At 43.6% G+C, this 205,889-nt stretch overlaps 1 protein-coding gene and 1 non-coding gene across 2 annotated transcripts; one reads left to right on the top strand and one right to left on the bottom strand.

Annotated features, from left to right (window-relative positions):
- The first annotated feature begins 7,952 nt into the window (after positions 1-7,952).
- On the top strand, positions 7,953-176,761 carry LOC124775175 (sodium/hydrogen exchanger 9B2-like). Its single transcript, XM_047250014.1, has 13 exons — positions 7,953-7,977; positions 37,072-37,186; positions 37,232-37,350; positions 64,624-64,747; positions 68,581-68,780; positions 78,746-78,920; positions 82,830-83,012; positions 93,108-93,283; positions 122,026-122,132; positions 141,103-141,267; positions 150,534-150,677; positions 158,708-158,809; positions 176,447-176,761. Exons 1-13 carry the CDS (start codon positions 7,953-7,955, stop codon positions 176,759-176,761), a joined length of 1,950 nt encoding a protein of 649 aa, XP_047105970.1.
- On the bottom strand, positions 80,682-80,754 carry Trnat-agu. Its single transcript has one exon. It is a non-coding gene; the product is annotated as a tRNA-Thr (tRNA).
- Positions 176,762-205,889: the final 29,128 nt, after the last annotated feature.

The raw sequence follows: 205,889 nt of genomic DNA, 5'->3' as shown, positions 1-205,889 counted from the left end.
TCCGAGGTCTCGGAAACTGACAACGAGCGGGGCAGCAGTGTGCTATCAACGCGCACCTCCTTTGTATCTTAAAACTAAGTGTAATAATCTATGAGAAGAAGAGAGCTTAGGTGTGTGACGTACGGACGTTCGGGTAGGTCCGGCGAGCGTCCTTGTACAGCCCAAGGGGAAAGGCGACCGGCCACGATAAGCGGGAAATCCGGGTTCGAGTCCCAATCCGCCACAAATTTCGCTATAGGTAGTACATCTACATCTGTTACAGTTAAGTCGAATTTCAGGAATAAATTTCAGTAAGTGTAAAGCGTTCTTAACGGCAGAGATTGTGTTGCTTTACTAAACAACAGGATATATAGCAAATTAAAATGCAATGATAGTCACAATAAAATAAAGACATTTACATTAAACTAGAACAAACGAGAATAACTTTGAAGAACTTTGAAGACGATTTACAAACAGAGAGTAAAGCAAAACAACGTAAATATCGTTTGAGGATTATAACATGATTGGAAATATATGAGCTAAACTGTATATAACTGACATGAGAAAAATAAATAAATACAAGGTAAAATGCATGAATAGAATGTAATAGACGGTGTGACAAGAATGGAGAAAAAAGTGCTTAAATGAAACTTAGGAGAACTGAGGATATTAAGCTGAGCTTGATCATTTACTAGTAAGAGGTTTGTTTCAGATGTCGAAGAGCCGAAGAGGTCCGTTTTCGATCTTTGTTTTTCAAGTGGAAGCCTTGGGACAGAGGGTGGTAGGTGTGCCCATCACTCAATACATGTTCAGCAAATGTGGATTCACAATTTCCAAATTTCACTCTTCGTTATTGACCAATATACACTACTGACAGCCGGCCGAAGTGGCCGTGCGGTTAAAGGCGCTGCAGTCTGGAACCGCAAGACCGCTACGGTCGCAGGTTCGAATCCTGCCTCGGGCATGGATGTTTGTGATGTCCTTAGGTTAGTTAGGTTTAACTAGTTCTAAGTTCTAGGGGACTAATGACCTCAGCAGTTGAGTCCCATAGTACTCAGAGCCATTTGAACACTACTGACACTTAAAATTGCTCACCAAGAAGAAATGATGATGATAAACGGGTATTCATTGGACAAATATATTATACTAGAAGTGACAGGTTATTACATTTTCACGCAATTTGGGTGCATAGATCGTGAAAAATCAGTACCCACAACAACCACCTCTCGCCGTAATAACGGCCTTGATACGCCTGAGCATTGAGTCAAACAGAGCTTGGATGGCGTGTACAGGTACAGCTGCCCGTGCAGCTTCAACACGACACCACAGTTCATCAAGAGTAGTGACTGGTGTATTAGGACGAGCCAGTTGCTCGGCCACCATTGACCAGACGTTTTCAGTTGGTGAGAGATCTGGAGAATGTGCTGGCCAGGACAGCAGTCGAACATTTTCTGTATCCAGAAAGGCCCATACAGGACCTGCAACATGCGGTCGTGCATTATCCTGCTGAAATGTAGGGTTTCGCAGGGATCGAATGAAGGGTAGAGCCACGGGTCGTAACACATCTGAAATGTAACGACCACTGTTCAAAGTGCCGTCAATGCGAACAAGAGGTGACCGAGACGCGTAACCAATGGCACCCGATACCATCACGCCGGGTGATACACCAGTATGGCGCTGGCGAATACACGCTTCCAATGTGCATTCACCGCGATGTCGCCAAACACGGATCCGACCGTCATGATGCTGTAAACAGAACCTGGATTCATCCGAAACAATGACGTTTTGCCATTCGTGCACACAGGTTCGTCGTTGAGTACACCATCGCAGGCGGTCCTGTCTGTGATGCAGCGTCAAGGGTAACCGCAGCCATGGTCTCCGAGCTGATAGTCCATGCTGCTGCAAACGTCGTCGAACTGTTCGTGCAGATGGTTGTTATCTTGCAAACGTCCCCATCTGTTGACTCAGGGATCGAGACGTGGCTGCACGATCCGTTACAGCCATGCGGATAAGATGCCTGTCATCTCGACTGCTAGTGATACGAGGCCATAGGGATCCAGCACGGCGTTCCGTATTACCCTCCCGAACCCACCGATTCCATATTCTGTTAACAGTCATGGGATCTCGACCAACGCGAGCAGCAATGTCGCGATACGGTAAACCGCAATCGCGATTGGCTACGATCCGACCTTTATCAAAGCCGGAAACGTGATGGTCCGCATTTCTCCTCCTTACACGAGGCATCACAACAACGCTTCACCAGGCAACGACGGTCGACTCTGTTTGTATATGAGAAATCGGCTGGTAACTTTCCTCATGTCAGCACGTTGTAGGTGTCGCCACCGGCGCCAACCTTGTGTGAGTGCTCTGAAAACCTAATCAATTGCATATCACAGCATCTTCTTCCTGTCGGTTAAAATTCGCGTCTGTAACACGTCATCTTCGTGGTGTAGCAATTTTAATGGCCAGTAGTATAGATTTTCCCACAATGGACACAAGTAATTTTATATACTTCAATGTTGTTTAGAAGTTGGGTTTAATCTCTGATGAGATACCGTATTCCTCACACACACACTATGGAATTTTTTACTTGTAGGGTTTCAGTATTTTTGGATACATTACGTGATATCCATCGTGAGTATGAGATGGTACATCACTTACTTCGAACAATGGGAGGAACAGCAGAGAGAGCACATACAAAAGGTATAATTTTCAGATTTGCTTTTTGAAGTGGTATGTGGTTACTCAAAACTGAGCCATACCCATCGCTGTAGGCAATTAATTTTGTACTGTTTAACTCTGCTTGGAAATCTTCTTCCGACTATGGACCAGATATTAGCCTGTACACCATGGAATGGAAAGTTGCATTTCTGTGTACTATCAGTTATTAAGAGAAATAATGTTTCACCATGTCTGTTGTAACTTTTTAACAAGTTTTGAAACTCTGACTGACTACCCGCTGTGGCACGCTACGTATTCTATACTCTATCATTGTAGTGTAATTAGTATAGTTCGAAACTTGGTGAAACGTTTTGTAAGCTCCCCACTACATGTTTCTCTATGACTAGACTTACCACGCACCCTATAAAAGTCTACGTATTACCAAAACTGTGTACCCATAAACTGTTATCCAACTTAAACTTGTATGATAACCTTTGACTAAATAGAACCTAATTTGAATTCAAATGTAACTTGGCCTGAATACTAATTGTCTTTATATTAAATTCTCGTCCTCAACAAAATTTCCATTTACCTCGCGTCCTAACATCATTATTGCAGATTTCTCTAAAGCACAACAGCAAACAGGCAACGGCTAGGCTAGATTTCTATTTTTAAATAAAATTTCGAAACTATATTCAAACTGTTACATACCATATGGTGCAATGTGGTAATGCATTATGATAAACCTTTAGACAGTATAATGGGGAGAGCGACTATTGCTGTGAAATGATATTTCAAGACAACGATTTCAGAATGAAGTCTGTATCCAAAAAGCTAGAGTAAAACTTCGCGTGATATACACACATAACATTGGTCTGTACAACAGTGTGCTTAACAAGGTGAACACTAATTTAAGAAGGGTAAAGTATTAACAGAGAACTTCTATAAAAACTAAATAGCTTAATCAGTTAATATGTTAAACTTCCGGGCAGATTAAAACTGTGTGCCCGACCGAGACTCGAACTCGGGACCTTTGCCTTTCGCGGGCAAGTGCTCTACCATCTGAGCTACCGAAGCACGACTCACGTCCGCTACTCACAGCTTTACTTCTGCCAGTACCGGGCGTGAGTCGTGCTTTGGTAGCTCAGTTGGTAGAGCACTTGCCCGCGAAAGGCAAAGGTCCCGAGTTCGAGTCTCGGTCGGGCACACAGTTTTAATCTGCCAGGAAGTTTCATATCAGCGCACACTCCGCTGCAGAGTGAAAATCTCATTCAGTTAATATGTTAATCCATGACTCAGAAAAGTGAGGTGATCTTTCTCTCAGCTCTGTGCAAGTAAACAAAGTTAACTAGCTCTTTCAGTATACACCATATATTCATCCTTGCTGTCCCTTACAAGAAATCTTTCTTCATCTAACAAATACAATCAAAGTCTACAAAGCATTACTGAAGACGTCTATCACCTACTACAGTTCAACTGAGAATGTATCAGACTGCACAGAGGCAAAGACTGAGCCACAACAATACCAAAAATTGTTTAACAGTAACATAACATGCTCTTTCTCTCTCTGACATACACATCGATAACTTATAAAAGTCAAAGCGACATTCCCAACTTACGGTGTTTTTTTCGCGAGTATCTCAAGATCAGGGAAATTCTTGTTTACAGAAATGAAAGCCACTGAGGAATGGAACAAATAGGAAGTGCAGGAGCGCTAAGGCGAAATGGCTGCATGAAATGGAAATGAGCGTTTGGCGTCATTGGCCGGAAGGCCCCTTACGGGGCACGTCCGGCCGCCTTGGTGGAGGTCTTATTACATTCGACGCCATATTGGGCGACCTGCGCGCCGGATGGGCATGAAATGATGAAGACAACACAATACCCAGTCCCTGAACGGAGAAAATCCCCGACGCAGCCGGGAATCCAACCCGGGCCCCTTAGGACGATGGCTACGTGAGAAAAAAGAAACGTGAAGGAATCGAAAAAGGAATTATTGTCGGAAGGACTGACTCACCATATAGTTAAGTCAAAACAACGTTCGGTGATATTAAAAGCAAGGGTTTTAACATTAGGAGTGGAACGGGAATTCCACTGTTAAATGCAGAGAAGACAGAGGATAGGTGGAAAGAGTACATTGAAGGCCGTTACGAGGGGGAAGATTTGTCTGAGCGGAATTTAAGAGAACTTTGGAGGTAGTAGGGATAGTTAATATTCCATCAGAATTTCTAAAATTATTGGGGGAAGTGGCAAGAAAACAACTATTGACGTTGGTGTGTAGGATGTAGAGTCTGATGACATACCATCTGACTTTCGAAAAAAAATCATCTACGGAATTTCGAAGACTGCAAGAGCTGATAAGTGCGAGAATTATCGCACAATCAGCTTAACAGCTCATGCATCCAAGTTACTGACAAGAGTAATATACAGAAGAATGGAAAAGGAAATTGAGGATATGCTAGATAACGATTAGTTCGTCTTTAGAGAAGATACAGGCACGAGAGAGGCAATTCTGACGTTGCGGCTGATAATGGAAGCAAGACTAAAGAAAAATCAAGATACATTCATAGGATTTGTCGGCCTGGAAACAGCATTCGACAGTGTAAAATGATGCAAGGTATTCGAAATTCTGAGAAAAATAGGGGTAAGCTATAGTGAGAGACGGGTAGTATTCAATATGTACAAGAGCCAAGAGGGTATAATAAGAGTGGACGACCAAGAACGAAGTGGTCGGATTAAAAAGGGTGTAAGACAGCGATACAGTCTTTCGCCCCTACTGTTCAATCTGTGTATCGAAAAAGCAATGGTGGAAATAAAAGAAAGGTTCAGGAATGGAATTAAAATTCAAGGTGAAAGGATGTCAATGATACGATTCGCTAATGAAATTGGTGTTCTGAGTGAAAGTGAAGAAGAATTACATGATCTGGTGAATGGAATGAACAGTCTAGTGAGTACAGAATATGGATTGAGAGCAAATCGAAGAAAGACGAAAGTAATGAGAAGTAGTAGAACTGAGAATAGGAAGAAGCTTAACTTCAGGATTGATGGTCACGAAGCAGATGAAGTTGAATTCTGCTACCTAGGCAGCAAAATAAGCAATGGCTGATGGAGCAAGGAGGACATCAAAAGCAGACTAGCAATGGCAAAAGGACATTCCTGACGAAGAGAAGTGCACTGGTATCAAACATAGGCCTTAATTAGAGGAAGAAATTTCTGAAAATTTTTCTCCTTTTGCTACTGCCTTTGTCCCGCATCGTGCAAAGGGTCGGCAGGGTTAAGTACGGATTTCGCATGGTTAATTTTAAGGGGTGGCCAGATGCCCTTCCTGCTGCCACCCCATACCCCCCGGAACGGGAATAGTGTACCCAAGCTGCCTACGTCTAGTGGAAATCATGAAATAGTGCGAATATGTTTCAAATATCTGCGAGTCGTGTAACTGAGGCGGGACGTAGGGACCAGCCGGGTATTCACCTAGTGGGATGTGGAAAATCGCCTAAAAACCGCACCGGACCTCGTCGTTAACCCGCCAGCGGATTCTATCCGGGGCCGGCGCGCCTATCCGAGTCCAGGAAGCAGCGTGTTAGCGCTCTCGGATAACCTGGCAGGTAAAATTCTGAGAATGTACGTTTGGAAAAATCTGGAATCTGTGGTAAGATCTTATGGGACCAAACTGCTGAGGTCATCGGTCCCTAAGCTTTCGCACTACTTAATATAACTTAAACTAACTTACGCTAGGGACAACACACACAACGATGCCCGAGGGAGGACTCGAACCTCCAACGGGAGGAGCCGCGCGGACAGCGACAAGGGGCCTTGGACCGCGCGGCTACCCCGCGCGGCTGCACGTTTGGAGCGCAGCATTGTATGGTAGTGAAACATGGAGTAAGGGAAAACCGGAACAGAAGAGAATTTAAGGTGTTGTGCTACTGACGAATGTTGAAAATTAGGTGGAGTGCTAAGGTAATGAATGAGGAGGTTCTGTGCAGAGTCGGAGAGGAAAGGAATACGTGGAAAACGCCGGCCGGAGTGGCCGTGCGGTTAAACGCGCTACAGTCTGGAACCGAGCGACCGCTACGGTCGCAGATTCGAATCCTGCCTCGGGCATGGATGTGTGTGATGTCCTTAGGTTAATTAGGTTTAATTAGTTCTAAGTTCTAGGCGACTGATGAGCTAAGCAGTTGAGTCGCATAGTGCTCAGAGCCATTTGAGCCAATACGTGGAAAACATTGACAAGAAGAAGGGACATCTGCTAAGACATCGGGGAATGACTTCCATGATACTACAGGGAGCTGTAGAGGGCAAAAAGTGTTAAGGGAGACAGAGACTGGAAAACAGTCAGCAAATAATTGAGGACGTGGGTTGCAAGTGCTGTTCTGAGATAAAGAGGTTGGTAGAGGAGAGGAATTCGTGGCGGGCTGCAGCAGACCAGTCAGAAGAATGTTGACTCAAGAAAAAAAAACCGTGTGTTTTTTACCTGCTCTACCACTGTTCATTTCCGTATTAATCACTACAGAGACAGCAAGTTGCAGAGTAATATTGTTATAATTTTGATAGCTGCGTTCTCCTATGTTGGTCCTAATACGTCTTGCCATTTTAACAACATGTAAAACAAATCGATAATTCACGATCTGAAAATAAGTTCGGAGAATGTTGAGAAAATTACAGATTTCTAAATTGGCAGCGTTGTCTCTTTGCCACTAAAGTTCTTGATGTATAATCGACACGCGCTATTTTTAAGCCTCAATGCGTAATAGTTATAACGAAAAATGATTCTGAAAGGCAATTACAAGCTCTGTTAAGCAAAACAAGCAGCTTTGTTCTCAAATGTAAGCGAATAAGTAGGGTGAAACACATTTTTAAATTAACAGAAATCATCTGCTTCAAGTGGCAAGCAAAAATATGATAAACACCAGTAAAGACGCGACAGTGCTGGAAACTCTCAGGACACATTGCTGAATGCCTTCAGTGTGTGATACAAACGGTGGCGGCGCTATTAGTTTGTTCAAAAAAAGAGAGCAAATTTGTTTTGAAAAAGCGGTAAAGCTGCTTCATATGGCAAAGTTGTCCCAGTTACATACTGTCAGCTTTCAGGCGATGGCTGGGCGGTGGAAGCGCGGTACAGATCATTTCTCACAATGACAGTAGAGCGCGTTGCTTTCCACAGCCCTCAGGAGCCGAGGGTCATGCGACGGCGACGGCGGCGGCAGCGGGAGGAGTCGGCAGCGAAGGACGCGCATGCGCCCTAGCGCCGATAGCGACGGTCAACCGAAGCGTCGGCCCTTCGAAGGCACTCAGTTGCGTTATCCGCACCAGCCATGCAGCATCTTACTGTCAGTGCAGGTAAGCTAGCGCCAGCCGCGCGCCTGAATACTGTCGGGGACTTCTGTTCGCGATACAGTGCTCGGATAAAGGAAAACGCTCAATTCGTTCATTCATTCATTGTGTCATACATCGTGATCTGTCTCCAGGAACACGGAAAGAGTCAAGTTACACATTAAGAGGGAAAAGCAGCCACTGCACGTCTATATCTACACGTACACTCCGCAAACGACCCGATGTGTGGCAGAGGTACTTCGTGTACCATTATCACTCTCCTTTCGTGTTTCAGTGGCGAATGGTCCGCGGGAAGAACGAAAGTTGGCAGACAATGATGTTTATGGCAATTAATTCTAGACTGCTCTATATATGTATACAGATTTTAGGAGAAAAGGATCAACTTTCTCTACTGAAGCAACAGTAATGTCTACCTGGGTCCCCGCGCTCTTCACCTCATCACATCCTTCTTTCCAACCATATGTTCCTCGTTTCACAATATTCTTAACTGCTAAATTTTTTCCCTCAGAACTCACTATGTGAAAAATAGCCTGTGTATACCCACAACATCCGTTTTGTATCTGCCAGTATCGCTATTATTACTGTTAGTATGATTATTATTGTAGGTGCAGCAGTAGAAGGAGCAATAGTAGTACCGCTTGTATTAGTTATTAGTTCTTTTCAATGCTATTTATTCACATGCTTCCTACATACTTTCAGATCATCTTTAATTGCATTAATATCATGTTATTAGTAATTGTCATATTAAAATTATCGTTATTTGTTAGGTAACTGTGATGTAAAAAAAGTACTGCGTGTGTGAAACCCTGGTCCGATGTGAGAGGGGGCCTGAAGTCTCTAATCTGATCAGGTTAAATAAGTGAATACTTCCAAGAGAAACGCACGCTGCTCCTCCTCCTATGTTGCTTCGCTGCTGTTTCCTTGCCTGCCGGAGTGGCCGAGCGGTTCTAGGCGCTAGTCTGGAACCACGCTACCCCTACGGTCGCAGGTTCGAATCCTGCCTCGGGCATGGATCTGCGTGGTGTCGTTAGGTTAGTTAGGTTTAAGTAGTTCTAAGTTCTAGGGGACTGATGACCTCAGAAGTTAAGTCCCATAGTGCTCAGAACCACTTGAACCATTTACTGTTTCCTTAATACTTCAAACCACACATTTCTACAGGGCGGTCACAAACAGCCTGTAAACCTTGTAAGAGTGTTGCAGGGTAGGCTACGCCGAGAAATAATTGATAAGAAAAAAATTCGATACGTTGCATTAAAATTAACCAATTAGGTCGGTGCGCGCCCAGAGTCATCAGGCACGCCAGATACAATATTAAGCTGTTGTTCTCGTAGCGTAGATGTCAGCGCACGAGACTGCTCAGCCTTTGGCTCGGGTTCGATCCTTACTGCCGCACAATGTCCTTTTTTTGCCTCTCTCTTTTTCGGTTTTACGAAACGAAACGAAGAACACATTTGGTGATGTCATGTCTGGCGGACCACTTGAATTTGCACGTGCAACGGCCTGACATGCTAACTTCAATGCTAATTAACTTGGAAACAGCGCAACGCATAGAACTTTTTTCTTAAAAATTATTTTTAGCACAACCTACCCTCCAACATTTTTACAAACTTTTCAGACTGCGTCTGATCACTCTGTATATTTTTTTCACATAGCAGTAGCTATCTAGGTACTGTATATACATGCGAAGTCAACAACTGTTTAATACAAACATAGGAGTTATACAGGATTTGTCTCCTTGAGTCTCAATGATCAGAAAAAATGCAGAAGGAGTAGTTATTGAGGCGTTCTTTTACATCGCTCATCAAAAGTAAGGATTTTCCGCACGAGTTATGTTGATGAAAATATATAGCTCATCCGCTGTGAAACGTCCCATTAGAAAAATTATGAATAACTGTGCTAGTAAACTTGTACGTTATTTGACACAAAGACAGCTGAGTAAAACTGAACGTACTCAGACAGTTCTCTCTTTACTTATTCTGATCATCACTAAACTGACACAATATTTTTTAGCGCAACGCACTATGACTTCAATAATCCCTACAAAAGAATGGCCCTGACTAACAATAACCTACACCTTTCATGAATCACTTACCTCACAAAAATCTTCGTTACTCGAACTACTGCAGTACAGCGAGCGCCAATACTGCCAGCTAAATAAAAGATTCTAACTGCTGAAGGCACTAACGACGGGTAGGCATAGTTACCAAATGATAGATTTTGATAGAGAACAAACAATGTATTTACCTTAATAGTGTTCAAAAGTCATTATATATATATAAATTCATGACATCCATCTTTACAAATTTCCTTTTTCTGGCGGACACACGTCCAGGTCGTCCGCTTACAGCAACCTCTCAAAACTCTGGCATCTCTGTCTCCACATCCACCACTGCTGGCGGCTCACCTCCAAGTGCCCAACGCTACGCGCTGTTCACATCCAACTGCCCAACACTACACAAGCGAATATTCCGACAATGAGTCCAACCAGCCACAGACTGCACACAGCACAGTCAGTGATTTTCATACAGAGCGCTACGTGGCGTTACCAACATAAAAACCTAAACAGCCTACTTCCTGCTGTTGGAAATTTTCATGTGTTGTATTACGTGTACTGTTTTTTAAAGAAAATATAAAAGTTTCAGCAAGGGGCTCCATAAAGGGATCTTGTAATAACCACTGGTGTGTAAAACTCAAGGACGAAAGTAACTTCTGCATGGTGTGTCACTGCCAAGAAACATAGTTCGATGAAGGATGGATCATGCATAGGAAGAATACTGGTCACAGTGTAGTACAGAAGATAATTGAAGGAATGTGCAGTAAGAAGAACGTAAATGACTTATTCGAAAAGAATAACTACACGGAAATCGCCGCGGCTTATGATGATCCGTTGGACATTTCAAAAGGCGGGACATGTTACCTAATATGATGTGTTATCACAACGGCCGGCAAAGCATGCTCTGCAACATGCTCCGATGTCGGCCAAAAAGCTGGCATGGAATATATAGCAGGGCATTTCATTCCTTCGTCAGCGCGGTTAACAACTGATGGATAGTCGTTCGTGCATGTAGATGTGCTGCATGCAATACGTATTCATAACACATCCCACAAGTGATCGATGGCATTTAAATGGGGGGGGGGGGGGGGCAGGCCGGTCCATTTGCCGAATGTTCTCTCATTCCAAGAGCTCCTCCACTCACGCTGTTCGGTGTGATCGCGCGTTCTCATCAATAAAAATTAAATCAGGGCTGAATGTAGCCCTGAAAAACACACATGGGAAAGGACTACAGCGTCACAATAACGGTTCAAACATTATTTCTCCGACCTGTATCACCATAGCGATCATATTCGATACTGTTCTTGGGTGCATTATGTGTTCCAGCCTCTCGCCATATGAGATTGCGTCTAGAATCACTACTCATATTGACTCTGCTCTCATCCGATGAGCAAACGTGACCCAGCTACTCCTTGGACGAGTCTCTATGCTGTAGAACATAACGTAGTGGTCTTCGGGCAAAGAGACCACCCCCAACCAGCCGTAGTGCCATTGTGGAGCGTGACATTGGTGTCTTGCAGTCTTGTTTGTACGAGGGTCACTCCAAAAGAAATGCACACTATTTTTTTAATCCATCTTTTATTCTACATGTTTGAAAGTTTCACAGTGTGTAGATACATCCTTTCGGAACAACATTTTCATTTCTCCACATAATTTCCATTTCTCTCAACTGCCTTACGCCATCTTGGAACCAGTGCCTGTATACCCGCACGGTAAAATTGTGGACCAACCTCTTGTGGCCACTGTTTGGCAGCGTTCACAAGGGAGTCATCATCTTCAAACCTTGTTCCACGAAGAGAGTCTTTCAGTTTCCCAAAGAGATGATAGTCACATGGAACCAGGTCAGGACTGCGAGGCGGGTGTTTCAGTGTTGTCCATCCGAGTTTTGTGATCGCTTCCATGGTTTTTTGACTGACATGGCGCCGTCCATTGTCGTGCAACAGCAAAACATCCTGCTTTTGCCGATGTGGTCGAACACAACTCAGTCGAGTTTGAAGTTTCTTCAGTGTCATCACATATGCATCAGACTTTATGGTGGTTCCACTTGGCATGATGTCCATAAGCTAGAGTCCTTCGGAATCGAAAAACACTGTAGCCATAACTTTTCCAGCAGAAAGTGTTTTTTTTTCTTTTTTTTTTTCTTGGGTGAATTTGCATGATGCCACTTCATTGATTGCCTCTTCGTCTCTGGTGAAAAATGATGGAGCCATGTTTCATCACCTGTCACAATCCTTCCAAGAAATTCATCTGCACCATTCTCGTACTGTTCCAAAAATTCTCTGCATACCGTTTTTCTTGTTTCTTTGTGAGCCACTGTCAACATCCTGGGAACCCACCTGGCACAAACCTTTTTTAACGCCAACACTTTCAGTATTCTGCAAACACTTCCTTCCCCTATCCCAACGTAGCGTGACAATTAGTTCACTGTGATGCATCTGTCAGCAGACACCAATTCGTTAACTCTCTGCACATTATCTGGAGTGCGTGCAGTACGAGGCCTGCCGCTGCGAGGACAATCCTCAATATTGCCGTGCCTGCTTTCATCATGCAACCTGTTTGCCCACCGAGTAACTGTACTGCGATCGACAGCAACATCTCCATACACCTTTTTCAACTTGTTGTGGATGTTTCCCACTGTCTCGTTATCACAGCACAGGAATTTTATGACAGCACGTTGCTTCTGACGAACGTCAAGTGTAGCAGCCATATTGAAGACATGCTGTGACGGTGCCACTCACGGGAACAGGTTGAACTAAGTATGAAAACAAGCGGGAAGGATGTATCTACACACTGTAAAACTTTCACACACGCGGAATAGAAACTGTAGTTTTACAAATATAGTGTGCATTTCTTTTGGAGTGACTCTCGTAGTTGTGTCCACTGTTTGACGTTGGCCGCTTCTTGCCTGTTGCACAGTATAGCGGTCACCTGCTGCCGTAGCTGACCGTCGCCTACCATCGCCTCTGATTCAGGCAGCACTGACTGTGGTTCGGAAAGATCCCCATGCCCGTGAAACTATGTTGTGGCCAATAATAAACTCCTTGGCTGCACTCGTCATACTTCGCCCTTCTTCAAGTTTCCCGATGATTCTTCCCCGTGTGAAGTGATCCCGATGTTGTCTCTGGGTCATGTAATGGAGAACATCACAGTGCAACCTAACTGCCCGCTGATCGGCAGACTCTATATTTTTCCCGTTCCTTCAGCTACCTCTTGGTGCGGTGTCAGCCTTAATTGGCACTGTAGTTACGCTGACCTCAGCCTACGTCACGTCCAGCTTCCTGTGTAAGAGTGGGCGACCTCTGACAGCATGCTCCTGCACTTTCACTCAATTCCACCGAGTTGTTAATACATTATGCTACTTGCTCTATCTCAACCTTAAGTTTTCAGGAGCAGTGTAATTGGTCATACTTTGCACGTTCTTTGTTCCTATCTTTTTCCTTAGAATCAGATCCGTGCATACGGCTTATTCGCAAAAACTGAGTTTCAGTGCGGCTTGAAATTATTCGTTGAAATTACTTTATATATATGAAGATGGTATCTGTTCTTTCGGAGATGTCCGGAAGAACAGATACCACCTTCATATACAGGGTGGTCCATTGATCGTGACCGGGCCAAATATCTCACGAAATTAGCGTCAAACGAAAAAACTACAAAGAACGAAACTCGTCTAGTTTGAAAGGGGAAACCAGATGGCGCTATGGTTGGCCCGCTAGATGGCGCTGCCATAGGTCAAACTGATATCAACTGCGTTTTTTTAAAATAGGAACCCCCATTTTTTACTGCATATTCGTGTAGTACGTAAAGAAATATGAATGTTTTAGTTAGACCACTTTTTTCGTTTTGTGATAGATGGCGCTGTAAAAGTCACAAACATATGGCTCACAATTTTAGACGAAGAGTTGGTAACAAGTAGGTTTTTTAAATTAAAATACAGAACGTAGGTACGTTTGAACATTTTATTTCGGTTGTTCTAATGTGATACATGTACCTTTGTGAACTTATCATTTCTGAGAACGCATGCTGTTACAGCGTGATTACCTGTAAATATCACATTAATGCAATAAATGCTCTGAGAACGCATGCTGTTACAGCGTGATTACCTGTAAATATCACATTAATGCAATAAATGCTCAAATGCTCAAAATGATGTCCGTCAACCTCAATGCATTTGGCAATACGTGTAACGACAATCCTCTCAACAGCGAGTAGTTCGCCTTTCGTAACGTTCGCACATTCATTGACAATGCGCTGACGCATGTTGTCAGGCGTTGTCGGTGGATCACGATAGCAAATATCCTTCAGCTTTCCCCACAGAAAGAAATCCGGGGACGTCAGATCCGGTGACGACCAATCCACCTGTCATGAAATATGCTATTCAATACCGCTTCAACCGCATGCGAGCTATGTGCCGGACATCCATCATGTTGGAAGTACATCGCCATTCTGTCATGCAGTGAAACATCTTGTAGTAACATCGGTAGGACATTACGCAGGAAATCAGCATACATTGCACCATTTAGATTGCCATCGATAAAATGGGGGCGAATTATCCTTCCCCCCATAATGCCGCACCATACATTAACCCGCCAAGGTCGCTGATGTCCCACTTGTCCCAGCCATCGTGGATTTTCCGTTGCCCAATAGTGCATATTATGCCGGTTTACGTTACCGCTGTTGGTGAATGACACATCTTCTTCTGTGCGGATGCACGAACAGTGCCCCAACTCTTAAGGGAATCGGCAAAAAGCCGCGAGTAATACTGTAATGGGCAGGGGCACTATGAATATAGTGCGGGACAATAAGTTGGGAATGTGACTCTCATGGGAGGCGTGCCAGAGGTAAGTCGTACTATCCCCTGTGCCCTCGGTGGCCCAGACGGATAGAGCGTCTGCCATGTAAGCGGGAGATCCGGGTTCGAGTCCTGGTCGGGGCACACGTTTTCAACTGTCCCCGATGACTTGTATCAACGCCTGCATGCAGCTATGGGTATTCATTTCTAAGTAATTTCATTACTTTATTTCTCACTCACTTCTTCCTGTGAAGTAGTGGCAAGTCGAGGAACTATTAGACAGCGGCTACGCACCCTTCTCTTCAAAGTAGACCACAAAAGTTCAGCAATATTGAGATCTCGTGAGTGTGGTGGCCATGGGAGATGTGACTATTCATCTCTGTGCTCAGAAAAACCAGTCCTGGACAATGTGTGTTGTGTGTGTGCAGTGTCCCTTTCGTCTTGGAACATACCCTCAGCGTTGGCCAACAAACATTATATCGTGGAATGGTCCCCATCAGCAAAAGTGATCACATAATCCTTGGCAGTGATGTGACTTTCCAGTAACGCTCGTGGAATACCGCGATACGGCTGCGCAGATCTCACCGAACCCACGCCGTGTTTCACTCTTGGGACGTAAACTTGGCCGGAAACCGGAAACAGTGTGAAACATAACTCATCAAACCAAATAACTTTCTTCCATTACTCCACAGTCCAGGTTTTATGGCTTCGGTTCCACGTTTTTCTGTTATGAACATTTCATCACTGATGAATAGGTTATGGATTCTAGCGCGCCCTGAAATTCCCTGATTCTAGAACTCCCTTCATGTTCAGTAGAACGAAAAACCAGTCCAAGTTGCAAATTTTTACTTTTTATTCATTCGATGACTAGTTTCGGGCTGAGACCGATTTTCAAAAAAAATGTTCAGTGAACATTTACAATGCATATGGATAACTGACAGGGTTCTCGGGTGTGACATTCAGTTCTTCAGTGACTTTTGCCCCTCTCGTCCTCTTATCTTTCGTCACAATCCTCTTCAATGACATTCTGTCACGAAAACTCAGCACACACTTTCGGCTTCGCTGTGACTTAGCGGATGCTGTTATTCCGCTTTCACTGCATAGGGTGTAAATTTTCGACACGGAGCCTCTCGAAACACGAAATACGAGAGTAACCCAAAAAGTGAGGTCTCCTATTCTTTTATAAGTACAGAACTCTGTTTGTTTGGCAGTTGGCCACACTGCTATGAAGAATGCTTCACGCGCTGTGTGTGAACAAGCGCACGCCGCGCTGAGGCGCTCAGTCTTGGCTTGGCAGCCGTTGAGAATGGAGTTCTCGTTGGATGTTACCGCCAAGTGCGAATTGCGCGCAGTTATTCGGTTTCTGAACGCAAAGGGCACTGCGCCGATTGAAATCCATCGCCAATTGACAGAAGTGTATGGTGAGTCGTGCATGGATGTCAAAAATGTTCGTAAGTGGTGTAGAGAGTTTGCAGCTGGTCGGACCGAAATTCACGACGAACAAAGGAGCAGGAGACCGTCAATTTCTGAGGAGATAGTGATGAAGGTTGAGCAAAGCATGCGTGAAGATCGGCGGGTCACCCTGGATGATCTCTGCACGTTGGTTCCCGAGGTTTCCCGAAGCACCGCTCACAGAATTTTAACGGAAACATTGAACTACCGGAAGGTGTGCGCAAGATGGGTGCCACGCATGCTGACTGAGGACGAGTTGATGCTTCCCGCGCATTTCTTCACCGCCTTGCAGCCGAACAGGACAACTTTCTGGACTCAACTGTCACGGGTGACGAAACCTGGACATACTACTTTACACCTGAGACCAAGTAACAATCACGCTAGTGGTGGCATCCTTCTTCGCCAAAGCCGCGGAAATTCAAACAAACAGTCTGCCAGTGAAGTCATGACAACCGTTTTTTGGGATCTGAAAGGGGTATTGTTGGTCAACGTTATGCCCACTGGGACCACAATTAACGCTGACAGGTACTGTGAGACTCTGAAAAAACTCAAACGGGCAATTCATAATCGGAGAAGAGGAATGTTGAGCAAGGGCGTACACATTCTCCGTCACAACGCTCGCCCACACATCGATCGGCAAACCGTTACTCTTCTGCAACAGTTTCAGTGGAACATAATCACCCACCCACCCTATTGTCCTGACCTGGCGCCCAGTGACTATCACCTGTTCCCTAGGTTAAAAGAACATTTGGCCGGAAAGCGATTCAGCTCCGACGACGAGGTGAAAGAAGAGGTTCATAACTTTCTGAACAGCGTCTACAAAAATCCATAGACAGAAATTGTGATTATGTCGAAACGAAAAATAGCTAAATGTTCAAGCTGTAATCTGATGTAAACCATTGTAGAAATAAACGGGTCTATGTACTAATAAAAAAATAGGAGACATTTTTGGGGTTACCCTCGTACTTCGACTTCCTTTGTTACGTAAGCACCCAACAAAAGAGCGCCATTGAAACTCGTAATAATGCACTCACAATAACAAAGAAGACAGTTCCTACCACCACTGTCTCTCGCAAAGTGTTGAGTGCAACTGCACAGAGGCAGTTCGTGGTCAAATACGACAGCCCAACGTGCAGTCTTGGCTAGCATCCGCATATATGTTCAAGCACCCATCTCTCGCGGTGTTTCCTAATCCTGTACGTTCATGTAGTTATCCATTCAGAGTCTGAGGCGTTGCTCCGTTACGAGCGGCACGTGCTTCTCTCGGCATACTTCGCCAACTGTCGTTACAGCGTTTACGCTGTCAGCCCAAACGCTGTCTCGAAATACACCGGCACTTGCAGCGCGTCCTTTACGAGACTTTTTAATGACACACTTTCACTGAAAGCGACTTGTTCCAATGTAAAATCCTTTAATACGGATGTCTGGGGAGGAAAGTTTTAGTTCTGGCGGAAACGTCACAATTCCACGTGCAAGTTTATTCGAACGACCCGCCGTTGTGGTCAAGAATTAATACAGATTGTTTTCGATGAGCTCAAAAATGCTTCAAATGGCTCTAAGCACTATGGGACTTGACATCTGAGGTCATCAGTCCCCTAGACTTAGAACTACGAAACCTAACTAACCTAAGGACACCATACACATCCAGGCCCGAGACGGCATTCGAACCTGCGACCGTAGTAGCCGCGCGGTTCCGGACTGAAGCGCCTAGAACCGCTCGGCCACAGCGGCCGGCCTCGGTGAACTGTAAAAACAAAATTTCATCTTCACAAACAAAAACTCATTCTAGCTAGGAGAGTATCCCCCGAGGTCCCATCTGTATGAAAACAAATCTACATGAGGTTCACGAATAGTGTCTTGCCTACGAATACGTCAAACGATGTGTGTCAACTCTCATAAAATTGTTAGCAGTGAATGTCTAACACTGTCTGCTCAGGAAAATGTACATGTACATTTCAGTATGATCTTCTTAGCTGGATCCGTGTCTGTTTCTTAGTCACATAGTGCCGTTAAACTTCGATTTGTGTGACGCTTTCCTTCATGTTCTGTTTGTAACAATTTATTCGTGTTTGAATACCTCCACACAACAGATTCTGCAACATATTCCATTGACAGCTGCCCCTAGAATTTTCTGCTCTGTTGCTTCTCTAATTGTCATATTAATTATTAAAAGTATGCTGCCAGAAACCACAATAATAGAAAGAAGGATAGAAGAATAAAGTTTAGCGTCCCCTCGTCAATGAGGTTGTTAGAGACGAAGCGCAAGCTCGGATTGGAATGTGGCGAAGAAAACAGACCATCCTTGCATTCGCGGTAAGTGGTTTAAGCATGGCGTGGAAAACCTAAAGCTGAAACGCCAGACGACGATTTGAACACAGGTCAAGTTTAGTGTGACAACAAATGCGCCGAATCGCTTAACGGGGCTAACAGTATTACCCGGATGTGGTTTTTGAGATGACAACTTTCTGTTTCGTTTTAAAGCCATAAAATTATCAGGTAACATTTGTTTGCCCACTAAATTAACACAGGCCCACGACGGATACTACGGCTTCGGCAGACTGTCGCACGGTCACCTCAACATGGCGCTTTTCCGTATAAACGATGGGAACAAATAGTCTATCCACATCGGAGGCGTACATAACCTCAATTACTAAATGAGGTCACGTAGTAATTGACTCGCATGTGCAAGACTTACCATCTTGATTTACTCATGTGTTTCCTGTTGTTTCTGTAAATATTTTAAGAGGAATGCAGATATATTCCAGCTCGATTTCATTTTCGGCCCTTGTCCAACTTACTGCAGTGGCTCTAATGGACTTAACGTAGAGAGGACTTTAAACTGTAATATTCCTTCTTCACTTCTTTAATTTCTCAAATAATAAACACAAACGATTTTTAATTAGACTGATTAACGACTATTACAGTTTGGTGCTTGTGGTTTCTTGACTGATTTCAGTACATTTGTAGAGCTCCACAATGGCGACCTCTATGATTGTGTGGTCATTATCTTGCATAGATCCACAAGAAAACCACCGACATGTTATTTCATGCAAGCAAAGGATGTGTATGTTAAAATCCACAGTCGTGAGCTCGTTGAGACTCGAACACACGAACTTTTGATGGGGACATAATGATATAACGAGCTCAGCTAAGCGTTACATGGTAATTCTAAGTTAACATCTGGCACCGATGGACTTCTTTCTGCTCGTAGAGTACAACTGTCTCCATGTATCAAAGACTGTCCTTCACGCACCTCTCTGTGATCTCGCTTCTACATACTCTTGCTCTAACTCAGCTTTATCTTCAGGACTTTCAATATTTAGATATGATTCTGGTGTAGAGTAATATTTGGAATGGCAGCCATCTACTGAGTTAGTTATGATTACTTTCCTTATATCCTTCTTGCAGTCTTCTAGCATGGCAGTGAACCGACCATGTATTGTTACCTACTCGTACGAGGTGTCGGCCATTCGCACGTAAAAATGTGACAAACTGGCATATTTGGGGGACCGAGAATCCGGATTTCGTGATCGAGAAGTCTATTTACTCTCAACGGGTGACTGTGTGGTGAGCAATGTACAGTCACGGAGTAATCGGTGCGATATTCCTTGCTGGCACGGTGACTAACGAACGGTAGGTGAAGGTTTTCGAAACTAATTTCATCCCCTTTATCCAAAGAGATCGACAAGATGTGGTTCATGCAAGACGGAGATCGACTCCGTCGAAGCAGGAGAGTCTTTGATGTCCTGGAGGAACACTTTGGGGACCGCATTCTGGCTTTGGGGTACCCAGAGGCCACTGGCGTGGGACTCGATTGGCCGCCATATTCTCCGGATCTGAACACACGCGACTCCTTTTTGTGGGGCCGTATTAAAGACAAGGTGTACAGCATTAACCCCGAAACCACTGTTGAGCTGAAACTAGCAATTCAGATAGTCATCGACAACATCGATATTCCGACGCTTTAGCGGGTCATGCAGAATTTCGATATTCGCCTGCACCTCATCATCGGCAGTGATGGCAGCATATCGAACATGTCATAACCTAAATCCGGATATCCACATTGACGTTTACATGTTGAATAAAGTGTGTGCACATTGGGTGAACTTCGAGAATCCATCGTACATTCATGTGCAAATATCCAACTGAACACGTTGCAGTCAGTAGTTCGTGCTGCAGTTCGACGGCATCGTTTGTGTGTGGATGTTAATGGTGACCTTTTCGAACACTTACAGTGATATCTTTAAGTTGGACTTTAAGCTACACTTTCACCAAAAATGAGACAACTCCGTCAATTAGTTTGCAAGTTATGGACTTTTAAACAGTGGATACATTTTTTGGACCCCTCTGTATAGACATGGAGAACGAAGACCTAGAATGTTAATAACATTTGGTTGATTTAAAAAGCCTAAAGAGTTTTCAGAAAAAAAAATTGGAGGCATTACTTTCCAGCCCGCCCTCGCAGTGCAACACTCCGCAGACCACAACAGAATCTGCAACTACCACAACTGTAAAGTACATAAAATATTTAGAAAAAAGTTAAAGAAAATAATGTAATTCTTGTTGAAGGCCTTTGAAACAGTACTGCCCAGGAATTCGAATATGCTGGAGGAATATCATTTTTGACTCCACGGGGAGTCAAATGACACGAGGCAGATGAAAGAAAGTAAGTAAACTCTTTATTACTACAAAAGTAATCGCCATAACCGTTAACACACTTATTCCGTACGAAGCAAGTCGACGGCCGTGAACGTCTTTCATCAGGGCTCCAGAAATAGGGAAATCGCATGGGGACATATCACGACATTATGAAGGATCCGTAAGGGCTTCCCGGCGAAACTTCTGCAGCGTAGTCAAAACAGGCACGTCAGCTCCGGGAAGGTCATGACAAACCTTGCCCTTCGACTGCAAGGGCTCGCTGCTCAATGACTTTCCGGAACGCGGTGCCGCTATTGTAGCACATCGGTACGTGGCAAAAATTGAAGCGCGTCATCAAGTGATCACGTCCAGGAACGTTGACGGACAACATCACTCTGTTGCAGAATAATGCCAGTCCACATGTTACCTCCCCCCAAGCGAGTTCCAAATTTTCGGAGCGCTGAATGAAGACATTCGTGACCGTCTGTTTGCGTCGGACGAAGAGGTGCACACCTAAGTATAGTCACGGTTCCACAGGAAAGCGCAAACAATTTTCTATGAAGACACTGATCGTCTTATCTCATAGTCGGACAAACGTATTAATAGTTATGGAGATTACTTTCGAAATAATGATCGGTTTACTTACTTTTTTCCATGTGTCTCGCTCATATTTGACTGCCCCTTATAATATTATCGACTGAAGCTGCGTGACACACCAATGGCCTTAACGCAGTGATAACACCGGTTTCCGTCAGGTCACCGTAATTAAGTGCTTTCGGGCATGGCTGTCACTTGGATGGGTGACCGTCCGTGCCTGCTGAGTGCTGTTGGCAGATGGGGTGCACACAGTCCTACTGAGGCAAGCGAGGAGCTACTAGACTAGCAAGTAGCGGCTCCAGTAACGAAAGCGGACAACGGAAGGGAGAACGATGTACGACCACATGCCCCTCCTTATCCTCATTCAGTGACAACTAAGGGCTAAGGATGACACGGCGGTCGATCGGTGCGTTGGACCTTCCGAGGCCTGTTCAAAGAGAGATCGAGAGAGAAGCTGCGTAATATGAAAATTTATTTACAGCCTTGCCGAACTAGATCTGAAAGTGTAATCCATCTTAGCAGGAAAATTAAAAGTGTTGATACGTCTTTAGGTGGATCACATGTACGTATTTTTTATTTTATTTTATTTGTTGTTGTGCTTTCCAGTCCAAAGATTGGTTTAATCCTGCAGTCTTTAACAGTCTATACTGAGTATGTCTCATCATATGTGCATACCTACTGTATCCACATCCACTCGAATATACTTACTATGTTTAAGCCCTGATCTTCCTGTGCAATTTTTAGACCCCACGCATCCGTCCTTTATCTAATTAACTATTTCTTGAAGGCTCGGGATGCATATTATCAAGCTATCCCCTCTTTTCTTTTGATCAAGTTGTGCCATAAACCATGAAGTACTTCGCTCTCCAGTTCGAGTCAGTATCTAGTCGTTAGTTATCGCATCTGTCCATCTAATCTTCAGCATTTCACTGTAGCACCACATTTGAAAAGCTTCTTGTTTGAACTGCTTGTCATTCATGTTTCGCCTCCATGCTAGGCTACACACCACAAAAATGCATTCAGAAAGAATTTGCTAACACTTAAATCTGTATTAAATCCAAACAAGTTTCATGAATTAACAAACGCTTTCCAAACTATTGCCAGTTTGCAGTTTGTTTTCTAGGTCCAGTCATACAGGACCAGCAACCAGCAGCAGCAATAGTTGTTTGTATTAGTACGCGGCGTTTAGTTTAGAGCTTTTCTCGCGGGCTCCTGGTAGCGTGAATATTATCTGAAGTTTTGTCTGGGTTCAACAGTATTTATTTACATTTTCCAAGAGCCCGCTTTGAGTGAGTGTGTGTGTGTTTTTTTTGTGTGCACTAGCCCTTGAGCGAGCTGACTTCCCAGCGGAAAATAACTGTTGATACATCTATTTTCAGTAGTCTGATTTATTTTTGTTTTTAAGAACTTACAGATTTTTTGATTTTTGTGAAGAGTGAGAGCATATTTTAGTGTTTTTTGTTCTTCTCGTCCGTATTTTGTGTTCATCTCAACTTCAGTAGTGCCACAGTCGGACAATTTTATCTCTTACTGAGGTCTGGTTGTTATTTTTCAATTAGTCCTAGTCCTGACTGTTTTTTAGTCAATAACTTTTGAATAAATGGCAGCACCGGTCGTAAATATTGAAAGTCTTTAGTTTACAGATCAGTTATCTTGTACTTTACGTTAGAGGGCGTAACTGTATTGTATTTTGTATTATGCCTGTACTGCAATTTTAAAGTTTTGCTATGACTTCTGGCGATGAAAAATCGTCATGTGGTTTTAAAGGTTATTTTTCATGCAGCCTTTGGTTTCTATTGATGGTATTTGTCGTATTTGATGACTGCGTGTTGTACGATTTCGCATACAGAGGGCACTATGGTGCTTGTTTTTGCAAAAAAATGGTTCAAATGGCTCTGAGCACTATGCGACTTAACTTCTGAGGTCATCAGTCGCCTAGAAATTAGAACTAATTAAACCTAACTAACCTAAGGACATCACACACATCCATGCCCGAGGCAGGATTCGAACCTGCGACCGTAGCGGTCGCTCGGTTCTAGACTGCAGCGCCTAGAACCGCACGGCCACTCCGACCGGCTTGTTTCTGCAATACAGAGCTTAGCTAGTTGGCTGTGTATTCAAGTTCACTACACGATGGGTCGCCAACTACTAAGACTAAATGCTAGAGTTACAAGATAGGCTCCTCTGTGATTTCAAAAATTATTGTATACACTAAAATTGAAGATATCTGTTAGTAGTAATCCACACAGTATTGTTGCACGAATTAAAAAGTGTTGTGCTATTATGTTTTCTATGTACGAGAATCTGTGTATTTGTATTTTTTGAGGGTGGGTATAAATATGGCCACATTTGTGTTAAGATCTTCATGTCTGATGGTTCTTACGTACTTTTAGCACTGAAGGTGGTCATATAGTGACCGAAACCGATCTGTAAAATAAAGGATTTTAATATTTAAGTCCGATGCTGCCATCTATCCAAAATGTGTTGACAGTAGTACGGTTGTCTTGCACATGGTTCCCAATGGAATTAGACATCAAGATGCTTATTAGTGGTTTGAATCTTTTTTTACACATTAGGATATGAATAGGTACTGTGCTTATTGTATGCTGTTGTTGTTGTTGTGGTCTTCAGTCCAGAGACTGGTTTGATGCAGCTCTGCATGCTACTCTAACCTGTGCAAGCTTCTTCATCTCCCAGTACCTACTGCAACCTACATCCTTCTGAATCTGTTCAGTGTATTCATCTATTGGTCTCCCTCTACTATTTTTACCCTCCACGCTGCCCTCCAATACTAAATTGGTGATCCCTTGATGTCTCAGAATATGTCCTACCAAGCGATTCCTTCTTCTAGTCAAGTTGTGCCACAAATTTCTCTTCTCCCCAATTCTATTCAATACCTCCTCATTAGTTATGTCATCTACCCATCTAATCTCCAGCATTCTTCTGTAGCACCACATTTCGAAAGCTTCTATTCTGTATGCTGGTATGAGGAGAATTTTCCGCTGTCCGAGAACAGCTGGGAGCTGCGTTGGCCGCAGTTGACAGACTTCGGGCTACTACTCAAAATTGCAGCGCCAGAGGGGCGCCGGTGACGAGATCTGCGACATCTTTTCGGTCGTTGGAATTCCTTGGTGACTTGGCTGTCACTGTGCCTTCAGATGCCAGTATCTGAGCGGTCCGTCTTCACTCTAGAGTCTGAGGCGAACAGCGGTGGGTTCGCACGTCACTCGGCAGAAGGCGAAAGATGGAGCGGGCTGTACAGCTGTCGCTAAGCCCATAGCAACATGTACGAAGTGTTACCCGGTGTCAATACCGTTTTGACCAAAAAAACAAGCCGCAATTTTTATCCAGGTTTCACCCTCGAAAAATCATGGTCCGGTTCATGTTCGCTACCTTGTCGTTTTACAAACAAGCTCATTTACAGAATGAGATTTTCACTATGCAGCGGAGTGTGCGTTGATGTGGAACTTCCTAGCAGATTAAAATTGTGTACTGGACCGAGACTCGAAGTAGGGACCATTACCTTTCGCTGGCAAGTGCTCTACTGTCTTAGCTACCCAAGAACGACACACGACCCGTCCTCACAGCTTTACTTCTGCCAGTACCTCGTCTCCTACCTTCCAGATTTCACAGAAGCTCTTCTGCGAACCTTGCAGAACTAGCACTCCCTGAAGAAAGGATACTGCGGAGACATGGCATAGCCACAGCCTGGGGGATGCTTCCAGAATGAGATTTTCACTATGCAGCGGAGTGTGCGCTGATATGAAACTTGCTGGCAGATTGAAACTGTGTGCCGGACCGAGTACTTTCCCGCGAAAGGCAAAGGCCCTGAGTTCGAGTCTCGGTCCGGCACACCGTTTTAATCTGCCAGGAAGTTTCAAGCTCATGTACAACAATACAGCTAGCGTCTGTAGCCACAACTGGCCACAAGGCACTTTATTACTCAACAGTACAAACTTTTACCGGTGTTTTATTACCGTTAAGATGTGTACTTCTACTAGTATTGTTGCGTTAGCTTATAATTCAGTTTCAGTTGGATACTGGTAAAAAACTCTGACTTACGACGATGTGAACAAATATTTCGAGCGAAAAACATCATCAGGCCAAGGAATCCCGTGCAGTTACGATGCAAGCTCCAAACGTAGTAGACGAGTCTAAGGCGCGGCGTTGGGCTGCTTTAGAAGAAATATGGAAGAAGGCAGTTTCAACGAGAATATCTTTCAGGGGATCGAAATGTGGCAAGTATCCGGAACTTGAAGCTAAGGTTTTTTCCTATGTGCAAGAAAAAAGGGAAGATGGGATACCTATCTTACGATAAATTATCAATATGAAGACCTTGAAAATAAGAAAAGTCCTAAACGAACCACAGAAAGGAGAGTATTGGTTGGCGTCGCCGGTGAATGCGGAGAAATAGCCTTCCTCTTCGGCGTAGTACTGCACTATCACAGATAATGCCAGCACATTTCGGGAAGCTGGTCAGCTCCCAGCTCTACGTCATCCATGTGATAAAATGCCGCTCATACCTTTTTCATCAGACTGGCAATGCTGATGAAATGCCAGTATTTTTTTGACATGCCAAGCAATACCACAGTAGGCCTGAAAGGGGCAAAAAGTATCTCATTAGGAGGAACTGGCAATGAAAAGATAGACTAATTACGATGCTAGTTGTTACAAGCGGTAGCGGAAAGTTACCCCCTTACGCTATTCTGAAGAGAAAAACCACACTCAAAGAAAACTTTGCTATAGGCTTAGTGATACTCTACCAAGAAAATGGATGGATGACAATGTAGTTGATGGCTGACTGGTTGTCTACTATTTGGAATTGCAGACCTGGGGCACTGCCTGCTAAGGGAGCCAAGCTTTTAAGGGACATCTGACTGCTGAAGTAAAAGATCAGTTTGCTGCACAAAAGACAGATAATACCTGGAGGAATGATTTCCAAACTACAGGTACTGGATGTGGCAATAAACAAACAGTCCAAGGACTGAAAAATGTATTCCGATTGGCTGCTGGAAGAAGACCATGTCCTTATATAGTCTAGTAAGATTAAGAAGCCGCAATAGCCATTCTGTGGGAGTGGAGTCTTGATTCATAGTGTCAATATCATAAGATTCCATCACCAAGGGGTTCGAGAAATGTTGCACATCGAATGCACAGGTTGGTAGCGAGGTTGGCGTACTGTAGGAAGAGAATGAAGGAAATAATAGGAGTGAGAGTAAGAGTGACGAAATGAATAAGTTACTGATAGTGATGATAGTAAATGAGTCAAAATATGTTGCCAATGTGTTGTATCAAATATCAGGACAAATATTTACGTTACCTGCATCTTACATGTAAGTGCAAATAAATTTTGGTGATTTTTCTCCTCTCAGTCAGTGTGCGCCTCATTTTCGCGCAACATCTTGTTACTTAATTTCTTCCTCGAAATTTAGGGGTGCGGCTTATGTGGGGTGGGGATTATTTTCGGGACAATACGGTAATACATCTGAGGCAGCACGGGATGTCTTTCCTGCTGGGCCAGTGGCCGATTTTCCTGGCCAGTCCTAACAAGCACAGAAGGCACACTGGGACCCAGATAGCGAGGAGGCGCAGTGGTTGGGACCCTGGTCTCGCATTCAGGAGGACGACGGTTCAAATCCCAGACCGGTCATCGACATTTAAGTTTTCTGTGATTTCCCGATGTGACAAGCAAATTCTGGGGTGGCTCCTTTCAAAAGAGTCCGGCAATTTCCTTCTCCATCCTTTCGTAATCCGAGCTTATGCTCAGTCCGTAATGACGGCACTGTCGATGGGACGTTAAACTTTAATCTTGGTTTCTTCCTTCAACGTTAGACGGGTAACGAAGCCTTTCAGGGAAATAACTGGCAGGTCGAGAAAGAATGCCAGCGTGCACTTGGCATGTCGCCGAGAAGTCTCGTTCGACGCATGGAGCAGGCCCTGCGGGCGGCTATCGGGTGCGCTGGATGGAACCCCCTGCAAATCGTGGCGCATGTCAGCACCAATGACGCCTGCTGCTTGGGTTCCGAGTCGGTCTTCGATTCATTGGTGATAGCAGTTAGAATCGCACGCAGGGTGCAGGCTAAGCTCACTATTTGCAGCTGCGTACCCAGGGTCGATTGCAGTTCTCTGCTTTGGAGCAGAGTGGAAAGTCTGACCCAAAGGCTCAGATTGTCCTTTAATGGTAAGGGATGCGAAATTTTCGACCTCTGCAATCGGGTAGAGAATTGTACAACTCACCTCAATAGGCCAACAGTACACTACACGCAGGAAGAGGCTACTAGGTTAGCGGAATCATGTGGCGTGCACATGGGGTCTTTTAGATTCGAGGAACACCTTCCTGGAACCATTGATGAACTGCCTGCCGAAATCGAAGACAGATCAGCGACATTATTCTCAGAGAAAGTTCGTCCTCACTGATGGGCAACAGAAAAGATTAAAATGATATTGGCAAGCTGCAGAAGCATCCACGGTAACATCGAAGAATTAGTATCGCCTAACAAAGGTAATATTGCCCAGATGGTATCATTGACAGAAAATTGGCTGAAGCTGGAAGTGAATAGCAATGAAATCATAACTACAAATTGGGATATACATCACAGGAATAGGTTAGCCGCTAGTGGTGGCGGCGTATCGAAAATGTCTAGTGAGGTTATAAAGGATTCCAATAGCGAAATAATCTGGGTGAAGTTAAGCAGCAAAAGTGGGTAAAAATGGTAATCGGATTCTTTAATAGACTGCCTGCATCAGGAGCTATAGCGCCAGAATTCTTCAGAGAGTACCTACAGAATTTTGTTGCTAAGTTTCCTGATCTTTCTTTCTTTCGCTTGCGCCATAGTCCCTCAGCGATCGCAGGGTCGGCGTGGTTAGAACGGATTTGGCAAGGTGAGTTTTAGGGGTGGCCGGATGCCCTTCTTGCCGCCACCCCGTACCCCCAGGGATGGAATCAGTGTACCCCAGTTGTCTGCATCTAGTGTAAATCGTGGAACAGTGCGAACGTGTTTCAGATGTCTGCAACGCGTGTAACAGAGATGGAACGTGGGGACCAGCCCAGTATTCACCTAGCGGGATGTGGAAAACAGCCTAAAAATCACATCTAGGCTGGTCGGCACACCAGCCCTCGTCGTTCATCCGGCGGGCGGATTCGATCCGGGGCCCGCGCGCCTACCCGAGTGTAGGAAGCAGCGCGTTACCACTCTCGGCTACCCTGGCGGGTGCTAAGTTTCCTGATCATACTGTTGTAATGGGATAGGGGATCGGGGGGGGGGGGCAGAGTTTTCCCGCTATAAAATGGGAGAGTCACGCGATCAAAACTCGCCCAAAGCCAGTGATTCTTCTGACAGTGTTCTAATGTTTCGCCCGAAAATTATTTCCTGCAGATGGAAAACTGACTCTTTACTGAAACGCCGTACACCTCCTAGCAACAAAGAGAGCTGAACGTTTCGAATCATTTAACGTAAGGAGGGCATTACTTGACACTATGCTGTGATAGTGTCAATAATTACAGACGTTATAATGACTGTTCGGAAAATATTTTTGCTTAGCAAGAGTGACAGGATGCAAATTGTACAGTATCTGAGCAGTCAACATTAAATATTCAGTGCCGAGGACGAAGATGTAGAACAAAAGCGCATAAAATTCAACAGCATTGTTTCAACACGCCTTAGGTAACTGCGTTCCGGGCAAGGATTTAAGGGATGGGAAAAGACACATCGTGGTTTAAAAGCCGTGTTAGATGGTTGCTACGTAAACAAAGAGACTTTCATCGTAGATTTAATAGAAGTCAAAACCAAGCTGACAAGCAGAAGCTAGAAAAGGCGAAGATGAGATTAAGGAGAGCAATGAGAGTAGCGTTCAATGACTCTGACAGTAAAACTTTGCCAGCTGACGTCTCTAAGAACCCTAAAGTTTAGGTGTTACGTAAAAACAGTAAGCGGATCAAAACCATCTATTCGGTCACTCGGTTACCATACTGGCGCCGTAACGGAAGATGACAGAGACAAATACTGAATTCGGTTTTCCAAAACTGTTTCACCGCCGAAGATCGTAATACGGTCCCTCACCAGTCATCGCACGACCGCTAAAGTGGTAGATACTGAGATAACCGATCGCGGAATGGGAAAGCCACCACAATCGCTTAGTAGTGGCAAGGTATGTGTATCAGATGAGATAGCAATAAGATTTCACAGAGATTATGCGAAATAACTTGATCCCCTTCTAGCAGCAGTTTATCGCATATCGCCGGGTCATAAAGGATACCTAGCGACTGGAAATGAGTGCAGGTCATTCTCTTCCTGAAGAAGGGTCGTAGGACATATACACATAATTACAGGCCTGTATCGCAGGCGCCATTCTGTTGCAGGATTATGGAACATATTTTAAGCTTGTGTATTAAGAAAGTTTTGGAGAACGAAAATCTCCTGTAGCAAAATCAACACGGATCTTGCGAAACTAAGCTGGCTCTGTTCCTCTACGGGATACTGTGTTTCTTGACTTCAGGGAGACATTTTACATTGTGCTGCACTGTCGTTTAGTGAACAAAATAGGAGCTTTCTGCGTACCGATTTGTGTCTGGATTCAAGATTACCTTGCAGATAAAACTCAACACGTCACTCTGACAGAATCGACAGATGTAAAAGTAATTTCAGGAGCACGCCAAGGAAGTGTGATAGGACCGTTACTCTTTACAATAAAAAGTAATGCGAGGTCTCTGTTTGAGGAATCTGTATTGATTTTTGTAGAGCAGATTTTCGTTCTCCAAAAATTTCATAATACGAGAGCATAAAATATATTGCATAATTCTTCAATGGACTAAAGTCTGCGATATAGGCCTGTAATTATGTGCATATGTCCTACGACCCTTTGTCAGAAAGAGAATGACCTGCGCCCTTTTCCAGTCGCTAGATACCCTTTATTGCCCTAGCGATCTGTGATAAACTGCTGCTAGAAGGGGATCAAGTTATTTCGCATTATCTCTGTATCTTAAGGTGTCTCCCCTGATGCATTGACGGAGCTGTCGTTTGTGCTCAGGTGATTCAGGTGGAAAGTTTTGCGACCTGATTATGGCCGTACGACAGGAATTAACAGACTTTGAACGCGGAATGGTTGTTTGAGCTAGACGCATGGGACATTCCATTTCGGAAATCATTACGGAGTTCAAAATTGCGAGATGCACAGTGTCAAGAGTGTGCCGAAAATACCAAATTTCGGGCATTACCTCTCGCCACGGAGAGGTTCACTTAACGAACGAGTGTAGCGACCTATGTGTAGAGTCAACTCTGTTGGTCCATCATGGCCAGGGGACATCGGCTGGTTAAGTAATTGTCAATTCACGATATTTACATCTACATCTACATCAACATGGTTACTCTGCAATTCACACTTAAGTGCCTGTCAGAGGGTTCATCGAACTATTTTCATACTACTTCTCTACCGTTCCATTCTCGAATCGCGAGTGAGAAAAAGGAAAACCTAAATCTTTCCGTTCGAGCTCTGATTTCTCTTATTTTATTATGATGATCATTTCTCCCTAAGTAGGTGGGTGCCAACAAAATATTTTCGCATTCGGAAGAGAAAGTTGGTGATTGAAATTTTGTAAATAGATCTCGGCGCAAAGAAAACCGCCTTGTTTCAGTGATTGCCACCCCAACTCGCGTATCATATCAGTGACACTCTCACTCCTATTGCGAAATAACATGAAACGAGCTGCCCTTCTTTGCACAAAATCCTACTGCAAATTGAGGTCAGTGATATGGGCCTGTAATTCAATGGGTTACTCCTATTTCCTTTCTTGGATATTGGTGTGACCTGTGCTACTTTCCAGTCTTTAGGAACAGACCTTTTGTCAAGTGAGCGGTTGTATATGATTGCTAAGAAAGGCGCTATTGTTTCTGCATACTCTGAAAGGAACCTTATTGGTATACCATCTGGACCGGAAGACTTGCCTTTCTTAAGTGATTTGAGTTGTTTCGCAACACCTAAGACATCTACTTTCATGTCACTCATGCTAACAGCTGTTCTGGTTTCGAATTCTGGAATATTTACTTCTTCTTCTTTCGTGAAGGAATTGCGGAAAGCTGTATTTAGTAACTCCGCTTTAGTGGCACCATCATCGGTAACATTTCCATCGCTGTTGCTCAGTGACGGTATTGACTGTTTTTTGCCACTAGAGTACTTTACATACGACCAGAATCTCTTTCGGTTTCCTACCTTATTTTTAGACAATGTTTCATTGTGGAAACTATTAAAAGCTTCTCGCATTGAAGTCTGCACTAAATTTCGAGCTTCAGTGAAACTTAGCTAGTCTTGGGGATTTTGCGTTCTTCTGAATTCGGCATGCTTTTTTCGTTGCTTCTGCATCAGTGTTCTGACGTGTTTTGTCTACCATGGTGGATCGGTGCCATCTCTTATTAACTTATGCAATATGAATCTATCTATTGCTGTCGATACTGTGATTTATGGCGCTATACGACAATTTTATTTGGATAGAAGCGTTTGGGGCCTGACGATGGCATAATGAAATGCCGAAACTGGTAGCCTTCAGAATAAAAGAAAATAATATCTTGAAGTACACGACTGTTGGGGAATTTTATTGACATTGACAAATATGTTAGGTTTGTCGGTGCTAGCAGATAAACAATACTGCGTGAAATAACCGCATAAATCAATGTGGGACGTATGACGAACGTATCCGTTAGACAGTGCGGCGCAATTTGGCGTTCTTAGGCTATGGCAGGAGACGATCGACGTGTGTGCCTTTGTTAACAGCACATCGTCTGCAGCGCGTCTCTTGGGCTCTTGACCATAATGGTTGGATCCTGTAGAGGGCTGGAGAACCTGGCGTGCTCATATCAATCCCGATTTCATTTTCTTAAAGCTGATGGTAAGGTTCGAATATGGCGCAGACCACACGAAGCCATGGAACCAAGCTGTCAACAAGGCATTGAGTAAGCTGGTAGTGGCTCCATAATGGTGTGGGATGTGTTCACATGGCATGAACTGGGTCTTCTGTTCCAACTGAACCGATCATTTACCGGAAACGGATACTAGATCATCTGCAAGAATTCATGGACTTGATGTACCCAAACAACGATGGAATTTTTATGGATGACGATGCGCCATGTCACTGGGGCTCAGCTGTTCGCTGTTGATTTGAAGAATATCGCACACACTTTGAGTGAATGATTTGACCAGCCAGATCGCCCGACGTGAATCTCAACGAACATTTTTGGAACGCAATCGAGGGGTCAGCTGGTGCACAACATATTGCACCGATAACACTTTCGCAACTATGGATGTCTATAGAAGCAGCGTGGCTCAATATTTCTGCAGGAGACTTCCAACGACTTGTTACGTCAGTGCCACGTCGAGTTCCTACACGACGCCGGACAAAAGAAGGTCTGCCACGATATTAGGAAGTATCCCATGACTTTTGTCACCTCAGTGTGTTATGAATGTGCTAATTATTAGTAGTTCATGATTCTATTATTAGACTGGAAAAAAGGATATATAAGAACTTCCATTAAATCATTATATTTAGATCTATAGATGCTGCACTATACCGAGCAGGAGGAGGCCCGATATCTGGTACCAATAGACTTCTTTCAGCCAGAAATGCTCTCTTTGACTGTACTAATTTTTTTATGTTCTTATCTTTAACTCTTTGTTTTGTTTGTCATGACGTAACGGTACTGTTAAAAATAGGAAAAATTGCGGTGGCCTCACACCACCACCTCCGGAGTAACGGCTCTCACTTCCTCTATGTAAGCCTCAGAACACATTTTCCACCTCGACAGGATAAAATCTTCAATACGTTAAAAGTGCCTTATTTTAAACCGTTATTAAGTGATACGTCACAACTGCCATGCAAGTAATGTATGATATACACTACAAAATAACAGATATTGAAGTAAGCGACCGAGGGATGGGAAAGCAGCTGACATCGCTCAACAGAGGAAAGCCGCTGGACCTGATGGGATACCATTTAGATTCTGCACAGAGTAAGCGAAATAACTTACCCCTCCTATAGCAGCAGTGTACCGTAGGTCTCCTGAAGAGAGAAGCATTCCAAATGACTGGAGAAAGCACAAGTAATTTCCGTTTTCAAGAACGGTCGTCAAACAGACGCACAAAACTGTATCCAATACCTCTGTAGTAGGACTGTTATAAAATTTTGGAAGATGTTTCACGCTCGAGTATTATGACACTTATGAAGACCGAAAAACTCCTCTACAGGGGCCAAGACAGGTTCCGAAAACAAATATCGTGTGAAAACCAACTCGCCCTGTTCGCCCACGACACACAGAAATTAGTAGATACAGGCGCCCAGGTAGATATTGTGTTCTTTGAATTCCGAGTCATTCGGTACAGTTCTGTACGGCCGCCTAATGAGCAAAACACGAAATTATGAATAATATCAGTAACTGTGAAACTGGACTGAAGAGTTCCTAGCAAACAGAACGCAGCATGTCATTTGGAAGAGAGAAAAGTCTTCAGATGTAAAAGTGAATTCGGGCGTGCCCCAGGGGAACGTTATACGATCATATTACCTTTCACACTGTATACTCTGAAGAGCCAAAGAAACAGGTACACCTGCCTATTAACACGTGTACACCCCCACCCCCCCTCCAAGAAAGCAGAAGTGCCGCAATACGAACGTACGAACGTGGCAAATGCCTGAAGTAGTGCTGGAGGTGTTTCACACCATGAATCATGTGGGGGTGTTCATAAATCCGTAAGAGTGCGAGGGGATGAAGATCTCTTCTAAACAGCACGTTGCAAGGCATCCCAGATATGCTCAATAATGTCTCGGGTGTTTGCTGGCCAGGGGACGTGTTAAAACTCAGAAGAGTGTTTCTGGAGCCACTCTGTAGCCATTCTGGACGAGTGTGGTGTCTCATTGACCTGCTGCAATTGCCCAAGTCCGTCGAAATGCACACTGGACATTAATGGATGCAGGTGATCACACGGGGTTCTCACGTACATGTCACCTGTCAGAGTCGTATGTAGACTTATCAGGAGTCCCATTTCACTCCAACTGCAAACGTCTCACGCCATTACAGAGCCTCCACCAACTTGTACTGTCCCCTGCTGCCATGCAAGGTCCATGGATTCATGAGGTTGTCTCCATACCCGTACACGTCCATCTGCTCGATACACTTTGAAATTAGACTCGTCCAGCCAGGCAACATGCTTCCAGCCATCAACAGTCAAATGTCGGTTTTTACTGGCCCAGAAGAGGCGTAATGCTTTGTGTAGTGCAGTCTTCAAGGATACACGGGTGGGCCTTTGGCTCCGAAAGCCCTTACCGATGATGTTTACTTGAATGGTTCGCTCGCTTATACTTGTTGATAGCCCAACACTGAAATCTGCAGCAATTAGCGGAAGGGTTGCACTTCTGTCACGTCGAACGGTTCTCTTCACTCGTCGTTGGTCCCGTTCTTGTCTGATCTTTTTCCGACCGCAGCGATGTCGGAGATTTGATGTCTTACCGGATTGCTGATATTCCTGGTACACTCAAATGGTTGTACGGGAAGATGCCCACTTCATCGCTACCCCGGAGATGCTGCGTCCCATCGCTCGTGCGCCGACTACAACACCACCTTCAAACTCACTTAAACCCTGATAACCTGCCTTTGTAGCAGCAGTAACCGATCTAACAACTGCGCCATACACTTTTTGTCTTATATAGGTGATGACGACCGCAGCGCCGCATTCTGCCAGTGTAGATATCTCTGTATTTGAATACGCATGCCTATACCAGTTTCTTTGGCACTGCAGTGTAAAAGAGTCAACTAATGTATTGCTTCCTCCTGCGAATATCTCGCGAAAAGGCCATGAGAATAAAATAAGAGAGATTCGAGCCCACTCGGAGGATTACAGGCAATCGTTCTTCCCATGAACGAAACAAAATGACGCTGGCACACAAAGTACCCTTCGCCAGACACTGTTAAAGTGCCTGGCGGAGTGTAGATGTAAATGTAGACATATTTCTGTTTGATGTTGCAGTTTTCACATACACTCCTGGAAATGGAAAAAAGAACACATTGACACCGGTGTGTCAGACCCACCATACTTGCTCCGGACACTGTGAGAGGGCTGTACAAGCAATGATCACACGCACGGCACAGCGGACACACCAGGAACCGCGGTGTTGGCAGTCGAATGGCGCTAGCTGCGCAGCATTTGTGCACCGCCGCCGTCAGTGTCAGCCAGTTTGCCGTGGCATACGGAGCTCCATCGCAGTCTTTAACACTGGTAGCATGCCGCGACAGCGTGGACGTGAACCGTATGCGCAGTTGACGGTCTTTGAGCGAGGGCGTATAGTGGGCATGCGGGAGGCCGGGTGGACGTACCGCCGAATTGCTCAACACGTGGGGCGTGAGGTCTCCACAGTACATCGATGTTGTCACCAGTGGTCGGCGGAAGGTGCACGTGCCCGTCGACCTGGGACCGGACCGCAGCGACGCACGGATGCACGCCAAGACCGTAGGATCCTACGCAGTGCCGTAGGGGACCGCACCGCCACTTCCCAGCAAATTAGGGACACTGTTGCTCCTGGGGTATCGGCGAGGACCATTCGCAACCGTCTCCATGTAGCTGGGCTATGGTCCCGCACACCGTTAGGCCGTCTTCCGCTCACGCCCCAACATCGTGCAGCCCGCCTCCAGTGGTGTCGCGACAGGCGTGAATGGAGGGACGAATGGAGACGTGTCGTCTTCAGCGATGAGAGTCGCTTCCGCCTTGGTGCCAATGATGGTCGTATGCGTGTTTGGCGCCGTGCAGGTGAGCGCCACAATCAGGACTGCATACGACCGAGGCACACAGGGCCAACACCCGGCATCATGGTGTGGGGAGCGATCTCCTACACTGGCCGTACACCACTGGTGATCGTCGAGGGGACACTGAATAGTGCACGGTACATCCAAACCGTCATCGAACCCATCGTTCTACCATTCCTAGACCGGCAAGGGAACTTACTGTTCCAACAGGACAATGCACGTCCGCATGTATCCCGTGCCACCCAACGTGCTCTAGAAGGTGTAAGTCAACTACCCTGGCCAGCAAGATCTCCGGATCTGTCCCCCATTGAGCACGTTTGGGACTGGATGAAGCGTCGTCTCACGTGGTCTGCACGTCCAGCACGAACGCTGGTCCAACTGAGGCGCCAGGTGGAAATGGCATGGCAAGCCGTTCCACAGGACTACATCCAGCATCTCTACGATCGTCTCCATGGGAGAATAGCAGCCTGCATTGCTGCGAAAGGTGGATATACACTGTACTAGTGCCGACATTGTGCATGCTCTGTTGCCTGTGTCTATGTGCCTGTGGTTCTGTCAGTGTGATCATGTGATGTATCTGACCCCAGGAATGTGTCAATAAAGTTTCCCCTTCCTGGGACAATGAATTCACGGTGTTCTTATTTCAATTTCCAGGAGTGTATATTTGTGTAATTACCCCAACAAGAATACGATGGTTCCATAAACACATTTGGAAGGCTTCTCCCAATTTTTGGCAAGCGGCGTCGATTGTCAGTCACATTGTTTTGCACTTTTTATTCACTGTTTCTCCGTAGACACAAACGGAGGAGCGGCGGGCAGCGAGCCTGCGGTGAGCGGCAACCAGCCGTCGGCGAACCTGGCCGTGTGCGAGCCGCGCCACCGCAAGGTGAGCATCGCGTCGGAGCCGGCGTCGGTGGCGGGCAGCGTCGGTGGCGGCGGAGGCGGCGAGGGCAGGCGGCCGCTGCGCGCCAGCACCGCGTCCGAGCCGCGAGAGCGCCGCAAGTCCATCCTGGTCAACGCCGACGGCCACCACCACCAGGCCAACGGCCGCGCCGCCGCCGCAGCCGCCGACGGTGAGGCGCTCCGTAAAAAGCATCTGCCTCTGGTCATGTAACTTTGGTAACTGCTGTATAAAGATTCCGACGTGTTGTTGTTGTGGTCTTCAGTCCAGAGACTGGTTTGATGCACCTCTCCATGCTACCCTATCCTGTGCAAGCTTCTTCATCTCCCAGTACCTATTGCAACCTACATCCTTCTGAATCTGTTTAGTGTCTTCATCTCTTGGTCTCCCTCTACGATTTTTACCCTCCACGCTGCCCTCCAATGCTAAATTGGTGATCTCTTGATGCCTCAGAACATGTCCTACCAACCGATTCCTTCTCCTAGTCAAGTTGTGTAACAAACTTCTCTTCTCCTCAATCCTCTTCAATACCTCCTCATTAGTTATGTTATCTGCCCATCTAATCTCCAGCATTCTTCTGTAGCACCACATTTCGAAAGCTACTATTCTCTTCTTGTCTAACTATTTATCGTCCACGTTTCACTTCCATACATGGCTACACTCCATACAAATACTTTCAGAAACGACTTCCTGACACTTAAATCTATACTCGATGTAAACAAATTTCTCTTCTTCAGAAACGCTTTCCTTGCCATTGCCACTCTACATTTTATATCCTCTCTACATCGACAATCGTCAGTTGCTTTGCTCCCCAAATAGAAAAACTCATTTACTACTTTAAGCGTCTCATTTCCTAATCTAATTCCCACAGCATCACCCGATTTAATTCCACAACATTCCATTATCCTCGTTTTCCTTTTGTTGATGGTCATCTTATATCCTTCTTTCAAGACACTGTCCATTCCGTTCAACTGCTCTTCCAGGTCCTTTGCTGTCTCTCACACAATTACAATATCGGCGAACCTCAAAGTTTTTATTTCTTCTCCGTGGATTTTAATTCCAACTCCGAATTTTTCTTTTCTTTCCTTTACTGCTTGCTCAATGTACAGATTGAATAACATTGGGGATAGGCTACAACCCTGCCTCACTCCCTTCCCAGCCACTGCTTCCCTTTCATGTCCCTCAACTCTTATAACTGCCATCTGGTTCCTGTACAAATTGTAAATAGCCTTTCGCTCCCTGTAATTTACCCCTGCCACCTTCGGAATTTGAAAGAGGGTATTCCAGCCAACATTGTCAAAAGCTTTCTCTAAGACTACAAATGCTAGAAATGTAGGTTTGCCTTTCCTTAATCTATTTTCTGAGAAGTCGTAGGTTCAGTATTGCCTCACGTGTTCCAACATTCTTACGGAATCCGAACTGATCTTCCCCGAGGTCGGCTTCTACCAGTTTTTCCATTCGTCTGTAAAGAAGCCGCGTTAGTATTTTGCAGCTGTGACTTATTAAACTGATAGTTCGGTAATTTTCACATCTGTCAATACGTGCTTTCTTTGGGATTGGAATTATTATATTCTTCTTGAATTCTGAGGGTATTTCGCCTGTCTCATACATCTTGCTCACCAGATGATTGAGTTTTGTTAGGCCTGGCTCTCTCAAGGCTGTCAGTAGTTCTAATGAAATGTTGTCTACTCCCGGGGCCTTGTTTCGACTTAGGTCTTTCAGTGCTCTGTCAAACTCTCCACGCAGTATCGTATCTCCTATTTCATCTTCATCTACATTCTCTTCCATTTCTATAATATTGTCCTCAAGAACATCGTTCTTTTATAGACCGTCTATATACTCCTTCCACCTTTCTGCTTTCCCTTCTTTGCTTAGAACTGGACGTAGGAGGAACTAAAGTCACTAATTTTCCACAAATATAGTCTATTGGAAAAAATAGTTATCTCTGCTGCTCCGACGGACCAATCACAATTATCACTCTAAAATGACTGACAGGCTGAAGTCCGTTGTTCAACATCTCAGAGTCTCGTACTTGGCCGAGTTTTCCACAAACCAATATTACGAAGTTCTACTGCTGCACACGGAAACCAAGTTCCACAAGAGTTTACTTTTAGTACGTGCACAGTGATACAGATCCCTGGGAAAACAGAACACAGACAGTGTTCTAACAGAGTTTATGAACCACGTTACGGCAGCCGACCTCGGAGGCTGGATCGCCAGCAGAGCTGCAGAGGCCAGGCGATGTCCGTCGAGGAGGCAGCTGGTCGGTAGCGGGCAGCGGCGCCGTAGTGGAGCGGATGTCAGTCTGTACCTCTGGCTCGACATGAACTCACTCTGTACGGCAGTGCTCGAGCATAAATACTGTCACGAGGCAGGATATCACAGGAACTACTATAGGTGACATGGGTCATCCCCCCCCCCAGTCCGCGACCAATGATGGCGCTACTAGGGCCGCCTAGTTACAGCTCTGTATAAAGGAAAGTATGGCCATCCTATACCCCTGCGTTTGCCGCCGTCCACAGTTCAGCATTGGCTGAAACCGCGTCACGTGACATTAGCAGGCATTGTGGGCTCAAGCATTGCGTGTAAAGCATAGGAAGTGTTGTGTATTTTCGAAATTTTTAAGTACAATAATGCGTCAGTGCTGTGCGTCTGGCTCCTGGGTCGAGGCGAAAAGGGAGGAAAACTGTAAAGAATTCCCTATGATGAGAGAGATGCAACAAGAGGGAGAATATGGCTAATGAAAATCGGCAGAGCCGTAGGCCTGCTATATCGCAGGCCTAGTTTTATTTGAACTTATTTTAAAAATATTGTATTCTTTTGTACAAGGAGTGCAACTTTGCTTCCGCCGTTTTTTTCCCCAACATTTGAGGCTTTAATGAAACAAATTGGTTACACATGTATCATTCAAAGTATTTTCGATCGCTGGCCACTACTTTCACCCATATTTCGGGCAGTGTAAGAATCTCGTGTCGAAAAAATTGTTCATCTTTTGAAGCGATCCAAGCATCGATCCAATTTGTGACTTCTTCATGAGATCGGAAGTTTTGGTCAGCCGGGCCATGCGCCATTGATCTAAACAGGCGATACGCAGAGGGAGCAATGTCTGGAGAATACGGCGGGTGGGGTAGGACTTCCCACTTTAACGTTTCCAAGTACGTTTTGACCTCTTTTGCAACATGGGGTCGAGCGTTGTCGTGCTGCAAAATCACTTTATCGTGCCTCTCACTGTACTGCGGCCATTTGTCTTTTAATGCTCTGTTCAAAGGTATTAATTGCGTTCGATAACGAGCACCTGTGATTGCTTCACTTGGTTTTAACACGACGCCGAGCTGGTCCCACAAAATGCTCAAAATGGTTCAAATGGCTCTGAGTACTATGGCACTTAACATCTGAGGTCATCAGTCCCCTAGAACTTAGAACTACTTAAACCTAACTAACCTAAGGACAGCACACACATGCATGCCCGATGCAGGATTTGAACCTGCGACCGTAGAGGTCGCGTGGTTCCAGACTGAAGCGCCTAGAAGCGCTCGGCCACACCGGCCGGAAAAAAAAATTACCAAGCATGATCTTGGAGCCGTAAATATTCAGTTTGGCCGTCGACGTGGAAGCATGGCCGGGATATCTTCATGATTTTTTGCGTTTAGGATTATCGTAATGAACACATTTTTCGTGCCAGGTCACAATGCGATGCAAAAATCCCTTCCGTTTTTTCCTCTGAAGCAACTGTTCACAAACACACAAACGCCGTTCAACGTTTCTTCGTTTCAGCTCACACGGGACCAAAGTTCCTTCTTTCTGGATCATGCCAATAGTCTTGAGACGGTTTGAAATGACTTGCTGTGTCACTTCCACTAATCGTGCCAATTCTCCTTGAGTTTGACACGAGTCTTCACTCAGCAACGTCTCCAATTCTGCATCTTCGAAAACATTCTCTCTCCTACCACTATGACGGTCTACCACGTTAAAATCATCTTTCTTGAAGCATTGAAACCACTCATGACACGTTCTTTCACTAATAGCGTCCTTGCCATATGTACTTGAGATGAGAGCATTCGGTGAGACTCTGGCGCTGATTTATTCATACTGAAACAAAACAGTATCCCCTTCCGTAAATAACGAGAATTAGGCTCGTAAACTGACATTTTCAATCAAGAACAACTTTATGATGCAGACACAAATCGACTAGTGTTTGAATGAGGTTACGTTGATCGAAGTCCAAGCTAACTGCCTGACGTCTGCGATCTCTTTCTTTAGACCGCTACTTACCTTTGTCGCCACCTATCGGCGAACGGCGGAAGCAAAGTTGCACACCTTGTACTTTCGTAACCATTCTCCTAATGTCATAGAACAATTTGGAGACTAAATTTTACGGGACAGATCTGACAAAAATATAAAGCATGCGTAATCATATAGGCACGTTTATCAATTCTATTTACTAAGGTCCCGCGCATACATATTTCAATGGAATGCTTTATTTCGCATAACAAAAGAGATATTGGGCGAATTTTCGTAGTACCGAGTAGCAGGAACAAGAAGTAAGTCGAAATAGAGCTTTATATTAGCGATGGATTTTTCCTTGCACTTGCGAGCTAATATTGGTAACCTTTTGTCCTGCTGACTATTGGACGGGACCAATTTAAAGCAAATTACGAAAACAGGTGTTCAAACTCGATACCACAACAAGAATTGCGGAATCTACTTTCGCTATCAATAAAGGATAGGAGAGAAAAACTGTGTTTCATGCTCGCCACAACAAATGCTTTTCGACTCATTTAGCTTAAATTAGGAGAAATTTTTTATTGTTAAATATCCGACATGTTCCGTTTGAAGCCACTGATCAGTTTTAACAGTGCATTAGTTGGTTGAGCCCACTTCTTTAATATACATGGCTAAATATCCTGCAGAAGTCAATGTATCACCAGCGGCGCAGTGGGCCCAAAATGGCGGCCACTGGAAAGTTGGCCGTACTTTCCCTATACAGCCCTTTTACGTCTAGTGGAACTCCTGCAGAACTGCTTTCTGGTGCAGAGCGGTTGCGTGGCATGTAAGCAGCCCGTGACGTTGTTGTGTCATATGGGTTGCCGGCCGTACAGGCGGAAAGCCGCAACATGCCAGTGTACACCGATAATATCTGTTACAAAGAACTTGAATGACGTTCTGCGATAACAAGGGAAAGAGTTCAGGCACGGACAATCCATTCGGCTCATGTTTGGTAGGTGCCGTTAATACAGAGGACGATTCAGCTGCCCCTACCGATGTTGTTTAATGCAACCCGCAATGTTATATCTGGCCTTCAAATACCACATGCGTGATTTTCATATTGTCTTACTCACTGCTCACGAACTATTAGCCCTACAGAAAAAAAATGAACAGAAACTTTTTGTACTTATGTACTGGGATACGTTTTCGCTAGACGCCTAGATTCAGAGTTGGTCAAGAAAAATTTGACCTTCAGATGCTTCCCCACTCCCACACTCAGCCCCCTCTGGTCAGGATTTTTAGTATAATTTTCAAGGCACTCCTTCTCACCACTGTATAAAAATTTGCGACTGCTCGAATTATTTCTCACATTCGACCTATTTACGTCTTCATTGACTATCATTATTACGCCACCGGCTTAGTAGAGCACTCATAAATTGAAAATTCGCGTTTATGTAAATTTTACCTAACAATTTTATGAACTTTAACAGCATAAATTAAACAATTACATTATTGTATTCGTCAGGGCTTATCACTAAGGGACTATTGAGGTTGTAAAGGTAAAGTATGAATCAAACTGCCAACGTAATTAGTTTTAGCGTAAGGTTTACAAAAGTCGTTTTCCTTTCATCTCATTTAAATGGATAATGTTAAAGAAGTAGCCGACTATGCTGATGGCTTCATAGCCGAATCAATAAAGACCAAAGAAGGCCGAATACCAGGAACAGTTCATGCTGTCGGAAATTTTTGTGCAGTGGTAGGAGGGAGTTCCACCAACAACATACTAGAAAAATGACAGCTGAGGGATGAGTGTGAGGGGTGAAGGCGCGTTTGAAGATCATTTTTGTACATTTTTCTTCAATAACTCGAAAACCTGGCGTCCAGAGAAAATGTGTCCCAGTACACAATTGAACTAGTTTAAATTGCCTACAAAAAGCTCCTGTTAATTTTTTTCTGTAGGATTAATGGTTTGCGAGCAGCGAGAGAGATAATATGAAAATCTGACGCATGGTTTTGAAGGCAAGATGTAACACTGTGGATTGTATAAGACAACGTCGGTAGGGACAGCTGAATCGTCCTGTATTTGCTTCGAATGTTTTTAACTTTCATCCGTCTAGTAGCCGGCCGCTGTGGCCGAGCGGTTCTAGGCGATTCAGTCTGAAACCACGCGACTTCTACAGTCGCAGGTTCGAATCCTGCCTCGGGAATGGATGTGTGTAATGTCCTTAGATTAGTTAGGTTTAAGTAGTTCTAAGTTCTAGGGGACTGATGACCTCAGATGTTAAGTCCCATAGTGCTCAGAGCCATTTGAACCAACCCGTCTAGTTGTCCAACTGAATGTATCATAACTGAAATGTGCTCGTTATCGCTGTCCTGGATCAGGGTCGAAATGAAATGTACGTGACGTTTGGTTCTGTCTGCTGTACGTAGTATGCAATCCGTCTTTAATTACATCATCAAAACTGTGTTAGACATGCGAGTGCAGTTCTCCTTATACATCAGTTAAATAACAGATGCCAATATCTGAGTATAAGCTGAATGATCAGAAGGTTTGCACACTGTATTGCAAATGGAACACCGTCAAAATATCAAAAACACACAATAAATTCAGATAAAATGGCTATATTTTTTTTAGAGGGTCACCCAACCAGTATCAGTAGGACAATACTGTGGTTCTGAGATTCAAATTAAGTCTCAGTTTAATAAGTTAGTTATTTATTCGAATGTCTCGACACATAACTCATTAAAATAGCAGAGAATAAGTTTCCAAGCGAGTGGACATAAAGTCCAGTAGAACAGACTGAGAAATTGCTCCATCACAATGAGCACAAAGCCACCTAAAATATTGGAACACGAAACTCTGTAGAAGCTCGGTTTCAACAAGAATGGCACTTTAACACTGTGAGGAGGTACCTTATTTACGTGAAAGATTTCTCGGGAAACACTGCAAGCGTTCCTGACTGTTGTTCGCAAGTGCAAAGTAAACGAGTCCAAGACCCACGAAACAATACAGCTAATCTCGGTAACTGGCGGCAACAAGAGTGCGCCCCAATCGGCGCCAGAACCAGAAGCCTCCATTCCTCCGTGACAGAGGCGCAAATGGATGTAGTTAAACATATTCACGATTGTCGGGCCTAATTGAAGCAGAAACGCGAGATGTCCGAGCTAACGAAAAGGGTTGATCAGCCACTGTAGAGTTATGAGTTGTTTTAACTGCGTACTTCTTTGTGATTCTTCTTTACCAAACCCCATTCAATTTTGAGTGTCTCCATTGCGCATTTCAGCGTAACTGATATCCCTGGCCTCAATTGTATTTAATTTGTTTGTATCTTTATCGACCCCCAGACACGGTCATCAACCATCTTATCATTAAAGAACCTGATAATAGTTAGGAATTTCGCTTCACAGTTGTGAAAACCCAGTATGAATATTTTACCATCCTGTATGTAATTTTGTTAACATTGCTATGTCATGAAGTCATACTTAGAATAAAAATAAACCTTAATAACGAAAATCTAAGATTTTCATTTTTTGCTCACATGTAGTTACGCCTGAACCCGTACTCCAATTTCTGTTAGCGATAACGTTTCCGTTGCAGGGAGCGTAATGGAGCTGACATTGAGATCATTGTCTGATTACAATCACTGTCCGTACTGCTGCATTCTTCTGAACTCTGCATATGTGCGATGGTATCTTTCTACCTTGCAGGCAGTAGGTTCAACAACAAATTCCCAAAACACTCACAGAATGTCCTTGTGCAACTGTGGTAGGAAGACAGATGAGAACCAGTCTCACACGTGTTAGACGGCATCCTTTCGTTGATTATTCAGTCTTTTTGTCATGCTCACCTCCCCCTTGGCAGTTTCCTCCCGGAGATCAAAGTGGGGGCTATTCCGGAATCTTTTGCCAATGAAGAGATCATCATGACATCTTTTCAATTACAGACCACATGTCCTGTCGATCCACTTATGTGTCTTTGATGTAGTGATCTCCATTGCCTACTGAATCGTCATCCCGTTTATCATTGCTGATTCTTCCGCCTTTAGGGACAGTTTCCCACCCCAAGGGCAAGAGAGTGATCGTCCTCTCTATCCGTTCCTCCGCCCTCTTTGACAAGGCCGTTGGCTAAATGCGGGGTGACTTCCTATGCCGGAAGTCTTAGACCGCCACTTCTGATGATTTTTATTCAAGATCTAAGCGGTGGTGGTGTGCGAACCCGGTATTGATGATGTTTAGATTACTAATCAAAGACGCTGCCGCTTGACCAAGGCTGAAACTGTTGTTAATAGTTATGTTACAAGCCTCCTTCGAGTCATTATATATTCCGTTCGACTGATCTAGATTATTTGCCGTCTCTGACAGAATTAGAAAGTCATCGGTGCACCTCAAAGCTTTTATGAAACCTTTACGTGATGACTGCAGTGAAATGAAGGACTTGAAACAGAAGGAGAAGTTAGCAATCTGTATATTGAGCAAGCAAAAAAGGTAAACAGTGTCATATACAGATGGAGCACATATATCTGACGGGTTGCTATTCAACTATAACGTATCAGTATGCACCACAAAAACACACACACACACACACACACACACACACACACACACACACACATACATACATACATACAAAACAGACCCACCACGAAGGACTCATCTGAAGTGGACGGAAATCGGTAGATGTGACATGCAAATGTACAGGCAAACACATGATTACAATTTCAGAAAAAATGGTAGTTAATTCCCGAGAAAGAGCTTCACAAATTAAGCAAGTGAATAACGCGTTGGTCCACCTCTGGCCTCATTTAAGAAGTTATTCGGTTTGGAATTGATTGACAGATTTGTTGTATGTCCTCTTGAGGGTTATCGTACCAAATTTTGTCCAGTTGGTGCGTTACATCATCAAAATACGGAACTGGTTGGAAGGCCCTACGCACAATGCTCCAAATGTTCTCAATTTTGGAGAGATCCGGCGAGCTTGCTGGCCAAGTTAGGTTTTGAAAAGCACGAAGACAAGCAGTAGAACCTCTATCATGTGCGAGTGGGCATTGTCTTAGACCGGGATGGCTTATCATGAAAGACGACAAAACGGAGTGTAGAGTATCGTCGATATAGGGCTCCACTGTAATGGTGCCAGGTATGACGACAAAAGGTTCGAAAATGGTTCTGAGCACTATGGGACTCAACATCTGAGGTCATCAGTACCATAGAACTTATAACTACTTAAACCTAACTAACCTAAGGACATCACACACATCCATGCCCGAGGCAGGATTCGAACCTGCGACCGTAACGGTCGAGCGGTTCCAGACTGAAGCGCATAGAACCGCTCGGTCTCAGCGGCCGGCACGACAAAAGGGGTCCTGCTATGAAATGCAGTGGCATCCCCAGCGATCACTCCTGGTTGTCGGGGCGCATGGCGGGTTACAGTCAGGTTGGTATCCCACCACTGCCTGGGGCGTCTCCAGTCATGTCTTGGCTGTTCATCGGGACTCAGTTGGACGCCGGACTTATCACTGTACACAATTACACTCCAGTCAGTGAGATTCCAGGTCCAGCGACCAACAAAGACGTGTATGGAGAGGCGCCACTCATATGATCCGACAACCAGGAGTAATGGTCTGGTGTCTGTTCTGTTGCCCTTCGTGGCAAGCCATCCTGGATTTACATTCCAGCAAGATAATGTCTGCCAGCACACGACGAGGGTTTCTACTGCTTGTCTTCGTGGTTACCAGACCATACCTTGGCCAGCAATATCGCCAGACCTCTCCACAGCTGAAAATGTTGGGAGCTTTAAGGGCAGCACTCTCCAAACATCTCGAGATTTTGATGAACTAACGCGCCAGTCGGACAGAATTTGGCTCTTAATCCCTCAGGAGGACATACAACAACTCTGACAATCATTGTCAAGCCAAATAATTGCTTGCATGTAGGCCGGAAGTGGAGCAACCGTTATTCACTTGTTCATTTGTGAATCTCTTTCTCTTGAATAAATCAGTCAATATTCCTGAAATTATTATAATTCGCTTATCTGCACTTGTACATCACATCTACCGACTTCCATCCCATTCGGATAATTCCTTCGTGGTGCGTCATCTCTTTTCATTTTTATTTATTTTTTATTTTTTGTCTTTGATTGTATATTATAAAACCGAACGAAACCGGTAATCGTTATAATCACAAATGCGACTACAGGCCTGAAAAAATATATTAAAACTCGAAGATTTCAATTCTTCTCCCCGATTTTTAATTATCGTTCCAAATTCCTCCTTGGTTTCCTTTGAGCTTTCTTCTTATACAGACTGAGTAATATCTGGGACGAGCTGCACCCCTCTCTCAGTTCCTCGTTATAATCTGCTTCCCTTTCACATCCTTCGACTCGTAAAAACATTCCGGTTTATGTACAAGTTGCACAGAACCTTTTGGTCTCCGTGTCTTATCTCTACAACCATTAGTATTTCAAAGAGTGTATTCCAGTCAGAATTGTACGTAAGTCGTTCCAAAGGTGGGGACTGAACCTCTCAGGTGGATTTTGAAGTCTTAACAAAAAAGATAGCTTTGTAATTATGTTCTGCTTCTTTTCCATCCCTATCAGCCTTGCTTCCAATTAGGCAAAATCTTGCCAATAAAAAACGATACATAAGGTAGCACATTCTAATAAAAGCTAATATAAAGCATGTTACGGTATTTCCTTGCGTAATTTATACTCTGCTTTGAACTGAAATAATAAAAAATTGTCTGCACGCAAAAAATATCGAATAACGATTCGTTGCTTGAGAATTCAGTTGTTGTGCCTTTTGATACTGTGCCACGTTTACCACCTCCAGATGCACAATATCGTACTTGCGTCAGTAAGATCTTCAGAAGAAAAATGAAAACCCGCAAAAAATACCACAGTCATAGAATAGCATCTAGTTTCTTTCGAAATCTGAATCCATGTCTTCAATGAGAAATTGCTTACTGCTCTTCAAGTGCTACTTTCTGTTCACCATGACAGTTGACACGAGGGTTAACACTTTGATTTTGTATTCCGGAGAAACAGGATTCCAATTCTCGTTCAACAATCATAGTTGAAACTTTGTGGCATCCTTAAATCACTTGAGACGAATTCCAGGATGGTTCCGTCACTAAAATCGCGGCAGTTTTCCTCTCCCGTCCTCGCCTAACCGAGCCACAGCGCAGTCACTACTGACCTTAATGTCGACGAGACCCGGAAACGTTAACCTCCCTCGGCCACACGATGAGCGCGTGCGCAGCGAGACGTGATCAGTGCCACACGCATCTACGAAAACATGTTTGTTCCCAATGAACAGCGTTTCATCATTTCCGACCTGTTCAGTCTTGGTAAATTATTTAACGGAGTCACGTCCGTGTTTACAAACAGCTGACGTGTCCGCAGAACCATCTGAAAACGTAGATCACAGAGAGTTAAACCCGATCTGATTACTAAATGAACACACTGAGAAACAGAAAAAAGTATTTTAGTTACGATGGGGTCCACAGCAGGTTAAATTTTTTTAATGACAGAACTATGGCATTCAAAAAACACTGTCGTTACTGACATTAAAATATCCTTTTATTCTGCAGTCATAACTATTGTACAGTTGCGGCTGAGTAGCCATTTTCAATCTCTGAAATGCATACCAGATGTAACACTACTAAAGGAAAAATATAAAGCAACCATTGGTTGTTTAGTCTACAGAATAAAAAGTAAAATTAAAGAGAAGTTATGCTGTATGGTGTAGCCCGTCAAAAGAGCATATTTGGACTACAACCGAAACTTGCGTTGGTCGTACATTGTTAAAATTAGTTTTGCTTCCAAGAATGCTGTAAAATACAAGTACACGTAAAAAGTAGTCAGAATACAATAGGAGACAATGTCACATAGTAACATATATCACTACGTTCAAAGTAAACAACATAGTTTGTACTTTAAATGAGAATAAACGGAGACTGCATCTTATTCGTCTTGTACGTGTTATAGCATAGCATGTAAAATAATAATAGTGATATACAAATGATACACTTGATTAATACTGTGCAGAATTGAATCCAAATGTTTCATCATTGTTTATAATCGTGAGGAGGAAATGGAAAGCTGTGTACGAGCTTGTCTTCTTTGTTAAACTGAATTATGTAAAACAAATTATCAAATAAATTTATCAGATTTCATTAATATAATAGCAGAGATATTCATCTTTCTTCCGCTTCTCGCCATTCAGTCGTGTATATGAACAAAGATTACTTAAATTTATGTTACAAATAGAGTATATCCTACCTCTCAGGTTTAGGAGGTGGCCACGAGATGTTAGCTTTATGTTCCATATAGCATTTGTAAGATTAAGCCTAATGATCTGGGTCGATTCATGTTACATCGGTATTACACATTTATATGCAAATGTGGCAACGTCTTTATTTGTTACCAAAAAACTTATATATGGATAACAGAAATGCTACAGAATAGAAGGAATTGCCAAAGAGACACACTTTTAGTTTATTTCCAAATTTAACTTAACTTCTGCCAGACATTTTGTATTATGGGGTAAATCATTAAAAATCTTGGTAGCAGCAGTGTACACTCATTTTTGTGCTATAAACAATCTTAATGTGAACTAATGGATATCGTTTTTCCTTCTGGTATTGTAATTATGTACATAATTGTTCCTTCTGAATTGTAGAAGGATTATTTACAACAAACTCATAAGGGAATGAATATTCTGTGAAGCAGTAGTCAGAATGGCTAACCTCATAAGCAGATATCTACAAGAGGACTGGGGATGAGCCGGCCGGAGTGGCCGAGCGGTTCTAGGCGCTACAGTCTGGAGCAGCGCGACCGCTACGGTCGAAGGTTCGAATCCTGCTTCGTGTATGGATGTGTGTGATGTCCTTAGGTTAGTTAGGTTTGAGTAGTTCTAAGTTCTAGGGGACTTATGACCTCAGAAGTTGAGTCCCATAGTGCTCAGAGCCATTTGAACCATTGGGGGTGAGCACCACTTATTATTCCTACAGAACAGTTTTAAGCAATGAAACCTTTCTTTGTTAAAGATGAGCTACCTCATACCATTATTGCTTACGGCATTATTGAAAGAAAAGAGGCAGAATATGTCAACTTACTGTTTTGTCTCTCCCCAAGATTTTCAATGATCTGAAGTGCATATTTGGCTGAAATGAGTTGCTTTGGGAGTTTTAGTTTAAATTGTCACCTGTATAGACACCTAACATTTTTGAAGCTTCCACCTTGACTATTATTTCCTCGCCGTGTGTCACATTTAGCATTTGCGTAGTACTTCTAGATGTGCAGTGTTGTACTGAACATGTTTTGTCTTTTTAAGACTGAGTGAGAGCATGTGCTCAAAATTACTCAATTATATTTTAAGAATATTATTTACCATTTCTTTCTTTGTGTATATGTGTTTGGATTGATTACAATACTAGTATCACCTGCTGGAATAACTAATTGTACTTGTTATATATTTGTTGGAAGGTCGTTTATACATCTGAGAAGACCTTAGGTTCAGCCTTGTAGAACCTTATAAGTGATTTCTCTCCAGTCAGAAGAATCTTCCCTTCTTATATCGGTTCCATTGTTAGGTACAACTTTCGGCATTCTTTTGGTTAGATATGACATCTGTTGGTTGACTATACCATCACTTCCTAAAATCCTGAATTTGTCTGAGAGGATATTTTGATTCGACAGACGATTGCCTTAGAGAGGGTACAGAAAACACCGGGAGATGTTATTTTCACAAATAATAAAATATTCCGGGCTGTTATGCCGTAGTCTAATTCCCGGCTGGGTCGGAGATTTTCTCCGCTCAGGGACTGGGTATTGTGTTCTCCTCATTATCATTTCATCATCATCAGTGGAAGGCAACGGGAAACCACGACTGGAATCACTTCCCTAGACGCTCATGCGGTGGACCTCTCTGAAGAGGCTTCCCCCATGACAGGACCTGCCGTAAGGCAGAACACAACGTCCGTCCTACCACATTTACGTTCCATGTCACAAACGTTGCTCAGTGTGACGATAATGAGCTTCCACGGCAGCCTGGAAGTTTCTGCAGATGCCATTTCACAATTATTGGTAGCACTTTTTGGACGGTGGGTCACGGAATGTTCAGCTGTCATGGCACAGCCCGCGCTCTGCTTGAAGATTTGAAGATCAAACATTGCGTCCTGCATTCTCAGCCGTTACAACAGTAACTTCGGCGACAGTTAGTGGCGCAGTTGGCCGTCTGCATGTCCTAGGAGCAATCCCCAAATCGCCTGTTAGTTTAAACTTCCGAACCATGTTTCCAACTCCGGTGCGGAAAGAGGACCTCTCCGTATTCCTTTAATGCGTCGATGCTCGAGAAGAGTAGCAGCACTATGCTGCTGTTTTGATACAACAGCTTTACGAGTAAAGAAAAAAAAATGGTTCTGAGCACTATGGGACTTAACTTCTGAGGTCATCAGTCCCCTAGAACTTAGAACTACTTAAACCTAACTAACCTAAGAACATCACACACAACCATGCCCGAGGCAGGATTCGAACCTGCGACCGTAGCGGTCTCGCGGTTCCAGACTGTAGCGCCTAGAACCGCTCGGCCACACCGGCCGGCTACGAGTAAAGCCCTGCTCACCTTGTTCAGGTCAACGTTGACTGGCTGTAACTGTAATGCACACTGATGCATGTGGTGGTGGTAAGTCTCTATGGGACCAGACTGCTGAGTCATCGGTCCCTAGGCTTACACACTACTTAAGCTATCTTACGCTAAGGACAAGACACACACCGATGCCCGAGGGAGGAGTCGATTCTCCGCCTCCGAAGGGTGGGGGGAGGAGGGGGGGGGGCGGGGCAGCCGCGCCAACCGTGGCAGGGCGCCCCTGACTGCGCAGTTACCCCGCGCCGCTGATGCATGTGCTTCAACTCCACGGCGCCGTACCAGTACCGAAACCTAACGGCCAAGCCATTGTGCATCGCGCCGTCTGAACATCATTCCTGTAAAGATGAGCACCCATATGATAAACAGTTTCCGTCTACATTGGCTTAAGTAGCGAAAGTTCAGTTATAACTACCCTGTACTACACAGTAGGAAGAATATATTAAATTCGTAGGTATTTTGAATACATGCATGATGCGAAATTCAGTACGCAGAACTGCCACCTCTGCCGCCTCAGCTATAGCTGTAGCCCAGCTGATCAGCCGCCCGGAGTGCCCGAGCGGTTCTAGGCACTTCAGTCTGGAACAGCGCGACCGCTACGGCCGCAGGTTCGAATCCTGCCTCGGGTATGGATGTGTGTGATGTCCTTAGGTTGGTTAGGTTTAAGTAGTTCTACGTTCTAGGGGACTGATGACATCAGATGCTATGTCCCATAGTGCTCAGAGCCATTTGAACCATTTTTGAACCCAGCTGGTCATCGAGTTGTAACACTACCGCCCTGCTCGGACGTAGGTTAGCTCTATAAAGCCTGTACTGTAATAAGTTCACGGGCTTCACCTTATAAACAAGGATTTTAGTACATTAGTTGACCGCGTGTACCTAATAGAAGCAAAATCGGACTTATCTTCAGTCAATAACTACAGTGATGCATCAAGCAAATGTACAGTATAATTATTCTTTCGCATGGACAAGAAGTACACACAGTAGATGCTACCTATAACTAACAATTCGGTCGCCAGCCTACTTAGGCAATTAGTGAGTTTTTCCTTGTACAAGTGGGTGCATGTACAAGCATAGTAACACGTAGTAATGATGCGTTATATGGCAAAGTTTGGAACCCGAAAAATCCACTGAACTAAAGTTTTCTCTTTTTGGTACTAATTTGGACGAGCTACATTTACACAACATCACACAGTAATGATTACTACGAACTGCATTTCGTATGTTGAGCAGACTGAAATCGGGCATAGATTGCCCTAGCGTCGACAATCTTAAAAGTACACACACAATATCACTATGAATAATGGAAAAACACTAATACATTTAGGATTAATATAGAATTTAGCTTTACTGGTCAAATCTGATCAGTACACATCAAGGTTTGAACGAATGGACAAGAGCAAAGGGGGGGGCCCTGAAACTGTTATAGTCGTTATACTGAAACTATCTAGTACTGAAGGCAAATTAACACACAAAATTATCAATCTCTGGATAACTACTCTTTTGTTCTTTACCAATATTTGCAACAGCACACAGAACTATAGATTCCTTTATGGCATAGATTAATCTGCTGATAATTTTCATTAACACAAACATTAAACTTTCAGTTTAGGATACTCGGATTGCACAATACGAGGTAAGGATCCTGTCTAGGTCAGTGATCAGGATAAGTCATGGCTAAAGCAATTCTGGTAAAAGTCACGTTACTATTGAACCATTAGAAACAGTTTCGACACTGGTCCACACAGATACACTTCTAAAGATGAAATAAATGTTTGACCTGTGCAAGTCGGTGCGGCGGATGGCGGGCAGCGAGATAGCGGGCAGCACGGCACACATGCAAGCACGGCTAAGGCTCACACAACATCGGCACTTTCCATCTTCTTAGCGTCGTAATCTTTCCAATTTTGTGCCTCAGAATATAGCCATGCCAAGTAGTTGTCGGAATCGGTTCATCCGAGGCTCAATGGAATCCACTTTTCCTGGGTAGCCTCCTCGGTACAGTACGTGTACTTCCGACTGTTGCTCGCCTCCGACTGTTTTACTGAGCCCGTTGTGTCGAACCGCGCCCAGTGTGCGTTTTCCCGCCTCGTCTGCCTCCACCTTTTCCCGCTCCCCTACAGGTAGGGTATTCACCACAGGTTTTCTACTACACATATCCTAATGCATTACCTACGTATGGACCAAGTGTATAAATTACAATTTTCACATCTTACAATAGTTTTAACATTAAATACACTTTCCTTTGATTACCACATTATTTGAAATCTAACATAAATAATATTCGTTTCAAAAGTTACTCACAGTTTCTTTAACATGACACGAAAAGAATCGAAAAAGAAATTCAACACATTGCTATTATTAATTTATCTAAATTCATAAAGAAAAAAATTATTATACGTATAATTCTCGTTACAGAGTGATTCCACGCTACTTTAGCAAGGTGTCACAGCTCATCAATAGAAGTGACTGCCGAGTGGTGGCATGCTAGTCTCTTGACAATTAGTACTCACATATTTTCCATGGATAAGATGTCCAGAGAACACGCATGGTAACAGTCGAGGGAAAGTCTAAAATACGCCCTTGCGTTAGCTTATTTGAAGATAACACCACAGAAACCTCGACAATTCGCTCGAGCCGGCCGCGCGGGATTAGCCGAGTGGTCTAGGGCGCTGCAGTCGTGGACTGTGCGGCTGGTCCCGGCGGAGGTTCGAGTCCTCCTTCGGGTATGGGTGTGTGTCTTTGTGCTTAGGATAATTTAGGTTAAGTATGTGTAAGCTTAGGGACTGATGACCTTAGCAGTTAAGTCCCATAAGATTTCACACACATTTGAACATTTGAACAATTCGCTCGAGCCGTCGGCCTAAAGCTTGCAGTCAAATTACCGGCTACGCGTTCCAGAGGTGCCTATGTACCCAGTGACACCACATAACAACTCTCCAGTATCAGGGCCCCATGACGATGACGTTCACACGTGGTCTACGGGTAGCATCTTTGGCGTAACTAAGACGTCCTGGGTCCCGGATCCTAATCCAGCCAATGGTTAAATTTGAATAAAAATCATCAGCAATTGTTGCCGAGGACTTCCGGCGTATGACGTCACGATCGCTCTGCCAACGTCCTTGTCAAAGAGGGCGGTGGAACTGACCGAGGTTCATGGCACTGTCTTGCCCTTGGAGTGGGAAACTACACCTAAAGGCGGAAGAATCAACAGTAATCGACGGCATGGCTGTGCAGAAGGCTATGGAAACATTTGCATTAAAGATACCCAATGTGTTTCCACAGGACATGTGGCCTGTAATTGAAACAGCGTCTTGATGATCTCTTCATTGGCAAATGATTCCGAATTAATCTCCCATTCGGATCTCCGTGAGAGGACTGCCGAAGGTAAAGTGACAATGAGAAAAAGATGGAATAACGAATGATGGGATAACGTTCTACCAGTCGGAGCTTGGAATTTCAGACGTTTGAACATAATAGGAAGGATAGGATATCTGTAAAAGGATATACAAAGGTTGAATCTAGATATAGTGGGGGTCAATGAAGTGAAATGGAAAGAAGACAAGGATTTCTGGTGAGATGAGCACATGGTAATACCAGTAAAAATAGTATAACGCGAGTAGGTTTCGTTATGAATAGGAAGGTAGGGCAGAGAGTGAGTTACTATGAACAGTTCAGTGATAGGCTTGTTCTGATCAGAATCGAAAGCAAACTAACATCGACAACGATAGTTCAGGTATAATACCACCGCCGCAAGACGAAGGTGAAGAGATAGAGAAAGCATGTAAGGATATTGAACAGGTAATTCAGTACGTGAAAGGTTATGAAAATCTAATAGCCATGGGGAATTCGAATGCGGTTGTATGGGAGGGAATAGCAGAAAGGGTTACGCGAGAATATGGTCTTGCTACTAAGAATGAGAGGGGAAAAAGACTAACTGATTTCTGCATTAAATTTCAGCTAGTAATAGCGAATGCTCTATCCAAGAATCGCAAGAGTAGGAGATATACTTGGAAAAGGCCGGGAAATACGGGGAGATTTCAGATAGATTACGTCATGGTCAGGAAGAGATTCCGAAATCAGATATTGGACTGTAAGGCGTACCCAGGGTTAGATATAGACTCTTATTACAATTTAGTAACGAAGAGTACACTGGAAAGGAGAATTGCCCGGAAAAATCGGTGTAGAAAGAGGTGGGGTACTGAAACACTGAGGAATGATGAGACGCGTTTGAAGTTCGCTAAAGATGTGGATACTGCGACAAGGTACACCAAAGTAGACAGTTCAGTTGAAGAGGAATCGACATCTCTAGAAAGTACACTCACAGATGTTGGACAGTCAAAGATAGATACTAAGAAGGTAACTGCGAAGAGACCTTGGGTAACAGAAGAAATACTTCAATTGATCGTCGAAAGAAGGAAGCAGCGAAATGTTCGCGGAAAGACAGTAAATCAGCAACATAAATCCATTAGTTTTGAGATGAATAGCAAGTGCAGCCAAGGGAAGGCTAGATGTCTGCAGGCAAGACGTGAAGAAACGAAAAAGAAATTCTCGTCGCGAGGACTGACTCAGCATATAGGAAAGTCAAAATAACCTTCGATAAAATTAAAACCAAGGATGGTAACATTAATTATCACAGCTCTACAAAATAAATTTTTTTTTTCGTTGCCAGGGAAGTTTGAACGAAAATGGGATATTGTTATGATACTCATTCCGAGTATATTTGTACTTTTTCCAAATTGGCTCTGGTTTTTGAGATATAGGTTATTTGTGGAAATGAGAGTTTCATGTGGATAATATCGACTGCAGGGTCCATATATGGTGTAATGTATTTGCTAACTGTTTTTTAATTAGTGATATTGTACTATCTTTATTAAACAATTGTGCTCAGGGAGTGCATCTGTGTGGTTGAGAATTACATCATGCAAACATCACACTGTCAGCATGTGTTCAGTCCTGTTGTGCGGTGCGTGTGTTGAAGATATTGAGGGTTGTGCAGATTTGAATTCGGCGGTACTCGACATTCATTTGTTGGCCGAGGTAATCCCCGCAACAGCCGATAGGTAGCGTTCAGTGTAAACAAGAAAAATGGCGATGGTCGAAAGTCACACACATGTGCAGTGCAGCTTCAAGGAGATAGAACCTTTTCATCGCAACGTAGCAAATAAGAGGTGAGTATTCATTTCACACAAAACAATTAATGATGTTTGTTGGATGTGATTGACATGCAAATACAAGAAAGTTCTGCATAATATGTAGTATTTGTGCAATTTTGTTTTAGGAAAACATGAGTTCTTCACGCCGTCTTTGCGTGAACCATCCAGATGAGTTCTGCTACATTTGTGGTGAATACGTTCTTCAAAAGAACAGGAAGAATATCACTCCTTTTGTGAAGGAAGCGTATCTGGCATATTTCGGAATTAAACTTGGAGATCAAGACAAGGCGTGGGCACCCCATAAAGTTTGTAAATGCTGTGTGGAATGCTTATGGCAGTGGACAAAACTAAAAAGGAAAAGCTTAAACTTTGGAGTGCCTATGGTATGGCGAGAGCAGAAGAACCATACAGATGATTGCTATTTTTGCATTGTTAATGTGAAAGGTTTTAATAGGTTCAAAAAACGAAAGTGGGAATATCCCGATTTGGAGTCAGCAAGAAGACCGGTGGTGCACAGCAACGATGTTCCTGTACCAACCTTCACAACATTACCCACGCTAACATCATCAGATGACGATGCGCACGGCGAGGAATGTACAAGTAGTGGTTCGGAATACGAAGGACGTGAGACACAACCCCAGCAGTTCGACCAGAAGGAGCTCAGTGACTTGATACGAGAACTCAATCTTTCAAAGCAAGCATCAGAACTCTTAGCATCCAGGCTTAAGGAAAAGAACTGTCTTCATCCAAGTGTTAAAATAACAGCTTACCGGACGAGAGAAGAAAACCTTCTTCCATACTTCAACCAAGAAGAGGTTACAGTGTATTGCAGCAATATACCTGGACTTTTACTTGAATTGGGGCTGCCGGAATATAGACCAGAGGACTGGCGTCTCTTCATAGACAGTTCCACTAGAAGTTTAAAATGTGTTCTCCTACACAATGGCAATCGTTACGCATCTATTCCAATTGCCCACTCAACAAAACTTTGTGAAGCATATGCTAACATCAAGATGGTTCTGCAGAAAATTCAGTATATGCAGCACCAGTGGTTGATTTGTGTTGATTTGAAAATGGTGAACTTCTTGCTTCGACAACAAAGTGGATACACAAAGCACCCATGTTTTATCTGCATGTGGGATAGTAGGGCAAAGCACGAACATTGGAAGTAGAAAACATGGCCTCCAAGGGAACATATGGCTGTTGGTGAAGCAAACATCATTAATGAACCTCTGGTTAGTAGGGACAAGATTGTTCTTCCACCATTACATATTAAGTTAGGACTAATGAAGCAATTCACCAAAGCTTTAGACAGAAATGGTAATTGCTTCACATACATCTGCAATACGTTCCCTGGACTCAGTAGTGAAAAACTTAAGGCAGGAATATTTGATGGTCCTCAAATTCGCAGGCTCATCAACGATACCAATTTTACAAGTGTCATGACTGTCACTGAAGCATCGGCCTGGAACAGTTTTGTCGCTGTTGTAAAATGTTTTTTGGGCAATCATAAAGCTCCCAATTACGAGGAACTGGTCAAAAACATGCTCACTAACTTTCAAAACTTAGGAGCTAACATGAGCATAAAATTGCACTTCCTTCACAGCCACTTGGATCGATTTCCTCGTAATCTAGGTGATTTCAGTGAGGAACAAGGAGAGCGGTTCCATCAAGATATGAAAGGAATAGAGGAAAGATATAAAGGAAGATGGGACAGGCATATGATGGCAGATTATTGCTGGAATCTGCAACGTGACTGTTCTGAAGAGACCTATAAAAGGAAAGCGTGCAGGAAGCGGTTCGTCATGGACGGAAAATGGTATACTTATAGAGAAACTTTTCAATTATGTTTTATACGTGGACAAATGCCTATCAGGTTTTCATAGAAGCTATTTATAAAGATTATTTTCTTTTTTCATTGTAGTTTGTAGCGCTCGAGTTCAGTATTAGCAATTTTTTCTAATTTTTTGAATAAATCATGCATTATCTCAAAAACTAGAGCCAAACTGCATAAATGGTTGCTATATTCGTCCTCAGCACCACTAACCCATCCTAAAGCCACTCAAATATCCTTGGCAAGAAAATGAGTGTTGACCAGTGATGTGATAAGTGAACGCAGAGGAGAGAGTGGATAGGTCGAAAAAGTACATTGAAGACGTCCATGAGGGGGAGAACTTGTCCAATAACGTGATATAAAAAACTGGAGTCGATATGAAAGACATAGAGGATTCAGTATTAGAGTCAGAATTTAAAAGTGCTCTGGAAGACTTGAGACCAAATAAGGCAGAAGGGATAGACAACATTCCATCGGAACTTCTGAAATCGTTGGGAGAGGTGGCAACAAAATGGCTGTTGAAGCTGATATGTAAAATCTAAGTGACTAGCGTCGTACTATCAGACTTTCGGAAAAAATACCAACCACACAATTTCGTAGACAGCAAGAGCATATAAGTGAGAGAACTATCGTACAATCAGTTTAACATCTCATGCATCCAGGCAGCTGACAAGGATAATATACAGAAGAACGGAAAAGAAACTGAGTATGTGTTGGAGGACGATCAGTTTGGCTTTAGCGAAAGTAAAGTCGCCAGAGAGGATATTCTGACGTTGCAGTAGATAATAGAAGCAGGACTGAAGAAAAATCAGGACACGTTCATTGGATATTTCGACCTACAAAAAGCGTTCGATAATGTAAAATAATGCAAGATGGGCCAAATTCTGAGAAAAATAGAATCAAGCTATAGGGAAAGAAGGGTAATATACAATATGTTCACCAAACAAGAGGGAACAGTAAGAATGAAAGGCTAAAAGAAAAGTGTTCGGATTAAAAACGGTTAAAGACAGGGATGATGACTTTAACCGCTGCTGTTCAATTTGTACATCGAAGAAGCAGTGACGGGAATAGAAGAAAGGTTCTAGGGTGGGGTTAAAATTCAGGGTGAAAAGATACAAGTGATAAGATATGCTGATGAAAATGAGGAAGAATTACAGGATATGCTGAATGGAATGAAAAGCCTAATACAGTACAGTATATGCACTGAGAATAATTCGAACAAGACAAAGTAATGACAAGTAGTAGAAATGAGAACAGCGAGAAACGTAACAACAGCTTTGGTGATCATGAAGTAGATGAAGTTAAAGAACTCTGCTATCTTGCAGCAAAATAGTCCAGATGGAAGGAGCAAGGACAACATAAAAAGCGGATTAATACTGGTAAAAAGGACATTCCTGGCCAAGATAAGTCTCCTAGTATCAAATATGGGCCTTAATGTGCGTAAGAAATTACTAAGAATGTATGTTTGGAGCCCACCATTGTAAGGGAGTGAAACATAGGCTGTGGGAAAACCGGAGCAGAAGAGAACTGAAGCATTTGAAATGTGGTACTATAGAAAAATGTTGAAAATTTGGTGGACTGATAATGTAAGCAATGGGGAGGTCTCGGAGAACCGGTGAGGAAAGGGATACATGGAAAACACTGACGAGAAGAAGAGACAGGATGGTAGTACATCTATTAAGATATCAGGGAATAGCTTCCGTGGTAGTAAATGGAGCTGTAGAGCGTAAAAACTGTAGGGGAAAACAGAGATTGGAATACATCCAACAAATAACTGAGGACGTAAGGTGGTACGCGGAGGTGAAGAATTCAGGGAACGAGAGGAATTCGAGACGGGCTGCATCAAACCAATCAGAAGACTAACGACTGAAAAAATAAATAAATAAAAATCATTACGAATGCAATACAGCAACGTTTCTTCTCGTCAGAGCTTGCACATACTGGTATGTCTATCGTGATGCAGTATGCAGTACCGGGGAGAAGACGACGTGGTGCCATTCCTGTTGTCTTTAGAACACCATTGTCGACGCACGTCTCTCTGCTGACGCGTCAGAAGAATCTGCAACAATTGTCGCCATGGTGATGGCACTTTGCGCTTCAGACGACGACCCACTGTCTGTATGGATAATTATCTTGCTTCAAACAAGTCCGTTTACTGACTCAAGGTGTATGGGATGCACAATCGAGAAACCAATACGGGCATGTGTGTGCTCTGGGGCGCCAGTCACGTTTGCCGTTGAGGTCGTGCATGGCGTTGAGGGAGGGAGGGGAGGGCCTCCTTACTCGATACACTTCATATTCGCATGACAGTCGTGGAATCCCAGCAATCAACATTCAAATGAGATTTCTGAGTGAGAAATCTGGTGCATGGTCTTTCCTTATATACAGAATATAGATGGCGTTACTTAAACCTATTTTGTGCGCTGAAAAGCTAGTCACATCCATACAAAAGCATGCAATAATCTTAACTCTTTCAACCCTCTGGCTATATTCCACTATATAACTGAATATTGTTATTTTGCATGAGTTAACGGCCTTACAGCAGTAGTAACACCGGTTCCCGTCATTTCAAACATTAACACTAAAAAGCTTTTTTATTCAAACAAATGTCACATATAATTACAAACTATGTAGGAAAGCTAATCCAACGGCAATAGAGAGTTTTTTAAACCTCGTTAAGGAACAAGAGTGGCAGGATGTTTATAGTGCCGATAACATAGATGACAAATATAATTCTTTCCTTAACACATTTCTCATGCTCTTTGACAGTTGCTTTCTAATAGAACGTTCTGAACGGGATACTGGCAGTAAAATGCATCCTGGGTGGCTGACTAGTGGGATAAGGATATCATGTTAAACAAAGCGAGAATTTTATCAAAAGTAGTCACAATCAAGCTGCAGTAGCCCATAAAAAAAAGTATTGTAAGATGCTTAGAAATATTATTAGGAAGGCAAAGAGTAAGTGGTACGCAAATAGAACAGCTAATTCGCAGGATAAAATTAAAACCATACGGTCAGTTGTGAAGGAAGTGTCGCGTCAGCAGCACAAGGTCGACGATATAAAGTCACCTTCGTAGTAAAAATATTTCTGTTACTGATAAGTCACATATATGTACAGTATTTAACAATCATTTTCTGAGCATTGCTGGTGAATTAAATAAAAACTTAGTTTCTACAGGAAATCATACAACTTTCTTGGCAAATGCCTTACCGAGATTGATGTCTGAAATACTCCTCTGTGATACAGACAAGAGGTAGATTGAGTCAATAATTAAATTACTGAAGACTAAGGACTCTCATGGTTATGATGAAGTGCCTAGTAGATTATTAAAGTACTGTACTGCACATGTTAGCCCTGTACTTAGCCATATTTGCAATTTTTCCTTTAGAAATGGTCGATTTCCTGAGCGGTTAAAGTACTCAGTAGTAAAGCCGCTTTATAAAATGGGAGAAAGGGATAGTGTTGATAATTTAGACCTATTTCTATCTCATCAGTGTTTGGTGAAGTTATTGAAAAGGCTGTGAATGTAAGGGTAATTGATCATTTTATATCACATAATTTGCTATCAGATGTACAGTTCGGCTTTAGAAGTAGCTTAACAACTGAAAATGCTATGTTCTCTTTTCTCTGTGAAGTATAGGATGGATTAAACAAAAGGTTTCGAAGGCTAGGCATATTTTTTGATTTGACTAAGGCGTTCCATTGTGTTGGTCACAAAATATTGCGCCAGAAGTTGGACCATTACGGAAGAGAGGGAGCAGCTTGCAACTGGTTCACTTCATACTTTAACAACAGACAGCAAAACGTCATTATCCATGCATGGTGTTGAGAATGGCTGTGATGTAGCATCTGAGTGGAGTACTATCAAATGGGGGAGGGGGGGGGTGTTGGGGCCACTCCTGTTCCTTATTTATATAAATGGTATGCCATCTAGTACTATGGGCAATTCTAAAATTTTCCTACCTGCTGATGAAACTTGCTTGGTAGTAAAGGATGTTGTGTGCAACATTGGCTGTGTTTCAAATAGTGCAGTTCAAAACATAAGTACATGGCTTGTAGAAAATAAACTAACGCTAAATCACAGTAAGACTCAGTTTCTACAGTTTCTAACACACAATTAAACAAAACTCGACGTTGTAATTTCACAGAATGGGCATATGATTTGTGAAACTGAACAGTTCAAATTTCTAGGTGTTCAGATAGACAGTAAACTGTCGTGGAAAGCCCACATATAGCATCTTGTTCAAAGACTTAATGCTGCCATTTTTGCTATCTGAACGGTATCTGAAGTAAGTGATAGTTCGACACGAAAAGTAATCTGCTTATTTTCATTCACTTAAAACTTACAGTATCATATTTTGGGATAACTCTTCCTATTCTAAAAGGATATTTTTGGCTCAGAAACGGGCAGTTCGGCTGATAAGTGGTGTAAGTTCACAAACCTCTAGTCGACCCCTTTTCACTAGTGTGGGCATTTTGACATTGTTCTCTCAATATATGTATTGTTTACTATCGTTTCATGTTAACAATATTTCCGAGAATTAGCAGCTTTTACTCAGTTAATACTAGGCAGAAATCCAATCTGCATCTGGATCGCACTTCCTTATTTCTTGTGCAGAAAGATGTGCAGTATACTGCTGCATCCATTTTCAGTAAGCTACCACCACAAGAATTCAAATATCTTAGCAATAATCCACGCGCTTTCAAATCGAAACTAAAGAGTTTCCTCATTGGTCACTCCTTCTATTCTTTTGAGGAGTTCCTTGAAAAATTAAGCTGATTCTTATGTTATATTGTTGATTGCGATTACTTAAACTTATGGCTTGACATTTTTGGGTTCATGAACATTTTATTTTATCTGTTATTACTTTTGTGTTGTAATTTCACGTACTGACACATTCCATGACCTCGGAATTTGCTCCTCAGTTTGGTCCTACGGAACTAGACGCGTAAATAAATAAATAAATCACCAAAGTTAAGCGCTGTCGGACTTGGTTAGCACTAGGAAGGGTCACTGTCAGGGTCTGCCGAGTGCTGTTGGCAAGCGGGCTGCACTCAAGGCCAATTGAAGAACTATATGACTGAGAAGTAGCGGCGCCGCTCACGAAAACTGACAACGGCTGGGAGAGCTGTCTGCTGGCCACATGCCCCTCGGTATCCACGTCTGGTGACACCTGAGGGCTGACGTTGCCACGGCTGCCGGTCTGTACCGTTCGGTCTTCAAGACCTGTTCGGACTGCGTTTGTTTTTTTTATTTTGCATGATCATTACTAAATGATCATTTTACTATTTATTACAATAGCGAATATTTCGTAATTGATTATTTTAGTCCATAAAATGAAGCCAAGCGTACAAAGTATGTTTTGAAAATGGGCAAATATTTTTGTATAAATCTTGCATCTGAAATCATTATAAAAAAAAAACACCTAAAAGCATTACCACATAAAGAAAAATTTTCTTCCCTCCAGAAAAAATTCAGGGCTGAAAGGCTTAGCGCCAGTGTGGCGTTTGTTGTGCGCCGCCTTCATGGTGTAGCAGTTTAAAGACCAGCGGTGTATTCGTCATTCGCCGTGACAAGAATCCTAAAATCAAGCTTCTTACCTTTCAGCAGACGGAGAAAAGAAGTTCTACGTTCCCAGCTATGCTGTACCCACACCTACAAAGAAATACTCGACGACAACGTCGTGCTCCATCCCGGAGAAGACGGATTACTTATTCGAGGATCTCGAGAAGTGAGTACTTCGCTATTGTATGCAGTGGCGACCATTGTTCACGAAGGTCACTTTTGTAGTTTTGGGCTAGTATAACTAATGAACTTTTCTATTTCCGAGCTCAGCAAATATTCTTAGAGATTTAGTCATTCCAGTCTAATTTCGTACGATGCATGTCATTCTGATATAATCGTGTAAATAAAAGTACAGAATCGACAACTTATCGAATCACCCTACGTTCGTAAGTCATTACATATTTTAACACTGTGAGGCCTGTGCTGTGGCGGGAAAACGCGAAAACACAGCACGCCTTGTCTGTTCGTGTAAGATTCCTTGTGGGCAGAGGTTTTCTATACAACGCTTCTGACTGCGTCTGGCTCACAATTTGACAGTCGTAGGGAAGCAGTATGGTTGAGCAGACCCATTGTGATGATACTGCCGCGTTCTGTTTGCCGTCTGGATTCTACGTCCCAATATTACGTGTGGGTTGATCATTTACAGTTTAGAGGTCAACCACAGCTAGGACGAGGTAGGCTAGGAACCGAATCTCACCAGTAGCGTTCTTTGACAGCTGTAGATGACACAGAAACCTTTCAACAGCTTTGTGAGCAAGATCCCAGTAGCGTTCTTTGACAGCTGTAGATGACACAGAAACCTTTCAACAGCTTTGTGAGCAAGATCGGCCACCAGCAACAACCCAGAGGCAGTACCATTATGCTGCATATGTGACAGGAGACGTCCAACTGCCGCAGCATTTGCTCTGCGCTCTGAATGGCACATCTCCCGTGAGGCTGTGCGTCGTTGGGTTCGAGAGGTTGCTCGGTGACGTGCCAGATGCGTATACGTCACACAAAAGCACCTCGTGACACGATAAGTCAGGTGCCTTGCCTGCTGTAATTCGACATAGGAACCTCAGTGTAGCCCATCTATTTCTATGATGCATATTGAGGCACATACGCTAAAATGGACCTATGTGGGAACACCAGTGTTCCTCTTGGGGGGGGGGGGGGGGGGAGGCACCGTGTCAGAAGCGTACATGACAATAGATATTTCCTAGGGGTACTACTACTGCTTGACAGTTGGTGAGAACAGAGGCATTGTTGGACAGGAATAATCACAGTTAATGATGGAGGACATGGAACACCGTACATATGCTAGAGAGATATACGTATACGGAAAAATTGTAGGTTTCACCACTCGAGAAAGCAGGATAACAGACATAAATAACGTTCGTATTTGACGCAGATGAGACTCCAAACACAAAGGTCGATATTGGACTCTCAGCAAGGGGGCGGTTTTCAGTTCTTGTACGATTCGTGGAGAGAGTGTTCGTTGAGAAACACGTCTGTGACGAGCATCCCAGGCTTGCTCTGTAGGGTTTAGTTCCGTTGAGTAAGCAGGCCAGTCCATATACTCAATATCTTCACTTTACCGGGTATCTGACATCTTAGTGGTCCTGTGTGGGAGCGCGTTGTCGTCCGTAAATAGAAAGTCGGTACTTACTGCACCTCTAAGCAGACTGACACGTTCCTGAATAGTCTCCGTGCAATACCGTTGTGCAGTAAGGGTACCTCGTACAAAGATATGCAGTAGTAATTGGTCATTGTGCGAAATGCCTCCCCCCCCCCCCCCCATCATAAAGCCTGCGGCATATTGATGAACTTCTTCAACATTTTATGGTTTGCAGCGACTTCCCTCCCTTTCCACCCTAACTGGTAGCCAGAATCACTTGTTACATTGAAGAAGGATACGTCAGAGAATACCCTCTGAACCATTGTTGCTGACACCAACCAACGTGCTCCGTACACGGACTAAACATTCCACGCTGATTTAGCAGCTGCAATAGGATTATGGCAGAAACACGTGTACCGGTAGTACTTATAATGATCAGTCTAGGAGTGAGATAACTGTCTATATCCGCCACTAGGACTACGTATCGCTCTTCTTGCAGTATGATGATCCATTTACAACCAATCGGATTATTTTCGCATAGCGTTTCCAGCTTCACCGGCCTTTCTTAACTGCGAGATAGTTTTGGTCACACCCACTACGGTGACCACTGTGCCCCGGCTTCGAGCCATCTAACTACTCGGCTACGATCGTAAGCACTCAAATGATGTCATGCAGACATGTTGCCATACCACACGCAATGTCGCACTAATCGGTTCCGCAACAACCTTCGTCAGATACCATATTGCATGATCTGTCGAATGCATTCAGGGCGTTTGTGGACAGGCTTCACTGTAGTTAACATGGCCCGTACTCTACATTTCGGCGACGCGGGGTAGCCGCACGGTCTAGGGCGTCTTTCACGCTCCGCGCGGCTCGCCCCGTCGGAGGTTCGAGTCCTGCCTCGGGCATGGATGTGTGTGTTGTCCTTAGCCTAAAATAGTTTAATTTAGATTAAGTTGTGTGTAAGCCTAGGGACCGCTGACCTTAGCAGTTTGGTCCCATAGGAACTTACCACAAATTTCCAAAAATAACAACTGTAAAACAGGCTGTAATGTAAAATATGGACAATAAACTGGTTTTCGACGCAGAGCTAGTGTGTGTGTGTGTGTATGCGCATGACTGTGGAGGTTCTGTTTGTGTGTGTGTGTGTGTGTGTGTGTGTGTGTGTGTGTGAGTGAGTGAGTGAGTGAGAGAGAGAGAGAGAGAGAGATAATGATGACGATGTTTGGTCATCAGCACGCGTACAAAGTCCCAGCTTTTACACAGTCCAATTTTTGCACTGTCCAATCTAGCCACTCTCACAAACAATGATGATGAAATGATGAGGACAACACAAACATCCAGTCCCCGGGCAGAGAATATCCACAACCCGGCCCGGAATCGAATCCGGGACCCCAAGATCCAGCGGCAGCAACGCTAGCCACTAGACCACGAGCTGCTGAAAAGAGAGAGAGAGAGGGGGGGGAGGAAAGGATTTTTTTGGGGGGGGGGGACGGAAGTTTTGGAAATATAGTGTTTCTGTAAAGGAAACCGCATACAAGACGCTAGTGCGATCGGTTCTAGAGTATTATTGGAGTGTTTGGAGTTCCTGTCAAGTAATTATGACAACAGAAATCTACGCATTCAGAGACATACCGCCTGGTTAGCAATAGGTCGTTACAGCCTGTACAAGAGTGTAACAGAAACACTTAGGGAACTTAATGAGAATCCGTGGAAAAAAGTCGACGTAGTTTCCACGAAACTTGGTTGGCTATATTTAGAGAACGTGAATTCGAAGAAGACTGTGCGTCCTAATTCTGCCACCAACTTACATCTCGTGCAGGTATTATAATAATAAGATAAGAGAGGCTATGGAACGTACAGAGACATACAGTCATTTTCCCTCCACTCAGTACGTGAATGGAATAGGAAACATGATTAATGATATTGGTGCGACGTACCCTCCGCCTGGCACTGCATAATGGCTTGTGGAGTCTGCGTGTGGATGTGGAAGAGTGTGTACATGCATATGTGTATGTACATGTGTGTATGTAGGCCGTCTACATGAGGAGTGTTACATGTAGGCTCATAACGACCAAGTATCCACTTGAAACTCCCAGAGAGATTAAAACTGTGCGACGGGCTGGGACCTTTATCTTTTGCGGACAAATGCTCTACCATCGGAGCTATGCAAGGTGACTTACGACCCTCCCTCACCGTTATACTTCCGCCGGTACCTCATCTTCAACAACCCAGCTTGGAGTTGCGGTTCTGCACACAGCCTGAACCTACCAGGAAGTTTCTGATCAGCTCACACTCAGCCGCAGAGTTCTGGAGGCAACCACGGTTGTGAGACCCGCATTGCTGCCAGTGGAGTTGTCCCCCTCGTTGAGACACTGGCGCACGCTCGGACCTGCCCGCAGGTCGTGGTGGCTGTCGCTGCTGCGCCGCTGCCACCAGCCCGAGGCGCCGCCGTCGTGGCAGCCCGGCTTCTGGCCGCGCCTCTGCCCGCCGCCGCTCTGCCCCTCCTACCGGAGGGTGGCGCGCCTGCTCGCGCTCGCCATCATCCTGCTGCTCTGCTGGGCCGTCGCCTTCACCGTCATAGGCCGCGACGCCGCTCCAGGTAACCCGCTACCCGATAAGGCGTAATACTGTGTGCCACTACTGAGTGATGTTGTAGCAAGGTGCTCTTGGTTCAAATGGCTCTGAGCACTATGGGACTTAACATCTATGGTCATCAGTCCCCTAGAACTTAGAACTACCTAAACCTAACTAACCTAAGGACAGCACACAACACCCAGCCATCACGAGGCAGAGAAAATCCCTGACCCCGCCAGGAATCCAACCCGGGAACCCGGGCGTGGGAAGCGAGAACGCTACCGCACGACCACGAGATGCGGGCAAGGTGCTCTTGCACACAACCTAAGCTTAGGTACAGGACATCTTGGACTTTATTCACACAGGGGTCGAAGTTGAGTGACCAAACGTCAATTTCCTAAGACAGTACGACACAGTTCTCACAAAAAAATTAAAAAATCGCAAAAATTTATTTTCAAGATTACAATACTTCCAAGTGCTATTAGGGTATTTATGAAACACTTGTAAGTTACACTACTGGCAATTAAAATTGCTACACCACGCAGATGACGTGCTACAGACGCGAAATTTAACCGTCAGGAAGAAGATGCTGTGATATGCAAATGATCAGCTTTCCAGACCATTCACACAAGGTTGGCGCCGGTGGCGACACCTACAACGTGCTGACGTGAGGAAAGTTTCCAACCGATTTCTCATACACAAACAGCAGTTGACCGGCGTTGACTGGTGAAACGTTGTTGTGATGCCTCGTGTAAGGAGGAGAAATGCGTACCATCACGTTTACGACTTTGATAAAGGTCGGATTGTAGCCTATTGCGATTGCGGTTTATCGTATCGCGACATTGCTGGTCGCGTTGGTCGAGATCCACTGACTGTTAGAAGAATATGTAATAGGTGGGCTCAGGACGGTAATACGGAAAGGCGTGCTGGAACCCAACGGCCTCGTATCACTAGCAGTCGAGATGACAGGCATCTTATCCGCATGGCTGTAACGGATCGTGCAGCCACGTCTCGATTACTGAGTCAATAGATGGGGACGTTTGCGCGACAACAACCATCTGCAGGAACAGTTCGACGACGTTTGCAGCAGCATGGACTATCAGCTCGGAGACCATGGCTGCGGTTACCCTTGACGCCGCATCACAGACAGCGATGGTGTACTCAACGACGAACCTGGGTGCACGAATGGCAAAACGCCATTTTTTCGGACGAATCCAGGTTCTGTTTACAGCATCATGATGATAGCATCAGTGTTTGGCGACATCGCGGTGAACGCACATTGGAAGTGTGTATTCGTCATCGCCATACTGACGTATCACCCGGCCTGATGGTATGGGGTGCCATTGGTTACACGTGTCGGTCACCTCTTCCTCGCATTGACGGCACTTTGAACAGTGGACGATACATTTCAGATGTGTTACGATCCTTCATTCGATCCCTACGAACCCTACATTTCAGCAGGATAATGCACGACCGCATGTTGCAGGTCCTGTACGGGCCTTTCTGGATACAGAAAATGTTCGACTGCTGCCCTGGCCAGCACATTCTCTAGATCTCTAACCAATTGAAAACATCTGGTCAATGGTGGCCGAGCAACTGGGTCGTCATAATACGCCAGTCACTACTCTTGATGAGGTGTGGTATCGTGTTGAAGCTGCATGGGCAGCTGTACCTGTACACGCCATCCAAGCTCTGTTTGACTCAATGCCCAGACGTATCAAGGCCGTTATTACGGCCAGAGGTGGTTGTTCTGGGTACTGATTTCTGAGGATCTATGCACCCAAACTGCGTGAAAAGGTAATCACATGTCAGTTCTAGTATAATACACTCCTGGAAATTGAAATAAGAACACCGTGAATTCATTGTCCCAGGAAGGGGAAACTTTATTGACACATTCCTGGGGTCAGATACATCACATGATCACACTGACAGAACCACAGGCACATAGACACAGGCAACAGAGCATGCACAATGTCGGCACTAGTACAGTGTATATCCACCTTACGCAGCAATGCAGGCTGCTATTCTCCCATGGAGACGATCGTAGAGATGCTGGATGTAGTCCTGTGGAACGGCTTGCCATGCCATTTCCACCTGGCGCCTCAGTTGGACCAGCGTTCGTGCTGGACGCGCAGACCGCGTGAGACGACGCTTCATCCAGTCCCAAACATGCTCAATGGGGGACAGATCCGGAGATCTTGCTGGCCAGGGTAGTTGACGTACACCTTCTAGAGCACGTTGGGTGGCACGGGATACATGCGGACGTGCATTGTCCTGTTGGAACAGCAAGTTCCCTTGCCGGTCTAGGAATGGTAGAACGATGGGTTCGATGACGATTTGGATGTACCGTGCACTATTCAGTGTCCCCTCGACGATCACCAGTGGTGTACGGCCAGTGTAGGAGATCGCTCCCCACACCATGATGCCGGGTGTTGGCCCTGTGTGCCTCGGTCGTATGCAGTCCTGATTGTGGCACTCACCTGCACGGCGCCAAACACGCATACGACCATCATTGGCACCAAGGCAGAAGCGACTCTCATCGCTGAAGACGACACGTCTCCATTCGTCCCTCCATTCACGCCTGTCGCGACACCACTGGAGGCGGGCTGCACGATGTTGGGACGTGAGCGGAAGACGGCCTAACGGTGTGCGGGACCGTAGCCCAGCTTCATGGAGACGGTTGCGAATGGTCCTCGCCGATACCCCAGGAGCAACAGTGTCCCTAATTTGCTGGGAAGTGGCGGTGCGGTCCCCTACGGCACTGCGTAGGATCCTACAGTCTTGGCGTGCATCCGTGCGTCGCTGCGGTCCGGTCCCAGGTCGACGGGCACGTGCACCTTCCGCCGACCACTGGCGACAACATCGATGTACTGTGGAGACCTCACGCCCCACGTGTTGAGCAATTCGGCGGTACGTCCACCCGGCCTCCCGCATGCCCACTATACGCCCTCGCTCAAAGTCCGTCAACTGCACATACGGTTCACGTCCACGCTGTCGCGGCATGCTACCAGTGTTAAAGACTGCGATGGAGCTCCGTATGCCACGGCAAACTGGCTGACACTGACGGCGGCGGTGCACAAATGCTGCGCAGCTAGCGCCATTCGACGGCCAACACCGCGGTTCCTGGTGTGTCCGCTGTGCCGTGCGTGTGATCATTGCTTGTACAGCCCTCTCGCAGTGTCCGGAGCAAGTATGGTGGGTCTGACACACCGGTGTCAATGTGTTCTTTTTTCCATTTCCAGGAGTGTATATTTGTCCAATGTATACCCATTTATCATCTGCATTTCTTCTTGGTGTAGCAATTTTAATGGCCAATAGTATATTAACATACTTGTTGGAAAAATAACTTAAAATCACTTCTTCTTCGCCATTTCCCCCTGCGAGTTAGCCGTGGTACAACGTAAACGTAAACTCCATATACAGGCCGTGGCGGACCCAGAGGTACCAACCCACAGTCGTTTCGTTCTCCACCAGTGACGTCACTGGATATGGTACTGAGGGGCGTGCGGTCCCTACACTCCTCTGCCGACTGTTATGTTTTCTGCAGTCGCTACCACTCGGGCAAGTAGCTCCCCAATCGGCATCACGAGGCCGTGTATACCCCAAGGAAATATCCGTGGCAGCACGGAAAATCGAACCTGCATCCTCACTATGAAAGTCAGCAACGCTGACCACTCAGCCGTGGAGGCAGCCATTTGCGAACAAACAGGAATGCCAATTAACAATTATTTACTAATAATTTTAATACAAATAGCATCTTTTATTTTTTATTCCGTATCACATGAAAATAAATTAAAATTTGATGCATGTGAAATTCCTTATTGTTACGTGAAAAAATTGCATTCATCGATAACACTAAAAAGTATATTACTTTACATTTGGTGTTTGTTTAAGTTATTCGGAACAGTCATTTTTTGTGATGAGTAGTTAAAAATATAAAAGATTTTATTTTTATTAAAAATTATGATTCAAAATTTGTTACTTAACATTCATATTTGTTAATAAAAATGTAATTTAAAAATAAATTTTTAAAACATCGCTGTAGCGAGAATCGAACCAATGACTTTGCAGATGAGTTACACATTCAGTACTAAGGAGTCTTTTAAAACACTGCAAAAAATTTTTACTTGACTACACTCGGAAATCTTATTTTTAAGGGCAATATTTCCCAGTTAAAACAGTGTCGTACTGTATTAAGGAAATGTCCGCTGCTCTTAAGATCCTGCAGGCATAAAAAAAAATTGAAAATGACACTCCCTAAGGTCCCCTCAGGCCCGGATCTAGAAGGGGAGGGGGGGAAAGGAGGCAAACCGACCGGGGTTTCTGGTCACGGCGGCAATTTCAGGGAGCACCAAATTCATATTCATGAAGAGAAAAAAACCTTGTTTCACAAAGCGCCTAGCACCCACAGTATTTTGAACCATCGATTATCCATGTGATTTTGAAACGTTGGTTTTTGAAGATTTTTGAATACATTCTCGTTTGATTTGTGAAGTAATCATAAGTTAATTTTTGAATGCGTGGATAGTGTACGTGATGTCTCTCCCAGGGGGACTCCCGTCGCATCTAGAAATAAAAAACTTTCCCGCAGACGAAAGGGGACTGGGCTATACGAACTGAGCAGAATAAGCCCGAGCGGTGAATGCCAATCGCTGTTTGTGTATGTGGTTGATTGGGTGTGCGAATAATAAAAATTTTCATAATTACTACCGAAATCTATAGATTCAGACCACCGGAGTGGAATTAAAGGATTAACAGGAATAACAGGTAAGAAGGATTGCATATTATCTTCTCGGTGTATCCAAGAAAATGAAATTTTCGCATAAATTTTTTGCCAGATCGCTACACTACTAGCGGTCAGCTGTACAGCCGCCGGTTAAAAGCCGCTTACGTTCTATTCTCGGAGTAGCGCGGGAAACGCGTTGTTCGAAAATGTAATAACGCCTAACCGGAGAATAAACGCGGGATAACCGAACCGGTGATTGTGGCAGGGTTAGTGAAGTTAACAAGAGAATAACTTCTTACAATGGCAGGAATAGTAACAGAATTAGTGACCACAAGAGTGTTTGTTAGAACGAGAAAGGGGAAGAAACGGAAACATCATACAAATTGTATGGAAGATTATGACGATTTCAAATTTATCTGAAAATTTCGTACCACTGCTACTTTTCGATCTCATGCTCGAGAAACTGAATCATATGAATGAAATATGAAACTATTTCGTAACAAGACGTTTTGCTTGTAGTAGGCCTAATAAGCGTTTGATATTAGCACCTTATATTTTTTCGTATTATTTATGTAAATGAGGTAGATAAAAATGACCATTTTTGGCAAAGCAGTGTCTCTTCTTTGGCTGGTGTTGTAACTGCTGCAATATTAGAAAGGTCTATCTTGTTTTATCTAGCAGAGAGTGACAAAACAGACGCAATCAAATCGAGAAACCACACCAGTCTTAGCCGGCCGAAGTCGCCGAGCGGTCCTAGGCGCTACAGTCTGGAACCGCGCGACCTCAACGGTCGCAGGTTCGAATCCTGCCTCGACCATGAATGTGTGTGATGTCCTTAGGATAGTTAGGTTTAAGTAGTTCCAAGTTCTAGGGGACTGATGACCTCAGAAGTTAGGTCCCATAGTGCTCAGAGCCATTTGAACCATACCAGTCTTGAGTAATATTCGTATTAACAGCTTTTTCGGTATCAGACAACGACATTTTGACTTTTCGTGTAGGAAAACGTTTGACGAAGTTTAATGAGGTAATAGGTTCTTTCGCAGAAACGAAAGCACGCCCTGTAAATCTGTAGCAAGATTAGAGAGAAAAAAATACTGGGACCTAAGGATTGAAGAAATGCGTACCGTACTGCCTTGCTTGTCTCTAGTCTTTACTGGTTTTGTGTTACCCATATTTAATTTTGTGTCACACAGAAGAGAAAGTTATTAGCTAACAGGCAGTAAAGACTGCAAATTTTATGAAAAATTCTTATTCTCTCGGACACAAATAATCCCACCCAGTATTAATTATGAGCTTTTTAAGGGGGGTAGGATGTCAAACCGGTCGACTGGGAGTAGCAGAGAAACCACAGGACATTTTAATTTCCACTGTCCTGAATATAGTTTTGATGGCTAACATTACACGATACACTCGTTTGAATTCCCAGCGCGAAATACAGTAACGTGCTATAGACGAATGCTGTGTGAAGAGGAGTGGCACTGTACTTTGGCACACTTAAGACCAAGTAATATGTCTTACATTTCCTCGATCATATATGTTTTATATATCAAAAACTTCAAAAAGATGTGCGCTACAAAACGAACATGTTTTTGAAAAATCGATTTTTTTAAATTTTTGACGTCCTATCGCAAATACTCGAGAGGGAGAGGGGCGCCACTATCAAGGTTTTGCCCCGGTTCGAAAATATCGCAGATACGGGGCTGGGTCCCCTCGATAGACTTATAGCCGGACTCCCACGTTCTTTACAGGGTAAGATTTATGAGAACATCGCTAGCAATCTCTTAAGTTACGATCTAAAAGGTGTAATAAAGAGTAAAAATACACCGTAGTCTAATTTAAATTAGTTGGTGCCTGACGCTGAAGGTCCACAGTTGCGACATTGTCACATGACTGGAGACAGCAGCCACAGCGCTCTGCTGTCCGTGGCGATAGGAAGTTTCTTCATAACCTCAGTCTCCTACATCAAACACGTATTAAGTCTGAAATTCACGTATTGTGCAGATTAATATAGTGTCTCTTAGGATGCGAAAAATCTGTTCTTAGTTTTAATTAGGGGTGAAGCTACTTAGCTTCTTGAAACAGACGAATTTTTCGGGCTCAGAAAGTGTTTCTTACTTGAGGACTGCCAGGCACACTTCTTTGCACAGCCGAATGGCAATATAGTAGGAAGCGACAGTGACAGGCTCCCATTGGTGTAACGCAGCGCAGTATCCTAGCTGCCAAATCCAATAAAACTTACAGTCGGGCTTTGGGCAACAGAGTATAGGTTTTTGACAGCATCTGCTTCAGCTTTCCGTTGTTGCGGATCCCGGGAATGGTAATTACGACTCAGTTTTAGCTCTAGTTTTCGATTATTTTATCATTATTTTGTATTGATCACGGGTTAGGCAAGACTGCCTGTACCAACACCTGTCCTTTTTCTGGCCCAAACTTTATCTGTACAGACTGTGAGTTGCCTTTCACCTCCGCGCACTAAAATATTTCAAAAAATCTTTACCGGAATGAAGCCTGTAAGTGTCTCAGATTGATGTTGGAAGCGGCGAAAAAGTGGAGGAGGAATTTTAGAAAACGTAAATTGCATATCGCGATTTGATAACCACTCTATGATGTATGTGGTAAAAAAAATCTTGGACTTATTCTGCAAATGACTGCAGATTCAGATTATACGATAAGCAAAGCTGAACAGTGTAAATTAGTAAGAAATCACGCCAAAGGCGAAACGGTGCCACATCGAAGTTGTTGCCACTCCCTCACGAGAGAAGCTGAAAAGTAGAACTTGTAACACAATAAAGATTCACATAAATATGTGATCTGGTGGACGAATAAATATACAACACGTTGTTAACTCAAAATCGGTTCCTTATATTAGAAATCATTAATAACTACAGCTCACGATGCTTGCATTCTGACGTTTGCAATAAGAAAGACAAAAGTGAACAGCCAGGTTTCTTCTAGCTGCTCTCTAAAAGGAATTTGAGAGTCATCCCTTCTTTAATTACTGAAACATTTATACATGAAATCTCTGACACGTTATCGATACATGAAATTTTTGTACACATACAAAAAAATAATTCCTGGGAAGGAGGTCTTATAAGACACTCGACTGACACTTCATCCTGGCATTTGTTATTCTGCAGCTACTCTTGAGTTTTATATGACAGCCTCGTTTGTATAGCCTGTTTTTAATACTCTCATTTACAGTGTATTCTTGCCTTGTGCAGCTGTTAACTGATCACAGGAACAGTATTTTTAGATGCTGTAATTTTATTTCATCTCTTCTTTCAGTCCAATACTCCTCACATGCATATGGCAGCATTACAACTTCCAATTCTGCATACCGTTTTAACCTTGTATCTTTACCTGATCTTTGTTTTACGTATGTACTTTTAGGCTGCGTCATCATCATCATCATCATTGTCTTGATCATCATTATCATCATTGTCAGTAACAGCAACAAACTGTCATCCACAGCTGGACAAAGGCCTCCTCTAGACTATTCCAGGCTATTGTAATACTGCTGTAGTCTGTTCACATACAAGGTGTTTCAAAAAGAATGACCTGAGTTTAAAATTCCATATTTATTGATAAAAACATACTACAAATATGCGATGCATTGAAAAACACTCATAAAACCCTAAATCTTTAGCTGTGCTCTTACAAACGCTCTATGTGTTCACCAACAGCAGCATGAAGAACATCTAGGCGATAGCTACATTAGTCACAAATGTCAGGTAATGTATCTACTTTTACGGAAGTTATTCTGTCCTGTGCGCCTTGTGGTCCTAGAAAGCATTCAGACAGAGTGTTATTGAGAAACTGACGTACGTTGAATTTTTCATTTGTGTGGCCATATTGTAACTGCCTTTCTATTCCTGATGGAGGGTATTTTCGTTCTGTCGTTGCAACTACAAGAAAATGCATGTTTTTCTTTCTTTTCACCAGACGCGTTTCGCTTTATTGAGGTAAAGGATCATCAGTGCTCTGTAATTAAAGATACTTATAATTTAATTCTTTTTTTAAGATGGAAAAACAGTTCGTTAACAATAAGTTGTTTCTTACTTACGATGATCTCCGCTTGGTTTGTCGCGTGCCAGTGTGATGGAGCTCCATTCTGTTAGTAAATGAAGTCATCAGAGTCCTTCTGAAGTTGTGGAAAAAGCGAATTCTACAGCATTTGAAGATAGTTCATTCCAGTCACTGTGTTTTCCTCAAAAGAGAAGGGACCATACACATTTTTACTAGAAATAGCACAAAAAATTCGCTTTAGGTCACTTTCTTTCGTGCTCAGTGATGTAGTGAGGGTTCTGGAGTCCCCATATGAGCACTAACTCAGTCTTTGCGAACTTCAGCACACAAAACGCCTTGTGTTGAACGGAAGCCATCTTACCTGTGACTAACTGCAAATTGAAAAGACGGATTGACTGACATCTAACGGCGATTTTTCAGGACTCCAGGCGACACTCATTCAAACACACATTTCCTTGCCGGCACTTCCCTTGTTTTGTAATTATTACCGTCGAATATCAGGTATTTGTTTTTGAAACACTCTGTATTAACAATTGAAAGGAAAACAGCCCTCGGTCACTATTTTTAACAAATTAACCTGGTTTCAACGTTGCTGGGATTGTCTTCCTCATAATTTAAAACAAAGAATGATCTATATTCTATAACATGGTCGCAGAATAATGACTAAAAACGTATGATAGGGTATAAGTTGCAAATGAGTCCGTTTTGCAACCTGCACCAAGCAAGTAACGAGCAGCCCTTGGTGGCTCGCCATCACAGTTTTCTTTATCTTAAATGTCTTTGTGACTAATGCGCTTTTGGCATATTTATTATTTTATAAGTGACATATATGTACTGTCAGTCTTTTACGATGATTCCGTACTTATACCCCGTCATACGTTTTTAGTCATTATTCTGCGACCATGTTATAGAATATAGATCACTCCTAGCAGTGTTGAAACCAGGTTAATTTGTTAAAAATAGTGACCGAGGGCTGTTTTTCTTTCAATTGTAACTATTCACGGTCTCCGAACGTGCAGCCATGTACAAAATTTTACTCTGTGTTAATCAAGTATTTGTGTGTCATCAGTGTTCCCCATTAAATTGACCAACTTTTGCCAGTAGCGACATTGCCACCAAAACCACTAGACGTACTAGTATTATAGTCTATGAAATCGATCAACAAGCGCTGCGCGAGACAGGTGCGCCCCGTAACGACGTCCTGAGTGAAGCTAAAAGAGCGGCTGTGCCTGTCGCAGGGGGCCAGCTGTTCCAGCTGGCGGTGCTGGCGCTGGCGGCGCACGTGGGCGGCTGGCTGGCGACGCTGGTGCGGCTGCCCGCGCTCGTCGGCATGCTGCTGGTGGGCATCGCCTGCCAGAACCTCGGCCTCTTCCACCTCGAGGACGCCTACGAGGAGGTCTGCTCCGTTCTCAGGTGAGCACCCGCCCGACACACACCTGCGTCCTCCAGTCACACGTCACGTGTGTAGTAGGATTCAATGGGGGACGCAGTGGAATAATTCGACGAGGTTCGCAATATTTCCTGACCGCAATGGGGAGCTATCGTGAAAGCCAGAGCCAGTTGCCGGCCGCTGTGGCCGAGTCCGGAACCGCGCTGCTGCTACGGTCGCAGGTTCGAATCCTGCCTCGGGCAAGGATGTGTGTCATGTCCTTAGGTTTAAGTAGTTCTAAGTCTAGAGGACTGATGACCTCAGATGTTAAGTCCCATAGTGCTTAGAGCCATTCGAACAGAGCCAGTTTCTGATACCTGGGGGAAGGAGGCTATTCTCCATCGTGGAGAAGATGGACCAGACTTTCTGAAATCCTAAACGGGTTCTGATCTCGGCCTAGTAGTGTGGCCTAAGGCCTTGCGACGGCAGAAGGAATGTTATTACAAGCAGGATATGGCCAATGAAATTACCTGCTTGCTGCTGACAGATCTCGACGTAAAACATTTTCACGGAGCGGTTTTAGAGCTCGTGAAATCGCGGATTCGTCCGACGGCATCGCAGGGTGTAAGGGGCACGTTTTATGCCATGTGAAACAGAGATGGAAATTCTAAGAGTAATTCTGAGGTAAGAGGGAAGCCTTCAGGGGTGTAGGAATCATGCCGTAGACTCTGTGGTGTGGAGGTGATGTTTCAAGATCATTCAGCGTATCGAGCAGAGAGCGACTGATCGACATCGGTCATTGAAGTTGTTCTGCTTGTGTGAAGAGCTTCAAATGATCTCGCAAGAGAAGTTCCGTGCTTTGGTGTGGAATGTGGCTTACTCAGTTGCTGATTTTCTAGGTATGTTGCATTTCAGTGGGCGTACATGTGTTCGTTAGGAAGAAGCCACATAGCACATAGCCACAGTCAGCCAAACTTCCGACCCTGTTAGGAAAATGCAACGTCAGAACCGTCTTCCAAACATCCCCAACACAAGAGAGTTCCTTGGATCTGCGAAAGGTCCACCGAAACTTAGCGGACCAGGTATATACCGTACAGCAGTGATAGTCAACCTGGTGCTTACTACACATAAGTGGGCGGTCAGTAAGTATCATACAAACTTTTTCATTAGTTTTTTATAAAATTTTGACATAAAGTATTTGATAAGTAGTTATTACTATCGGTTTTAACTTGCTGTAACTCTGGTGCATAAATTTTATGCGGTAAAGCTAATCCTCAACGTTATGAATTACCATTACTTTGGAACCGGTGTGCAGTTATAAAATTTTATTACTAACAGAGATGCAAAAGTGGGCGGTAGGTAAAATACATGGACTACCTCTGCTGTACAGAATAGTAGTGAATGTGGCCGCCAAGAAATGGATCAAACGCAGCGCTATATCTCGAAATGTTGCGAGGAAAACATCAGGTTTACGACTGAGACTGTACAGAAAAATCCGCAGTCAGAGAGCGTAGCGTAAACGAAGATCACACTTTTGAAAATACAAAGTTGCTTCGCCGAGCAACCAGCTATTCGGACAGCAATACAGAGGACTCCATAGTAATACGGATCCACGAGAATCTTGGTAATGAGAACGAAGGTTAGCAACGTAGTTCGGCATGGCGTACCGCGTCAGTGGCAATACGACGAAAGCACGCACACCACCATACAGCAAGCAATACGTATCCAGAATTAAGACACAAACGAATTACAGACATTGGCTGCGAGTAGGCATTGATTGAAATGAATGGGGAACGTTTAGAATTTGTGCCAGACCGGGATTCGAACACGTGTCTCCTGCTTACTAGGCAGATGCTCTGACCACTGAACCATCCGGACACATTAGGCATCGTAGCCACACGGACTACCCTAGCACCCACACACTACGAATGTACTGCCCCTTGCCCATTGTATTCATTACTCGCGGTATTCCATCGATTCCCGTAAGAGTTCGAGCCTGGTGTGTCTTAATTCATACGGCTGCTGTATCAAAATAGTATCTGTTCTTTCGGACATATATACACGTATCCAGAATGCCCGTGCAGAGAGTCGGCTGCAGCCTCGGGCCACTTACCACCCCTACCACTGTACTCACACCACCACCCCAGCCCTCTGGCGGCAGTGTTCCCAACTGCCCGCAGCCACGTGGAGGAGGAGCATCGCTATTATAAATACTGTGACAGCTGCAATATCTCGCTACTTCACCAGAAGATGGCGATTATGATACTCGAAGAAAGGGTTTCAGTATCTTAACTCTTCATTCCGCCTAGAAACTCGACAGCTTTTCATCAATACTGGGCTATATGGCAGGAAAGTCTCGCTTCATATTTACTTTTATGGTTCCTTCTGGTGTTGCTCTTCTATTGAGATTGATCGTGATGTTGCATCATCAGCAAAGAACACTATTACCGCCTTTTTGTGCGTAATGTGGAAAGTCAGATGGTTCAAATGGCTCTGAGCACTATGGGACTTAACTTCTAAGGTCATCAGTCCCCTAGAACTTAGAACTACTTAAACCTAACCAACCTAAGGACACCACACACATCCATGCCCGAGGCAGGATTCGAACCTGCGACCGTACAGGTCACACGGTTCCAGACTGTAGCGCCTAGAACCGCACGGCCACCCCGGCCGGCTGTGGAAAGTCGGTTACATACAGGAAGAAAGGGCGTGGTTCCAACATTGAACCCAGTGGAATACCATTGGTAATTTTCACACTCTCAGAAGAAGATTCGTCACTAAAACACTACGAGCTAACGTAAGACAGCAACCAACCAGTACTGATAACGCTGTTTATTTATGTAACAGTGTCGTAACCGGTTTAGAACCGAGAGATTAATTTTCAGATGGCTATTCACATCAAGATGGACATTTGCTGCAGTTTACTTAAGTTTTTGGCTCTTTATTCCCCCTTATGGTGAAAGATTCTTGGGATGGTGATGCTTTATGGTAAAAAACGATGTTAGAAACAACTTATTTAAACGTGACTTTCCTTCATACCGATCGAATACAGTTCAAATATTACTTAAGACTGAGTACTCGAAGAGAAACAAGATGCAGTCAGTAGTCCGATATAAGCATCACACTAATGATAGAAACTTGTTCAGTCACATATTAATAAAACTATTAATTAATTTAAACTCTCAACTAGTCATCATATATCAACATAATTTCAAATCTCGTAATATTTATTTATTTCTCAACACTTATTTTGTTCCCTGTGTATTTACATAATGTCATTTAAGCAACATTTGCTAACAAACTGGTTGTAATTAATGCTCATTGAATGTTAAATGCAATCAATGTAACGTTTATTTTCTGTAAATTTTGTACTGTGAAATCGATGTGTATACATCGTACTGTCTCTGAGAGACAATTTCTTTGGGCACTGTTGTATTTGTGTACTTTATGCAATGTAGCTCAGAGCCATTCGAACCATTCTGGATGCTCAGGTCCAACCCACGGTACAATGTTTGTTCTCCAATGGTAACGGTTAATTCGAAGACGACGTGCCCCTTGTTCAAACAGCTCACATCGTCCAGGAATGGTTTTTTCAGCACGAGGATGAATTGTCACACCTCCCCTGGTCACCGTAGTCACCAGCTCTCAATATTACTGAGCCTTTGGAGAGCAGGGTGCCTGGTCGCTATCAATCCCCATCATCTTTACCTGAACTTTCCACTATTTTGCACGTAGATAATATCGAAAACCATACAGGACCTGTGTTTATCCGTTCCGACACGAATGGAAGCTGTTTTGAATACAAACCATTTACCCATTTACCATATTAGCATGACCATGTATTGCGTTTTTGGCGTTCCATATTTTTGACCACCCGCTACAAATGATGACGTAGACGTAGATGTGTGCGCCACACGCCGGCAGATTGTTTGCACGTAGCTGGATGCCGGCAGGCACGTGGCGCTGGTGATCATCCTGACTCGCGCGGGCCTCGACCTGGACCCTCCGTCGCTGCGGCGGCTGGCGGTGCACGTGCTCAAGCTGGGGCTGGTGCCCTGGCTGGCCGAGTGCGCCGTCGTCACCGTGGCAACGGCCCTGCTGCTGGGCCTGCCCTGGATCTGGGCCTTCCTGCTCGGGTGAGTCAAGGAGGGCGCTCTGCCTCATGCAGTCGTAGGCGCACGCACAGCAGGCGACGGTAGGCATCAGGTTTTCTGATATGTCGCTAGTAGAGCTGGCTAACAAACATCATCAGCGCCTACTAAAAGATAACACACTAATAAGTTTATTCACACTATGTGCACTTAATAGCTGAGATATACATAACTTAATATAGCTGTAGCTTCGTGGTGGTGAGTTCCACTACTGGCCATTAAAATTGCTACACCAAGAAGAAATGCAGATGATAAACGGGTATTCATTGGACAAATATATTATACTAGAACTGACATGTGATTACATTTTCACGCAATTTGGATGCATAGATCCTGAGAAATCAGTACCCACAACAACCACCTCTGCCCGTAAGAACGACCTTGATACGCCTTAGCATTGAGTCAAACAGAGCTTGGATGACGTGTTCAGGTACAGCTGCACATGCAGCTTTTACACGATACCACAGTTCATCACGAGCAGTGACTGGCGTATTGTGACGAGCCAGTTGCTCGGCCACCATTGACCAGACCTTTTCAATTGGTGATAGATCTGGAGAATGTGCTGGCCAGGGCAGCAGCTGAACATTTTTTGTATCCGGAAAGGCCCGTACAGGACCTGCAACATTCGGTCATGCATTATCCTCCTGAAATGTAGGGTTTCGCAGGGATCGAATGAAGGGTAGAGCCATGGGTCGTGACACATCTCAAATGTAACGTCCACTGTTCAAAGTGCCGTCAATGCGAACAAGAGGTGACCGAGTCGCGTAACCAATGGCACCCCATACCATCACGCCGGGTGATACGCCAGTATGGCGATGACGAATACACGCTTCAAATGTGCGTTCACCGCGATGTCACCAAACACGGATACGACCATCACGATGCTGTAAACAGAACCTCCATTCATCCGAAAAAATGACGTTTTGCCATTTGTGCACCCAGGTTCGTCATTGAGTACACCATCGCAGGCGCTCCTGTCTGTGATACAGCGTCAAGGGTAACCGCAGCCATGGTCTCCGAGATGATGGTCCATGCTGCTGCAAACGTCGTCGAACTGTTCGTGCAGATGGTTGTTGTCTTGCAAATGTCCCCATGTGTTGACTCAGGGATCGAGACGTGGCTGCACGATCCGTTACAGCAATGCGGATAAGATGCCTGTCATGTCGACTGCTAGTGATACGAGGCCGTTGGAATCCAGCACGGCGTTCCGCATTACTCTCCTGAACCCACCGATTCCATATTCTGCTATCAGTCTTTGGATCTCGACCAACGCGAGCAGCAATGTCGCGATACGATAAACTGCAATCGCGATAGGCTACAATCCGACCTTTATCAAAGTCGGAAACGTGATGGTGCGCATTTCTCCTCCTTACACGAGGCATCACAACAACGTTTCACCAGGCAACGCCGGTCAACTGCTGTTTGAGTATGAGAAACCGGGTGGTAACCTTCCTCATGTCAGCACGTTGTAGGTGTGTGAATGCTCTGAAAAGCGAATCATTTGCATATCACAGCATCTTCTTCCTGTCGGTTAAATTTCGCGTCTGTAGCACGTCATCTTCGTGGTGTAGCAATTTTAACGGCCAGTAGTGAATAAGCAGTGAGAGTAGTGTTCTCGATAGACACAAATAGTCTTCAGTGCTGATACGTTTTGATAGTCTCTGAATGTTAGCAATGCTTAGTAGCGTGATGCTACCTTCATTTGTTGTCTTCCGTACCAGTGTTGATTAAGTCTATAAATGTACGGAATCTGATGCGAAGCTCTGAGTACGGCTGCTTGGAAAGATGTGCCGTGGCGCTCCTCATCAGAGACAGCGATCGATGAAAGAGCGAGCTTGCCCGGCAGCACGCTGGTGTGAGGTTTAAAAGTGTTGTCTCCCTTGTGAGCAGCGCACAGCGCGCCAGCTGAGGTGGAGAAAGAGGCCTTTGATAATGCAACTTCGACAAAATCAAGCCGCGACCGTGATCTTTGGTGATGGATTTACTCGTTCTTCTTATATTCACCCTTCAGTGTGCCAGATTTTCCCAACGATAGATGACTTGTCTGCGACTTCGGTTCAAGAAGTCAGCATTTTGGCTGTTTGGGAATGTTCAAACTCGAAGGTCGCTTCGCCGTAGCTCTGGATGTGCCTGACACGCAACGGCTTCTTCATGTGAGGAAAGAAGAAGTCACTGGGTGCAATGTCAAGAGAATACAGGAGGTAAATCAAAATTTCGTAGTCCAAAGAAGCTGCATGGGTGTCTGTTGCCTATATAAAATTCGCTGAAATGTCAAGAATAGAGGACAACATTACGCAGCTGTTGCTTCGATATCTCGCCTTAAAGTTATACATGCCGACTGCCATATAATTCATTGTTTAAATGTTAAGGAGGAAATGGCGTCGGACACGTCGGACGTGGAGGTCGAGCAGGAAGTTATATCCATTTCGTCGGAGGAAGATGATGACCCGGTTTCGCCGTGCACGACCGAGGCGTTGGATACGCCGTCGGAACATTCTGACTAGGCCGTATTTTGGTCGAATGTGCAAGTGGCGTACAGAATATACACAATCAGATGGTGTTCGTTTTGAATACGGAAAAATGGGAGCCACTGAGAAATACGACGAAAATGCCCATAATTTTACTACACTGAAACACTATGACATTACTGATGAATTTAAGTTCTTTGCAAATAAATATGACTCTGTAATTATTAACAAGATTGTTACATATGTCTATAGAATTAATGTTAGGGTAGAGCGATTAACACTTGATGACAGAGCTAACAAAAAAATATTTGAAGATCAGGGTGCATTGGAGAAAGTACGTTTAGCATGTAGTAATAAGTTAGGTCCATTTAGTTTAAGGCCTGATAAATCTGCCCGTGTTCCTTGGAGGAAATATAGTAGACGTAATCGTTTTAAATTTGTTACTTATTGCAAACCAGAGACAAGTGCTGATATTAGTAAAGTAAAGGGATGGCCTGATTTAGAAAATCTTTGTAAATCTAAGAACAAACTTTTCCAAGGTGTTAATCCTTTTTATATCGGGTTGGAAATAGCTGGTGATGAACCTGCAAAGAATGATTGTGAAGCGTCGTCACCATTCCGATGCTCCGGCGAAGCAACAGCTGATGGTTTTCAAATAACCTCGACCACGGTTACGACGGATCTAAGCCCGTCTTCCACAGAACAACAGACAAACTTCACATTAACAATTCACCCAGTAACAGGTGTCTTCATATGACATTTATCTGCAACGGTCTGTATGTCCATATGTAAAAATTAAGGCCCCTAGAATCAACGACCTGTAGCACCAGGGGCCTTAATTTTGACATATAGACCGTTGCTGATAAATGTCATATGGAGACAGCTTTTAGTGAGTGAATTGTTAATGTGAAGTTTGTCTGTCCTTATGAAGAAGACGGTTTTAGATCCGTCGAAAACGTGGTCAAGATTATTTGAAAACCACCATTTTTTTGCAACTTGTTGGCTGGACTTTATTCCTGCTGTTCTGTAACCGTTGTTGTACTGCAGCCTTGCTCAAAATATTGACACTGGAATTTTCTCGTGGAGAAAAGACATCCCTATGGACTGCCTGCCGCTATGCTTCGTCTTGACAGCCTTCTATAACGTTGTCAAGATATTACAGTCGAATCGTATCACAATAGTTTGCACCTTACGAGCGGACACACCCTGCCAGTCCCGAAAAGCACTCAGGATAACTTTGACCGCTAATGGTTGGTTTCTCGCCTTATTTGTTGGAGGTTCATACTGTTTGCTTTGCTTCTTTGTCTTGCAGTCATAACGATGCAACCAGCTTTCCTCCGTGAGGATTAAGTGGCGCCGGCCGCTGGTGGCCGAGCGGTTCTAGGCGCTTCAGTCTGGGACCGCGCGACCGCTACGGTCGCAGGTTCGAATCGTGCCTCGGGCGTGGATGTGTGTGATGTCCTTTGGTTAGTTAGGTTTAAGTAGTTCTAAGTTCTAGGGGACTGGTGACCTCAGATGTTAAGTCCCGTAGTTCTCAGAGCCATTTGAACCATTTGATTATGTGGGTGTGGACTGACCTGACACCACTTCATCTCGGCTGTTGCCTCGATTCGACGGGCGTTTTGAATCAATGCGATTGTTCGCGGTACCCAGCGAGTGGTTACCTTCACTTGTTCACAATGTCGTGCAAGTTGTTGTGAACTGATCCATGACTCATCCCCACTTTTCCCATATCGCCTCCATCGTATGATGTATCGCTGTTGTGCAATTTCAGAAAATCAACACGAATTATTGCAATGTTGTTCTCCTTCAAATACAGAAAATTAATGGTCGCACAGTACTCCATTTTCTCGCCCTCCTCCGTAGACGACGTCGTTAACCCACCCTGGTGCCGTGCCATTCAACTCGGAGGAAAGCCAGTTCGAATTATGGAAGTGAATTAAATTTTCACTGTCAGTATTTCGCCGGAGAGGAAAGGACATGTGACACCGTAAAATTTCCGATTACCAGTCTTTGCAGCAATAAATATCCTGGATTAAACTGCCCTCTCCACAGTGTCTCATGAAGTGAGGTCATTGGGACATCAATGGAAGAAAGTGCCTGTGCGCTTTCACAACACGAATGGCGAAGTCCTAGCGGCTAACTTCATCCGTCTCAGTGTGAGTGATACGTAGGCCAGGGTTGGCATTTCAGGCTGTAGCGTCCGCGCCTGCTGAGAGCCCGCTAATTGAATACTTCAGAATGTCACTCGACGCGTCGCTGATGGTAGTAGCAGAGCCGACAACAGTCGCAAGACGGTGTACGATTTACATGTCTCCGTTGTGTCGAGTTTCCTTTCCTGTGACATTATCTCGGTGTGCAGCGTCTTCTTTCATATACAAAGACAGATGACGCGCTAAGCTCAGAGCTATCTGCTAACGAAGTGAGTCTAGGTTTGAAGCGACGGAAAGCTATCAGTGCCGGTCGAGTTTCTTCGATTTGTAGCGGTATAGCTAGTCCCCACCGGCTAACACCACGAGTGTCTTCAAGAAGTGCGAGAATAGTAGAAGCTGCTGCAACTTTTCCTAGGACACGTCTAGTAGTTACAATTGTGCCAAACTAGTGATGATCACGGTGCAGATTTTCCGCAGGCCGAGCTTTCGTGCCTTTTCAGTCGTATTGTGGTTAAACAGGGAACGAGGGAAGTGCCTTCTTTGTCTCAGGGTGGCGTCGCTTCCTCGGATCCCACATACAGAGGGATACTGATTGATACTCCAGAAATACTAATGATATATTTCGCATTGACGGAAAGTCACAATGGCCTCATAAGACAGTGAACAGTGTGCTTTCGTAAACAATTAACCACCAAGACGCAAATCTTAATTTCGTTTTTTGACATCAAATAATGGAGTCTTTCCGTTCCACAGCAGTAGTTCTACATGAATTCTGCGTCTTTTCATGCTTGACTCATAACGGAGTACATTGTCAGCGAACTTTTCACCAATGAAAAAATATCGTAGATCTAAAAAGAAAGCACAGGTTGTTAAGACAACGACACTAAATGTTTTAGGAGCAGCATAAATTCAAATAACATCAGGAAGAAAGAAAGAAGATTGGGGTTTAACGTCCCGTTGACATAGAGGTCGTTAGAACGGAAAGAACATCATATGCCCCAAAACACCTTAAGAGCTTCAGGCAAAAACCAATTTTAAACACATTTATACTATCTAATTTTTCCCTAGATCTACAAAATCGATCTGTTCAGCAGTGCAGCATCATACAGGACCTCAAGGCCTACATGCGACCATTGTCTGAGAGACGTATTGTTCACTCCACTGAACACGATAGTACAGCCACATCACATATGAGATTGATCAAGAAATACCTTGAATAATTTTATTAGAAACAAAGTAATAAGCTTACATGGAATTTGATGAAATCTACTTCAAAGTACTGTTCTTAGCTACCAGTGCAATTGTCTCTTCCAACGTTGAATCCACGACTAGAAGCATTCCTGGAAGGCTTCTTTTGGAACAAGAATGGAACAGGAATGGTGTCAATTTTTTTAAGCACGGTTTTAATTTTTGGGAAGAGTCAGAAGTCGCATGGTGTCTAATCTGGTGAGTAAGGGGGATGTGGTAGACAGCAAAATTTTTTCCGCTCAAAATCTCGCGAATCAAAAGCGAGGTGTGGCACGGCAAGTTGTTGTGATGTAGGAGGAAGCCGTTAGCCTATTTTTGTGGACTATTTCTTCAAACATCGTTTCCCAAACATTGCAGTTCGCCCTTGTAAAATTGCCGGCCGGTGTGGCCGAGCAGTTCTAGGCGCTACAAGGTTTACACGGGGCGAAAGGGCTGTCTACTCGTATAAATAGAAACAGGTGCTAACGTCCGAAAATATAGACCTTGATACCAGAAACGTATTCACGAAAAATTTTTTTGGAGTACAGTTCTGTAGGTGTGCGAAACATCGACAATACGGCAGAAAGAAATATAGCGATGCTTTTGACACGTGGTGTTACAGGATACTGTTGTTGAATATCAATTAGTGTGACAGGATAACAAATTAAGATACCCCAGAACGAACTATCGAAAGAGATTACTTTATACAGTTCTTAATGATTCACAGAGGTGGAATGGTTGTACACACTCTAAGTTATAAGCCGTTGCTGAAACCTGTAGTGTAAGGGATGGTGGAAGGAAAGAATCATATGGACAGGCGGTGTAAATACCTTATACAGTGTATAAGGCATATCATGACAAACAAGTGTTTAATCAATATTGTTGCACCGGATAAAGAAAGACTCGTCGACACTGTGAAGGTTCTTAGATTTGCTTCTGGAGCAGGCAGAGATGATACTACAACAGACACAAAATATTAGATGACTTTGTTACAACTAGCACAAGATGAAATACTGAATTGTGTAACAATCCATGTCCACAGGAATGTCATGTATATTTGTCACTGTCATTGAACGCTAACTTATCACTTCATACAGTACAGAAAAAACAGTCTCTTCTCTCAGAGTACAATTGACTATAAACTTTGCTATATAGTTCTGTCTCGTGTAACTCTCGTGCTGCTGGCTCTGTAGTGAGTTGCTGTCCTCTTCAGCGGTGACTGCAGAGTAGGGCTGAGCGGTACTCCGCTGTGACGTAAGTAAGCATTGTACAGGCCGCAGAGAGTACGTCACCAGGTTAGGCCTGAGCTCACTCGCTTGCTCAGCTCAGCAGACAAAACGCGTTTCTAAACCTGTTAACTTTTAAACGGTTGTTTATGTCGTAGCGAGAATTACATCTTCTATTGGAGTCTGCTGTTATATGGTCTTACTAATGATTTGTAGTACAACAAAATCACAACTTCGCAGTATGCCGTAATTTACGATCTATGCTGGACATAAATGGTAACACGGCTTGTTTATGGCATTTAGTCTTTTTTCCTTAACAGTCCTCATTTCACAGAAGATGTGGTGCCTCGTGCAACAGATAATCATTATGGAATGATTTTAATGTTATTGTGTACAGTACAGCCGTAATAAGTTATTTGTGGGCCGATCGTTATAGTACTACTAAGTGAGACTCCATAATAGTTGATTTCCGTAGAAAATGTAATTCTCGTTTGTACGTAAATACCCGGTTACTAGTTAGCAGGTACAGAAACGCAGTTTGCCTGCTGAGCTGAGCGAGAGAGTGATTTCAGGCGTATCTTCGCGACGTTCGTGCCGCGAGCTGTCTTCCTCGTGGGCGTTCTGTAGCGCTGGCGTGTAGAACCCTTGAGGGCGTGTCTACGCCTACGTATCTCATTCGTCGCTGCATCTGGCAGCGACTGCCCTTACTTGCATAATGAAATGGAACGTCTAGAGCCGTCCATATGATGTTATTTATTATATGGCTGCCAGTTTCAGTGCTTCAGTACACCATCTTCAGGCTTTAACTGACGCTGAGGGGATTAACTCCAATCGTATACACGATTCTATCAGTGGCTAGCGTCTATGAACTGGTTTTTCGCAGGTTACCTGTAAGAACGATGTTGTGTCTCCAACCATTATTGATGGTTGGAGACACAACAACGTTGCTACAGGTAGTCTGGCCACTAACAGAATCATGTATACCATTGGAGTTAATCCAATCAGCGTCAGTTAAGGCCTGAAGATGGTGTACTGAAGCACCGAAACCGGTAACCGTATAACCAATAACATCGTAAGGGCGGCTATAGGTGTTCCATTTGGTTAGATAAGTGAAAGGCCGAAGTCCCTCACACCTCCGATTAGACGGATGAACATACACTCCTGGAAATGGAAAAAAGAACACTTTGACACCGGTGTGTCAGACCCACCATACTTGCTCCGGACACTGCGAGAGGGCTGTACAAGCAATGATCACACGCACGGCACAGCGGACACACCAGGAACCGCGGTGTTGGCCGTCGAATGGCGCTAGCTGCGCAGCATTTGTGCACCGCCGCCGTCAGTGTCAGCCAGTTTGCCGTGGCATACGGAGCTCCATCGCAGTCTTTAACACTGGTAGCATGCCGCGACAGCGTGGACGTGAACCGTATGTGCAGTTGACGGACTTTGAGCGAGGGCGTATAGTGGGCATGCGGGAGGCCGGGTGGACGTACCGCCGAATTGCTCAACACGTGGGGCGTGAGGTCTCCACAGTACATCGATGTTGTCGCCAGTGGTCGGCGGAAGGTGCACGTGCCCGTCGACCTGGGACCGGACCGCAGCGACGCACGGATGCACGCCAAGACCGTAGGATCCTACGCAGTGCCGTAGGGGACCGCACCGACGCACGGATGCACGCCAAGACCGTAGGATCCTACGCAGTGCCGTAGGGGACCGCACCGCCACTTCCCAGCAAATTAGGGACACTGTTGCTCCTGGGGTATCGGCGAGGACCATTCGCAACCGTCTCCATGAAGCTGGGCTACGGTCCCGCACACCGTTAGGCCGTCTTCCGCTCACGCCCCAACGTCGTGCAGCCCGCCTCCAGTGGTGTCGCGACAGGCGTGAATGGAGGGACGAATCGAGACGTGTCGTCTTCAGCGATGAGAGTCGCTTCTGCCTTGGTGCCAATGAAGGTCGTATGCGCGTTTGGCGCCGTGCAGGTGAGCGCCACAATCAGGACTGCATACGACCGAGGCACACAGGGCCAACACCCGGCATCATGGTGTGGGGAGCGATCTCCTACACTGGCCGTACACCACTGGTGATCGTCGAGGGGACACTGAATAGTGCACGGTACATCCAAACCGTCATCGAACCCATCGTTCTACCATTCCTAGACCGGCAAGGGAGCTTGCTGTTCCAACAGGACAATGCACGTCCGCATGTATCCCGTGCCACCCAACGTGCTCTAGAAGGTGTAAGTCAACTACCCTGGCCAGCAAGATCTCCGGATCTGTCCCCCATTGAGCATGTTTGGGACTGGATGAAGCGTCGTCTCACGCGGTCTGCACGTCCAGCACGAACGCTGGTCCAACTGAGGCGCCAGGTGGAAATGGCATGGCAAGCCGTTCCACAGGACTACATCCAGCATCTCTACGATCGTCTCCATGGGAGAATAGCAGCCTGCATTGCTGCGAAAGGTGGATATACACTGTACTAGTGCCGACATTGTGCATGCTCTGTTGCCTGTGTCTATGTGCCTGTGGTTCTGTCAGTGTGATCATGTGATGTATCTGACCCCAGGAATGTGTCAATAAAGTTTCCCCTTCCTGGGACAATGAATTCACGGTGTTCTTATTTCAATTTCCAGGAGTGTATAAAAGAGCTTATTTGTGGTTCCGTCACGAGGTACCAGCTTCGCCATGCAAACTCGTTCTTCGGATGACACCACAAATACGCAGAGAGGCAGACGAACACAACTTCAAAACATAGAAGTTTATCATGGAACGCTATACCTTGCTATGCATGTCTAAAATGGGAATGGGCAGTCCCTTCAGAGGGGAACCATGGATTTCTCTGACATTCGATCATTGAAAACTGGTAGTAAGGTGGAAAGCAACTGAGGACGACGTCACTTCCTTTTGATGAGCTGCTTTCAGGGTCCCGACTCGGGGCAGAACAAGGCAGCAGACTCTTGAGTGCAGTCACGGGAGCTGACCGTTACTCGCGTGTGCCTTCCGCCAGGTCTGTGGTGGCGGCCGTTTCGCCAGCGGTGGTGGTGCCCTGCCTCTTCAGGCTGCGGGTGAAGGGCTACGGGGTGGCCAAGGGCATCCCCACGCTCATCATCGCCATCTCCGGAATAGACGACGCCGCGTCCGTGGCAGTCTTCGGGGTCGTGCTCAGCGTCATGTTTTCGCAAGGTAAGCAACTGAATTTAAGACAAGGAGAAATAAGGGGCAGTCGGTACTATGAGAAATAAGGAACCAGTTTTTCGGACGAAACATGTACAACTTGATGTGGATTTAGTCGCTGTGGAGTCAGCTCAGCATAGCGCCGTTGTTAAATTCTTCCACTACGTTCTGTGAATCCATACACGAAGTGTATCCATACCGTTTTGTATAATTGTTAACGTACAACTAACACTGACGGAAAAAGAGACACATTCGAGCAATATCTATGCAAGCTTGACTGCTAAGAATCAAGTGCTCATTGCTGTCAATAGCAAGTACAGCGAGTGAATGAAACGAGTTTGTCTCCCTGTAAGACACGCAGAGCATACCACCGGCATTCGTACTGTTGAGAAAATATTTTCTATTTTCAGTACAATACAGATATAAAGATAAGTGGAGGTAAGAAATGAAGAGAAATGGGACTCATTTGTAACAAACCAACGCAGACCATGGATCCCTTATACCTGAATATTCAGAAAATGTTCTTTAATAATCTTCGAAATTTAATTGGTGGATCTCGAGTTCAGCCTCTATAACATCTTAAAACATTGGTCTATCTAACGCAATGAAGTACTTAGTTGATGCGACCACATTACTTTAAAAATGTACTAATAAATCGCACAAGTAATTTTGAATCAATGAGCAGGTTATACAACAGATTTGTCATTAGTACATTTAATGGGATGAATGACCTTTTGTTCACTGCACAACTTCTAAAATCTTGGAATCAGATTAAATACAGCTACCATTCCTGCTCCATGTTAGTTTTCGTACCAGATTCACTCTTTATTATAGCGACCACCAAAAGCTTAGATCCACACAAATAAAATACTGAAGATAAAATTAATGTTCATTGAACTCAACGGATACCGGTATTCATCTTCCAGTTATATCCAAAAAACTTGAAGTTTCATCTACGAAGTTATGCCTTTAGCGTACTGTCGCAAAACAGTCAATAAGATTTTCTTCTACAGAAGTTGGAGATTTTGCTATAAATGAATCTCGAATCCTTACAAATTTCTCAATATTAGCTGCTTTAAAGTATTTTTCGATTTATTTCATGAGCTGCGATTGGTGACCTTCAAAAAGAGATTATGCATTACAAGACAAATTAACTGCGTTGGAGATTACAAACAGGTGCATTAAAGGAAAAAAGATCGATCCTATTTTCATTAATTTGTTTTTGCTATAGTTGCAGTTGTTTCTGTGGGCTGAAATTTTCTCGGTTCATTTTAAAATGGTTGAGACTTTACAGGAACAGATTCAACGCACTTAGCTTTTCAAAGAAATCACACACGTTTTCTAGTTTAACCAAAAAATCGGTTTCCACGAAGTGTTTGGAATCGTCAAGTTTCGTTCTTTAAGAAAGTGCACATTTCTTACACAAATATTCGTTGTTACGTTGATCAGAAGTGTATGCCACGTACTTTAAATATCAATTACTGTTGCAGGAAACATCTAATAGTGGAATATTTTCGAGTGTAAACGTCTCAGCTCTCTTTAAGCTCTTGTAAGAATAGAAGGCTGACACATCACGAAAATATTGACATATTAAAGGGCATATTTTGATAAAACTTTATCTCACAATGAGCAAACCGAGGGTAACAAACATAAGCATGAATTTAAAACGCACTAGTTCCATTAATTTCGTCAATTTAACTAGACTGTAATCGACTTCAAAAGCCAAACATCCTCAAATTATCAGACCATACAAAACCGTCATGAAGCAACAGCATGTAGAAATTTACAGCAAGTAACAAAATTTCTTGAGCGGAGTAAAGATATTAAAGTGACACGTTAAAGTACTGTACAAGATAAAATACAAGCTATGTCAGTCTATATCTATGGTTTGGGTTTAGATGCCTTCCAGACACATAAAAAATAATCCAACGTGAAAAATGTAATTCATCTGGGCAATAGGCACAGTGTAACGTACCTCAAGACTCCAATCGGTACGTCACTTAACATTTTGACAGCGTAGCTAATGGGTGCAGAAACAAGGCACCCATTTCGATGTTAACCTCGTAGAAGCGGGGTGCGCACACACCTTACCACCAAACCGACTGCTATCCCTCATATTAAAGATGTTCAAAAATGTTTAATGACTTTAAATATTAGTGCACATCATAACGAAGCTACAAATAGTTCCAAACGATAAAAAATGTTTTAGCACAGAAACTGAATGATGTAGTATTACGGCTGCCATTATTAACAAAATATTTCTTTTATGCAGAAAAATTACAATTCCGCACTAAATTGCACTTTGTTGACGAAACTGCAAAAACACGTATTGTGAAACAACTATACGGTACTTACTGAAGAGATACCCGCACACAACTTTGTAATAGCGCCACTTCAAATTAACACTTTTGCGCACATTTCGTGAAGGGATCTGACATGAAAAGTGATTTGGAGGTGCTTAGCCACCAATAATTTACACTGCGGTGACAGAAGTCATGAGACAGCGATGTGCACCTGTACAGATAGCGGTAGTGTCGCGGATACAAGGTATAAAAGGGCAGGTGCATTGGCGTAGCTGTAATTTGTACCCAGGTGATTGTTGTGAAACGGATTCCGACGTCACTGTTGCCGTACAACAGGAATTAACACACTATGAACGCGGAATGGTAGGTGGAGCTAAAGGTACGGGACGTTCCATTGCAGAAATCGTTAGGGAATTCAATATTACGAGATCCACAGTGTCAGGAGTGTGCCGACAGTACCTCTCACCACGGAGTACGCAGTGGCCGACGGCCTTTACTTAACGATGGAGAGCAGCGGCTTTTGCGTAGAGTTGTCAGTGCTTACAGACACGCACCACTGCGTGAAATAATCTCAGAAATCAATGTGGGACGAACGACGAACGTTTCCGTTAGGACAGTGCGCCGAAATTTGGCGTTAATGGGCTATGGAAGCAGACGACCAACGTGAGTGCCTTTGCCGACAGCACATCACCCGTAGGCTCGTTACCACACCAGGCGGACCCTAAATGGCTGGAAAACTGTGGTCTGGTCAGATGAGTCCCGATTTCAGTTGGTAAGGGTGGATTCGATCCGCGCGTGTCAAGGACTAAGTGACAGATCTGAATGGCTCGAGTCTACTAGTCCGCGAAGTGCTCATGACATCTTACACAATGAACGATGAAATGGCTTTAAAGTAGCCACCGTCAGATTTACAATTGACTGATAGCCTGTACACCTGAACGACTTACATGCTATGCAGAAATCGTCGTATCTCCTCGAGGTGACTTCTGAAATTCCGCCGAATGAGGTCATGCAGCTGGAAAGCTTGCAGTTCACTTTTGGGAGGGATGCGTCACAAATCCCTGTTGACCATTTGATTCATTTTACCCAAGTTTTAACTACGTCATATCAGGTGACATCGTAATTTGAGCTTTTAGGCAATAAAGGGACCTCTAATCGTTCAGACTTTTCGTCGAAACTCATGGTTTGCAAGTTTTCAGATTTACACTCGAGTTGTCATTCAAGGAAATGTGGGGACTGTTTCTGTTAGTCATCCCTGTTAAGATGAAACTACACTTCTCTTCTCATGTGCTCTGTGCCCACAATTTAACATTTTAATCCGTAAAACCGATTATCTATACAAGAATTGAATGACTGGTAGAAGTCGACCAGAGGAGAAGATCAGTTTGAGTTCCAGAGAAATTTAGAAACATGGAAGGCTGTAGCGACCCTGCGACTTATCTTAGAAGAAAGCTTGAAGAAATACAAAACCAGCACTTTGAGCTTTTGTAAACTTAGAAATACTTTTGACCATTCTGACTGAAAAACACTCTTCGAAACTCTGAAAGTATCAGGGATAAAATACAGGGAGGGAAAATTTATCTAAACCTTGTACACAAACCAGACAGCAGTTATAAGAATCAAATAACATGAAAGGGAAGCAGCTATGGAAAGTAAGACAGAGTTGAGAACTGTGTCCCAAGTTACTCAATTTGTGCATTGACCAAGCAGGAAAGTAAATTAAGGAGAAATTTGGAAAGGGGTTAGAAATTCAAGCAAAATAAATATAAACACTGAGGTTTGCCGATGACATTGTGCTCGTGTCAGACACGTCAAATGATTTGAAAGAGTATTTGAACGGAATGGATAGTGATTGAAAAGAGCTTATAAGATGAATATCAAGAAAAATAAAGCAAGGGTAATAGACAGCAGACACAAGAAATCAGACGATGATGGGGGAATTAGATTCCTAAATGATACACTATAAGTAGAAGACGAGTTTTCCTCTTTGGGCAGCAAAATAATTGAATGTGTCACAAGCAAAGAAGATATAAAATTCAGCCTGTTACTAACAGGAAAAGCTTTTCTGAAAATATAGTCATTTTAACATCTAACGTAAGTGTTAAGAAGTCTCTTCTGAAAGTACTTGTATGGAATGTAACCTTGTATGGAAGTGAAATCAAAAAGGGCGTAGAAGCTTTTGCAAAGCTGAATTTTAGTTAGGTGGTTCGAATGATCAATAAAGAGGTCCCGAATCGGGTCCAAGAGAAAAGATCTTTGTGACATCAGTTGACTAAAAGAAGCTATAGGTTGATTGGATCCATCTTGAGTTATCACGGAATAATTAGTTTATGGAAATAATTAATTTATGGAAATAACGGGAAACCGAGACCTGGATATCCGAATGGGGATTTGAAGCATCATCTTCTCGAATACGAGTCCAGTGCTTTCTCAGTAGGCCACCTCGCTCAGTTGTATTTCTGGCTGTTTACTCTTACCGGTGACGCTTACGTTCTTGAGAAGTAGCTTCTAGTAGCGACGCTTTCTTTTCATGGAAAAATTTTAACTCTCATACTTTTGTGTGAGCGAGAGTTAATGGGAGGGGTGAGTGCAAGTATTAGTGGCGGTGGTAGAAGAAAAGAATTACTGAGCCTCTTATTTCATTTACTGGCGCTGGCAGCTGGCATCAAGGAAGAAACTCTATTCACTACAGAGAGTGCTCAGCGACATTAACTGGCAGCTCACTTGTAATCAAAAACGCAAGGATATACGCATGGTGGTTTTCGTTATTGTGTGAGTGATACATGATGTATATTTGTTATTCAACGTGTATCGTTGAATGGAAATGTTACACGGTGATTCACTGATCGCAATTCGTCACATTTTCCATTTATTCACATGGTCGGTGTACATTCGCTAAAGATTAAATATTTTTATTTAAGTCCATTTTCCTAATGGGGGAAGACTTACCACACCATGTGACTGGGATGTCTTTTTCCTTCAGTTTTTACTTGCCATAGCACATTCTTGATGTAGGTTTATGTACGATTCTTGTTGCTTTTTTGGCGTCATTATAACTTTTCTTCTTCTTAATCTCATTTACTGTATTTCTTTATTTCTGTCACGAAAATCTCAGGAAGAAGTTAAGGAATAAAATTTAGTGTAATCATGAGAAGCAAATTTCTTGTCTTCTTGCGATTCCATTATCATGAGGCAGACTTAATGTCTGTGCACAGACTCAGCAACTTTTGGACATTACAACAGGTTATTTACTTCAGTCAGTGTTGGGATTTAGAAAAGTTGATTACATATTTCGGTCGTTATCGGGCATCTTCAGAGCTATAAAAAAGGGGGACAAAAATTGCAAATATAAAGAACCAAGCTCTCCTGTTTAATAAAATAAAGCCAATAGCGTGAAGCGTTATGTAAACATATTTTTAATGTTTTTATTTCGTATTTTTCTGAACGGTTTTTTAATCTTTTTTGTCACCTTTCCTGCATAAAAGTGCCTTCATGTAACATATACTAGCTAAAGGCAACTTCATGTGCATACTCTTACAGTTTTCCTCCCCGCCCCCAACTTTGCATCTATGGTCCACCGAGATGCCTATACACGCTATATTTCTGGATATTAACCACAGGTATTTTAATGTGAGGCAGCCACATATGGCGACGAAGTTGATGCCTTATACTACAACAAAGCTGGAAAGGTGCGTTTATGTGTATACATGTAAACGCTCCCAACGATTGTATAAATTTAATCGAATAACGGACAAGAAACACTGCGCGAAATAACCTCACAAATCGAAGTGGTGCGTACGACGACCGTATCTGTTAGGACAAAGCGACGAAATTTGGCGTTTATGGGCTATGGCAGCAAACGACCGACGCGAGTGCCTTTGTTAGCAGTTCGATATCGCCTGCAGCGCCTCTCCTCGGTTGGACCCTAGACGACTGGAAACTCGTAGATGAGTCTCGGTTTCAGTTGTCAAGAATTGATGCTAGTGTTCAAATGCGGCGCAGACCCCACGAAGCCATGAACCCAAGTTGTGAACAACGCATTGCGCAAGCTGGTGGTGTCTCCATAACGGTGTGGGCTGTGTTTGCGTGGAATGGACTGGGTCCTCTGGTCCAACTGAACCGATCATTGACTGGAAATGGTTATCCATGGACTTCATGTTCACAAATAATGTCAGAATTTTTATGAATGACAATGTGCCGTGTCATCAGGCCACAATAGTTCGCGATTGGTTTGAGAATATTCTTGGTAATTCGAGAAAATTGTTTATCCATCCAGATCGCCCAAAATGAGTCCCATCGAACATTTTTGGGACGTAATCGAGAGGTTAGTTGGTGCACAAAATCCTGCACAGGCAACACTTTCGCTGTTATGGACGGCTATACAGGTAGCATGGCTCAGTATTTCTGTAGGAGACTTCCAGCGACTTGTTGAGTCCATACCACGTCGAGTTGCTGTACCACGGCGGGCAAAAGAAGGTCCGACACGATATTAGGAGATATTCCATGACATTTGTCGCCACAGTGTAATATCAGTCATAAATTTCAGTACCCGATTTGCTCAAGATGGTAGTACCGTTATATGTTATGGTTTCATACAACCAGCAGCAGTTTAAATAACGCATGTCTATCCTGTGGTAAATAGATCGTCAGATCACGATGCACAGTTAGGCACATTACGTAACTTGGCTCAATTGCACAGTTCAGAAATACACAAAGAATACAATGAGACTGAGGCATACTTTAATCGGCATTTTGTCTAGTCACCACTCATAATATAGATTCCCAAACGTACACCTACCGTAGATATAATTATCTTGTGTGCTCTTTCAGTTTTTTAAATAACAAATAAATATTTCGAATAATCTTCGTTTATTATTATTATCCTCATGAACAACATGAGACCAACGCACTGAACGAAAGAACTATGTGGCTGCTTCAGTGACTCGGTGTTTTCACCGTCACCCTAGAGAAAAACAATGCAGTGCTCTCTTGGAAACACATGCACATCTGTCGTCTGCTGAGTCACACACCACCAGAACCGCTCACCAATGCGATACTGGAAGATAAAGAAAAAAATTCAGTTGAGTCTGCTGCTTTTATTACAGTGGCTACAGGTGTGACTCCCAAGGAATCAGACAAGCCGTACGTCAGAATTATGCTGTGTCTTGTGACTCAAGTTTTGGAAATTTGTGGTAAGGTCTTATGGGACCAAACTACTTAGGTCATCGGTCCCTAAGCCTACACACTACTTAACCTAACTTAAACTTACGCTATGGACAGCACACACGCACCCATGCCCGAGGGAGGACTCGAACCTCCGACGGGGGGAGCCGCACGACCGTGACAAGGCGCCCAGACCGCGCGGCTACCGCGCGCGCCTCATATTAAGTATCATGTAAATTTAAGTTACGTAGATGCTAATGATACAGATAGATCAGTGCATGCAAATGGCACTGGGAAACTCCCGCAAAACATAGGTTCTAGTCGCGTGCAATTTGTTTTATAATGATATGACTGAACTGCGTTGAAAGGAGTGGAAATGGCAAAAGACATACAAAACCAGAAATCGTTAGAAAAATGCCAAAATTAATATCTAAAGGAATACTATCATGGTGTGCATCAAACGATTCGATTTGAACATGGTCTTATAAAACTGCGATCACATTTCGGCTAATCAAATTCTTATGTAAGCTATTGACATGTCCTTATCGATCTTATAACTAATAAATAGTAATTAAAATGTCGTATTTTAAGCGAAACGAGTTCTTGGAAGCGCCTGTTTCTATTCAAATGCATTAATTGCTTGGTTAACAGAATAACCATTTTTAATATATTCTTTCCACGATACTTGAAATATAATCTGAAACTAGGACCAGGATTCTTATGTAAGCTATTGACATGTCCTTATCGATCTTATAACTAATAAATAGTAATTAAAATGTCGTATTTTAAGCGAAACGAGTTCTTGGAAGCGCCTGTTTCTATTCAAATGCATTAATTGCTTGGTTAACAGAATAACCATTTTTAATATATTCTTTCCACGATACTTGAAATATAATCTGAAACTAGGACCAGGATTTAATTCTATGTATTATGCATTAGAAAGACGAGAAGGCTATCATAAATTACAGCTATAAAAACAGCAGTACTAAAATTACAAAAATCATTGTTATTACACGGACAGTGATGAACGCGGAGCTCGTACTGAGGCGTTCAGACAGTCGTTTTCCCCTCGCGCGATCCGCGAGTGGAACAGAGGGGGGGAAATATGACTTTGGCGCGAACTGTGCCCTCTGCCACACACCGCTTGGTGGCTAGCGGGGTATATATGTATGTGTATATGATGTAGACTCCGCAATAGAGAGGCTGAAGACAACGTCCCATCGAGCCCCTGTGGTTCACGGTCACCTCTCACTTTGTACTCTATGTCCTCTGAACCGTCGTAATAACCAAGAGCAGAGGTCTGCACGCCACATTTAAACCGCGCTCACTTGTTTTGTCATCCTCCCCAATCGTTTTGTGAGAAACCCTTTTTATCACATCTCAACACATTTTGCTCTTGCATGTCTCTGTGATACAAATATATAAACGTATGTTACGTATTATACAGAACGTGATCACAATTAACCTACATACAAGGTCCGGCAGAAAAACCTCCCCTTTAAGGAAAGCTAATAAAAACAAAACCAAATAAGGTACAACAATTTTATTTATACTAAATAAAAGTACATATTATGCCATTTTAGAAAATACTCTTATGGTCTTACTTTTTAAATAAAACATCCCTTAAATGGCTTCCTGCACTGTCGACACACTGTTTGAGTCTTTCCCTGAAGTTATTCATTACTCTTTGAGTCATTTCAGGTGGAATAGCTTCAACCTCTTGTGTAATTGCTTCTTTCAGGGCTCATAAAGATTGTGGACGTTGTTCATAAACTTTTGCTTTTAAATAGCCCCAAAGAAAGAAATCACAGGGCGTTAAGTCCGGCGATCGTGGGGGCCAGCCAATGTCTCCACGCAACGAGATCACATGTCCAGGAAACATTTCCTTCACCAATGCCAGTGACTGCCGCGCTGTGTGGGCAGTAGCACCATCTTGCTGGAACCACACGTTCTCTATTTCACCAAAAAGCTCCCTTAGTTGCGGTTGGAGAAAGTCGCGGAGCATGGCACAATAGCGTTCACTGTTGACGGTTAAATTCCTGTCATTTTCTTCGAAAAAGCTCTAACTGCATCAACATTTCCGGGGCCTGTTGCAGTCCGTGGTCGTCCAGGTGGTTTCCTTTTTAATGCGGAACCTGTCTCACGAAAGTTAGCAACCCAAGAATAAATTGTTTTCTTATCGGGAACAGGGTCCCGTCGTCCGAGCGCAAAGCGAACGCGAAAAGCACGTTGAGTATTAATAGGCGATTCACCATTTTGAATAAAATCTTCCACTACGAGGGCACGATGTTCACCAGACCACGCCATGGCGTACACTGAAAACGGCACGTAGGCAGCTACTTAATGACGCGCCCCCCACCACTCTGCTCCTTCTACTGTCAGCTGCATGTTACTTTGTAATCGGGGAGTTTTTTATGCCGGACCCTGTACTATTTGAACTATGTTTTCACATGCAGGGCTGTCAGAAACAGTCTGAAATGCTTGTAAGTACAGATTCTCCTGAGAAATAGTTGTTATGAAAAAAATTCGATAGGTGACACCGTTATTTAGAATTGAAGTTCGTTAATCAGGCCGCTGCGTACGCAGATACAAGCGGCCGCCCGATACAATTCGTATCAGTTGTTCTCATGGTTGATAGCACTCGAGATTGATCAGCCTTTGGCTCGGGTTCGATCCTTACTGTCTTATGTCCAATTTTTGTATCGCTCTCTTGTTCCGTATTAGGAAACCCAATGAAAAACACGTTTCACGACACCGTCTCTGGCGGATCGCTTTAATTTGCCTGCGCGGCGGCCTGATTGGCTAACTGCAATGTTAACCGACTCAGAAACGGCGCAATGTATCGATTTTTTTAAACAGTTTTTTCTCAGTACACCCTACCCTGCAGCATCCTTAAAGACTTTTCAGACTGCTTCTGACCACACTGTACACACTGCTGACCATTAAAATCACACCATGAAGGCCGCATGCAGCAAACATCTAAGTGGCATGACATAAAATACATGCTTCGACATGCTAGCGATCAGCGTTTCAGTGTAACCGCCTGAAGTGAGAAGGAGTACTGCAGTTTACATTCTATGTATTGGAAAGATTGGTCTGAGAGTTTCTCATTCGTAAATCACATTTGAATGTTAGTAGATTGTGAGAAAATCGTGTGAGGAAGAGAAACGGCTACCAGCACAAGTCGGAATTTGGCTTTGGGAGGAAAGTAGCCTATTTAGAATATTGCAATATTACTGATTGCGTTGATCGCGATCCCACAACTGATGTACGAATGTGGAATCTATGGACTCAGGACGGCCGTATTCAACGTTGTGCTGTATCTCAACGGTCCCTTTTACGGCTAGCGCCGGAGAGAACAGATATATTGGTCGCTCGGTGGTTCAAGATCGTACAGATACGTCACACACATGGAGTCATGAAATGGGCCAGTCTGAAACAAGACAAACGGAACAGACGACGCGACTGGAGCACCATAGGATGTCAGCACGGCGACCATTGTTGCAGCTTCCTGTGTCGCGACAGCAGAGAGGGGTGCGTCGATGGTAGGTGTTGTGTCTAGACAAGACAGCCTAGACACAATGAGAGGAAGCCGAAAGGCACGCGCTTAAACTCACGCAGGCTGGCGTGACGTCTGAAACAGGATACGTAATGAATGCTATAAAGAAAAGTACGTAGCTTCTGGAATACTTAACTTTAATCCACATTTGTAGAACATCGCTCTTGATGATACATTAATAGAATCTTAATATCAATTGAATACGGCGCCTTGCTAGGTCGTAGCAAATGTAGCTGAAGGCTATGCTAATTATCGTCTCGGCAAATGAGAGCGTAGTTGTCAGTGAACCATTGCTATGAACATCGGCTGTACAACTGGGGCGAGTGCCAGGACGTCTCTCTAGACCTGCCGTGTGGTGGCGCTCGGTCTGCAATTACTGACAGTGGCGACACGCGGGTCCGGCGTATACTAATGGACCGCGGCCGATCTAAAGGCTACCACCTAGCAAGTGTGGTGTCTGGCGGTGACACCACAGTAGGGGTGGCACCAAGCTGTCTTTCTAAGACGTTCTGCGTGTTTTTATTTATTTACTTACACGTCAAGTTCCGTAGGACCAAACTGAGGAGCAAATCTCCAAGGTCATGGAACGTGTCAGTACATGAAATTACAACATAAAAGTAATAACAGATAAAAATAAATATTTATGAACGCGAAAAAAGTCAGTCCATACGTTTAAGTAAACGCAATCAACAATACAATAAGAATCAGCTTAATTTTTCAAGGAACTCCTCGACAGAGGAGTGACCCATGAGGAAACTCTTCAGTTTCGATTTGAAAGCGCGTGGATTACTGCTAAGATTTTTGAATTTGTGTAGTAGCTTATTGAAAATGGATGCAGCAGTATACTCCACGCCTTTTTGCACAAGAGTTAAGGAAGTGCGATCCAAATGCAGGTTTGATTTCTGCCGAGTATTTACCGAGTGAAAGCTGCTTATTCTTGGGAATAAGCTAATATTGTTAACAAGAAATGACAGTAAGGAATATATATATTGAGAGGCCAATGTCAAAATAACCAGGGGGTCGATAAGAGGTTCGTGAACTTACACCACTTATTGGCCGAACCGCCAGTTTCTGAGCCAAAAATATTGTTTTAGAATGGGAAGAGTTGCCCCGAAATACAATACCATAGGTCATAAGCGAATGCAAATAAGGAAAGTAGACTATTTTTCGTGTGGAACGATCACTAACTGCTGATATCGTTCGAATGGTAAAAATGGCAGTATTAAGTCTTTGAACAAGATCCTGAACGTGGGCTTTCCACGACAGCTTATTATCTATCTGAACACCTAGAAATTTGAACTGTTCACTTTCACTAATCATATGCCCGTTCTGTGAAATTAAAACGTCAGGTTTTGTTAAATTGTGTGTTAGAAACTGTAAAAACTGAGTCTTACTGTGTTTTAGCGATAGTTTATTTTATACAGGCCATGTACTTATGTCTTGAACTGCACTATTTGAAACCGAGCCAATGTTGCACACAACATCCTTTACTACCAAGCAAACAGGAATATTTTAGAGTTACCCCTAATACTAGACGGCATATCATTTAAATAAATAAGGAACAGGAGTGGCCCTAACACTGATCCTCCACTTGACAGTACCCCACTCAGACCCCACATCACAGCCGTTATCAACATTGTGAATAATGACCTTTTGCTGCCAGTGGCTAAAGTAAGAGGTGAACCAATTGTGAGCTACTCCCCGTATTCCATAATTGTCCAACTTCTGGCGCAATATTTTGTGATCAACACAATAAAATGCCTTAGTTAAATCAAAAAATATGCCAAGCGTTCGAAACCTTTTGTTTAGCTCGTCCAGTACCTCACAGAGAAAAGAGAATATAGCATTTTCAGCTGTTAAACGACTTCTGAAGCCGAACAGTACATTTAACAGCAAATCGTGTGATATGAAATGATCAATTATTCTTACATACACAGCCTTTCCAATAACTTTTGCAACCACAAATAGCATAGAAATAGGCCTAAATTATATCCATTATCCCTTTTTCGCTTTTTATAAAGCGGCTTTACTACTGAGTACTTTAATCGCTCAGGAAAGTGACTATTGCTAAAGGAAAAATTACAAATGTGGCTAAATACAGGGCTAACATGTGCAGCACAGTACTTTAATATTCTACTAGACACTCCATCATAACCGTGAGAGTCCTTAGTCTTCAGTGATTTAATTATTGACTCAATCTCCCTCTTGTCTGTATCATGGAGGAGTATATCAGACATCAATCTCGAAAAGAAATCTGCCAAAAAAGTTATATGATTTCTTGCAGAAACTAAATTTTTATTTAGTTTACTAGAAAAGCTCAGAAAAAGATTCCTAAATACTGTACATATATCTGATTTATCAGTAACAGAAATATTTTTACTGTGAACTGACTTTATATCGTCGACCTTGTGCTGCTGACCAGACACTGCCTTCACAACTGACCATATGGTTTTAATTTCATCCTGTGAATTGACTATTATATTTGCGTACCACATACTCTTTGCCTTCTTAATAACATTTTTAAGCACCTTACAATACTGTTTGTAATGGGCTACTGTAGCTTGATTGCGACTACTTCTAACATTTTGATATAATTCCCGCTTTGTTCAACAACATACCCTTATCCCACTAATCAGCCACCCGGGCTGCCCATTACTGCTAGTATCCCGTTTAGAGCGTTCTAATGGAAAGCAACTGTCAAAGAGCATGAGAAATGTGTTAAGGAAAGTATTGTATTTATCATCTATGTTATCGGCACTATAAACATCCTGCCACCCTTGTTCCTTGACAAGGTTTAAAAAACTCTCTATTGCTGTTGGATTAACTTTCCTACATAGTTTGTAATTAAATATCACATTGGTTTGAGTACACAAGCCTTTTATTGTTAAAATTTGTGCATCATGGTCTGAAAGGCCATTCACGCATTTACTAACAGAATGCCCATCTAGTAATGGAGAATGAATAAAAATTTTTTCTATGGCTGTGCTACTGCTCCCCTGCGCCTTAGTTGGAAAAAACACAGTCTGCAACAGATCATATGAATTTAGGAGATCTACCAACATCCTTTTCTTGCACCATCATATACAAAATTAATATTGAAGTCACCACATATAACTAATTTCTGGTACTTCCTACAAAGTGAATCAAGAACCCTCTCTAACTTGAGCAGAAATGCTCTGAAGTCGGGGTTAGGGGACCTATAAACAACAACAATTAGAAGTTTAGTTTCACTTAATTCGACTGCCCCTTCACAACATTCAAAGATCTGTTCAGTGCAGTGTCGTGATAGTCTATGGACTCAAATGGAATACTGGCTTTTACGTACAAAGCCACTCCCCCACCCCGCAAAGAAACTCCTTGAGAAACACCGACACGATGGATGTTTCCGCGTGTGGAGGCTCCGAGAAGAACGAACGTTGCCAGATTGCATTCGCCATCGCCGCATTGGCCCAAAACCTGGCTTGATGGTATCTGCACCACGACGGGGTACACCACAGTATCACCACTGGTTCGCATTGCCGGTAATTTGGACACTATCTGGAACGGGTAAGGCCGGTTGTTGCGTCCTATCTTTGTGGTCTCTGTGATCTTATAACAAGATAACGCAAGACAGCATGTTGTGCGTCCTGCCTCGACTTTTCTCCATGTGGACGGTGCTCTAGACTGTTGTTATGGTCAGGACGTTCTCCAGATCTCTGATCCACTGAAAACATCTGGGCATAGGCTGCCGACATATTGGCACGCCACCATTAGCTCAGCCACAGCGACGAATGAATTAGATACTGGAGTTGGAGAGGAGAGTTGAAGCAGAAAAGACTTACGCGGCAGAATCTGTGACCCAAGACCAGTACGACTCAATTCCCAGCCGGGTTATAGAGAGTGGTGCCGCCAGAGGTGACAGCTCTGAGCACTAAGTTCTCCCCCTCAAATAACCTATAAAATTTAATCGTGTATTCTTCAAACTATGCCTTACACACGCTGCTAATAAAATTTCGTTGTGTTCTCTCCCTTCTTTTTATGTTCAACAGTGTAATTCACATATAAAAAATGTGTGAATGTAGGTCGTGTACACGTAGGTCGTGAAGAAAGGAGAAAAAACAACAGTATAGATTACACCTGTGGTTGGGCCACTGGTCTCTGTACTACCTGGATGGAGACTTCTGGTCTTGGAAAATACAGTCTCCATATGGCTGCATTGTCCACCATATTGCAGACAGGCAAAAGCAGCGATCAGTTCGTACATGGCTATATTTTTGGTTATAGCCTTTATGACATTGACACCAACAGTATCACAAGCTGAGAACAATCGTACTTTCACAGGATTCTAATAATTTTTAGATGACCTCCGAATAACCAGAATAACTCCTTCCTTACCATGTAATAACAATGTTTCGCAATAACCCTCCTCGTTTCGCTCCTGTCAATGATAACCAATAATTATGACTAACAGTTTAAATTAAAACGGTGAAGGGGCATTTACTGTGTATAATCGGCGAAAAACTTGACAAGCACTTACAGTACTATCTGAAAATACATTATCTGCAGCCGGCCGGTGTGGCCATGCGGTTAAAGGCGCTTCAGTCTGGAACCGCGTGACCGCTACGGTCGCAGGTTCGAATCCCGCCTCGGGCATGGATGTGTGTGATGTCCTTAGGTTAGTTAGGTTTAAGTAGTTCCACGTTCTAGGGGACTGATGACCACAGAAGTTGAGTTCCATAGTGTTCAGAGCCATTTTTTTGAACATTATCTGTCACATAGTATACATATCTCTGTTATCAAAATAGGCCAAATGCCGTACCCAGATGGGCAAGTTCTCTTTCTGAGTTCAGTATCCGCAGTATCCTATCGAGAGAAATGCATAGCCACATTTACAGTAACGTGTCGCTGTGACAAATGCCATGAAGACATCCAGAGCTTTTGGGTTCTGACCATAACTGTGTCCAGAGAAATGAATTGTCATATTTACATTAAAGTGTCGCTATGACAAATGCCTACTACAGTAGTACAAGTTTATATGCCAACTAGCTCTGCAGATGATGAAGAAATAGATGAAATGTATGACGAGATAAAAGAAATTATTCAGGTAGTGAAGGGAGACGAAAATTTAATAGTCATGGGTGACTGGAATTCGTCAGTAGGAAAAGGGAGAGAATGAAACATAGTAGGTGAATATGGATTGGGGCTAAGAAATGAAAGAGGAAGCCGCCTGGTAGAATTTTGCGCAGAGCATAACTTAATCATAGCTAATACTTGGTTCAAGAATCATAAAAGAAGGTTGTATACCTGGAAGAATCCTGGAGATACTAAAAGGTATCAGATAGATTATATAATGGTAAGACAGAGATTTAGGAACCAGGTTTTAAATTCTAAGACATTTCCAGGGCCAGATGTGGATTCTGACCACAATCTATTGGTTATGAACTGCAGATTGAAACTGAAGAAACTGCAAAAAGGTGGGAATTTAAGGAGATGGGACCTGGATAAACTGAAAGAACCAGAGGTTGTAGAGAGTTTCAGGGAGAGCATAAGGGAACAATTGACAGGAATTGGGGAAAGAAATACAGTAGAAGAAGAATGGGTAGCTCTGAGGGATGAAGTAGTGAAGGCAGCAGAGGATCAAGTAGGTAAAAAGACGAGGGCTAATAGAAATCCTTGGGTAACAGAAGAAATATTGAATTTAATTGATGAAAGGAGAAAATATAAAAATGCAGTAAATGAAGCAGGCAAAAAGGATTACAAACGTCTCAAAAATGAGATCGTCAGGAAGTGCAAAATGGCTAAGCAGGGATGGCTAGAGGACAAATGTAAGGATGTAGAGGCTTGTCTCACTAGGGGTAACATAGATATTGCCTACAGGAAAATTAAAGAGACCTTTGGAGAGAAGGTTCAAATGGTTCAAATGGCTCTGAGCACTATGGGACTCAACTGCTGAGGTCATTAGTCCCCTAGAACTTAGAACTACTTAAACCTAACTAACCTAAGGACATCACAAACATCCATGCCCGAGGCAGGATTCGAACCTGCGACCGTAGCGGTCATACGGTTCCAGACTGCAGCGCCTTTAACCTCACGGCCACTTCGGCCGGCTTGGAGAGAAGAGAACCACTTGTATGAATATCAAGAGCTCAGATGGCAACCCAGTTCTAAGCAAAGAAGGGATGGCAGAAAGGTGGAAGGAGTATATAGAGGGTTTATACAAGGGCGATGTACTTGAAGACAATATTATGGAAATGGAAGAGGATGTAGATGAAAATGAAATGGGAGATAAGATACTGCGTGAAGAGTTTGACAGGGCACTGAAAGACCTGAGTCGAAACAAGGCCCCGGGAGTAGACAACATTCCATTAGAACTACTGATGGCCTTGGGAGAGCCAGTCATGACCAAACTCTACCATCTGGTGAGCAAGATGTATGAGACAGGCGAAATACCCACAGACTTCAAGACGAATATAATAATTCCAATCCCAAAGAAAGCAGGTGTTGACAGATGTGAAAATTACCGAACTATCAGTTTAATAAGTCACAGCTGCAAAATACTAACGCGAATTCTTTACAGACGAATGGAAAAACTGGTAGAAGCGGACCTCGGGGAAGATCAGTTTGGATTCCGTAGGAATGTTGGAACACGTGAGGCAATACTAACCTTACGACTTATCTTAGAAGAAAGATTAAGAAAAGGCAAACCTACGTTTCTAGCATTTGTAGACTTAGAGAAAGTTTTGAAAACGTTAACTGGAATACTCTCTTTCAAATTCTGAAGTTGGCAGGGGTAAAATACAGGGAGCGAAAGGGTATTTACAATTTGTACAGAAACCAGATGGCAGTTATAAGAGTCGAGGGGCATGAAAGGGAAGCAGTAGTTGGGAAAGGAGTGAGACAGGGATGTAGTCTCTCCCCTAAGTTATTCAATCTGTATATTGAGCAAGCAGTAAAGGAAACAAAAGAAAAATTCGGAGTAGGTATTAAAATTCATGGAGAAGAAGTAAAAACTTTGAGGTTCGCCGATGACATTGTAATTCTGTCAGAGACAGCAAAGGACTTGGAAGAGCAGTTGAACGGAATGGACAGTGTCTTGAAAGGAGGATATAAGATGAACATCAACAAAAGCAAACGAGGATAATGGAATGTAGTCAAATTAAATCGGGTGATGCTGAGGGGATTAGATTAGGAAATGAGACACTTAAAGTAGTAAAGGAGTTTTGCTATTTAGGGAGTAAAATAACTGATGATGGTCGAAGTAGAGAGGATGTAAAATGTAGACTGGCAATGGCAAGGAAATAGTTTCTGAAGAAGAGAAATTTGTTAACATCGAGTATAGATTTAAGTGTCAGGAAGGCGTTTCTGAAAGTATTTGTATGGACTGTAGCCATGTATGGAAGTGAAACATGGACGATAACCAGTTTGGACAAGAAGAGAATAGAAGCTTTCGAAATGTGGTGCTACAGAAGAATGCTGAAGATAAGGTGGGTAGATCACGTAACTAATGAGGAGGTATTGAGTAGGATTGGGGAGAAGAGGAGTTTGTGGCACAACTTGACTAGAAGAAGGGATCGGTTGGTAGGACATGTTTTGAGGCATCGAGGCATCACAAATTTAGCATTGGAGGGCACCGTGGAGGGTAAAAATCGTAGAGGGAGACCAAGAGATGAATACACTAAGCAGATTCAGAAGGATGTAGGTTGCAGTAGGTACTGGGAGATGAAGAAGCTTGCACAGGATAGAGAAGCATGGAGAGCTGCATCAAACCAGTCTCAGGACTGAAGACCACAACAACAACAACAACACATGACAAATGACGCTATAGTGCTGATAATGGCCTTTAATAACTGTGTCTTCAGTCTGTTCTGAGTTTTGTTCTCGGCCTCATAGCTAACCGGTATCATCAAGTCAGAAGACTAACTGGCGTTCTTCTTTTTCTTGCTCCTTTGTCCCGCATCGACGCAGAGCCGGCAACGTTATTAAGGGAGAACGACAGAATGACGGATGAAAATGTTGCTCAGTTTCAAGATTTTTTTCTCCGTACTGGAATGTAGTAGACAAATGGGGTTTGCTGCAATGAACAAAGCATACATTGAAGTAGTTTGTTATTGAAAAAAATTAATATCTTCACTGTGTGATTGGGAGTTTCCTGAGGCAACACTGAAAGGAGGTAGATCGACGGTTGTAGCTGTAACTCCGGTTGAGGTTACTTGAAACATGACATTAACATATCACCCTGATGCTTACAAATCTAACTTTAGTTCATCGTAGTGATTTGCAAAAAAAAAAAAAATTGTTTCGGGAAATTATAGTTATCTTAAAAAATGGCTATTTTTTGAACCCTCTTTTTTGGCCTAAAAATACGAAATATTAACATAAAAGAAACGGCTACGATGAACTGAAGAGAATTCAATTTGCTTCCAAGGAAATCAAAAAACACTGAAATCGAATGAAAATTGTAGCGTGGGTGACAACCAACCATGCTGAAAAACATGGTTTTAAGAAAAACGCGTATTAAGTTTGACAAGTATTTATCATATAAAAATGGGACAAAGCTTGAAACTTACGGGATATCATCGATGCCTGGTCCGTAATAACTATCGCCCCGGCTAGTGAATGGCCGTTTTCTGCTACTCTGGAGTGATAAGCCCGTCATTTTCGTCCTCAAAGCCCTTTTCGTCGCCGAGCATGTCGCCGCTGGCGTCTCTATCTTCACAGAATCGGCGCATTTCATCGCCTATTTCGATTTGAAGGGCATGCCACGTGCATTAATGCAGTACTGCCTACATTGAATAGACATAAGGCGAAATTTGAAGCAACGTTGACAATTTCGCCTCGATTGGATGTTATATTTGGAGCTTATCTCCAAATGAGACTACTGAAACTTTCGTTCACATTTTGAGTAAATCGCACAAACAACGCTCCAGATAATCAGGTTCACTCAAATCGGTATGAATAGGGGTGATGCCATCGATAACGATCTGTGGCAACAGGTGCCCTAACGCCGAGGCGTGCTGTGCACACTCGGCTTCAAACGCTCATAGAATCGTTAATTTTTGAACTTAGCATATAATGCTTTGGGGAATAATTCTTCAATTTATATACATTCGAATTCCTTAATAAAATAAATTTCGAGTTTTGTTCAATCGTCATCCTCTCGTTTCCCCTTATTGGATGTAGCTTGGTTAATGTAAGGGGTGGCCGGATGCCCTTCTTGTCGCCACCCAATAATCCCCCGGGACAGAAAACGTTTACCGCAACTGTCTACGTGTAGTGCTATTTATGTGAAAGTGAGAGAAAGTTCTCAAAATGTTTGCGAGTCGTGTAACGGAGGCAGGCTTGTGTAGCAGCCCGGTGTTAGCCTAGCGGTACGTAGGAGGAACCACATCCACGTGGACTGTTACACCGGCCCTCGTCTTTAACACGCCAGGCGGATTCGATCCGGAACTGGTGATGATGTTTGGTTTGTGGGGCGCTCAACTGCACGGTCATCAGCGCCCGTACAAAGTCCCAATTTTTACACAATGTAAATTTTTTCAAAATCTAGCCACTGTCACGAATAATGATGATGATGATGAGGAGGAGGAGGAGGAGGAGAACAACACATACTTCCAGTCTCCGGTCAGAGAAAATCCCCAACCCGGCCTCGAATCGATCCCGAAACCCCGTGATCCAGAGGCAGCTCCGGGGCTGGTGCATCTCCCCCTCCTGGAATGGACGCTTTAACACGCATGGGTATCCGGACGGATAAAAGACCAACTGGCCTTGTATTAATACTTCGGTGACAGATCTGAATGGCCGTAGTCATCTAATCCGCGAAGTGCACATGACATCTTACACAGTGACCGATGAAAAGACTTCAAAATAGCCGTGGTCAGATTTACACTTGACTGATAGCCTGTACTTCTGAAGGACTTAAATGCTACGGAGAAATCGTGATATCTCCTCGATGTGACTTCGAAATTTCGCCGAATGAGGTCATGCGGCTGGAAAACATGCAATTCTGTTTTGGGAGGGATGCGTCACAAATCCACGTCGACGATATGATTTATTACACCTACGTTTTCCCTACGTCACTTCAGCCGATATCGTAATTTGAGCTTTCAAGCAATATAAGAGCTGTGATCCATCAGGTTTCTCGTCCTAGTTGATGGCTTACAAGGTTTAATATGTGCGGCCGAATTGTCATTCAAAGCAATGTGAGGACTGTTTCTGTCAATCATCCTTGTTCAGATGAAATTACGTACCGCATCTCATGTACTCTGTAGCCACAATTTCACGTTTTAATCTGTAAAACCTATTATCTACAGAAGAACTGAATAATTGGAAGAAGCCGACCAGGCCAGAACATTAGTTAGGGTTCCAGAGAAATTTAGAAATATGGGAGGCTATATCGACCCTACGACTTATCTTAGATCGAAGACTGAAGAAAGACAAACGAGCACTTAGAGCGTTTGTAAATTTAGAAAATATTTTTACAGTACTGATTGAAAAACATTCTTCGAAGCTCTGAAGGTATCATGGATAAAATACAGAGAGCGAATGTTTATTTACAACTTGTACAAAAACCAGACAGTAATTATGAGAGTCAAAGAACACGATACGGAAACAGCAATGAAGAGTGAGTCAGAGTTGAGAACTGTGCCCCCTATTAATCAATTCGTGCAATGAGGAACGAGGAGAAATTTGGAAAGGGGTTAGAAATTCAAGGAAAATAAATATAAACACTGAGGTTTGGCAATGACATTGCGCTTGTGTTATCAAGGCACAGGGCTTGGAAGATTATTTGAACGGAGTGCATAGTGCATTGAAAAGAGCTGATAAGATGGATATCAAGGAAAGTGAAGCAAGGGTAATGGAAAGCAAACACATTATATTAGTCGATGGAGGGGACGGGGGAATTATACTGGGAAATGGTACACTTAAAGTAGAAGACGAGCTTCCTATTTGGGCAGCAAAATAACTGAATGTGTCACAAGCAAAGAAGGTATAAAATTCGGCCCGTTAGTAACAGGAAAAGCTTTCCTGAAAAGATAAAAACGTTAACATCCAACTTAAGTGTTACGAAGTATCTTCTGGAAGTACTTGTATGGACTGTAACCTTGTATCGAAGTAAAATGAAAACGAGCGTAGAAACTTTTGCAACCTGGTATTACAGACGAAAGCTGAATTTTAGATAGGCGGATCGGATAGTTAATCATGAGCTACTGAATCTAGTCCGAGAGAAAAGGTCTTTGTGACGTAATGTGACTTAAAGAGGAATATGTTGATAGGATCCATCTTGAGTTATTGAGATATAATTAATGTCGTATTAGACGGATATTTGGTATTTAAGATGGTGAAATATGGGGAAGGAACTTCCGGCCATTCACCTTAAGCAATTTATGGAAATAATGGAAAATCTAAATCTGAATGTCCAAATGGGTTTTAACCACCATCCTCCCGAATACGTGTCTAGTGCCTTCTCAGTGTGCCATGTTGCTCGGCTGTATTTTTGTCTGTGTAATGTTACCTGTGAGGGATACATTCCTGCGAAGTAGTGACTAGTAACGAAGTCTTCTTTTCGTTGTGAAATTTCAACTCTTATACTTTTGTGTGAGTGAGAGAGAGTAAGGGGGGAGAATGGATTCAAGTATTAGTGGCGATGATAGAGGAACAACATTACTAAGCCTCTCAGTTTATTCACTGGTGCTGCCATCAAGGCAGAGACTCAGTTCGCCGCAGACAGTCATCAAGATACTAATGAACTGGCAGCTCATTTGCCATCAAAAGGGCAAGGATGAACCCGTGGTGGTTTTTGTTATTGTGTGAGTCATACTTATCTTATATTTATTATTCAGCATACACTGAAGAGCCGAAGAAACTGGTGCACCTGCCTAAAATATCATAAGGCCCTTGTGAGCACGCAGAAGTGGCGCAACACGACGTGGCATGTACTCGACTAATGTCTGAAGTAGTGTTGGAGGGCACTGACACCATTAATCCTGCAGGGCTGTCCATAAATCCGTAAGAGTACGAGGGGTTGGAGATCTCTTCTGAACAGCACGTTGCAAGGCATTCCAGATTTGCTTAATAATGTTCATGTCTGGGGAGTTTGATGGCCAGCGGAAGTGTTCAAACTCAGAGGAGTGTTCCTGGAGCCACTCTGTAGCAATTCTGGACGTGTAGGGTGTCGCATTGTCGTGCTGGAATTGCCGAAGTCCGTCGGAATGTCCAATGGACATGAATGAGTGCAAGTGATCAGACAGGATGCTTACATACGTGTCACCCGTCGAGTCGTATCTACACATATCAGGGGTCCCATATCACCCCAACTGCACACGCCCCACTCCATTACTGAGCCTCCACCACCTTGAACAGTCCCCTGCTGACATGCTGGGTCCACGGATTCATGAGGTTGTCTCCATGCCCGTACACGTCCATTTGCTTGATACAATTTGAAAAGAGACCCGTCCGACCAGGCAACACGTTTTCAGTCATCAGCAGTGCAATGTCGGTGTTGACGGGCCCAGACGAGGCGTAAAGCTTTTTGTCGTGCGGTCATCAAGGGTACACGATTGGGCCTTCGGCTACGAAAGCCCATATCGATGATGTTTCGTTGATTCACACGCTGATACTTGTTGACGGTCCAGCACTGAAATCTGCAGCAATCTGCGGAAGGGTTGCACTTCTGTCACATCGAACGATTCTCTGCAGTCGTCGTTGGTCCCGATCTTGCAGGATCTTTTTCCGGCCGCAGCGATGCCGGAGATCTAATGTTTTACCGGATTCATGATATGCACGGCACAATAGGGAAATGATCGTACGGAAAATCCCCACTTTATCGCTACATCGGAGATGCTGTGTTCCATCGCTCGTGCGCCGACTATAACACCACCTTCAAACTTACGTAACTGTTGATAACCTGCCATTGTAGCAGCAGTAACCGATCTGACAATTGCACCAGACACTTGCCGATCGCAGCGCCGTATTCTGCCTGTTTAAATATCTCTGCAATTTGAATACGCATGCCTGTACCAGTTTCTTTGGCACTTCAGTGTATACCACTGAATGAAAAGGTTCACGGTAATTCACCGATCAGAATTCAGTACATTTTCCATTTACCCACAAGGCCGGTGAACATTCGTTAAAGATTAAATATTTTTATTTCAGTCTGTTTCCCTGAATGGGGAAAGACTTATCACGCCAATTATTAACCGTGACTGGGATATCTTTTCCTTCAGTTTTTACCTGCCATATCACATCCCTGATGTAGGTTTGTATACGACTGTGTTACCTCTTTTGAAGCCATTACAATCTTTTGCCTTCGTCGTATCATTTAGTATATTGCTCAGTTTCTGTCACGAAAATCACAGGAGGAAGTTAAACAATAAATTTTACTGTAGCCGTGCGAAGCAAATTTCTTGTGTTGTCGCGATTGCTTTATTAATCTGTTTTATAAGGCATACTTAATATTTGTGTAGAGATGCAGCAACTGTTTGAAAGTTATAGCTGACTATTTATTTCAGTCAGGGTTGGGATTTCAAAAAGGTGATTATACGTTTCGGCCGTTATTGATCATCTTCAGGTCTACTAAACGTGGAGCAAAAGTCACAAATATGAAGAAAAAGCCAAGCTGTCCTATTCCATAAAAACAGACAGTAGTTTAAAGCATTTGTACACTCCTGGAAATGGAAAAAAGAACACATTCACACCGGTCTGTCACACCCACCATACTTGCTCCGGACACTGCGAGAGGGCTGTACAAGCAATGATCACACGCGCGGCACAGCGGACACACCAGGAACCGCGGTGTTGGCCGTCGAATGGCGTTAGCTGCGCAGCATTTGTGCACCGCCGCCGTCAGTGTCAGCCAGTTTGCCGTGGCATACGGAGCTCCATCGCAGTCTTTAACACTGGTAGCATGCTGCGACAGCGTGGACGTGAACCGTATGTGCAGTTGACGGACTTTGAGCGAGGGCGTATAGTGGGCATGCGGGAGGCCGGGTGGACGTACCGCCGAATTGCTCAACACGTGGGGCGTGAGGTCTCCACAGTACATCGATGTTGTCGCCAGTGGTCGGCGGAAGGTGCACGTGCCCGTCGACCTGGGACCGGACCGCAGCGACGCACGGATGCACGCCAAGACCGTAGGATCCTACGCAGTGCCGTAGGGGACCGCACCGCCACTTCCCAGCAAATTAGGGACACTGTTGCTCCTGGGGTATCGGCGAGGACCATTCGCAACCGTCTCCATGAAGCTGGGCTACGGTCCCACACACCGTTAGGCCGTCTTCCGCTCACGCCCCAACATCGTGCAGCCCGCCTCCAGTGGTGTCGCGACAGGCGTGAATGGAGGGACGAATGGAGACGTGTCGTCTTCAGCGATGAGAGTCGCTTCTGCCTTGGTGCCAATGATGGTCGTATGCGTGTTTGGCGCCGTGCAGGTGAGCGCCACAATCAGGACTGCATACGACCGAGGCACACAGGGCCAACACCCGGCATCATGGTGTGGGGAGCGATCTCCTACACTGGCCGTACACCACTGGTGATCGTCGAGGGGACACTGAATAGTGCACGGTACATCCAAACCGTCATCAAACCCATCGTTCTATCATTCCTAGACCGGCAAGGGAACTTGCTGTTCCAACAGGACAATGCACGTCCGCATGTATCCCGTGCCACCCAACGTGCTCTAGAAGGTGTAAGTCAACTACCCTGGCCAGCAAGATCTCCGTATCTGTCCCCCATTGAGCATGTTTGGGACTGGATGAAGCGTCGTCTCACGCGGTCTGCACGTCCAGCACGAACGCTGGTCCAACTGAGGCGCCAGGTGGAAATGGCATAGCAAGCCGTTCCACAGGACTACATCCAGCATCCCTACGATCGTCTCCATGGGAGAATAGCAGCCTGCATTGCTGCGAAAGGTGGATATACACTGTACTAGTGCCAACATTGTGCATGCTCTGTTGCCTGTGTCTATGTGCCTGTGGTTCGGTCAGTGTGATCATGTGATGTATCTGACCCCAGGAATGTGTCAATAAAGTTTCCCCTTCCTGGGACAATGAATTCACGGTGTTCTTATTTCAATTTCCAGGAGTGTATATGCACATATGTTTTAAACTATTTTTAGATTTCATATTTTCTGAGTGGTTTCTTTAACATTTGTTGTTAACCTTCATGAAAAAAACGTGCCTCAGTGTAACAATACTAGCGAAAGGCAACTTCGTGTGCATATCCCTCTCACTTCTTCCCTCACCGCTCCCAGCTTTCCATCTACACTCTGCTGAGATGCCAGGTACCTTTCTGAATGTTTACCACAGGTATTTTAGTGTGCGGCACCCATATATGGCGACGAAATTGACACGTTACACCATGACAAAGCTGAAAAGATATGGTTAATTTTATCTAAGTAAATCATTCGAGCGTAGTAGAGATTTAATCTAACAGCAGTACAGCTTGTCCCTCTCTATATATTTGTCACTTTTTCCATTTTTTGTACAAGGGTCAATCAAAAAGTGTCCGTTCGAACGCCGTAAATCCAGAATCGGTATGCCAATCAGGCAAAATCGCCTTGAGCGTTGAGGCAATCATCCCACCGACGCACCAGGTTGAAAATACCCCTTTAGTAAAACATTGTGTCCTGCTGCGTGGAGAAGTCGGTATCTGCCCGATGCACAACCTCGTCCAATAGGAATCGTCGACCCTTCAAGTCCTTTTTTAGGGGTATCCACATGGGGAGAAATCACGACTATAGGGCGGGTGGTCGAGGGTCTGCCACTTGCGATGCCGTAGCCTCAGCACTGCAACATTTGCAATGTGGGGCGTGTGTTATCATGAAGTATTGGCATCCCTTGGCACATCATTCCATTACGGTGGTTTTTCGACAGATGTGCTGCCCCACGAACATTCTTCATTCTCCGATGGAAGTCTACCGGTGTTTGTCCTACGGCAGCCAAGAAAAGAATAACAGCACATTCATCCTGTTTGGACATACTTGTCAATAACGTCGCAGTAGTGCACGATTCAGCTGCTGGACGCACGTCGGAGAGATACGAATACCACAGTAATCCCTTGTCTTCATGTGGGTCCTTATGCAACCCGCATCGTAGCTTCGTAGTCGCGTTACGTCACATATACGTTGCAACAATGCCCTCAAACGGAAAATTCTTGATCGCCTCTTATAGATTTAAAGACAGCCGATAATGGCTGAAAACACTAATCGCCTGTATTATATCGCAGTTATGACGTAAACATACAATCAGCTTTAATAAAGGATGTATGAAAAAGAATCATCCGATTTTTAAAAAATCACAACTATTATGTTATTTGAAACATATGCTTGAACAAGGTACTGTTGGCAACAGAAAACTCTCGAGTTTTACATGGTTGCAGTGTGTGCCCACTTAGGTCTAGTAAAAATGGTGTCGGGACAACAGAAACCGTTTCGTGTTCTACGTTTTCGGTAGCGCAGGTCAGTTATAACAGTTCAGCGTGACTTCCGTACTAGGTATGGAGTGGATCCTCCTACAGCACAGAGCATTAGACGAAAGCACGAATAATTCCGAGGAACAGGTCTGACACAGACGTTGAACGTATCCGCCATAGTTTCTTAAGGAGTCCGCAGATATCAATTCGCCATGCAGCGCGACAGCTCAACATGCCCTCGATGTCGGTCTGGCGTGTGTTGCGTCGACGTTTACACTTGAAACCATACAAAATTCAGCTACTGCAAGTTCTTCGTGAAGGTGACAAGGTGACAAAGACAACGTGTGGAGTTCTGTAATTTCGTTCTTGGCAAAATGGTAATTGACAGTTTTCTTCCCCGCTTAGTGTTTAGTGACGATGCAACATTCCATTTAAATGGAAAGGTGGCCGTCATAATGTGAGAATATGGGGTACGGAACAACCACATGAAGTTCTACAACATGAGACGGACTCTCTAAAATTTGACGTGTTTTGTGGAGTTTCACGGGAAAAGGTATACGGTCCATTTTTCTTTGCCAAGAGCAGTGTTGCAGGAAGCGCATATCTCGATATGCTTGAGAACTTTCTTTTCCCACAGTAGGAGACTGATTGGAACGACTTCAATTGCCAACAGGACGGGGCACCGCCACATTGGCATCTGGAAGTGCAGGAATTTTTAGATCAAACGATTACTGAACGATGGATCGGTAGCACTGGACCAAATCATTTTGCCTTACATTACTGGCCTCCAAGGTCACCGGACCTGACTGTATGTGATTATTTTTTGTGCTTTTTTTTAAAGACTCTGTTTACGCGCCTAGGTTACCAAAAACAATGAATGAACTGAGACATTTTATAACGGCAGCTGCGGAAGCTGTAACTCAAAACATGCTCGCTGCAGTGCGGGAACAATTTCAATACCATATTGACATGTGCCGTGTATCTCGAGAGGGGCGTATTGAACACCTATGAAGAGGTATAGAACAGGTTTTTGAGTTTCCCATGCATCAAAAAACAAAATTCTTTGTATATATTTAATAGTTTCAAAAATATAGAAGTGCCAAATCGGATGATTCTTTTTGATACACCCTCTATTTTTCTGATTTAAGTTTTGGGTCTGTGTTATATTTCATATTGCTTTTACCCAATATACTTATAGTCATTTCAAGCTTATTTTTGAATTGTGGAGTTTCAAATAAGGTTTGCAAGAAAACTTATTTTGGTGGAGAGCAAAGCGATCCAGACGCTGCGGGTGTTCCTGTCACACAGCGTAACACCAGCTCGCACTCTTTCTTTTGCAGGCAGCTTGGCGTACCAAATCGCGCAGTGCCCCGTGTCCGTCATCGGTGGCATCGGCTATGGCGTCGCTTGGGGCTTCCTCGCCAAGTACATCCCCGAGAAGGCCGACGTGAGTATGCAAAGGAGACTTACTTCGATATGATGTTGAATGATACTGAATTTTTCAATTATCCTTTTCTTAATGTACTTACGGCTTCGCACACTGTAAAAAACCAACGTTTTAAGAATTAGCAACAGCACAAAAGCACATAAGTCAATGGCCTTTCTGCATTACGCAGGTAGTATTTCCAACAGGATCGGTCGCATTCTGCGGAAACACAGAATGAAGTGCCCTTTTTCTTCCACCATCTTAGATTAGGGTCTTTTTTAGGGTCTGTAGACAATGAACTTGGTTTTGTGACATATCACACATTGGTCAGACCATTAGGAAAGCGAAAGACCGGTATAATGAGGATAAGAGCCAAACGCAACAACCGACTAAATCTGTTATTGTAGACCATTGCCCTTGTACCGGGCCGGCCGGAGTGGCCGAGCGGTTAAAGGCGCTACAGTCTGGAACCGCACGACCGCTACGGTCGCAGGTTCGAATCCTGCCTCGGGCATGGATGTGTGTGATGTCCTTAGGTTAGTTAGGTTTAAGTAGTTCTAAGTTCTAGGGGACTTATGACCACAGCAGTTGAGTCCCATAGTGCTCAGAGCCATTTGAACCATTTGAACCTTGTACCGGTCTTCCTGTGGTATATAACATGGCAATTCTGGCACGCACTCCCAGCTTTTGGGATATTATTATTAAGGAAGTAGTTGATATTAAATTAGCAAGGGACCTTAAACATACATATAAATGGAGGCAACTGCTTAAACTCTGCTTGGAATCCTGCTCCCCCCCTGTCAATCGGCAGAGATACAGCGTTAGTGTTACTGCGTCACCCATTGGTAATTAATATTCACTATTGGTAAATTCTGACGTTAGTCATCTCTGGTTGTGTGGTGACGCGTTGTCTTTCTGCATATGACTTCATAAGGAGTTCGTAATTTTCGCTCTTAGTCCTTAAATGATTTATAAGACATTTTCTGTCTCAAGGAATTTCCATTTATAGGGTGATTCTTACTAAGGTTTAAAAACCTCCAAAGTGACGTAGGTGACGCTGAGACAAGTAATTTAATGAAAGACACATGGCGTCACGGATGTCGGGAAATCCCCAAACGTGGATGAGAAATGTGGAACATGTGACGTCAGTAGATGACGTACCTCGCCGCAAGTGCAGCAATTGGTCCTATCGGTCTGTCACCCCTGATCATTCCAACTCTAGTCAAATAGTACCGTCGGTCTGTGTCCTGGCCCACGTGCACGACTTTTGTACGTGGGCTCAGGATTCAAATCCTTCGTCCAGCAGGTGTTACACAATTATGTGTTTAAATTTCCTTTACTTTACGGCTATGGTCACAAAGTTTTTGTCAACAGATTACCGGTTTCGGTCTATAATGACCATCTTCAGAAATGTTTTATAAAAACAATGTCCTAATGTACTGCAGCAATAGTGGCATCGTCATATGTTAAAAGCAAAATCAGCACCAGCATCGTCAAATACATATAAATAACAGCACACACTAGAGTCATCTTGTCAGCAGCACTACTGTTCAAAACAAACTGCCGTACAGTAGCTATAAGATATTTTCAATGTGTTAACATTGAGGTAAGATTTATTATTTTACCTATCGGTCTCGCGGTTTGTTGTATTTTATTGCAAAGTACAGTACAACAGAAACCTACAGTACTGAGTCACAGGTAAATGAGTATAAGCTTCCAAATTGCGTTCAGTAAATGACCTACGTTTTCTTTACCAAATAATGTCTGTAAAAAAAGGAGAGACAAAAGGAAAGAAACACAAAATACGAACAACTTTTCCTTTGTTACACTTATGGCTATAATCTTATAACTTCTACTTTTTATTGATTTTGAAAAGCTAAAACTTCAATAGTTTTGTTTTCATTACGTACGAATATGAAACGTGTACGGCAGCCAATTCAGACAAGGAGAAAGTAGAATTTTTTGAACCGTGTTGTTGCAGAAGAAAGCTAATGGTTAGTTGAGTAGATCGGACAACCAACGAAGAGATCTGAATCGAAATCTGTCGCACGACTTGACTAAAAGAAGGGATCGGTTGATAGGACAACTCCTGGTGCATCAAGGAATAATTAAATTGATAATGGAAAGAAGTACTAAAGTACCAGGCAGTTATAATTAAACTGCAGCTACTCACAGAGGTCCAGTGTGCGCTGTTTATCGTATGGCGGCGAAACATAGTAGGTATTCTAATGCGTTAATGCGGAACCGATTTACACTGGAAGTAATTAGTTCCAATTTTGGTCACCAGGTGCATATCTGGCACTGTATAGTATCTCGTCGACGTCTCCGATGCTCATAGTGAATAAATTTTGTAAGCGGTGTTTAGTATTAAAATCAAAATTATGCAACTTACTTGTTTGACATTTTCTGCCCACCTCCCGTTCCTAATCCATTACATATGGAATCATATCTATACATGGCCATATTTGCAACTGGTTGCCAAGATTGGAATTAACCTTTTTCCAGCATAAATTGGTTCCACATTAACGCTTTGGAACATCAACCACGTTTTGCTGCCGTAAGATATTTGCAACCTACACCGTGCCTCTGTGAGTAGCTGCCCTTTAATTATAACCACGTGGTATGATGAGTAAAAATTGAAGAGAAGCAAGAAGGGCTGACTACAGGAAGCAGATTCAGATGGCTGTAGGTTGCAGTACACAGACCACAACAACAAATAGCCTACTTTATCAGAAGCTTACTATTATTGAATTTTTAGCATCATCTGCAACTTGCAGCCTCTTTCAGGCAGATCACTTGCATATATTCAATTCCAGAAGCCACCAAAGCCTCACAAAATACACCCATAGCTTATAAATAAACGAAGCACAACTGAAATTCGAAAAACTATTCTCGAAGGCGCCAAATTTAATATTTGTTCCCAACGGAATTTAACTGTTGTAAATTTGATTAAAGTTAAAATTGTAGGTCATACCATATTTTATAACGATTAATTACAAATGAGCGATGCAACATATTTCCCGTAATTTAATATGTGTGAAAATGAGAGCGTTTCTAATGTCTACAGCCTGCTTGCCTTTGCAACAAAGCTATTATCTGAACCGGTGCTTAAAATGCTGTTACAGTACTTCAGTTAGGAACGGTAATATTAATGTTCAAGAAGACAGATGACAAAAGTGTGATAGATCCAGTTCACATAAAGTTAAGAACCAAATTCTCGAAAAAATGAACAAATTGTTACTAAAACTAGGACTACGATACAACTTAGGAGAAGTAATGGTCTGCTAGGAGTTAAAAAATCAAGTTTGCAATGTAAATCTCTCACATCACTATCTGAACTTTCCCACGATGTCCATGCCTTTGCGAAGGAGATTAAATACATCAGATCTTTGGGATATTGGTTGTAGGAGTATAAGATAATCTTAGCTGATTGATGCGTGTGGCGTTAAGTCTCTGCATGAGCTACGATCGCCTCGTGTCATTGCAGGCTTATCATTTGCACTCTTACTAAGAACTGCGTTGAACCAGAAATATAAATGAGCACCTATCACTACATTACATCTCTAGATTACCGGAGGCAAAAATGACACGAATTCCTGACGTGCAATCAGATATTTGTCTGACATCGATAAAAACTGAATTATCTGAAATTCCTTAATAATAATTATTTTGACTCTCATTAAATCTGTACTTACGTGTAACGTGTATAAATCATTGTGAGATAAAAGGGCAATCAATTTGTGATGCTGTATTCTTTTATTAAACTTGATATTTCTATCGTCTTATAGGTACGTTAGCGCTCTACCGAAGCGAGGGTTCGGTAGTTCGGTAGTTTTGGTACAGTACATAAATGATGTAAATCGTCGGATTACCGGTGGTGTTGGTAGCACTGGTAAGGAAAGAAATATAAACGAATGTGTCAGAGAGAATCTGAGAACCGACGACTTCTTTTTGTTTGTTTATTTTGTTTCGCACGTAACTACAACCGCACATCGCTCAGTGTTAGTCCTTCGTGTATTTTACATCCTTACAAAACATAATTTCCATTTTATAAGTAACAAAAATTACTTAATCGCGTAACTTCTGCGCTTTTATGTAACCAAAACAATTACTTTTAATGCAAGTGTAGTTTACATGCACAAACATAAAAAAATCTATGTAATTATTATTATTTTGTATTCAATAGTACGTTCTTCGTCGTGATCAGAGGCAAGGGTTTTCTGTTGTCATTGATAAGTGCGAAAGGTGTTTATGAGGAACAGAAATATGTTTCATATAACACAATGAAGTATTAAAGCAATGTTTGATATGATTTTGTTTTTCGGTTTTTTAAATATTACTTTTGGTTTCGAGCAAAGTTCCTTAAGTGGCATCCGGTTCTGATAGTGGGGGTGAATTAACTTTTCATCATCCGTATTTATCTCATAGGGTATTATAAGGCACCAGATACTTTTACTAATAGGCTCAGCTAGTTTTACTAATGAGGAATCTGGATTAGCCATTAAGCCATCAGATATTGCAACTGTGTTATAGTTAGTAATCAGTACTATCACTCCGCGATTAGTATAGTCATCATCACAGGAAAAACTCGTTGTCGAATAGCTTTGCCTTTGAGTTATCTGTGAGTCCAGAAGTGACTTGCAGTCCAATGCCAGAGGCACTATAGTGACGTCAGACGGTCCCAAGTGCAGCAGCTTTTATGCTTCGCCTCAGAATTCCTTTTCTTTTCTGCGCTGTCTCTTATCAATCGCTGTTCGTCGGCTGTGATTAGCAGAGCCTGATAGCTGTTAAATATATGAAAAGGGAGGCAGAATGTCGCGAGTGTAAACTGGTAATCTGACGCAGCAGTTCTACCTCACGAGACAGATAGTAACTGACAGCCACAATGTCTGCCCCGCAGGTAAACGGGAGGGGGGAGGGGGGGAAATTGCGGGTACCTAACAGTACTGTTCTATAGACAACACTTAATCTTGCGCTCATACATACATAAATAAGTAATTAAAGAACATCAAAACATAGGAACAGCTCAGAACAAGTGATGAAAATATTCTGCGTGGATTGTTACCATGGATTAACTTTTTTAATATTGATAAAGGAAAACATAGAAATCTAAACCAGTTGTCTTGTAAATGTCTTCTCCATCTGTGTCCCGTAAAATTAGCTGCATTGTCAGACAATAAAACCCGCGGGTTTGGATGATGGACTGCGCAGTACATGCCTTGATTGTATATAATTTTACATATTTAAGGAATAGAGTGTAGAATCCAACAATGTAGCTTCGGTTAGTCCTTAGAAGATGCAACAAGTCCACTAAAGAGGCAGCTTGCACTACACTCGTTCGTCCTCTGTTAGAATATTGCTGCGCGGTGTGGGATCCTTACCAGGTGGGATTGACGGAGGACATCGAAAGGGTGCAAAAAAGGGCAGCTCGTTTTGTATTATCACGTAATAGGGGAGAGAGTGTGGCAGATATGATACGCGAGTTGGGATGGAAGTCATTAAAGCAAAGACGTTTTTCGTCGCGGGGAGACCTATTTACGAAATTTCAGTCACCAACTTTCTCTTCCGAGTGCGAAAATATTTTGTTGAGCCCAACCTACATAGGTAGGAACGATCATCAAAATAAAATAAGAGAAATCAGAGCTCGAACAGAAAGGTTTAGGTGTTCGTTTTTCCCGCGCGCTGTTTGGCAGTGGAATGATAGAGAGGTAGTATGATTGTGGTTCGATGAACCCTCTGCCAAGCACTTAAATGTGAATTGCAGAGTAATCGTGTAGATGTAGATGTAGATGATATTACCTGTAGCACGTGCCAGGGGTCCCATTATATCCAGGCTCATAACATGTAGTGATTCTACAATAGTAATTGAATGTAATATTCCTCTGGCGCCGTGATTTGAAAGTTTTGCCTTCTGACATATTTGACACTTCCTCATCGTCCTTTGCACAATTCTTCTTAGATTGGAACTAAGGCTATATCGTCCAACCTTTTCTGAGCATCTGTACACTCCACAGTGTACCCAAACTACTTGTGTATATCATATTAATTTTGAACATCGTCTTGTGGAATTCAAACACACCAATTCCTTGATGGAGGATTTCTCCTATGAAATAAGACATTACCATGCAATTGATATAGCTCATTTATCCTTGCTGATTTTTCACACTGAATCTTCTGAATGACATGATTCCAACGAGGATCTGTTCGTTGTAGTTGAGCCATGTTCCTGCAGTTCTAAGATACGCTCTTCGACTTTCCACATCCTTCATTAGTAAGACTTTAAATTCCGTTGTCTTCTATTTCCATAGCTTCGGTTAGTCCTTCGGGTATCTTCAATAATGTTCTCTCTACCATGAACATATATAATTTCAAAACGTTATTCTTGTAGAATGAGGGTCTATATAGCTGATTGAGGAGGTAAAAGCTTGCAATTATTCAGAAAGCTTAGTGCCTCGTGATCGCAATTTACTCTAGCTAGATAGTAATGAAATTTTCGAAATGCGCATGTAGCTGCCAATGCTTCCAGTTCTCTATCTGTATAAGCTCGTTCAAAGTTAGTGAGCGTTCGACTTGCAAAAGACATGGCAAAAAAAGTATGTACACCGTCAACTAACTGGATCTTAAATAGACAAGCTCCTAATGCACAGGACAAGGCATCTGTCATCAACCTAAAATCTAATGTCATGTCTGGATGATGTAAGATAGGTGCATTGACAAGAGTGGTTTTAATATTCTTAATTGCTATCTCACACTCATGAGTCCATTGCCATGGCACATTCTTCTTTAATAAACACAACAATGCTTCTGAATTTAAGACTTGATTTGATATGAAAATATGATAAAATGAAGCTAATCCTAAGAATACCTTTAATTTGGTTCTGTTACGTGGTGGTGGCGCATTTTCTATTGCACTAATCTTCTTTTTCGTAGGTAAAATCCCATGTGACAAAACCAGATGTCCTACAAAGTTGATATGAGTTACTGCAAATTTCGATTTCTTGAGGTTGGCAGTCACCCCTGATAGTAGGAAATTCTCCAGTACTCGTCTTAAAATCTACACATGTTGCTCCCAAATAGGTATCGTAATTAACATTTTATCCATAAATGGTGTGACCACATCACGTACTTCAGGTCCTAAGACAGTATGTAGTGCAGAAATGAATACACCCAAACTCACAATAAGATCGAATGGTAGTACAGTAAATTGGTAACTGCGCACCAAGTAAAGAAAGACGGTATACTTTCTTGATTCCATGTATAATAGGAATTGCCAAAACGAGACTTAAACCTATTGTGGAAACAAATCTTGACACCAGGAAATTTTTGGATTAATTCTTCTACACTCCTGGAAATTGAAATAAGAACACCGTGAATTCACTGTCCCAGGAAGGGGAAACTTTATTGACACATTCCTGGGGTCAGATACATCACATGATCACACTGACAGAACCACAAGCACATAGACACAGGCAACAGAGCATGCACTATGTCGGCACTAGTACAGTGTATATCCACCTTTCGCAGCAATGCAGGCTGCTATTCTCCCATGGAGACGATCGTAGAGATGCTGGATGTAGTCCTGTGGAACGGCTTGCCATGCCATTTCCACCTGGCGCCTCAGTTGGACCAGAGTTCGTGCTGGACGTGCAGACCGCGTGAGACGACGCTTCATCCAGTCCCAAACATGCTCAATGGGGGACAGATCCGGAGATCTTGCTGGCCAGGGTAGTTGACTTACACCTTCTAGAGCACGTTGGGTGGCACGGGATACATGCGGACGTGCATTGTCCTGTTGGAACAGCAAGTTCCCTTGCCGGTAGAACGATGGGTTCGATGACGGTTTGGATGCACCGTGCACTATTCAGTGTCCCCTCGACGATCACCAGTGGTGTACGGCCAGTGTAGGAGATCGCTCCCCACACTATGATGCCGGGTGTTGGCCCTGTGTGCCTCGGTCGTATGCAGTCCTGATTGTGGCGCTCACCTGCACGGCGCCAAACACGCATACGACTATCATTGGCACCAAGGCAGAAGCGACTCTCATCGCTGAAGACGACACGTCTCCATTCGTCCCTCCATTCACGCCTGTCGCGACACCACTGGAGGCGGGCTGCACGATGTTGGGGCGTGAGCGGAAGACGGCCTAACGGTGTGCGGGACCGTAGCCCAGCTTCATGGAGACGGTTGCGAATGGTCCTCGCCGATACCCCAGGAACAACAGTGTCCCTAATTTGCTGGAAAGTGGCGGTGCGGTCCCCTACGGCACTGCGTAGGATCCTACGGTCTTGGCGTGCATCCGTGCGTCGCTGCGGTCCGGTCCCAGGTCGACGGGCACGTGCACCTTCCGCCGACCACTGGCGACAACATCGATGTACTGTGGAGACCTCACGCCCCACGTGTTGAGCAATTCGGCGGTACGTCCACCCGGCCTCCTGCATGCCCACTATACGCCCTCGCTCAAAGTCCGTCAACTGCACATACGGTTCACGTCCACGCTGTCGCGGCATACTACCAGTGTTAAAGACTGCGATGGAGCTCCGTATGCCACGGCAAACTGGCTGACACTGACGGCGGCGGTGCACAAATGCTGCGCAGCTAGCGCCATTCGACGGCCAACACCGCGGTTCCTGGTGTGTCCGCTGTGCCGTGCGTGTGATCATTGCTTGTACAGCCCTCTCGCAGTGTCCGGAGCAAGTATGGTGGGTCTGACACACCGGTGTCAATGTGTTCTTTTTTCCATTTCCAGGAGTGTATATTAGGAGATTGTGTTCTTACTGAAGGAATAATTTTATTTATTTCTCTGGCATCCAGAACAAAGCGAACACTCTCATCTGATTGGGTACCAAGTGAAAAGGTGCTACAGTAAGTATTGGATGGCTCAGCAATGCCTCAGCTAAGCATTCACTTTATTTCTCTGTCGGTGGTAGAGATTAGTGACCAATGAATGGAGAAATACCTGTGACAGTATGTTTTATGTGGTCTCACATTTAAATGACAGACATATCATCTTATGATGCCCGGTTTCTCTTCAAACACCATAGCATAATTCTGTATCAATTGTTTTAATTCACGCATTTGTTGAAGCATTAGGACATTAATTCAGTTACTTTTGCGTTATCTGCTCTAGTATGTTTATGCTAGAATCACTGGTCATTGGGCTAGTGATTTTCCTGCTATTATACCTAATAATGAATTCTTTGACAATAGGACCAATACAGTTTCTGCTTCTGTACCAGAAGAACTGTCAGAGGTCTGTCTATAGTTAACATGAACTTACTGGGGGCGAAGTCTATTACTGCATTCATCTCTATCAGTAATTCATGCCCCAAAATTAAGTCCAAAACAAGATTAGGTACCAGTAGGTACGTGCGACCTACAGCTCCATTACCGAGGTCCACTTTGATTCTTGTTTGCAGTTTAATCTAACGAGAGCGTCCTCCTGCAGCACCAATGCATTTCGCCACAGGTAAGGTTACCAAATTTGCTCGTTCCTGCAATCTCTTCATAAGAACTGTGGAGACAGCATTTACACTTGCGCCTGTGTCTAAGATTGCTATAACACTGAATCCCACAATGTTCGTTTGTAGCATGCTTTACGGTTTAAAGTTTCGGGATTTCTCACCGCGCAATGTTTCGTCCATAATATCAGCACCAAGGCTGTACCTTATCTTAATATTACTGTCACACTCCCATTCACTAACTCCGACCAGCCTTTCGGTGATACAGTTGGTCGCGTCTTGTTTTCCTGGAGTCTATGGTTTGGTGATGCTTGTTCATCTGTAACGGCAGTAATAATTTGTGACGGGTTCCGCCAATCATTGCAGGTTTCATTTTGAGTTGGTGGCATATTACTATCCTGATCCCAGTGTGACGTTCCTGGGTTCTGTTATAACCGGGATTAAATCGCCTAACATGTTTCTTGTTCTTGTATTTGCACCCATGGGTATACTTTTTCCATTTCTTTGATTATTGGCATTGCTAAATCCTGTGTTGAGGGAACCCGTTTGTTTGTTTTCATAAGCCTTCGCATGTTGGTGATAGTTTTTGGTATGTCCGTTTCCATAATTCTTTCTATTTGACCTATTATATCCATTTCCATTGTTCCCTCTGGCTCTGGTGTTTTCCATTAACGTACCTACGGCATCTACAGCAATCAAAAACTCATCAAAATTTGTTTCGCTGACATGCAATAATATAGTTTTTGCTCTCAGTATTCTAAGCATACGTATTGCAGGTTTCTGCTGCTTCAACTACTAATAGAGCTCCATCTCTTAAAATATGCCCACTCGCATAACTAATCTTCTGGTTTTTCGTCCATATTCCCGGTAAAACTCCTTTAAATGACCTAACAAAAACAACTGAATGTATAGAAAAAATGGTTCAAATGGCTGTGAGCACTATGGGACTTAACATCTGAGGTCATCAGTCCCCTAGAACTTAGAACTACTTAAGCCTAACTAACCTAAGGACATCACAGACATCTATGCCCGAGGCAGGATTCGAACCTGCTACCGTCGCGGTCGCGCGGTTCCAGACTGAAGCGCCTAGAACTGCTCGGTCACTGTGGCAGGCGGATGTATAGACGTCTTTTCCGGATTATAAGATGGAAACTGTCTGTGCTTCATTAATTTCTCCTGCATATGTAACGCCGCGTAATCAGTAACATGATTTGTCATTACATTCGCTTGTGTTAAAGTTTACGTATGGACCTGTTCATTAGTTCCAAAAGCTTGCTGCGTTATGAATGGACTACATCTTTCATTAACAGATTCACTGTCCGCGACAACTGAATAATTATCCTGGTAAGCGTGACGTAAATCATTTACTTGGTTGCGCTCACATCTTCGACTTGCTTGCAAACAGATTCCTGGTGGGCTAAATCTCTGTCTGACACGACATCCTTTACCTCAGACTGAATCTTTTGTTCAAGGGTATTAGTCAGCTGTGTGTCTTTGACACTGTGACACTCCAAAATACGTAAGAATAACACTCGACAGGTCTTTAACGTTCATAAAAAAACTGCATGAATTTCAAATCAAAAGTTTCCAACAGGAACAACCTACTGGGAAAATTGGTCGGATCACAGTGGGGCAGTCTAGCTGAAACCGTTCGAATTTCTGTACTGGCATTATGCTACTCCACTGCAGAGTATACCTATACTGTTTGGTATAAGTCAACACATGTCAAAAAGGTGGATATTGCCCTAAGCGACACATACAGTATTATAACAGGCTACTTGAAGTCAACTCCAGTCGAATTCCTCTATCACCTTTCAGGAATTGCACCCACCTTCTGTCCGAAGAGAAGTAGCAGCAAACACGGAAACAACCAAAGTGGAGCAGGAGAAAACGCAACCTATGCATAGGCAACAACCCTATCCACAACGGGTAAGGTCAAAGAAAAGTTTCCTCGGCTCATCGGAGAAACTAACAACCATTGATGGAGAAGCCAGGCTGCAACTATGGAGGGCTGAGACATCCCATCCTCCTGGTTGGAAGATGTTTTCAGAATATTTACCCCCTGGTCGTGATGAGAAGTAGCCAATCCGGAAGTCCTTAAACAGGCTGAGGTCAGGAGTGATCAGATCATGGATTAAACTGGCAAAATGGGATACATTGAAGAAAACAAAATCCAATGTGACTGCGGGGAAGAACAGACTGTTCATTATATGCTTCAGTGTCAACTGTGTCTAGCTACCCGTACAGAAGGTGACCTTCACCAGGCAGCAGAATATGCACTGGAAATCGCCAAAATTTGGTCGAAGATTATATAAACTTTGTTAATCTGTCAACAGTTGTATAAATTTTGTTTTATGTATGTTTCTGACACAAGAAAACCTACCTACTGCTGGAAAAAGTCTGTAAATTGTTCCGTTTGTTGCGTGATTTGCGCTTTTGTAATGCGCGCAAACCCCGAGTCACATTATCTATTGCTTGTGACAACTCAGCAACAGTATTCGATAATACCGGATTGGCCTAATTTCACATTTTCAGATTCCGATTTTAAATTATTAAACGCGTCTGGCAAATGCTTATAACGATCTTGCTTTAGAAATCTTAACGAGAACAATAGTCCGAACAACAATACTCAGAATAAATAAAAATTCCAGATAACAACAAAAATTATATGTAAGTCACAGATGATAATATTGTTCGTATCTCTCTGCAAGATTATAGCGTCTTTGATTCCTACATACATCGCAGAATGTCAAGCAGTCATATCACTACTAAAATTGTTCATACTAAACTGTGACATTATAATGTAACGAAAATATTCTACGTGGATGGTTACTATGGATTAACATTTTTAATATTGATATAGGAAAACATAGAAAGCAATTAAGTGATTCGGCTTTTAGTAATTTTTGGCCAAGCTTTATTTCAGCATTCGTAATGTGAGCATTTAGAGAAGTTACGCTAAAATTTAAGATGCACTTTTCACTAGTTACCACTTTTCTTGAAGAGCCAGTCTTACTTAAGACTTGTTACCTGGCCTTTTACTTATGCGTGACACCCTACACAATGTTCCTAGGGAAGCTTATTGAACAAACTTCCAAAGTTGCATTCGTGTCCTACTGCAATACACGAGTGTAATGCATATACTGTAAATGTAATAATGAAATATTGGGCTCAGAATGAGCTGTGGAATTTTAACTTAGTTATTAGCACTGAGAATCGTTAAATTACTAGTGTACAAAGTTTAATACCGTATTCAAATAACATTTTGACCAACACTTTGTGTAAAGTTGTTAGAGAGATGGTAACTCAGTGTAAAATTAAAATAACTTCTCGTCTGTTTATAACATATCTCTTGTACAAACGAAATGCACATTTTACCACCATTCAGTCCTATCAATCTTAGTGCATCGAGAACAACTTTAACCCGACACGCAGAAATTCTTTAGAAGCCTACTGCAATTTTCCCTCTAGTTCCCTTTGCCCTTTATTCTCTGAAACTATTTCAGAAGTCAACAAGCGACGTGATATATTGAAGGAACTTATCACAGATTGTCCTTACACGTACCAACTTTGAACGGAAACCAGCGAGTACAGTTTATATCTTACGATACTTTGGTCTTAAGAAGATTTGTACGTCATCGGACATGCATTTAATTCCAAAATCAAATAACTCGTAAGATGTTGGTTCGCTGGTTGATTTGGGGGAGGGGACCAAAGAGCGAGGTCATCCGTACCATCGGGTTAGCGAAGGATAGGGAAGGAAGTCGACCATGCCATTTCAAAGGAACCATCCCAACATTTGGCTGAAGCGATTTAGGTAAATCACGGAAAAACTGAATCAGGATAGCCGGACGCGGGTTTGAAACGTACATTATTCTCCGAGATAGGTAATGTGCAGAAGCAGGAACTCATTTGGCTATATTAAGTACTCGAATATTTCGTGAGTTTTCTTTAACGTATTCCCTTAAATAGATTTGCCGTAGGGAAACTGATTCTTTATTTTGTCAGTTGGCTTCAGAAGTGTCGTATTGAAAATGTAATTTTATTGACTTCTCTTTTAATGACATACTACACCTACAAAAACATGATTGCTTTCTTTTTATATGAAGTCAAAGATTCTTGACAATGTTTAAATCATAAGACGTAGAGGGCAAGTTAACTTTAATAACACAGTGAAAATTTATTTCAACCTGTGAAATTGAAATTTCAACCTAATATACCGTTCTCCTATCAGCAGAAATTACTAAATATATTTTAAAAAATTAAGCATAAATGCTAAGCGCTTCTGTCACTCACCTGCTAATGAAAACTAAATAAACTTTTCCCGTCATTTTACATTCCTGTACATTTAAAACAACTTCTCAGTCTTAGTACAACTTTAAAATCTTATTAAGGTATGATTGAATGCTTCTGAAGAGGGCATCACACGTTATTCTCTTGACAGTTAAACAGGTTTCAATCAGCATCTCACTATCTATAGCCCTGTTTACAGCTGTTATCCAGGAGACGCTATTTCTTTAAGAGTTTCTATACAGTGACTGTGTACCACAGAGAGACGTTCTCATCATGAATTGTTCTATTAGGTTCATATTATCTAATGATTGTCAACTGTTCTTTTAATCTTGAGCCACAATTCCTGCACATTCTCCTGCATAGAGATAAACGTTTGGAGTTCATCTTTGTGATGTGACACAATTGCCTCTTTTTGAGATTTAATCTCAAAGTTACTACCTTTTCTTCTAAAGTCAAAGTTACTGAACACAGATCAAATTTACGATTGAAAACGATATTCTTGCCACTTTAGTTACAAGATGTCACACATTTTTGCATACGCAAAACTACTTCCAGTCACTGTTTCAAATAAAAAGGTCTGTTCAACGCAAGTCTCGACTTTGAACTATTGTCAAAAAGAATATCATCTTCTTTCCTGGCACTAGAAATCATTATTAACACTATAACCGACATGATGGTCAAGAGAGAATTCAGCTACTTTGTTGAATTAAAAAAAATATTTTTCAGTCTCAGTTGCACAATATTTTACATAATTTTACTTTGCAGATTATTATCACCATCCTCTACCATCTTTTCCCTTTCCCAATCGCACGCGCTCCACTCCCCCCCCCCCCCCCCCCCCCCTCACACACACACACACTTCCAGCCTTCACCCTCTCTCCCCTCCCTCCACCATTTACCTGTTTAAAACAGGCCACAACTGCAATCTACAGTGTTCTGATATGTAGTTCTGACACAGACACGACCGGCTGCTTACGCAACAACGTAAGTAACTTCAGGAGTTACGTACAACACTATTCTTCTCTTTGAAAATAGTAGAAAATAAATATTTTGCTTTGTTTTTACCTCCGACGATGATCCAGAAAGATCGAAATTTGTCACACCGAAAAAATGTGAAACTGAGTATGAAGAAATAAATCTTTTTTAAATTATCGTGAATCATAGCTACCAGCTCTTGCCAGCAATTTTTCGACATAAAAAAATTGTATTAAGGTTCTTTGCATGAGACTCTGCGCTTGCTTTAACTTCAGCGCGCTTATAAATGGTCGCTTCCGCCGTCGCCCAAGAGATGTCTCTGACAACGTTTACTCTTTGTAGACGGCGACGTTAAATAGTGAATGACGAAAACTTTATACTGTTTCATGTTTCATGTATAATGCGACAGTTGGAAGAGAAGTATTAATGAAGAAGTTTTATAAAAATATACACTATCGCTCTTTGGTTTTCGTTATAAATACGATTTCTATACCAACGATAATGCGAGCATGAGTTCATGAGGTTCTTTTTAATTTAGAACGTTATACCACGTTACAACTAATCTCTGACATATTTCGTAGTCTCTCCTCTATACTAACAAAATTTCCTTAACGGACTCTCTTTGAAAAATGTTCTCTAAACGGTTTATAGCTCCAGTAAAAAGTTCTACAATAGACCTATGTCATAGCTATATGCCTAGTGTGCGTCTGTCCGACGTCCTTCCTGAAAATAGGTACCAGTCACTTGGAAAGCTTCTTTACTCCAGACTGAAGTTAAAAGAGGAGCAAGTTCTTCCCATACGTATGTCATCAGTTCAGTCGCCTTTTCTATGTCTATTTAACGTTGAAGACTGAAAGGAGAAACGGCAGACCTCGGTAAAACAATTCTGGAAAACGAATTTGGTATTTTGACCTTCTCTTTGTCATCCTCCGCTTGGATGTCATTATGGTCATAGTGTGTTCAGATTGCTGATTTTAGTAAGACCAATACTTAATAGGATTTTATGTCAGATCGATATAACCGGTCAATTTCCATCCCTACAAGAAAACCGTGACTGATACTTTTGTAACTGGACGAAGTGCCATTCTTCTAGGGCTGATCGTCTGTGTAATTCAACTGGTAATCACAATATGCACCCTTACAGTCTTTTCATTTATGTGATCCTACCCATCACGTCATCTTCAGTGCACCACTGTGACTTACGTTGCACTCGAACATGTTGATCGGCTTCTCGTAGCCTACAATGTTAGCGAATATGTACATAAAGATCAGTTTATTACATTTTTAACACTACTGGCCATTAAAATTGCTACACCACGAAGATGACGTGCTACAGACGCGAAATTTAACCGACAGGAAGAAGATGCTGTGATATGCAAATGATTAGCTTTTCAGAGCATTCGCCAAGTTTGGTGCCAGTGGCGACACCTACAACGTGCTGACATGAGGAAAATTTCCAACCGATTTCTCATACACAGACAGCAGTTGACTGGCGTTGCCAAGTGAAACGTTGTTGTGATGCCTCGTGTAAGGAGGAGAAATGCGTACTATCACGTTTCCTACTGTGATAAACGGATTCTAGCTTATCGCGATTGCGGTTTATCGTATCGCGACATTGCTGCTCACGTTGGTCGAGATCCAATGACTGTTAGAAGAATATGGAATCGGTGGGTTCAGGGGGGTAATACGGAACGCCGTGCTGGATCCCAACGGCCTCGTATCACTAGCAGTCGAGATGACAGCCATCTTATCCGCATTGCTGTAAGGGATCGTGCAGCCACGTCTCGATCCCTGAGTCAACAGATAGGGACGTTTGCAAGACAACAACCATCTGCGTGAACAGTTCGACGACGTTTGCAGCAGCATGGAGTATCAGCTCGGAGACCGTGGCTGCGGTTACCCTTGACGCTGCATCACAGACAGGAGCGCCTGCGATGGTGTACTCAACGACAAAACGACAAACCAGTGCGCACGAATGGCAAAATGTCATTTTCTCGGATGAATCCAGGTTCTGTTTACAGCATCATGATGGTCGAATCCGTGTTTGGCGACATCACTGTGAACGCACATTGGAAGCGTGTATTCGTCATCGCCATACTGGCGTATCACCCGGCGTGATGGTGTGGAATGCCACTGGTTACGCGCCTCGGTCACCTCTTGTTCGCTCTGACGGCACTTTGAACAGTGGGCGTTACATTTCAGATGTGTTACGACCCGTGGCTCTACCCTTCATTCGATCCCTGCGAAACCCCACATTTCAGCAGGATAATGCACGACCGCATGTTGCAGGTTCTGTACGGGCCTTTCTGGATACAGAAAATGTTCGACTGCTGCCCTGGCCAGCACATTCTCCAGATCTCTCACCAACTGAAAACGTCTGGCCAATGGTGGACGAGCAACTGGCTCGTCACAATACGCCAATCACTATTCTTGATGAACTGTGGTATCGTGTTGAAGCTTCATCGACAGCTGTACCTGTACACGCCATACAAGCTCTGTTTGACACAATGCCCAGGCGTATCAAAGCCGTTATTACGGCCAGAGGTGGTTGTTCTGGGTACTGATTTCTCAGGATCTATTCACCCAAATTGCGTGAAAATATAATCACATGTCAGTTCTAGTATAATATATTTGTCCAATGAATACCTGTTTATCATCTGCATTTCTTCTTGGTGTAACAATTTTAATGGCCAGTAGTGTAGGTGTATCAATGAGAGGTGCTCCTGAGGTCCTTACGCAGCTACTTTCGCTGAACGGTCGTTGAGGAGACACTGTTGGTAGCCGTTTGGTTCATCTAGGCGGTCAGTTGCTCAACTGTTGCTCCTCTATTCACCCATACACATCTGCACAGCTGTTTTTCACCCCGTCATCTAAAGCGCGGGTTTTGGAAGCGTCACTTTACAGTGCATGGTATACTTTAAGCACGGCGGAACTGAAACAGTTTACATTCTGCCTGAACTTTAATTCCTTTTTCAATTTTTTTTCCTTTACCGCTTGCTCTATGTACAGATCAGGTACAGGCTACAACCCGATCCGACTCCTCTGTGAACCAGTGCTTCCCTTTCGTGCCCATCGAGTCTTATAAGTGCCGTCTGTTGAAGATGATTCAGAAGTATGTTGTTGTTGTTGTTGTTGTTGTGGTCTTCAGTCCTGAGACTGGTTTGGTGCAGCTCTCCATGCTACCCTATCCTGTGCAAGCTTCTTCATCTCCCAGCACCTATTACAACCTACATCATTCTGAATCTGCTTAGTGTATTCATCTCTTGGTCTCCCTCTACGATTTTTACCCTCCACGCTGCCCTCCAATACTAAATTGGTGATCCCTTGATGCCTCAGAAAATGTCCTACCAACCGATCCCTTCTTCTAGTCAAGTTGTGCCACAAACTCCTCTTTTCCCCAATTCTATTCAATAGCTCCCCATTAGTTATATAATCTACCCATCTAATCTTCAGCATTCTTCTGTAGCACCACATTTCGAAAGCTTCTATTCTCTACTTGTCTAAACTATTTATCGTCCAAGTTTCACTTCCATACATGGATACACTCCATAGAAATACTTTCAGAAACGACTTCCTAACACTTAAATCTATACTCGATGTTAACAAAGTTCTCTTCTTCAGAAACGCTTTCCTTGCCATTACCACTCTACATTTTATATCCACTCTACTTAGGTCATCATCAGATATTTTGCTCACCAAATAGCAAAACTTCTTTACTACTTTAAGTGTCTCATTTCCTAATATAATTCCCTCAGCATCACCTGACTTAATTCGACTACATTCCATTACCCTCGTTTTGCTTTTGTTGATGTTCATCTTATATCCTCCTTTCAAGACACTGTCCATTCCGTTCAGCTGCTCTTCCAAGTCCTTTGCTGTCTCTGAAAGAATTACAATGTCATCGGCGAACCTCAAAGTTTTTATTTCTTCTCCATGGATTTTAATACCTACTCCGAATTTTTCTTTTGTTTCCTTCACTGCTTGCTCAATATACGAAAGATCTCTCTCTCTCTCTGTGTGTCTCTCTCTCACTCTCTCATTATGTCATTCAGAAGTATAAGAGGTTGAAAATAAGTAAACTGTTTATGTATCTGTCATTTTAGGGTCGCTGCGACAGTAGAAAGGTGGAAGCACAGAGAAGTAATAATAAAAATGTCCAGCTGGAGAGTTCTAATGTTTTCTTTTCTTCTTTTTTTGCATGCCTCTCGGTGTAAGATACCCCTTACACACTGTGACGCAGCTGACTGTGTGTGTCCCCTATACAGCCGTTCGTGGTGCCGCTGCGCGTGCTGATGCTGCTGGGGGGCGGTTTGCTGGCCGTGTTCGGCAGCGAGGCCATCGGCTTCGACGGCGCCGGGCCTCTGGGCTGCGTCGCCGCCGCCTTCGTGTCCTGCGTCTCGTGGACCAGCCAGGGCGTCGACGTCGAAGACGTGAGTCGCCAGCTCAGCTTCACTATGTCGTGTCTCCACACGTCGAGACATCTATGCGCCGAACACTTGCACGAGAAGTTGGAGGGATCTCTCTGCGGTTGCACTCACCGCTATTTTATCGGATGCCGCATTTAGAAAATCTAAATGTTAAAGGGAGCGATGTATTACGGATAAACGATTCTGCAATTACGAAAGATCTCTCTCTCTGTCTCTCTCTCTCTCTCTCTCTCTCTCACACACACACACACACACACACACACACAGGTCCTCCCTGCATCGTCGCTAGAAACACTGCTTCCTTTATTTATATGTGTTTTAATATTGCAATTACAATGCTAGAAAACAGGTATATTTAGTCTCAGATTAATAAGTCACGGCTGCAAAACACTAACACGAATTCTTTACAGATGAATGGAAAAACTGGTAGAAGCCGACCTCGGGAAAGATCAGTTTGGATTCCGTAGAAATATTGGAACACGTGACTCAATACTGAGCCTACGACTTATTTTAGAAGCTAGATTAAGAAAAGGCAAACCTACGTTTCTAGCATTTGTAGACTTAGAGAAAGCTTTTGACAATGTTGACTGGAATACCCTCTTTCAAATTCTGAAGGTGGCAGGGGTAAAATACAGCCAGAGAAAGGCTATTTACAATTTGTACAGAAACCAGATGGCAGTTATAAGAGTCGAGGGACATGAAAGGGAAGCAGTGTTTGGCAAGGGAGTGAGACAGGGTTGTAGCCTGTCCCCGATACTATTCAATCTGTATATTGAGCAAGCAGTAAAGGAAACAGAAGAAACAATAGGAGTAAGAATTAAAATCCACGGAGAAGAAATAAAAAACTTTGAGGTTCGCCGATGACATTGTAATTCTGTCAGAGACAGCAAAGGACTTTGAAGAGCAGTTGAACGGAATGGACAGTGTCTTGAAAGGAGGATATAAGATGAACATCAACAAAAGCAAAACGAGGATAATGGAATGTAGTCGAATTAAGTCGGGTGATGCTGAGGGAATTAGATTGGGAAATGAGACACTTAAAGTAGTAAAGGAGTTTTGCTATTTGGGGAGCAAAATAACTGATGATGGTCGGAGTAGAGAGGATATAAATGTAGACGGCCAATGGCAAGGAAAGCGTTTCTGAAGAAGAGAAATTTGTTAACATCGAGTATAGATTTAAGTGTCAGGAAGTCGTTTCTGAAAGTATTTGTATGGAGTCTAGCCATGTATGGAAGTGAAACTTGGACGATAAATAGTTTGGACAAAAAGAGAATAGAAACTTTCGAAACGTGGTGCTACAGAAGAATGCTGAAGATTAGATGTGTAGATCACATAACTAATGAGGAGGTACTGAATAGGATTGGGGAGAAGAGGAGCTTGTAGCACAACTTGACTAGAAGAAGGGATCGGTTCGTAGGACATGTTCTGAGGCATCAAGGGATCACCAATTTAGTATTGGATGGCAGCGTGGAGGGTAAAAAACGTAGAGGGAGACCAAGAGATGAATACACTAAACAGATTCAGAAGGATGTAGGCTGCAGTACGTACTGGGAGATGAAGAAGCTTGCACAGGATAGAGCAGCATGGAGAGCTGCATCAAACCAGTTTCAGGACTGAAGACCACAACAACAACAACAACAACAACGTTTCCGAAAGGCGTTGGGCACTACAGCATTGTTCACTATTAACCCCTATGTCATACTTCAGTGAGTCCGATAGTGGAGACAAATACGCACCAAATGTAAACATCATGAGTCACACTCGGGGGAGCGAAAGTCAAGCCATACTTTTTTATGTGTCCGGTACGGCTGTATTTAGTACGTACATTATCCAAAAAACAATAGCAGGTCATAGAAAGGAAACATATGCTTATTACTGAATAAATGTAGCGGAGGTAATGTTAAAAAATGTCCAACTGATGGCTACGAAAAGTGTGGAAAACCACTACGTGAAACACCTCTACGACTGCAAGCGCAATATTGGGCCCATTTTCCAAAACGTATTGATCCGACTAGTAAGGGAAAAAAAAAGAACAAGAATGTTCTAAGTTTACGTAGAACACGAAGTACGAAGCGAAACGATGACGTGGGAATACATGCAGTGTATAGTGGCGTTACATCTACCACAATGCCTTCGAAACTACCATGGCCTGCAGGACGATTACTTTTTAGAGCTGTAGTTTAGAGCTGTAGGTGTTTTCCTATTAGAAATTCGTTCAGGCCGAGTATTTCTTCTTTTAATTATATTTCTTGTTGACGATGTCTACGTCTAGGCATCGTGTTATTACATTCCTTTTGAGGAAGTCAGGCTTGAACTTCCACGAAGATTATAATTTCTGTTTAAGTACTCCTGCTGCGTAAAAAATTATATTTATATCTTGAAATATCATTTGATATATATATATATATATATATATATATATATATATATATATATATATATATATAGGAACATGAATTAAATTAGTGTTAATGTCTACAAGAGTAGAAAGACCCCTCAACATGCCTCTGGAAGGAAGGACAGGGAAGGCCTGCGCAAATGGGGATTGAACCTTGTACATTAATGCACTTTTAAATTATTGTTTATTAATTTTGCAAAAATTTTCTTTACATCAGTGAGCACTTGAGAGCAAAATTACATAACCTTAAGGGTACAAGCTTTAAATAAAATCGGACCACTCTTAAAAGTTTTTAGTAGCGCGTAAAATAATGCACGCAAATTCAGTGTAACACCCAGCTGAACCTTAACAGGGCACATCCAGTGACATTTAAAATAATTTTTGAGATTTTTCAAGAAAAGAGATCCACAACAACTGTAATAAGAAATCTGAGGGCGAAGCTTTAGCGTGTACAACAACTGTAATAAGAAATTTGAAGGTGAAATTTTTACAAAATGTTCCGAGCCACGTTTTGGCATTGCAAACGATTCGCAACAGGCGGTAGAACCCGTGACACTCCACAAGAAAGCAGTCCAAATTAACTAGTTCCAAAACATGCACAAGACTCTTATTACAAAGAAAATAAAATTAACCCCCACAATATGGTGTTCCAACAGATAGCTGAATCTCACAGTGTGGGTTTAGATGTAGGGGTTAGCTGCACCCCTTTCTTCAACGCCACTCTGTTTTAGGATATAAAAAAGGACAAGTAAAAAAAATCCTGGAATCAGGTGATATAGCAGAGAGATACACTAAGTTAATATAATTTTTCTTCATTTGCAAGAAGCAGAACTTTTTTTGGTTGCAAGACCCGCACTACCGGTCTTAAATAGACATTCCATTAACACTAAAAGAGCCCAGGCTGGGACAACTCCATAAGGCTGGCTGAAAGAACAACGATGGAGCGTTAAAAATCAATCCAAGCTTTACACTGTTCACAACGGCAAAATTTACCGAATGTCATATTGTATTTCCTTATCCACTTGTCTCACCAAGGACCAACGCAACAAACAGGAAACATCTAATTAGAAGGAAGTTTCACCATGGGAGGCTGGACCTTGTCAAACAAATCAAATAGTTTAAATAGCAAGCTGATAATTTACTGGTTCGGCTTCTCTCAGAGGTCCGTCCAGTTAACGAGCATTCACCAAGTTGGTGCACCTTGCAAGACACTGGGTAGTATAACGTGTCGTAATTGCAGTTACAACAGCGCTGCTGCACTGCTAAATGTAAACAAGAACTTCAAGCTCGTCACCGGATATTAAAGGAGAGACGTAAACACGCAGCTGGTGGTCCCGTGGCGGCACATAGAGTAGCACTCTGGCACAGACGGCTGTTTGCATCTTCAGTTCTTAGGCCGCGGTGGAGAAAGCCCCTCTTCCCGCTATACCACGAACTACGGCGGTACGTGGCCGACACGCCCGTCGTCGTGAGCACAGCCGCCAAAATCGGACATCCAGTGCTCCGCACGCCTCTCGAGCCTTCTAGCTAAGAACCAACTGTCTCCTCAGCGGACTATGTAAGAGAGAGAGCCAGGTCGCCAGAGACCTCTTAGAAGTCGCCCGTAGACGCCCTCTAAGCAAAGATAAGCTCACACGAAAGCTGGCGCTGAAGTCTGGAACCGCAAGACCGCTACGGTCGCAGGTTCGAATCCTGCCTCGGGCATGGATGTTTGTGACGTCCTTAGGTTAGTTAGGTTTAACTAGTTCTAAGTTCTAGGGGACTAATGATCTCAGCAGTTGAGTCCCATAGTGCTCAGAGCCATTTGAACCATTTTTGAACAAAAGCTGGCGCGGTAGGTTGATTCGCGACACAGCTCAAACAGTATCACGTGAAACAAATATACGAGCATCTACATAACAGGTCCACGTATAAACGAGTATCTACATAAGAGATCCGCATGTCGGCTTGTATTTCGATTGTCTCGGGCATCTCTATGATTTGTTTCGGAAGCGTCGTCTCTAATCGGTTAGGCTGGGATTTCGTCGAATGGTACGGTGGGGAGTTCATCTTTTATCGGCGAAACCTGTCGTACGACTGACGAACAAGAGCATTCGTTCGCTACGGGACTCGTCATATGACGAACCGATGAAAGCATGTCCTCACAGGGAACGAAACAATTTTTTAAAGAGCTTCACTATTTTCAACATAGAATTATAAAATGTAATACAACCAAATAAGTTTCAATTCCTTCCGCTTCTATCTTATCATTTCGTGCTATGTGTTTTGGGTGAATATACAGGGTAATTTCACGAGATGGGGACAAACTACAGGAAACGATCCGTGACAAGAGAAGGAGCAGAGTAGGTCAGATGGACATATGGCCGGAAATGCGTCCCACGGGACGTACATCCATCGAAGTTGGAGATAAAACACCTTTGACAGTGAATACCCCCGCGCAGGTACAGACAGCTAAATGGAAGGGGCCTGCTGTCACGCTAGCTGCACACATTTCACAGAGCAATATCCATAAAACAGAAGCACTAACGGCAACTCATGCGTACAATAATAATCGTTTATTAAAAGGAATGTACATCAGTATCATAATATATTCAACTTTGCTTTGTGGGAAGACGTGGCACTGATTAACTTAATCTAACATAGCACAGTGTATGATTTCGAACTACTGTAGCTGAAATTGGCGAAAAGCCAGACCCCAGTGGTCCTTACATGTGGACAGCCAGATGGAAATATGCAGGCAGCAGCACGCTTGTACGGGGAGAAGTATCCCTGCAGGCAGCATCCGCACCACAAATTATTTGTAACAGTGTTTTGCCGTTTGCTTGAGACAGGCTCGTTTATGGGATTGGTTGCAACTCGACCACGATATTATTGCACTTGGGTTCTTGTGGCAGTTATTGGTAACATGCAGTGATGTTGTAAAAAACAAGTACAATGGTAACTAAGGAAAACACACCGCACTGTGAATGTTTTCAGGAAAATGGTGCATGTGCTATCAAATGGTTCAAAGTATCATGGTGAAATATCACGATAAAAGTTAGCGATAAACCGACAGAAGCATCGTCACTCCCAGGCCCAACAATACTGTGGTCGACTAATAACAAAGATATGCAGGTGCGCCAGATGCTTACACAGCCCTTGGAGGAACAAGTATTGAGCACTGTGGAATATGTCCACTGTATCAGAGCTAGGCAGATGGTACACCAGCACGGGGTCAGCCAGTGGACTGTGTGGAACATTCTCCCCAATTCCCACTATTCGTATTGCTTACAGCACGTGAGGATCTTGTTGCCTCCACAGCGACTGTTTTTATTTCGTCGTTCAGGCCACCACGGTGCTGCAATTTCTGTCATGCATCCTGTTCATAGATGAAGTTGCCTTTAGTAAGGGCGGAATCGTCAGCCATCACAACAGCCAACTGTGGGCTACGGATAATCTGCGTTATAGATGGTAGATAATCATCAGTACCGCTTCAGCTTGACTGTTAGGACGGGGATGTATCCTCGGGGATTACTGGTGGCTGCCTTGTAGGATCAGTCATCCTTTCACAACGCCGCACAGGCGAAGAATATCTGCACTTCCTGTGAGTGATCCTGCCTCCCCTGCTTTGATGGTGTGAGTGACGTGGCTATTACGTGATAGTACCCCACTACAGCTGACTTCTGCAGGCTTCTCGACAACATCTAGCCGGCCGGAGTGGCTGAGCGGTTCTAGGCGCTACAGTCTGGAACGATTCGACCGCTAATGTCGCAGGTTCGAATCCTGCCTCGGGCATGGATGTGTGCGATGTCTTAAGGTTAGTTAGGTTTAAATATTTCTAAGTTCTAGGGGATTGATGACCTTAGAAGTTAAGTCCCATAGTGCTCAGAGCCATTTGAACCATTTGAACAACATCTATCCCTGCTGATGGATCGGACGAGGTGGTTCAGCTGCATGGCCCAGCTGTCGGATCTCAACCATTTACAGTATATTTCTGCCTGTGGGGCACCAGAAAGAACATGTGGGTGCTAAGCCCACTCCAAACGTGCATACACTGGAACAACAACGCATTCACACTGCCTGTAACGACTCTGGGTAACAGACAGTACTTCTGAATATGTGTGCCAATCGCTGGTGAGTCTTGTTCGTGCCTACTTTTTTTCCACAGAAAGGGTTTATTGAACATCAATACAAAAAACTATCAGTCTTACAATGTGAGAATTTTGCATCACTACAAACAGCACACAAAATACATATTCGAACAGGTGTCTGTGAAACATTGTTTTACACTTACAGAAAACGAAAATGATTAAAAAATCATTAAACGCAGTCTTTCACATACGTAACACCTCCTTGATGGGAAGTTGAAAAGAGAAGTGTTAAAGTTCTTGGACGGAAGAACACTGACCATACAAAAATAATTAATCAATCAAAACAAAACTTAGTTTGTACACCAGCAATGGATTATTCACTGTTCCATCTTCTCTCCTCCCTGCTGTTGCTGGGTGGTAACTGCTGCACAGCTTGTATACTTGCTCCACTGGAGGGAGAGCCTTCTTTGGTGACTTGATTGTGAGGACACCGTCCAATGACAGTTGCGTCTGCACCTGTTCAGTCACTACGTCCTTCGGCAGCAGTTAGCGATACTGCATGTGGCGCGATATGTAACCGTGCTCACCTTGACGCTCTCCACGTTTTGCCTCTATCACCACACTGTCGCCCACCACTTTTACCGTCAATTCCTCCGGTTTGAACTGCTGGACGTCTGGATTAACTTGAGCCCTTCTTTGTTGTTCTGGATGGTAGATATGCCAGAGTTAGGAGCCACCAAATGACGCCATGGTCTGTAGTAACAAGACGGAGCAGGAACGACAGACAGACGAGGGAAAAGCGAGTCGTCATGTGTCAGCCCCCAGCCGGAAAGCTGATCGGATAATGACATCTGGCGGTCGACATCGTCCAGCAAGTGTGGGGGATCATCTGTGTCAAACCTTCTTCACCAATTTTTTTTCTCACTGTATCCTAATGAAGAATTCCTTTGCTTGTAGTAAACTTTTCCATTTCCATCGTTGAAAAACACGATAAATTAATCACTTTTATACAGATGGCAACACATGGATCTTATGAAATAGCCTATTAGAAAGGTCGTCTTCGAACATCTTGTCTAACGATGTTCTTATCATAGCATGTCGTGCGCTGCATTGTACTGTACTGGCATGGTGAGCTAATGAATACCATGCAGCATAGATACCATGGATTTCCGGCCAACCGTCCATACGACCGTTTTTTCTTCTTATCCTCTCGGTGATCTTTTTCTGCATTTTTGTCCCCATTAAGTAAAATCATGATTCACAAACACACTTTTACGGTTCAAAATGGTTCAAATGGCTCTGAGCACTATGGGACTTAACTTCTGAGGTAATCAGTCCCCTAGAACTTAGAACTACTTAAACCTAACTAACCTAAGGACATCACACACACCTATGCCCGAGGCAGGATTCGTACCTGCGACCGTAGCAGTCGCGCTGTTCCAGACTGTAGCGCTTAGAGCCGCTCGCCCACCCCGGCCGGCACACTTTTATGGAAATGGTCAGTCACAGTCATATTTCTGATTGCTACAATAGCTCGTGGATATCGCAATGACATAGAAACAAAATAAAACTGATTGTCAATAATAATACAGAAAAAAGTAACACAACAATCAATCACATACAATGGAAAAGCAGTTAAGCTGTTAAGCATACCTGTAACGTAGATTTAGTAACGTATACTGTCCGCTGTTACGTTAAACTACTTTCATAGTTCATGCGCGGTTTGTTGGTTTGGAAGGGAACCAAACAGTGAGGTCAGCGGTCCCACCGGATTAGCGAAGGATGGGGAAGGAAATCGGCAGTGCCCTTTCAAAGGAATCATCCCGGCATTTGCCTGAAGTGATTTAGGGAAATCACGGAAAACCGAAATCACGATGGCCGGACGCGGGTTTGAACCACCGCCCTTCCGAATGAGAGTCCAGTGTGTTAGCCACTGTACCACCTCGGTCGATAATGTGCGGTGATTTGTAAGTTAATACATAGATGACAACAGAAATACGTTTTTTTCCACAGTCTAAATCGAAAACAAGGATGGGAAATGTGTACTATCATTCCGTCACGTCTAGACCGCCGTCTTTCGACCATTCGCTGACACAGTACAGTATTTCCGTTTATAGTGGAGCCCGTTCATGCGGATGATGGCGTACCACTTACGGCCATATTGTGCAGCTATCGCTAGCGATAAATTGCTAACCTACATACGATGATGTGAAATATCTTCGCAGATATGTTATTAGAGAGCCAGAGCGCAATGCTGGACAACGAATGTTCAACGGAAAAGAAAGTTAATATGATGTGCCCCAGGAACCGTAATACAATATCTACACTATAGAACTAAAGAAACTGGTACACCCACCTAATATCGTATAGGGCCCCCTCGAGCACGCAGAAGTGCTGCAACAGGACGTGGCATGGACTCGACTAATGTCTGAAGTAGTGTTGGACGGAACTGACACCATGAATCCTATAGGGCTGTCCGTAGAGCACGCGGTGGTGGAGATCTCTGCTGAACAGCACGTTGCTGTAACACCACGTTCAAACTCGCTTAAATCTTGATAACCTGCTATAGGAGCAGCGGTAACCGATCTAACAGCTGCGCTAGATACTTGTTGTCTTATATAGGCGTTACCGACCGCATTGCCGTATTCTGCCTGTTTACATATCTCTGTATATGAATACGCATGCCTATACTAGTTTCTTTGGTGCATCAGTGTATAAGTAGTGTTCTTGTAAATCACTGAGTTTTGAATCAAATGAGTGTTTTACAACCAATAATTAAGTACATTGTTTTTATGTTTCAGAACCCTGTTGCCACAGCGTTTGAGATATTTTGGATGATTTTTGAACCGATCCTATTCGGCATAACAGGCACACAGATAAAGTTCAGTGAACTGGAGGGAGACGTTGTGTCACTGTGCATTGCTTGCCTCATAACTGCTTTCGTGGTAAGTGTGAATTACCTACTATCTGGCTAAACAGCAGGGTAAATGTTAAAAGCTTGTCTACATTATGTTGCACATGGATATACAGGGTGACTCAATGCTCTAATTCACGGAATAATGTAGGCAGAGAGATAATAGTTGACACACATGCCTGAAATGACGTGGCGTTTCATTGAAGTCAAAAACCAGTGTAAAAACTGGTCAACAGTGGGCCTTGACAGTAACACGTCAATGACGCCAAATGATAATCATGTATAAAACGAGATGTAGTGAGAGAGGGAGTCGAATCATCCCTAGCCCGGCTGATAAACACCTGCTGGAAAGTACGATGGGGGATGGCGCTCCACACCATATTGCTACATGTGTGAAAGATCTCTTGTGCACGTCTTTTGGTGAGGATCTCGTTCTGAGCCGACAGGCCATCATGCTTGATTTCCCAGGTCCCAAGACCTCAGTCCGTACGATTATTGGTTGTGAGGTTGTCTGATATCACAAGTTTACCGCGATCGTTAGATGCTAAAAAAACAACGTCCGACCACAGTATGATGTACAGTGGTGTCCACAACCTTGTCCGTCGACCACGGGTATCTTTAATGGATGATGGTATATATGTTGAATATCTGTTACAAAGAACGTCGCCTTTGCTAAAAATCAATTGTTATGCTTTTGCGTCATATGAAGCGCCATATACTGATGATATACTGCACTTTTTCCGTTTCACTAAAAACCAATTCATTTCAAGCATGTATGTCAACTTTTATCTCTCTAACTACATTATTCCGTGAAGTGCCGAGTTTTCAAATATAAACGGACTTTTGGGTCACCCTGCACGTCTCCCGTTTGAAAAGATCAGTGCCTGGTTTTACTCCTGAAGCGTAAGCGACGTCAGCGCACTAACTGTGGTGACAGCTTGAACTAACAACTGTAAACAACTGGTGTGCATTCGACCCGTCAGTTCTGTGCAGGCAGTGATAAGTAGCGGACGTGCGGTTGTAGTGTGTCAACGTTGCAGTGTCATAAATGGAAATGGAACAACATATGTAAATCAAGTGTTCAAAATATTCTCCAGAATGTTTTGAGAAAGAGAAATGTGTGTACAAAGTTTGTCCAATACATCTTGACTCCCGAATAATGCCGCATGGACGCCTGCTGCCACTTGTTTGAAGTGCAAAACCCAGACACGTCTTTTTTGGAAGCGATCTTCACGGGTGATGAGACTTGGTGTTATCACCAGGAACCTACCACAAAATTACAAGGCGCAAAAATTCGTATTAAGGTTCAACGCGTTGCTGACATATTCATCATTGAAGCCAATGTGAGACGTGAGTTGAATGGAGCCTCCAAAGAAGGAATTTTCTGACAGTTCCACATAGTTGCATGAACGTTTTCAAAAATGGTTCAAATGGCTCTGAGCACTATGGGACTCAACTGCTGTGGTCATCAGTCCCCTAGAACTTAGAACTACTTAAACTTAACTAACCTAAGGACATCACACACACCCATGCCCGAGGCAGGATTCGAACCTGCGACCGTAGCAGCAGCGCGGCTCCGGACTGGAGCGCCTAGAACCGCACGGCCACCGCAGCCGGCTGAACGTTTTGTACGTCGTATTCAAGTGAGGGGAGACTATGTACGGGGTGTTTCAAATTCATGTTACACGCTTCTAGAGGTTGTAGAGGGGACTTAGCAAATCAAGTTTTACATAGGAACCCAGGTCCGGAAATGTTATCCAACGGCGCTACAGAGCATCAAAGATATAGGCCCCGACTCCTGTAAATTATGTACATGCATGGCGAGCTCGTGATTATGTTCAAAACAAGGATGATGGACAAGGATAAATGTACCTATTTGTCCCTGTATCGGAAACGAACGAGTAGAAAGTTATAAGTGTATATCGTTCTGATATGTTTGACAGTGGAATGCATGTACAGGAACTGTTGTTGCTAAGATTTTAGGCTAGTGAAGTTTCAGTAGTGGTGGTATGGAGCAAAACAAGAAAAAAGTCTAGTAAACTTAGGCTCCAAAATGCGTACCTTAAGAGCTATGAATACTTGTTCAGTAGAGAAGAAGTGGTTCACACTAGCGAAGATAAACATGTGCTCTTAGCTCCTCAGTTATGCATTTTATAGCCCATGTTATTTAGGCATTTTTTTTTTTGTCTTGGTCCATCTTCGTCGTCTTCGACCTCTCAAACTTCCACACCCTACATTTTTAGCAACAAGAGTACCTGTACATGTGTTTCAATGCCAGAGGTATCAGAATGATTTCCGCTTGTAACTTTCCACTCGTTTGTTTCAGAACCAGAGACCCTTACCTAAAAATTATACACTGATCCATCTCCATCATTTTTGAAAGTTTGTAACATCATCAGGGACTCACCCAATATATACATACATTTACATGCACCGACACCTATAGCTTTGACGCTCTCTAGCGTCGTTGGATGACGTTTCTGGACATGGGTTCCCAGGTAAAATCTGATCTACTACGTCCCCTGAAAACCTCTAGAAGTGTGTAACACGTGTAGAACACTTGAATCAGTAAAACCACCGTATTAACTTCTCTCTATTTTTTGTTAATGAAGCCTCGAAACTTCTTGGGATGGGTATCTTAGCAATGTACGAACAAAATTACCTTTTCAACTTATCCGAGAGTTTTATTCGAGCGAAAAGTGAAGTCAAACGTGGAATTTCAATGAAGTGATGAAAACGCAGCGGAATAGAGCAGATTGAACGCTTGACAAAGGCATCATGTGCACATGTTATATAATTTTCGGTGCATTCTTACTGCAGTAGTCCAAATCAAATGCCACTGTGATCACTTTATCCAGATCTTTGCCACAAGCCGTTCCATTCAACTGTGCTTTAATCACTTCCTTGAAATTTAAGGAGTGACATCATTCCACTGGTCCGTGTAAATAAAGAACGAAATAAATTCGCTGAATGAGAATAACTTTGCATCAGCTGCAGTGGGTACAGGTGTTACACCCGTTGCTGAGATATGAAAATTGGTGTCGGACCAGGACTGGAACCCGGATTTACCGCGTATGGCGAGCGATCGGCTTACTGTTTTTCAATCTCATTTTGTTCTTAATTGATCGTGGTATTTGTTCGGAGCGGACGTCTTATGACACTTGTTCAAGTTCATCCTTGATACATTAACTCAGTTTTTTTTTATTACAGAGGGCAGCTCACCCTCTGACCGAACACGATGAGCTACCGTGCCGGCGTGTTAGGCTATCTGTGCATGCCTCCTGGACCGACCCAAACGTCCATAATCACACTGTCTACAGCCCTATAAATACAACCCAGTGAAATGATGTCGCCCCCCCAAATTTATGCTGGTGGTGGTAAGTTCCTATGAGACCAAACTGCTGAGGTCGTCAGTCCGTAGCCTTACACAGTACTTAATGTAAGCTGGCCGCTGTGGCCGAGTGGTTCTAGGCGCTTCAGTCCGGAACCACGCGGTTGCTGCGGACGCAGGTTCGAATGGTGCCTCGGGCATTGATATGTGTGATGTCCTTAGGTTAGTTAGGTTTAAGTAGTTCTAAGTCTAGGGGACTGATGACCTCAGATGTTAAGTCCCATAGTGCTCAGAGCCATTTGAACATTTGAACTTAATCTAATTTAAATATCTTCAACATTTCGCGGCCATGTCAGCAACTGTATAAATATTAATTTTAATTTTAATAATCAACAGCCTCAGTTGCACCGTTTACCTAGAATTTACCTAGGTTTCAGTCGGGATAACGCAACCTTCTTCAGAATAACAGTAACTACCGTTTGTCGATAGTGGACATCGTCCAAGAAAGCACTCGTGGCTGCCGCATCGCGGTCGCGAAGTGGGGCCGAGGCAGTTACAGATAAGTTTTATGGTCTGACGATAATTTATGGATTTGTCGTTTTAGCTTGACGATGTCCACTATGGACAAACGGTAGTTACTGTTATTTTGAAGAAGGTTGGGTTGTCCCGACTGAAACCTAGGTGAATTCTACGTAAACGGTACAACTGAGGCTGTTGATTATTAAAATTAAAATTAATCTAATTTAAACCAATTTACGCTAAAGACAACACACACACACCCATGCCGGAGGGACCTCTGGCAATTATTCATGATTATATATCTTTGTACTGGATGTCAATGACGATTTATATTCGTGTTTGAGCTGGATGTCACATTATTAAGGTAAAAAATACAGTATTTGGTTTGCAACACAATCTTTCCTTTGCTAACCACATGCCTATTAGTAGGTAGTGGCTTTAGTAGTTAGTATCTTTTATTTAGCTAGCAGTACTGACGCTCGCTGTATTGCAGTAGTTCGCGCAATGAAGATTTTTGTGAGGTAAGTGCTCAATGAAATGTATATGTTACTGTTAGGATTTCTTTTTAGTCAGGGCCATTCTTTTGAATTAGTTATTTGATGTCAGGTTGTAATTTTTTTGAGCAGTCAGATTGCGTTGCGCCAGAATATTGTGAATCAGTGTTGACATGCTAAGAAAAACTAAAGAGAAAGTAGGCTCAGTACATTTTCTTCGTTAGTGTACATCGTACTCGCACAAGCCTTCAACTGAAAACAATTTACCGAATGACCGGTTGAAGGAGGTTAAGGGCGCTCAACGCCGATGTTATCAGCGTAAATGAAGGTGTGCATCTCCCTTGTATCCATTTGTTTACTGCCAACCCCGGCAACTTGGAGCTCTGGCGGAGGGAGCCGCCCGAACCGTGGCACAGCGCCTGAGACCGCGCTGCTATCCCGAGCGGTTCAAATTTACGGAGACTGGTGCTCACCCAGAAGAACACGAACTTCCTTGAAACTCCACATTTGCACTTCGGTTTCGAATAAGGGAAGAACGTACAATAACACACCAATTTCTATTTTGTGAAATACGTCTCTGCAGGTACAGCATTTGTAGACATATAGGGTGTCCGATTTATCTCCACCACACCTTTTTGTCCAGTGACAAAATAAAAAATGTATCAAGCAGATGATCCTTAGCCATCAGGGAGGAATTAACTTTATGACCGCCTTTTCTCTCATTTTCTTCGTTACGAAGATACGAACGACAATACCACTTTTTCAAACAGAGCCCTATGTTTCTGTTTTTTTTTTTAATTCACACCCTTTTTCAATATCTGTGCAATATACAGAGTGATTGTAGTTAAACTTTCAAAACGCTGTAGAAATAACACCACTGGTCATAATGACGTCAAATTGCAAAGGAATATTATCCGAGAAGGGGGAAGACGTATGGCACAAGAAAAATATAGTTACAAAATGTAGCAATACATGGAGCTGTAAGCATCATAATTTAATAGTGATTGACTACAAATGACAAATGAGTCATACAGCAATGCCTAAGGTGTACGTTTAACGTTAAACAAACTGTACTACTCAGTGTGCATGGATGTACAGCTGCGATACTATTAGTTACGTAAGCTCATCTACCACGGCAAGGTCATATCACATCGGATGGGAAAAACCGGTTTTTAATTGTCATGAGGCCAAAACCGCAACAAAGCATAACTCATTACGGTTTTTAATTGTCCTGAGGCCAAAAACCGCATAAAAAGCATCAATCACATCGGTTTTTAATTGTCCTGAGGCCAAAAACCTTTCTGTTTTGTACACGGTTCCCTCAGGCATCTCCAGTCCCCAGGACTGCCATGTCCTTCGCAAAGTCGTCCATCCAACGCTGCCTTGGTCGTCTAATGCTGCGTCTGGTGTTTGGTTTTCTCTTAAGTGCTTTCTTTCCCTGTCTTTCTTCTGTCATATGGGCTGCATGATCTGTCCATTGTTTTCTTTTGCTCTTCAGCTTCTGCAGTATTGTTGGTTGTTGCATCAACAGGTAGATTTCTTCACTCTTCCTCTTTTCCATTCTCCTTTATTTACGAACGATCCCCATATCTTCCTCAACATTGCTCTTATTTCAAAAATTAATCGTTTTCCCTTTTTGCGTTTTGGCATGCTCCATGTTTCTGAACCGTACATGACTGCTGGTCATATCATTGTGTTGTATATTCTCATTGCATTTACGTACACATGACGTGATTAAAAAGGTAACATGAAACTGAGTCTGACTTTTATGTATCAGAACAGGGGAAAACGTAACTCTCCAAGTTGCCGGGGTTGGCAGTAAACAAATGGATGCAAGGGAAATGCACACCTTCATTTACGCTGATAACATCGGCGTTGAGCGCCCTTAACCTCCTTCAACCGGTCATTCGGTAAATTGTTTTCAGTTGAAGGCTTGTGCGAGTACGATGTACACTAACGAAGAAAATGTACTGAGCCTACTTTCTCTTTAGTTTTTCTTAGCATGTCAACACTGATTCACAATAATCTGGCGCAACGCAATCTGACTGCTCAAAAAAATTACAACCTGACGTCAAATAATTAATTCAAAAGAATGGCCCTGACTAAAAAGAAATCCTAACAGTAACATATACATTTAATTGAGCATTTACCTCACAAAAATCTTCATTGGGCGAACTACTGCAATATAGCGAGCGTCAGTACTGCTAGCTAAATAAAAGATACTAACTACTAAAGCCACTACCTACTAATAGGCATGTGGTTAGCAAAGGAAAGATTGTGTTGCAAACCAAATACTGTATTTTTTTACCTTAATAATGTGACATCCAGTTCAAACACGAATATAAATCGTCATTGACATCCAGTACAAAGATATATAATCATGAATAACTGCCAAAGTCGGATATTTCCAGATCGTTACCCAACGCTAACACTTCAGACCTCTACCCTCCATAAATGCTAACGTCTCACATTTAACATCCATCACTGCAGGCTGTTCACCTCCAACTGCCCAACAGTAATTCCATCACCGCTGGCGACTAACTTGCAACTGCCCAACGATACTGGTGATTAACTTCCAACAACGAGTCCAGCCAGCCACAGAGTCTATTACAAAGAAAGCGCAGTCAGAGATCCAATGCAAAGCGCTGCACAGCGCTGCCAACACAGAAGCAGCCCACTTAGAACTGGAAGTCTGCTTTAAGTTTTTAAAAGAGTGATGATTACTGAATGGTACACCGTGACACGTTTTTGAACGGGTCTTGAAGAGAGGAAATCGATTACTGAATAAAAAATATAGGGCTGTACTTAACAAACAGGTACGGCTGTTCCTGTCTTCGTAACGAAGAAAGTTACAAGAAAAATCATGGTTGGTTTTTGTCCCACCCCTTTGGTACCTAAACAACATTTGCTTCTTTTTTTTTATTTTGGTTTTGGATAAAAAGTTTTTTGGGGTGCTCAAGATAAATGGGACACCTTGTATATTGTTTCGAGCAAATGTTTAGTTCCTTTTCTTTTTGTCGAATAATACCTCAATTATGACTCTTGCGAATCTGACAGTCATAACTGTCTGTTACAAGGTATTGTTTCTTCAGTGACTTGTGTTTCGTTAACCTTCAGACATAGACTGTTCACAAATACAGAGTTTTACAACCAAGCGACGTTCATGGCTGGTAGGATAGATCTTCCTATTTCTTCCTATTTTACAATTATTCTCGTGTGGTTTTAGCCGCTTGTAGTGTCGTATTCCTCTTCTTAGGTTAATTGTAACAACGCTTCTCTCAGTGGTTCCACAGATTTGTCTACATTTTCTGATGATTCCTTAGCTACTGCACTCAGTATTTAAAATTTTGTGCCGCGCGAATTGGCCGCACGGTTAGAGGTGCCACGTCACGGATTGCGCGGCCCCTCCCGCCGGAGGTTCGAGTCCTCCCGCGGGCATGGGTGTGTGTGGTATTATTAGCATAAGTTAGTTTATGTAGTGTGTAAGTCTAGCGATCGATGACCTCAGCAGTTTGTTCCCTTAGCAATTCACACACATTTGAACATTTTTAAAATTTAGTGCAACCTGTGGAAAAATTAGATCGTACAACAATTTAAAAGTGGTATGCACGAGAAACAATAATATAATTAATAATACATATGATAGTGATGTACTCACAGTATGATATGTGTTTAAGTTTACCACATTTATAGAGATTTACTTTTATTCTGTTTCAGTTACGTATTTTGGTGACGATTCTCGTGGGATTCGGTAGCAAGCTCAATAACAAAGAAAAGATTTTTGTCGCTCTGGCCTGCATGGCTAAAGCCACAGTGCAGGTAGGTAGTACTGCTGCATATACAACTGCTAATATTCATCGAGAGCATAGCTAAAGATATTGATTTATGCCGTGTAAATAGCTCCAAGAATAGAAATAAGATGTACAGCATGATGCTTAGAATAAAAGGCTCCTGCCAGTCACATTTTAGCTTAAGCTGCTGCGTAGTCATACTGCCTATGGGTCATGTATATTTACACTATTTGGCTTCCTAATATGTCGTTTCGATGAAATACCAAACCTATGCCTATTTTAGATTCCACATACGAATACACAGAACTTCTAGGCTGCTTACTTTTGACTGTAGCGGATATCTGTTTGTTTGTTTTAGTCATCATACTCAACGGCTTTGATGCTGTCCTTCGTATATTCATAATTTGTGCTAACCTCTTCATCCTTGCGTATCTACTATACCCAACATCCTCGAATGTTTTACATTATTATCTTGTGTTCACTCGTGGAGTGTCTCCCTTCTATTATTTCTTGCATAGCCTATTCCTGAGAGCCTACGCCACAAACCTGACTCATCTTCTGATAACGGTTTTCAAAAGAATTCTTCCCTCATTAGTTCCTTCTAGTGCGTCTTTTTGTCGTACTTCATCCACTCGTAGATTTTTTAACATCTTAATCGATTATCACATTCCAGATGTTTCCAATTTCTTCTTCTCTTGTACTGTAACACATTCAGAAACGTTCAAAATTCCACGTCACCATTTGGTACCACTGGAACACTTTTGCTGACGAAATTTTCTTCGCCCTTTCCAGTATATCTGTGATGTACGAGAGCTGTTCGGAAAGTAAGGAACGATAGGTCGCGAAATGGAAACCACAGTGAAAATCAAAACTGTTTTATTTGCAACAGTTAGCTACAACTTCCAGCTACTTATCTCCATAGTCGCCGATCCGACTTAGACGTTTGTCGTAGCGTTGTACCAACTTTCCAATATCATCGTTACAGAAGGCAGCCGCCAGTGCTTTCCGCCAATTTTCTACGCTGGCCTACAGCTCGTTGTACGACCCAAAATATTGTCTTCATTGCCAATGGTTCATGTGAGCACAGATGAAACTTAGAGGGAGACAATTGCGGGCTGTATTGTGGGTAATCAAACATTTCCAATTGAAAACGATGCAAGAGCATCTTCATTGCCCCTGCAGAATGCGGCTGAGCATTGTCTCGAAGAAGAAAACGCTCTACAGTTATATAATGTTGGCTGCATAGATTCAGTCGAAATTTCTCACCAGGCCTCGTACTTGGCGGGAGACACTATTGTTCTAGGTATATTTACGTCCTCCCTGTGGGCTCAGAACTAAAAAGAACGATGTGACGCGATCGACGGGCATACTAGAGACACTGCTCAACACACCTGTGCAAAACTTCATCGGATTTTCACTGTGGTTTCCAGTTCGCGACCGATCGCTCCTTACTTTCCGGATAACCCCCGTATTTCATGCTTCGGCCATTTAACATAATGTCGTTTCCTGGATAGCAGATTTCATTCATATCTTTTACTATTCCTTTACCAGTTTTAAGAGTTAACAAGTTCCTTACTATAATATTTATCACTCTCATCTTTTATATTTGTGTGTCTTCAACAATATTTTGTGTTAACCAGTGTGTCCTCTCCATTCAACATTATTTTCAAGTCCTTGTTTTGGGCACGAGGGTAATAGTATTTGTTTCCGTTCCCCTTGCACCTGTGCCCATAGTCCAAACTTTTTTTGCACTTCCTTCGCCTTACATTACCCGTGGAAATCAGGAAACAGTGGCGCCAAGATGAATCTTCCTTAAAAAGAACTTGTCTTTTTTTCACTGTTGTTATGCTCATATGTTTTATTGGATATTGTAAATTACACGTGTGGCACTGTATTTTCTTCAGGATACTTTTAAAATATTATTCTGCCCAATATTTTTGACGGGTCCCATTAGGTCCACAAACGCCTCTAATAGTCTTAATTTTTCTTTTTCTTTTCATTACTAAGCGCAATACCGTAATTGCTTCTCTTGTCCCTTTATCTGTCAAACTCAATTCACACAGTCTTTATTTCTACGCTTCTGCGGCACGTCAGATTGGTCTTCCGTTTGTCTGACACTTTATTCGTTCGTGTCTTATTTGGGCTCCCCGAAAGCCAGTGGGCTCCCCGAAAGCCAGATGTGTTCAGTTTTGAAAAGGAACATTCCCAGACAACCCAGAATTGGCCACATAAAACAAATGTCACTTACTATACGCTTCTTGGAGCACACTCAGTAGGCTAAGAACTAGGTCTTCTAGATGAAAGAGCAACATGGTGAAACGGTGTTAACTTTGAACACAACAAATGCTCATCTGTGGGCAAATCTAGACGAAGCCAAGATAAACCAGCGGAATATGAAAACTAAGATTTAGTGCAATCAGAATCCGAAAAATTAGTATGTGATTAAAATACTCGTTTAATAGATTTAAAGGTCTCTCTATCTTGCTGCAGCGTATTTTATTTCCTCCAGACGCGTTTCGTCTTTTACATTACGACATCTTCAGTAGATTTAACTTGGAATGATACAGTTTTGTTTTTATATATGATATTTTTAAATTAGAAAACGGTTCCCGTGGTAATTTTTACATAAATGAGTTGCTGCTTACAGTTATTCATTTTTCTTACTGAAGTTTGTGCTTTCTCTCATTCTGTCGCAGGTTAGAGATCGCTCTGTCACATCACTTACGAAACACGGACACATTTTTACCTTACGATCTTTTTGTTCCGTAGTTTCTATATTTTGAATACTAATTATTGTGTAACACTATTACCAGTCTAGCACTAGCAGCAGATTTCCTAACGAGGACTGTGATTTTTGTTCGTAACTGTTTGTTTCATTTGATTTCTCTCTTCTTACCTGATTTGCTTACGTTAGTGTTGGCAACGTAACAAATTATGTGATGAAACTTAAGACACTTCATTTCTGTTCTCATTCTATCTATCTATCAATGCATCTATCTATCAAAGAGAACGAGAGCAGAAATGAACAGTCGTTAGGTTTCAATACTTGCTTCGTTAGGCTGGCAACACCTACGTAAGCCAATCTCCATATACTCCACAAGCCACCGTACGGTGCGTCACAGAGGGTACCCTGAACCACTACTAGCTGTTTCCTTTCCTGTTCGAGTTGCAGACAGAGCGAGGGTAAAACGACTATCTATATGCCTCCGTATCAGCCCTAATTTCTAGTATCTTATCTTCGTGGCCCTCACGCGCATTGTATGTTGGCGGCAGTAGGATCGTTCTGCAGTCAGCTTCAAATACCTGTTCTTTAAATTTTCTCAAAAGTTTTCCTCGAAAAGAACGTCGCGTTTCCTCCAAAGATTCGCATCTTAGTTCCCAAAGCATCTCCGTAACACTTGCATGCTGTTCGCACCTACTGGTAACAAATCTAGCCGACCGCCTCTCAAACGTTTGGGTGTCTTCTTTTAACCCGACTTGTTGCGGGTCCCAAACAGAACAGATCGCACTAGCGTCCTATATGTGGTGCCCTTTACAATGAACCACACTTTCCTAAAATGCTCCCAATAAACAGAAGTCGTCCATACGCCTTCGCTACCATAATCCACATATGCTCGTTCCATCTAATTCGTAACGCTAATCACATATACACTCCTGGAAATTGAAATACGAACACCGTGAATTCATTGTCCCAGGAAGGGAAAACTTTATTGACACATTCCTGGGGTCAGATACATCACATGATCACACTGACAGAACCACAGGAACATAGACACAGGCAACAGAGCATGCACAATGTCGGCACTAGAACAGTGTATATCCACCTTTCGTAGCAATCCAGGCTGCTATTCTCCCATGGAGACGATAGTAGAGATGCTGGATGTAGTCCTGTGGAACGGCTTGCCATGCCATTTCCACCTGGCGCCTCAGTTGGACCAGCGTTCGTGCTGGACGTGCAGACCGCGTGAGACGACGCTTCATCCAGTCCCAAACATGCTCAATGGGGGACAGATCCGGAGATCTTGCTGGCCAGGGTAGTTGACTTACACCTTCTAGAGCACGTTGGGTGGCACGGGATACATGCGGACGTGCATTGTCCTGTTAGAACAGCAAGTTCCCTTGCCGGTCTCGGAATGGTAGAACGATGGGTTCGATGACGGTTTGGATGTACCGTGCACTATTCAGTGTCCCCTCGACGATCACCAGTGGTGTACGGCCAGTGTAGGAGATCGCTCCCCACACCATGATGCTGGGTGTTGGCCCTGTGTGCCTCGGTCGTATGCAGTCCTGATTGTGGCGCTCACCTGCACGGCGCCAAACACGCATACGACCATCATTGGCACCAAGGCAGAAGCGACTCTCATCGCTGAAGACGACACGTCTCCATTCGTCCCTCCATTCATGCCTGTCGCGACACCACTGGAGGCGGGCTGCACGATGTTGGGGCGTGACCGGAAGACGGCCTAACGGTGTGCGGGACCGTAGCCCAGCTTCATAGAGACGGTTGCGAATGGTCCTCGCCGATACCCCAGGAGCAACAGTGTCCCTAATTTGCTGGGAAGTGGCGGTGCGGTCCCCTACGGCACTGCGTAGGATCCTACGGTCTTGGCGTGCATCCGTGCGTCGCTGCGGTCCGGTCCCAGGTCGACGGGCACGTGCACCTTCCGCCGACCACTGGCGACAACATGATGTACTGTGGAGACCTCACGCCCCACGTGTTGAGCAATTCGGCGGTACGTCCACCCGGCCTCCCGCATGCCCACTATACGCCCTCGCTCAAAGTCCGTCAACTGCACATACGGTTCACATCCACGATGTCGCGGCATGCTACCAGTGTTAAAGACTGCGATGGAGCTCCGTATGCCACGGCAAACTGGCTGACACTGACGGCGGCGGTGCACAAATACTGCGCAGCTAGCGCCATTCGACGGCCAACACCGCGGTTCCTGGTGTGTCCGCTGTGCCGTGCGTGTGATCATTGCTTGTACAGCCCTCTCGCAGTGTCCGGGGCAAGTATGGTGGGTCTGACACACCGGTGTCAATGTGTTCTTTTTTCCATTTCCAGGAGTGTATTTAAACGACGTGACTGTGTCGAGCACTACACTACTAATCCTGTATCCGAACATTACGGGTTCGTTCTTCCTGTTCATCCGCATTAACTTACGTTTTTCCACATTTACAGCTAGCTGCCATTCATCACACCAAACGGAAATTTTGTCTGAATCGTCTTGTATTTTCTTACTGTCACTCAGCTTTGGCACCTCATTGTACACCACGGCATCAGCAGCAAATAACCGCAGATTCCTGCCCATACTGTCCGTCAGATCATTTATGTATGTAGAGAAAAACAGCGGTCTTATCACACTTCCATGGGCCACTACAGAAAATTTCTGGATTTCCGGAAGGTTTTTGACACGGTACCACACACGCGGCTCGTAGTGAAATTGCGTGCTTATGGAATATCGTCTCAGATACGTGAATGGATTTGTGATTTCCTGTCAGAGAGGTCACAGTTCGTAGTAACTGACGCAAAGTCATTGAGTAAAACAGAAGTGATTTCTGCCGATCCCCAAGGTAATGTTATAGGCCCTTTGCTGTTCCTTATCTATATAAACGATTTGGGAGACAATCTGAGCATCCGTCTTAGATTGTTTACAGATGACGCTGTCGTTTATCGACTAATAAAGTCATCAGAAGATCAAAACAAACTGCAAAACGATTTAGAAAAGATATCTGAATGGTGCGAAAAGTGACACTTGATCCTAAATAACGAAAAGTGTGAGGTCATCCACATGAGTGCTAAAAGGAACTCGTTAAACTTCGGTTACACGATAAATCAGTGCCGGCCGCGGTGGTCTAGCGGTTCTAGGCGCTCAGTCCGGAACCGCGGGACAGCTACGGTCGCAGGTTCGAATCCTGCCTCGGGCATGGATGTGTGTGATGTACTTAGGTTAGTTAGGTTTAATTAGTTATAAGTTCTAGGCGACTGATGACCTCAGAAGTTAAGTCGCATAGTGCTCAGAGCCATTTTTTTGATAAATCAGTCAAATCTAAAGGCCGTAAATTCAAATAAATACCTAGGTATTACAATTACGAACAACTTAAATTGGAAGGAACACAAAGAAAATGTGGTGGGGAAGGCTAACCAAAGTCTGCATTTTATTGGCAGGACACTTAGAAAATGTAGCAGACCTACTAAGGAGACTGCCTACACTACGCTTGTCCGTCCTCCTTTAGAATACTGCTGCGCGGTGTGGGATCCTTACCAGAAAGGACTGACGGAGTACGTCAAAAAAGTTCAAAGAAAGGCAGCACGTTTTGTATTATCGCGAAATATGGCAGTGAGTGTCACAGAAACGATACAGGTTTTGGGCTGGAAATCATTAAAAGAAAGGCGTTTTTCGTTGCGACGGAATCTTCTCACGAAATTTCAATCACCAACTTTCTCCTCCGAATGCAAAAATATTTTGTTGACACGCACCTACATAGGGAGGAACGATCACCACGATAAAATAATGGAAATCAGAGCTCGTACGGAAAGATATAGGTGTTCATTCTTTCCGCGCGCTATACGAGATTGGAATAATAGAGAATTGTGAAGGTGGTTCGATAAACCCTCTGCCAGGCACTTAAATGTGATTTGCAGGGTATCCATGTAGATGTAGATGCCCTTGTCTGTGATGAACAGTCGCCGCAGAGGATAACGTACTGGGTTCTGTTGGCTAAGAAATCTTCAAGCCACTCACATTTCTGGGGACCTGTTCCATATGCTCGTACTTTCGTTAGCAATCTGCAGTGGGGGTACCGTGTCTACCTCTTATCGGAAATCTAGAAATATGGAATCTGATTGTTGCCCTTCATCCGTAGTTCAGAGTATATTATTTGAGGAAAGGACAAACTGAGTTTCACACGAGGGACGCTCTCTAAAACCACACTGATTCGTGGTCATAAGCTTTCCGGCATCTAGGGAATTAACTACACTCCAACTGAGAATATATTCTACAATTCTGCAGCAAATCGATGTTACAGATATTGGTCCGTTCTTTTACCCGTCTTATATAAAAGAGTCACCTTCGCTTTTTTTCCAGTGAGTTGGTACGTTGTGCTGGGTGAGAGATTCACGCTAAACGCAAGATAAGTAAGGGGCCCATGCCGTAGAGAACTTTTTGTAAAACTGAATTGAGATTCCATCCAGATCTAACGACTTATTTGTTTCCAACTCTTTCAATTGTTTCTCTACGCCAGGGGTACTTATTACTATCATCCTTACGAGCTAAACGACGGCATAAGAAGAGAGAAATCAAGTGAACACACGCAGTTATTAATAAAAATCACAGTCCTCGTTAGGAAATCTCCTGATAGTGTCAGACTGGTTGTAGCGTTCCACAACAATTAGCATTCAAAACATGGAAATTATGGCATAAAAAGATCGTTACGTGAAAATGTCTCCATGTTTCGTAAGTGAAGTGACAGTGCGGCGTCTAACCTGTGACCAGATGAGAGGAAACGTAGATTTCACCCAGAAAAACGAATAGCTGCAAGTACTAACTCATTTGTGTAAAAATTAGCATATAAACTGTTAATCCACAGGGATTTTCTCTGCCTCGTGATGACTGGGTGTTGTGTGCTGTCCTTAGGTTAGTTAGGTATAAGTAGTTCTAAGTTCTAGGGGACTGATGACCATAGATGTTAAGTCCCATAGTGCTCAGAGCCATTTGAATCATTTGTTAATCCACAAATATCTCATATAAACACAAAACAGTATCATTCCAGGATAAGTCAAATGAAGATACCTTAACGTAAGAGGCGAACCAAGTTCGAAGGAGAAAAAAAGAAAAATATCTGCAGCCGGACAATGGCATTTAAATCTATAAAATGACTATTCATATACTTCCTGCAGATGATGGCCTCGCAAACAAATAGATTAAAGTACTTTTCTGAAAATAGACTGAACGACCAATATGTGAGGTCAGTTGTCGGCTGCTGAAGCTATGCGGAGTATATGGCTCCATACAGTTCCGGTAGGAATGGGCTCCTGACGATCTACATTCAAACTGGCCGCGATATGGCTGACAGTCGAACGACGACCACCCTGTGTGGCTCTTCACAGGCGTCATGGCGTCCATTTACCTGTTTACAAGGTTTACACGTGTGAAAACATTGCCTCCACGATACTGGAGATCCATTCTAGACACGGCAGACCATGCGTAATTGCCGATATGCTGTGACCCCTGCGTGTTTATAAATTAGTTATGCAAAAGTAACCTTTAATTGTGAAAAAGGTAAATAACTTATAGAATAGTTTGATACAGCGTCGAATGCAGCATATCTTGAAGTTTTATTTACAGACGTTCAAAGTGGCTATCTTTTGTAATACTACAGATGTCCCATCTGCAATCGGTTTCCTGACAGTGATGCTACGAAGTAAGTCTTGATGTATGATGCCACCTGCTTGTGTTATCTGTTGTCGTAGCTCGTCGACGTTTGCCGGAAGCAGAGAAACAAACACTCGACGCCATACACAGAAGTCCATTGGGGTTAAAGCATACACAGAAGTCCATTGGGGTCAAAGCAGATGACCGAGTTGGCCAGGATATTGTTCCACCACGTCCACTCGAAGCCGGCACATTCTTATAGAGATATGCAACAGTTCCAGTTTGTAGAGTTCATTCACCCACGCAGCGACTGGAAGCTGGCGAACTGGTTCAATTGCTGCATTAGAGACTGTTGGCTGACCCTGTACCGACGTCCTATGTGATATACAGTCAGCTTCCCCGAAGCGATTGTATCGATTACTAACAGTTTGTCTTTGAGGTAGTGACTTGCGATATTTAGTCCTGAGTTGTCTCTGTAGTGTACTATTGGATCTGGATTCACGAAACCGTAAACAACACAGCAAATACTCTGCGCCGTAATACGACTCAACGATGCCTGTTCGAATAACTAATACGCGCATACCACCTAGCTGGAACGTGGGAAACTAACAGTGTCAGGCGGGAATAAAACCTGACGATATACTGCATTCAGCGCTGCATTAGACATTTCTATAAGTTATTTACCCTTTTCACAATTAAAGCTTACTTGTGTATAACTAATGTAGAAAGATCCTCCTTATTAACTCGTGACGTGCTACCATATTTCATTAGACACGTTTCTAACAGACTGCTCAGTTATCGTGTCTACATTCGGGCGTCACACATGGCATATCTTTAAATGAGACAACCCTTCCCGTGACTTCTTGCTTCTCAGTCTGTAATTGCAAGTTAACAAAAAAAATGGTTCAAATGGCTCTGAGCACTATGGGACTCAACATCTGAGGTCATCAGTCCCCTAGAACTTAGAACTACTTAAACCTAACTAACCTAAGGACATCACACACATCCATGCCCGAGCAGGATTCGAACCTGCGACCGTAGCAGTCACGCGGCTCCAGGCTAAAGCGGCTAGAACCGCTCGGCCACCCCGGCCGGCTGCAAGTTAACAGTTTGAAGCTTTTGGTAGATGGGAAGGTGTATCGCCTACTGCCAGCAACCTGTTCGAGATAAGATCTTTCGCTCTTTATCAAAATTTGAGCTATTATTATTCCACACTGTTTTCTTGCACATAACAAATGACATGTAATCTTTTTTACTTATTAAGGTGATTGCGATAATGTAACCACGATCAGACTTACTTTCTTAGCCTAGAGAAGTAATATCTTGTGATTTAAGCCATTTTGGAGGAAGCTGAACGAGACAGTAGAAACCTAATCGGATACACTCATTTGATAAGATCAGTTCCTGAATTCCAGTGGTTTCCCATGATATTTTTAGATTAAAATTAGCCAACAATTCCTCGAGAAAAAATTGACATCTAATTTTCAATTTCGATGAGTTAAATTAAATTGGAATACGTGTCTTGCTAACGAAACTGGAGTTACTACAGGAGTTTAGGAATTTCCTTGGTCACATTTACAAGTTATCAGCAAAAACCGAAATAAAATTATTTTACAATACAGAGGCGTGGCTGTTCTAACCCTCACAAGATCATTAATTTGTGAAACCTTACATTTGTGTACAATTGTCGTTTAAAGGTTATCGGATATAAAGACTACAGAAACAGTATGGCGTATTAGGTAATTCAGCAAATTCATAATAAGAGTCATAAGTGGGCTACTATTTAGTAGAAAGCTAAATGTCTGTTGGAATAATGTATGATAACACAGTCAGCACTTATAGAGTAATACTTCCCAAAATCACATAATCCATAAATTTCCGTTAACTTGTTCCATTCGCTGTGATTAAACCACGTCATTAAAACCGCACATTTGTTCTTCGATGATGAATGGATTTCCACGTTGGTCTTCTCGCGCAAGCCTCTTCATCTCTGAAAAAGTACTGTAGCCGATATCCATTTGAAGCTTCTTACTATAGTAAAGTCTTGGTTTCGTTCCAAAATTTTTACTCCCCTCCTCTACATTATCTTTCATTACCAAATTGATGATACCATGATGCCTCGGCATGTTTCCTATCAACCGATCTCTTGTTTTAGTCAAATTGTGCCTCAATTTTTCCCCATTTCAGTTCAATACCTCAGAACCTCTCCATTACTTATTCGATCTACCTGTCTAATCTACGGTATTCTTCTGTAGCGCCACATTTCAAAGGCTTCTATTTTGTTCTCGTCTGAACTGTTAATCGTCTTCGTTTTACTTCCTTAGAAAACTACAATCCTTCAGAAAAACGTTTAGATACTTGATTTTATATTCCGCGTTAACAAACTCTCCTTTTTCAGAAACGCTTTTCTTGAGTTTGCTTGTGTGCATATTATAACCTTTCTAGTTCGCCATTGTCAGTTATTTTACTCTCCAAACTGGATAATTCATCGTCTGTTTTTAATGAGTTATTTCCCAGTCTGGTCGATCAGCATCACCTTATTTAATTCGATAACATCCCATTATCCATGTTTTGCTTCTCTTGATGTTCATCATATAGCACATTTTCAAGAACTACCCATTCCGTTCAACTGATCTTCAAAGTCAATTGCTATCTCAGAAAGTATCACAACGTCATCGGCAAACCTCAGAGCTTTTATTTGCTCATCCGAAACTTTAATTCGTTTTCTAATATTTTTCTTGGTTTCTTTTACTACTTGCTCACTGTATAGATTAAATAACACTGCTGATAACCTAGAGTCCCTTCTTATTCCTTTTTCAAGTGGTTACTTCTTCCGTTCATATCCTTTTATTCCCGTAACTGTAGGCTGGCTTCTGTAAAAGTTGCAGATGCGCTTTCACTCCATGTGTTTCATTGCTGGTACGAGAATTTCAACGAGTCTGTTTGTTCCATTCAACATCGTCAAAATCTTTTTCTGAGTGTACAAACGCTATAAATGTAGGTTTGGCTTTCTTCAGTCTGTTTAATAAGATAAATCGTGGGATCACAATTGCCTCGTGTGTTTCTACAATCCCCAGATTGCAGAATTTTCTTCTCTGACGTCAGTGTCTACCAGTTTCTCCATTCTTTTGTAAGTAAAGCGACGGAAGAAATCGCAGCACCAAAAAATAATTAATGTAGAGTAGTGAAATTTCGGCAATACCTTTGTCTCGGTGACATATTTAAGTGATTAACGTTGCTGGATCACAGAGTACGAGTGAGATAAGCCATTGCAAATGTGAAATGCTGCTACATTAACAAGCAGTTTAACCACGAGAATGTCGAATGCAAGCATGCAAACGAGTATGCACTGTGTTTTACAGCTACCGGATGTCAGTTTGCGGGATGGATTTTCATGCCTGTTGCACTTGGTCGGTCAGTACAGGGACGGTTTAGGCTGTTTGTGGGTAGGACTGCAGTTGTCGTCCGATGATGTCCCATGTGTGCCCGACTGGAGACAGATCTGCTGATCGATCACGCCAAAGCAACGTGTCAACATTCTGCAGAGCACGTTGGGTTACAGCAGCAGTATGCGGGAGTGCGTCACACTGTTGGAAAACATCCCCAGGTTCAAATGCACTATGGGACTTAACATCTGAGGTCATCAGTCCCCTAGAACTTAGAGGTACTTAAACCTAATAACCTAAGGACAGCACACACATCCACGCCCGAGGCAGGATTCGAACCTGCGACAGCAGCGGTCGCGCGGTTCCAGACTGTAGCGCCTAGAGCCACCACGGCCGGCCGAAAACATCCCCAGGAATGCTGTCAATGAATAGCAGCACGACACGTCGAATCACCAGACTGACGTACAAATTTACAGTCAGGTTGTGTGGGGTAAGCATGAGAGTGCTCCTGCTGTAACGCAATCACACCCCAGACCGTAACTCCTGGTGTAGGGCCGGCCGCGGTGGTCTCGCGGTTCTAGGCGCGCAGTCCGGAACCGCGCTACTGCTACGGTCGCAGGTTCGAATCCTGCCTCGGGCATGGATGTGTGTGATGTCCTTAGGTTGGTTAGGTTTAAGTAGTTCTAAGTTCTAGGGGACTGATGACCACAGCTGTTAAGTCCCATAGTGCTCAGAGCCATTTTCCTGGTGTAGGTCCAGTGCGTCTAGCACACAGACGCCGGCCGCTGTGGCCGAGCGGTTCTAGGCACTTCAGTCCAGAACCGCGCTACTGCTACGGTCGCAGGTTTGAATCCTGCATCGGGCATGGATGTATGGGGTGTCCTTAGGTTAGATAGGTTTAAGTAGTTCTAAGTCTAGGGGACTGATGAGCTCAGAAGTTAAGTCCCATAGTGCTTAGAGCCATTTGAACCATTTAGCACACAGACAGGTTGGTTGCAGGTCTTCAACTGGTTTCCCTCTAACCAACACATGGCCATCGCTGGCACCGAGGCAGAATCAACATTCATAATAAAACACAGCAACCTCCACCCTGCCCTCCAATGATCTCTCGCTTGACACTACTGGAGTCGAAAATGGTAGTGGTTTGAGGTCATTGGAATGTGCGCCACAGGGCTCCGGCTCGGAGCTGTCCTTGGAATAACCGATTTGTAACAGTTCATTACGTCACTATGTGTCAACTTCTACTTAGAGTGCTGCTGTAGATGCAGTGCGATGCTCCATGGCCATATACGGAACGCTATGGTTGCCCCTCTCGGTAGTGCTACGTGGCCGTCCGGTGGACTGTCTTCTTGTGATCCTACATTCTCGTGACCACCTCTGCCAGCAGTCATGTTCATGTACAGTGGCAACATTCCTGCCGAACCTTTCCGCAGTATCGCAGAAGGAACATCCAGCGTCTCATAGCCCTATTACACGACCTCATTCAATCTCAGTGAGGTGATGATAATGGCGTCTTTGTCGCTTTAAAGGCATTGTTGAGTAACCACGTCCAGTCTCAAAGGTAACCAACGCTAATGACCGTTACAGCGTGTATTTATAACAAACCTGATTTGCATCCTCATAGTGGCGCTACTAGCTCCACTTTTGCGACTGGCGCGAAATTTGAACAGACAACATCATTCGGGTGTAGAAACACCCCTACCAACTTCCGTTTACGTCGTACAGCTCCTTCTTGGTTTTGCGATTTTTTCCTTTAGTTTAATTCTTGTCGATATGTAACAGCCTTGGCTTATTATATTGATGGATCTGTTACATACAGTTCTGTCAGGAAGGAAGAAAGATTACGGTTTAGTGTCCTGTCTCCATTGAAGGCATTAGAGATGGACCACAAGCTCGGAATATTTCAAGGCTGGGGAAGCAAATCGATCATGCCCTTTCAAATGAACCACTCCGGCATTTGCCTCGAATGATTTAGGGAAATTTGGATGGCTGGACGCGGATTGGAACCGTCATCCTACTGAATGGGAGTCCATTATGCTAAACACTGCGCCGGCCGCTGTGGCCGAGCGGTTCTAGGCGCTTCACTCCGGAACCGCGCTGCTCCTATGGTCGCAGCTTCGAATCCTACCTAGGGCATGGATGTGGCTGGCTGGCTCTGAGCACTATGGGACTTAACATCTGTGGTCATCAGTCCCCTATAACTTAGAACTACTTAAACCTAACTAACCTAAGGACATCACACACATCCATGCCCGAGGCAGGATTCGAACCTGCGACCGTAGCAGTCCCGCGGTTCCGGACTGAGCGCCTAGAACCGCTAGACATGGATGTGTGTGATGTACTTAGGTTAGTTAGGTTTAGGTAGTTCTGGGTCTAGGGGACTGATGACCTCAGATGTTAAGTCCCATAGTGCTCAGAGCCATTTGAACATTTTTGCTAACCACTGCACAACTTCGGATTGTGAAAATCACTGAAAATAACACTTTCTAAAAAGGCTGGGATCTGCAAGGGGATGAGAAAACATGAAACACTCAGAGTGAGAGGAAACTGCTGGGTTTAAAAGAGGTTAGCATCAATTATTGTTTAAGTTTCATATGGGAGCCCATGATTGGCTCACCAAAATTATTTTTGTAGCGGGGATGAGAACGTGCAAGTGTCTACGTGCAGTCACTATCATTGGTTGAATCGTGAAACCAACCTCACAGTTTGATAGACTTTCTGATTTCTGCCCCACCCTAAGTAAGAAATGTGTGTTACATGTTAATCATAGCAGACTCTTAAGAGGAGGGAGATCGCTTGTATTTTTATGAGTTTTTTCACTGGATGGAACTCAGAAGGTCTACAGAGGTTGGCTAGTAAGAATCCAGTGTTGGCAAAACCAGCAAGATTTTGGTAGGGGTGGATAAGGGGACTTCGTTCTAGAGCTCCAAAGAGGGAGGATTTCGCCTTCATCTCCACTTCCAGCACTGAACACTTTGGATGATTGCCGTTTTGAGACTGTCTCAGAGCCGATCATAAGTAGTGGGGCCAAACCTGTGTTTTTTTACCTACCACTGGAACCATTCTCTGCATTTGGGTTTTATAACAACGACAAGCACGTACACCATTTATGCTTGACGTGACGATGTGGACTTGACGTCATTTGTTACGAGCTGGAGTTTTGCTCTTCTGAATAAATTCGTGCACACAGCTAGTGAACTCAGCATGCGCTTAGGGAAGGGAACTGGTGCTCATATGTACTTTTCAGGATCTTTCCTTTTATATGTTAGCTAATTCTGAGTCATTAGCAATTTATGTGGATACAGCTAACTGCACAACGTCATCATTTTCTTTGCAATTCTGCGCACCTGTGGCAAGGACTGTCCTGTACATTTAATAATCCATTTGAACCATTCTGACCTTAATAATTTCTTGTATTATCTATTCAACGTTCGGAGCTAAGTCCATGCATTTCAGCAATAAACAGGACTTTACTGTGAGCTTTAGTGTCATTTCATAGTCAGATGAAACCCTTTCTCATTATATCTATTGGAGCTATGTTGGCTATACTTCACTGTTTAATTTGGCGACACCTGTTCAAATACAGATGTTCAATATCACCTGTTGTACAACTTTGTCTTAACACTCCAAATGATCTTATGTGGAGAGTATTGTTTACTGCGTAGGTCACTGGGTTCAGAGCTTAATAGCGTCACAGGAATACATGCAGAGTGAAGGAACGAATGAAAATTTGTACAAAGTCCGGGATTCGAACGCAGCTCTGCTGCATAGTAGGCAGATGTGTTGGGCAATACTCCACCGTGGCCAATGGCTTTGCACAACTGCACAGACTACCCTAGCACGCCTCCCCCTTCATTACAAATTCCCATCCACTCTTCAGGCCACTTTTTATTCCCCCTACAATCAAACAGCATTGCAGAGACTCTCCAGCTGTATTGGAATCGAATGGAATGGGGGATCGTGCCCGAAACCCAGACCGAGACAGCGTAGTGATGCACATCTGCCTAGTGAGCAGGAGAACTGGGTTCGTATCCCAGCCTTGGTACAAATTAACATGCGTCACCTCAGTCTGCATATATCCATTGTAGATGTCTGAGACTTAAAAATGTCTCTGGAACCATATACACAATTGGGCATTAAAATTGATACACCAAGAAGAAATGCAAATGACAAACGGGTGTTCATTGGACAAATATATTATACTAGAACTGACATGTGATTACATTTTCTCGCAATTTGAGTGCATATATCCTGAGAAATCAGTACCCAGAACAACCACCTCTGGCCGTAATAACGGCCTTAATACGCCTGGGCATTGAGTCAAACAGAGCTTGGATGGTGTGTACAGGGACAGCTGCCCATGCAGCTTCAACACGATACCACAGTTCATCAAGAGTAGTGACTGGCGTATTGTGACGAGCCAGTTGCTCGGCCACCATTGACCAAACGTTTTCAATTGGTGAGAGGTCTGGAGAATGTGCTGGCCAGGACAGCAGTCGAACATTTTCTGTATCCAGAGAGGCACGTACAGGACCTGCAATTTGCGGTAGTGCATTATCCTGCTGAAATGTAGGGTTTCGCTGGGAGCGAGCGAAGGGTAGAGCCACGGGTCGTAACACATCTGAAATGTAACGTCCACTGTTGAAAGTGCCGTCAATGCGAACAAGAGGAGACCGACACGTGTAAGCATTGGCACCCCATACCATCACGCCGGGTGATACGCCAGTATGGCGATGACGAATACACGCTTCTAATGTGCGGTCACCGCGATGTCGCCAAACACGGATGCGACCATCATGACGCTGTAAACAAAACCTGGATTCATCCGAAAAAATGACGTTTTGCCATTCGTGCACCCAGATTCGTCGTTGAGTACACCATCGCAGGCTCTCCTGTCTATGATGCAGCGTCAAGAGTAGCCGCAGTGACGGCCTCCGAGCTGATAATCCATGCTGCTGCAAACATCGTCGAACTGTTCGTGCAGATGGTTGTTGTATTGCAAACGTCGCCATCTGTTGACTCAGGGATCGAGACGTGGTTGTATGATCCGTTATAGCCATGCGGATAAGATGCCTGTCATCTCGACTGCTAGTGATACGAGGCCGTTGGGATCCAGCACGGCGTTCCGCATTACTCTCCTGAACCCACCGATTCCATATTCTGCTATCAGTCTTTGGATCTCGACCAACGCGAGCAGCAATGTCGCGATACGATAAACTGCAATCGCGATAGTCTACAATCCGACCTTTATCAAAGTCGGAAACGTGATGGTACGCATTTCTCCTCCTTAAACGCGGCATCACAACAACTTTTTAGTAGGCAACGCCGGTAAACTGCTGTTTGTGTATGAGGAATCGGTTGGAAACTTTCCTCATGTCAGCACGTTGTAAGTGTCGCCACCGGCGCCAACCTTGTGTGAATGCTCTGAAAAGCTAATCATTTGCATATCACAGCATCTTCTCCCTGTCGGTTAAATTTCGCATCTGTAGCACGTAATCTTCGTGGTGTAGCAATTTTAATGGCCAGTAGTGTAGATTTGAAAAGCTCTGTGGAACCATTTGGTTTCATTTGATTAAAGCGTCCCAAGGGTATGCTTGTAGTTCAACTGTAGTCTTACAATACCAAGAGCAATAGCTTTGTCATGTCTGTCCTCTCAAGGAGCTCAGTAAATCCGAGGAAATGACGTCTGCTCCAGGGGCCTTATTTCGACTTAAGTCCTTCAGCGCTCTGTCAAAATTCTTCTCGCAGTATCGTACCGTCCATCTCATTTTCCTCTGCTTTGTCTTGTTTTTCGCCGACTTATTGCTTTCTGTGGGTTTAGGTCACTGAAATTGTTCCACTTCTAACGATACCCTCGCAGTGCTGACGTTTTCGGTGACGGTAAGTGTGACGGCTTGCCCGCAGGCGGCGCTGTGCCTGCAGCCGCTGGAGAAGGTGCAGGCGTCCGGCGGCTCCGAGGAGGAGCTGCGGTACGCGCAGCTGGTGAAGATGACGTGCGTGCTGGCCATCCTGCTGACGGCGCCCACCGGGGCCGTGCTCATCCTGCTGACGGGCCCGCGGCTGCTGACGCGCCTCTCCAAGTCGCGGCCCGGCAGCTGCCGCCACAGCCACAGCGGCCGGCCCTCCCTCCGGGACATCTCCATCCTGGACGACGACCGCGAGCCGGACCTGGCTCCGTCCAGAGCCGTGCTGGGGCCCCACGAGATAGCCGCTGCCTAGCCGACGCGGCAGCACAGTCGTCTCTACCGTACTCCACACAGCTACTAGGGCCGACCGACGTCCCAACGAATCACATCCAATAATGGCTCGTTTCTTACAAGTGGTTACAGTGTGGTCTGAGTCTTTGGGACCCAACCTGGACGTTTCTCTCACATTTTCAATTCACTTCTGGACTTTTCGTTTTTACTAATGAATCCCACATTACTGTCAAATACAAGTAGAGCTCTTACTTTAGAGCCCAAAAAATTATATTGTAAACGGAATCAAAATATACAATAGGCTTACTGTCCTTTCAGTCGCATATGTCTTTCTTCCTAGACCTCAAATATTACCGCCGGCCGTTGTGACCGAGCGGTTCTAGACGCTTCAGTCCGAAACCACGCTGCTGCTACGGTCGCAGGTTCTAATCCTTCCTCAGGCATGGATGTGTGTGATGTTCTTAGGTTAGTTAGGTTTAAGTAGTTCTAAGTCTAGGGGAGCACTGAAAGACCTAAGTCGAAATAAGACCCCAGGAGTAGACAACATTCCATTAGAGCTACTGAGAGCCTTTGGAGAACCAGGCCTAACAAAACTCTACCATCTGGTGAGCAAGATGTATGAGACAGGTGAAATACCCTCAGACTTCAAGAAGAATATATAATTCCAATACCAAAGAAAGCAGTTGTTGACAGATGTGAAAGTTACCGAACTATCAGTTTAATAGGTCACAGCTGCAAAATACTAACACGAATTCTTTACAGACGAATGGAAAAATGGTAGAAGCCGACCTCGGGGAAGATCAGTTAGGATTCCGTAGAAATGTTGGAACGCGTGATGCAATGCTGACCCTACGACTTATCTTAGAAGAAAGATTAAGGAAAGGCAAACCTACGTTTCTAGCATCTGTAGACTTAGAGAAAGCTTTTGACAATGTTGACTGGAACACTCTCTTTCAAATTCTGAAGGTGGCAGGGGTAAAATATAGGGGTGAAAGGCTATTTACAATTTGTACAGAAACCAGATGGCAGTTATAAGAGTCGAGGATTAGGAAATAAGACGTTTAAAGTAGTAAATGAGTTTTGCTATTTGGGGAGCAAAATAACTGATGATGGTCGAAGTAGAGAGGATATAAAATGTAGACTGCCAATGGCAAGCAAATCTTTTCTGAAGAACAGAAATTTGTTAACATCGAATATAGATTTAAGTGTCAGGAAGTCGTTTCTGAAAGTATTTGTATGGAATGTAGTCATGTATGGAAGTGAAACATGGACGATAAATAGTGTAGATAAGAAGAGAATAAAAGCTTTCGAAATGTGGTGCTACAGAAGAATGCTGACGATTAGATGGGTAGATCACATAACTGATGACGGGGTATTGAATATAATGGGAGAGAAGAGAAATTTGTGCCACAACTTGACTAGAAGAAGGGATCGATTGGTAGGGCATATTCTGAGGCATCAAGGAATCACCAATTTAGTATTGGAGAGCAGCGTGGAGGGTAAAAATCGTAGAGGGAGACCAAGAGATGAATACACTAAACAGATTCAGAAGGATGTAGGTTGCAGTAGGTACTGGGAGATGAAGAAGCTTGCACAGGATAGAGTAGCATGGAGAGCTGCATCAAACCAGTCTCTGGGCTGAAGACCACAACAACAACGATAAGTGTAGGGGATTGATGACCTCAGATGTTAAGTCCCATAGTTCTTAGAGCCAATTGAACCATTTGAACTTAATATTACAAAAATTGTTTTGCTAAATGAATTTAACACGTTGAAATGAATGGATGGATCCAGATGTAATCAAGGAAGCTGCAGAGACATGAAACAGTATATCAGCAAACCATGCAGAAACTCTGCAGCAATGTGAAAAAAAAATTGTGATAGACTGGAATTCGAACAGGATTTTCTACTTTTAACGAGCAGTTCCTTCATTTTCTTACAGCCGCCATTGTTAGTATGAGAAACATTGTAACGCGCCCAGGAGTACAAATGGGGGTGGGGGACCCGAAAACTGGTTGTCGCTTCTGCTTTTCTGGACCGTGCGCCCTATCCACTCCACTGTTCTGCTCCATAGCTGGTTTGCCTGATATTATCTATCGAAATACGCAAGCAAGTTAGGGGAGCCACTCAACGTTAAGCACAACACTGTTCTACGTCTGGTATGAACAACTATATTCTGAAACGATTAAAGAAAATCGCAGGTTCCAATGTTTACATTATAATTCAGAAGTGTTATCCCAATTAATGGATGATTAACAGTCCACAATATCATTCGGACGAGCGTACGCGTAACCGACACGACGCGGGTGATTGTTGATGATGCGGAAGCCGAATGATCGCACGAAAGTTCTTACGCTCGTCACGCATACGCAGATATTTGGTACCAGTCCTTCTTGACACGAGTAATGATATTTTAACATTGTTCACAAAGTTAAATTTAAAGTCACAGTTTCAGTTGTACGAGCGTGCGCTTAACAGTCGCGGCGCGGTTGATTGTTGATAATGCGGAATGCGATGATCAAACGCACGTTCTCACGCTCGCTACAAGACACTGGTACTTAACTGCTCTCTTTTATGGTAATTAATTTCTACTGATTCACATCAGTTCATTCTGGGAGACCGAACACGGCGCAGATGATTGATACAGTGTGGTACGACACGCAACGAGAGGATACGCAAATACGTTAACAGCAGCACTGCTCATTTTTAAATTACTTCTTGACGCACTTTCCTCTGTACAGACGCGGCTGCCCGCAAAGATACTCTACAACTAAGCCAGCGATATGACAATACGCTTACAACATGAGAGGCAAAATCCAAAGCGCAAACTGATACAGATAAACAGTAGAAATTAAATACTGTCGCTACTTTTTTTTTTTTTCAAAAATAATGTTTAGTAGGAAATGTATAGCATCTGTGGAGAATGTGTGGGGTTGCTATTCTGTCATTCTGTGCAACGGATTAATCTGAGATGTACCCTTTACCCTGTGGCTCCTGCAAGATGCAATTTCCACCCCCACACTACTACAGAAGTCAGACAGACGCTCCTAACGTTCTAAAGAGAAATGCCTGAAAAACTTTCAGCAATAAATATCTTCTGGAGTCGTCTGCTGTAAGGAAATGACACAAAAGTTCACAAAATTTCTTACGTAACTAGTGGGATACTTGGGTACTGGAGTAGTGCTAGTTAGTGTAAGAAAAACATGAAACTAACGAAAATTATTATTTATTTTGCAAAAATTCTGAGAAATCACAATGGCACTTTTAGTTATGAACTGAACACGTTATTTCCTGGTTCTTTTCGGAATGTGGAGTTACCTCTCAAGGATGGGATTCGCTAATGAAATTTCTATACAAAGTTTAAGACTGTTATTTACTTGGCAGAATGGCTGAGAGCCGCGCCTACTCAACTTGAATAATTATCTGTTAGAATGTTGCTAGGTACAGTCGAGGCTGCCGCGTGTGAAATGCAGTGAAGGGTACTGTTGTGGAGGAAATAGGGGGCTCGCAATAGCCGTAGCGCACAATACTGTAAGCTGCGATGACTGCTGTCTGCGCCGCTCGTTGCTGACAAATAACTCTCGTTCTATCTAGATTGACCTTCGCCAATCAAACTCCCCCTACATCTTGATGAAGTCAAGGACTCCTATTCGCCCCTAGTCTAACTATTGACGTGGTACACCGGTCAGATAACCAGTCCACCACAATGCCACTCAAAATTCGCTTGCAGGCGTTTAACTATAACTCTGTCCATTCACACCGCATAATAAGTGTGGCGGCCAACACAGTGAACAACGCTTAATCGCAAGGATTGAATATAGAGTCGCACTTCAATTCGCTCTCGACAGAGGTGCTCTCCCAGTGAAGTACTGAGGAGAGACTTGTTCCTCGCTCTTTGTGTACATGTACGAGCGCACACGCTCTCGTTACGTGTTCTCACTCCAAGAGCGACAAGGGAACTGCCCCTCTCCACGCCAGACGTGAAGGGGAATATCTTTCAGTCTCTTTCATTACTCCTTCAGCTCAAGGCGTCAGGAATATCGTCTGCCAATCAGCATAGCTCTTCTATAATGGGAGAATCACGTTTCGTTTAAGGCGACCGATCCGGAAATCTGTAGTTTCGGCGTTTGGTGTTTGCTGTCTCCCTGTGAAAATCTCTGAAACTGCGTGCTATGTGTAAAGAATGCCTAGGCTGGCCGCTCCCACACAATGTAGCAGAACTTGCTTTTAAGCCGAACATGCGGTCGTCCTTTCACTCGGGCAATCGCTGTCTGCTCTACGGGTGGTCACCGGCCGACGTAGATGGGTTGGGACCGGCCTCCTGGCGTGCGGTTGCCTCTCTCGAACTAAAAGTTCCTGTGACCGTCGTGTCTGGAATGTATGTGTGTACGCCAGCCTCGAGTATTTCAACCACGGTGCGCACTTGCGATTTATTAGTTATTTGCATATCGTTTACATGAATTCATTCAACATTGACTTTATCTTATCGAGTTTGGGTTCAAATGATGCGTCTTGATGTGCGGAATATGATTGTGAAGGCGGAATATGTAAGCAATGAAGGTCAGGAGACCACGACGTCTTACAAGCATTGCAACATAATATAGACATATTCACACCAAACAGCACACAAAAACATCTTTTGTTATCATAGGATTTAGCTTGTCTTTCATTTAGAAGCTAGAGCTGCAGCATGATCACTACCAGCAGCTGCTGTGGGTCCCTCCCATTACAATTCCGCACTAGGAGCTACCCGGATGTAGAACTTATTTGGTGTCTCTGCCGTCTGTTAGCACTGGCTATAATATGCTTCTCGCAGGACTTGAAACTTTTTTTGCAGTTCCTCTGCGTTACCTATCTACTTCTTGTGTAGTTTCTTACGCTCAAAGACAGAAAATACCTAACTACTGAACTTCAGTGTTTGTTCCTTCGGGTTTCACTTTTTCCAAAGAATTGTCGAGTCCAGTAGAGGTATTCCTACCAAAGGACAACAGCCACCTCAATTTTCAGCCTAACCTTAGAGCATAGAGGTGTTGACACCTCGTAAAGCCTAAAGTTGAAGCACAGACTTTCCGGCCAAATCTCTTGTCACAGGCCGTCGTTTGAATAATTATTTTTTTTTACACCAGTGCCTTTTTACTTTTGAAATGTTGTTAGTTGACAGTGTTGTAATTCAAGTGTACGCTTTTTGCCTTCGTTCATCGCAGTAGCACCGATTCCGTTTGCACCTGGTGTTATTTTCGCTCATGGGTAAATAATGTTAGTACCACTAAGCACTAATCAAATAGCTCCATTGTCAACCCTTTCCAACGGAAACAAGAACGGATACTTGTGCAGAAGCCTTCATGTTTGTGTTTGTGCTCACGTGTCGAAAAAAGCAGCATCTCAGCAGAACTACACTCCTGGAAATGGAAAAAAGAACACATTGACACCGGTGTGTCAGACCCACCATACTTGCTCCGGACACTGCGAGAGGGCTGTACAAGCAATGATCACACGCACGGCACAGCGGACACACCAGGAACCGCGGTGTTGGCCGTCGAATGGCGCTAGCTGCGCAGCATTTGTGCACCGCCGCCGTCAGTGTCAGCCAGTTTGCCGTGGCATACGGAGCTCCATCGCAGTCTTTAACACTGGTAGCATGCCGCGACAGCGTGGACGTGAACCGTATGTGCAGTTGACGGACTTTGAGCGAGGGCGTATAGTGGGCATGCGGGAGGCCGGGTGGACGTACCGCCGAATTGCTCAACACGTGGGGCGTGAGGCCTCCACAGTACATCGATGTTGTCGCCAGTGGTCGGCGGAAGGTGCACGTGCCCGTCGACCTGGGACCGGACCGCAGCGACGCACGGATTCACGCCAAGACCGTAGGATCCTACGCAGTGCCGTAGGGGACCGCACCGCCACTTCCCAGCAAATTAGGGACACTGTTGCTCCTGGGGTATCGGCGAGGACCATTCGCAACCGTCTCCATGAAGCTGGGCTACGGTCCCGCACACCGTTAGGCCGTCTTCCGCTCACGCCCCAACATCGTGCAGCCCGCCTCCAGTGGTGTCGCGACAGGCGTGAATGGAGGGACGAATGGAGACGTGTCGTCTTCAGCGATGAGAGTCGCTTCTGCCTTGGTGCCAATGATGGTCGTATGCGTGTTTGGCGCCGTGCAGGTGAGCGCCACAATCAGGACTGCATACGACCGAGGCACACAGGGCCAACACCCGGCATCATGGTGTGGGGAGCGATCTCCTACACTGGCCGTACACCACTGGTGATCGTCGAGGGGACACTGAATAGTGCACGGTACATCCAAACCGTCATCGAACCCATCGTTCTACCATTCCTAGACCGGCAAGGGAACTTGCTGTTCCAACAGGACAATGCACGTCCGCATGTATCCCGTGCCACCCAACGTGCTCTAGAAGGTGTAAGTCAACTACCCTGGCCAGCAAGATCTCCGGATCTGTCCCCCATTGAGCATGTTTGGGACTGGATGAAGCGTCGTCTCACGCGGTCTGCACGTCCAGCACGAACGTTGGTCCAACTGAGGCGCCAGGTGGAAATGGCATGGCAAGCCGTTCCACAGGACTACATCCAGCATCTCTACGATCGTCTCCATGGGAGAATAGCAGCCTGCATTGCTGCGAAAGGTGGATATACACTGTACTAGTGCCGACATTGTGCATGCTCTGTTGCCTGTGTCTATGTACCTGTGGTTCTGTCAGTGTGATCATGTGATGTATCTGACCCCAGGAATGTGTCAATAAAGTTTCCCCTTCCTGGGACAATGAATTCACGGTGTTCTTATTTCAATTTCCAGGAGTGTATTAACCAGTGTTTATACAGGATGTCCCAGGAGGAATGGTCAACATTCAAAGGTATGACAAGAACGATCTTTCAAAGCAACACCAAAACAATAAAAAATTTCTAGTAAACATGGACTCTAAGAGGCATACCTTAAGAGTTTTGAGCATTTCTTCATTTTTGTTACTATGTGTCAAATCTCTTCTACTGAGTGCTCTTTACTTTCCATGTTTTGAGAGGTGGTAACATGGACCAACACAAGAAAAAAATTGTCTGTTAAACAAGATCTCTAAACCGAGCACCGTAAGAGGTATGAGCACTTGTTCATCTTCGGTACTGTAAAACACGACTTTTCCAGCGAACAATTTCTCATAGCTCTTACGATATGCATCTTAGCTCCCACGTTTAATAGTCAATTTTTTCTTGTTTTGGTCCATGGCCCATACTACCTTCTCCCAAATTATGGATAGAAAAGAGCTTGCAGTAGCAGAGATTAGTATCACAGTAACAAACATGAATAACTGTTCATAGCTCGGAAACGATGCTTTTTGGAGCCCATATTTACTAGACTCTTTTGCTTCTAACGATAGTTCCAATCATATTCCATAACACAGACCATTGTTCCTAAGATAACCTGTATGTTTTCAAGGCGTTTGACAATGTGGTTCGCAGCCCTCTCTGGAAGGACGAAATCAACGTAATTCTCCAGATAGGGATACTGATCGACAATCCTAGTCTGCCTTCTTTTTGAACGGATGGTTTGAGATGTTGTACCCTGCCAAATTATCTTAATCCATAAATTTTTGAAACATATTTTGAAGCTGCAATTCATACACCACACAAACTACTTTTTTGTTGTTTATGGTATGCAGGATGATTCAGCTGCCCGTACCGATGTTCTACATCCACATCTACATGGATACTCTGCAAATCACGTTTAAGTGCCTGGCAGAGGATTCATCGAACCACATTCACAATTCTCTATTACTCCAATCTCGTATAGCGCGCGGAAAGAATGAACACCTATATATTTCCATACGAGCTCTGATTTCCCTTATTTTATCGTGGTGATCGTTCCGCCCTATGTAGGTCTGTGTCAACAAAATATTCTCGCATCCAGAGGAGAAAGTTGATGATTGGAATTTCGTGAGAAGATTCCGTCGCAACGAAAAACGCCTTTCTTTTAATAATTTCCAGCCCAAATCCTGTATCATTTCTGTGACACTCTCTCCCATATTTCGCGATCATACAAAACGTGCTTTCTTTGAACTTTTTCGGATGTACTCCGTCAGTCCTACCTGGTAAGGATCCCACACCGCGCAGCAGTATTCTAAAGGAGGACGGACAAGCGTAGTGTAGGCAGTCTCCTTAGTAGGTCTGTTACATTTTCTAAGTGTCCTGCCAATAAAACGCAGCCTTTGGTTAGCCTTCCCCACAACATTTCTTTCCAATTTAAGTTGTTCGTAATTGTAATACCTAGGTATTTAGTTGAATTTACGGCTTTTAGATTAGACTGATTTATCGTGTAACCGAAGTTTAACGAGTTCCTATTAGCACTCATGTGAATGACCTCACACTTTTCGTTATTTAGGGTCAACTGCCACTTTTCGCACCATTCAGATTGTTTTGTGCAACGCGCATTTCTGCATCTGGCCTTCAAAGCCCACGAGCAAGATTTTCATATTCTGTGGCTCTCTACGCGAAACCTTTAGTGCTACAGAAAAAAAACATAAGCCTTTGGAAGGAAATTTAATGTAGTCCAGTAAGAGAGATGATCCGCAGATGTCCAACAAGTGCCAAGAATTCAAACTGCTACGATTTCTGTCATCAAGGGTGAACTGACGCCTTCCTTGGTGCATCCTGTGACACCATCACTTAAGGTAGACAACTGCACAACGGAAGACTAACTGCATGTTGGCCATCAGTACTATTGTTCTTAATAACATAACATCTGCACAGTATACATGCAGAATGCTGTCAATGGTGGTCATGGAGCTATGCAGATGAGATCAGTTGTGCTACGCGGTCTCGGTCGATCTTATTTCTTGGTGACGACATATGTGATTGCGTATGCAGGCAACAAATTAGTACCAACAATTTGTAACCATACACTAGACAACCTATGTGAATATGTGATTTAGTATGATGTGCGTTCAGCAACGGTTTCTATAGCAGACGTTTCCGTAACCCAAAAGTACACAGAAGGGGTCCTGACACAGGTTTGCTCTTTTATCTATGAACACAAACGCCATTCCATCATTTAAGTATTAGATCGAGCATTCTCAAACTGAAGCCGCCATCATGTCTTGCCTCGCAACTGTGGGTACCGAGTGAATGACAGTAGTCCCCTCACGTGATCTGCGTTCATCGGTGTATTGTGAGTGTCTTACGAGATCCCCAACCCAAACATTTCCTTTCTTGTTGGCAAGCTAATGAGTGATTCGCTGCAGCCCGCCACAACTTCCTCTCCTGTTCCAACTTCTTCATCTCAGCTTAACACTTACATCTGACTCCTCAATTATTTTCTAGAAATATTTCAGTCTTTCCCTAAGTTTATGCCCCTTCTTGCTGCCTTTAGTACCATGAAGTTATTCCCTGATGTCGTAACACATGATATATCATCCTATTCCTTTTTCTAGTGTTTTGCATATACTCCTTTCTTTGCTAATTTCTTAGATAACCGCCTCGTTATCCTGTCAGTTCACTCAATTTTCAGTATGCTTCTCTAACATCAGATCTTGAACGATTCAATTCTCTTTATTTACAGTTTTCCTATATTCTGTGACTCACATCCATACATCGCTGTGCCCAAAATGTACATTCCCAGAAGCTTTATCCTAAAATGAATCCTGTATACGATACAAGTAAACATCTTTTAGCAACGAAAGTCCTCTCTGCCTGTTACAGTCTGCCTTTCGTATACGGTCCTGCATCTACTCCCAAAACACTGGATTAATCTGTACCAAATTTGCACACAAACAACCCACTGCAGGACTATCAGCACTGTAGGCTGTTAGAGCCTCCTAGTCGACAAAAACGATTTTGTCAGCTCCTAACATGTAGACTGTTCTGCACTACAAGCATATTGTATGGTAATAGTATAATCCTACTTTATCGACCTTTTTTGCAGGGGTTATGCGTGCAGATGGGCATGGGTGGGAGAAGGTTGAGATGGATAAAGCAGGAGATGGACAGAGCGAGGAGGAGGAGGGGATGGATATGGAGGGAAGAGGAAGGATGAGATGGACAGAGAAATGGTGGAGGAGGAGGAGGTGGACCGAGGGTGGGTGAGGAAGATATGGTTGGAGAAGGGAGGTAGAGGAGATGGACAGAGGAAGGGGCAAGGAGGAGAAGAAGGGACAGAGAGCGTGGAGAGCAAGAGATGTGTGCAGTTTATGTGTCGAACATATACGCAGGCGAAGCTGCGGGGAAAAGGTTACTACACTCCTCTATCCTCCTTCCTTCATCCGTCATGCGTAATTTTGTGCTTCCAAGTTGGTAGGATTCCTTCACTACGTCTTCTTCGAGACCCCCAATTTCGATGTAAGATTTAGCGGTAATCTCATTTCAGCTACTCTTCACTATTTTCTTCTTTCTTTGGTTTACTCTCAATCCATATCCTTGCTCTGTAGTTTATTCCTTTCAACAGTTCCTGTAATCTTCCCCACTTTCACTGAGGAAAGTAGTGCCATAAGCGAATCTTATCATTGATGTCTATACACGCTGAGATGGAATCCTATTCCTGAACCTTCCTTTTATTTCCGTCACAGATTTCTTGGTCTACAGATCGAACAGTGTAGGAGAAAGACTGAATCCTGTCTTAACACCATTTACCATTTCTGTTCCGACCACTTCATTCTTGGGTTTCCATTCTTTTCTTCTCTCTTGTTTCTTATACGTATTGCGTATGTCGATATTTCCATATAGTGTGTTCCTATTTTTCTGAGAGTTTAGAATATCTTTCCCCATTTTACATTGTCGAACGCTTTTTCTAGATCGACAAATCCTATGAAGGCGTCTTAATTTAAGTCTTGCTGCCATCATAAACCTCAGCATCAGAACTGTCTCTTGGTGCATTTACCTTTCCCAAAGCCAAATTGCTCGTCCTCCAACAGATCATCAATTTTCTTTTACATTCACCTGTGTATTATTCTTGTTTCCTAACTTTGATACATAAGCAATTAAGTTAACCGTGCGATAGTTCTCGCATTTACTCGCATTTATGTGTCCTCGCTATCTACGGGAATGTATGGACGACATTTTTCCGAACGTCTGACGATATTACTCCAGTCTCATAGATTTCATACACCTTTTTGAACAGTCGTTTGGTTGAAACTTATCCAACGGCTCCAAAAAGGCCGTAGGAATGTTAACCGTCTAATCTGATGGCTGAGTCCCCTATCTATTCTAAATACTCTTAGACTTCCGTTTCTTCTTCTGGTTTGTCAGCATAGTGTCCCTCACCTCGTAGGGGCATTCGGTGTACTCTTGGAAAGTGATCCCCGTGAAGGGCAGATGGAGACTGCCTGATTCGACTACACCATTACGACAGCCAAGCTCATTAACACCCATCACATTCAAATGACAGCACTAAAAAGTATTACGCAAGCATTTGAATACGTAAATTTAGTTGTTCGCCCTTCAGCAATACCACTTGAGTCAGATCAACTTCACATAAATAATTATTAGAAAAACTAATATTCACGTAAATATTTGATCAGGGAGTAGATGTGGAAACTATGTTTCACTATTTAAATTACATATAGTTTTATATCACAATGAGATTTATTTAAATCAGACACATTCATGTGAACAGTGATTATATGCTTGTACATTAAATGATCATCAATCTTAAACATGAAATACAAGCGAGAGGAGTACAAGTGGGAGGAGAATCCTCAAGAAGATCCTAGGCCCGGTAGAAGAGGATGGGGAATTCAGAAGGCGATATAACTCGGAGCTCTACGAACATATCGAGAGGCACTCTGACTGTGCAAGAAAAAGAAGGGTAGCTTTTATAGTCATGTTGCAAAATTTCCTCCAAACAGATTGACCAATCGTTTGTTCACCTTCTGGCAAAACAAGAAGGTTCCCACCACTTGGCTGACAGAAACTGAAAAAGGAGATTAAGGAACTGGGAATAACTGATCTCCAGAACAGACAGGCTGTGAGATGTACGCTGAAGGAAGTTCGAGGATTTCAGGAAAAGCCCCGAAGGAAAAGCACCCCCTGGACAGAAAAAAGGAAGGAGTTACATCGGCAGAGGATGCGACAGTACGGGCAAACATCAAAGCCCAATAGTTGAACAAGGGTGGTCTAAAGTAGGCCCATTCGAAACAAGAAGAAGAAGTAGTAGTACAATTGAAATCCGAGACTGTACGGTTGGCAAGATTCACCACGGGTCTCTATGAAATATCGCGAAACCTAGTGTGTACCGAAGGGCGACAAGATCAGACGTGAATTAGCATACTACGCACCAGCGACTGATCACTCGGGAAAGACTACCATGGAGCATGCACAACTGATTCATACTGCAACCTCGGTACAACTGGGTGTGCTACAGGGGGACATCTGAACACCTATGAATTCCCTAAATGCCAGCGCTGTGCATATTAGCACTGCTTTTGTCGTCGTGCGTGTGGCGGTTGACTGCGTCCGGTGGAGATCGTTACTGCGATCATGGTGGCTCCGCACCAGGCCGATCAGAGGACACCGAAGTCCACGAGAACATAGCGTCCGCAAAATTTCTAAATGTTGTCCCCAGCTCACCCGATGACGTTGAACTATTCTCTCCAACAGTTCGTCAGGAACTCCCCTCTTTCCGCACAGCAACCATCCAGAAAAACCTAGGCGTTGAGTCCACCAAAAGCCCATAGTTGACAATCCTGGCCGAGTGCAAACTCCGCGCCAAATGCGCATCCAGAACTAATAGAACTTAATGGGCTTCCATCCGCGAGATGGGCGGGCCAGAAGAGCCTGCCATCTTTCATTCCACCTACCCGCTCTCTCATCTGCGTTCAACTGTGGAACTCCCTTCGCGCTCCTATTGGCGACGCCTTAGCTTTTAATTTCACCGTATACTGTTTTGATTTTTCTATACGTAAATTTGTCCTTCCGATGATTATTTCCTTTTCATTTTCCGCGCGTTTTCTTCGAACCACTTCGCCCTAGACACCCCACACTTCCTATTTATTTCAGTTCTAAGGAAAAGTACTGCAGTATTCCTCTGTTTCCTTGAACATATTCGTAATGTTTCCTTCGTCGATCAATTGAAGTATTTCTCCTGTTACCCAAGGTACCTTCACAGTTACCTTCGCAGTATTACGTTTGTCTTGCCAACATTTTTATTTCCTTTTACATCCACTCCTCTTCAGCTGAAGTGACTCTCTGGTACACCTTATCGCAGTAAAGACATCCTCAGCAAACTACAGACGGGCTAAATCATTCCTCAGTATTTCAGAAGCTCGTTTCCTTCCAGGCTGATTCTTACGGACGATACTCTTTAACCTGTGGTGTCACCGCCAGACACCACACTTGCTAGGTGGTAGCCTTTAAATCGACCGCGGTCCATTGGTATACGTCGGACCCGCGTGTCGCCACTGTCAGTGATAGCAGACCGAGCGCCACCACACGGCAGGTCTAGAGAGACGGACTGGCACTCGCCCCAGTTGTACAGCCGACGTTCATAGCTACAGTTCACTGACACATACGCTCTCATTTGCCGAGACGACAGTTAGCATAGCCTTCAGCTACATTTGCTACGACCTAGCAAGGCGCCGTATTCAATTGATAATTAATATTATGAAGCATGTATCATCAAGAGCGATGTTCTACAAATGTGGATTAAAGTTAAGTATTCCAGAAGCTACGTTCTTTTCTTTATAGCATTCATTGCGTATCCTGTTTCAGACCTCACGCCAGCCTAAGTGAGTTTAAGCGTGTGCCTTTCGGCTTCCTCTCATTGTGTCCAGGCTGTCTTGTCTAGACACAACATAACCTTTAGCCTATTCTTCTTTTCTTTTTTCTTTCTTTTGCTTGTGCCGTTTTCCCACAATGACGCAGGGTCGGCATGGTTAATCGGATTTGGCAAGGTTAATTTAAGGGGTGGCCTGATGCCTTTCCTGCCACGACCCCATACCCCCCGGAACGGAATTAATGTACCCCAACAGTCTGTGTCTAGTGTAATCCATGGAATAGCGCGAAAAGTGTTCAGATGTCTGCGAGCCGTGTAACTGAGATGGGACGTGAGGACCATCCCGGTATTCACCTAGTGGGATGTGGAAAACCGCCTAAAAACCACATCCAGGCTGGCCAGCATACCGGCTTCCGTCGTTAAGCCGCCGGGTGGATTCTATCCGGGGCCGGCGCGCCTACCTGAGTCCAGGAAGCAGCGCATTAGCGCTCTCGGCTAACCTGGCGGGTCCTTTAGCCTATTCTTCATCATTACTAAATTGTGATCTGAGTCTATATCTGCGCCTGGGTACGCCTTACAATTCAGTACCTGATTTCGGAATCGCTGTCTGACCACTGTGTAAGCAGCAGCCTTCTTCCCGTACTTTTCGCAACCTCCTTCTCTTGATTCTTGAACAGCGTATTTGTTGTTACATTCAAAGACAGAAAGACGACACACGAAGAAGGAATCGCCTGAATGGAACGAAAATCGATGGATGAGACGTACATGTACAGACAAATAAATAAGTACAGTTTCAGAAAAATAGGATAATTTATTTAAGAGAAAGAGCGTTACAAATTAAGCAAGTCAATAACTCGTTGCTCCACCTCTGGCCTTTATGCAAGTAATTACTGAGCTTGGCATTGCTTGTTAGCGTTGTTGGCTGTGATACTGAGGAATATCGTGCCACATTTTGTACAACTGGAGCGTTAGATTGTCACAATCCCGAGCTATTTGAAGGGCCCTGCCCTTAATGCTCCAAACGTTCTCAACTGGGGAGAACTACGATGACCTTGCTGGTCAAGATGGGGTTTCCAAGGACGAAGACAGGTAGTAGATGCTCTCGTCGTGTGCGAGCGTGAATTATCTTTCTGAAATTTAAGCCAGGATGGCTTGTCGTGAAGGGCACAAAATGGAGCGTAGAATATCGTCGACGAACCGCTGTACTGTAACGGTGCCGAAGCGACAGTCGGTTTGGTATTCCACTTTGTCCAGGGCATCTCCAGACACGTCTTCGGCCTGGAATCTTATTGAATGAGGCAGAATTGTCTTCATCGATGTGTCCCGCTTCGAACTGAGTCCCAATGACCAACAAAGAAGTGTCTGGAGACAGCAACGGGATACCGACCTCATTGTCGTCCGCCATACACCCTGACGACCTGGAGTGATGTTCTGATTTCTCATTTCATTTGACAGCAAGACCCCTTTGACTGTCATCCACGGCATCTGTACATCACTGAGATACGTGACGATTTTCTATTGCTCTTCATGGCAAGCCATCCTGGCTTACATTTCAGCAAGATAATGCCCGCCCGCATTCGACGAGAGTTTCTGCTGCTTGTCTTCGGGCTTCCCAGACACTACCTTGTCCATCTAGGTCGCCGGATCTCTCTACAACCGAAAACGTTTGGAGCAATACGAGCAGGGACCTCCAAACACTTAGGGGCTTTGACGATCTGTTGCGTCAATTGGACAAAATTTTGCACGATATCTCTCAGGAGAACATCAAACAACTCTATTAATCAGTGCCAATGCGAATTACTTCGTGCATAATGACCAGAGGTAGACCATTGCGTTACTGACTTGCTCAATTTGTGAAGCTGTTTCTCTCGCATAAATCATCCATTTTTTTCTGAAAGTTTAATCATTTGTTTGTCTATACTTACATCTACTGATTTCCGTCCCATTCGGATAATTCCTCCGTGTGCGTCCATTTTTTTTTTTTTTTTTTTTTTTTTTACTGTCTTAGAACTTAATTGCAGAACTCAAGGGGTGTTTCTCTACTCTCATTTACAGGACCGAGTCCATATTTTCGCTTAATTCTGTCTTCTGTCCCCTCACCTACCACAGCGTTCCAATTCCCTATAATTATTATATTTCCATCTCCTTTTACTTATAATGACTTACCCATTTCATGACTGGCTAGCTGATTCGGGGGAGGCGACCAAACAGCGAGGTCATCGGTCCCACCGGATTAGGGAAGGAAGTCGGCAGTGCCCTTTTTAAAGGAACCATCCCGGCATTTGCCTGGAGCGATTCAGGGAAATCACGGAAAACCTAAATCATGATGACCGGGCGCGGGAATGAACCGTCGTCCTCCCGAATGCGAATCCAGTGTGCTAGCCACTGCGCCACCTCGCTCGATCTCATTTATTTTGTCTACTTTTTCTGTTTCTCCTCTCACTCTCCTCCCTAAATAGCGCAAACACATGGGCAACTTAATATTTCAGAAAATTGTGCGTGCCTAAAGATATACTACACTCCTGGAAATTGAAATAAGAACACCGTGAATTCATTATCCCAGGAGGGGGAAACTTTATTGACACATTCCTGGGGTTAGATACATCACATGATCACACTGACAGAACCACAGGCACATAGACACAGGCAACAGAGCATGCACAATGTCGGCACTAGTACAGTGTATATCCACCTTTCGCAGCAATGCAGGGTGCTATTCTCCCATGGAGACGATCGTAGAGATGCTGGATGTAGTCCTGTGGAACGGCTTGCCATGCCATTTCCACCTGGCGCCTCAGTTGGACCAGCGTTCGTGCTGGACGCGCAGACCACGTGAGACGACGCTTCATCCAGTCCCAAACGTGCTCAATGGGGGACAGATCCGGAGATCTTGCTGGCCAGGGTAGTTGACTTACACCTTCTAGAGCACGTTGGGTGGCACGGGATACATGCGGACGTGCATTGTCCTGTTGGAACAGCAAGTTCCCTTGCCGGTCTAGGAATGGTAGAACGATGGATTCGATGACGGTTTGGATGTACCGTGCACTATTCAGTGTCCCCTCGACGATCACCAGTGGTGTACGGCCAGTGTAGGAGATCGCTCCCCACACCATGATGCCGGGTGTTGGCCCTGTGTGCCTCGGTCGTATGCAGTCCTGATTGTGGCGCTCACCTGCACGGCGCCAAACACGCATACGACCATCATTGGCACCAAGGCAGAAGCGACTCTCATCGCTGAAGACGACACGTCTCCATTCGTCCCTCCATTCACGCCTGTCGCGACACCACTGGAGGCGGGCTGCACGATGTTGGGGCGTGAGCGGAAGACGGCCTAACGGTGTGCGGGACCGTAGCCCAGCTTCATGGAGACGGTTGCGAATGGTCCTCGCCGATACCCCAGGAGCAACAGTGTCCCTAATTTGCTGGGAAGTGGCGGTGCGGTCCCCTACGGCACTGCATAGGATCCTACGGTCTTGGCGTGCATCCGTACGTCGCTGCGGTCCGGTCCCAGGTCGACGGGCACGTGCACCTTCCGCCGACCACTAGCGACAACATCGATGTACTGTGGAGACCTCATGCCCCACGTGTTGAGCAATTCGGCGGTACGTCCACCCGGCCTCCCGCATGCCCACTATACGCCCTCGCTCAAAGTCCGTCAACTGCACATACGGTTCACGTCCACGCTGTCGCGGCATGCTACCAGTGTTAAAGACTGCGATGGAGCTCCGTATGCCACGGCAAACTGGCTGACACTGACGGCGGCGGTGCACAAATGCTGCGCAGCTAGCGCCATTCGACGGCCAACACCGCGGTTCCTGGTGTGTCCGCTGTGCCGTGCTTGTGATCATTGCTTGTACAGCCCTCTCGCAGTGTCCGGAGCAAGTATGGTGGGTCTGACACACCGGTGTCAATGTGTTCTATTTTCCATTTCCAGGAGTGTATATGCCAGCTGTAATAGTTTAATTTTATTGAAAACAGACGATCTCTAAACGATGAACGAAATATAAAACTTATGCAATTGGTTAGTTTTGTAGATTATATCCAATAGTAAAGAAGTCCAACAAAGCAACGTCTTCAGTATGCCAAAAAAAAGCCTTCTTGCTCGAAATAATCTAGCTTTCTGGTTGATCTGATCCGAAGAATCGCCTTCACTCGCGACTTTACAGGTGGAGTGTCTTTCGTATATCTTGCTGATCAGTTTTGTATTTTGAAGGTATGTATTTCCCTTATATTCTTACGGTTTCCAAAACCGCTTGTACCATCGTTTTTTGCACATATCGCGTTATTAAAAATTATGCAGATTAACCATCCTATGATACAGCTTGACGTTTGTGGCTTTGTTTTTGGCTGCATTCGATTGTAGAGTAGTAAAGACTTTCATGCGCTCTGTCGTTTACTATGTTATGGAATGGCACAATCGACCTCTCCTAACTATGTAGATCGGCTTTACTTCCAGATATCTCGCGGTTTGCATTTAACCTTTTCTGTGGAATCAGCTTGTTAAGTAGAACTGCGGACACTAGGTTAACCGGCTGTAAGTGGCTAGCTCGCGAAGTGCTCTTTCTCAGCCTGGATCGACGTGGCACTGTTGTGAACTTGCTGGAATCGGAATAGTCCTCTTGAGTTTTACAGCTGAGGATTTAAACACATATTAACTAAATACGAACATATTTTAGAAGTAAGTAACATTTTATTGCGACAATCATATTGTTATCTGTGTGGAACATGCCACAGTGCTTTTCTATTAAACAATGAAACCTCACACGCCTCGTGCACTTGTATAAGTCCTTACCTCGTAGACTTACGTACTTTATGTGGCCTTTCTATGTGCTGCGTTCGGTTACAACACGGATAGTTGCGTATTTTTCACGAACATATCGTCCACGACACTTGGGGCGGTATAAGTGTACAGTAAACGATAAAAAGACTTTCTGTAATGGTTTCGAATGTGTTCTATCTTCTCGTGGGCGATTGATAATTCTGCAACAAAGAATCGTTTCTGCATACCTTTTTTCTGTCTCCGCAGAAGGTACAGCAAGGTGTAGTTGGTCATTCTTATTAAATAAAGTGAAAACTTATTCTAAAAAATTTATTAAATCCTTTTTTTGAACTTGTATTGGCAATTGCTTTCCTTGGATTGTCTGAAAGGCTGTTTAAGAAGTTGAGTCTATTGCAAACAATGAACCTGAACAGAAGTTAATCTCACTGTATTATTTCCAAGAAAGAATGTTGAATCGCCTAACCGGATTCTACTTACATTCCCTTAAAAATCTTAGCACTCTGCTTCATACTTCTTTACTTCTCTGGAATGAAATTTGGCAAAATCTTAAGTGATTTCTGGTCATATGAAAGAAAGTCCCTTGCATCCCTAAATGTAATATTTTTTCTTTTTCTCTTTTGGCTTACCTGTGGCAGTGAATAACATTCGGGCAGCTGCTGTTGTTACTGAAAGCTACTAAAAAGGCACATATCATTTACTGAGCGGCAAACTAACTGCAGGTGCACTCAGTGTGCAAAGAGTACACGTGATGCGTCTGCATTTTAAATTACAACTGCGACACTTTATCTAATAAATGACAAAGATTGCGAAATGGATGATGACTTGGTAAATTTCGTTAATGCTGATTCCTTTAGAAGGTGTACTGGCAAATTTAGAAAAGTCACTTTACACAAGTATTCTTCATCACAACCAAGAATTGCAAAGAAATGACAAACTCTGAAAACACTTTACAGTTGTTTGTTCAACAGTGTCATGGTCAAAGAATTATTACAGAATATATATGTTCATCGAAGATAACAGAAGATTACATTAACTAAGTTAATCTTTCCTGAATAGTTGCTAATGTTACGTAATTGAGAAGAGGGGGAAGTTCTGTGTTGGATTCTAAATTGTTATAATGATGTGCAGGCAGCATCTCGCGCGCTGTTAAAGCAAAGGCAATTAATCATTAGCTTATTATGAAGTATTCATCAAATCAATCAAAACATCTCTCTCTCACACAACAAAGATGTCAAAACCATATTATAAAATCAACTGCAGATGCAATAACGTCTCTGCATCAGCCGCTCATTAAGAGTGCTCGCCGTACAGAGAATCAGTCAACACTGTACGATAGTGTAAAATCACAGTCTAATAAAGAACAGTGCTATACTCTGTTGAAAATATAACTGTGTTGAGGAAATCGATTTTATAATATGATTTATGGTATCATTACAGCGAGAGAGAAAGATTTTTTGGTTGGCCTGATGAAGACTTCACAACAAGGTAATAATTAATTTTCTTTGCTGTAACTGCGCGCGAGATGCTGCCTGCACACCATTGTAACAATTTAGTATCCAACACAGAACTTCCCCCTCTGCTTAATTAGGTAACATTAGCAGTGTCGCAGATGACAATCTACGCTGTCTGACAAACATCGTAACCGTGTATCGTAATTACGAAGGAAACTGATAGTGAACAAATATCAAAACCCTTTCCAACCGACCACGGGATAACGAATCCTCGCTGTGACAGACGATATACAAACGTCAATAGGTAAGTCTTACAAACAAATCAGGTTCTTTTACATTTCCAAAATAATTTTCACTGCACTAACTACATCTCTTCATGCTGTCAACCCATGCTTGAAACCATCTCTTTCGGTGTCTTATGACACTTGGTCGCAATCATGGAGCCATGACAGAAGGGGGTCTTCAAGCTTAGAAATAAGGATGCCTTCCAGTCTCCTTGCACTTGTGGAAGAAAAACAGTGTTACATGAAACATTGTCGGGACTACGAGATGTCTGCTCAACAGTTGTGAAGCCCACTGCCGTGCTTGAGCTTTGCGACAGAAGTTGAAAATACCAGATTTCTTTCTTGGACGACTGACTGTAAGAACTGCTGCGACTTTAGGCTGCATTACTTCGATATTAATGCCTTGTGATCAATATTCTGATTAGTCATCACACCTACAACACTCTCCTGCCTCCCTAAGCTAAGAAAACAATCAGTTTGGAATTTTAGGGCTGCGACAGAGGTACTCGCATCTTCAGACATTCCCCACTTTGTAAAATGTAAATTTTCGCTCTCGACAATGACAAATTTTCTAAAATATTCCGGGATATTACGCCCTGCAAATTGGTTTCTTGGAACACTCAACATACCGTATATTGTGTTCGAACATTATGAATTACCTCGAAGAGAACGGTCTATTGACACACAGTCAACACGGATTTAGAAAACGTCGTTTTTGTGAAACACAACTAGTTCAAACATCACAGGAAGTGTTGAGTGCTATTGACAAGGGATTTCAAATTGATTCCGTATTTCTAGATTTCCAGAAGGCTTTTGACACTGTACCAGCGGCTTGTAGTGAAATTGCGTGCTTATGGAATATCGTCACAGTTATGTGTCTGTATTCTTAGTTTCCTGTCAGAGGTCACAGTTCGTAGAAACTGACGGAAAGTCATCGAGTAAAACAGAAGTGATTTCTGGCGTTCCCAAAGGTAGTGTTATAGGCCCTCTGTTGTTTCTTATCTATATAAAAGATTTAGAAGACAATCTGAGCAGCTGTCTTATGTTGTTTGCAGATGATGTTGTCGTTTATATTCTAGTAAAGTCATTAGAAGATTAAAAAATTGTAAAAGTAAAAAAAGATATCTGTAAGGTGCGAAAATTGGCAGTTGACCTTAAGTAATGATAAGTATGAGGTCATCCACATGAGTCCTAAAAGGAATCCGTTAAATTACGGTTACAAGTTAAATCAGTCAAATATAAAAGCCCTAAATTCAACTGCATACCAAGGAATTACAATTATGAACAAATTAAATTGGAAAGAACACATGGAAGATGTTGTGGGGAAGGCGAATCAAAGACTGCGATTTATTTGCAGAACACTCAGAAGATGCAACACATGTACTAAAGAGACTGCCTACACTATACTTGTCCGTCCTCTTTTGGAATACTGCCGCTCGGTGTGGGATACTTACCAGACAGGATTAACGGGGTGCATCGAGAAAGTTAAAAGAAAAGCAGCACATTTTGTATTATTGAGAAAGAGGGGAGAGATTGTCACACACGATACAGGATTTGGGGTGGACATCATTAAAACAAACGCGCTTCTAGTTCCGGCGGAATCTTCTCCCGAAAGTTCAATCACCAACTTTTTGTTTCGAATGCGAAAATATTTTGTTAGCGCCGAAACACATAGGAAGAAACGATCACTATAGTAAAATAATGGAAATCAGAGCTCACACGGAAAGATATAGTGTTCGTCTTTTCCGCGCGCTGGTATAACAGAGAACTATTGTGAAGGTGGTTCGATGAACCCTCTGCAAGGAACTTGAGTGTGATTTCTCCGAGTATTCCTGTAGATGTAGATGAATCACCATGGTGTAAGAGAGTAGCAGATTTGTTATTCTTGAATTCTTCCACCATCTTAAATGCTCGCACTCAGCTGTTATTCGTAGACTCTTGAGAATGAGTGTAGCTTTTGCATGTAACTAGCTGTGAAAACCATTAATTATGTCCCGGCTACATGTCCAAAGACTGACTGAACGAAAACAAAAATTATTTGTCTTCTTTGACCATAAATTAATCCACTCAGACATGCTGACAGCAGAAAATACGATGTTCCCGTAATCATTCTGTGTTGTTACTTCTAATGATCTTTTATTTTGCTCTGTGGACCAGTTTCAAAGTACCAGACTACCATTTCAAGGTTCTAAGCAATACGACTCGCCGTCTAGAACTAACTGAATATTTATTTATGTGTGTGTGTATTAACGCCACTTGAAATATACGACGTGCAACAGGACCGTGCTCCACATGGAATTGTTAATCACAGCAACCTTCACTTAACTCGTAATATGTTTACTTACAATTTTATAATAACTTGTGGATCAGATTTCCAGTGATATTTGCACTTCATTTCAGCTTCAATGTTCAACCTGCGCCAGTAATGTCGTAGTTAGATGTTAAATGTCTCAGTAATCCAGTGATCAAGAATTGATCAATACATCAGGGAAATAGGGAGCAAGAGTGTGGAATTTATAATCTATTTCCATATTCTTTGTGTTTGTGGTGAACTGTACCCTGAGTGTTTGCAACAATAATTTTATTTCATAACGAAAGTACACTACTGGCCATTAAAATTGCTACACCACGAAGATGACGTGCTACAGACGCAAAATTTAACCGACAGGAAGAAGATGCTGTGATGTGCAAATGATTAGCTTTCCAGAGCATTCACACAAGGTTGGCGCCGGTGGCGACACCTACAACGTGCTGACATGAGGAAAGTTTCCAACCGATTTGTCATACACAAACAACAATTGAACGACGTTGCCTGGTGAAATATTGTTGTGATGCCTCGTGTAAGGAGGAGAAATGCGTACCATCACGTTTCCGACTTTGACAAAGGACGGATTGTAGCCTATTGCGATTGCGGTTTATCGTATCGCGACATTGCTGCTCGCGTTGGTCGAGATCCAATGACTGTTAGCAGAATATGGAATCGGTGGGTTCAGAAGGGTAATACGGGAACGCCGTGCAGGATCCCAACGGCCTCGTATCACTAGCAGTCGAGATGACAGGCATCTTATCCGCATGGCTGTAACGGATCGTGCAGCCACGTCTCGATCCCTGAGTCAACAGATGGGGACTTTTGCAAGACAACAACCATCTGCACGAACAGTTCGACGACGTTTGCAGCAGCATGGACTATCAGCTCTGAGACCATGGCTGCGGTTACCCTTGACGCTGCATCACAGACAAGAGCGCGTGCGATGGTATACTCAACGAGGAACCTGGGTGCACGAATGGCAAAACGTAATTTATTCGGATGAATCCAGGTTCTGTTTACAGCATCATGATGGGCGCATCCGTGTTTGGCGACATCGCGGTAAACGCGCATTGGAAGCGTATATTCGTCATCCCCGTACTGGCGTATCACCTCACCCGGCGTGATGGTATGGGGTGCCATTGGTTACACGTCTACATCTACATCTACATTTATACTCCGCAAGCGACCCAACGGTGTGTGGCGGAGGGCACTTTACGTGCCACTGTCATAACCTCCCTTTTCTGTTCCAGTCGCGTATGGTTCGCGGGTTGAACGACTGTCTGAAAGCCTCCGTGCGCGCTCGAATCTCTCTAATTTTACATTCGTGATCTCGTCGGGAGGTATAACTAGGGGGAAGCAATGTATTCGATACCTCATCCAGAAACGCACCCTCTCGAAACCTGGCGAGCAAGCTACAACGCGATGCAGAGCGCCTCTCTTGCAGAGTCTGCCACTTGAGTTTGCTAAACATCTCCGTAACGCTATCACGGTTACCAAATAACCCCGTGACGAAACGCGCCGCTTTTCTTTGGATCTTCTCTATCTCCTCCGTCAACCCGACCTGGTACGGATCCCACACTGATGAGCAATACTCAAGTATAGGTCGAACGAGTGTTTTGTAAGCCACCTCCTTTGGTGATGGACTACATTTTCTAAGGACTCTCCCAATGAATCTCAACCTGGTACCCGCCTTACCAACAATTAATTTTATATGATCATTCCACTTCAAATCGTTCTGCACGCATACTCCCAGATATTTTACAGAAGTAACTGCTACCAGTGTTTGTTCCGCTATCATATAATCATACGATAAAAGCTCCTTTCTATGTATTCGCAATACATTACATTTGTCTATGTTAAGGGTCAGTTGCCACTCCTGCACCAAGTGCCTATCCGCTGCAGATCTTCCTGCATTTCGCTACAATTTTCTAATGCTGCAACTTCTCTGTATACTACAGCATCATCCGCGAAAAGCCGCATGGAACTTCCGACACTATCTACTAGGTCATTTATACATATCGTGAAAAGCAATGGTCCCATAACACTTCCCTGTGGCACGCCGGAGGTTACTTTAACGTCTGTAGACGCCTCTTCATTGATAACAACATGCTGTGTTCTGTTTGCTAAAAACTCTTCAATCCAGCCACACAGCTGATCTGATATTCCGTAGGCTCTTACTTTGTTTATCAGGTGACAGTGCAGAACTGTATCGAACGCCTTCCGGAAGTCAAGGAAAATAGCATCTACCTGGGAGCCTGTATCTAATATTTTCTGGGTCTTATGAACAAATAAAGCGAGTTGGGTCTCACACGATCGCTGTTTCCGGAATCCATGTTGATTCCTACAGAGTAGATTCTGGGTTTCCAAAAACGACATGAACTCGAGCAAAAAACATGTTCTAAAATTCTACAACAGGTCGACGTCAGGGATATAGGTCTACAGTTTTGCGCATCTGTTCGACGACCCTTCTTGAAGGCTGGGACTACCTGTGCTCTTTTCCAATCATTTGGAACCTTCCGTTCCTCTAGAGACTTGCGGTACACGGCTGGTAGAAGGGGGGCAAGCTCTTTCGCGTACTCTGTGTTGAATCGAATTGGTATCCCGTCAGGTCCAGTGGACTTTCTTCTGTTGAGTGATTCCAGTTGCTTTTCTACTCCTTGGACACTTATTTCGATGTCAGCCATTTTTTCGTTTGTGCGAGGATTTAGAGAAGGAACTGCAGTGCGGTCTTCCTCTGTGAAACAGCTTTGGAGAAAGGTGTTTAGTATTTCAGCTTTACGCGTGTCATCCTCTGTTTCAATGCCATCATCAACCTGGAGTGTCTGGATATGCTGTTTCGAGTCACTTAGTGATTTAACGTAAGACCAGAACTTCCTAGGATTTTCTGTCAAGTCGGTACATAGAATTTTACTTTCGAATTCACTGAACGCTTCAGGCATAGCCCTCCTTACGCTAACTTTGACATCGTTTAGCTTCTGTTTGTCTGAGAGGTTATGGCTGCGTTTAAACTTGCAGTGAAGCTCTCTTTGTTTTTGCAGTGGTGGTGGTGGTGGTTAGTGTTTAACGTCCCGTCGTCAACGAGGTCATTGGAGACGGGTTTTTGCAGTAGTTTCCTAACTTTGTTGTTGAACCACGGTGGATTTTTCCCGTCCCTCACAGTTTTACTCGGCACGTACCTGTCTAAAACGCATTTTACGATTGCCTTGAACTTTTTCCGTAAACACTCAACATTGTCAGTGTCGGAACAGAAATTTTCGTTTTGATCTGTTAGGTAGTCTGAAATCTGCCTTCTATTACTCTTACTAAACAGATAAACCTTCCTCCCTTTTTTTATATTCCTATTAACTTCCGTATTCAGGGAAGCTGCAACGACCTTATGATCACTGATTCCCTGTTCTGCACTTTCAGAGTCGAAAAGTTCGAGTCTATTTGTTATCAGTAGGTCCAAGATGTTATCTCTGTTTAATTGCTCGAGGTAATTTTCGGATAGTGCACTCAGTATAATGTCACTCGATGCTCTGTCCCTACCACCCGTCCTAAACATATGAGTGTCCCAGTCTATATCTGGTAAATTGAAATCTCCACCTAAGACTATAACATGCTGAGAAAATTTATGTGAAATGTATTCCAAATTTTCTCTCATTTGTTCTGCCACTAATGCTGCTGAGTCGGGAGTTCGGTAAAAGGGGCCAATTATTAACCTTGCTCGGTTGTTGAGTGTAACCTCCACCCATAATAATTCATAGGAACTATCCACTTCTACTTCACTACAGCATAAACTACTACTAACAGCGATAAACACGCCACCACCGGTTGCATGCAATCTATCCTTTCTAAACACCGTCTTTGCCTTTGAAAAAATTTCGGCAGAATTTATCTCTGGCTTCAGCCAGCTTTCTGTACCTATAACGATTTCACCTCTTGTTCGCATTGACGGCACTTTGAACAGTGGACGTTATCTTTCAGATGTGTTACGACCCGTGGCTCTACACTTCATTCGATCCCTGCGAAACCCTACATTTCAGCAGGATAATGTACGACCGTATGTTGCAGGTTCTGTACGGGCCTTTCTGGATACAGAAAATGTTCGACTGCTGCCTTGGCCAGCACATTCTCCAGATCTCTCACCTATTGAAAACGTCTGGTCAATGGTGGCCGAGCAACTGGCTCGTCACAATATGGCAGCCACTGCTCTTGATCAACTGTGGTATCGTGTTGAAGCTGCTTGGGCAGCTGTACCTGTACACGCCATCCAAGCTCTGTTTGACTCAATGCCCAGGCGTATCAAGGCCGCTATTACGGCCAGAGGTGGTTGTTCTGGGTACTGATTTCTCCGGATCTATGCACCCAAATTGCATGAAAATGTAATCACTTGTCAGTTCTAGTATAATATATTTGTCCAATGAATACCCGTTTATCACCTGCATTTCTTCTTGTTGTAGCAATTTTAATGGCCAGTAGTGTAATACTAAAAGGAATCTTAGTCACATGCATGAACAGATTTTGTATCGTCACGTGGAGGATTCGTTTCGTGTTCTATGAGACGTTGCGGACCATAGTTATTATTTCTTTGATCACAATTTAAAAAACGCTCTATTTCATCGTTTATGGGATCATGGTCTACGGTAATAATCAAACTGATATTTCACAACAACCTAAGTCTACATGAAAACTAATTATGTAAATATATGGATTACAACAGCGTCGCATCAAAATTAGTGCAATTCGTCATTACGAATGTCGACAGTTTCAGTTTTCACGGCTTATAATGACATTCCAAATTGATAATAATATCTGACGCTATTTTTTATCAGCTATAATGAGCAACTTTGTCCAGTGACTTTGACGTATGTACTATACACTACTCTACAATAGTGGGACATGAAAAATGAACATCGCTGAAAACTTGTTGGAGAAACATCCTCCATGCAGCATAAGGTGGTTTGTGGAGTGTAGATGTAGAACTGTCTGCAGGATCTACTGACAGAGTGCAGTAATACCGCCATAGACAGAGTGAGAAAAACGAACTCAGCATTACATCGCTAAGTCCTGAAAGAATGGACTATTGTTTCCGGTCTCGTAATAGGCTAGTATACTTCGCAGATATGCCGACATGTCGAAGAGCTGAATTCGTTCAATAAACTGAATTTCCGCAATATACAGAATGTAACAAAAAGGTATGGTCTCGCTTTTAGGAAACATTCACAAGACGTAGATGAAGGAAATATGTAACACGGTATGGATCCGAAAACCCTTTACTTCTATGTTAGATGTCAATTTCTACAGCTCTTCAACACATTAAGTATGGGAATCTCGCAGGAAAAGAACATATTAGTATAGTGTGAAACACTCCTAAATGGAAACGTTCAAAATGCCCACCGTTAGCAAGGATACGTCCCTCAACCCGCCGTCACATTGAAACCCTGGTGCGTTGATGTATACCTAGAGAATTGAGTATTTTTTCACAGCCTTCCACAATAGTGATATGAAGACTCTGTACATCTACCTGAGGTCCGTAAATCACAACTTTCAAATGCACCCCCACAAATAAAAGTCTAGTGAATTTAAATGTGGAGTGTGTGAGGGCCAAGGAATTGGTCCACCTCTATCCAACTGTTATTTAAAAGCTCACGAACATTAACAGTGAAATTAGCGTGTTCTATAAGAAATCATGACAAGTTTCCCCGTTGAGCCTGAACGGAAGAGCATGGGGCCCTAACAAACAGTCACCAACACTGCCGGCCCAAACTTTGACAGAAGACCTTTGTTGATGACGTGATTGCACAATTTCGTAACGATTCTCGACAGCCAATAATAAGGAGTAGGAGTGGACCCAGAATTGAACCATATGGGACGCCCTTCATAATTGCTCTCTTGTCGCTGAAATTTTCTCTCCTTCCACCAATACTTGAATTATTCAGCACAACTTTTTCATTTCTGTTTGTTGAGTATTATTCAAACCAGTTATGTTTCCCATGATTGGAGTGATTAAGAAAAGAGGCACAAAATTAGCTCTAACATGGAAATAAAGCGTTTTCGAACCCGTGTCCATATAATACTTTTTATTCCTCTATGTGTGAAAAACGTTTCCTCATAGTTTGGCCGTATCTCTTTGTTATCACATGCGTTGTAGACAGGAGGTGGTTGCGTCCTTCCGAACTATCCAAAGTATTACCCAACACTTCGGACTAATATTTCAGCTGTGTGTCGATGTTGATGCCGGTGCTCCACATAAGGTGTACTTGCTCATTGTTCCAGTTGTGGAACGCACTGGTAACTGGTTATCGACGAATCGGATTAGCAGTTACAGCTGAACGCTTCACGACCGAAGCACGAGTGATGACCTGCGTTGCACCTTGTGTGTCACGAACCGTTTTTGGAAATTGGGCTACGAGTGAGGGTGTGGTTCGTCGGTCTGTCACCTCACTGTACAGACCGTGCCCGATGAAGTAGTGAAAGATGCGGCGTGTCGGGTGAATGATTCGCAGCCTGTGCTTAGTAATGAGAACAGATTATACCTAGGAGAGCGGAAACTATTGGAGTGCATTTGACAGTGGCGTACAGGACCAACTTCGGCCACAGCTTACAATGATCTCGAGTGTTTGTTGGAACACACAAC

The sequence above is a fragment of the Schistocerca piceifrons genome, chromosome 2 (genome assembly GCF_021461385.2).
Source record: "Schistocerca piceifrons isolate TAMUIC-IGC-003096 chromosome 2, iqSchPice1.1, whole genome shotgun sequence".
In the NCBI taxonomy this organism is placed as follows: Eukaryota; Metazoa; Arthropoda; class Insecta; order Orthoptera; family Acrididae; genus Schistocerca; species Schistocerca piceifrons.
Note: the sequence above shows the minus strand (reverse complement) of the source record. Positions and strands in the feature narration are given on the sequence as shown.

Excerpts from the sequence above, each read along its gene's own strand:
- LOC124775175 (XM_047250014.1), top strand. The coding sequence starts at position 7,953 with ATGCAGCATCTTACTGTCAGTGCAG. Across the intron at positions 37,187-37,231 it reads AGCATCGCGTCGGAGCCGGC|GCGGCCGCTGCGCGCCAGCA; the intron begins GTCGGTGGCGGG and ends CGGCGAGGGCAG. Across the intron at positions 78,921-82,829 it reads GAGGTCTGCTCCGTTCTCAG|GCACGTGGCGCTGGTGATCA; the intron begins GTGAGCACCCGC and ends GGATGCCGGCAG.